Source organism: Pezoporus wallicus, unplaced genomic scaffold (assembly GCF_028554395.1).
Source record: "Pezoporus wallicus isolate ANWC-B61680 ecotype Strahan unplaced genomic scaffold, APGP_CSIRO_Pwel_v1 contig_2492, whole genome shotgun sequence".
In the NCBI taxonomy this organism is placed as follows: Eukaryota; Metazoa; Chordata; class Aves; order Psittaciformes; family Psittacidae; genus Pezoporus; species Pezoporus wallicus.
Window position 1 is genome coordinate 1,685,383 of NW_026637796.1, and position 288,358 is coordinate 1,973,740.

A 288,358-nucleotide genomic window follows, 5' to 3' on the forward strand; every position below is an offset into this window, starting at 1 on the left:
GTGAGACTGAGTGGTCTGTAATTCTCTGGGTCATCCATTTTCCCCTTCTTGAAAATGGGGGTTATATTTCGCTTTTTCCAGTCATTGGGAACTTCACCTGACTGCCATGATTTTTCAAATATAATGGACAGATATATATGTAAAGCTTTATAGATTTATATAAATCATTTATATAATAAATACATCTTCTTTTTTTAGAAGAATCTCTACTTTGAAGTTTCAAAATACAACCCACACTACATTTGTTACTGCATCTGCTGCCACCAGGTCCCTGAGGAGCAGCAGCTAATGCTGTGACTGTTGTGTTGCAGACTGGAAATATAATTTGCCTGTGCTAAATAAAAATAGGAAATTCTGATAACAGGACTGATGAGTAATAAGATATGAACAGAATTGTTGTGGTTTTGTTTTGATATTTTGCTTTCAAGACAGAAAGAGTGGAGATTGCTTAGGACAGTGACAAGAAAAGTCATAGATGATGTCTGCTGGTGGTGGAAAAACAGTTCCAGAAGGAACTGTTTAAAGAAATGCAGGTTTTTTGTGTTGCTTTACAATTCTCTTCTTCTGTCCTCCCTTTTTGGAAACCAGCTGAGCTCAGCTTTATCTTAGGCTCAGTTTGTCTTTTGAGGGCTTTCTAGTAACCATGGGAATTAGAAACAGGTTTGGCTTGAAATCCTGGTCTTCTGGCCGTTGGTGAGTTCTGCTGTGCTCACTGCTGCCATGGAAAGGTAAAACACAGGGACTGCAGATTAGATCATTCAGATGCATTTGGGCAAGATGGGTAAACTGGGAATTTTTGTCTTAAATAATGAAATGAAGTAATTTTCTTAAATTACTTTTCAGTATTTAATGGAAGATACAGGCAAGATGAAGAAAGATGGTGGGTTTGGGTTTGGTTTTCTGTCGAACAGTTTGGAGAGAGAAGCTGTAGCTTATCCCAGTTTGGGAGCTGTCAAACATAGAATTTATAATGTTTCTCTAGAGTTTTCAGTTCTGTTTTTTCACAGTTTCCAGTATTTTCACCCATTCTTGGATGTACAAACATCAAGGAGCAGCAACATTGCGTTTACTCCCACAAGATACAAGGTGGGGGAAAGTGGGGAGTAGTGACTAAATGCTTGCTGTAACAGAAAATCTAGCTGCGCTTGAAAAGCTCCCCACAGCAAACAAAAGCACAGTGGCATCTCTAACTTCAGGAGAAATAAGCACCTTTTCATTTAGAATTACTGCAGTTATCTGGCAGTCAGCTTTAAAAAAAGCTTTTTACTGATCTTGGTGTAAATGAGATTTAGAATGCATCACTGCAAATGTCAGTATTGCCTTAGTGGCTGAGGCTTTACAGGAAGATCTCCATTACCTGGCACTCATTGCTTTTGTCCTGTAATGTCTTTGCACTCCAGCACAGCTCCTTGGCTTGCCATGTTTCCCTTCTGGCACGCAGCCTGACCTCGCTGCAACCCCAGAGGCTCAAAGCATGACAGTAGGGGCCTCCTCAGCCTTCACTTTGAACAACTTTGTGTGTGTGTGTGTATGTTTGCAACTTCTAATTTAACAAATCCCTCCCAAGGAGGAAGTAAAATTGAGATGGTTAGCTGATACCAGTCCAGATAGCTTCACCAAAATCAGTGGAGTTATCTTGATTTACAACAAACTGCCATTGTTACAGTGTTTTTCCTTGTGTTAAACTATACATGTGCTGTATAGATCTACATAAAATGTCCTAATGCTTTTACTGATTGGTTGAACAAAGTCTGCATTAAGGTAACTTAATGTAGAATAAATAAATATAAAAAGCAGGTGTGTTTTACTGAGTACGTATTGTCTGTGCAGGGGATTAGGGTCAGGGGACCATGGGTGACTTGAGTTCAGTTTGCGCTACAAGATCTGGCTGTGGAAGTACTGAAAAGCTAAATTTCAGGGGGAAAGAAAGCATTTTTTTTAATGAGATAGGGACTTTGTGTCAAAGCCTCAACCATGAATTAGGGACCAATTAGGAATTTTGTCCAAGTGGCTAACACTGGTGTTATTCCTCAGAGCAGAGGGGGAAATAGTAGCATCCATCCCCATATAGTGTAAGGGAATCTCGACTAAGTAGGCAGGTGACACAATACCTGGAAAAGACAACCAAGAATAAGACAAACCCTTATGAAGGAAATGGAGAAAAGGGAAAGCATTCTCTATCCTCAGAAATGGAGAAGACGGAAAGCATCCAAGTAGGAACTTGTTAGGGGAGAAGGCAGCCTAAAAGTATACAGGACAGAGAACTGCAAGTGAGAATGATTGCAAGAAACAAGAATTTGAGTACTGTGAATTTGCTGGAATGAGAAATGGCGGAGTCAGCAGCCTTTCAGGGCAAGACAGGACTTGTGTGTTCAGTATCGCTGCATCCCAGACAGGTCCAAGTGTGATGAGCCCATGGTGAGTGCGGCAGGACTCGCCATGGGTGGAAGTGCAGGCAGGACATCTCTTGGCTTTGGGGTTGTATTTGCTTTTCCAGTTCTCAGAAGACTTTTATCCCATACCAGCAAATGGGGATGACAGGGAGCCAGTCCTTTGATAAACAGGGCAGCTCCTTCTCTCTCAGTAGAGACAAGTGGTAGGAAAGCATGACCTGGGTGTGAGTGCTCCCAGACAACACTGGAAACATGGATAGGTCTCTTTGGTAACAGCAGACTTTTAAAAAGGAAAAAAAAATAAAAAAACATCCCTGAAATGACAATACCTTTTTTAACGAAGTGGTACTTACTAGGTAAAAAGTAATGGATATGAAGCATTGATGACCTCTAAAAAGGTCACACTCGCAATGATAGAAGATACTTGGCTAGTAGACCGCATTATGCTTTCTCCAGTAGGCAGTTTTGCTTGAGAGATCTGCATCGGATAGTTGTTCCCAGCACAGAAAATGAATGTGTTGTCTCTGTATGTGCCTCTAGAAATCAGCAGCACAAATTCCTAATGGCCTGGCTGTGCATTCTGCTAGTTTAAATGGTGTTTTGCTCATGTTGTCCTACATTGATGCTTGGAGTGGCTGCTTTGAATGCAGGGAAAGTGAGCAGCATTTGACTATGGAAAGCATATTTGCATTATGTATGCAAATACATACAGGTGTATGCAAAATCTGTGTATATACAAATACACTTTCTGGTCTCAAAATGATAATCAGCCTCTTTCAGTGTCTGAACCTTTTGCTGTAGTGGGACTATTTTGTATAGAACCTGTGGCCCCTGTGTGGTTTTGAAACAATGCAAGGTATTCCTCTTACTCATTCCCTAGCAAGGCTGTTTCCTGGCATTCAGAGCAAGACTTTGAAAGTGGGATTGTGTTGTTTGTCAGAATATCACGCAGAGAGTACTGGGATGTAATTTCTTGAGTTGTCCCCTGAGAAAGGTAATGCAATATCGTTTTTTCTTTCCCTGCTCTCTATGTCTGCTACTTGCAAGTGGAATGATGTAGTCAGTCACACTTGGATGACCTGTAGGTAATTTGCAGTCATCTCCTTTTTTCATATCCTTTTTCTTAGGCATGTTAGGGTAAGGCTGCTGGCAGTCTATTGTGTGAGATTGTAGAAGGCCGTTTGAGTGTACTTACATTGTGTTTGAACACAGACATGTGTATAAGCAAATATGTATATAAGCAAACTTTGCTTATAGAGAACTGGGGAAGGTCAAGGAGTTGGCTGGCCATTTAATACCTTCATAAGCAGGAGCATGCATGAACAAATAAATGTGGGTAAAACCAAAAAAAGGTTTAATGTCCATTAGAAGTATGAGGGTTGGGCTATCATTATCTTTTGTTTGTCTTCAAACAAAAGACAGTGGAATTAGTTCAAGCCAACTTGATTCTGTGCACCTGCCTTATGGACATGACTCTTAGTTTGACCCTCTCATTTAAAAAAGAAAAAAGGCACCAGAACTTTGTTTTTTTTTCTCCGTAGTGTCAAAAGATGAACACAAGCAAAAGGAAACTCTTGCATAGCAGTTATAAAAACAGAATTGTAAAGGAGCTGCAAGAAAAGAAGCTCTGTGAGGAAGATGGGTTAGGGAGCTGACAGCCTCAGCTTAAAGTCATGGCAGGCCTCTCTGCAAGATGATTTATGCCCTCATTGTGTGTGATGGTGAGTAGCTGGTAGCTCTATCACCACAGCTCTTAGAAAAGGCTTTGCATGAGGTGAGGTGGATAGTGCTTTCAGGTGTTCCCCTGGGTAGCAGGTATGCAGTGATAGTGCTCAGGTTTTGTTTCCATCTTTGTAATTGCTTGCAGTGTGGGGCTTGTCATCTGAAACAACTCGGGAAAGATCGTGAAGAATTGTCAAAAAAGAAATCTTCAGGCTGAGCCAAATCAAAGCATTTCTTGAAGAGAAACCATAAAGATATGTGCATTTGTGTGTATGTGATTTATAATTTAACTATAAAGATGTAAAAATCACTGTAAAACATTTTTTAAATAATCTGGCAGTAGAATAATAATCAACAGTCCCAGAAAGCTGTTATAAAACACATGTATTACAAAACTAATGTGAGAATACAGATATTAAGACGACCTCATCTGACATATTGTGTACATCCAGGCTTCACTCAGAATTATGTGCAGTTGTGGATGTCTGAGCTGTGTACATTCAAAACCAAAATCTGTACATACATTGTATTTGAATCTTTCAAAAGGCATATTTGATGCCTCCTTCCATTTGTTACTCTTCCCATAGGGGTATATGAAAAATAAATGCTCATCTTCAAATGTTTTAGCTATGGCATTTCGACACTGATGAGGTCACTTACATTTCTGTGGGAGTTCCTTGGGCTTGCTGAAACTCAGGAGTCTCTTTGAGAGTCATCTGAGTGAGTGGATGTGTTTTAAAGGCAGGTTGTGTTGGCTGTTCTGGTCATAGTTCAAAGATGGTTTTTGGTAATAAAGAGAAAAAAAGAAACAAACCCAAGCAGAATCTTTGTTTATCTTGATCTGGGTATGTCCCTGCTGGTACATACAGCCCAGTATCAATATTGGTTCAGTTTAAGTTCACTTACTGTGTGACACTTACTTCTAAATTGACTTTTGATACTTGGCTTTAATGCAGGTTGTAAATCTTTGCAGTTCCCCTTTTATACAGTAGCTGATGAAACATTTGCTGTAATGAGAATATATCTTGTCCTTTCTGCTGAGATTTCTGGAGTTTTAAAATGTGGTATTCAAAAAGGTCCCACTGGGCCTTTCCAAAGAGTGGTTTATTCCTATGGTGGACACACTTCTTTAGGAGAACTGGCTAATTTAATTCAGCTGTTCAGGAGTGTAATTGTGGGAATCGAGGTTTTCAATTTATAGGTGTTAGGTTTTTTAATTATGGGATGGGGCAGAAGGCCTCCTAATGCTGTGGTGCTAGGTAGGAAAGGAATAAGGTGTCTCAAATGGAGACATTTCATATGATTTAGTGTTACCGCTTTAGAAACTTGTGCACCTTCTAGAAAGTCAACAATGCATTTATGAGAAATTAATCTTGCAGCTTCAGTTGTACTGATCAAGTTCTTTCATTAGCTAGGGAAAGGAATTCTCAATACTGTCATCTGCTTGCAAGTTTTGTTTCCCCTCAGTATTTTAACCTTGCACAGCTAGGTTGTATTCTGCTATGAGTTATGAACTTGTTGCATATATATTTGAGGGGAGTAAGAATGTTTATGAATTTGGGGTGAGGAGAGGCATTATTTTTTCTACTAATAAATATGTTGTTGGTGGTGGTGGTAGTGTTTTTTTGTTTTGCTTGCTTGGTTGGGGTTTAAAAATCTATAGATGAGGAGAGCAGAAGCACCCATCTGCAACTTTTTTTCCTTGCACAACATTAATGTGTTGAATCAGTAGGCCACCACAGAAGTTTGAAAACATCTGGCCTATGGCAAAGAGGCCAAAAGGATTTCAGGTTTTTTTGTTTGGGTATTATACTGTCTACTGTCTGTTTGGGTAGTATACTGTCACCACTCACTTTTCACCATAAAGTCAGAGTTCTCCTTTTTATTGCAAGAGAGTACCATCTCATTGATTCATTGAACTTTCTCCATTGAGAAGAGCTGAAGAGGACATGCTTTGTGAGCACTGATTTGGGAAATGATGGAGATCTTTACCTGGTTTTTGCACTCTCAGATATGCAGCCTTGTAGGTATATATTTCAGCAGTAGTACACAGAGGCTGTAATAGTGTTGTGTTATGTGTTTTAAGTAATTTTAAGCATGGGCTGCCATGGTCCATTTGCTCTCACTAGCTACTGATTCTAGATAACCACCATAAACCAGTTCAGGAGCCTAATCTGGCTGAAAATACATCTGTATGTGGAGTTTTCAACTGTGTGGCTCCCAGACCAGCTCACTGGAGAACTGCATGGATGCCAATATATATAAAAAGCTTCTCTAATTCAGGAGTTAGCTGATGTTCTGCTCCCTTGGGGACCTGATCTATCTGAAGATCTGTGGAAATCGTCCAGGTTTTAGTGCAGTTCTATTTCATCTCTCTCTTAATCTCTCTCTCTATTTCTTGGATAGAACAAGCTTGTGCTTGTAGCTGCAGCCAGAGACAATAAAAATCCTTAATGAATTAGCAAAAGCACTCTTCAGAATTTGTTGCTGGTTTGGCCCTTTCAGCCAGGGAAAGAATGAAATAAAAGGAAATGTATTTTTATAACTGGTGTGCTTGACATGCAGTGCATATTGGAAGACATCTGGGCACGTGAAGGCTATTCCCCAAAAGGTTAAAGCTGAAAATCAGCTGAAAGCTGTATTTTAGCACAAAACACTTTACACTGAAGACAACAACTTTTTTTTAGACTACAAAATTTTATGCTAGTTTTTTGACAGGTTCAGTACTAGTTCAGTTAAGAGTTTGGATTTGTGATTTGTTATTCCAAACTGACTATAAGATGTGCCATGCTTTTCTTGTTTGCTTGGGGTTTTGATACTTCTGCTACAAGAAAACTGATACACTAATAAATAGTCTGTATTCGTGTAAAGATGCTTTGGTTTTTAGGAACAGGTTCAAATTGATCAATGTTATGTAGCAGGGTTAAGTTTTGCTTCTGTAGCAAATTATTCGTAAACTTCTTGCTTAGTGGTTGCGTCTTAAAATTTAAGACGTTATTAAATCTCACCTATTGCCTACAACTGTATTTAAAACCAAAAGCAAACTCTTTCTTGAAGTGTTTGTTTTTCTGTCTGTGTCATGGACCAAAAAAACTAATGTATGACCTGAGACTTCTTTGTGCATTCAAATTTATGTGAGCTTATTAATGGAGGCCAACCACTAATAATAAATTTATGCTGTGTGTATAGCACAACTGTTAATCTCCTCTGACAACATGACTATGAATAATTTATAGATGTAGTTATCTTGAAATTTGTAGGGGTCATTAGCATTTTAATGAAAAAAATACAGCTGTTGTACTAAATATTCACTTTTTTTTCCCTTCTCCCCCAGTTAAGCGTTTCGATCTGTGCTTTGGGAGCAGCTGACAGTGTGCGGTAATGTGCTGACTGGCACTATGGGCAGGCGGTACCCAGGGGCTCACTATCGGCCAAGCAGCTCATGTACGTATGCAATTGGTGTAATCTATTTTTTGCTTTATTACTTTCGAAGGCTGCTAAGTTTATAAATTTTGCAATAATATTTGTAAAGGATACTGACATATTCTAATCGATGCCAGCTCTCCTGTGTGTGCACCCAAATGGTAAGTATATTGATCTGTGATTAAACTGCAGAGGTGTTTTCTAGAACTTTAAAAAGCGGCTTGTGGTACGAGTTGACCAAGTCTACTTCAGTGAGCTGTGTTTTGTGCTGTTTTGTGTTCAAGGTCTTCATTTATTATAGGATTCGAAAGTTTAGCTGCTATTTGTCTTCACTCCCATCCCAAGTTTTTCATGCAAGATACCTTCAAGTTAACAAACTACTTAAGCTTATCCTAAAATGTCACTCTGCACTGTAGCTTTAATTGCTTATAACTGCAACTAACATCTCTAGTTCAAATTATTTGTATGTTTCAGTTCAGTATTATTCAAGGTTTTTTTTTCTCTGTAAATATAATCCTATAGGATTATATTCCGTATCTCTTACTGAAGGTTGTCTTGTGTAAAAATGCAGTGGCAACTCCTCAGATTTACCACCTGCACCTTCCACTAACTAAGCAGACATATCTCATGCTGGTGCAGATGGCAGCCACCACACTGCAGTGGTTCCACAGTGCAGGCCGCATGAAATGATCTGACGTGGCCTTCCCTGGAGAGCTGTGTGGTAGAGCCCCAACTCCAGAAGGCTGCTGCCTGTCCTTGTGCACTTCCTGTTGATTCCTCAGGCTGCTGAGGTGAAGCTGTGATGGGTTAACTTTTGTATTCACTCATCTTTCTGCTGTAGCAGAAGAACATGGTCCAGTGTGGCTTCTCTTGACATCAAAGCCAGCTTAATAATCTCTCATTTCTGTACCATTCCTTCTCTTCTTTGTAAGACTTGAAAGCATTTGACACAGTCTCCCACAGCATCCTCACAGCTAAATTGAGGAAGTGTGGTCTGGATGATCAGGTAGTGAGGTGGACTGTGAACTGGCTAAGGAGAGAAGCCAGAGAGTTGTAGTCTATGGGGCAGAGTCTAGTTGGAGGCCTGTAACCAGTGGAGTGCCTCAAGGGTCAGTACTGGGACCAGTATTATTTAGTATATTCATCAATGATTTAGATGAGGGAATTGAGTGTACTATCAGCAAGTTTGCTGATGACACTAAGCTGGAGGAGTGGCTGACACGCCAGAAGGCTGCGCTGCCATCCAGCGGGACCTGGACAGGCTGGAGAGTTGGGCAGGGAGTAACTTGATGAAATATAACAAGGGAAAGTGTAGAGTCCTGCATCTGGGCAGGAACAACCCCAGGTTCCAGTATAGGTTGGGGAACGGCCTGTTAGAGAGCAGTGTAGGGGAGAGGGACCTGGGGGTCCTAGTGGACGACAGGATGACCATGAGCCAACACTGTGCCCTTGTGGCTAAGAAGGCCGATGGCATCCTGGGGTGTATTAGAAGGGGGGGGTTAGTAGGTCGAGAGAGGTCCTCCTTCCCCTCTACTCTGCCCTGGTGAGACCCCATCTGGAATATTGTGTCCAGTTCTGGGCCCCTCAGTTCAAGAAGGACAGGGACCTGCTGGAGAGAGTCCAGCGCAGGGCAACGAAGATGATTAAGGGAGTGGAGCATGTCCCTTATGAGGAAAGACTGAGGGAGCTGGGTCTCTATAGTTTAGAGGAGACTGAGGGGTGACCTTATTAGTGTATATAAATATATAAAGGGGGTGTGTCACAAGGATGGAGCCAGGCTCTACTCAGTGGCAAACAATGATAGGACAAGGGGTAATGGGTACAAACTGGAACACAAGAGGTTCCACTTAAACTTGAGAAGAAACTTCTTCTCAGTGAGGGTGACAGAACACTGGAACAGGCTGCCCAGGGAGGTTGTGGAGTCTCCTTCCCTGGAGACATTCAAAACCCGCCTGGACACATTCCTGTGTAACATTATCTAGGTGTTCCTGCTCCGGCAGGGGGATTGGACTAGATGATCTTTTGAGGTCCCTTCCAATCTCTAGCATACTGTGAAACTGTGAAACTTCTTTAAAAGCCTTGATTACCTCAGGCATCCAGCTCCACACATATTTGTGTTGGCTGATGCAAGTAGGAAACAGCAATGACAACTTACAGCTGTGGCAGGACAGGGACTTCTTGCCATTAGAAGTGAGAAACTGCATGGTGATGTCTTGTTTCAGAACTTGACTTTGTGAGATTTTCCCGAACCCTAAAGCTAAATTCTAGGAAGCAATAAAGCATGTTTACTCTCTGCTGAAGACTAGTCATAGATGTAATGAAGTTAAAATGTGTGTTAAAATGGTGCATTAGAACCAGCCTAGATACTACTTTTCCAAAAAGTTTGTCTCTGATATTAACGTTAAGATATTGTCTATATGAGAATGCGGGTAATAAATGGATGTTATAGTTTTGACAGGTCTCTGGTGGTCAAGTGCTGGAGTACGGAATTGGACTGATCTGTTTGAACCACTTGATGTTAGATACAAACACTAGCATTCAAACATGTCCTCCTGCTGTAGTATGGGGCATGATACCCACATCTCATGCCTAGACTTGAAGCTCAGAGCTTTAAAATGATCTAATGTAGAGGTAGTTTATCAGAGAGAAAAATAATGGGCATTAAATTCTTAACCAGAACAGCCTAGGGTGCTTTTCCTTTTGTCTAATTGAGCAGTTGCAGACAGCAAACAAGTAGAATTGTTTGCGTGGGGGAACACTGGGGTTCCTAGCACCTGCCAGGGCCAAAACTTGCATCGGAATCAGTCGGCACCAGAGCTCTGTCTTAGGGCTGAGATATCAGAATACCCCATTCATGATTGGTTTATACTTTTGTTAAGCCAAGAGTTCCCTTTCCTTAACCTGTCAGGGTTTCTAAGCCAGGAAACTTGCTTTATTGTTTGGTTTTGTTACTGTATGATTTGTGCAACTTCCCAGTGCCTAATGTAAGTGCTTTGGACATTCAACAATAGTGGTATTGAAATTGCCTAGTCTTTGGGAAATGCAGCTCATAATGAAATCTCTGATAGCAGATTAGATCTCAGTGAAAGTGCTGGTAAAATACATCATTTTGCTTTTGTTTTCTTTGCATAAATAATCACTAATTGCACCATCTCAGCTATTGTATTTCATGTTTGCAGTTGTTACAAACTTAATGTTGTACCATTAAGGACTTGGTGCAGCCTTAAGCCCTAGTCCCTGATTGATTTTTATCTTCTGTACATACATATATACCTACATGAAGTCTGAAGGGAAAAATAGATCTTGTGTGGAAAATGGCAGTTGTACTGCTTCTTTGGTGGCGAGATATTTCATCCATTTATGACGTTGACTCTTTTGTTGAAGGATTTCATAACTTTAACGAATATAATAGTGCATGGTCTTAGGAGAATGCAGAAGGTTTTATATTCAAGGAAACATGTAACAGTTTAAATAGAAAATAGCTTACTTGAAGCCTAGAGCTAGGAAATCTCTTTGAAATACAGGTGCTAAGTTAAAAAAAATAGCAAGGTGTTTAAAATGTAAAACAGAAAGCTGTGAATTTAATAGGTGCCTGCTAGTTTAGACTTTTTAGAAGTGTAATTAAAAAAGCAGTGATTTCTCTTGGTTACTGACAGTAAGCAAAGAAGTGTATCCCTGGCTCTGTCTAGCTTGTCCTTACTTAACACTCCCTCGTATGCATTTTGTTTGTTGGGGTTCTTTGTGTTTTTCTTCTGAGAAATGCTGACTGAGACTGTACAGTTTCCAGCTATTGAGAACCAGCTTTTGTAAACAGACTTCTCCCATTAATTTCTCCTGAGCTTCATATATATTTTTCTAACGTTTGCTCATGAAACTTTGTGTTGGCTGCAGCAGCTCTCCTGAAAACAGCACTGAAAACCAATTAGTATTGTTGAGGTAGCCTCAAATTTTCTTTCATACTGAAGTGTTTATTTCTGTGCACATAGTAAAAGGGTTTTGTATGTCTGGAAAAAGCTTTTTAAAGGGTTGTCCATGCATGTCCTGTCCCCAGCATAATACTTTATTTTCATTACTTGCAGTGTTTTGCACGGTACTGAAATCTAAGCGAAGTGTTTCAGAGAGAGTGGAATTGGTTCCAGTGCCATTCTGCTGGCATTAAATGCTCATGAAGGATTTAAACACCAGCAGTGATGAGCTGCAGAGTTTTGTGAGAGTGCTTAAAAAAAACAAACAAACCAGCAAACCTCTTTTTCAGAAGACACCAGAAGTGAGGAAATGCAGGAATTTGTGGGTGGTGGTTTCCGGCACTTGCTGACCTTTGGAGTGTGCCAGGGTGGAGGCGCAGTTCCTGCAATGGCACGTCAGCATTCGCCTTGCGCCAGGAGCTTTCCCAGCAGCCCTCACTGCCCATGGAAGACGGTGCCTGTCTCCCACCCTTAAGTCATCCACTTGGTTTGTGGCAGGCAGAGGTGGACTTTTATTTCTTTTTTTGAACTATTGGTCGTTTCGTACTTAAAACAACTCGAACTACAGCTCATGTGGAATGATTTATTGATACAGTTCTGCCAGTGTAATTACTAGAGCTGACTACAGTTTTATTTCAGAAGCTTCTGATGGAGGGTGATACTCTTCCCCTCTCCCCCTCCTCCCCAAGCAAACCTCTTTGGGGAAATACCATTTTGATAAAATGTTCATAAATCAAGGATGAGGGTGAAAGGGAGTATCCCTGCTGGGAAGGTACTCCCCTGGACTGCAGAAGGAAGAGGATTGAGTCTCACTTCTTCCTGATCATCTCCCATGCCAGAGCTTCTCTTATAAATAATTAAATATACTTAAGGGCATAGAGAGCAGGGTTGATCTTATAAACTCGGGGTTTGATTTCTTTCCTGGAACACTCAAATTCTTGCTCTACCTTTGTCTCTTCAGCTTCCCAAGGAGTGCCAAGCTGCTGCCTTACTTGCTCTGGGGCTGTCCCCTGCTGCTGCTCTTGCAGGGGACTGTTGCTTAGTGAAACTGCTGAAAAGTCGTCACTGCAGTAAAATAAGGAAACAGATGTGAGAATGGTAACATTATAAGTAACAGCAAACCACTGAAAAAAACCCAAACTTAGAATTGTAGAATCAACTAGGTTGGAAAAGACCTTCAAGATCATGAAATCCAACCTCTAGTCCAACTTCTAGTTTTGCAGTCAGTGCCAGTAAGTACCATTGCAAATGTTAGCCCAAAATGAGTTGGCGTGACAAGCCTGTAGGTTTGATTTGGAACCACTTCCAGAGTAACATGAAACTCATCCAGAGAGGCACTCTGACCCTCAAGGAGGAGTGTATCCACTGTGCAACTCCCGGCAGAAGCATCCCAGTAAAACATCTGCAAAATGCTGCCCTAAATCTTACCTTTTCTATCCAGGGAAAGATATCTTGGTGTAAATGAGGCTCAAGCTTTAGCACTGCTCAGCTAGTGTAAAGTTGCTGAAAAGCTGCACCTTATCACTGGGTAGGAATATAGATGATTCATGAAGTGAAAATTGCAGAAGCACCCAATGACACATACATTGCTCTCTCTGTTAAAGCCTATCTTGTTTAGGTTTCTGCCTTTCCTGGGAAGCTATGTGGAGACTTGCACAGCAACTTCACTGAGGTCTCTTAGGTGATCTTGGTGAAGCCCCAAAACCTGTGCTAGTTTGCACAGATAGGAGCTGATTCAGAACCTGAATACAAAAAGCTTTTTCTAAGAACTGCGTATTAATCTGAGTGTATATTGTCACTTCCAGTTTTATTTCTCAGCATAATTAAATAGTACCCTTGTCCCAGGCGCATTTCTTCTTCACAGTGAAACAGTGAAAGAGATAGAGTGCTTTGAAGCTGAAGGTTTCCTGGTAAATTCTGCTTGGGGTTGTGCGTATTCATGGAGAACCACCATGGTACCAGATTTGTATCATGTGTTTGTCCCCTTTCAGAGGAGCCCCAGTTCCTTTGCTGTTGAAGTGCCTTGTGGAGATCTATGAGTTTGTATACAAGAAACAGGAGTAGAGGATTTTGGCTAGTGCATTAAGAACTCAAGACTCCCTGTTGCAATTCAAGCCAGTAGTACTAGTAGCTGGTTCTTTTCCACTTGTTCAGTGTCTTCTACAGCTAAGTTTGCTGTTTGTTGAAACTGAGCCCACTTTTAGCCACACTTCAGTGTAATTAATATAAATGCCAATCACTGCAGTTGCTTTTTTGTTATGCTCTCCTTCCACTTCATTATGGATTGATCTGTTTGGTTTATGGGGACCATAAAGCAAATACGATAGTTTGATTTTATTTATGAGCATGTGGTTTTGTTTTATATATGAGCACTCTGGGTAGAAGTTTCTCAACAGCATTCTCAAGGAGCTCTACTTGCTACAGCAGGCCAAGATGAAAGTTATTCCTGCATTCTAGTACCATAATTATACTGGGAGAGTTACTAAAGGGTATGGCCATTTTAGTAATCTCTCAGCATTTTGTCAGCTGAAGCACTACTGCAACAGTTAGTTTTAAATTGGTTTATGTTTTGAAGTATTTCTGATTTGTCCCATTTAAGTTTGGTTGAAGACCATCTGTAGGTTTGCAGGCAGCCTTCAGCCTTGCTGACATGTGGCTGTGTAATAAACTTTATTTTAGTTCAGTTTTAATTGAAAAACAGTTTAGAAGCGTGGAGACCTTTTCTGTGCTCTGAAGTACATCCTATTCAATTACTGAGAGCAAGGGATATGCAGATAGGACATGTGAATTCAACTTTAAGACAGTTTTAACAGGTGTGGTTAAAAGTGCACATATAATAATCTTACTTAGGTGAGATACAGAATGTTTTTAATGAGTGTGGAACAGAAGCAATCTTGTCAGTGTGCACAATCTTAATCTCCTTTCCTCGAGAGACCTGATAGTCTTATTTTACCAAATCTAATGCTCTGCTCTGTAACTTTCTAGTACTCTCACTTTTTGTTCCTGACATGGACAGTGGGATTGAGTGTGCCCTCAGCAAGTTTGCCGATGACACCAAGCTGTGTGGTTCAGTTGATACGATGGAGGGAAGGAATGCCATCCAGAGGGACCTTGACACACTTGTGAGGTGGGACAGTGCCAGCCTCATTAAGTTCAGCCGAGCCAAGTGCAAGGTCCTGCACCTGGGTCAGGGTAATCCCAGGCACAGCTACAGGTTGGGCAGAGAAAAGATTCAGAGCAGCCCTGTGGAGAAGGACTTGGGGGGTGTTGGTCGATGAGAAAATGAACATGAGCCAGCAGTGTGCGCTTGCAGTCCAGAAAGCCAACTGTATCCTGGGCTGCATCAAAAGGAGCGTGACCAGCAGGTCAAAGGGGGTGATCCTGCCCCTCTACTCTGCTGACAGGTCTCAATTTACTGTTGGCAATTGAGTTTGCAAACACAAATTGAAATTGGAGGTTTTTGTTACCTATATTGAAACATTTGATACACACATTTTTATTTCTTTTCATATAGTAGAGAGTCTACTGAAAGATTATTTCCTATTTATTTAATTTTCAGGTTTTCATCTCTAGAGCCCAATTTGACACTGAGTACAATCTTAGAGTAACAAGAAGAATATTTGGGTGTACCATGCTTTTTCAAATGCATTTTAAGATCTCAGCTTTGAGGCAGTGATAATCATAGAATGGTCTAGGTTGGAAGAGACCTTAAAGATCATCTAGTTCAACCCTTCCTGACATGGGCAGGGAAACCTTCCACTGGACCAGGTTGCCCAAAGCTCTGTCCAGTCTGGCCTTGAACATGTCCAAAGGTGGGGCAGCCACAACTTCACTGGGCAACCTGTGCCAGTGCTTTACCACCCTCACAGTGCAGAATTGCCTCCCAATATCTAGTCTAAATCTCCCCTCTTCCTGTTTAAAACCATTACCTTTGTCCTGTTACTACATACCCTTGTAAAAAGTCCCTCTCCAGATTTCCTGTCACCTCCTTCAGGTACTGGAAGGCTGCTTTAAGGTTTCCCCTGAGCCTTCTCTTCTTCCAGGCTGAACATTGCTAACTCTCTCAGCCTTTCCTCATAGAAGAGGTGCTCAAGCTCTCTGAGCATCTTCATAGCCTCCTCTGGACTCACTCAAGCAAGTCCACGTCTCTCTGTGTTATAGCCCTCAGAGCTGCACACAGTACTCCAAGTGGGGTCTCACAAGAACAAAGTAGAGAGGGAGAATTACCTCCCTCGACCTGCTGGTCACACTTTTGATGCAGCCCAGTATACAGTTGGCTTTCTGGGCTATAGTGTAAATGCTGGATCATGTCGAGCTATGTTGTCCCTCCATCAGATATTTGAGCAGTTGAAGTCCCCAGGTTGCTCAAAACTGTTGCTACCAGTCTAGGTAATTTGCGAGTAAAAAGATTTCTGGATAATTTTGATAAGAGCTTAATGTGTTAACAGCCATAACTTTATCCAATGTAATTTAGAGGGCTGGTGAAATCATGCTGGCTGGCCATCAGAAGTTTGTTAAAATACGTTAGTTTAAAAAGAGAAGCTGAGATGTCTGCATTATGTGCATGCTGTTGGTTGCTCTGAGAGAAGCAGATTGTGCTCAGGACTATGCAGTGTTTCTAGGCTTTGCAGGGACAGTGGAGTGTTTGCGAGCTGCAAATAGCAGGGCCACAGGCAAGATGTGGGGGAGGTGGTTAATGAAATGATGATAATCTTTTCTTTTGGGGGTTTGTTTTTTTTTTTTTCTTTTTGTCCAGCACAGCATCTGTGCTGCAGCTTAACTCATCCATTGCATCTGACGGGGGTCAGTTAACATTTTTGCTCTTCCTGTTAATAATGCTGTGACATATGCTTAATCTCTTCCCTGCTTTCTCTGCTTGTGTCTCCTGGTCAAAGAGTGTGGTATTGGGCTGGTGCCATTATGAACAGCTGGAAAACTGGTACTGGACCCTGCAGATTTCCTTAACCCTGTTAAGAAATTGATCATACTTTAAATGGTTCTTGCTTCCTGATTTAGGAGCTACCGAATGATCAATGTTAAATTTATGTGGGGCTGAAAAATCCCTAGTTTAAACCAAGCTAAATCAGTCTAAGTCAGGTGCCAAATCCATGGCTGTTGATTCCTTTCTGTTACTCCACTAAGCCTATGGGTAGGCTTGCCTGTGTTACAGAGCATTTTGGTTACCTCTTTTTTCTTTTTTTTTTTTTAAATTTTATTTTATTTTATCCCTGAAGAAGCTTATCCTAGCTTTCTTTTTCATATGGTTTCATCCTGCTTTGGTTTGGGTGATTCTGATCAGCTCTGATTACACATTGTTTATTTTCATACTTGGTAAGAGTTATTTTTGCCTCCAAAAATAACTTGAGGCTGAAGTTTCAGGATTGGGAGACCAAGACCTTCTTGCTTTATCGGTCATTTCAGTTGCAGAAATTTAAGTTACAGTTTCTGAGCTTGTATCTCTGTATAAAAGAGAATGAGATTTATGCTTGTGCCCCATGTTAGCATTTAAAGTAGCGTTGTTTGTAAATAACAAGTCTGAGGTGCGATCTTTATTGTAGAGATTGAATAATTTGTATATCAAATAAAAAAAAAGAGTTAAGACTCAGAAGCTTAATTTACACAACAGAATTAGAAAAAATGCCTGAGGTTTACTTAGCAAATGTTGCTGTGAATGTATAGATCCGATGACAGAAGGTCTTATTATCTGTGCTTGCAAGTAGCCAATAGATAAAACACACTCCATCTTCTTGCTGTGACAATGCTGTTTTTTCCTGCCAGACTGTTCCATTCTACACAGGGGGAGAAATCTAATTAATGGGAGAAAATTGAATTTGGAAAAGACTTAGTATGCCATCTCATTTGTTCCCTTAGTAAATGCAGGATTAATTCTGACTGCATGTCATGGTTATGCCTTATGTAAATGAAAGAATTGCTCTTTATTTCTCCAGTTGATCACTCAATTTAATACTCTAGTAGCGTGAGATGACCCAGGTCATCTGCAATACAGAGTTTCAGTCAGATAGTCAAATACACACTGATTATTTAGATATATCTATCTTGATAAAATTGTAAGTAAAGTAGCAAAGGTTTTAGCCTGTTTATTTCTGTAATTTTAATTGTTTTTCTTTTGTAGCTGTTAGAATCTGATTCTGAGAGGCATCTTGTCTGAGTTTTTTGCTGGATGAGGAATTTGGCTGTGTGGGGAGGGGGAGGGCAAAAATGCAAATGTGAAAGCACGCTCTACTTGTGTGCTAGAACTCATTGCAGGATCTAAAGTTGTTTTTTCCTTAATATTACTTAAAGACAGATCAGCATTATGGATTTCCATTAATAAAAGCATCACTAGAACAGAGACAGCACTGCTGCCAGGCTGTTGCAGTCAGTTGGCAGCATGATTAGCTCTAAAAGGAAAAAATGTCATTATTGGAGCAGCAGGAGCTGGCAGAAGGTGCCTTCTGGGGAGGCAGGACAGAAAGCTGGTTACTGGACAGTGATTTCAGTAGGACTAGGGAAAGCGGGAGTAGGTGGACATAAGAGAATCTGCCTTTTGCAAGCAGGTCAAAGTGATGGTTTTGTCATGATGGGAGGACAGAGCCAGGGTGGAGCAGACAGGGTGGCAGTGATTCCCTGCTTGAGCAGGGTTCTTGGACTAGATGATCTTGACAGGTCTTTTCTATCTTCAGCAACTCTGAGGTTTTTATAGAAGAGTCTGCAGATGGGTTTGAGAGCACATGTGCAAGCTGTTTGCAGCCCTGTTCCTTTCCTGCTCTTGCATTCCCAAAATGGCTTTGCCCGCTGTCGGAATTTGCTTTCCTGGCTTTGTTAAGCTTTCTCTCTCCAGTTTCCAGGCTCAGTCCAGCAGAGACGTTAATGCTGGAGGGAGCAGCAAAAAGAAAACCACTGGCTGTAGCAACATCATCGCTTGCTCTGATCTACAACAGCACCTTATTCAAGTGTTTTCCTTCCCTTTTCCTTCTGAAAGTGTTTAACATCCTCTGGAATTTGTTTATATACATAGGCGAGAAGGAGTACAATGACACTTAACACTAAGAAAGTTTCTAGTCTTGATTTAGCTTTCAGCTGCATTAATGTTAATCTAGACTTTATTAGGATGCTTTTGGCTGACATTTTGTTTAACTATTACCATTTAGCTGGTCTTAGTCAAAAAATGAATGCAGATATAAGAACATAGTGTGTTAGTGTATTTAATTAAGAATTAATGTTTTAGCATTGGAATTCCTCCTTTGAAGCGGAGGGAGTTAGCTAGCGTTGAGTTACAGTCCTTGTATAACGGAGGTGTTGTCTCTAGCTGCTTAGGATTTGACGACAGCCAAAGCGTACAGGTCCCTATAGCATGAGCTTGTCATTAAATGTTCTGTACTTAACAGATTAAAGGAAATCTGCATTATGAAAAGGTTTGTATTATTTCTTTCCTATGTTTCCTAACCATAATGGCAGAAGGAGTCATAAGTGCATAGAAGTGCCTTGTCTCCCAGTGTATTCACATCCAAACCAGACTAAGGCAAAATGGCTTCCTTGAGAGAAGATGACCAGGAAGGAGTCCTGTACAAGAGCTTGCTGCTAGCTTGCTTTTTATGATTCCCTTCTGTGGGATCAGCCCTGCAGCCTATGCTTCCTGGTTTCACATGCTGGATCTCATCCTGCAAACTTTCATGTGAACATGCCTGACTGCTCTGTTTCTTTTTACCAGTTCTGCTGTAGTTTCCCAAGCATGCTGTAGCTGGGTCATGGGGGAGAACCCAGTGTTTTCTAATGTCATGAAGTTTTTGCTAGAATATGTTGATTAAAACTGGAGAAATTATTGAACTTGTGGTCCTCAAGCGTACATTAAGAAAAATGTCATTATTTTTAATTGGTGTAAACTAGCCTCTCCCATACTTTAATCACTGTCAAATATCACTGAAAGCTCAAAAGATCCTCACTGTTATGTTCCAGGGTTTGTTTAGAATGCTTAACGTGTCTCAGGAACTTCTGAAATGTGGTAGTTTTATTTTGTGTTTTCCTTTGGTTTTAATTCTTAAATGATCCCTCTTTTCAGATTTCAAATTATAATCTATTTCCTGATGCATTGCTGACGCCCCGTGAGCCATGTCAGAAGTACTTCCAGGTCAGATGCCCTTTAAAAGATTCTGCTATGCAAATATGTGAAACTTTTCTCTTCTTTTCCTCCTTCCCAGGCCCATATTTAACTTTCATTTTGCACTTATCCATAAAAGAGCCAGCACTCTTTTCTTTTTAACAGTGCTTTTTGAATAGATTGTATTCAACTTTTAACAAAGTATTCCTATAGACAATACAATGCAAAAATGTCTTATTAGAGGTAAAGACAACTCAATCATGCACTATTTTGTGTTTGCAATGGCATTTTCTCTTTCCTCTTTCCAGCTCTGTAAGGTTTATGACAAGATTGAAAAACCTCAATAAAGCCATTGAAGTAATAGTGTTATTTGTATTATTATGATGCTTAGAAAATTTAGATTACTTTGTGTTAAACATGTTATAGTGGTAAAAGTATATTAATCTATATCTGTAGGCATGTATCTAAATGTTAGAAGTACACAGTTGAGACAGTATTTGTTTTTAAAAGTAAGCAAGCTAAACCCATTAATGAATTGCTATGACAGATCTTCTACCTACTTAAGTGCTGTCTTTAAGCACCAACATTTAATATTGTTCCCAGTAATCATAACATTCTAATTATTCTTACTTTTTCACCAGTCCAATATTTTTTTATTATAATACCCTATTTTTACTCACTCACAACTTGCCACTCTTCATCTGCTTTAGCTGAGATACCCGTATCAACTCAGTGATTCCTGGTCTGCTTGTCCATTTGCGTTTGCTTTTCAGCAGAAAGCAGTTGAAGGAAGGGTGCCCTGTGCCTGTATCATTGCCTTTGCTGGTGGCCAGGAAGCATGAGGAACTTCCCGAGGTGGGGGGACAGGGTCTGCCTGCATCAAGGTCCTGGAACCCCTGGCACAGGGTGTTGGGTTGGCTGGTGAGGGGCACCGCAACAACATGTGTTAGGAACCCCTGGGGTGAGGGAGGCAGGGACACTGGGAGAGACAAAATAGAAGATAGGGGAGGTCGGTGATTGGGATTTCAGTCTTGAAATTAAAGGCACAGGAAGAAGTTACATTTCCTTGAAGTTTTCATTATAAAGTTGGAACGTGCTTCCCCTGGGAAAAGTGACATGTTTTGAGTATCACATTGTCTTCTATGAAGGAGGAGGGACAGGCTGTTGCTCTTCTTCCTTGTGCTGTTCTACTGTGCAGTCTAGATTTTCTTCAGTGTATTTAAGCATTTCCTTGCATTCAAATTTTTGCAAAATTTTGCATGTGCATTCAGATGTTTTCCAGCACTTCAGTTAGTCCTGGTCTGGTAGCAACTTCTGCTCCTCAGGTGCAAGTCCTGCCCTTTCACATCTGTATTTCTTCTTCTCTTTTTGCCTCTTCTGTTGCTTTTCTTTGTATCTGCTTCCAAGAATCGAGGGAAGCTGGCTGCGTACATCCCAGATCCTGGCTATGAGTGCAGGGTGATGGCTAGTGAGCAGGCACCTGTCTCTTGAGAGAAGTCCGCTCTTCCCTGTGCGCAACTTGTCATACTTTTTGCATGTTCATTGATCATTTTTTGGATGGGGCTTGGAGCAACCTGGTCTAATAGAAGGTGTCCCTTCCCATGGAGGGGAGTTGGAACTAGGTACCTTTAAGGTCCCTTCCAGTCCTAACTATTCTATGATTCTGTGATAAGTGGATCATTTGAAATGAGGCCAGGAGGGTGATGGTGTCTAGTGAAAGGTTCATTTTGACACTTTCCTGCTTATGATCATACACCAAACCAACTTAGCACCCAGCTTGCAAACACTGCTTGGGTCACAAAGACTTGTGGAGCTTTGGCTCAGTCATGGATCAGTGCCAGTGTTCTTCATAAATCAGTTGGGGAATTTTTTGAGCAGATTAATAAAACATAATACATTTTTTCAATGTTTCTATGTGCTTATTCTTACAACATTTTTTGATAAGCAAAATGTGAACAGCAGGATCCTGGCTGAAGATAATCTGGCAGGCAGATATGTAAGCTTTATCTAGGAAGATTATTTTTCTAAGAAATATTTTTAGTGGTAAAAATAGTGACAAACATTGCATGAAGCAGCTCACTTGTAACAAAGGAGAAGAATAAATTTCAGTCTTGTTCCAGATTGTGGCAGTTTTATTTATTGATGGAAACCAGAAATGCTTGTTTTAATTTGCTGAAGCATAAAATAAAATACAATCTAGTGAAATCCGTAGATACCGTGTGATTCAATAGATTCTAAAGGTCAGGTAGTGGGTCAAAATTATCCTGCCCTAATGTCTGTTTTTTTTTTAATGTAACTTCCAGACTTCTAATGGCTTTGGAAAAACATAAAGCAGCCACTCCATAAACACAGCCCATTTCATGGTTTTGATTAAAACATGTGCTTTGGTAACATCAGATGTGACCTTGCTTTCATTATACTTGGTTAGATTTAGGTTAGTTGCAGACAGCAACGTGTTTTGTTGTCATACATGAAGATTATGTGATAGTTGTGTTTTGTAAGTCTTTTGTGGCTAGAGCTGAAATTGTTTCTAGGATGTTTGTGACTGTTACCTAAGCTGGTGGCTTTTTCGTAGTGTGCATGAGGTGACCTGTCTTCCAAAGAATTTGCAGTTGGTCTAGACCTGACTGACTGGGGCTTGAGAAAATGGCAGACATGAACATTCGTAAAGTCTACTTTAAATTCTGTTTTGAGCAAGTTTTGGAAGTTGTTCTTGGTGGGTGATTCAGGGAGCAAAGAGTATAGCTGCTCTGCTTTGTTTTAAATGAACCAGGGTGATGGTTGGAAGTGTGCAGCTTTGACAGCACATCAAAGACAAGGGAACACTAGCAACTGAGTGTGCGTTTAGGTAACATTGTGGAGTGCTCCTTTTCATCCTGTGTTTATGTATATGTTCTTTTAAAACCCACATATTTAATCTCTTGTAAATCTGTACAGCTATCAATTCTGTTATATATCAAATACACAGTGATGCAGCATTACTCAGCTGGACTGATCTGTCATCGGCTAGCTCAAATTACAGCTTTTCATTCCTGGGTAAGCCCCAAACACGTTTTTATGTGCAATATAAGCAGTCAGTGATACCTGAGAATTAGGAACAACAGCAAGGGTGTTTCCTGCTGTGGCAGATGGGAGTGATTTATTAATTGGCCTCTAATTTGGTTGCTAGGTGTCAAACAGCAGTGACTGTTACAGTATGTAAAGTGAGGTGTTCACGCAGTTGTGTAGATTAGTGAGAGCCAGAAATAGACAGTACAGGAACAAATTACAGTTTAAAAAAAAGTATATATTGTCTGATTATTTTTCATAGCCTAAAAATCTGTTCCCTCAATAAACTAAATACTTTTTCAAAATGTGAGCTGCACCCCTGGCTAACAAAATTAAAAAACTTGCCTACAAATAGATAAATAAATGGTTTTATTTAGTGGTGGAATACGTGTACTGTGCCCTAGGATGTACGCTTTGTCCTTAAGCTTGAACTTTGTGAACTGTAGAAATAGTGACCCATCTTCCTCTCTGGAGTAGCCCTTTCTTTAAAGCTGATTGAATTAGAGCAGGATATTTTGCCAGGGGATTCCTCCCCCCTCCAGAAATGAAATGCACCTTTTTGAAATAATCTACTGTTTACATCACTTACCTTCTGACTCTCTACTTTCCACCTCAAAATAAAAGAAAAAACACAGGGAAGGGGAGAGAAAGACAAAGAGCAGAGAAAATGCAGGTGTTAGGAGACAACAGCTGACTGGCCAGTCAGGCTTAAAATTAATGGTACTTGAGTTCTACCCTCGCTGAAAAAGGAGCAGCATCTGCCTGTGTCTCTTAGAAATTTCTTACAATTTCTTCTTCCTAGTGCTTAGGACTTGAGGAGTTCTTCCCCTTGTCCTCATAGGTAGATATGAAATACTAGAATGAAATCATGATAAGGACGACTTCTGGACCCTCAGACATTTGCAGAGGGCACCTCTTCTGTCCCTAAGCCTGCTTGAAACAGAGACATGGAAAACTGCCCTGAAACTGCCTTGTATAGTGTCAAGCTTCCTGGTTATTCTCAGCTTCATGGTCCCAATGATTTTTTTTCCCCCCCCCCCGCCTCTGTTTTTCCTTATTAAATAAGTTCAGCTTTTGTCTATTGTCTTACCCACTTAGGTTGTTGTAATTTTCCTGCTGTAAACCAATTATGTAAAGTGCTGCATCCCTGTACCAGAAGCCCTAACAAGATAGTGTATGCAATGAATTAGTCTGTTTCATGACTGTCTCTTTTGCTTTTCTAGTTGACTCTGGCGTGGACGCATTGGCAGTGTTTATGGCAAGCGGCAGCACGACGGACGTTGTGAACCGCAACAGCCCTGCCACCCCACCCAACACGCTCAACCTGCGCTCCTCTCACAATGAACTTCTGAATGCAGAGATTAGGCACACAGAGACCAAGAACACCACTCCTCCAAAGTGCAGGAAAAAATATGCGCTGACTAACATTCAGACAGCCATGGGTCTTTCTGATCCAGCAGCACAGCCCCTTCTGGGGAACGGCTCTGCCAATATAAAGCTGGTAAAGAATGGAGAAAACCAGCTCAGGAAAGCTGCCGAGCAGGGACAGCAAGATCCCAACAAAAACCTCCCTGCCACTGCAGGCATAAACGTAACTTCTGAGAAGTTTGAAGGCAAAGAGCCGATCCCACAGGATTCCTCTGGCTGTGAAATACTACCCTCACAGCCAAGGAGGACCAAGAGCTTTCTGAATTACTATGCAGATCTAGAGACATCTGCTAGAGAGCTAGAGCAGAGTTTTGTTACGATGGAAGATAAATCTGCACAAAGCAACAGCCAGGCATCTACCATTATTGTCAATGGGGAAGGCTTGCCCCGGAAACAAAACAAGCCATCAAGCCCAGAGGATGGCCAAGTTGCTGCAGTGTCATCAAGCCCTGAGACTAAGAAAGACCACCCAAAAACAGGGGCCAAAACAGATTGTGCCCTCCATAGGATTCAAAACCTGGCCCCAAGTGATGAGGACTCCAGCTGGACTACGCTGTCGCAGGACAGTGCCTCGCCGAGCTCGCCTGATGAAACAGGTATGCAAGTAAAGGCTGCTCACAGCCACTGGTCTAGAAACATGCTGCTTCACTCTTCTCAGCTGGTGGCTAGAAGAAGAGATGTGATTTAGTGGTGCTTTAGTGGTGGGGAAGCTGCTTTAGGAAAGGGACCAGCAAATGCTACAGACAGGATCCTACAAATAGGCTAACTGCACCTTTTCTAGTTTTTAAATAATTGTTGTTCACTAATCAGTGGGTGCATGTTGTGAGAAGTACATGATTACCTGGAGATGCTAAACTATTGATAGCTGCCTGCACACAACAAACTTTTCTGAACAATGATTTTTATGTTCAGCAAAGATTTTTACTTTTCTAATACAAAACTCTGAGTGTCCCCCCTTTGCCCCAGTCATTTGATGGAATTCTTTTACAGAAGGCCTCCCAAACCTTGGGTCATTTAATTTCTCTGTTTTGGGTTTTTTTGTGCAACAGTTCCATACAGTAACTCAGAAGCTGAAACCATGGCAGTTCATATTTTGCAAGCCTGGGATAATTATTTATTTGAGCAATAGTGATGACTTCTGCACTAGCTTTGCTTTGATGTACAGCACATCTGTATTATTTTTAAAACTCTAGAGCTCTCATTTATTCCAGTTAATGGGCTCTATACTGGCTTGGGTATAAAGCAAGTGATAAAGGTGTGTGGGGCTAAACAAGCTTGTCATACATTGTTTTCTGATTTAAGTGGTTTTGTTATTACAGCACACAAATTATATATTATTTGGAGGCTACTGCAGTCTAAATCCACATAACATGTCAGTTGTGCATGATTATGACAATAGTGAGTTATTTTAATGTGTAGGGAGCTTCAAAATCGCAGCCAGAAGCACTTTGTGCCATATAATGAATCTTCTGATCTTCTTTTTTATATGTAACAAACCTTTGCTGTTAAAAGGGAAAATTTTCATGAAGTCATCTCTTGACATGCAAATGAGAAAGGTTTCAGTTTACTAAAATTGCTATTTGGGTTAATGCTGTTTCTTGGGATACTTGATATGTATGTGATATCATTGATAGCATTTTCTGGAGAAGCTACCAACAGGAGGCATTTAGGTAACTTAATGCTGAGCTTGTCAGATCCTTCTGTATTTGTACTTGACCCAGGTTTGGCAATGAGAAGCTGCGGGTAGAAAATTTACATTTACTGAAAACTAGCTCCCTTAGTAACCACTGTGGAAATAAAGGGGAACTTTAGCTGCTGAGTATGGGGAGTTTCCTTGTTAAAAAAATAAAATAAAATTAAAAACAATTCATAAAACCCTTAGAGTTCACCTCTCTTCTAAGGCAGAATAAAGGGCTTTTTTAAAGTATCTCTACCATACCAGCAACCAGTATATGACAAACAGGCAGGTACAGAAAAGACATCCAGATATCCAAGTTCAGTCTCTGTAAGAAAAGAGGTTCAAAAACAGTCCTAGAAAACCTCAGAATTGCCTTTCAAGAGCAAAGTTGTAGAGAAGTTTCTTTCTTATCCCTGCGGTCACTGTCAGAGAGCACTGAATAGGACATAGGACCTGTTATACTGGCTTGGATCACTGATTTTAAGATGCCTGTGTAAGTATGGACTCTAAAAACATCCAACATCCAGCTTTTGCAACTTGCAGACATCCATCTCTTAGGATTGTTGACTACCTTGAGTTTACCTCCACTCCGATAAAAATGCTGCATTGTTTCCAGTTTCCTTAAAAAAATGAACTTAACAATTGATATGATAGAAGAGGGCTCCAGAAGTCAAATGTAGAGTTGCCATGGATGCCAGGATGACTCATAACTTTTACAAGTATCTCCACACTGACTCATTTAGAGGCAAATTTTCTAGTTGTCCTTAGGTTCTCCAGCCTTCTAGATTTTAATAGTGTGCCATCCCTAGGCAAGTTCATATATCTTCAAGGATGTTTGAAGGGCAATAAATAAGAGGTGAAACAAAAGTTGAGTAAATGAACTGAACTTTCTTTTCCGAGGCAGTGTCAAGAACAGTTAAGTGTTTTGCATGGTAATAAACTGTGCCTCTTCCATATCTTTCCCAAGCATTACGTGAGTTACTGTGGTGCCAGTTGGCAAGCATCCACCTCTCACCGTGCTAGGTCAAGCTACAGGAGTTACCTCACTTGCCAAAATATTGGGTGCTGTTGCAGTGGGTGGGGTTGGAGGTGCTGAAGGAAATAGAGTAGCACTTGCTGCTTGCTGAAATCCACTTGCACCTTTCTGCCATACTTGGGACAGAGAAGTAGCTTCCCAGAAGCAGAAAATACATCCAGTACGTTTGTTAGTGGTGGTTGACTGAAAACCTGAGACATTCCCAGGGAGCCATATCTAGCCCCTCTGAGGCCATAGAGTAGATGTGAGCCCCCACATTTAGGAATAGGCAAGAAGAAGAAATCTCAGAAAGCGAGGACTGGTGATATCTTGGCTCTCTTGTGATTTCTGATACGGTTTTAAACCTCCCTTCTGTGAACATGTTGCCCCAATGGCCTCATGCCATCTGTTCCAGAGGCGTGTGGTGCTTTCCTGTGGTAGATTTTTCCATTTTTCTTAGTGTAGTCTTTCATTCCTTGTTGTCTTTGTGTGCCAGCATGGGTGAAGGGAAGCCCTCCTGATTTGGGGAGTTATGCAGCAAGCCCTCGTGGCACCCATCCTAGCGATCCGAGATTTTGGGTGCGGTTAGGGTTCCTCACTGCCACTGCATCTGCATGGGAGGAGAGCATTGCATGGGGTCTTTGCAGCTCAGTGCTCTCCAACCCTTCCTCCAGTAATAAATGTTAGGGACCAAAGGGAGAAACATACCTAGAAGAAAAATCTGAAAAAGTAGACAGTTTTAGTCGTATGACTCCTTGGATAGCGGGGGTGAGGAAAGACAACAGTTTTGAGAACAGTCCATTAAGGAGTGTTTTTAAAGTCCATTAAAGAGTCCATTAACTGTTTCCAGCAGTTATGTGGAAAATTACTAATATTCAATGCAGAGATTATATTTTCCGCTTTGGGATGCGTAGGAATATGATAGAAATAATGTTTTCCTGAGAGGACACTGTTTAAAATAACAGTGTACTTCTGTCAGGGCTTCTGAATTGTTTTGTCCTTCTCTTCCCTCTGTTAATAGAATTCATTATTCAAATACTGGAAAACTGAAAGTGGTTTTGTGGGGGATTTTGTTTGTTTTGTTTTGAAGTGTTTTGGAGGTATGTAATTCAAAGACCCTGGAAGAATTTACGTTTGCTCTGAGGATGCTTCATTGTTTAGACAAAATCCTCCTGAACTCTTCTTAGGGCAGGATACTTTTACTTGTGGTCTAATGAAAAGGTGTTTTCAAGAGGCTTGACTTTCTCTGAATGAGGTCAACCCAGTTTAAAGATGCCAAACAAATGACTGGTTATTAAACAAACCAGCTAATGTTAATATTGCTGATCAGTAATGTGGCTAAACAAATATAATAGAGCCCATTAATAACAGGGGCACCAAGCACCATAAGCACAGTGCAGTATAAGATCTGTGTTTTGAGGAAACTTTTTTCTCCTCCAGAGAAATTATCTGTATCTGCTTCTTGAGAAGGACTGTATTGATGTCAACTTTCAGAGAATTTTATGAGCACTTACAGCTTTCTAACCTTTTTTTCTGAATATCAGTGCTTCAAAAATGAATTTGAGAAGCAGAAAAGACTTGTAGACAGCAGAGCAATAGGATGTTATCAATATGCCTAGCATGTGTTAAGCCCCAATGGGTTTCAAGCAGCAGTTCCTACAGGTATTCAGGGGCTTGCCACTGGAGCTGACTGACCCAGGACCCTCCCCAGACAACCAAGCTTGCCTTTCTTGGGCTCAGGTGCTGCATTTTTACCAGGATCTACTGCACCCATCCAGCTGATTTCTTATTTGGAGAGTCTTGGAGGTAACCAAACACCAGCTCCAGATGTCTTTGAAACTGCCGGTGGCCCAGAACTGGTTTTTAAATCATGGGGGATACTTTCTCCTCCTCTCTCAAGAGAATTTTCTTAGTCTAGCTTTCAAAGTAAACACATCATATGTTTTTACACCACCTACCTGTTCTTTCTCTGTCTCTATGTATTCATCAGTTTCACCTACATTTTAGGAATCTCTGTGGTGCGAACAGCAGGAGCCAAGCACATCCCCAGACCTAGGGGAGGATGTGGGTGATGCTAGTGCCATTGTCTGTTTGTGGGAGGTTTTTTCCCCCTTTGGTGAGGCTCACCAGAACATCTCTAAAATGCGGGCACATTTCTTAAACATTTTTGCTTCCTGTTTTGTCTTTATTTGAACACCACCGCCCTCCTTCCAGAGCATGGGGTAGACCCACAATTAGGAAGGTCCCTGAAATGTGGGACTCTCGGTGTTAGAGAGCTGCAGGTTTTCTTGTTCTGGGACAGTCATCCTCCCTGCTCACTTCAGAGCTGTGGGGGACTGTGCAGAGACAGCAGCCTCCTCTACTTCCCGGTTCCTCAGCCTTTGGCTCACCCAGTGCCTTGTTTCTCCCTTGTTGAAAATGTTATTCAAAGGGGAATCAAAAGTACAAGTCTTCTCTTTTTTTGGGGTGTGCCACCACTACATGCAACTACCGTATACCAGATGCAAGCCTGCCGCTAATCTCCAAGCAAATCCAGGAGGGCAGTTTAATAGCTGGTTACGAATAATCAAGTTCAACCCAGTAGAGAAATGGCAGCAGGGAGTCTGGCTCTTGGGGATCAGGAGTGTCACTCTTTTAGATAGAGCCTGGTATTCTGAAATAACAGTCATTTAGGTAGAATAGCCCTCTAATACAGTAAAACTTAACAGCAAATCATAAACGAGTCAGATTTATACTGATGGTCAGCTCCTCCTCTGATTTTAACCAGCAGCTTTGACAAAATTAAAATGGATGTCCTCTTAAGAAAGCAGTTTTTCCTTTGCCGTATCTATCCATTATAGACATCAAAATAAAAAGTATGGTATTTACTGCAGAACATGTTTTCTGTGTTCCTGATTATGGAAAAAGATACATGTTAGCAGAAATACTTTCAATTACACTGTGGACAAAACCCTACAGTACTAGAAAAAGAATATGTTATCACCTGTACAATTGTAAGGTTCTAGGTAAACATCCAATTTTCAGATTTTGGGGAAAGGAGGCTCTGGTTCATACCTGCTATGCATCTTATGGCCTGACAGCTTTTAATATTGAGCTGGTTTTTTTAATCCTGCATGTTACTGATAACTGTGTATCAAGAACAGTGCATGTTTTGTAGTCTTGGACTCCACCATTTACTGACTGCTTATGAAATAGGAAAGGTGGCTGCTGCTGTATATCCCCAGTGTATACTAACTGCCTGTGTATCTTCCTTTTAGCTATCCCTATAAGAGGACTTCAGGGAAGAAAAAGTAAGCTAGTTTAAAAGAAACAAAACCTAAAAGGCCACACGTTTACACCACGTTCACAGTTGCTGTCAGCATTCAGAGTCTACTGGTAGAAGGCCACAAAGTAAATTGTACTTGATAGTAAATTGAGCTTGAAAGATGGCTCTCTCAAGTACATGCTGCTATCATTTCCACAGGGAGACCACTTGTTGCGTTTGGACGGTCAGGTTGGTTTTGCACACCCTTTGGTTTGCAGTGGAGCTACCTAAATCCATATTTTGGATCCTCAGATAAGTGCTCTGACTTGAAACCAGGATTTCGACAGGAAAGAGCAGTGAGCAGTATGCTTTTGAATTAGGAAAGTTAATAAAAATAGGTGTGAGAAGTGAATTAATGTGTTCACAGTCAGGAATGGCAGGATAAATGTTTTATACAGTTGTGATTAGCATCCTCTCCAAAGCTCTGTTTGCAGTTATACTTTCCAGCATATGTTGTATGGTCATGCTTGCAGTTTCATACTTACTGTTTACCAAAAAGATAAAGAACAATTCTTTATTTCATCAGAGCCATTCATTTTCTAGGGAGGGCATGGTTCAACTGCCTGCCTGGCATCCCTTGAGATGCCTGCTGGTGTCCAAGACAGGCAGCAGACAGGAGGTAAGAATGAGGACTTGTGTTCTGGAGGAACAACTATAGGCGAAGCGTGATGCAAATCCAGGTAACACTGACGAATTAACCAGCTGCATAGAGCGTGCAAAATCTACCCTGCAGAAACTAAATTTATTCCTTTTCTGGGTCTGGCTTTGTCTTAAAAATCACTCCTTGGTTAATCTCTGCTATATTGTGCCTAAAGGATCTAGGGTGGTTTGTCATATTTCCAAACACAGGTTTTTCCCAGTGTGACATCTGTCCTTGGGTGCTCTGAGTTCAAAGACACTTGCCTTCTCGTGGCTGTGCTTTGACTACCAGAGCATTGCTGTGCCTAGCTTAGTGCTTTGGCTAAAACAGTGTCAAATATGGCCCTTTCCTAAGCTTTGTTAATTTTGATGTTAACCAGTTGGATTGCTGGCCACTGGTCAGGAGCTTAACAAGCTAGCTTATTTTGCCCTTGATGCTTCCTCTGTTGCTCTGTGCTTGTCTTCTCAGGGACATTTTCCTTGCTAGCATAGTGGAGTATGTAATTCCTAATCTGGGCAAAATCAGAGTGCTGCTTTGTGTAAGTGCAGTGCAATGATTTTGAGTGTTTTAAAACTAAGTATTTTTTTACTCAGTAAAATGTATAGTTGTGGGGCAAACAAATCCCTGCAGGCCTGGCTATTGGAAAGTGAAAAGTGACAATAGGGAATAGAGGTTGTTGTGAGACAACACAGGAAACTGAATGCCGGCATTGTACTGTGACCTCAAGTGGAAGCTGTAGAGTAAATCACTGTGCCTTAGGAGCACAAGCGTCCCCTAACTCCATAGTGCAGTTTATGTTGATGGGTAATGCTAAGAAGTGTTAGGATGTGCTTTTTATGCAGGGGTGCTTGTGTGTTGTAGGCAAGCGGGAGGCTCCTCTGAACATCTGTAGGGAAAGGTCAAGTTTCAGAAATAGTGAACAGCTTAATTGTGTCTGGTACTTACCTTGACAAACTACTTTTGGAAGCTTTTTAAGCTGCTGTGTTTTTCAGTGGTGGCTGGGTGTCATTCTGGATCTTGCATGTCCTGAGATTGCGTGAGTCTGGCTGAAAAAGCTCTTCTGTACCTAGCATTATATGTTTTTAAAGGTCTCTTCTGAGACCATGGAAACAGTTCAGGTCCAGTCAGATGCAGGACCAAGCAAAGAGGAAAGGAAAACAAACCACATAAGGGAAAAGAGAGAAGTTAATGGGAAAAGTCAGGGTCCTGATAGCTCTTTCAGAGGGATGATAAGGCAGGAGGTTGCACGGAAGAAAACCCATCAACTCATGTCAGACTAACTGCCCCCCTTAAAACCAAAAAATTCCTGTTTCATAAAGCTGTACAAATAATAATAATGACCAAAATCGATCTAGTAAACCTCTGCCTCAGCACTTCCAAATGCTGCATAGAACTTGGGCCAAACTTCAATCCACCTGACTGAAACTTTGAAATGGGTATAGAAATCCCCGGAGAAGGAAAGGAAAAAGCAGTGTTACATTTGGGAGGACTGTTAATCTGCAGGCCCTGTTCATTAAGGCAGGCTGGGAACAGGTATATTCTGCTAGGTGGGAGCTCTTTGCAGTCTCTTTGAGTACTTGCTTGTCATCTTCTGTGCTTCTGTATCTTAGCTGGGGGAGGTGTGGTACAGAAACGGTGTTGCTGCTCAGCAGAATGAGCCTCTGGTCTTTACAGTGCCCCTGAGCTTGTGGAGGATCTCACAGCTGCTGGAGTAGCAGCAATTCACATAGGTGTATGCCAGTGCGGGTGGCTGGTACAGGTTTGGGAGTCCGCTGCTCAGAAGTGATTTGTGCCTCTCTGCAGCTAAATCCTCTGCAGAGTGGAAACCCCAAGCCTGGGCTGGGGCAGTTGTTTCTCTGAGCATCTGCAGCATCAGGTTCCCTAAGCAGTGGTGAGCTTGTCACTGGGGGGGGAAAGCAAATGGAAGATAACTGCCCTGGTACATTTGCACTTGCAGACACTTCTTTTACTCTGCGTAGGTTAGCAGCTTCTTTAGACCCCAGAGTCTTAATGTGCTGGTTCCTCAAATGCTTAACTCTTACACAAATCAACTTTAGCTGATTGAAATATAATTCTGCTTTAATTAACAACATGTGATTGGCTGAATTGAGGTCATGGGTCCCCTGAGTCACAGCTGTGCTACTGCAAGCTGTGGCATTAAACACACAAACTCACAGCAAGTACCACCAAGACATGGACTAGATGGTGCTTCAGGCAGTGTTGGGTTCCTTGCTGATGCAGAAAGAGATGGTGGGTGGATTCGGGGTAGTACCATGCCATCTCCATGGCCCAGGAGAGGCCTGGTATGATGGGATTTGGCATACTGCAGAGACCTTGCTCTGAACTCAGTGCTTGCTTGAGAGTGGATGTGTCGTCCCTGCCTTAAGGGACATGAAGCCTTTTTTAAGCAATCCCATGAAAGCACATATATTTGCCATTAAGGCTCAATTGCTTCATTTTGAGATGTATGGAGCCCCTGGGTACTCAGCATTAGGTTGTAAATGTCCAATATCAGGATGCCACAGAGCTCAAGGTAATGACATTAAGTGGGTTTCTTGCAGTGCCCGAGATCTGGTTTTCTAAAGACTAGCAGTGTGTGTCCTTCAGTTTGCGTAGCAGATTTATCCATGATACTTGAGTGATGACAGATCCTTGGGGGAAGAGGGGGAGGACAGCCCTAAATATGAAGCATATATTTTTGCTCCCTGCTTGTAGGGTCTCTGGGGCATTTCTATCCATTTTTATATCATGTTGCATTACAGGGATTGTTTTTAACTGCTATTCGTTATGTTGATCATCTTATATGTACATCATTTGATACACGGACTAATTTATTACCTGTATAATTTTCATGCAAAATCCTTGCAGTAGTCAGTCTTGGAACTCTTCATGAAATTGTTTTTTAGTGAAACTAATTTCTTCTTAAACAGTGACATAATTTAATATTGACTGAACTTTTTCCTATTATTTTGGTTTTACTTGCTTTTGAATTGGGATTCTGCAGCGCTATATTTAAATATGGAGTGCTTCAGTGTTCACTCGGAGATAGTTGCAGTGCACTGAAAGTATAGTAGCACTGTCATAATACTCAAGTAGGAGTTGTAGGTCTGTAGAGCACGTTTTTGTTTGCACGTAACTGATAAAATACTCTAAGGTTATGGCTTCTTTTACTTTTTAGAAGTGGATTTTTGGCTCTTTCCTGAACTGGGAAGTTTTTGGTAAGGAACAAAGGAGACCATCCCTCCTGCCCTTCTCAAAATGAAAGCCAAAATGCACAATTCAGATTGGCCACATTAATTTTTAAATTGGAATACATTCCCATTCAGACTTTAATTTAATTTTACTAATACTCTGCAAGAAAAAGACAGTCAGGTTACCCTGGTCATTTTGGCTGACATGATTCTTGGCTTTGCTTAAATTATTGATTATAGTGAGGGGAGGGACTTTGCGATGAGAACAGCGCTCTCACTAATAGAAGCCTTTCACTAAATCAATTTCTACCACTCCTGCAATGCACCGTCAGGGAGTCGAGGTTAGCAGCCTTAAGAAGAATTTTGTCTTCTACCATACGTTTTTTAAGTCTTTTTGTGTTTATGCAGGCAGCTAAGGAGAAAAAAATAGCATAAATATATTTCTAGGAGTTGATTTGCAGGGTGAGGGGCTGTTCTGGTCCAAAGTTGAGCTGATTAAATCTTGATGTGATTGATATCTGAAGGCTTGTGAGCTGAAAGTACTTTTTCAAAAGCTCGTCTCCTGAGCAGAGTCAGTCAGAAAATACATCAATGTCTTGCAAGCTGAAATCAATTCAGTAGAGAATGCACTGTTATGCACATGCTGCTGTAATTCCTGTGTAGCCATCTCTCTCATTTTTTCTTGGCTTATTAGGAAAAGCAGTTATTTATGTGGTCAACATGTAGTGTTTCCTCTGTTACATCTACCGGCAGTTGAATGGGGGCGGCTTTTCTTTTCTCCCACTAAAGCACCATTCTTCATTAGACTAAGTGTCTGTTTAAACATATCAGTGTATTTTCCCATTTTTGAGTTGGAGATGCTACAGAGACGGAGAGTATGAAGCTGTTGGGGCATGTATATCGCAAACTTAAAAGATGCTGGTAGCAGATCAGTACATGCTGAACTATACGGGAGCATCTAGTAACTGTAAGTAGCACTTCTGTTTTACTTCTTAGTAGCTCTGGTTGGCAATGCCACTTAGGTCTGGATATTGAATATACAATTATTTTATCTGCTAGTAAAAGTTCTGCTCAGTGGAAAATCATCTGGTATCTAACAGCTTCAGTTGTAGAGTGCAGGGTGTGCAGTTAATGCTGTAAAGGTATCTTTCTGAATGCTCATCATTTCAGTAGTGAATTGACAAGTGATGTTTTAGACTTCTGATCCATAGCCCTTGAATGTTTTTACATAGGTTTAAAATACATTATGAACTGGACTTCTAGTTTCTCCTTCACATCAGAGATAGTTCTTCTCTGGGATTGCTTTATTTTCCTTGCAGTCAAAGGGAAGAAAAAAGTTGTCTAATGTAAGATTAGTACCCCTAGTCATTCCCTGAAGTTCAAGGCAAACCAACTTCTGATGTACTGCATCGGGCTTTGAGGTTTAGAAATGTAAGGCAGTTTATAGCCAGTATTTGATTGGGATCTATCAAAGAATGGTGACTAGTACCGTGGACCTTGGTGGGTTTTGTTCATTTTGCCAGCCCTAAATCAAGCAATTTGGCCAGGTTAAAAAAAAATCAGTCTTTTGTCAGAAAGCTGGTTCACACAAACCTGTACACAACTTTTTGCCTTTGTTTGTGGAATTATAATTAAATAGCGTAACTGTATTTGCTCCTTACAAAAACAAACTAATATCAAGAAATAGTGATCTGGTTTGGCCTTTGTAAAATTGTTTGAAATTTAGTTCAACAGTTTTGTAGGCAAGCCAACATCATATGTCATGCTCTGTAGCTATAGCAGACTTTTGATATAGTATTTGGTGTTAAACTCAAATTACCTTATTTTCTTTTGTTCTTAACTAAACCAGAATAATGAGTTTCCTTTTTTTTTTGCCACTGGAGCTTGTCAGTAGGTTGACTTAGGAACTTTGTAATCTCTGGACTACATTGCTTTCCGTGGTTAATTGTGCTGAAACATAAACAACATTTTCCTAACAAAGAGATCTGAAAAGCAGGAAGGCAGCATCAGAAAAACAGAGATTTTGAGGCTCAGCTGCCACTGGCATAGAATAGGAAGTTTATTTGATTTTTCATACAGGATTGGTTTTTTGCACTAAAATGGGGGTGTTGGGCGTTGTAAAAATTGTATTACCTCCAAGTATTCAGAGTACATATTAGGAAGTAAGGCCCTTTTGCAACTGTCAATGTGAATGTGTGATCATTAACAGAGAATATCCTTTTTCTATATTTCTCTTATAGAATCATAGAATCATATATCATGGCGTAATGTCATGGCGTAATAGAATCACGTCATGTCATAATTGAATTCTCACTTTTGTAACTTTGAGATTAAATTTACCAAGTGTGCTTCCTTCTATGTGTTTGACCAACTTATTTTTTATTTTAACCTTTCTTTTTATGTATACAACAGAAGCTTTACTGTAGGTGAGGGAGTATATCTACCATTTGCATACTAGGTCTCTCTTATTTTCTTCTGCTAAACCACTGCATCTGCAGACAGGGCAAGTGGACAGACTGAGCACTGGAAGCAGGAAAGCTCTTCAGAAGGAAAGGGAGGGAGTTTACAGTTGTTGCTCTTTTTTATTATTAACGTACTTCTTTTACATTTTAACTACACAAGAATGCTTATCATGCATTTATAAAGGCTATAATGTAGCGCTGATGAATAGGAATAAATGTTCTAATTTACACCAGAAACCAATTAAAAGCTATTGAAAAAAGTCATAAATTTTTCTTGAAACAAATACATCTTGACCCCAAGCAGGAATACAGAATGTGTCTGCAAAAACAAGATCATCGTTTATCTTTCAGGGTTTTCATTCTAAGTTTTTCAGGTTCTTTTTTTTTTTTTTTTGGAGTGGTATGTGTTGCAGTGAGACTTTTCTTCTTTTCTTTGGTTTATTTTGGTTTTGTTTTTTAATGGACAAGCTGCAATTTTCTCATGATTCCAGGAGCTGGGATATCAAAAGCACCAGATAACACAAGACACAATATAAAATTATAAAAGTTTCTGTCAAAAATGCTGAAAACAAGCATAAGTTCACAGGAGGAGCTTTTAATTTCTCTGGTGTTTTAAAAGTAGACTTTTGGAAGGAATGAGCCTTACAGCTTGAATTCTGCAAGGATGTACAAACCTACTACCTTATTTGGTAGTACACTGAAAGTCATCTGGTGGGACGTGCTTTGTTATTTTATAACTTCCTGATGGGTAAGGTGGTGGTCAAAGTTAAGACGAGAGTGAAAGCTCTATTTTGTCCTCCTGTTAACGTTACTGCAAAAGGGTCAGTGTGAAGGCCACCAGACTGAGTTATTTTGACTTAGTTATTTTTCTTTTGGCTTATCGCTTTACAGATGCTGTGTCAGGATTGTATCTTATACTGGCCACAGTCTTTCATCTGGGCTAATTCTGTTTTCAGAAGGTGGCAGGATTCACTGAGAACTTGTTACCAGTGCAGAAACAGTGAATTTCTAACTAGTATCTTGTATCCAGTATGTTGCTGTCATCTCTCCTTTCTATTTCTGAATTTTTCTGGAATGCAAATAGTACAAGGGAAGCACGGCTATAAACATTTACTGACGTAAGAGCTCTTTCGAACTGTAATAATTGTCATATGTGAAAGCCTGTAGTTTAAGAGGTGTTAATTACCTCTTGAGCAATTGGCTTTGCGGTAATCACTAGACCAGATCTGCTTTTAGTTACTACTCTTCGTGGTAGTTTGAATATGTTCCCTTTATTCATAAAGATATTTAAGCCTAACATGTATTTGCCTGTAAAGAAACTTCTATCTATTAGATGGCTCTGTACAATTTTTAGTGTAAAAGTTGTAACATCTTCCTGTTAGGTACATGTTAATATAAAATTGAAGGTGACAAATGTGTACGGATAGTAATATTCAATCCCATAACTCTCGTACTTCTGTTACACGAAGTGGTTATGTAATCTCAGGATAACAAACCGTGTACCTTTGTACTAAGGAGAACAAATTTATTGTGGATTTTTCTTCTGAAAATATGCATCTCCCTTAGAAGAAGCTTGGATATATCATAGAATCATAGAATGGTTTGGGTTTGAAAGGACCTTAAAATCGTCTGGTTCCAGCCCCCCTGCCATGGGCAGCAATGCCTCACACTAGGCCGTGTTGCCTTGAACACTGCCAGGGACGGAGTGTTCCATCCACTTCCACCACTTCGTTGGGCAGCTTGTTCCAGTGCCTCACTGCCCTCACAGTAAAGAATGTTTTCCTTATATCTAGTCTGAATTTATCAGATGGAGGCTTTTCTTACCAGATGTGGCTTTTTAATCTGACCCAGTATAATTGTTGTGATTTCTTTTATCAAAGTCTTCCAACAGTGTTGTTAATTCCATTATTTCCAGTGCAAGCTAACATACTGACTGGAAGCTAGAGCTCACTTTACAAGAGTTGGATTACAGTTCCATTTTGTACATCACCAGATAGTACATCAGCTTGTAAGAACGGCGTGTCGAGCAGACCTTTGGCTCATGTAGTTCTTTAGAGGTTGCCTCTGACAGTGGTCAGCAGCAGAAACTTAAGGGAGCAATAAAAACAAAAAACAGTATCGTATCTTCTTCACTTTCAGCAATTGTTGGGCTTAGGGCTTTCAGACTTGGTATGTCATTCATGTTATTTTCTTTAATTGCTCTTGATAGACTTTTTTAACATGATTTTTTTAAAAATCATTTTTAGCCTTATTTATATTTCTGGCATCCACAACATCCTGTGAGCATGAGCTCTGTAATTTAATTACGTCTTGTATGAAAAAGTATTTCCTTTTCTTATAAAATTGCTCTCCAATAATTTCATTAGGTGCCCATTGCTCTTCTGTTATAGGAAGCAGTAAATAACAGTGAATGATAATTTCCTTTCCATCCTTGCCTTCTTCCCACCATTCATGATTTTACAGATTTCTGTGACAACCTTCCCTCCCTCCTGTCATTCCCTTTCCAAGCTCAAGAGTGCTACTACTCTCAATGTCTCTGCCTGCAGAAATATTTTATCTTTCTCTTTTCTAGTTCTGCTACTCTCAATTTTATAATAGGGCATATGGAAGTGCACGTGCTAGTCCTCTGATAGTTTAAAGCAGTAGGCACGAAGATTTTTGTCTTGATCCTAGATCTAACATAAAACCTTTTCAACTGCCAGTGAGTACCAAGCTACTGCTTTCAAAGAACTTTGTGACCTTGATCCTTCCAGAGTGGCAAAAGGTAATTAATTACCTGCCATTGTATGTGAGGATTTTAAGTAGCAGGTCAGAAGAGTAATAGTAAAAGAACCATAAGAAATTAATAAAAAGCAGGAAGTAGATAACTGTGGTGAAGAAAACTCTAGAATGAAGGCTGTGCATTAGAAAAACAACTCTCAAAGCCACACGTGTCCTAATCCAGTAAGAACTATTTGCAGTCTTTCGGGATTTTTGCACAGCAACAAAGGTAAATACAAATCTAGAAAGGGAAGTCTTCTCATCCTGTGTAACTGTGGTTTTCCTGCTTCCCAAGAGCACCTGCAGCCCTTTGGCATGTCTGCACGTTGTCAGGTGTTCTCCAAAGATTGGACGCTGTTTTCAGCTAGGAGAAGAACCATGCTGTTGCTTGTGCATCTCTTGTTTTACAGTTTGTGACAACTTGTGTTGACAAACAGCCGTGTCATTTCCATAGTGCTAATAGATCTCAGTGGCTTGCAGTACGTCATATACTGGAGATCTTTTGTGTATTGTTCTACAGTGCTTTGGCATGTTTGCATTCTTACCAAGAAGGTGCATGTTTTGAGGGAGATTCTAGCTCAGGTTTCACAGTGAAGGATATGCAGCTTTAAGGAGAGTTTGCCCTCAAGTTTTTAAAGCGAGTAGCTGTTTTGCTAATATACTTTGAAGGCAGTGCTAGTCGCAAGTGAAATTCCGTTGTGGTTCTGCAGAACTGTAAAATGAATCCCTCCCTTTTTCTCTTTCAGGTATTTGTCCAGTATAGGACTCTAGTTCTGCTGTGTTAGGCTTGTTTCTGGCTCCTGTTTGCTAATTTAGACTCACCAGGATTTGTTGATGCCACAGTTACTTTTCTGAATTTTCTTCTAATTCGTGTTAGTTATTATGCCAGATATACCATTTCTATCTCCTTAAATGGAAATTTCAGAACCAAACTTCAGTTATGTGTATAAATCCGTATCTTTGAAAAATAAACGAAGTGTTAGTGCTGGAGTGCCATAATGTGGATACGAGAATGAAAATAATGATATTTCTAATGCTAGGTGGATGCTTTCAAAGGTGATTAACATCTCTGAGTTTGCTTAATACTAAAAGCTATCTGGATAGTATGAGTAAAGATTTAGTAGAAAGTTTATACCAATGTAGTGATGTGAAATACTTAAATAGACTTCCGGGCTACAAGAGCCCCCTGTACACTAACGGCAGGCTTTCCTCTCCTCTTGGGGGTGAAATACAGCCAGCTCCCCTGATGTTTGCATCTGCTGTCAGAAAGCCCTGTTCATAAAGCCTTCCTGTTGTAGATGGTATACATTGTGTTTCGTATATGGCTCTGTACATTGTGCAGGAGAAGTTCAATTGAAGCAATATTACTTTTGAAAAGGTTAACACTGTTGGGGGTTTTGTGTTGAGGTTTTTTGGGTGGGGGTGAAGTCTCAAAGCTTGAAGTCTGGAAAGTGGAGCTGAGTTCATGTTACAAGGCCTCAACACAACCTTTAGCTGCCTGAGCTTCTCCCTTAAGATCTTTCTCTGCAGGCAGACTGTAGGCCTTGAGGGCAAATGCATTGCTTCCTCTGCTTGTGCAGTATTTCATGTTTATGCACCTCTAATGGTAAAAGAGTGGATTTTCACCATAATAATTTCTCCTTTCCCTTCAGTACTGTAGCAACATGAAATGACTATGGAGGTGGGGAAACATTAGGTCTTTGGAAACTATGTTGGGGAGAAAAAAAAAAAAAAAGCCTTTCTGTTTGTTCTCCAACACACATTTGACTTTAAAGTGGCAAACCAATCCATTACATAGATCATTAAAAGTAACATTCTGCTAGTACTATACTGACTAGGTTGGGTAGGATACATACTATAGTACTATAGGATACATACTATAGTACTATACTGACTAGATGGGGTGGGAATCACTTTTTTGCCACATCAGGAAGAGTAGCCCTTCGTGTGGGGTAGAAGGGGGCTCTGGCAGATCCACACACTAGAGAACTGCAGCTGGTGTCTGTCTGTGCACGTTGATCTTATGTTTGAGTGCAGGGGGCATGCGCAGATCTGGGGAGCATGCAGAGGTCTGGCCATGACTCTGAGCAAGCTATTTAATGCATCTCAGACCTCTCCTACCTCTGCCTGCCTTTGTCAAAAACAGGCGTTGCTCTCTCCTGCCTCACCAGGTTGATGTGAAGATAAAGTCCTTGTTTTCATGGTGTCGTACAGCATCTGTCAATATTGAGCAATGGATTGAGGGATGAGCAAAGCTTGCATCTGAGATGGGAAATGGCTATTCTTGCAGGTTTTGCTTTTTCTTGAAGCAAAACATTTAATTTCAGAGAGTAACTCCATTGTAATTCAATTTTATGTTCTGTTTTCATTGAATCATTAAATTCAGAAAAAGTTCTTTCTAATGCATTTACACAGTGCTGTAAATGAAGCTGTCAGACAAAAACAGCTTTATTCAAACCACCATTTGAATTGTATGTCTGTGCCACTGGACAGCTTCTCTGTTCTAATTAGCCGGTCATATGCACAAAATCCTCTAACGAGCATTTCTACAGAATTTCAGACTGTATCAATATATTTATGCATTATGTTCTCCAGAGAAGTACAGTCCTTCCTTTCTGTACATTGTTCTCTCCTGAAGCCTACTGACTTCATCGTATTTTAGAATAAGAAAATTATCATTTGCCTAGTACCTGACTTTTTATGCAAACTTCTTCTTTTTTTTTTCTGCAGTTGCTACTCTAAAGGAAGAAGAGAACAGTGACTGCTGGTCAGTCAGATTTCTTCTTCCATTCTCTATTTTAGTATTTTTGTCATTCAGATTAAAGAGGTGTTTACTAATGTCACCAAATTTATACTGTTGAGCCTCTTTCTATTCCTTGGTTGAAACAAATCAGATTAAAAGTCTGTAGTCCAAGCCTGTTGCCATTCTTTAGTATCAGGACTTGGTGGGAAGTGTATCATAGTTAAGTATGGGAGTAAGATCTCTCCATCTGTCTTTGGTGGTATGTGTCAAGTTAAGTAGCACCCGCTATTAGCAAAGGTCTAAGGGAGATGAGACCCACTTGTGGCTGCAGCCAGTCCCAGTATAACAGAGAATTACAGATCAGGAGATTCTGAACTCTGTAATGTTTGATGCTTGTAAAACAGAATTTTACTTGGAAAGAAAACATTATAGTGCAGCAGTTCTTGTGTGGAGACTTAAGGCTGTTGAGGTGACCATACTGCTGTATGCCATACGTTGGCGCAGCATCTTCTCACGCTCTGCATTCATCTTAGTTCTTTAAGTCAGAAGGATATCTGTGTTTAACTGTTTTTGTGTCAGCATTTATAAACTCGAGTCTTTGTTTTGTGTGATTATTCCAGATTGTTTGTTCTGAGAAATGAAATAATTAATGGTCTTTTCTGTGGATGGTTTGACATTAAAATATCGATTCACTTTGAACGGATGGGAGAATCAAGCTCTTTATTTTAGTAGAGAAATATATAAATTCAGAGCTGTCACCTAAGTGATTTTTCCCTGTTTTCTTGTCAAATGGTGGCTGCTGTTGCTGAGATAGATAAATTTTGTGGGTCTAAAGAGAATGCATGTGCAGGTTGCTTTTCCTGGTGCGCTGTGCAGTGTGCTTGCTGGTGTGACAGTGCATGTGCAGGCTTTGCTGTGTGAGTCCAGCAGTCCCTTGGCTGAGATGGACATTTAATTTTATTTCTGCTGACCAGACAACTCTCCCCCTCTAAAACAATACAGAGTAGTTAGAGTATGAACTTGGAACACAAGATCGTGTGCTGCAGTCCTATTCTCTGTGGGGAAAGGCATGGGAAGAGGAGATACTATGTAAAAGAATATTAGAAATGCAGGTGCAGGTTGCTGCTGGCCTCTTTTAGCCCTGAAATGTAACTTACAGGACCATTTTTAGTGACTTATTAATGAGGACAAAGATCCTGCTCTGGATAAATTATTTGTTGCTCAGAGTCCTCCTTGGTGAGGAGGTCCTTTAGAGCACAATCCCACAATGTGCGGTCACAGTGGATTTAGACCAAGTTAGAGGTACACTCTGCTCTGTGTTTTTAATTATTATCTGTTATTATTTTTAAGGAAAACCTTTTGCCATCTAGTGGAAAGAACAGAGAACTAGCGTTTCAGATAAGCAAGAAACCCATTAATACTGCCTCTCTGGAACTTGGGCTTGGCCAGTATGTTTTGAATGCCTCTGTGATGGCTCACTCCCCCCACCAGCAGGATGGAGAGGAGAATCTGAAGGACAAAAGTGAGAAAAACTCATTAATCAAGATAAAGACAGCTTAATAAGTGAAGAAAAAAAAATCATATATAAAAAAGTAATGCAAACACAATCACTGACCACCACCCATCAGCAAACCAATGCCCAGACATTCTGTCTGGGGGCAGAGTGGGAAATCGAAAAGGTCATGGCTCTATGCGAGCACTGCTCAGCAATAGCTATACTACTGGTGTTTTTTCAATGCTTTTTGTGGTCACAGATGTATAATGCAGCACCTTAGAGGCTGCTATGAAGAAAATTTAACTTCAGCCAGCCCCAGTACAGCCTTTTGGTTGCCCAGCTCTTCTAAGTGTGAATCAGCCCCCTAGTGAAGAGATGGAGATCTTGTCACACAGTGAAGTTTTGCAGGAGCTGTAGGATGTGCCTACACCTTAGCACTTTCAGGGAGCAATTCACCAGCCTTTGCTCCAGCTCAGGTGGTCCTTTCTCTATGTCTGCCATTTCATATTGCCACCGCTGCTCTACCTGGCAAAGCAGCTCCCCTTTTGCAGGTGGGGCAGGTCTTCCCAGAAGACTGGTTTCTCCCTGGTCCACAGCTTCTGCCACGAGAGCTCACTTATTCAGGTTGCCTCCAAAGTCTTCCTTCCTTCCTTTGCTGGACTCTGCTTGTTTCATGGATGGATGGTTTTGGTTGATGAACAGGCTAGTCCTCTTGTTCTTATCTGTTTTTGGCCTGTTTTCCAGGAAGAAGCACATGGATCTTTCCTCACGGTCTTCCTCTGGTACTTTTCCCTGTTGCTGCTGCTATCAGTATCAACTCCTGTAAATGCAAGCTGTGGTGCTAGTTTCTCACAGCTTCAGCTCTGGACCTTGGGCTGTATTGCCCCATAGCAAACACTTTGCAGAGCCCTGAAGTTCTCCCACTTAAGCAGGAAGGGTAGTACCATACTGAATACTTGTCCAGGGCATTAACAGTTCTGAGCTGCTCTCCTGAAATCACTTAGCCTTGATTTTCTTTGGTTATTGTGCTAGTACTTCGGTCCTTATGGCAAAAGCTTGGGGTTTGGTGGTTGAAAGGGAGAAGAAGCCAGGACATCAAAACAAGTGGTTTTAATGGTGTGGAGGTTTTTTCCTGAATGTTGACAAATCTGCTTTCTTCTCTCTTCCTTAGGATTAGTCATCTCTGCTTGATTGCCTTCTGTGCCTGTAGTAACTCATGATGTATACAGCAGGATGAAGGTCACATCACATGAAAAAAATAGTACAGGTGATTCATCCCAAGCTTCCTTAGGGTTTTTAAGAAGTCAGTGTCTTCTGGTTATGGTTTATGTTACAGTTGATCAAAATGGCAATTCTTTTTGGTGCAGATTGTGTCTGATTACCTTTATGCCTGTAAATCCCACGTTTCAGCACATTTTCCTGGAACCTGTTGGAGAATGTTCCTCTCCCTGAATGCATGCGGCTGGTTCAGCGATTCTGCAAGGAGGACGACAGGGTTGTCATGACAACCAGTTGCATGCTGTGAGGCGAGATGATGACAAATGACCGGCTTCTGGCTGTTCATCACTCTGTGTTGTGTAATGTTCCCCAAATTAGACAGGCTTGCGTGATTTATAATCACTTGTCCTAGTGGCTTGCATTTTTGCTGCATTTGTTTCTGAGAGAGCATTTGTGCTTCTTGCAGCGATGCTTAGGCGAGGCTACCTGGTGACTGTTGTTGCTGTGAATGATGGGAGTAGGTGGTACCATTGATTACACTGTAGTGTGTGCAAAGGGAGGAGAAAATTTGTCTTTGCAGCAGCCTTTTTTTTTTTTTAAACCTGAGGAAGTTAAGTTTGCACATTGAATCATAGAATCATTGAACCCACTATAGGAAATAAATGGGATTAAAATATTCAAGGCCTGTGTTCTTTCTGTTGTGCCGTTTAAGAGAAATGCTCCTTTACTTCGGTTAATGCCTTCATTCATTCACACAGCATGTCTTCCCCTCCCTTCCAATGCCTGCCTTTATCTTCAGTGTATATAGGGTGGGGGAAGAATATGCTTCCTTTAGGGTCGCATCCTGGATCTGCTGAAGTGACTGACATCTTCTCATAAAGGCTTTACCATTTCTGTGGCTTTCTTTTCCTTTGGTTTTGCTTTCATTTAGGCCCAGAAGGCAGAAGGAAAACATTTTTATTTCAAGATTTTGGAAGTTCTGAAGAACTAAAAACAGTTTTCCCCATTCCTTTCCTTTTAGTAAAACCTGTTTATCCTCCTGTTTTCCCAGTTCCTTTCTTGTGCTTCCTCTCTTATGCCCAGGACACAGGTGATGTTGTGGGCTAGTTCTTTCATATGCTTCATCCCAGTAATGAAGAAAGCCATCAGATTTGAAGCTAGTGGTTTCCCATTAGTGCCCAAACACTAGGACAGCATGTTGTTAGATCCTGTCACCATCCCATTCTTTGCAATTTTTGACATAGGAAGCTTTGGTGCAGCTCTTCTATTTACAAACAAGGCACTTTTCAGCTTGAATTCTTTCATTTACATTGTGTATCCACTACTGGAATGTGAGCAATGGGAAGGCCAGAGATTCAGAAGTGGATTTATAGGTTTATTATTTACCAGATTATTTTTCTGGATTTGGAAACCTCTGAAAGTGTTCCTATTTGGACCGTTGTGCTTTCAGCCTGGATACTGAACACTCCTTTTCAGTTAACCGTGGAAATATACTTTTGTGACAGTTGTAGATAATCAAAGCCTGGATCAAATCCTGTGTTTCAGTGGTATCCCTTTTATGTGGAGAATGTTTACAGAGGAAAAGAAAGATTGTCACAAAACAGTCCTACTGATTGAAACAACTAAGCTAGGAGTACCAAAAAAAAAAAAAAGAACTTTCTCATCTTTATCTCTGTATGGGTATTTTATTTCTTAACCTATTTAGATCGTGTGCTTTAAGTATTTTTGAGTCTTGCAGACAAGTGGTCTCACTTGGTCATTCTGCTACCAGGCAGTGAAAAGAGCCCTCATTAGCTGGAAAGACAGACTAACTAATTTACACTGACTCTAGCAGAGCTGCATTTGCTTCAGCCAGAGGCTGTGCGTTTACATCTGCTTCAGCTTCCAAGTAGCTGAAATAAAGCCAGTATGTGGAAATTAATCCCTTAGAAAGCAAAACACGCATGTTGTTGCCATGATACCTGTAGGATTTCCGTGAATATATTTTCTGTGTTACTGTGAGTCTACCTTGCTGCTCTCTCCCAATTTTCCAAAAAAGTGCTTTTAACTTGTAAAATGAAGTTAAATTGTCTTGTGATATAGGTGCTATTATGGTGCACCTCCCAGGTACAGAATTTCCAGCACTCTGATGGCTCTATACAGTACTATTGCTGTCTCTGTTTTGAAGTCACGTATGCTGCCAACTTTGAGCCCTTTGGGAATGTGGTTCCTTCTGTTCAAGAGTACTATTCTTGCCTATAATTACGTGCCCTAGCCATGCTGGTTGGTGGGATTTGTTTTCACCCGAAGAATAGCTGTGCATCCGAAATACATGCCTGTTTTTCCAAGTACATATCCCAGTTCTATGAAAAAGTTACTGCATTAGACCTGTTACCTTTGCTTAAGAGTATTTTGTTCAGCAAATAGGTTTGTTTGGCCTTTAGCAAACCAGGTTTGAGGTTCCAGTTCCCTCATGCACAAGGACCTGAGCAGAGGGGCACTTGCTCTTTGGTGTCCATCCCGGCACCTTGCTCGTCATCACCACCAAATTGTCTTTCATGTGGAAGTAGCACCTAATTGCTGCTTTTATTAATTTCTGTTAGAGTGACTAAATGAAAGCAGAAAGTTTGTTTATTACAGTATAATTTAAATAATATTTAAATATTTGCTTCCACACAGTTCCATTGCTGGTGCATTTTTTCTTGAGGTGTCAATTATCAGCCTTTGTTTCTATCACATAATGAAATCTTTTTCTTCCAGTCCTGACTAATGTGTAAATACACTAGTCATCTTCTACTACCTTACCTTCAGAAAGAGAAGGAGCTAGATTATGTTCCTTCCAGACAGGCATGTTGAGATTTGTTACTGAAATGAGGTGGTACACTTCCGGCCTAAAACAAGAAGAGATCCTGATTAGTTTAGCACAGGCACATTATCATACTGCCAGATTTTAGTGCTAGACTGATGATAAACAGGCTTATGACAGTAGTGGGTGGAGTATTTATGCTAAGGGTGGCGGAGAAACTAGTTTTCTTGTTAACAGAATTTGGTACATAGGGAATCAAGCATCTTGCCAATATTCTTCCATTCCACCGTTGTTATAACACAAAATCAGCCCTGATGGAACATTTTCCTCAAGTTTAGTTCTTTCTTTAATTACTCATTTTTCTTTTTTTTTTTTTTTTTATAGTCTCAAAACTTTAACACAACTTGCTGATAAAACATGTTTTGGTGTACCATTTTATTCCTGCTCTTCCAGGCAGTGGCTCTGGAGCTCCTGGTGTTCTCATTGCATCTGTATTTGTTTCTTGCCTTTGGTCTTCAGTCACAGATTTCGAGCTGCGCCTGCAGAAGAAAGCCTGAACTGGTTAAAAGCTGCTCCAGCTTCATGGCATTTAGTCTCTCTAATTATGAAATATCCACAGATTACATCAGCAGAGAATGGCACAGACAGTCAGAAACAGCAACTGGAAAGCTGCCCTGCGTTTAGATGCTGATCTGCATTTAGGTTTGCATCTGCTGTGATGCCACCAATACAACCTGTGCTTAGTGAGCATTGACCTTGGCTTACAGGGGATGCCTGGTAGGAGGGAATAGATTGTGGAACAAAATGATGGAGAAATAAATGGTATCCCTTTACTGCATATGTTTGCTTTGAAAGAGCCTGCTGAGTGCTGTAGTTTTAATTTCTATTTAACTAAACAAGGGAATCAAGTGATTCATAATGGCAAGAACTTGATTACTATCCTTTCCCTTGAAACAGCAATAAAGTGATAAAAATACTAGGTTTGCCAGAGAGCTTGGTCACCAATTACATGTGCTCTTCAGTGAATTATTTACAGTGTTTATTATCATCTTTTTTCAATATCCAAACACGTTCCTAGATCAGCCTCTGATAGTAAAATCATTTTGGCAGAGGCTGACATTTGTAGAAGGCAGTTATAAACAGCAGTGTATTACATTTATATAGGTTTTATCCTGCCTTCTTTAGAATACAGAATGTGTTCACAAAGCTCTCCTAGCCAAAATTACCAGTTAAAATGGCTGGGTTTATGGTTTTGTGGAGGTACATCTGTGTTTCTGTGTTGCGAGCTGTTTCAATAATGAATTGAAAGGTTTATTTTAAGTAACAGACTTCATTTTTCCAGTATTATTGAAGTTTTAACTGTTTTCCTCAGTTATAATGCTACTGGGGTGAAGTCTGTGTTTGTTTTTTTTCTGTTATAGGTTCCATGGTTCAGCCATTCAGACACAAGCATTTAGTTCTGAGGGAATTGACCAGACAATTTTAGCAAGTGGAATCTCTTCAGACTGCTTTACTCTTTTGTACATTTATTAAATACCTTTCTAAAGCCTTACTGGCTTTTTGTTAGGTTTTTTCTCTTTATTTTAATTTTTAAAAAGAAATTACAAATTCCCTGTTTGGTTGTAAAAGGGAAGGATAAGGCATTGCAGGTGCCTGCCTCCCCTTGGGCTGTCACGTCTGATTATTTCATTTTCTTCATTGTTTTCCTGTTCCTGTAAAAACATACCTATCACAGCTGTGTTGCTGGGTCCCTGAAGAGATGAACCAGAGGCTGCATGGTGGGGTGCAGCAAGCAGATTTCTCTCTCAGTTCTGCAGAGAACAGTGCCAGAGTTTTTCAGGGAGCATCCTTGTGTCCCATCATGTTGGACCCTGTAAGAAGGGACTGTGGTGCCAACTTTAAGCCAGCTTTAGGTAGAGGAGAAAGATCAGTTTTCCCTGAGGGACTTGTCATAATGGTTTTATGTCATCTTCCATTTTAGTCTTCAAAATCTTCTACCACGTCTTTTATTGTCTTTTTGCCGATTGGCCCATGCTTCTTCTGTAACATTCCCCTGAATAGGTTTGGGGATCTTTCCCCAATGTGGACAAGGTTTTAATCGTGTGTCTTCAGTGAGACAAAACTCCAATTGGAAACTATCAGTCCTGTCTTTGCAGCCTGTTCATTCACGTGAGCCTGCCTGCAGAAGACCAGCTGTGAGCTTCTAGCTATGTTGACCTTTAAGCTGGCAGGGCTGTGTTTCTGAAGTGGGGTGGTGACAGCTCAGTTATCTTGGGAAGATTTCCAGGTAGCAGCTTGCTGACGAGGACTTGCTGGTATGTCTGAGGCAGTGTGGGGTGAGAGCTGGCCTGCCTCACTAGTGACGGCTCTCACTCGCCCTTGTGTTTGGACAGGGATGCAAAAGGATCAGCTGCAAGCTGACTGCTTTGTCTCCTGTGATGAAAGCTGACTTTGGACTTCATCTCCTGAGTGTGTGTAGGCTGTGATGCTACCCTGTTCAGTAAGGCCTTTCTGCAGAAAAAGAGAGGTCTGTAGTGCTGTATAAAGATGTATCTCATTCTTGTGCAGAGTTTTAAATCAGTTACATCTTAAAGTAGTCTTTCTGTTGATAAGAATTTGACTCTTGTTGTAGAAAGACAAGTTATAATGCAAATCCAAGTTTCTTAAAGAAACCCAATGTGTGCTTTCTCATACAGCTTAGCTACACTGGCTCTTTTACTTTAGTTCAGTGGTTTTTTCAGAATTTTTCTTGCTCCTGTTGCTTTAAGAATATTATAAAAGAAATGTCTTACAGTACGGCCTTTGAGAAGATCATGGTTTACTGCAATACATGTGGTAGGTAAACTGACCCCTATACAAAAGGCTACATTCTTTTCATGAATCATGCTTTAAATTTCTGTTGTAAGCCATGCTTTCCGTATTATTGTAGAATTAATACTTTCAAACCCAGGAGCTTTATGAGTTTTGAGCCTCAGTAATTCAGTATTTCTTTCTGGTGCTCATTTACACAGGAACTGCACAATAGCAGTACCAGCTGTGTGTAACTTCCATGGGTCTGTCCCTGGTGCAAGTAGAATGATTCGTGTCTTAGTAAAATCAAATCTCTTCCCCCCCCACCCCCCCCCCTTTATTACCCTCTGTTCCCAGCAGATATCTGGAGTGATCATTCATTTCAGACAGACCCAGATTTACCACCTGGCTGGAAAAAAATCAATGATGTTGCTGGGATCTACTACTGGCACATACCAACGGGGACAACTCAATGGCAGCGTCCTGTGTCCATCCCAACAGATCTCCAGGGTTCACGAAAAGGATCGCTTGGTTCCATTACTCCATCGCCTACTCCAGAAACTGAGGTAACTGAGTGTCTTCTTGTGTGCTACATACTGTAAAGAAAATTGAAGTAACTTTCTGAATTTGCAGGTTTAAACTGAGCTCCAGAGTATGGGGCCTGGTAATATCCTGAAGTGTAGCTATTTGTTGATAGTACATCGTAAGTATCGGTTTTGTGTTTGCATTTTCCAATGGCTGTGCCCTCTGAAACATCCTAAACTTTGGATGTTTAGGATGAAATCAGACATATCTCAGATAAATTAGCCAGTGCCTGATGAACGTGAGACTACGGCAGCTCTGTAAGTGTTGCTGCATTATACGGATACAGGATAGGTAAAAGTTCTGCACATTCTAGCAGTCTTGACTGGGCTCTGCATCATCTTGCTTTTGGTTCCCTTGATAGGAGCATCACAGAAACATGAGTCTTCATTTGAGACTCTAGTTCCTTTACAGGGTAGTTTCTATCAAATAAACATGAAGTATTCTCAAGTGTAAGTTCCTTAATATCCTGCTAATATAAAACATCTGTATGACTGGATCACCGTGTTGCAGTCAACTTTTTAACAAGAAACAAAGTCATTCTCTCCTACATGTGCCAAAAGAGCACTGCCTTTAAAATAATCCTTTCAGGCACAATGGAGGGGGTTGATTGGTGTCATATAAGCAGAAAAATAAACTATCAGGAGGAAGAGTATGCTTAAAAAAAAAAATGCAACCACTTTATTTTACTGTGCTGCGAAGACCTCTGTGGAATGCAATACTAATAGAAAATCAAATTGGTTTGAAATGAATTCTTTTTCGTACTAACTTTTCAGAACAGCGTCCACGTTTTTATGACATCAAGGAAAGGCTTTGTACTAGCTTTGAGGTTTGAATGAGGCAATCCTTAGGTTTTATTTATTTGAACTGTATAGAGGTGACATTTCTTCTGTTCTTGAGTTTGTTGATACATGCACCAGAATAACTTAAATGAAAGTTAAGAGAAATTAAGGACGTTTGGGTAATGTTACCATCTCGACCCCGAGACTGATCCTTTGTAGGCTTAAACATGTACATTATTGTTCATTATTTTAGAAAGATTGCTCCCACATGTTCATAAATGCTACTTGTAAGGGTTGCAAGCGTGACCACAACATTTCAGTTGTGGTTAGCATCGGTCAAGCTCCTGTGGAATGTACTGTGCACAGCAAGCATGCTGGAAAATATCTGTGAAAGGGTTCATGGAGAAAGAACAGCAGTTGTTATGATTCAGGTAGAAAACAAGAAATCAAAGAATGTAAGCTTCCAGTATAATTTCCCACAATGTACACATGAGGGATATAACTTCACCATAAAGCATAAAATATGCTTACATAAAACCTATGCTTACAGGGTTTTAATTAGTAAGTTATCTTTCACAGAAAATCAGTATGGTTGCTCATTGCAGAGGGAAAATGCATATATTCTTGTCAAATACTTTTTTGCCTCTGTTTAAAATGTCTTTACAATAAAAATTTCAGATCTGGTAATGTGGCAGATATATTCACAATTTTGTTTGCTTTAAATGAAGAATAGTTCGTGATTATAAATAATGATCATTAATTCTCAGCAGCATCATGAGGAAAACAAAATGTGTGATTTTAATACAGCGTAGATGTATTTAATAAGACATTTGAGGAGTCATTCTAAAATGCTGTGTATGTGAGTACTTAGTCTCATCTAGGCTTTTATATGGCAGTTCTAATTCAGCAAGGAATTTGATCCAGCAAAGATTTATGCATATACAATTCTGTGGCAGCATCAAGACTATGTACTGTATTGTAAAAGATGATACAGAAAATAAGCAGATTTCCAAAATATGTATTAGTATGATATTATATGGTTATTTTAATTGTAAGTACAAACAAAGGCATTTGTCCCTTGAAGGTTTCTGCATTCACTGATAAGCATCTTACATACCATTATTGAAACAATACTGATTTTTTGACTCTGTGGCTATTAGAATAGCACTGCAGTACAGTACCAGCAGACTTAAGAGTAGTGGAGCTCAAAACGGGAGTGTGAATTCGGCTCAAGACTTTGTGCACTGCCAAATACTGAAACTGCTACAAAGAAGGGGTGCAGCTGGAGTTACAATGGGAACTGTTAGGAAAGGTCTTGCATTTCTTGAAACCATAGATGTTAAGCTTTGTTAAAAAGGAATTGGAGATAAAATCCTTCAGGTTTTAGCTGGTTTTGAGCAGAATCCCAGAACAGAGCAGTAAGAGGGATATAAGCCATGGTGTGGTCTTAAAATAGGAGCAAGTAATGAAATCACTTGTAATCTAGATTCAACAGCATCAGCTATCATGAGTCTTTGGTTTTTTTCATCTCTTCTTCATTGATACTTGCCAGTACCTGGTCATCTCCATGTCACTTGCAGGTGATACAGATGCAGTCCCTGTTCACTGCACTGCAGCCTCTCCCAAGTGCTCCCCTTCTCCCTCCGTGTGAAGGATTAATCTGGGTGTCTGTGATACGGTCAATCTGACACTTCACAAAAGATGTGGAATCCAGTCTAGAATAGGGACTCCCAAATGCCTTTATCCTGGCACTGTCATTGGCAGCAGCAGTTGTGGTGGACAGCTTCCAGCTCCAAGTCAGACCATGTGTGAGCTGTGTTCCCTCATTGCTGTTTGGAAGCCTGTGCTCTGAGATAATCTGGTTTGGGAGGGCTGGTTTAGCTCATTCCCACATGCTGGAATTTGTATTGCTTTCTTCTGAAAAGGTTGAGGGATATATAGGTCTTAGGCAGATGAAAGAGTATAATCTAGCATTGAAGACTGGCATGGGAACATTTCATATCTGTCCCAGTAGGCTTCCATGAGTCCATAAAAAAAAAAATACTTCCATCTGTATCACGTTTGTTTGTGAAGCATCATTTGCTAGTCTTGAGATGAGTTTATTTGGGCCCTTTCAGATTCTGAGTTTGTCAAATAAACATTTAGACATGCCTTCCCCCCACCCTGAGTAATGCCTTTTTACCCTTTGTCTTGTTTCTTCCTTTTTCTTTTCCTTTTCTTTTTTAATTTTTAAATTTAAATTCTTATTTTGTGTCCCTGTCTCTTAAATGATGTGCTATTCAGAAGCTTTGCTTCGTATAGTAGAATGTGGCTCACAGCTTAGGGCAGTCAACAAAGAATGGATCAAGTCAGCCATTCTGATGTTGTAGCTTACTCTGGATGTTTAGCACAAAGAAAAGCTGTTACTGTTGTTGAACAGAAAATAAGGGAAAAATGGGTAGGGAGGAATGATGCTGCAAGGCTGCAAGGGAATTGTCCTTTCACAAGATAGTAAGTAAATTTCAGTCCAGAGCAATTATGGATTAATCATTATGCAAAAATCCAGGAGATTTAACCAAAATGCTAATAAATATTAAATATGAATAATCTGGAACATTCCTGCCTTTTCTCCCCCCTTAAAAGCATGAAAATGTATTTTGGTTTCACACAGCTGATTAATTTTGACTTTGTTTTTGAGGGCTCTTTTCTCCTGTGTGTTGCCAAATGACTTCCTTTGTGAATCCTCATCCTTTGCAACATTCTTTTCCAAATTTTAGAGGTTTTGCTGCCTCTTTCCTGTGGGAAGAAAAAGCTGTAGGGTTTAGTTTTTAGTGAGAGCTTCTTGGAGATCATGGCAGAATTTGGTGATGGTAGTTGTGTTGTCCTATAGCATGACTCATCCCAGGCGTGGATAACCTCCGGAAGTTCTCCTGTGGGGAACATAACCATTAGCAGCTAATAATTAAAGAGGAGGGGCTTAGTAGGGAAACCTAACAACTCAATTAATTCAAATGCATTTTAGGGAAGAGTTACTCCAGGGAGTTGTTTCTCACAAATAATTCGTCCAGTGAGATGTACTGAGAACATTTCTGAGGTGGGAGGTCTACCCTACAAATTAGTGCATTGGGCCATATGAATAGGAATCACTTCATCTTGGGGCTGAGCTGGACATCCTGGGAGAGCTCATCTTAAAGGGGCCACTAGGTACAGGGTTACTTGGTTTGGTGAATCTATGAAGAGGTGGCTCTAGGTCTCTCAAGAACCAAATCTCCTGTCCCACCTGGCTCTTGTTCAGGACTCTGGGATTTCTGTCCTCATCACCTGCCTGCTCCTCCCAGGCTTAACAGAGAAGGATGAACCTCAGGTTGCTGTAGTGCTAAATGCACTGCTACTAGTTTGACTGTGCCAGTGAATGCCTCTGAAAATTTTGAGAAACGTGAACGGAAATGAGAGGTGGTTTGTTTGGGTTTTGGTTTGTTCCACTTCTTTAAAAAAGCTGCTAAGACTTTCTTCAGCAAGAAGTCTCTCTGCGCTCTTTATTAATCCTCCTTCCCTTCACTGTCCTTTTCTTGTGCCATGTCTCTAGAAATACTTAATTTTTACCTTGTATATACCTTATCCTTGTATATATATATAGTGGTGTTTCAGTATTTCCAGTTCCAATAGTGTTGGGGTCTTTTAGCAGAAGCGCCAATCAAATAGAAATCCTAATGTTTCCCCTTAATTGCTGTTTATCAAAGGCTGTAGCAGCTGTGGCCAACATTCATATTCAGATTCATTTTGCTTGCTTTTAAGATCATAGTTAAAGAGTAGTTTCATTGTCTGTTCCTAATTTATATTAACTTTCCTTGTTTCATTTGTTTTGGTAAGTAACTGTTAGAGGCATGTTTTCCCTCCCCTTCCCTCAAATGCCATGGTATAGCGGAGTAATTAGTTAAAGTTTGAGGTGATCTGTTCCCTAACCCATCCTGTAAATATCAATGCTAACAACAGTGTCTTGTGTTTTTTTCTTTTTTTTTCTTTTTCTTTTTTTTTTCTTTTCCTTTTTTTTTTTATCAATGTGCTTCTTCCTGTGTGAATAATTATGTGTCTAGAAACAGCCATGGAGTGATTTTGCTGTACTGAATGGGGGAAAGATTAATAGTGACATTTGGAAGGCAAGTATATTGTCAGATTTTAGAACCTTTAATACTGTTACTCTTGTTTTTTGCATGGCAGTGGCTGTTTTTTTTCCCTTTTTATTTTTCCATGAATGTGATTCATAATCTAGGCCAAAGTGAATGGGGGTACTACTAGGGATGTCTAGCTCACAAACATGCTGCCTTTTCTGATCTTTCCACTTGGAATGAATTCAGTCTAAACTAGCAGGGCAACTGCCATGATGTAACAAATAAGATGCCTGCAGTGAATGAAATGCAGCTTGAGAATATATGCATGCCTCTTTTCAACTTCAGCCAGAAATACTATTGCTTCTTTGCAGGGAGGATTTAATTTCCCTTTGAAATGAGAAATAACATGGTGGTGTACTTAATACTATATTAGTAGCGCTTAAAACTATACTAATAGCTCTGCTTTTATCTCTAGGATCTGCATGCAGCCACTGTGAACCCAGACCCAAGTTTGAAAGAGTTTGAAGGAGCAACGTTACGCTATGCCTCTTTGAAGCTCAGGTACAATGACTTTAGAAGTCTGCATGGAAATCTCAGCTCCATTTTGCGCTGTGCTGTGATTTTTATATGACTTTAAGATGACTTCTTTTTTTTCTTCCCTCCTGTTAACAGAAATGGTCCACAATCTGATGATGATGATTCCTGTAGCATCAACAGTGATCCAGAAGCAAAGGTCTGTAAGAAGATCCACAATAAGATAACACTTAAAAATTTGCAATTGTAAACATGACTTGCAAGGTGCAGATGTCTCCTAAGTTTTGAAATGAACAGTACTTCTCCTCTTGGCACAATGTGGATTGACTATGCAAAACTATTTTCATCAAAGGAATTTGCAGATTTAAAGCTTCATTCAGTTTGGTCAGGAAAGTATTACTTCTTTTAAAATCACGTAAGCCAGGAAATTGAATGTTGCAGTTTAATATTCTAATGTCCAACTGTAATAACTGACTTCTTGCACACCTGCGTGAGGTTTCTGTCCTGCAAGAGAGAAGGCTCTGTTGTTTGTCAAGGCTGGATAGCTTCCTGAGGCTTTTGGTGTCAGAATTTGCTCTTTATTCTTGGGTTTACCTCTTTTTTAAGTACTGTTTTTTGTTAGTGTGCCTGCTTGAGCTCAGAGCTAATACCAAGACTTTTTAGATCAAAGAACTTCGTATTTTAGAACACAGAATGCAACCTGGTTTGAGAATAAAATTCATAGAAAAAAATGAGATCATTATGTGAACAAGCACATAATTAAATCAGAGTTTTTACTGTTGTAATCTAAGATTTTTGAGGAGAAAGAAGGAGCAGAAGGTTTTGACTGCTTATATGCATATCTCCAGTTTTGTCTTGTTCATAGTTTGCCTTGTGCTTGCATCCATTTTTAAGGGTGCATGTGAATCTCTGTAATTGGAAATCCAAGTAATTTATAGAATTGTTTTGGCTGTGCCACACACCTGCAGTGATTTTCAGGATCAGAAGCTACTTATATGCAGGAAGAAAGTATGTAACAGTTAATTGTACTAGCATTAATGACGTATTTTAGGAGAGAAAACAGACTGATCAGGGTACTTAAACTTCTTTGTCATCTTGATTATTTGGCTTGTGATGTTTAAATCAGATATGTTTTGCTTGGAAAGCTGACAGCTAAAAAGCAAGGGTTTCAGCTGTGCTCATTTACAATGACAAGCACTAAATTCTGAGCACAGTAAATGAAGTCAGAGGACTGATGAGCATTAGGTACCAGTTCACAGAACCAGAAAGCTGTTCCTTTCATGATAAGCCTTGTGGTATGGAAAGCATTATAGGGAGGCAGTCTTTTGATAAGTGTGATGCTTTACGAGGTGATTTGCACTGAGTAGAATTAGGAGCCTTTCCTACATGGGGAACTGTTGGCATCATTTGTGTGGATGAATAACACGTGTCATCATCTCCCTTCTCTTTGTTGCCTTCTGTTTAAACTTCAAAATTTATGGTACTGATACCCATCTGGTGTCTGTGAAATAGGTCAGTGCCAAAAGCTTGTCCTCTTTAGTGTATCACAGCTGGTTTTGTTTCTCGTGTTTAGGCAAAACCATGCTGATGACACATAAACAGGTGTCAAAACTGAGCGCTGAAACATCCACAGAAGTGACTGAGAGGAGCAAGGGAAAAAATAGAGGGGGAACTATACATGTTTGGTCTGGGTTGTTCTTTTTTTGTTATTTTTAACCACTTGAGTCAAAGCACCTTACCTGCTGTCTGTCAGAGCCTGATGGGGATGTTGTGCAGGGTCAGCCATGACCAAGTGTGTGGACCAGCAGGTGAAGCTCAGCAGCACTGATGTTGCTTTGCAGCAGGAGAGGCTGTGGGCAGAGCTGTTTAGTGCCTCTGCCCCAACCACAGCAAAAGCAGCTGCTGCATGGCTGTACCTTACAGGGGTGGTAGCAGCAGGGAAATGGCCAAGAAACAGCAGGGAAAATCTTCACTGGTGGAAAATGCTCTGGGATCTTTAATTCTCCCATAGATGGGAAAGGGGTATGGTAGGTGGATTCCTTTCCAGTCCATTTTCACAAAATATTAAGACAGAGAAGTCTGATAGGATTTGGAACTGATGACCTGAGACTTGGAAATCAAATTTTTAGCACCTTAGGCTCTCTTCTGCTGAATGCTGTGCTTTAACTATATTTCATTGAAGCTTGCTTTTGTGTGGCAGTAAGCACAGATATATTTTGTTAAATTTCAGCGTAAGAAAGCTTTTTTTAATTCATTAAACTGGCTATTGGAAGAATTTGTTAAAATGGACCTCATTAGAGATTTTTTAGAGCTCTTAAGTCTATTTAAACCTATTCATGATAGTAGCCAGTACATTTGGGAGGAAAAAAAAATCAATTTCCTCACTGAGTAATGCTCTTTCAGCAAAGGGAACCATGCCACCTTGTGGAAAGCTGAAGTAGTTGTCTTTCCCCAGAGTGTCAACTGCAAAGACTGTAGCACTGCATAGATGTCAGTTTTAGGGAAAGTGTGTCAAATAATTAATGTAATTCTTGTAAGAAGAGTGTTTTATGCAGCAACACAGTTACATATGCAAAATTGGCAAGAAACAGACATTTCTCTATACATCATATAATTTAAGATGCAGCTTTATATCCTTGGCATCTTCATGTAGGTTTTCTGCACAAGGCCATAAAAGAGAAGGGGAAGGGAAAGAAAGAAGAGAGCGATTACATCCAGCTTCTTGGTTTCAGTAATTTATTTTGGTATGAATTACTTGATGAGATGGCTCATTGTACTTGACAAGGATCCTAATTCTGCATGTGAAGCATGCACAACTGGAAACAAGTTTTGAATTGGTACTTCCCAGGAGACAGATCATAACCTTCCTGGTTAATTTATAGAGCAAACTGCACCTTCCTAATTGAGTTTCAAGGGAGGTAAAGATGTTTTACCTGTCCTGGTCTGTAAATTCCTCTGGGCTCTCTCTTTTTACATTGTCGTAAAATATGATGGCTGAGTGCAAAAGTATAGAAAGATGCTGAACTTTTTCTCATGGTTATATAAAGAAACTGAGCCTCCTGGGAAATCTGTCTCTAAAAATGGGGTGAAAAATTGAAAGCTCATGTGACTTAATTTCTCCAAAATAATTTCAGAATTGGCTTGTTTGGCCTGACATTTGGGCTTGCCTTTGTTCTGTCCTTTTAAACATGGCTTTCTACAAAGGCATATTGTAGTCTTTCAGCATAAAACACAGATTTTTGAATTCTCTGCCTAAATGAGTCTGTTCAGCAGACCTTCACTTTCTAGCCTTACCATTTTATAGTAGTTTCAGCTATATATCAACATCTAAGAATAGGAAGAATGTGTTTCTACCAGCAGAAGTACTAGGCAGTTGCTCTAAAACTCTGTTTTCTGCTTTAGAAACCAGTAAATGCTCAGGATCTAATAGAATCATAGAATAGTTAGGGTTGGAAAGGACCTTAAGATCACCTAGTTCCAACCCCCCTGCCATGGGCAGGGACACCTCACACTAAACCATCTCACCCAAGGCTTCGTCCAGCCTGGCCTTGAGCACTGCCAGAGATGGAGCATTCACAACCTCCCTGGGCAACCCCTTCCAGTGCCTCACCACCCTAACCTCAAAGGAAGAGGAGGAGACTTCCCAAAAGGGGTGGAGGTAGGAGATGCTGATACCAGGTATTTGAATTTGATTACTTACCTGTAGGTGAATGAAAACACAGTTGAGACACAGAGAGTGATTTGGTGAAGAACTCCTACAGATTACCTGGGCTTTAGGGATTAACCAGTTGGTCTTTTTGGAGTAATGTGAGGGATGCTTCTGACAAACTGACTTGTCAGACCATGTGGGGCTGTCGTGAAAGTGGCCTGTAAATAGCACTGTCAAAATAATTTTACTGTTTGTCCCCTAAAGGGTTAGTTTCCATCTCTCTACTGCTTTTATTGCTATGGAGGCAGGTATGTGTGTTTTGGAGGCATCCTACATTTGCTTGTTTCTGGTCTTCTCCAGAAGCAAATGTCCTGGCTAGACACTAGGCCATTTGTAAATAATTAGCATGTCTCATTGGTGTTAGAATGAATTAAATTTCTGATGCAAGTGAAGACTTAACCAGAGAGGAGGAGTTTTTGCCATTTATATTAGTTCCAAGAAAGGATGATCTTTGCAAACAGGGAGTATTTCAGCATTTTCCAGCAGTTTCACTGCCCACCTCATTCTGCATATAATCTTCTCATGAGCACATGAAACACTACAAAAAGCCACAGTTCAGTTAATTTCAATGAATGGACTTGAATCAGTTAATTAAATCTGAGGAGTTTATTCCATTTTAAGTCTCCTTATGGAGACAGATTAAATTGGAAAGGAAAATTCGGCTTCTTTAACAGTTTCTCATCCAAAAGGGTACTTCTGCTTTTTGGGTTTGTTTTTTATTGGCCTGGACTAGTCTTACTAGTCAAGTAACTGGTCAGCTGGTTCAAGTATTACCTTCCTTTGATGGTAAAAACCTCTTAACCTAAAATTTTGAGGCAGGTTTTTTTTTTTATGTTTAGCCATCTTGTAGTGCATTTATAGCAGGTGATTATGTCTCTCCTTCAGCTTAGTTTTATTAAACAAGCCATGTGGTTTTAATTATTCATAATGAGGCTAGAAGGGTTCTTGCCATCTCCTTATGAGTCCTTGTTTCCCTGACTGTTTTAGAAGCTGTTTGCTGTCTTCACTTCTTAACCATGGCAATCAGATTTGTTAGTTTGGTTGGAGTTTTTCCAGGGTTTCGTAGGGTAGCTTTGAAACATCCATATCTCTGTTTGAAATTTCTTGACACAGAATTTAACTTACTTTTTCAACTCCTAAGTAGGTAATCAGTTCAGTTGCAACTTAAGCCATAATTACAGCCAGTGTTTAGAAGTTCCACAAGAAGGAAAGTTCTGGGCTTCATCTCAAAGATTTGAATAGCACCGTGGTCAGGAGGGGGGAGTTGGTTGGTTTGGGCTTTGTTTTGGTTTTTTTTCAAAGTATCTTATTGCCAGTAGCTGAAAGCTTCTTGTGAACAGCAGAATTTTTTGTATTTTGGGGATTAGCCTGAGCAGTGTGTGCATAGTTCTTTTGCCACTAAGCTACTGCCAATAGAAAATTAAGTGCCTCTTTGGAGATACTGATTTTTGCATTGGCGAGACCGTGTGGAAGTGGCTTCACAAAATGCAGTAAAGCAGATTATACTCAGTGCTCACAGATCATCCTTAAATTATGTTCTTAAGTATTTGAAATCAAAAGAACTATAGAGTAAGAGTTCAGTAGTTTTTAAAAAATAGTTGCCTTTTCCTCTTGGCTTATCTTAGGCTTTCAGAGAGAAGAATAACAGCCTGGGAATAAAATCCTTTTTTTTTTAAACAAACAAACAAATCCCCAACATAATCCTAAAATAAACACTGTAGTGCAGTTTGGGGTTGGGGTACTTTTCCTTGTTGCTTTCAAAACCAAAAAGGTGCCCTTAGTTTCTTCCCACTGTCACCACCCCAGTGGCTTTCAAAATGATGAGTTAAAATACAGATCTTCTGTTTGTAACGTCAGTGAATAACTGGAAAGAGGTCAGTCTTGACAATTCCTATAGCATAGCAAAAGTTTATCTATCTTTCCATCCTTGCGGCTTCTGGGTAGCAATGGTGAGTGATGGTGACAGCAGTTTCTAAACTGGTTACTCGTTTCTGATTTTGGCTGTTTCCTATAAGCTATGTTAAGGTATCACCCCAGCTATGAAGATGCTGCAGGCAAATGATGCAAGTGCTTGAAAGCATTCTGCTTCAAAAGCAGTTTTAGAAATAGCAGACTAAAGCACTAAAATACATCTCAACATTTTATTTCTTTTTTTCCCCGAAAAGAAAATTGTCTTTAATTTTGTACATTAGAACTTTTGGAGAGTATGTTTGCTTCTCCATTATTTCTGATTGATATTTACTACTGTTGACACCTGTTGTGTCATTAGGTGATGTTATAAGTGATAATGTCATAAAGTGAGGTACCTCATAATACAGATTTCCATCTAGAGGATGTTTGCTTCCACCTTGTCCCTAAGTGTAGTCTTGTTTAATCAAATATGGAAATTGGTCCAGAGCAGAAAAAGATGTAACATTTTCCCAAATCTAAGCTACAAATCTGAGTTATAATATGCTTAATTCATAGAATTGTAGAACAGTTTGGGTTGGAAGGGACATTAAAGGCCATCTAGTGCTAGCCCCCCTGCCATGGGCAGGGACACTTCCTAGACCAGGTTTCTCAAACCTCAGTTAAGTGGCCTTAAACACTTCCAGGGATGGGGTATCCACAACTTTTCTAGGTAACCTGTTTCAGTGTCTCACCACCCTCACAGTGAAGAATTTCTTCCTAATATCCAATCTAAATCTACCCTCTTTCAGTTTAAAGCCATTACCCTTTGTCCTATCCCTATATTACCTTGGAAAAAGTCCCTCTTCACGTTTCTTATAGGCCCCCTTTAGGTACTGGAAGACTATAAGGTGTCCCTGGAGCCTTCTCCTTATTACAACAATTGTTACAATATATGTATGCTATAAACATCTGTTTCTTGAGCCCTTCAAGATTTATAATTAGATCCTGCAAAATGTTACATGTTTTTCATTCCTAGAAATCCCGCATATCCTTGCGATCTAACTAGATGTAAAGCTATCATACATGATCAGGACATGGGTGATTGAACAGCAGGAGGAATAGAGACAGAGAGATTTCACTTGTAGCCTTCCTTAGAAAAATACATCACAAAGCTATTCCTCACGTGAAAGAGAATGGAAACTGCTTTAAAAGTTACCATTATTTTCCAGGTTTGTAATGCAAGAGTTATGTATTGAATTATCAGTATTTGCTTTATTAAGATGTAGTGTACCAAAGGGTTGTGTTGGGTGCTAGATTTGTACAGGATTGGGAAAAGAGAAGGTAAAATATAGGATCATGTTTGTTTCAAATCAAAGTATCTTTTTGGCCCATAAAGTTTCAGTATTGATGGTGACTTTGTCTGCCATAGGTCTGTTGACCAGGAATTGTTGTTAGAGTAGTAAGAACATAAATAGCAATTACATAACAGGAGGATAAACGATGCAGATGGGAGTTGTGTGGGTTGCACTTTTCTCTTGAAGCAGTAACTGCTTTGTGAGTGCCATGAGCAGCTTGTTGCATGGGCAGTTTAGGTGCATGCTGGTGACCTCTCCTCACAGGCAGGTAGCTTCCTCCCGTGACTGCCAGCTGGGAGAGGTGGTGCTGGAGCCAGCATGAAATCACAACCATGGTGCACCCAGTGTGCTGATGTTGCCTCTGAGTAACAAGAAGTCATTTCCAAAGTTGAAACAGTGATGTTAATGTTGTAGCTACTCTTTCACAAGTGTTGGCCATGTTTGAGAAAACATGAATGTACTTGCCTCTTTTTTTTAATTTTTTTTTTTTTTTTTTAATGATGCTGTTTCTTCCAGTGGTGGCTGTTTCAAGAGTATTCTGTTGCTTGACTAGGTCAAAATGCCACTGTCATCATCAGCACTGTTTCTCATGGATATGCATGGTGCATTTTTTTCTTGGCTGGGGTCTGTGTATGGCATCTTGCTGTACGCAACCATTTAACAAGCCATGGTTGTTGATCAGAACGTAGAATCATAGAATGGTTTGGATTGGAAGGGACCTTAAAGATCATCTAGTTCTAAGCCCCCTGCCATAGAGAGGGATACCTTCCCCTAGACTAGGTTACTCAAAGCCCCATCCAACCTGGCCTTATGTTAAATGTGGAAGAGTGGTGTTTTCCTGGTGTTTCTTAATGGCACAGGTCTACTTTTAAAGCTGTTCTGTCAGCCAGTCCACATTAATTGACAGTAGCTGGGACTGGCATCCAGGCATCTTGCTATTCCTTATGTCTGTATAATGAAAACCAGAAGAACCTAGCTGCTGCTCTAAGAGAGATTTTTTTTTTTTTTTCCTTGGAAGACTCTGTGCTTCCTGGCATTTTAATTTTTCTTATTTTTAGTTGTATTTCATCACAATTCATTCTTTGTTTTGTGGTGCACCACACTGGGCAAGGAGTGCTTTGTGTATGACTGATGGAGTCCTCAGGAGTGCACAGAAACCAGGGGAAGAAGCAGTCTTCATTGTACATATGTCCCACAGGCAGAAAGCTCCTGTTGCCATTCTGCAGACCAATAGATCCAGTGCTCAGGCAGCTCCTAGTTTAGCTCAGCCTCTGCTGATATTGCTGGCAGGCGTTCCCATCAGCTCACTGGCATCTTTGCTAATATACTGCAGAAGTAATCACAGCTTGCAGCCTTTCATACTCGCCACTGGAGACCAACCGTTTCAACTCTTAACATCTAGCATCTGTCAGCTCCAGCTTTAGAATGGCCCACTGGTTGTGTACTGCCTTTCGAATGTCTGTTCATCATCTTGGTGCTACAAAATAAACTGATCAGATGATATTTTTGTATTTCTCTTCAATTATTTGCATTACCTTGTCAGTTTAGGGTAGCTGAGGGGAATAACCTGTTCTAGTCTGCAGTGTCACAAAGCTTGCCACTTCATTGCGTAGATTTTTAATGAGAAAAACTGAGTGTGTTTATATATGTGCACGTATATATGTAAAAATGTGTTACATTATGTATCGTATATACACAGTCTGAAAACAGCATAGTACAAGCTTACTGTATTATTTGTCTGTTATAGACTTGCTGAAAGGTGTATTTATGGAGGAAGTTAATTTAAAAATTAATTAAAATGGAACATTGTGTGAATAACAGAGCAATATTTAGGTAGCTTTAGCCAGCATGTATTTTGGTATATATATTTATTTTGGTATTAGTTCTGCCTTTAAATTTCACTATGAAAAAGCAAAAGTTTTCCTTGTCAAAATTTCCTGCATTTCATCAAAGAGAAGAGGGAGTGGGAGGCAATACTTATCTCTAAAGAGATTTAAATACAGGAGATACGCAGTACATCACGCTGTGTTGCCTCTGTGTGGGTATGCATTATTCCATATGGTTGAAGGTGATTGCTCTGTGGTGCTGGAGGGAGGCAGTGTGACATTAAGGCAGTGTGAATCCTCAGATGTGGTCTACTGGGGCTCAAGATTTCTAGACTAAGGGTGCATATTTATTTGAGCCTTTTTCAAAGAGTGGGAATTGATCAACTTCATTGACTTTGGATCCTGTTGTAAACATAACTTCTGCAGAAACCAAATTACTCTTAACAATGTTGCTTCTGAAGAGACATGAAATCCCGAATCCAGTGGAGCCAGAAGGTTTTTCTCCATTGATTCAGCAAGGTCAAGAGTTCACCTAAAGGCTTTTTTGTTGTGGTTTGGTTTGCTTTGTTTTGTTTTCGGAGGTTTTTTTAAGTTGGATGTCAAGCATATTACCCTTGAAATTATCACTACAGGATGACATAAAGTGCTGCTGGCTGCCTTAGAACCACTTACATCTATCACCCTGCAGAAAAGCCCACATCAGAAAAATACCACTTTAAGGTTGAAGTTAAAAAGTGCAGAGCATGATTTTTTAAGAAATGAATGCACACATTCTTTCATGCCCTGTAAACTCCTGCATGGCTTGTCTTTACTGACAAAGCATGTGTGTTGGGGTTGTTTTCATGTGTTGCAGAATAATGAAACCTGTGTGAATTATCCTAACAGTTCAGTTATTCTGCAGGATAGATCCTAATTTGAGCATCATTGTAGCTATCATCCTTTATTAGTTTCCAGTGAAAAATATTACTGCCTTTTCTTCACTGAAGAAGTAGGTTTTTATTTTACTGTATTAAAATGAAATCTAAAACACCCTTAGCTCAATCCAAAGTGCATAAACCCATCCCTTTAGAATGTAAAGTCAAGGTATCTGCAAACCATCTGAAAGCCATTTCTTTACTGAAAAGACTGGAGAAAAGAATAAAGCAATTTAAATTTCTTCAGACTTACATATAGCAAAAGAGTAATTGTAGAGAAATAATAGTGTCCCTTCCATTTTTTGCTCAACTGACTAGATCTTTTACTTGATTGAGAAATACAGTAATAAGAAATTGAGATTCAAAAAATCTTCAACCAGCACAATAGTCCTGCAGCATTTTCTTGCCTTGAGAGAGCAGATTTGACCTCTGGCTGTGAGCCAGCAGGAACCACCGAGGCAGAAGAATTAAACTCAAAACAAGAGAGGGACTTTTGTCATTCTATGCATTGGAGTCTGTGAGTCTGAAAAATGAGACTCTAGTGTCTTGGAGAAAGAGTAAGGGACTGTGAGAGCACACAAAGTTCAATATTGACCTCTAGAGAAGTAATTTGTTCTAAAGGTTATTCACAGTATTTGTAAAGCCTTTGCATTTTATTAATTTATAATCATCTGATTGCAATAGCAGTTACAGGGGATTTCTGCATTTTGTTGTGACCTGAGTATCTGTGTGCTTATTTTTGTTCTGCATGCACATTTTCAGCAATTCAAATAATACAGCATGAACTGCAACAGAAAGCTGGAAATGTTGAAAAATCTCATTAGCATGTTTTTGATTCTCCATTTTTAAGTTTTTGTAATTAAAATTTTCTATGTGACAACTGTCAGTATTTGAGAAAATGGGCGCGTTGCTGTCTATTCATGTCAATTAAATGGAAGTGTTTGCTTGTTCATTGATTGCATAAGATCTTTTATTCTTTTGTTACTCAGTTTAGCTTTGATCATCTCCAGTATTTTCATCTGGAATCAGTGCAAGCTTTCTTGATGTAGAGCAGGCAAGTATACTGGAACATACTTCTTTCTCAGAATAGAGTGGCTCTATTTTATGATACTTGATCTTCCAAAGCACAAAATATGATACTTTATTTTATTTTAAAACTCTTAAAGAAATGCAATTTCCAACATTGTGTTGGCTGCATGAGAAATGGTTGACTGTGTGACCTACATGCTGTGTCTCAGGCACAGGCCTGCTCAGTGGTCTGCAACAAAAGGTCTTACTAAATACTGTAATGATTTACGTATGTCTGCAGGCAGATATAACCTTGAAAAAAACAGAAAGGGAAACTACTCAGAACCATGTCCTGTAGGTTCAGAAATAGAGAAGAATTTAGTAGCAGGAATTTAAATTGCCAAGGCAAACATATTCTAATATAGATGTTCATAGTGGCTACCAAAAGCTGTGTGATCTGAAAAACAATCAGCCCATGGTTTTGTAATGTACATTAGGTGGTTGGTCTCAGACTAATTTTCTCGTACATTTTCTCCCTGTAATGGGATCTTTTCCACCCATGCCCTTATGATCCATCCAGTTTCCAATGCTACCCTACCATCAGTCATACATAATTCATCTCTTGGCCTCTGTCTAGTAGGGTATTAGATTTTCTTTGGTTCCTTTGATTTTATTGTTGTTAATGTTACACGCTTAGCACTACATGAGCAACAGTCAGTGTGTGGCATTTGCTGACATGCAGAGAGCAGAGATTTGTCACGGTTCTGTGTTCCTGCCAAAGCTCCTTCAGGAGTTCCTCTTGGAAAATCTGGTACAAAGCAGAACCCTACTCTGAGGTAGAAGTTTTGCTGTGCCAAAGAGCAGAAGCGTGGTCCACAGTTCACTCATTCCTTCAGACCTACAGCTCCCCAGCTTTAGGCCATGCTTTAGGTCAGAACTGCACTGTGAGTGAGGTTTACAGCTTTTTAGAGTTTGGATTACCATTTATGAGTTTGGTTCTTTGGCTACAGATCATTAACCCTTCAATATTAATTGAATTTGCAGTCATGTGAATATCTGTTCTCCAGAACTGTAAAGCTGAGCAGTGGTACCTGTATTTTCATTTCTGTTCACCTGCCTTTTCATGGGGCAGTGTGTGATAAGGTGGCCTTTTTTCCTCTGTGTGTTTTCTTTACGCAATGTCCTGTGTATCCTGGCAGGAAATGCAGTGTCTCCAATCAAGGTGAATGTACATACTATTAATGTACCATGGTTTAAGTGATGTTTTTTCATTCACTTTTCTCTGACACATGGTGTTTGTGGTAGTATTTTTTATCATTCCAGTCTCAAATAGCAGTGATCCAAATACAGTACACAATTCTTGTATCTCTTTTATCCTACTGTATTTATCAGCTTTCTTTGGTTTTCTTCAAACCTGTTTTTCTTTGCCAGGTCTTGGAAGGGGTCTGGGGACAGGCAGTTTCCCTTATCTTTATTAGATATTGTTATTTAAATCATCCTATGTAGAGTTTTGATTTTAAGATAAAGCAGGTGGTCTGACCAGGCACAGGAAACTGTAGGATTTCATTTTGTAAGTTAATACTAATAACATATAACACGATATAAGAGTTATTTGGTTATTCTCTGACAGACAAATGAAATTAGGTAGACTACTGTAAGCCAAAAGCTGGCATCTGGGTTACTTTGACATTATGATGGGCTAGTAATTATGATTTCCCAGTAATTATCTGTGAGCCTCAAGCAGAGGTATGTAACCAACTGGCATTACCAGGATTGCCTGTTTTACTGGGCTCATAGACAAGGAGAGCTGCAGCCTTATTTTCAGTTCGGCTTGTTGTCCTGGGTTCAGTAGTGGCAGTCATTTTTCGCCTTCCTAGTGGCTGGTGCAGTGCTTTGGTTTTGACTTTCAGCCTGGGAACAGTGCTGATAACACTGATGTTTTTCGGTGTTGCTCAGTAACGTTTACTCTGACCAAGGACTTTCTGAGTCTCACGCTCTGGCAGGAAGAAGTGAAAGCCGAAAGGAAGCAGAGACAGGACACCTGACCCAAACTAGCCAGAGGAGTATTCCATACCACAGCATGTCATGCCCAGGATGTAAAACTGGGGCAGTTACCTGGAAGGGCTAGGTCGCTGCTCGGATCGGGCTGGGTATTGGTTGGTGGGTGGTGAGCAGTTGTATTCTCTTCCCTTGTTATTTCCCTCACCATTATTATTATTGGTAGTAGCAGCAGTGGTTTGTGTTATACCTTAGTTACTGGGCTGTTCTTATCTCAACCCATGGCAGTTACATTCTTCCAGTTGTCCTCCCCATCCCTCCAGGAGCTGGCGGGGAGGGGGGGGCGGGGTATGGGAGGGGGTGAGACAGAGACTGAATGGTTCTGATTTACAGCTGGGCTTAAAGCATGACAGTTCTTTTTGGTGTATAGCGTGGGGCACGAAGGGTTGAGATAACGACAGATTAGACAGAGCATGTCTAATCATATTTGTGATATGCATTTATTGTTTTGGAGTAATAATCATGCGTCACAACGCTGATTTATTGGCTCTCAAAGTTGTTGCTCTTGATCTCACGGTTTCAGCATGTTGTACCTTACTTACAGCCAGTATTTGCTGTGTTAGTGTTTATCGGCTGGGGGCCTTGGGCTAAGGTTCTTGTTTCATTGTACTTTATGGTAATGACTTGAAATTCAATAGAATCATTGATCATGAAACTGATCTGGCTTGAATTCCCAGTGTGGTCACCACCTCTATACTTTGGGAGGTATATAGTAGAAGTGTATAGCAATTACGCATCTTTTTCCCCTCCTTGGGTGGTCAGCCTATGAGGGAGACATTCCCACACACCCCTGCAACAAGTACAGCAGCTACTCAATCTCCAACCATAGCAGACAGCGCAGCTACTCCAGCTCCAAGTACAGCAGCTACACCAGCCACAGTGACAAGTACAGCAGCATCATTTGAGAGTTCTGCAAGTTTTGGATGGCCTTTGGGTACCCTTGAGACCTGCCTGCTGATTGTAATGGGGATAACCACGTTGGCACACATACAGAGTGTGTTTTACCCACGACCGTTCTGTCTGATCTCGAAAGTTAAGCGGAGTCACGTTTGGGCCTTGTCTAGGTTAGATGACGATATAGGAGGAGCAAGAGATTTTCCCCAAGGCTGGACAGTCATGAGTGGCAGGGTGTGTGGGACAGCATGGGCAAGTATCTAGGCCAGTGGGCCCCTCCCGTGCTTTGGAAGCATTGGAGATGGAAGGCAGCTGTATGGCGTCCCCAACGACAAGCTGCAGAAACTGCTGAAAGGGAGGGTGAATTATTTTGAGCCTGATGGTCCCATGACACTTCAGGCCATCAGGGCAGAGATGCGGCATATAGATGGACTCATGATCAAGGGGTGGACTTAGCAAGGGACACTGTTGCTGAGTTTATTCATGTGTGTGAACACTGCACAGAGCTTCTCCTGTGCTGAAAGACTGTTACAAGAGATGGAGCCCGACACCATGGACCGGATGGACTCGGCAGCTTTATAGGGATTGGTCCATGCACTAAGGAATGATCTCGATCTCCATCTCTGTCTCTCTCTCTGTGGGTGTATATATATGTATATATATGAGATACGAGTGATGGTACATTGAAAATGTGGGATCTGAGCGTGACATAAATGGCATGGAATAAGGGGTGGATACTGCCCTGGGTTGAGCAGTAGCAGTCATTTTTCTCCTTCCTAGTGGCTGCTGCAGTGCTGTGTTTTGACTTTCAGCCTGGGAGCAGTGCTGATAACACCAGTGTTTTTAGTTGTTGCTCAGTAATGTTTACTCTGACCAAGGACTTTCTGAGTCTTATACTCTGCCAGGGAGGGGGGGAAGCAGAGACAGGACACCTGACCCAAACTAGCCAAAGAGGTATTCCATACCACAGCATGTCATGCCCAGTATATAAACTGGGGGCAGTTACCTGAAAGGGCTAGATCACTGCTCGGTCGGGCTGGGTATTGGTTGGCAGGTGGTGAGCAGTTGTATTCTTTTCCCTTGTTATTTCCTTTATCGTTATTATTATTGGTGGTAGCAGCAGTAATTTGTGTTATACCTTAGTTACTGGACTGTTCTTATCTCAACCCATGGGCGTTACATTCTTTCGATTCTCCTCCCCATACCTCTGGGAGCGAGGCGGGGGGATTGAGACAGAGACTGCATGATTCTGATTTACGGCTGGGCTTAAACCACAACACTTGTTTTGACTAGATTTTAGTTCCAGCAGAAAAGAAGATTCAGTGAGCAAAGTTCTTTCAGGTCAAAGGAAGCACTTTGTCTCTTAGCTAATAACTATCAGTGCTGGGAGCCAGAGAACAATGATGATTAGTGGGTGAGAGAATTAAGCAGTTCTGCTGTTGTGGCTAACTCGGCTAGCCCTGTTTTAGAATTGGGTCATACCTGATGAAAGATAAAAGGTGGTTTGTTTCTGCTGGGTTTTGTGCTCTTTTGTTATAAAGAGAACCTCTGAGTCAAATAAGGTGGGAAAAACCCGCCAACGATAAAAGGTGAAGTGGATCTCATGTAATACAGTTGCTGGCAATATACAGAGGGCTGCAGAGCTCTGTGCACGCACTTCCACTGTTCTTCCACCCCATAGCTGTGTGTATAAATACTTCTGTTACACTCATATTGAATGCGTGGTATGTATTGCATGTTACTCTGAGTCATATTTTCTGGAGCTGAAATCTGCATGAAGAACTTCATCACTTGTTAATCATGCCATCACATGTATTCAGTTGACCAAGAAGTAGAAGGTTTTTGGTCTTTGCATATATTTTGAGTGACAGAATGTGTCTTGTATGTGTATACTCAGGTACATGTGTTGTCTCATGAGTGGGGTGTTGGGTCTGTCTGGCTTTTATTGAAGAGGTTTTATGTTTTCAGTGGGTCTTTGGGAAATCTCTGTGTTTTGATGAAGCTGTTCAGAAGCACTTTATTTGGCTTACAGTATGGGCTTGTAAAACACACAAGCAAAAGTTTGTTGGGTACCAGAAGCCAGCAGGGTTTCTCATATCTATCTGGCTTGGAAGCACCAAGAGGGAGTGGAATCAGGGAAGGAAACCAAGCCCCTTCACAAGAGGGGAATATTAGGATGTACAAAAGCATCCCATTCAGCTCACTCCACTATCATGACAGTGGGCTGGGAAGGGAAAGAAATACAGTGGATGCCACAATTGGGTAATTTTAAAAAATTTAAAAAAAATGGCCAGGAAAAAATACCAAAATAGTTCATCATATTTACTAATAAGAGATTTGCCGCTTGTCAACTCAAACTGATTGTCTTTCATGAGGTTTTTGCCTTCTTAAGATACACTCTGTTCATTGCATCTTTGTGTTCAGAAAGCAGCTAACACATTACAGACATGGTTGAGATATGAAGAATAATGAGGAAGCAGTACACTTTATATATTTGGTTCTTCACCTCTTTTAAGATGATGTAGAAAATGTTTCTCTGCTAGTATGCTGTTATTCAGTTTAATGTTAAAATACTTGTAAAAAATTTCTTTCTTCTGGCACAGGTAAAAATCTGTGTTTTAAAAGCTTGCAAAGATAAATATTTAATACCCTAATGGGCATCACAGCACTTTCAGCAAGACTCATGAGCATTTAATGTGCCAGAAGCAATTCTGCCATCTTGAGATTAAATGACCTTAATAATTGCTAAAAAAAAAATTTTAGTACCTCTTGTAGCCCTGAAGTGAAGAGCACCCTGAGTGCTGACCTCTCCTTTGTTTCCTCTTTCACCTTCTCCTTCATCTCCCTTTAAAATCTGAAAGTCAGCACTTCCGTGGGTTTCCAGAAGAGCTGGGTCAGGAAGCAGCAACGTAGGAGAATTTGAATATTGGTTTCCTTCTTTGCAAAGCAAAGGAAAAAAATTAGTAATACATCCACAAAAAGAAAGAAAAAAAGGAAGGAGGGAGAGGCACATTAATCTTTTTACCCACTGATGAATTTTATTCCTCCCTTAGTTTGCCAAAGTTGGCATGTTATGCATATTTAAAATACCTTGGTGTTTTGGGTCTTGTTTTGAGGACAGTGTTTCCCAAATGGCACTCCAGTGGTGGTGTGTGAGCTTGATCTACTCACTGACTTCACAGCAGTTTTTAGAAGGCAGCAAACGAATATTCAGTGTCAGCTTTTGAGCTTGGAAGCTGATATATTTACTGCATCTCAAGAAGAATGATTAATTGGTAACTCCAGCATGGACCTGCTGTTGCTGCTCCTGGACTGGGTGCCTATGTGATAGGGTCCTGCTGAAGGCAGTGGGTTTCCCAGCAGCCACCAGTTTCAGCATAACTTCAGGCAGTTCCCAGGATCATTGCCTGCTTTCCCAAGCACCATTAGGATGCTCTTGACAGCAAAGAAAGCACTGTGTCACAAGGCGACAGTGCCGAACAATGAGTGTTGGTCTTTGCAGGGTTAAAGTTGTGACAAATACATAACAGGGAACTGGATTAACTGAAACAATTGCAAGTCAGTTTGCCAGAAGAGCATAGCATTCCAGGGCAGCATAACATTTTAGAAGAAACATATGAATAACACTGAAGCAAGCAGGGGTACCAAGGAGTGAGAAGTAAGTGACATTAATGCTTGATACATCTTGGCAAGGGGAGGCTTGGGATGAAAGAACAGAGATGTTATAGGATGTCAGGTTTTCAGTTATTAATTGTAAATTGTACTTTTGGAACTTGTTCCTGCCAACTCCTCTACCTCTGTAGACATTTTCATGGTTAGCAAAGAGGATTTGGATGTAAAAAGTGAGTGCAGTCAGCGGTGGTGGAATCACTGACTCGAGCACAGAGTCACAGGGAAACCTGGATTGGTGTGGCTTGTGCTTTTGAAATGTATGTGAAGACTAAGACTGATGGACAGATGCCTTATTTTAAGATGATTGGGTGGGATTTGATTTGGCAGCATTTGATGGTGGTGTCTGTTGCCATAGTAAGTACCCAGAAGACAGTAGGAGTTTGGTATCATTCAGGAAGTATTATTGCTGAACCTTTAGGAACCATCTTAAATGTTTGGTGTGTCCATTAAGGAGGTACAGCAGTCAGTCTGCTGTGCATCCATCACTGGTGGCGCATTGCCATTTGAGAGTGAGATACCCATACTGTTCTCTGGAGGAAATCTTGGTCTTGTAGACAAGCTCCTGTTCACTTAGTGTGAGGTCTGTATGTCACCAATCATAAAGCCTGAGAGCAAACATGCATGTTTTTTTCCAGAATTAGTTTTTTATTCTCTAGTAAATGTAGGGTAGAGTTGGTGCCATTCCGTTTCTCCCATTTAGTTTTGTTTGCAAAAAGCACCATATGTGCAAAGTAATGTTGCCTTGGCTTGTTCTGCCAACCAAGTAGTCTGGTTGGCTAAACATCTTTCTGCTGAAAAACTGTATAATTAGGTTGGTTTATTCTAAAGGTCATTTTTAATTTCTTCTAGAAAAAAGCTGCTTTCCTCTTATGATAGGTTATCCTTTTGTTAGTGCTTTGAGTTTGTTATCATTTGCTACCTTCATTAAACTTACTGCAGAAATGATTACTGCAGTCCACAAAACAATTTCAGTTTCCTGGTTAAAAGCCAGGCAGTGAGTGTGAATCTCACAACAGACATAATCCACTACTATTTTCTTTCTTTTCAATTACAGCTCTAGATACTAGCTAAAATTTCAGTTCTACTATATCTGTAGTTACGCTTTTTCCTTTATTTCTCTGTGTTTATATATATCATACTATTTACTGCTCCCTTGTTTCCTCTTTTATATTAACAGAAGTATTTTTATTATAAATCATTACTGTTACCTCCATGGATATCTTTCCTGGCAAGTCGTGTATTCTTTGTTGTTCCTTCAAATGTTTTCACCCTGACATTCTCAAATTATATTTTAATTTACTTATTCTCGAGCATAAGAATAAGTAAAGGCCTCATCTACAAGGCCTTGATTTTGTTCCCCTTCTAGCTGGGGTTCTTTAACCTTACCTGTCTATAGTTTCTGTTGCACAACTCGATTTCCATAGCTGGATACAGCAGTGTGTTGTGTACTCCAGTACATCTTCAAATGTTTTCTGGTTTCTTTTCAGTGCTTTGCTGTGCGATCCCTGGGCTGGGTGGAAATGGCAGAAGAAGATCTAGCTCCTGGAAAAAGCAGTGTTGCTGTGAACAACTGTATCAGACAGCTCTCTTACTGTAAAAACGACATCAGAGACACTGTTGGCATTTGGGGAGAGGTAAGAACAGGGTCAGCTACTTCTCTTGTAACATCCCTCTCATGTAAGAAAATGTCTTGAAAGAACAACTCTGTAGGCAAATATGTGCATGCTGTGTGCCTGGGATTTCCCTAACCCAGCTGGCACTGCCAAGAAACATAAAAAGGGCTGAAGAAAAGTGCTGCCATTTTTGTTCTAAACTGATCAGGACAGCAGCCCAAAGATCGCACCTTCATGTTTATGTCTGTGCTGGTATACACCTGTGGAATTACAGGGTTGGGTTCAGACAAACCAAAATCAGTGGAGGTCTTTCTCCTGATGAAGGTTTGAAAGTAGTGCTTTGGAACAGCATTTTCAGAGGTTTCAGTGACAAAAGGGCTTTAAGGAAACCCAGATTGGTGTGGCCTGTGCTTTTGAAATGTATGTGAAGACTGAGACTGACGGACAGATGCCTTACTTTAAGATAATTATTTTATCAGTTTTTCAGAAGGAAGTTAATTTCATGTCATCAGTCTGTTGGTTCCTCTCCAGTAACTCTTGAATCTGTTTACCAGTGTCATCCAGTTTTGAAGGATGCCAGATTCTCACACATTGAGGGAAAAACAGAGAGCCCAGCTCTTCTCTTTCTTGGTTTGTTGATGGGTCAGTGCACCTTCATCAGCTAAACCACGCAAGCTCTGTGCTTCTTTCTGATTTGGGAGGAAAGACAGGATAATGCTGTGTGATCTCAGGGGGAAACATGATGAAGGAAGCTTGAGGTATTGTGGTGTCAGAAATAGATGTCTGAAATAGATGGAGTAGAAGGTGTGGAGGGATCAGTAATTGAAACAAGAAGAAAGGAAAAGGTAGGGTTATAGTGGTGGGACATATAGGGAACATAGAAGACAAATCCATAAAAAAGCATCATTATTTGATTGTTCATGGAACAACTTAAACTTCATCCAAACCTTATTCTCTGCCTCTCTCCTGACATGTTTTAAGGAGGTTAGACTAATGTCGATTTACTACACACAGTTTGAATGCCAGAGTGATGTAGGAGTGAATGTTGGAAGCTTCACTTGCATGATCTAAGTGAAACATCACTGCCAGACAGAAGAGGAATTAAAAGAAAGGCTTACCTATTTCAGTAAAAATTTTAGGAAAAATATCCTTTCGTTTCGCAAGTTGTTGTTGCAGTCCAAGGCTTGAGTCAGCATCCTGGTTACAGCCACAACAGTACAGAGACACTTCAGAGGAGGAACTGGGAGAAAGTGCCTGTTTAAAAATTAAAACTGTGTTTTGAGGAACACATTTGGAGTGTCTGTTTAAAGTAATTTCAGAAGGGGTTTTCTATGTAAGAAATATGTATTGTACATATAAATAAATAAGATAAGACTGGTCTTCTTTATCCTTCTGGGAACAGTCCTATTTAGTTAATACAGCTAGACAAGTGATTGGAGATGTGTCAGTCATGGACAGACATAGACTTACTGCTGATGCTGGGTTGAGAAAAACCCAGTCTCTTTATGTGTGTAAAGTACATGGGGTTTTCATCCATTTTTCAGCTGGAAGGACTTTGATCAACTTGAAATATATCTTTTTACCTTGAAAATGTGTGCTTTCTTTTGGTTTAAGAGTTAATGTTCACATTTTTCCATATTTCTCTCTGTCAGTCCCATTGTTCTGTGTTGGAAACCCTCACAGGTTTTCAAGACAAACTGGTGAAAAGTTTTGGTCTTCTTGAATGGAAGTTTTAATTAAGAATGCTGTTCATTAAAAAACATAAAATATAGGCCTGACAGAACAATGCGGCACTGTGCTTGAATAGGTGGCCCCTGAAGTAAATTGTCTTCTTGATTTTTTAAAAGAAATCATTACAACCAATCCCATTTTTCTGCTGGCAATGTAATGCTTCAAGAGTGATTGGAAAAGACATGTTTTAGAGAGGAATCTGAAAAAAGTGTGTTTGTCACTGATATAGCAGGTGCAGCATGCACAGCAGGAATCTGTTATGAAGCTTAGAACCAATGACTGCAGAGACAGTTTTTAAGATTGGCTAAAGATTTATTTTAGCTAGAATATAATGAAAGTGAAATTTGGTCTGGGACCATCCCCAAGTTTTCATGATTTAAAAACACAAAATATAACACAACCCCCCCCCCCCACACACACACACATGCTAAGTAAAATCCTGAACCTGCTGCAAAAGCTTTGTCACTGGCTTTAATTTTGGTGTTTCATGAAATTCAGGGAAATTCCCTGTAAATTCCTATATTCCATGGTTCTGTAGTAAAATCTAAGAAGAAAAACTTAACTCATCTGTTTGTGATGCTACTTTTCCATGCATTCTATTCATGTATAATTCAAATTCACTTACATGAAAAAGGATCATTGTTGCCATCGACCTATATGCCACAATTTATAGCACTTCCCTGAAGGAGTGTTGGAGTTGAGCCTGCCTTCCTTTATTCACTTTCTCAATGTGGCTGTTCCCTTTCCCTGTCATGGACCATCAGGCCTCTGCAGCTCTCCAGGAGTCTGAAACACTGAGGCTCATGTTCAAACTCCCATTCTATCTGAATAATTTCTTCTTGCCCTATGCAGTGTTTTTATCTCTAAAATAGCCTTTGTATAATAAGGCAACAAAACTTAGCAAAATATATTGCTTCTGACTGCAGCAAAGCTATCCCTTAAGCATTGCAAGGATAATTTCCTATGATTAATGTTGCTTATCTGCCTATTCTCCCATCTTTTCCAGCTAAATTGTATTCAGTTTTATTACCCTAATCCCAGTGTATTTTGCATGATGAACAGATTTTACCTTCTTTTAATAATTTCCTTCTGGAACAAATACGTAAGTAGAAATGGGTCCAAAAAGCAATCTTTGTGACACTTGGTAGCATTCTTCACACAATCTGTTTACTGCTTCTGTTCTCCAAGCAAATTTCTTACCCTTTTTCTTTGTGATGACTATTTTCTGTTTGGTTTTCTTCATCATCCTGGCCTGCCTGGTGTCATCCTGGCTTTTGTTTTTTATCACTTGTGTTTCTCTTTCTGTATGCCATAGGCATTTCAATGCATCGTTATAGCAGCTACATCTGTTTAAGCTTTTCTAGGAGCGGCCCATGTATCCAGCCTTGCATCCTGGCCACAGCTATACTTTTTGCATCAGGCAAAATGTTCTTATGTTGGCATTGCATAACCAGCCCACATCCCCTGCCTCTCCCATACCGCCTCTCGGCGCTTCCCCTGCCAGCTCTGTGTCACTGTTCCCCTTTGAATCCCTGTTAGGAGATTTGGGGGTGAGAGAGGTGATCAGTAGTGACTGCCCCTTGCCGTCTAGCCTGGAAACCCTGGAAGCAGGCCCTCCCAGGGTGACATGAATCTATGTCTTAGACACAAAATTAGATGTCATTAAAACCTGAGCCACTGTAACCAAGCGGGAAGAGGGTTTCTATGTCACTGAGGTGAAGAAAGAGGTTGTTGTTGAAACATTTGTCAGTAGGAAGTCAGACCCTTTCCATTCTTTGCGTTCATTTATAGGTTCTGGCACAATAGAGAGGAAATAAATTACTCTATATTTAGCTGATAGCTTCCACGTTCTTATCAGTAGGAGCTTGTCTTACCTTTCAGAAATAGGTCTAGATGATTTCTGTGGGATTTTGTGTTCTGCGGAGTAGGTGTGCAGTCTTTGAGAAGAGAGCTATTAGACGTGATAAAACGGGTAGCAGACCTTCTTAAATACTAGGCATAGGAGGAAGATTAGCACTTGTGAATTAGCATCAAAAGGAAAATTGCCTCTAAATTTGTTTCCTCTAAGGGGAAAAACATTCTTGTTCTTACATGCCAGAAGACTTAGGGAGAAATCCTGGCTTCAGGATTCTGCAGTCACTGGAAGAATTCACATTTGTGTCTTAATGCTAGGGTTTTCCCCTTTAATTAATGTTTCTTCAAAGAGTATTCTACAAATCAGTTGACTTGTACAAATTGCTGTCTGTTCCCATGACCCATTGGTTAAAGTTTATGGAAACATAGCACATTGTTTGAGGGAAGAAACTCTGCCTCAAGAGTACAGGTTTTGATGTAAGCTGTTACTATTGAGACAGTTCTTGACTTCTCATACATTTGGAAATATTTACTGGAGAATGGATAAACGCATAATTTGTTGAATAACTTCAAATGGGATCGAATGAGTCAAACACTTGCATTTAAAAGACGTCAAAGCTTTTTGTGATTGGGATAATTTAAAAATACAGTAGTAGCAAGATACCATCTTGGATCTTTTTCACACCAGAAGTAAATGAACTTGTTTTCAATTGGTCTTGGAACAAATGGAAACTTTGAATAAATGAAGCAAGTCTAAACAGCATAGGCATAACACACACTGATCTCAGATTGAGAGGGGGACGGAATGTGTAACTGTACTTTGTCTGGAGTTGCAGGGCAAAGACATGTACCTTATACTGGAAAATGACATGCTGAACCTGATCGATCCCATGGACCGCACAGTTCTTCATTCACAGCCCATTGTGAGCATCAGAGTCTGGGGTGTGGGCCGTGACAACGGCCGGTGAGTATTAACTCTCCTTATCCCTCTTGGCTTGGTGCTATTTCTGGCTGCTGATAGAGAATACACATACACCTGGAGCAAATAAAAACCTATTCTTTTGTTTGAGTAATTGTGTCCCAGGGGCTATGAGGAGGTGGGCAAATTTTCCTTTTGCTTACTGGCATTACTTTTTTTAATCTTATGCTTTTCATAGTGTACCACTTACATGCTGTTTTGATAAGCCTGTATTGAGCAAACCTATCAGATTGATTCATCCAGGTGCATAAAACTGCACATGCAACTTCATTCTGTTTTAGACATTTATATAATACTTTTCAATATAAAACCATGTTTTTAAATACACCCTGTAGTATGTTTCTTCTGGCTATGTGAAAGCATGTCTTCCTGCTGGTCCAAGTTAAATGTGCTATTTTGACTTTATGCATGTTTTCCACTTTCTTGAGGTATTTGATTTGACAGAGAAAAAATTAAGATGGAGGGAAAAGTAATGTTTTTAAGCCATGACTATTACTTAAAGATCTTGATGTAAGACAGTTCTGAAGGGTGTGCAGACAACTGTCCCTGAAACCTGACTGCCTGCGAGCTGAAGTTCCTCCCTGCCACAGGGAGCGACCACAGATACACGCTAACATTCTTCCTGTCCTGGAGGCAGTCTTTCCTTAGCATTCCTTCCTGACCTGTCTTCTTTTGCTAACATCCTTCTTTGTCATGTAACACTCCTGTGGGAACAGAGTTGTGAAGGTGACTGATACACAGGTGAACAGGAAACTGTCTCCCTGTCCCATTGAGCATTTTGATGCATCAAAACCATTGCCATTCACATTAATTCCACGTTCTTCGGACAGTACCCATCCTGATACATGGGTAGTAAGAGTTGAATAACGTTAATGAGCTGCTGTGGTTTTTGTCCATGTTTGATTATTGAGAGATTTGCAGTAATAAGGTCTGGGCTTTTTTTTTGTCACTGACTTTTGATGGGAAATGCCATTTCAGACCTGAAAAATCTTTCCCAGTAAAAGATTTTCTGACACTTCTTTAGTCTCTCTCACACACACATGCACACACACACACACAGTCACACCCCTGCTAAGTTTCTGATTATCTCTGGCCAAATTTCCAAAAGGAATGGTGGCCTAATTCCATCTTTCAATATTTTTACTTCTATAAATGACTGATGGTTCATTTTGTTTTCTTTTTTTTTACTGTATTTCCCCTCCATTGGTGCAGATTTTGGGGAGGTCTGAAAGGGACAAATCCAGTTTGAAATGGTGGGAAGTAAAAAAGTTTTAACTTCTTATGAATAAACCCTTACAGTGCTTTGTTTGCCTTGGAAAATGAGTGCACTGCACATTTCCCTTCTTGTTTTGGTTAGGAAATAGGGCATCTTAAGGGCACCTAAATGTGATGCAGCTTTACAAGATAAAGGAAGTCAGCTTTGCTCTTTGCTAATTGTTTTGGAGTATTTATAGTTCTTTTTTTCAATATTTACATTTCTTTAGAAAATAAAATCATTCCATTATTTTGTTTATAAAGTATGTGAGTCACATGTCTCCAGCCTGGGTACTTTCTGCTTCTGAAGACAGAACTGGTTATAGAAATACCCATATTGAAAGGGGACATTAGAGTTTGAGAAATGTGCTGTTTGCAATCATGTGGCACCAAGAATGTTGTAAGCTTTTGGTGAAATGTATCTGAGGGGTGGGAGGCAATAGCAGACTCTCCTAGAGGAATATAAGCCCTGTCAGTAGGACAGGAGTTTGTGGGAAAGGTTGTGTGTGCACAAGTCATTCTCTCTGCTCTGACCTATGGATCTGCCATGGGATCCCACAACATTTACCTAAAGCTATGTACCAGGAAATAGCATCTCTGATCCCACTCTTTCCCATTTTCATGCCATATCTGGGAACCGAAGATGAATTCCAGTTCTGTTGACACTTCTGCAGAAACTCATGTCTCTATTAAGGAAAAAAAAAAAGTTATGGAGCATGTGGGAGAAGTACAGTTCCAAGTTTAAAAACAAACCAACCAGCCCCAAACAAACCCAGTCTCTTCCTTTTGATCGTAAAAGCTAGAAGCTTCCTCTACTGTTTTCCTGAAAATAGGTGGGTTTTGGTTTTGTTTTGGTTTTTTTGTAATACTGACAATACAGAGAACCTGGCAGAGCAAATGAACTGACCTTTTCTCATCTTTCTGCCATCAGAATAGGGAGCTGGACTTTCTGTGTTGAAAGTGAACATTTCTTGTTGTTGCTAGAGAACATGACTTGTCTTGATTGGTCACTGTAAATAACAGCAAGAAATAGTTTATTGTATATGAGCACACAATCAGTACCAGCCTTAATATTTCATTTGCTGGCACAGTAATATTCTTAGCCACTTCTACCAAAATCTACTTTTTTATCATAAGTTTGACTTCAGAGCTTTCCTGTTCTTAGCCCTTCTCAAGTATTTTCATAAGTGCTTCTACAGAAATTTTGTGTCTAGTATGTCAGGGCTGGAGCCCACTCTTTTTGAAATTTAACTTTATTGACCCATTAAAAAAAATAAAAGAAAGATTAGGAAAAGAGTTAGCCATTATTTGTAACTGAACTCGGACTGGATGTGATGATAAATAACAGGAGATACAAAAGACACGCAGAAAGAACGAATTTATTATTGAGTAATCCAGATGTACCATGTGTTTTGAGCATAGAGAGGTTCGGTATAGGAAACATGCTTTGAAGGGTAGCATAAACAATGTAGCTATTTGCTGAAGAAGTACTAATGCACAAGAAAAAAAACCATGGTGACTGCAGAACCCAAGCTGAGAAAACCATATTGTTAAGCTGGAAATTTTATGGCATCCCTTTTCATGTATACGTTAGCATGCAGTCCTTGGGCTCATCCTGGTAAGATTACGTATTGGTCCTGAGGTGAGAAACACCAGAGCCACTCACTGATTACAAAAGCAGCTTTCCATGAGTTTGTCATCATCAGAGAAAAGTGAGGGGATCACGTTGCTTGGACGGATTAATTGTCCAGGAAGCTGATGAAATCACAGTTTCTGGGATGAAGCTCTACCAGAAGTTGTTGCACACAGATTTTGTTGATTAGCTGCATCTTCTGACCCGAGAGCTTGTATAGTAATTGGATTTGTTGTGAAAGGCAGTGTATCAATTTTAAAATATTGTAGAAATGTGTATTTTCCTCTATTTTGAGTTAACAAAACCCCATCACAATCTGCAGGCCCTCCTTTTTAACTCTGTTTTGCTTATAGCAATTTATTTGGGTAGCTTTTGCTTTGGAAGATGAAGAGGTTTTCTAATGACACCTGACCAAATGATTTTCTAAGCTATGCCGTAATGAAAGATTGATGAAATACAGACATCTGCTGATGAAAGTTTAATCTGAGGATGTGTCTACTAATTCACCTCAGGCAGAAACATCCTCTGGGAGGTTGTAATCACTCTCTACATACGTTGCACTGTTATCCTGACCTCTGCAGTTCTGTGATAAGTAAAGGCTTCATCGTTTTGTTGGCTTAGGCGGTGTGGTGATTCTGTGTTTTGAAAGGTAGCATCCCTTGGTTTCAATTAATCAGTCAGTAGAACATGTTTGACTTTTAAGAAGCACCCTCATAAGATCGCGAACGAAAGCATGTTCCCACAAATTGGTGGTTGTGCATGTATATATGAGTACATCCATATGCAGACTCTGAGCTCCTATGTTTGATACATATATATGGGCATTAAAAGAAAATAAATATACTGCATCTGTCCGACTGTTTGACAGACTTGATTTCTTGTGATACTGTGTGATTTTTAAAAGTAAAAGCCACTATACTCTGTAGAGTTGCTTTCTCTTGCTGTACTGAAAACAGAGCCAAGACAATTCATTTAGTATTATATGTAAATAAGAAAAGCCCTCACACTTGTTTAAATAGTTTGATTTCGAGATCAGTGGGGTCATTGTCACTTGGAGGGTTGGTGGTATCACAGATGTATTAGCGAACAATTGTCAGTGCTGTGTTTGCTTCTCTAACAAGCCATCCACGACATGTTTTTTTCTGGGCTTTAAAATTACATTGTAAAATAGAGCCTACTGAAGCTATAAAAGGGTTGTTCTTTTCTCTTGTGAGTTGCAGGACTGTACATTAATCATTCCTCATGTTAGATTTTGTCTCCCCTTCTCTACTGGTGGTGCATGCCCTTTGCTTTCTGAGCAGCTCACTAACAAGGAAGAGAGAAAAGGCAATGGCTCATCAATTTTGCAAAAGAGTTTCTGTTAGCACATTTCCCTCAATGCTGCTTAATCTTCATTGCTCTTCCACCAATTCAAAGCCTGCCTCAGCTTTTAAAACCTACTCTACAGGACTTTAATTGCCTAAAAGGGCATTATTTCTTCTCTGCTGGTGTCTCCATACAACAACAGTATATTCTAGCTGAAAATTTCAGTGGCTAGCTGACCAGGAGGGCTGTGTGTGGGTTCAGGAGATAGCTTTGATGGGGCTGAATATGGAACTGGTTACTAGATGTTGTGGGCATGTGACATGTTGGACGAAACATGTAGCATGTGTCTTTATTCATCTGCCACATAGTGCAGCTTTGTTTTCTCTGTATAGCCTGTATGTTTCCCTGGTAGGCTTAGGAGGAAGCGTGGTTGTTGTTGGGTTCTTTAAGTAGTGGAGAGGCAGATTCTCTGATATTGCAGTTTTCTGATTATGAGGCTCTCTGACTACACAGTGTGAAAGGATTGTGCTTCCTCCTCTGCCCTGATAATGGCCTTTTTGCAGGTGGTGGTGGAGGGGATCTGTTTATCTCTGTGGATGTCCATTTTCCTGCTTTGAACTGCTGCTGTTTTTCTGCTGCCTAGACATCAGGGAACAAAATGGGGCTGGGAATCAAAAAGGGAAGAAAGGCAGAGAGAACAACTGGATTAAAGAAAAGTAGGACAATGCATGCACCAAAGATGAGGCTCAAGCCGCCTCTAAAAGGGAGAGCAGACAGCTAAATGAATAGACACCCCAAGTCAGGTGGACATAACCTTGTACGGCTGGCAGAGAAGAAAGTCCTAACAGCAAAACAGAAATCACCTGAGCTTTGTTATTTCAGGAGATGTTAAGAGAAAGCTGAGAAAACTTCTGGGGTAATGTGAGAAAAATGGGAAAAATCTGTGGAAAATGAGGAGGAAATGGTATAAAGTGGTGGCTCAGATTCATCAGAATTTGGGGAACTGAAAGTAAGATACTGTTTTGCTAAGATCTTGTTTCAACAGCTAAATAAAAATGGCCTGGTTTCAAAGGTAATATCTGCACTGACTTCAGGAGGATCTCTGTATATTCATTGTCTTTTAAAATCAAATGTCTAAATGCAGATTTAGGAACCTTTCTCTAGACACCCAGAATTAGAAATTTTCATTTGAGCAACAGTGCTACATCAGGTTAAATGTTTTCTTCTTAATTCTGGGTGTGTGTCAAGTTTAGAGTGGTAGGCACGTATCTGAGTAAGGACTGGTTTGTTAGAGGACAAAAATGGGGTGAGTGGGGAGTCTGGCAGCTGTGCTGCAGGTCAAGTGCCTGTCTCCTGGGTTATGCTTGTATTTCCTAGCTGAGATTGTGTTCTTACAGATATTGCCTGGCTGGAGCTCCAGTACATGTCTGTTACACGGACATGAGATATTAGAAAGGATACAGTTAATTAGACAAGCTAAGAGAAGTACGGGCAATAAATTCAGGTTTGGTAGTTGGGATATCCTGTTGTATCTGTAATTTATCATTCCTCTTTTCAGAAAATATTTTGTGTACAAGCAACACAACATCAGGCTTCAGTGATGCAGTGTGGCTTACAGCTGCATCAGTCGGGGAGGTGCTTAAGGTCTCTCTGGATTGCCTTCCCTTTGAGGTGATGATTGAATGTGCTCTGAGATTGAGTCTTTCTCTGATTCCATGAGAGAAGCGTATCAGGCTGTGCAAGATAATGAATAATAAACTTTCCTTCCTGCATTAAAGAGACATGGTCAAGAAAAGTAAGAAATAAAAGAATTTAAAGCTGAGATGGTTTTTGCACCTGCTCTTCTGAAAAGATAACACCCTCCAAAGAATGTGCAATTCCAGCTGAACTCTTCCAACTCTGAGACACCATTAATCAATATTGCCTATTCTCTTTGGCTCCCGTAACCTTGGAATAAAGACAAAACACGCTGTGAGGAATCATGTAAATGGGGCATAGGACTGGAGGAAAAGGATTTTGCTGGCTTTCCTGACCCATACTCTTAGCTGTCTTTTTTAGAGTAATCTTTTGTTTTCTCCTTTTCCCTAAGCCAGCTTCCTCTGAATATACTTTTCTGTATGTTTTGGTAGCATTTTCCTTCTCACTAAGAAATAGTTTAGGTGATTATTTACACAAAACTTCCATTTATATCCATAAGGTGTGACATTATTGTTTGCAAGTGCAGCATGTTCTAGGAGGGGGTAATGAAACAGTACAGCTGTTAAAGGGGAAATCCAGTCAAGCTCAGAGAATTAATGTGTTTTCAAGCAAATGTGGTTAAGTGGGCACAAAAAGCTGTGTGTGTGCATTCATACTTTGATTAATGAAACTGACTCATTTTAGTTTCAGGATTTAACATGAAAGACACGGTAGACTGAAGTTGCATTGAAATAGGCCTGTATTAACTTGAAATCAGCATACACAGTTTTGCACCAGTGAATGGTTCTTTATCAGTAGTGGCTTCAACTGTGTCAGGGCAACACCCCTCTATCCTTCTGCTTAATGCCACTAATGAGATGGAAAATGATTACAAGAGACAGTGAGGGATTTTTCTGTTTTACCGATGGGGCTTGTGAGCAGCTCAGGTGTTCATGAACAGTGGATTCACCTTTTGAGAGCAGCTGAGAAAAAAGGATATGCTTAGGGAGAATTTTGGCCATAGATATTTGGTCACTTTCAAGAGGCTTAAATGCAGAAACAGCAGCTGAAAAGTGTAGCAGCAGTCGATTTAGCATGAGTGCAGAGAAGTCTCATGGAGCAAGGGAGTTGGGCAAACACAGAAGAGAATTGTAAGGATTTCTGTAAGATAGTGGGACAGGAACAGAGAACCCCATGAAGGAGAGCTCAGGGTAGTGCTGAGGCATTTGCTTGTAAAGAAGTGGGGAAAATGGCAGGAGGCTTCCCTCCGTATTGGGAAGAACAACCAACTAACCATTTAAAATGTGTCAGTTGCTCTACTAGCAGCTTGAGTGTGGCAATGAATGCTTAGTCACCTTAAACAGAATCCTGTTTAAGTATTTTATTGTAGAATGTCTTTACTATTCTGTATTTATCTTCAGGTAATAATAGGAAGTATTGCATAATTTGGGAATTGTATAGAATCATAGAATAGATAGGGTTGGAAAGGACCTTAAGATCATCAAGTTCCAACCCCCCTGCCGTGGGCAGGGACACCTCACACTAAACCATCTCACCCAAGGCTCTGTCCAACCTGGCCTTGAACACCGCCAGGGATGGAGCATTCACAACTTCCTTGGGCAACCCATTCCAGTGCCTCACCACCCTTACAGTAAAGAACTTCTTCCTTATATCCAATCTAAACTTCCCCTGTTTAAGTTTTAACCCGTTACCCCTTGTCCTGGCACTACAGTCCCTAATGAAGAGTCCCTCCCCAGCATCCCTATAGGCCCCCTTCAGATACTGGAAGGCTGCTATGAGGTCTCCACGCAGCCTTCTCTTCTCCAGGCTGAACAGCCCCAACTTCCTCAGCCTGTCTTCATACAGGAGGTGCTCCAGTCCCCTGATCATCCTTGTGGCCCTCCTCTGGACTTGTTCCAACAGTTCCATGTCCTTCTTATGTTGAGGACACCAGAACTGCACTTGAAATACTCCAAGTGAGGTCTCACAAGAGCAGAGGGGCAGGGTCATCTTGTGTTTCTCCTGGGAGGAAGGCTTTTTTTAAATAGCACTTGGAATTGTTTGACTGTAAATCTTTCAGTTACAAGAAATGGTGCGTCTAAACCTGGACTACAAATAACCACTGTGATGTAGTCACGTCTTAATTAATAAAAATACGACATGTTGACTGAGTCCCTGGCTTAAAGACTTTCTACAAATCCGTGCTAGAAAATTTCCATATATTCCCTATGATCCCAGCCATTAACTCAAACACTTAAGGATATAACTAGGGTAATCTGGTCAGCTTAAGTGGATATTGCACAGGTCCTTGGAGATCAGCCTGAGATGCCTGTGAAAGTATCTGTGGCTCAGGAGAACTACTGCCTGCTGGTTTGGGGTGGGAATCTGATATCTTCTTGTATTATTCCTTTCACTGTATGTTAATTAAGCAGATGCTACATCCAGGCTGTATTGCTATATTTAACTGCTGCTTTAACTCAGTGGCAAAACAGCGATGAAAGTGATGTAAAAAGCTGCTGCTCTCCGGCTCTGTAGCTGCGAATAGAGAACACGTCCCTCCCAGGCTCTCCCCGGCTCTCTTGGTTTTCAACACTCAGTTACAAGCCTTGGTCTTAAGGGACGATCAGAGGTGGTTTTAACTTACCTTATTTACTTTGCTTGGTCATGCACTTGGGTGCATGCACAATCTGTTGTTTCCTTTCAGTGGAGGCTATGCTAACAAAAAACAGCATCCTCCTCCTAGACCAGTCAGGGTTGATTGAAGGTGCCTGGCTTTCACCACCTTCATCTTCAGCAGCACTGAAGTTAGTCTCTTAGTTTCACATCTCTCAGATGATATGTCAACTGTAGGCATTGTGTATAGAAGGAACCACCTGTGGAATGAAATTTCACAAGAGAATTATGTTTTGACAGCCTTCTCAAGGCTGTCCAATGATGTCAATTCAGTAACATTTTTCTTAAAAAAAAAAATACAAAACTTTACTGTATTCTTTCATCCTTATCTCAAGACCTTATCCAGCATAAGCTCTCTGTAGCAGATGAAAGAAAACCAAATTAGCCCACTAGTGATTTCACTTTGCTAGTTTAATGTAGACTGATGCTGTTCAGTTACTAATAAGGTGGGCATATGAAAAACCTTCTGAGGAGCCACAGGGAGCATAGACCACTGAAGAAAAGCGCAATGTTTTAAGAAAAATTGTACTGACAATGCTTACAAGCCACCATGTTGGCTGAGATGTTCCATACAGCTCTTCGTTACCTTGATGTATGTTTATATGAGCAGCAGCAGACTTTTCTCTTGTGTGGTGGCTTACTTGTAAAGGTCAACCTCTTGTAAGACATGTATTTACTAAGCTTATTGTTTTCTATTGTAGGCAAAAATTTGACTTCCTAAAAATTATCACTATCGTGGGCAAATAATTTCTGAAAAAGTAATTCAGAGGAGAAACTTCACTGTGCAGTGAAAAAGGTTTCATTCAGTTCTGTATAATTTTACTTAATAAAATGTGGGACATTAACAGCTTTCCAATTTAAAAAAGCAAAAAGCAAAAATACACCCAGAAAATTACGTGTCTCTAGCTCTTCTTCCTGTCCAAACAGCTGATGCCTGTACTCTGCCTGCAGGTTAGAGGGAGGTATGATGATTCTATATATGCCTTACTATGTAAATATTTATATCCACTTACATGAACCCACTTTTCATGTTTGCTTCAGTGTTACACTCCTGATATCAAGAGAACTTGAGACATAACTATGTATTTGTAGACCACGGAAGGTCTTCTGGAATTTGGTATATGCTGTAGTAAAAGAAGGTCCAAATTTTGTCCTGATTCTTTAAGGACAGTCATTAACTTTACTGAACTACACTGGTATAATCATTTGGAATGTGCCTCTAAAGTGTAAGAAGATGCTCTTGCTGTCAACTTACCACTTCAATTATTTACACATCGCATCTGCCTTGGGATGCTTTTCCATGTTTGCTACTAGCTGATTGCAATTCAAATATTATATGTGGTACATCTTTATGTATATCATCTACTGTCTTACCCATTACTTGTATGTAGTAGGCCTTTTCACTTCAGGCTTTTAATTCTGAGGATAGTATGTTGGCCTCTTTACTTTCATTGACTCCACCAGGGTAAAGGGCCTTAGTCAGTGGTATTTGGCACAATTTGTCCTCTATCAAAGGAAGTAGATCACCTGCTGAAGTCTTTTTGATTGGTGCAGATTGATTAGCAGAAACCTAAACACAAATATGAGCAAACTAAAAGGTTTTTTTCAACAGATAATTCAAGTGTCTTAAACATTTAGGGATTGTTTTTACTGACTTGTTTTTCTATTTAGAAACTGTGTTACATGAACATCTGTATTTTTTTGAGAATAAAATTGTGCTTAATGACATTGAAAAAGCTGTGTGGATAATATCTCTTGTGATGATCTGCTTCACATAAATGCTCTTCATCTTAATTCCATAAAAATAATTTAAATTTATAATTTGAATAACGCATCAAACATTAATGTCTCTAAAATTTCAGTATTTTACTTCTTGGAGTTCTTCTCTCCCCACCTTCAGTAGTTTCTAAGCTGGCTGGGTGTACACATGGTGCCCCCTGCGTATGACCAAATTCCAGTTATAATTGATGGGAAGTTTTTTATTAACTTCAGCATGAGCTGGGTTAGTCCGTAACTTACAGATGTGGAAAACCGGATACTGCTCAGCAAAATGATAGTAATACCTCTGAGAGCGGCAGGATGGTGTAAATGTTCTTTAGCAGGGCTTGGGTTCCTGTAGAAGAACAAAACAGCAGGTGCAAAAGTAAAGAGCTAACTATGAATCTTAGAAGGGTCTGAAAGAGTTTGAAGTCTGCAAGGTGGCCAGCTTCAGTATTTGACCTGCTGTCCTGCTGATCTTATGCTTAACATCAATGAAGTAAGTGAATTTTCCACTTCAGAGAGGAACCTGTGACAGTGAGCTTGCCTGGGATCTGGGATATCTGTTACATATAGCAGTGTTTGCAGTGATGCTGTACTTGTCAAAGTAGATTACTGTAGATTACTTAAAGAATCATTTTTAAGAACCTCAGATGGGTTCCTATGGCCTGTCTTCTGCAATTTCAGGCAATCTCATAGTAGTTAAGGTCCTTTTGGCAAGCTGATCACAGGTGTAGTTCAGTTTGCTTAGGATGTATTGAATGGTTTTTGCTTTGTAGTTGTGTATCATCAGTCTTTCTTCAGTAAGAAGTTTATTTTCTGGCTGTTCCTTCTATGGAATAAACTTCACCTGTACATCTCTAACAATGTAGTTACACATTTAAGATAAAAAGTACCTACTCCCAACAAAAAAAAAAAGATGCACTAAGGAAAAATTTTTTTCTTTTGGGAGGGCAGTCGTGTATTTTATGAGGAAAATTGCTTTTCATCTCTGCTTTTGCTCAGCTGCCATCAGGAACATGATGAGGTGAATTAGACAAAGCAAACTGATTAATGGCTTTTGCCCTCTATTTGTTTATAAAGTACATATGTGACTTCAAGGGCCTTAGTTTAAAAAAGAAACAAAGCTCTTCTAGGATATTTCCAACCCAGGCATTCATAAATGGTATATTCATCACTTTTGAGCCTTTAGGATTCAAGGTGGTATTTCAGACTTCCTCCATCTGTCCGTGGATGCTGGAAACTGGTTTTGTGAAAGATTCTCTTATACCTGTCTGAATCCAGGATTTAAATTTTATTAAGTGTTTTCTCACTCATCTTTCACCTTCTTCCTTCTTTTCTCAAAGATAATAAGAAATTTCAGATAAATCAGAAGATTTTTGGCATTCCTGTTTCTGCTTTGTAATTTGTGATGAAAATAGGTGATCACAACAATGGAAGGGGTTTTTGTTTCCTGGAAATGTCAGAATGTTTTGCTACAGAAACAGAATGGATGTCTCAGAATAGCAAAAGGCCGGAAAAGCTGGGGAAATGTTTGTCTCTCTGGGTAGGGCACAAGGGGAGCTCCGAGTGCTGCAGGTAAAGGAGCTGGGACGCAAACCTGCTTCTGTTTTCATCTCAAGTGTAGGACTACAGGTCTGCAAGTGTGAGTGCAGCTGCTAGGGCTAACTACCTCTCCACCTTCAGAAATGCACTCTTGGCCTTACAACATAGATTTGTTAATATAACATAATTTTCCTTTTGTTCAAATTTAAATAAACAGCAACCTGAAGCCAGGTTCCTTACCCATAAACTCATTTTCTTTTCTTCTTCAAATTTTCTGTATGTGAAACCCTTGGATCCAGTCCTGGCACATGCTCAGGTTGAATATGAGGATATCAGCCACTGTCAGTGGTTTTGTTTCTTCAGTCCAAGCACAGCTCTGCTGGTATTACTAGAGCTGTGTGACAGGATACTCAGGATTTTGCCCTGAGGTAAATAGCTTCTGGCCATGCAGTAGGAATATTTGATCAATTTGGGGAGAACATGGTCCTACCCCTGTGCCTAGAGTATAAGCTAATTTCATTTACTTGAATGCCCTGCTGTTCATTGGCAGTTTAACCAGAGAATTGGGCACACCATCACTGCTGAGTGAGTGGAGATCTGCCCAGATTCCTTAGGGTGTTAAATATCCACTCCCTGGTGATGAGCTTGGCTGAACTTTATCTCTGGTGAGGAACACAGCAGCTTCAGGACATACAGCCCAGCTGGGGCCCCATGAGAGGGCAGCACATGACAGATGGGAGAGGCTTGAACAATGTGTATGGCATTAATACACGAGGCATGCGCCAAAGCACCCCTACTGCCTTGAATGTGGCACTTTCGGCAGTGCAGGAGTTGGATTTCTTAGATCGCTGAGAGCTCTCCTGGGCAGTTTTCACCTTGCCAGGGCTGGCTGCTTGTGATGTTTTTGTCAATGTAAATTTGACCCATTACCTTCTGTAAGCTCATTTCTTTATCAGCCTGTAGGTAAACTGCAATACAGAGGTCCTTCCTGCCTAGTAATATGGGTGTAAGCTCACAGCTCTGCCTGGCAGTGGGAAATGAGACTCAGTGCAGTGTTTGGAAATTCTTTCACAAGGTTTATGGTAGCAGTTGTTGCTGGGAAGAGCCTGTCAGCCAGATGCTGCAGCTTCCACGACTGCTCTCAAATAAGTTATTGATCTAATTCTTTAAAACACAGTTCATGAAAGAAGATTTCTGTGTGGGTTTCCCCTTTCATTTTTAGGTTACATATATTTGGCCAAGTAAACTGTAAGGGATGAGAAATGAGACACCACCACCCCCCAAAAGCCTATACCTAGAATTTTAAATTCATGTTTGAATTCACATTTTTGGGTGGGATGGAGGTTTAGTAAAGCTAAGTTTTGCCAAAACAAAAACCACAAAGCACAGTTGTAGCTAGTAAGCAAATTTGTATGTGCACAAATGGGAAGACATTGGCCCCAAACTGTTTTTCATTTTCAGAAAATGCCTGCTGGCCAAGCCCTGGGAGATTTCCCTGTTGCTGGTGGCAGAGGTGAATCTGTTGCCCTTTTCATAGTCAGCAGCTAGAAGCAACAAATTCAGAGGAGCTAGAAGTGCGAGGCAAGGGAAAGGGAAGCTGAAATGCTGACATCAGGACAAGTTATTTCTCAGCAACGAAGGCAGCATGTTTGTATCCAGTCATACCATTACTGAAAGGTGCATAGGCAGTAAGTATCGCATCTATCACATACCAAAATATGAAAACCACACAGGATTAGAATTCAGTTCCAGTTCATTTTCTGGATAGCCAGCTAAGAATTTCAAGACTGGGATGTAGTTTTAATTACACTCATTTTTAGAGGATTCCAAAATTCTGCTGAATCTCTTTTCTTATACTGAAGAATGTTCAGAGAAGAGTGGTTCTCCCCCACAGACTGTTCCAGCGTATCAAAATGGCAAAGTCTGGCTTCTATCCTTAGAAGCCTTTTAAGTCAGTCTGGCATTGTTCTCACAAGTGCTGTTGTTTGGCCAGCTGGAAGGCTACCATATCCTGTTGAATGCTACGTGTTGAGAGTAAAAGCGGAGAACAGCAAAGAAATAGGGTAGCTGCCATAGATATCAGGTTAATTCTGCCTTCATTTACAAATTTAAATCAGTTATGTTAAATGCATAATGGAACCTGGATTAAAAATGTAGTGCACGTACGTTCTATTGCATTTAACCAGTTTCAGGTGCAATTTTGCTTGTCCATAAAAATGTCTTTCTTTCCCCACAAGTGAGTTCCACATTTATGTCAAGGCTTTTGAGAATTTACTTGTTTGCTTCAGTGCAAAAACTATCACATGGATTTGAATTCTTGTTAGCACTGGACGTCCAGCACATCCAATAGAGGAAGAGTTGGATCTGTTTCTTCTTAGACAGCATCAACAGATTTGTTTATGAAATTCCAACCTGTTACTCCTGTGGAAATCAGCAGAAAGCTTTCAGGATGGCATAGGTTGTTGCTTGGGCATAACTGGTCCTGCCAAGCCCTATTGATGATACATAGGAGGGAAGGAAGGAAGGAAGGAAGGAATCTCACTAGATTCTCAAGGTATAGTTAGGTGGTGAGCAAACATCCTGCTCCCAATGAATCTGTGTGGGTGAAAAAAGTGACTGCCAGAAAAATATCCTTTACTGCTTTTCACCCTCTGAAACCTGCTCGTGTAGATATCCGTAGTCACGTTCCCTGCTCTGCTTTCACTTGTGTTGAGCTCGACTAGTTTAAAGATGGTTGGTAGGCATTTGCCATGTTGGCTCATTTTCCCTGAGGAGGGAAAGGTCTGATCCCTTGGATGGAGAAGAGTGATGTGTAGGGTGGTGACCCATGTCCTCACACCATTGCAGTTGTTCCTTGGTTGGAGTTTACCTCCTCCCAGTCCTCCCCTGCATCCGGGAGGAGTGATGTGCAGTGCCACAGGTAGCTGTGAAAGCTGAATGCCTCGGGTGGAGATTTAAACCTTGCCACTTTCTGAGCAGAGCCCCTGGGGAAGCAGCTCTTTATTGTTCATTGAGTACGTCTGATGGGGAGTTTTGCCAAATAAAAAGCAGAGCTCCAGGAGCATTGTGTTTACCAGCAACATCTCTAAATTAGATTTACTGTTATTGCATGTGCCAGTCCTGGCAAGTCAAATGATTTGGTATGTTTCTTTTTACAGCTCGAGGATAAATCTCACTTGTAGCATAAGCAGGTGTAATTTCACTGAAGTAAAGGCAGTTGCACTTCTGTCTGAATTTTTTTATTTGTCTGCAAATCTTTGCTGCCTTTTAGAGAGACTTGCTTTCACTGTTGCATTCAGAGTCATGCTGTGAAAGCTTTGTACTGGCTTTGGAAAGCTGGGAGGGGAAGACTCCCTGCGCTCTTCAGCTTTCCCCAAAAGATCGTTTCTGTCACAGCAGATTAGCCTGGGGGGTTTACAGGCCAGGAACACAACGCGTGGCAGCAGAGATTTGTTAAAGGTGGGGGAGGAGGAGAGGGGCCTCTTCCGCAGGTCAGGGCGCGGGAAGCGGGCAAGTCGTAAAAGCCACGGGAAGGGAGGAGAAGACACACCCCTGATGGAGCGGTGCCGTCCAGAGGGAGAGCAGCACCCACTGTCCCACGGCTGAGGCGTGCACAGACCGTGAGGAGAGTGGGAGCTGACATGATGTGCTTCAACTCAATGCAAAATGAATGAGCTGCTGTTCTCGGGGGCTTTTCCGCCCCCGTTGTTGAAGTGCAGCTACACGGCTGCATCAAGCGTACTTTGCATCATCTGGTGCCTAGTTACATGCTAACGGAGACGGGGGCTAGGCAGAGCATTGAGTTGGGCGCTTGTGTATGACGTGCTTGGCATTAAATTCGTGTTTGCTGCAACAAAAAGGTAAGAAACTTGAAAAAGTGACAAGAGAAAACGGTCAGCCGCCCCCCCCCAGACAGCAGTCTCACGTTAGGAACAGCCTTTGTATCGAACTGTATTTTCAAAGCTATGCTTCGTTAGTCTAACGCTTCTGTGTGGATGCCTGCAAGGCAAATTACAGCTCGTAGTGTGACAAAGGCAAATTACAGCTCCTAGTGTGACAAAGGCAAGTCGGATTTCTTTTCTCCAAAGCTGACACTTAACAACCTTCAGGAGAGCACTGTAATAGAAATGCTGGACTGTGTGCTGAGCGGTGAGTATGTGATGCCGTTTTCCCTCTCTTTTATCCCTTCTGATGTTGTTCATTTGAGCAGTAAGATAACTAATGGATCCTGATGATTAATAGGTCTAGGGGACTATGTTCAGCACAGAATTACATGTTCTTAAACTGGCTGTGGTTACTGGCTGCATATCGACCAGCATGGTTCTACAGAGGATGATCATAATTTGTTTTTACTGGTAATGCTGTATTAATGGATAAAAAGATGCTGTAGGTAAGAATAGTAGAAGCCTCATTTAGTGAAGAGAAGAAACCCTGTGTTTTCCCCCAAATGTACAGCACCTGTATAGTTATTTATGTGTAATTCCCAGCTAACTTCTAGCTAGCCAGTCTGGGCTTTCCTCTTTCAGCCCATAATTGACAATGGAGATTGTGCAATCTGAAATCATTGCAGAGCTCCAAAAGAAGTAAATAGGTTTAAAGACAGAAGTATTGCACTGGGGGGGGGGGGGGGGGGATATACATGCATGTAAAAATATACTTAGTTGAAGTGAAATACTTCATGGCTTTTTTGACAGAAGAGGAAACTTCATGATTTAAATGTAATATATTGCCTTGAGATCTCTGTGCTTGCTTAATCCTATCTGTATTCATAAAGTTTTTGCAGCAGGAGAAATGTCATTGATTTGTTAATTGATATATAGCTTCGAATCCTCATTATTCTGGGTGCAGGGAGGAGGGAAGAGTGACATTCATCTTTGTCTTTAAACTCAGCATCTTCACTCGTAAGTTTCTCTCATGTTATGGAACCTCATTGCTCTCCCTGCTCTGTGCAGAAATTTTTCTTTCTGAAAGGATAGCAAACATTGCTGAGTCTTATATGAAGTGTTTAATCTCTTAAAACTATGGCCTTAATTAGGTCTTTGTAGCTGTTGCCTTGCAATAAATGTAATTATAACAACTTGTGAGTGAGGAAAAGGGTATTGTTTAGCCCTGGAGCATTTCTTAGTAAAAATTGGGTTATTTATTTTCATAAGGAGTTAGAGGAGGGGAGAGGTAGTGGGGGTTCCTTATGTAGTACCAGTTAGATTTTTTTATTATTATTATTGTTGTTATTATTATTAATTTTTTTTTAATTACTGGTTAGTTTTCCCTTCTGCAACAGCGGATGTATATGAGTAAATAACCCTATTTATAAAGATATTTTAAACACTGATCAGTTAGAATACAGATGAGGATCAAACTGTGTGAATTAGTATTTTAGGTAATTAAGGAGTTGCTGTAGTCTGTTGGGCAAGGTTTTCTGGTTTGCTGCTTGGAGTTTGCTGCATTTTGTAGTAAAACTCTGTTACTGGGGACAAAATTCTGTTCTAATCAATATTAAGAGTGCTAGTATTGATTCAACTGCTCCGTATAGCTTTGTGTTAGAGTGCAGACTTTGCTCCAGTGTAGTTTGAGGTAGGCTGAGATAAGCTTATTCTCTGGGTGAAGTTAATCCAGGTCAAAACCTGACATTTAACAGTTCTAAGTGAGGGAATATAAAGTCAGTAAGATGCATTCAGTTTGATTTCCCGCTGTTAGAAAATAACCGGCATGTACCTGGTTTGGTATCTTTGTTGCTGTTGTATTTTGATGTGATATTTAATGCCTTCTCTGTATGTTTTAAGTTTCCAAATTGGAAATATCTTTATGGATGAATTTAATAATTCTTAAAATAAAAAATATCAATCATAACCAACTGATCCATCTAAAATGGTGGGCTAGTGATCTGGGGAAAGGTGGCCTGCTGTTCAGAGTTCTTTCCATGCTTCCAGAAATGTGCTTGTTTTCCCTAACAAGCCAAATACGACATTTCCCTACGGAGAGGAGGCTGGCAGCAGGTTATAAAGGATGCCCCTAGCTTACTTCAGGAACAGAGGTTCCTGGGATGTCCATGTCCTTCAAGGAGCTGTAACTGTACCCACTCTTTCATCTCAGGTCTTCAGTCATTGTCATTCAGTGTGTGCAGATGGGAGAAATGCTGAAGAAGTGGTGACCTGAAGTTGCTTGTTTATGGAGAGGACTTGAGGAATAACAAGGAACCAGCTTGCCTGTCAGATACCACTGTGATGTCTAGCACCCGGACTATCAAGGGGACTTACTGATTCAGAGCTTCTGGTCTCAAGAACCCAATTCAGTCTTTCAAAAATGTGGATTCATATAACATGTCAGGCTGCCTCATGTATTTTTAGTTAAAAAATAGAATCTGAGTAGGTTATAGTAGTCTTCATAATATATGATAAGCAACAGAAGGCTAGATCAAGCCATCAATTTTTAAGCAGAAATCTTTTTGCTGCCAGTGGAGAATTGCTTAAAAATTGATGGCACAATCTGGTCCACAGTGAACAGGGGACTTCTGCAGAAAGCCTTAGTTCTGCTATTACTCAGTCTTCATCCTCGTGGTAGTAGGGACCCAGAAACCCAAGGCTAGTCTGCTGGAATAGTCTGGAAGACAGAAGGCTTAAAGAATGTTTTTTTAAAAAAGGAAAAAGTTAAAAAGCTACAAACCCCTTAGAAAAATTCTAAACCACAGCTGTTTTCCTTTCAGGGAAAGCAACTATATTTCTCTAATGGCATACATAAGTGAAGGACATAATAATTCATTAAGCAACAGAGAGGCTTCCAAAGACACAGAAATGAAGGTTGTTTCCTTTATTTGTTAATTTCCTGTTGTTGAGGTGTAAATACATTTTACATAAACATTTTCTGCATTAAGTGCTACTAGACTTCATAATTGCAAATTAGAAAACCAGGGTAGGGCCTCTTATGTGCCTCAGAGGATATGCTTGGGCGAGTACTTCTAACTGTAAATAAAGACGAAAGGCTCATGACATGCATCATTATTCTCAGTCAAGTAAAACATATTTTACTCCATTAAAACTCTGCAGTAATTGAAAGCAAAGACATTTCAGTTGGTTATTATCTCTTAGGAAGAGAGATGGTCTGGGCTGCTGCTGTATGGTCCCATGTCAACAGGCTGATGATGGGTATGGTCCCATGTGAACGTGTTCGAAGACCAAGGAGGTGGGAGGGCAGTCCTCTGTACTTGCTCAGGGTGTAGGTGACACATGGCAGCCTGGTTTTCCCTGGTCTGCTTAAAAAAGACAACTGGGGAGGTTGCAGTCAGACTCCAGGGGAAGCTACAGGAATGAAGAGGCATGACGTGTTAACCTCTTCAACCTGTTAGCTACATGCTCCGTCACAAAATGCGTGGCCTGTAGACTTAAGTTAACTGCCAGGTACAGGGGCGTAAACTCCTAATGCTCTCCCAGGCTCATGTGAAGAGCAGTGCCCCACTAAAACAGTAGCTGAGCATGGGAACATCACCTTGACCTTTAACTGTCCTATCAGAGACGCCAGCAAGAACAAAACCTGTCTGGTTTGTTGGTGTGGTTTGCTCTCTGTCAACACTATAGTCTTACAATGGCCCCTGTTGAAGTAGAAGACACAACAGTAGCCACCCTGGAGTGGTTGGAGCCCAGGACATCTGTCTTGGTCACAGGGATGAATGGCCACTGGGAGGCTTGAGAAGCTGGGGCTCTCAGGCATGTCATTTCATCCCTGCCAGCCTCCCTCTGCCCAACGCTGATATGGGCCCATAGCTGGTCCTCTGCGTAAGCACCTCCAACTGCACAGCGCATCTCCATCCTGTGCATTGAGGCTACAGTCACAGGTAAAAAATAGCCTGGGAAGGACTGCAGCAGGTCACCTTAGACCAGCCTCCTGCCCAAAGTGGGCAGGGTTCAGGATTACGTCAGGGCTGGTTTTGGTTGATGTGTTTTAAAACCTCCAAGAGCAGAGATTGCACAGCCTCTTGGGAGTATCTCTCTGGGCTTACCCATTCTTGGCAAAGAAACTTGGGTTTGCTCTGCTTTTCTAAAGCTCCCATGAGTGAGTGAGAGACACCAATTAGATCCTCATTCCCTGGCTAAACAGGCATATCTCATTTCCAGGCTGAGTAAGTATGGTTCCTGCAGCCTTGGTTGCCCTCAGCTGGGCACCCTCACACTAGTTTGTCACTCTCTCCCATGTACTGGTAGGCCCAAACCTACATATAAAAATCTAGATATGGCTTCATGAGTGCCATGTGGAAGGTGTTTTTGGGAGGACAGGGGTGTTAGCATTGTGTCTCTAAGCTTATTCAACTCCCAGTGAAATCTCAGTTACCCTTCAGCTTGTGGGGTGGGCATTTTATACCAATAAAAATAATAATTCCATAATTCCGAAAAAGTTCCATCAGTCACTGATGTACAAAAGGTGGGGCTGGGAGGAGAAATTACCTTATACTCAAGCACAGCCACATACTATGCAGACCTCACACAGAGGATGGTGCCCCATCAGTTACACTACTCCCTGCAACTGTCTGGCATCTGCTGTGTCCCGGGGCCGGGACAGCCCTCTGGGAGAGGAGTGTGGAGGTGATCAGGGATGCAGGCACCCTTGGCAGTGCTGTAATATGCTGCCTCCAAAAGTGGATTGAAAACCAAAGGGGGAGGAGACTGTTCACCCCCTTCCAGGGCAGGCAACGTCCTGTCCCCTCGGGGCTCACTGGCACAGGGGCTCCCTTCGCACACCTCTGCAGGCTGGAAGGTCATGGGCTGTTTTTCTTGCAGGTCTTGGCCTTTTCCCTCAGAAATTAATCTCAAATCCTGTGTAGCAGCCCTGACACAATTTTCTAGGTATTATCTTCCCGTGTTATTGGCAGGCTCTGGCTTGACCTCTTTTAACTCGGTCAGCTTGGAAAAGGATATGTAGAGCACCATACTGAAGCACTTGCACAGCTGCTCTTGCAGCATTTCTGGCACTTGGAGCCATCAGCAAAATCTGCTGTTTGAACTGCAACTTTCCTTGTCTGCTTTTTAGCCTTGAGGTGATTTTAATTTATTTATATAAGTTTAAAGGTAAATCAGCCAACCGTTATCTGAGCTACCAGAATGTGAAATGAGTCCAGGCAAATAGTCTTTTGTGTGAAAATTATTCATAAATTACAAGCAGTCTGTGAGGAGATACTGGGCTAATTGGAAAGCTGTAATTAACTGGTTAGAAACAGGATGCAGCCCCCCTTGATTCACGTGCATCTCATGGTGTGGGAGCCCCACTGGTTCCTTGCTGTCAGGCAAAGTCCAGCACCCTAACTGCTTGTATTTTTCTCTGACCTTCCTGAATTTCTTCCTGTGCTCCTTTCTTTGTCTGTGCTCGCAGCAGCAGCGGTGATTGCTCTGTACAATCGTATCTTGCATAGCAATAGGGGAATAAACTGATCTCCCTTTCAGAGTTTGAACCAGCAGGTCATGTTTTGCAGTTAACTATACTGTGGTCAAAATCTACTAGATCCAATACATGTCTTTCCGCTCACCTGCACGCCTCCCAGTACACAGTACCTAAATTGCCAGAATATATTTCCAATATAAAGCTTTTTCTGTTTGTCCACTTCATATAAAGCCAGTGATTAATGCATAAAGAAAACTATGTTTATTTTGCTTCTCATACTACTTAGAAACATTGTACATTCTGGAAAGTAAAAGTGATCCTACTTTTCAATTCTGATTGTCAAATTGGCACTGAAATATAGGGCCAAGGGCCATTTAGGCTTGAAAAACTTCCAGTATTTGTGATACTGAGATCTAATTTTAACCTCCTAATATATAAAATGCTAGCAGTAAGCATGATGAAGTATTTTTTGGTTCTGGAAAGCACAGTAGAAAGCCCCTGTAGCTGAAATGAAGGAATGAGTGGAGTTTCAGTTGAGGAGATCTATACCAGGTCACCACTGGATATTGAAATAGGGAGACTCCCAGTTCACTGCATGGAAAGCAGTGGAACAAAGCAGCCCATGTTTCTTCTTTACAATGCAGCTAACGCTTCCATTGTAGAATTTCTGGGAATGTCCATTACATTTGTTAAATATGGATCTTCTTTCCAACTTGGCAGCTTTTGTTGAACAGCCCAGGCTGGAAGAATGAGAAGACCATCTGATCCAGCCTTTCATAGAATCATAGAATCATAGAATAGTTAGGGTTGGAAAGGACCTTAAGATCATCTAGTTCCAACCCCCCTGCCATGGGCAGGGACACCTTACACTAGATCATACCACCCAAGGCCTCATCCAACCTGGCCTTGAACACTGCCAGGAATGGAGCATTCACAACCTCTCTGGGCAACCCATTCCAGTGCCTCACCACCCTAACAGGAAAGAATTTCCACCTTATATCCAACCTAAACTTCCCCTGTTTAAGTTTTAACCCGTTAACCCTTGTCCTGTCACTACAGTCTCTAATGAAGAGTCCCTCTCCAGCATCCCTATAGGCCCCCTTCAGATACTGGAAGGCTGCTATGAGGTCTCCACGCAGCCTTCTCTTCTCCAGGCTGAACTGCCCCAAGTTCTGGAATCAACTTCATATGGAACGAAACCTAGATGAACCTGTCTAGCACCCTTTCCAGTCACTTCCTGAAAACCTCCTTTGATGGGGACTCTACCATATCCCTAGAGAGGTTGTTCCAGTGAATTATTGTTTTTCACAAGGAGCCACATGGAGATTAAAAGGGGCAACGGGTAGAAGTTGCACCAGGAGAGGTTTCATCTCAACGTAGGAAAGAAATTAGGTCTCTAGCTATGTACATATGCATCCATGTATGCCTTACATTTCAGTGTTGGACAGAAGAATCAGCTAACCATATGCAGGTTTAGTTAAAACCTGGCTTAGAAAGCCTATGTTTATTCCAGACTTACTTACCTAGCCATTTCTTACTAAGCAACAGATCAATCCCTGTAAGCTTTGCAAGCTTGGTAGAGTGAGATGTCTATTGGGAACTGGATCCCTTCCCTTCAGTGTGCTTGGTCATTAATCCTGCCCGTATTACTTGAGATGAGATGATTTTTCCACTCCACTATTTTTTTCTCAGGGTCAGTCACAAACTAGGATGCTATATGGTTCCACATTTTTGTGCACAGTGCATGAACCTTGCTTGCATGCTCACTGGAGGTGAGACCTTCTTAAAAGAGGGGAATTTTGAGATGCATGCAGGGCAGGAAAGCAGGACTAAGACTAAGCAGTTCTCTTCTGGAGAATGATTATTAACTGTGTAGAGACACTGTACATTGCATAAAGTGGTGTCCTGTTTTTAAGAAGGGCTGGGCAGAAGCAGGCAGCAACCCATCTCATTCCCAGCACGGGTAACCCTTTGTGGTAATGTGATGGGAAACTGTGTGCTTTCATGTGACGGCTCCAGAAGTGCACGTGTACCTGCAAACTCACATTGCTGGTGTTCCATGGTGCCTGGTGTGACCTAGAAAGCAGGCAGCAGGGGCTCAGGTAGGGAGCAGGGCAGAGCAACTCAGCGGGGAGGGGATAATGGTCAAGTTGTGGTTGCAAAAGTGCGTCAGAAATGAAGGTATGTAGTGATTTTGTACATCCTTGCTTTGGCTCAGTGCTTGTGTGAAGTTGCTCCCCAAGCTGTCACTTCTTCAGGGTACAACTTTCAGAGGAGCCCAGGTGACCTTGGGGTGGGAGCTTTTGGAAAAGGCATTAAACAAAATCATTACAATCTTTCTACTCTTTCAGTTTAAACAATGTGTAAGGTTTTCACAGCCTGAGGAATTGTTCTGGTTTGTTTCATCTGTGTCTGCTTTAAATAATGTTATTTTGGAAGAAGGACAGTCCATGCACTTTCTTGTGTCTGTTTATGCGTCCTGTATACTACTTCCCGGACTTGCGTGTGGTATTTTAAGCTTGATTACCTCCCACTGTTGATATGTCTGTGCTGCCACTCTGAAGTTCAGCTGATGCCTGTTGGCTTCATTGCATGTTTCCAAAAATATGAACTTCGGAGCAACAGGATTCAAGGAAAATAAGTATCTAAAGGAAATAGTGTAGGTATGCTTAGATACACTATGCTACCAACAAACAGCAGCCATTAAATGTACAGCACTTTCAGCTACCCTGTCTCATCCTATGCTGGAGCTCTGACTGTGTGAGCACTTTCTAACTTGCTCTTTCTATTTCTTCATGCTTCACTGGATTCAGAGAGAGGTAAATGATTTTTGGTTTTCCATTTTCATGTTTATCTTTCTGGCATGCATCAAACAATGTTGTATCAGTTTGCTTGTATCGGTGAATAGAATCTAAACTTCAGAGAATATCTCTCTGTCACCTTGCTATTAACAGTATTGTCAAGTTGATACCACCTGTTGGGTTTGGTTGTTTTTTTTTTTTCCGGGTCCCAAACCCTCTAGTACTAGAAAGTTTAAAATTATGCATAGCAGTGGGGTTTTGATATTTGCTTCTGGTGTTTGAGTTTAAAATTTAGATGCTGTTGTTCTCTGCAATGTGAAATGCAAGAAGTTGTATTAAAATACTGAATTCCCACCTTTTACTTAAAAAAATGAAAAAAAAAACATGAAACTGATAGTGGGGGGGGGGGGGGGGGGGGGGCAGGATTTTTTGGTGGTGTTTGGTTTGTTGGGCTTGGTTTTTTTCTTACCCAGCCCCCCTGGCAGGGAATTTCAGAGCTATGTTTAGCAAGAGTTGGAAATGTCAATGTTTATTTCCTATTATTGGTATTTGTTTCAGATCTGGCTGGGTTGGTTGCTTGTCTTTTGAGTTAGAAGAAAAGTTGTCCCCAGTATGTCTGATTTGTTTAGATGTACAAAGGGATCGTTTGGGATTCTCTACAATGCTTCCCGTTTCATGGGAGTGCAGACAGTAAGGCATTGTAGTCAGGCGCTTTGCAGCACAAGGGCTGCAGCCACTCCAAAGGCTCTTGCTGATAGAATTGCATCCCACAGATGAGATTCGGGGTTTGTTTGCTCTTCTAAATTGCAGGGGCTTGAAAGTGGCACTGGGCAGAAGGAATGTGGTTTAGAGATGTGGACCGTTCCTCGCGTTTGCTTTGTGGAATATAATGAGAACTGTTTCCAGGCTTCACAGGGTTTTAATCAATTCTTTAGGCAGTGTTGGCCTAAGGAAATGTTTGAACTTTCTAGATTTTGACTTTGCAATCTAATATAGATTTAATGCATGTGGGAAGCGATGATCCTCTCAGACTAACACTAGCAAAAGTGTGCTGCAAACAGATTTGTGGGTAGTGTCTTTGCACAGTTGCTGTGTTCTCTGTCTGAATAATAAAGAACAAAGGAGAACTGGTAAGTATTGCTTATAAACCAAATCACATTGCAGAGATTAACTGTTCTAGTCTAGTCTGTCATCTTCAGTTAAATCTGTAGTAGTGCTTTGAGCATCTCAACTTGATGTATTTGTTTATTAAATCTTCAAATATTCCTTATAAACCAAGGCCCACATCTTCCAGTTAGATTTGGAAGATTGAAGAATTGTTAAAAACACCTGAAGTACTTCCTTGTCCAAATTAAATTTCTAGGATTTGCTGCAAAGAGCTGTTCAGATGTTCACAGGAATAATAACATATTCCCTCACTTACAGGAAATTCAGCATTCATCAGAAATGCTAGACTGGCCACCCTGAGGAGTTAAACTACCACCACTTTATGATGCTGCAAAGGAGAAGCAGCAGCTACAATGGCCTTGAGAACCTACCTTATTTGTGTGCCTTTTCTTTGAAAACTTGCACAGGGTAGGAGGCAGCCCCCTGGCTGTGCACATTGCATAAATGTTTAAAACAAAAACAGTCACCGTGAAAAATTTGTAGCAGTGAAGTCAGTGGTCAGTGGTTTTCACAGGATCTGTCACAGAAGTTGTCTTCCTCTAAGTCCTTTTATAAAACAAGCTGAGGTCTAAGCTGCTGCTTGACTTTCCAGTTTGTCATGTCTGTCTAGCAGTTGGTGAGCAGCAGTTAAGCCCCATCTGACCCCTAAGCACCAGCTGGATGTGGCACACTGTTAGCTGGGACCCCTCATGCTGCCAGTGCTGCAGAAGCACATAGTCCCCGGGGCAGTCTTGGTGGTGACCATGGCACATGTGATGGCTTTAAACTGACAGAGAGGAGATTTAGACTAGATATAAGAAAGTTCTTCCCTGAGAGGGTGGTGAGGCACTGGCAAGTGCCCAGAGAAGTTGTGGCTGCCCCATCCCTGGCAGTGTTCAAGGACAGGTTGGATGGGGCTTTGAGCAACCTGATCCGGTGGAAGGTGTCCCTAGCAGGGCATTGGAACTGGATGATCTTTAAGGTCCCTTCCAACCCAAATCCGTCTATGAATCTGTAATATGCTGTCCTCCTTGCCCTGACAGTAGTACTTTCAGCCATATGATTGTGAGCTGAGGCTGGGAATGAGGACCAGCACGGAACATAAACCTTCGTACAGTCTGTACTGTTGTCATTATGTTAATATGTCACAATGTCATTACATCGCTATGCCTCCAGCTCATGGATCTGGAGAGCTTGGATACTGAATTGTGCTTTGACATGATTCCACCTACATCAGTGATAGAATCATAGAATAGTTTGGGTTTGGGTTAGAAAGGGCCTTAAGATCATCAAGCTCCAACCACCATGCCAAGGGCAGGACACCTCACACTAAACCGTGTCACCCAAGGCCTTGTTCAGCCTGGCCTTGAACACCGCCAGGGATGGAGCATTCACAGTTTCCTTGGGCAACCCATTCCAGTGCCTCACCACCCTTACAGTAAAGAACTTCTTCCTTATATCCAATCTAAACTTCCCCTGTTTAAGTTTTAATCCATTACCCCTTGTCCTATCACTATAGTCCCTAATGAAGAGTCCCTCTCCAGCATCCCTAAAGGCCCCTGTCAGATATTGGAAGGCTGCTATGAGGTCTCCACACACCCTTCTCTTTTCCAGGCTGAACAGCCCCAACTTCCTCAGCCTGTCTTCATACAGGAGGTGCTCCAGTCCCCTGATCATCCTCGTGGCCCTCCTCTGGACTTGTTCCAACAGTTCCGTGTCCTTTTTATGTTGAGGACACCAGAACTGCACACAATACTCCAAGTGAGGTGTCACGAGAGCAGAGTAGAGGGGCAGGATCACCTGCCATCAATCTGTTTGGCCCTTTGTAGGGCTGGAATATAGCCCTTGATTGTAGAAAGGGAAATGACTTATAGCATCTCAAAACCATCTTTCTGGCTAATGCAAGGCAGTGGTGGCAAGGCTGACAGGAGTCCTGTCCCCTCCCCACAAGAGGAACTGATGGGCAGCGTTGAAACACACACAGGAAGCACATCTGGGAAATGGCTTCTGCAGCTTCACAAGGATCAGCCTGCAAGAAGGAAATTGGAGTGAAAGTCGTGCAAATACTTTCAGGCTTGGAAGTGCTGGGCTCTGAAGGGCTGTGCCGGGTATCAGACCTACCAGCTCTATAAGGGGTTTAACACACTTTGGAAGCACAAAGCACTGTGGCAATGATAAAACATCAAAGCAAAACTGTCAGGCTGTGTGTTTTTCAAGGCTGCCAGATTAAAGCCTCCGAGTATTGCACAAAGTAGCCATAGTTCCTCCTTGAGAGTTAGCAAATGACGTTATCAAGGAATGAAGCAAACAGCCTTTCAGCAGGGGATAATTTGCCCTACAAACTTTATGCATGAATTAGAAAAACAAGCTATGCTGTGTCAGTGCCAGACCATTTAAGGAGAGTTTCATAAATGCAGAACTGATGTTTTGCTGCAAGGAAACCCATTTTAAGGGAGGGTGAGGGCTAAAAAAAGTCTCCCAAAAGTCTGTGCTCAGAAAGGCATTTTAACTGCACAGATCAAAAATTAATGGCCAGGATAATGTAGTGGTGGCCAGGTCTGCCATTCTAGGTTGCAGCTGGGGAGCAACTAGAGAGCCAGGAGCAATGTGGGGTGGAGTGCTTGGAGTGATGAAAAATTGCAAGGCTTTTGTGTGTTTTTAGGATTGTCAGCAATTGTCAGAAATGTAGGGAGAAGTCATTCTCTCCCACATCTCTGCCAACTCTAATCACTGAGGAGGAGGAGTACGTGTGGTTAAATGCACAGTAACTACCTGGGGGAAATGTGAAAGAGACTCGTGGGACTAGTTATTTTTCTTCCTCCTCCTGCAGGATTTGATTCCAAAGTAGTTGGTATAGTCACCTGGAGAAGGGGCTGTGGGTTTCCTTCGGAGGGTGTAGAAGAGAAGCAGTGGTTTCATTCAGTTCCATTCTGGTATCTGATAGGTGAAACAGAAGTTGAAAGGTCCTCACAGTAAATTTTCTACAAACCAATTTTGCAGCTTGTGTGAATGCTGCTTGTCTCATCTAGTTCTGGTTTCTTACCTTTGGGGTTTTCTCCCTAAATTCACAGAGTCCTTGATCTGACCTTAATAAAAAAACACAAGTGAACTGAACAAAGTCCCAGGCTTCATTTCAGATATAAATCATTCCTTTTTCTCCTAGGTGAAAGAGCAGACTTGATTAAAAAAATGAAGTGTTAATCCAGAAGGTCTGTAATTTCTGTCATACATATTACTGCAGGGCTTCTTGCACCTCATCTTCTCTGCTGGTTGTGATACAAGAATATTTGTGTGTCATGAAAAAAGCCCCATTGGAGCATGGTCTTAGGGGTTAGATTTATCTGGTTTTCTTCTTATGTGTCTCCTCTCACTTTCCTTTCTCCTCCTCTGCTGGCGAATGGCAGCCTCCTGCCAGGTGCCTTCTGACCCCACTCTGCTGTTGCGATGGCTGCCCTCCTGTTTTTTTCTTCCTGCTTTCACAAATCACTGGTTAGCTGTTTGGGAAGCCTGAAGGTTATAAACTCAGGAGATGGTTCCCCACAGCCCAGCAGTGTGTGCTTTGTGACCCTGCATGTCACCAGTACATGGAAATCAACAGTCATCTTCTGTAGGCTGTTCTGGATGAATTTCAGTCAATTTTAAGCCAAGGCCAGGCAGTATCATTTTCTGGTTCAAGGATTCTTGTTACAATTTGTAATACGTAAATCTATAAAGCAATTTGCATTTTCCTGCCTATCATTTTAATACAGTTGTTTTGAATAGCAGCAATTTAATTATGATTGATAAGAGTAAAAAAAAATATTTCAGACTTCAAGGGTAGGGCCTTGGGTTTTGTTAACTAAAAAAAACAAACCCAAACCAGCCACAGTTCTACACTCCTTTGAAGAAACAAGTTTACAGTGAGAAGGTAATGGAGACTGTGCTGCTCTTTCAGGCTGTGCTTAATCAGAATGCCTCCCTAGGACTTCAGCCTGAAGGAGGAAAATAGCAATGGCTGGTACTCGAACAGGTTAACATAAATTGTGTTTAATGTCATTCTATTCACCCAAGGTTGAGCAGCTAAATGATGCTTAGCCAGGTGTTAAATAGGTATGGCTATCTGAGGTTTAGTCAATTACTGTAGACATTGCCAATTGAGGAGGGAAAACGAGCAAATAAAAATGAAATTCCTTTCTCCTTAGCACCTTACATTGCCCTTGCAATTCTCTAAATTGCTTTATAAATGCCTGTCTCTGGTCCTGTACTCTTTCAAAATACAGAGATCTCTACTGAATTCTTACCTGCTGAACCGAACCAGAGTTACCCACTTGTCCAGCAAAATAATTCTCTTACTTATTTTTCTGGTTTTCTAGCTCTTTTCCAGAGTACTGATTTATATGCAATTCCTGTAACTGGAGAGATGATTTAATAAAAACTAAAAAACCCAACAACCAACTGTGCAGTACCTCTTCTCTATAATCCTATATCACAGAAGTGGTGTTATAAAGTTTTAAGAATATACAGCTTTTTTCTTCAACAAAGTATCATTGGTCAGTATCGCTGTTTGTGCACTGTCAGAAGGAAGAAGGATGGTTTGTGTGCTAATTTTGATTGATGATTTGAATACAGCTGGTGCAGGCGGGGTTATGTATTGATGCGGTATCACAGGTTTTGAAGAACTCAGATTTCCAGCTCTGTCTTGGCAGATTTACAGACGCAGCCCCTATCGTCTAAAGGTTTATGTATGTTCACGATCCATGCATGTAATTGGCTGATTTACTCTTTCAAGCTGTTCAGTTACTTACTCACTGGTGTGAGTCTGAAGCACCACCACACTTTTACTAGCTTTCAGTAGTTGAAACTGATGTACTAACTGGTGCTTCATGTTCTCCTGTACTTGTGCCATACTGCCTTATTTATGAATGCATACCATTACAGGCAGAAATACTTTCAGAAGCTGCAGTGCCAAGTGTGGAGAGGCTGACTTTGTGTTACGTGCACCACAGCAGTACTGGGGCAGCCCTTGCTGAGCCCAGGCATGGGCCAGGTGCTCCTGGTAGCACCTTCCTGGCACTCTCCAACCCCCTCACAGGAAGGAAGTGGTGGTTTTGGCACTTCTTCAAGGTGACAGCACAAGTGGAATTTCACAGAACAAAAACGAGACATCTTGTACATTACTGGGGGCTTCCCAGGCCACACACCCACAGACTTGCTGCAAGCGGTAGAGTTACCAATGTTTCTTCAAGAAGAACCTCCCAGTATCCAGCTGGGGATGAGGGCATTGAGAGCAGCCCTGCAGAGAAGGACTTGGGGGTACTACTGGTGTATACCTCACACTGGTGGATGAAAAGCTGGACATGACCTGTCAGGGGGCTCTCAACACCCCAAAAAGCCAACCCTGTCCTGGGCTGCATTGAAGGGAGTGTGACCAGCAGGTCAAGGGAGCTGATCCTGCTGCTCTGTTCTGCTCTCATGACAGCCCACCTGCACTACTCTGTTCAGTTCTGGGGCCCCCAATACAAGAGGGACACGGACCTGTTTGAGCAAGTTCAGAGGAGGCCATGAATGTGTTCGGAGGGATAGCGCACCTCTCCTATGAGGAAAGGCTGAGAGAACCGGCCTTGTTCGGCCTGGAAAAGAGAAGGCTCCAGGAAGACCTTATAGCAACCTTCCAGTACCTCAAGGGGCTTATAAGAAAGATGGGGACACATTTTTTAGTAGGACCTGTTGTGAAAGGACAAGGAGTAATGGTTTTAAACTAAAGGAGGGTAGATTCAGACTAGGTATAAGGAAGGAATTTTTTACTGTGAGGGTGGTGGAATGCTGAAACAGGTTGCACACAGAAGTTGTGAACGCCCCGTCCTTGGAAACATTTAAGGTTACGTTGGACAAGGCTCTGAGCAGCCTGATTTAGTGGAAGATGCACTTGCCCAATGCAGAGGGCTTGCACTAGATGATCTTTAAAGGTCCCTTCCCACCCAAACCATTAAAAAAAATAGTTATGCAGCAGTCTGTGGAGGAGAGCATTAGGTGGCCTATAGGGCTGCTACCAGCTCTGTCAGAAAATCAACACATTGCATTTTGACTAAAAATACTATCTTTGTGGGCAGTATTTGCCCTTTCACAGCGAGCAAGTTTTTCTTGCATGTAAAGGAGAAGGGAGAAATCTTGATGAAGCTGTGGTACCAAATCCGTGTCTGTTAAATGAACTGTGTTTTCATATTGCAGTTAAAATATTTGTAAGCGAAGGCATTTAGACTCCAAAATGTGAAGTCTGAAACTTAGAGCATTTCAAAGGTGGCAGCTAAACCCAAACACAGAGAAAACGGAACTCCTGCATGCTTAGGATGTCTGGAAATCCCTCACAGCTCTCAAACCAGGCAAGGTCTCTTCAGAGCTCAGGATATTGTATGTGGGACTTTCATGAGCCTGGCATTTCCAAAAACCTGCTCTCAGGTCTTTCAGGAGCACCAGCAATATTGAAAGCTTACTTCAAAAGGCAGAGATCGCAAAGGTTTTTTATGTGGCTCTTGGTTTTGCTTTTTTCCCCATAGGTGCTAGGTGCTAATTTTTCATAGGCCGTAGCTGAGCCATGCCCCCTCCTCTTAGTCTTATTACTAGAATCTAGATGGGAGTCTGCAGTTTGCTTTTGAAGCATTAAGCTAGGAAGAGCCCTTCCTAAAGCAAGGCTTGGCACATGTACTGATGAGCCAAAAAGCATCATCTTTTTTCCAGGAGCAAGGTTCCAGCTGGAACTCGGCATCTCTTGAAATTCCAGTGCAGAAAAAGGGAACAACATGCCAAAAGGCTCTCACAGATTGTGGCTGAGGTGCTTGGGGTGTGCTTCGCTGGGTTTCTGCATAGTTCTGTCATGTGGAATTGTTTCCGAATCTCAGCTCCTGATAGTTTTGTGGGTGTATTTTAAAGTATTATTCACCAGGCTATTATTCACCAGTATTATTCACCAGGTTGCAAAGCAGTTGAACAGAGGAACAACCTGTACCTGTCACTGAGCAGCCTGGGCTGCAGGCAACTGCCCTTTTCATTGCAAGGCTCATTAATGACAAAACCTAGGGCTGCTGAATTAGGTACAAGGTACTGGACCTGCAGGACAATATTCATATCTCATACAGAGCTGGAAGTCTGGCTACCCATCTGCCAAAGTCTCTGGTTCTCCCTGGATAACTTCAGTAGAAAATTCTTCGATTCATTGGGCATCTATGATGAACAAATAAATTGGCAATCCATGCTACGTTAAACCCTGCTTGGGATATTAACAGACTTTAGTATAAACTGAAATATTCCTATATATAAAACCTGTGGTTTAGGAATATCTATCCTATCTCCTCACCAGTTAGAATGTTGCTGCTGATTATTTATGCAAGAAGAGAAAAGGCACTGAAAGGAGACTTCAGGTATAAGGGGTTGTTGGGAGCTCCAGCCTCTCTTCTCTGATCTAATTCTAATTAGCTGCTCAGCATAGCTCTGCTCGGCATGCAGAGTCCCAAAGATATCTGGAGACAGCAGAAAAGTCTTAAAGTAGGACTGGGCTATGGTTGCTCAGAGGACATGAACAAGGAGAGGATCAAGGCCAGGGAGCAGGGTCTGCTGTAGCAAGAATGGCAACCAGGCAAAGCCAGGCTTATTCCTGACTCCGTATATACCGGTTGGGCTTTGTCAGAAGGGCTCCAGCTCTTAAATCGCCTGGGGACAAATAAACATAATCCTGGCACTTCCATTGCTCATGCTAGAAAGCTGTGCTATGCTGTGGTGACCAGCCAGTGCAGGGCAAAAATCTCTTATAGGGCAGCTTTATTTAACTTTTGAAAAAATAAGGTCAGAAATTTGGGCCAATTAGTGTGAGCAGAGCTCAGCAGGTTCATGTTTCCTTTATGCAACCACATCTCTAATTAACTATCTGCATGGTTTAAACACTTTATGTAGTCCTTTGAAATACTTGTGTGCTGTTTCTCAGGGGTTTTAGCATTTAAGAGCTGCATGTGTTTTCTGGCTTAATTTGTAATTCTCTTCTCCACTTAAGCTTCAATAAAATATCTGAGTAATTTTTTCTGTGTATTTCCAATTGCAGTTGGAATTATGGGTTGGCAGTTGCGCAGGTTAGGAAATTGTAATGAGCTCTGTCATGATATAGGCTAAGCATCAGACTTCAGATACGTGTTTCATGGGTATGCAGCTCATTACATTTGGGGATCTCCTTTGTCAAAAGCGTGTGTTTTATTCTTTGACAGCCTACTGTTAAATGAAAGTAGGACTTGCTGGTTTGAAGATACTACTGATCCTAATGCCTTAATTTGTTTTTATTGTGTCTGTTTATCTTGTTTACACAGAGACTTTGCTTATGTGGCAAGAGACAAAGATACAAGGATTCTGAAATGTCATGTGTTTCGATGTGACACACCGGCAAAAGCCATCGCCACAAGTTTACATGAAATCTGCTCCAAGGCAAGTGGATTTAAAGTCATATGCATTCCTCTGTTTAGAGCTCACTGAGCCTAAATTAATCAGCAATTTTTTACGCATTGTTAGTTTAGTTTACATCAACGGCAACAAGAAACTGGATAGAGAATTTGTAAAGGGAAGGACATGAATGGCTGGAATTAATGAGGAGGGACGAGTATTGAGATTGGAGAAGGTGCTTTTGAGTTGACGTGTGTATAGAGACTGAAGGTTTTCTTGAATAATAAAGAAGCTGTGGACTGAAAATGGAAAAGGAACACAGTGCTTCAATTAATAATAAATGGTGATGTTAAACTCTGTAAATAAATCAGGCCTTGTTTGAATGCTATTATTCAGCGGTATTGTCCCACAGGACAGACAGGAAAACAGTTGCTAACATAACGTGGTCACTTAAAAAAGGGGGAGAGGGGAGAAGACTGGGTTAAAGCTACTCTAGTTACAAATACTAAAGTATCTTTATTCCTGCTTGTGGTAGTGTTGTCTGTAATGCTGGAGAGGACCGTTCTCTTCAGTCATTTTTATCTTACAGAGTTGCCACTATTTGCTGGTTATTAATTTTGATCTTCTTGCATGATCAGTTCATGAGTCTCCTCTGGACAGTCATTTCATGCAGCTGTAGCAAGGCAGCATGTCCTTTACAGCAGGCAAATCTGATTGAAATGCTTTATAGAGAGGCAGTTAAACCAATCTACTTTAAACTCTTTTTTATTCGTTGTTGAGCTGTGGTGAATTTGTGGCTGCATTCCTTTTCTAAAAAAATACTATGCTGCTCATTTTGGTTTCCCTGAAAACATGTCAGTGTGCATTCCAGAAGTAGGCTGTGGGGTGAATAACCTTATCAGTTGTCCCGGTGTGACTTGTTCCTCCTCGTGAGTCACAGCTCTTTTTAAAAAGCTTATTAGGAAACCCTTGGGGTTTAACATTCTGCTCATTTACTGTATACCTGTCATTTGCTTTTTAAGTTTTTACTTCATGATAGTGGACAGAATCAGTGATGTAGGAACTTGATGGTCTTAAGGTCCTTTCCAACCCTAACTATTCTGTGATTCTATGTCAAATTCCCCTTTGTAGACAGTTGTATTGTGTAAATGTTTTTGCAGTGCTGCAGCCATGGCTATTGAACTTGCAATGCTTTATGAGAGCAATGTGGGCATTTACTCTGTGCATTCCTGTAACATCCTGGGCAGCAAAGTTCTGCCTGGGGCAGAAGGTGGTCCAACAACTGTGCAGAGCCTGTCAGGTTTGCCTAGGCTTGGGTGTCTGAAGAGGTGCAGGTGGCAGGACAAAGATGGCTGCTCAGGTTGGCCAAGGAGCTGCAGGCTGTGCTGATGAAGGTTATTGCCAGGGGCTGCAGCAGTGGCTGGCTGGAGAAGCCTAGACCTGTTATGTCCATCCTTTTTCTCCTACAGCTTTCAATTCTCACATGTTTCCAGCAAAGGAAAAACATGCTACACAGGCCGTATCACAGCTGCTCTTACCCAGTTAAGGTCAACACCAAGTAGATGCTGTGGTAGCTATACACAGGGGTGTCAAAAGGGGAGTAGAGTTGTCACATATATGTAACTATGACATGAAATTCCTGGCATTAATTTTGGATTAGAGAGTAAGTAAGCATTTAAAACCATAACTAAAGTAACACGGATAAAACAGGATAGTGTTGTTAAGTAGAGCGTGTTCCTTCATAATTCAGCAGTAGATATAATCCTGATTCAGGGAAGCACTTGGCATGTGCTAACTGGCACACTGGTCCTCTTGGCTCAGTCAGGGCTCCTTCCTAAGATAGTGTGTGTTGTTTTTCATCTGTCCCTGGAACAGAAAATACATTCAAAATATGCAACCTAAAAGAAAATAAAAGGGGGGGGGGGGGGCAGAATTTTGTAGGAGCATCTTCAGACCAAGTGACATCTGGAGCACCAGTTATCTTTCTAGTTAATTACAGTTAGCAGTCATAGCATAAAAAAGCGCACAGCAATGCTTCATATATGAGCTTTGGAGAACCTCTGTTATCCTCTGTGGGTCCCTTCTCAAACATGTATCTGTAGAGAGTAATCATCCAAAGTGGTTATTTTGAAGTGTTTCATTGGTGTATTTTTTTCTTTTTTGCCAATATTCTACATTTTGGGGGAAGAAGAGGTTGTATTCGCATGGGATTTTTGATTGCAAAAGAAAACATAAAAATGGAGGAAGAAATTACACAGAGCATTAGATCAGAGAGGAACATGAATAATGAACACTCTTCTTGCGTGTTAAATATTTATATTTCTTGCTATATTGCTCCTCATTGCAATTTTGCTGTTGATAAAAGTGGCTGGAGGTTTTTTTACCTTCTCCATCGATCTTTCATCTGGGCTTGGACACCACTCACATTCTTACTACAGTTAAGGAATGGTGAATAAACTGGAGGAAAATTAAAGTTGTTATTTAAAAAGAATAACCTGTTTAGTCATGTAGCTACTGACTTCAGATTTCACAAACTAAGGTTGAAATAGGAGTAAATTTATACTTATAGTTGCTACTGAACTATGTTAAAAAAATAATAAATGCTGTATTATCACTGTCACTTTCAGATTATGGCCGAACGGAAGAATGCTAAAGCTATGGCTTGTGGTTCATTGCAAGGGGGGACAAATGTCAACCTCGATGTTCCTCTGCAAGGTATTGTGTGTTACAGCTCCTATCCTCGGGGTAGTCCTGGGTTAGATGTGTTTAGTTCCTGATGCTGCTTTTGACCAAAATGGAGCATGTTGGGTGCAGAAGTCTGGAGTGTAATCCTGTCTTTTAATTATTGCATCTGACTGTAACCTCTTATGTTGATATTAAGCATTTTTATTATCTGTGTTGGCAGGAATGGAGTCCTGCTCAGTTATGTCAGCTTGTACATTTCCTCTTTTATTTTCAAATATAAATGTGGCGAATGCAGCCTTACTTGTTTGTGGCTATTTGCACATATTGTCCTTTTCAAATCAAAATACCTCCTGACTTGAGTCTGCATTAAGTTAGCCAAATCTTTCTTAAAAACACAGTATGCTCCAGTTAATCACTTAGATTCAGGGGAAATGTAGGAGCACTCCTAGGTTTCAGCATCTATTTTAGCAGTTTCCAAGGCAAGGGGTGCAAGTGGGTTATCATCCACCTTAAGGGGTTTTTGCACACTCTACTGCATGGCCAAAGTAAGTTACTTTTGCAAGCCTTTATTAGTCATTGCTTAATATTTGCTATTTTGAAAGTATTCCAGGAGAACAAACACACTTTGTGTTAGCTTTGCAGGAAATTACATGCTTCTGGATCCACCAGTTTATACTGAATACCTTACTCCTAATCCATACATCAGCTTGTGTAACTGTCTGCTCAGACAGTACTATTGACTACTCGAGGACTGTGTTTAACATATTAACAAGGATAGCATTTAAAACACATTCCAGATTTTACATAGTTATGCAGTGAATCTTAGGTCTGTTTGTCTCAGAGATGCATTCATCTATATTTTCTGTTTTTTAATATGCCAGCAATATAACATGACCTTGTTCTTAGCATAGGTCAAGAATTAGGTAGTGCAAAGTTATCCGTAATTCCTTTAGAAATTATTGACCATTGTTCTTGGTCAGAAAGAGTAAAAAATAGTTTCAATCAATACAGTATCTTCAGAGCACAATTACTGGGTAAACTGTTTCATGTTATTGATGAAATAAAAGTGGTTTTCCCTGCTGTGAATGCTGATTAACAGAAATTGATTTTTGTTCCCATGCAGTAGATTTCCCAACACCAAAGACAGAACTGGTACAGAAGTTCCACGTTCAGTACCTGGGCATGCTGCCTGTAGCTAAACCTGTGGGTAGGTGGCACTTGAGTGAATTCCAAAGTACCTTGTATATTACGTAGTAATTCCAGTGGCTGGACTCTGGCTAACCAAGTGTAAATACCTGGTTTTGAAGGGTAGCAACTCTTGTGTTTCAGCCATACAGGTCACATTCAGGGCCTCAATTGAACATGTATTTTGCAATCAGAGTAATTTGGGAGTTGCAGAGAAGGCAGAGTTCCTTTCTACTCTTTCTCTGCTACCAATGTGAAGGGCCTTAGAGAACTGGAACTGCGCAGCAGCTAAACATGATGCTACCCTATTTTTAACTAAGCCAGAGGCACCTGTTTTGTTTTTGCAGATTAAGAAAACCAACTTCACAACCCTTCTCTCCATTATCAAATTAAGTTTCTGGAGTCCAAAACGTTTTCTGTACTACTATGACAATAAAAATGTTGTGGCTTACTTATGTATTTATTTTTTACTATTGCATTTTCTTCTCTTCTAGGAATGGATACTCTGAACAGTGCCATTGAAAGTCTAATGACTTCCTCTAGCAAAGAAGATTGGATGCCAGTTACTATGAATGTTGCTGATGCTACTGTCACAGTCATCAATGAAAGAGTAAGGCAGACTGGCTTGTTCAAAACTCGTTTAACATAATAATATGAGTGTTGAAAACCAGAAACACAGAACACTAGTAGAGGGAGTTAATTTATGCTAGAATTTATTTGCTTATTTGGCATTTTATTTCTTTCCAGAACCTGCAGAGGCTCTTACTGCTTTGATCAGCTTCAGCTTGGTTTGCCATTCCAAGCATGTTCTCAGAAATAAATTATTATAAGTATTCATTAGATGCTTAAATTCAGTGTTATGCTTTCTAGAAATTTTGATCCTAAAATGCTGAAGGTTAAGCCCTAAGTAAGCAATCCTAAATTCTAAACTGTATTTACATTATTCTTGGTATGGGAGCCAAGAGTAATATTAAAATCTGTGTTTCATGTCACTGTCCTTTGTAGAGCATTTTCCATTGAGATGAATACAATGAAACTTCCAAGGAATGCCTTTTATTTATGTCTGTTGATGAAGTACTAAACCAACACCTCTGTAACATAGCAGTGATAGGGGAGCGTCTTTTGGAGTCATGGTAGCCATGTTGTTTTGTTTCTTTACAAAACAAGCAGTTTTTAAAGTACACAGTGCGCTCAGTGCTAACGCTCAAAGCCTTGGTCCTCCGGTAGTAGAAGGGGAGATCCAGCCCAGGCCTGGGCACACTGGGTGCATACAGATAGATAAAAAGGAGTGTTCCCCCGCTGTTTAATCAACATAAGGCTGACAGTGAAGTGCACAGAATATCGAATAGTCATGATCAATCATTTTATTCATAACCAGAATGAAGAGGAGATCATGGTGGAGTGTCGTGTGCGGTTCCTGTCCTTCATGGGGGTAGGCAAGGACATTCACACATTCGCCTTCATTATGGATACAGGAAACCAGCATTTTGAGTGCCACGTTTTCTGGTGTGAACCAAACGCAGGCAATGTGTCAGAAGCTGTTCAGGCTGCTTGTATGGTAAGTGACCTTCCGCAAAGGCACCTCAGAGGACTTTTTCATTGCCTCCATAAATAATCAGCTTTCCAAATTTGCAGTTATATTGATTTCAAGACAGAGAAAGAACAGATAAAAATAGGATTTGGGATTCTGATATATTTAATCAGTTAAAACTCAAACATTTTTAAGTTTGAAGTGTCAGTTTAGTGAACAGTGCTCCTTTTAATCATCTTCCCTCCTAACCTCTGCAACGTCTATGTAAGTTAGAAATCTTCTCTTTCAGTACACAAGTTCTCTAATGCTGGAAAAACATTTTACTTGTAGTTGTGTTATACAATCTAGCGACAATGTAGTGAAAATAATCCTTGTTCAAGAATAGCTGAACTCAGAAAACTCTTTTTTGAGGGCTGTTTGTATGACCTAGAATCCATTGTGTGCTGAAGAAGAGTTTCTGTCCACAGACTGATAGAGCAGTCTCTTTAACTTTAGCTGGGCTGTTTGTCACAACCGGAATGGAGATTTGACTACATTTAATGAGAAAGTACTAGGAGTGTATTTTGAATGGTGTGTGAAAGTATTGGATGCAGTAAGGACTGCAGGATGCTTCTGCTTTGTTGCAGTTGCGGTATCAGAAGTGCTTAGTAGCCAGACCTCCCTCACAGAAAGTGCGACCACCCCCACCTCCTGCAGACTCCGTGACTAGAAGAGTTACAACCAACGTAAAGCGAGGAGTGTTGTCCCTCATTGACACTTTGAAACAGAAACGCCCGGTCACTGAGATGCCGTAGCTGCGCCAGAGAAAAGAGCCTCCTAACCCTTAACTGAAGATAACATTAGCTATACTAAGGAAAGTGAACTGACATTGTCTGGCCTTCCATTTCAAATTGCTGATGCTTTGTCTTCAGAGAATTTATCCTTATCGAAGCAATGTTAGACAAGCATGTTCTCGTTCTTGCCACCATCGTGTGATATGAAAAGAAGCATGAATAATTTTTTTGCTGTCAGTGAGTTACACCATGAACAATGGAAGGTCTGTTTGATTGTAAATACATGAACGTTACCTAAACTCACACAAAAAAAAAGAATATGGCCACGTCCCTCCCAGTGAACTCATGCTAAAGTCCTTGGAGTGAATGATGCCCAAGTTGCTAGTTTCACTGTCTTGAGCTGAATTTGTCACAAACCAATCTTAACTCCTACAGCACTTTGCTCTGTTTTCAACACTGGAGTAGGTACCAAGTGTTAGCTACCATTGAATTACTGTAGATTAAATACCAAGTTTTATTTTTTACAGAACTACACCTGTCAGTTTTAAGTTGTTTGTCAGCATTGGTCTAGCAACTACTTTAATAACTCCCCAACATGCTTCTGAATCATGGTGTCATTACTTCATCTCCCAGTTATACATCATGGTCTTAGAGAAGAATTGTGCTTAATACTAAAGCAATGCTGAAAAATCCAGAAGAGTTTTCAGTGACTGAGTTGCAGGGTGATCTACTGAAGCTTTTCAGCTTTAAACATACAAATGCAACTGCTGGCTGTTAAATTTATTCTCCTAAATCTGCCATCAATTCATCACAAATACCATTTTTTTTCACACAGGGCTCAAACCAATCAGGAGTAAGAAAGAACTAGCCTGTAATTTTATTGTCTTACAACTCTTACAGGGACTAAACTATTCCAAACCTTTTCCATACAAGTGTTAGATGAAATGTTCAATTCAGCATCTGGTTGCACAGTTCCCCCTTCCCCTCAGTTTGTTGCTGAATGCTGAACACACCTCAGAAAAATCAGTTGTGTTTCTTGTCAATTACAGAATTCCATGAAATCTCTTTTTAATACTCTCGTGACAAAATAAGGAGAGAGTTTTTTCTAACAGGATAGTGCTTCAGGGGGTACATAGAATCATAGAATAGTTAGGGTTGTAAAGGACCTTAAGATCATCTAGTTCCAACCCCCGTGCCGTGGGCAGGGACACCTCACACTAAACCATTTCACCCAAGGCTCTGTCCATCCTGGCCTTGAACACTGCCAGGGATGGAGCATAAATAAACATAAAACCTGATTTCATGCTTTGCTCCACAGGCTTCTTATAATTGCTTTGACTTACACACTTCCGCAGGCCCTGACAAAGCCAGCCCAGTGTTGCCCCTCAAAAGTGTACCTCAGGTGGATGTTCAAATGCAGTCACGCATCTTGAGTCTCTCCCTTTGCCATCTTCTGTCTTGACCTGCAGATTGGTACAAATTTTGGAAATGGAACAGTAAAGGTGTTTTTAACTAGCATTAAAACTGTTTTGCCTCCATCTAGAAAGATGTTCCAGACTGTAACTGCCTCCCAGGTCTACAAATCTGGTCATTTAATTTTAAAAGAACATTGGCAAGGTTGTTATTGCAAAAGCTGTGTTTTTTTATTTTACTATACAACAAACTGATATAAAATAACATTTTATTTCCTTGTTTAAAAAAACTAATGGCAACATCTGGGCCAAAGCAACGTAAGAACAAAAGGGGAAAGAATGATGCTTCAAGAAATTTCTGCAGTTTTTCAATACGGAAAAATAATTAAGCAAAGCTCAGCATGATGTATGAGCACGTGTCAGCTAAGGCTAGCTATGCAACTGTTAGTTGTAATTAAATTTAGCTCTCCAGAACACCCCCTGAAGAGCTGATCTCCACCCATCTCTCATCTCCTTATGAGCACAGTTCTGCACCCTGGGCGCTGAAGCAATTGTTTTCCCTCCCAAGGCTCCCATTGCTGCTCCCCCGTCCACACTGGCTCCGCTGCTGGTCAGCTGGGGGAGGAGCTGCATATGCCAGGCAGGGAGAGCTGAGGTGAGGGGATGCCAACAACCCCACTTCAGCAGTACCAGAGGTTAAACTGACCATAAGGCCAGGTTGTGAAGCATAGAGATGGCAGGTTACACACATGCTTGTTCAGTTTCTAGTGTTGATCCCAATGATGCCTGCTGGGAGCAGGGTAAAAACTCACTTCCCCTCATGACCAGGTGTGGTCATGACGCACATCCAGATGTGGTGGCAAACACCATACCTCTGGATAGGACCATGAAGTTGAGAGATAAAACTTCCTTTATTTACCATTGTGCTAGTAATTCAGATGTTGGCTTCAGTTTATTTTAAATTACAGAAAATAATTTGACAGTGTCTTTTTAAAGTTCCAGCCAGGATTTGGGATTCGCAACTGTTCTACACCAGTGAATTTTAAACCACAGAATTAAACTTTGTACTTGTATCTGCACCGTGCTGATTCTCCCCAAGAGAGATCTGGACTCTCTTTAAACAAAACCAACACTTAGCAAAGAGTAGCATAGAGGTAGTTCTGCATCGGGGTTGTCAAGGCTACCACCATCCCAGTTGCTTTCACTGGCAAAGGGTGCCATTGCAGGAAGGGCTGAAGAGAAGACAGAAGGGGATTTGAAATGCCATAGGTCACCTGCCAATGTATGTTTTGAGTTTTGTGTCTGTTCAGAAAATGTTGATTTTGCCAACACTTCAGTAGCATGCTTAACTATCTGACTGTATGCGGCCTTTTTGCTTCAGTAGAACTCCATATTCTCCAAAAGATTAAATACACGCCTAGATGTTTGCAGAACCAGCCTAACACTGCAACACTCCTTGTCTTTTGTCAAACAATATAGTACAACAGTCTTTACCATGGCCAAAAAGTCTGTCTGGGATGTGTGTTTGAGCAACTGCCACTGGTTCAGTCAATGTTGCAGCAACCCTACAGTTATCTATGCATTTTTTATAATCCCTAGTGGTTCCGTAGGCCGGCAGCCGTGTTCACTATGCCTTGTATGTCTGATGCCATATTCTAAATTAACCTGTTAAATACAGCTTAAAATATTTTTATTTTATTTATTCTATTTTTACTGAAATATCCTGCATTGTTATGTTGATGTATTGTCTTTACTGGACGTGCTCTTGTAACATTCTCCACTCTGTATACTATAGGTTGCCTAAAAAAGGCAGGCTTTGTAATTATTTGTAGTCACATTTTTATTGAAGTCTGTAGAAAAATCATGTAAAGCAAAACTAATTCCTTAATTTTTTTTTCAATGCAAGTAGTAAGTTAGAGGTAGGTATCACATCAGTCATGTCATTGACGAGCTCACTTGCAGAAGCAAGGAGATTTATATTCACAGTCAACGACTACAAGATAAAAGCCGTTCTTCTGAAATCCACAGTGCTGGCTGTAGGTTTTATTTAAGCCACTTACTGTTCCATTTGAAGGGGAGCAAGGGCGTGTGGGAGATGTAAGGCTGCAGAGGCCACCCACAGTAGGGTGGAATGGGAATAGCAGAAACTTGCATGGAAGGGCACAGATTCCAGTTGCAGTAGAAGGAGGGTTTTGTGATGTACCTGATGGGCAGCCACCTGTACCCACAGAAATAATACGCCCCTCCGTGACAGAGGACCAAAACCTATGGAAATATCCAATAGTTCTGTGTCACTAAGAGTTCTACATCCCTTTTAATTTTATCAAGCATTTCATAAATCATTTAACTAGAGATCTAAAACTGTCATAAGTCACCCATGGCAAAGAGAACTTCCTTATTTCAACAGCTAGTAGGGGCTCAGCCTTTCAGCATTACCATTAACCCAGCACTCCTTTCTTGGGAAGGTTCAATACGTTGCTAAAACTTGTGCTGTACAGTCAGTGAAAGCAGGTCTGACTTGTTTTAACAACGGTAAAGAAGAAAATGCACCCACTGTTTATGAGCAGAGCTCAGTCTTACGTAAAGCACGTGACTGACAGCAAAAAGGACAATTTTCCCTGCTGTTGACCACTTCTCCACATCTAAATGTAATCTGTTCTGAGAATAAATTTAGCTGCATAAAACAATGGTCTCAACTGTTACTGGTTCTAAATTGTGGTTATGGGGAGGGAAGAACACACCGGTGGTTTAGAGGCAGTGGTGGAACAATGGACACTTTTTTCTATGGAAAGCTAAATCAACAGTTTCTAGTTGAAAATAACAATTGTATTACAGAATATTACTGACAAAAGGTGCAGTTTCACTGTAAAAAGTCATCAAGTCAGATGACAAAAGTCAGCTGAGCATACAGGCTTCTGCCTACAAGCCATCTCAAGACATTGCCCCTGTGTGATATTTGGTGCTTGCAAAGCAAGCTCCTGACCTGCAGAGCCAAAATCTCCACTGCCCTGCTCTGATCTTCTTGACAAGACATCAAGATACTCAGAGGTTCAGCCTCTGACATTCCAAAGATGTAAACTCCTGGTAGCAAGAAGAGACCAGGTGGGGGATGCCATGATGCGCATTACGTAAGTATCCAAGAAATTCTGTCATCAGACACAGGTGTGTTCTTTTATGAGTAATTTTAATTCTTTTTGATAATGAATGATACAGATTTTGATTTTCAAAAACTTTTGTGCTCTAAGTGCAAAATCTCTAAGTATATGTTAAGCATTTAACAACCATATTGAAAAAATAAACCAAAATCTTACTGACCATTCCTTTTATCCAACATGTAGAATGTCTCCTCCTCTAAGATGGTTGGTTGGATGGAAACAAGAGCAGGGTTCTTCCTTTTATTGGAACAGGTAAGGAGCACAGGGATATGCAGTAGGTGATGGATGCCTCTGAATAGGACAGCTGGCTCCAATTAAAATGCTAGAAGAAATATTCACTGATTCAGCAATGCAAGGGTATGCATCTGAAGAGCAAGAAGCAGCTGTTACACTGCTGGTGTAGTATCATTCACATCCTTTCCTGTGAAGGTAGAGCTGATCCAGCTACGTTGACTGGTGTAGGTGAGGGAGAAAAATAGATACGTTAAAATGTTTTCTGTGGATGGGTATAAATCGAGACTTGTATGTCACATTGGTTAAGATTCCATTCCACAGTGCTGACACTACTGGCAGCACTTCTGTCAACTATCTTAAATGATTGCCTAGAGGAAAATTTCTCTTCTGGGCCACAGCAACTTCTGCCCTTCTATATTGCTCTGCTGTCTTTGTTTCATTTCTACACTTCTAAATACAATTCCCGAGGTTCCTCTTACTGTCATTCCATCATTGATGGTCATTTTCCTTCTTTATTCTGTCCTTGTTTAATAGGAAATCATACTATAATTAAAAGTATCTCTGAGTGTCCCTTTTATCCTCTGCTCAGATTACAAGTCAGTTGTGAATACTTTACAGGTATTTTATATTTGCTAGCAAGAGGGAGCAGGTTAGAAGCTCACAGCTCTTTCCAGAGACAAGCCACTCTGTGTTGTCATTATTCAGTGGCTTGCAGTAACACTTACAAAAATAACTTACTTGGACAGTAGCAGCTCTTTTCAACTGAGAGATGCTTAAGTTGTGAAAAGCACTTACGAGCTGTGACATCGTCTGACATGACATTATGATTATTCCGTATTTTTAGCATGAGAATATTTTGTCCAGTTTTCAGTGTTAGGATTTTGTGGCACAGCTGAGTAGACACCAAGGGAGTAAGTAGTAGAAGACCTGTGCATGAGCTTTAGTGCACTTGGCCAGTTGCCTGTACCAAAGTTCACATCTAGTTTTAGAACTAAAGCTGAGCTAACTGGTTCACTATGCAAGGCTTAGTTTCCATGTGTCAGAGTCTAAATGGTGCCTAGTACTTGTAAAGAGAAATAGTCACTTAAAAAATGCAGTCTCACTTTAAAAAAAAAACAATTTGAAATTGAGTATTGCTACAGATCTGTGCAGCTGAGGGGGGTATGTATGTTTTGACATGCTAGTTTAAAGTATATAGCAAGAAGTGTATTAATACATACAGGAATCTTTACCTTCTGTATAAAGGCAGGGCAATGTGTGAAGATCCCTGCATCCATGGTCGAGGATGAAGCACAGCTGGCCTGACTGTTTTACACAGAGGTGGTAGAAGTACCCTGCCATGGAAACTGTTTGCTCCACTCCAGCAGTGGAAGCAGTGATGAGCTGATATCCCAGCTTCGTTTCCTTGTGAACTTAGGTATGGCATTGCCACTGGAGGAAACATAATTTTTGCAGGCTTCAGTACAATCCGCTTGTGTTCTGCATGTGCCTTTCTAGCAGGTGTCTGCCTGCCATAGGCCTTGCCCACAGGTGACAATGGACGTGTGTGCTTCAGCACTTTAGGCAGAGATCTGACTGAAATGGGGTGGCTGGATTTCTTCAGCTGAACATTGCTTTTTGTTCGGCTCACACTCTTCTGTTGTATGTTACTGACTGCTTTAGACACAGCAACTTCAGCCTTAATATTAGATACAGTTTGACGGTGAAGGAGCTCTGCAGTCTTTGGCTCTACACCACCAGCAACAGTATTACGTGTAAGTTGTGTTACTTTCTGCTTTTTTCCCCCTTTCTTTGTTTTTTCTACAAGAATGCCATCTAGTAGTCCTTTTGCTGCAGTCTGACCCAAAATGTCTTCAGCAGACAGATTTTCAGAAGAATCTTTCTGCAAAATTCAAAGGAAAGAATGAATCTAAGCCACAACACAGAGCTGCAGACTCCATGAGAAACCTAGCAGGATGACACACGTGATAAACGCTAACCAGACTATTTATTCAGGAAATTAAGGATGTGACTGTTGTGTAAAGAGATGTCTGAGCAGTTGCTCTTCAGAGACCCTGCCCTTTACAGGCCTGAAGAGGGGCAACTGAATTCTGACTTCATGCCACATGTCTCCCACACTGACTTCATCTGTGACGTGTTTGTAATAACGTGCATGTACATATAAGTGTGTATCAGAAGTAGTTACTAAAATACAGAAATATTACCAATAATATTAAACATTAATAATTTTAATGATAATGAAAATCCTTGCACATACTACAAAAGCAAGGAACTCTTAAACTAGATTAACTAGGAACCAGGTCAACATCCAAGTATCTAAAGAGAAGCAATGGGGAAGAAACTATTTACAACTAGCCAAGAAGAGGGTTACTGTAAACCAGAAATTTCAGTTTAAATTCTAAGTACATATTTTCTGCCTTGCAGAAAATGTTAATTTCCAGAATCACCTAAAAATTGTCCATAGGAGCAATTGCTTCTGTGCACTAGAATTTGACTAAAAACCAACTCAAATTAGCTGCCTGAAACAAAAGTGTTTATTTGGAGGGAGGCAGTCCGGTAAACAGAGGTACATGGCATGATTAACTAAAACTTAGTAGCTCAGCCAGGTTCAAAAAAGTATTTTTCATTGAAAAGAAAGAGATGAGTAATAGATAACTTAAAAGGCTTTTCATGTCTGATTCTCTTAATAACATCTCATTTTCCCCAAGACACATGCTGCTTTCAAGCAGTGTAATTGCAGCGTGACAGAAGTGGTACAAATAACTAAATAGGATCTCATATCTTTAATTTTCAATGAAATTTAATTATCCCCCCCTTCGTCTTTCAGTGAAAAAAAGTCCTGCTTTTCTCAGACACCAGAGGAAGATGGTGATGCTTGGAGATGCAGACTAGCTCTTTAAGGCCTTTTCTCAGGAAACATGCCAAGACTTTTAAATATACTCAGCAAAAGCCCCCTGCCTTTGCATATGCCTCAGTTTTAGAAGGAAACATATTCATACCTATGTTACTCAAATTATAACGAAGTCTTTATCCCTACAGTGACACTGTCTGCTTGGATACTGGAAGAGCTGGGTGACACATACAGACGTAACAAATAACTTTGCTAGTTACTATTTATTATGAGTCTAATCAAGCTGGTTATTTCATTGCAAGGTGTAACAGCAACCATACGTTTCCTCTAGGTGTTCCTAACACTGACTGGGAAACTGCTCTGATCACGAACAGCTCCAAAGGAAAAGGCACATATTGGAAAGCTGTGCTCAGCGTAAAACTGTATGAAGGTGGGCACATTTCAACTGCTTGCCTATTCTTCATTCTTAAGACAACTAAAGAACAGCCAGGATTTATTTATGTTCAATTTCATATATTCGTTTGTGGAAAATGGCACTGTTCTTTTATTTCTGTGAAGTCTTTAGGTGGTAATTTTCTTAGCTTACCTCTCTTGCCAGAACAGCCAGAAAGCAGCCACTGGAGATTTCTGATGGCTCTGTTTTGAAAAAAGGTTCAGTGGAAGCATCTGAATCAGAGCAAGTATCAAAAACAGGAGGAATAAGCCTGTAAAAAAATAAACAAATGACCATAAAATAATATTGAAAGCTATGAAAGGAAATAAACAAGATATAGTAAAACTAATTTCCAAATTACATCTTTCAGTTACAATCTTGTGCTGCCTATCTTCACTTTTAAAAACTGCAATTTAAGACAGACATGAGAATTAATCTTTTTAGAACTATTTTTTTTCCCCATGTTTTCCAATAATTCCCATTTAACTTTTTCCCATAACTAAGTATTAACCACCAGAGAATAAATATGTACAAACATAATTAACAAGCTTGTTCTTTCTCAGGTTTGCAATTACTGGATTATCAAGTTGTCTATGAAATTGGGAAATGCTCTGAAAACACTAAGCAGTACACAAGAAACTGTAGAGGTGTTAACTTTGAATTAACTCTATGCTTATCAGAACTATCTACCTAAGCTAAAAATCTTAGTTGAGGAAAACTTGCCTATTTTTAACAATTGAGTTTTGCAGGGCATCCGTGAGGAAGGAAGGGAGGAAGGAAGGCTAGCTTTCTCTCATATTTCCCCTGTATTCCAGTAGTCCCTACCTGTTACAAGGACCTGGCCTGTAAAGCAGCTGAACTAGTACTAAGCTGTTTCAGTACAGAAAAATGCTATCAAAATGTCCTGATGCAATTACTACCTCTTCCTCTTTGCACTGCTGAGGACTGTAAGATACAGCCCCTCAGTGCTCCACTGATCCTCTTCAGATAGGGTTTTATTCTAAGGTGGTTTCAGAGAAACACATTCAATGTTTGTAAGCAATACGCTGACTCATCTGGCTTGTCCATTTCTAAGGGGAAGTCTTCAAAACTGTTTGTTCTCCAGTTTTCACCGTAACCTGATTTTGCTTATGTCCCTCAGAACTTGATAAAACACACTACAAGGCTAACATCCTTCCTGCATTACTAAATAAAACTCTGTCCGAGGACACACAGGAGATTTTTGCTTTTAGATCAGGTGATTCAATACAAGAAAGTGATAATCTTTACTTTGATTGACATAAACAGATTACTGTTACCAGGAATCCCTTTAGCGGATGGTCTAACCGTGAAAATTGATGCAGAAATTGGACAGGCCAAAGGGAAATGCATGAATGATTTCAATTGTCTACATGCACATTTGCAGTGTGTACCTTTACATAAGGTAAGGCCTTTGCTATAAACTGCTTGCCACATCCCTTAAGGTAAGCTCAGCTTAGACAGGGGGTACATCTGAAATTACCTTTGCGATTTCACACCCTGAAGGCCAACTGTATGACCCCACTCCAGCACAGCCTTGTTTTGTTCAACACCACTTTGTTCAGCACTCAGCAGAGTTAAGTCCAAAAGACATAACAAGCACAACTGGTGTAAGAGTTTCTTGAAAGCTTTCCTCTTTCTTGGAAAATTGATATTAAGTAACTTTGTGATGACCACACAGGATGTTTTATTAGTATAACTTGCCTCTCAAAGACACTACTGTTAACACAGGGGTTCGTAATTCTGCAACCGAGTTTTTAATTCTATCCTGCATGCTTTTAGTCAAATAATTTATCTAATTAATTCCAAGGAAGGTGTACAGGGAACTGTCATAAGCAGTACATGCATCTTAAACAGCTTGAGCTTTCATCTTAAGCATAATCAAATGATATATTTTATTTATGGTGTTGTATTACTGCTCTGTTTATGCTGGTTACCAGAAGCTTTATTGTAGCAAGAATTACTCATGAGAACATCCAAGCTGCGTGCAGGGCACTGGAGGAGGAACCAAATCTGGAATTGTTATTTATGAAGGTCATTGAGTCTTCAGCCACAAATCTGCTCAGGTCTGCAAGAATCCTACTATAGCTTTTTTCTCCCTTTCTTACCATCTGAGAATGCCTTGTATTTGAAGGTTAAAGTATCATCTGGTGGTTTGACAAGTTTCATGCTGTTTCTTCAAAACACGGGCTAGATTTTGGTTTGTCTTTTTGGGGGAGGTGAGGTCTTTAGACATAAGGAATTTTTCTGAAAAAAAAAATTAAAACTCCAGGGGGGGAAAAAAATCACAGTCTTTTTTTTAATACACATACTGTTACACATAGCATGAATTTATGTGTTATTTGTGTTCAAATAATACAGAGACCATTCTGTTCCAAGGTCACCCTAGTTCTTCCCATAGAATAGTAGCTGCATATAGATCAAGACATGATAGACTTGACATGATTTCAAATCCCAGAGGAAAACAGAGTTTACAGCAAGAATCCATAAATGCTTTTGGGGTAGTGTAGCATCATTGGCAAGACATACCCTGATTTCATCCATTTGGCATAAAAATTCAAACATGCTACTCTTTCCTATCAGTGAATCGCAAGAAAGATGCATTCTGTTGTACTGTATCTTAACATCACACATAATGTACCTCTTTTTAAAATTCTCTGGACTGGCCATAGCTAACATTTACCATTTTAATCATGTGAAATGTAACTGCATTTAATGATACTTTAACCACAGAAGCTTTGCCTACAATAGCCAGGTCACTAACATCAGCTAAGATAATAGAAAATCTAAATATATAGTATTGCTCTCCTGTGCTTTCGGCAACATAAAACGCTTTTAACCTGCATGCTGTAATCAACTATTATCTCTATGTGCAAGAAAGTGCCAGCTGTTTTGTGTTTATCTACTATGACTGAAAGGAAAATCCAGGCAGTATCCATCAGTCTTTTAACAACTGCTCCATCTGATGGGTAGCAGCTCACAGGTTTAACTCCATATAAAGTATACATCACATTTTTTCATATATATTACTATTTATTATGGTTGCACAGGATGTTCTCTTACTGTAACTGGTTGTGTGTCGGTCCCTCTACCCCCCCCCCCCCAAAAAAAAAATCATTTGTCTAAATACAAGGATGAACATTCCTACAGCAGAGGTTCTTATTTTTCTGTGTTATTCTCAAATTGTAAGATATAATTTCTTTTTCCTTTGAAACTGATCATTCAGGGTCAGAAGCTGAAAGCATGCTAGCAAGTCCCCCAACTTCTAGTCTCCATTTTAACTTAAACTAGCTTCATACTCTGAATACTGATAGGACAAAGCAATAGCTTTGGCAGAAGCTTGCCACGTTATTTCCAACTAGTGATGCTTTTCTCCCATCTTGATTTCAGATGAACAAATAGATTACATGAAAAAGTCAAAAGGATGAATGAGAGGCAGAAAAAAACTATTTTAAATGTTAATCTTATGCAAGACAGATAAGTCTAGGTTAAGAATTATGCTACAATTTAAAGTGATGCCGTAATTTTCCACACACAGAACTCATTCCATACCTATATGGTTGTACTTTATCTCCTTCCACTTCAGATTCCAGTGCTTTCTTCACTACTCTTTCATTTTCTTCTGGGTAAACTGAACAAGTGCAGTAAACAATAGCTTGTACTTCCTTAACTACAAAACAAACAAGATTTTTCCACAGTTCAAATTCTCCATACACACGGTGGTTTAGTGAGGACTGAAAGCATCACAAAAATTTATGCTTGTATGTCACTTCTACCCATAAAATACATCCTCCCGCACCCATCGGTATTCAGTTTCTAGTGGGTTTTAATAATAAAAATCTTTTCAAATATTTGTGGATTTCAGCACAAATTCTAAGCAATATCCAGTTTTTTCACGCAGCTACCAAAGGAGGGGAAAAGAAAGTGGCAGCACGCAGGGGGGGTGTCAGACTACACTTACAACTTTTTCAGAGCAGAGTATGACTAAGCCAGTAAGCCGGTTCTCTACACAATGCTACAGATTTCTGTACTAATGTCTGGTGAACACTAGGCCACAGAAACACCTTCAGACTTGAGGAGATCACCATTCAGGGGTTTTAGTTATAGACTTACTGTTAACTAATAGGGTTATCAGTATATTTTTACCTATAGAAAAACTGGTGATAGCACAATGGAATTGAAAGTACGAGGTCTTCCCAGAAACTGGAGAGCTGGCACACTTACATTTCATTGCATGAATCAACTCATTAAGCTGCCTTTCAGCAAGAACACTGAGTTTATCCTTGGCTACAGTTCCCCGGAAAAGGTCTTTTAGTAATTCTGCATCTAAATGCAAAGAGTTGTGAATTTATTATTGCAACTTGTACTAGTGTCTTAAATTCAGCTGTTTGCAAAAAAATGCTTTGGTAACAGACCTGGTTTATTCCTGGTGCATTGGAAAGGCAGTTTTTACAAATTAACAATACCAAGGAGTGCCTAAGTGATTCTTCCTTCCCTCTTTACCTGTAATCACTAGTGCCTCTTGCTTCTATTTGATGAAAATTGTATAGTGAATAGACTTATACAAACAGTCAATAAAGGAACGTAGTCAATGGAAAATCATACACACATTGGTATCTTGAAATAAGTTTTCTGCCTACAGTCTTTTTACTTTAAAAGAAAGGCTGTATACATTCTGATCCCCAGAATAACCCTCAAACTTCGTACCATCAACTTGAAGCAGACACACAGAATTATCCAAGTTATTTAATGTATACATCTTATAGTAATTTAAATAAAGACAGGGTTTTTTTGTAACATGAAACAATTTACTGAGGCAGTTATGATGTCCAGACCACAATACTTGAATACTGTTGCTACCAGAAAGCATGAGCTAGCTATTGTATCAAAAATTACCTCCATGCTCATTTAAAATAAAATCTATTGGGTCGCCAGCACCCAGTCCAGAGCACTGTGGTAGCAGCAAAATAACTTTTGCCTTTTGAAGTTTTGGGTCTGTTGGTCCAATCTCCGTGAAGTCTTCATGTAACAACTGAATATCTGAAAGAAAGGAAAAACTTTACAATTCTACATGCAAGCAAGGCTGCCTAATTTTAATGCAACAAAAAGTGAGCAGACTGTGGTGTTACACAGGCTTCCATAGAGCTAGAGGCTGCTAGACCCAGATCCTGCTAAGTGTACCCCACTGATTTCAGACAGATGGAAGGACTAGCTAGACCTTAGCATCTTCCACTTAAAAGACTGCTAATGGGATTCCAGAATCTGGCTGCATTTTGTTCTGATTGTGTCCTCCGGGTAACCTGGACAAGTTCATATGTTTTGGATTAACACTCTCAAACAGGTGGATATCAGACTGAAAGCAACAGCCAAGACACCAAAAAAATGGACCCAAAAGTTCCCAGCTACCACCTACACCAACTGCTATACAGTAACTACTTCTGTGGAAAAATTCACCCCGATACTTCAGGAGCCTATGACATGGTTAATCTGCAACCTTTGATTAACTTAATTGTAGCTGAAGAGCTCTCAGTTCACCTTGTGACAAAAAATAAATTCTTACTGCCCTCCCCAAATCCTCAAACAAGGGATCTCCGAATTCTGATAACATTATGCCATATCTATATGCATCACAAATGTCTGTATTAAAATACTTTATGTATGCCAACTGTTTTAAAACCTACTTGTACATTCCATGTGGCTGAAAAAGTTCCTCAGCTCTGCTTCCTTTTCCGAAGATTTCACACCACAAACAAAGACTGTGGACATGCTGTGATTTGTCAGCACTGACAAATGGGCAATGGTCAGATGGGAGCCTACATGAGCCACTATAATGTTGTCACCTGAATTCAGCTGTGCCTGTGCAGCGTGTACAGCAAGGCTGCGAGACTTATCCTGGAAAATAATGACACAAAATCAAGTATCACCAATTAATTTGGTTTCTGTGAATGCCAACCTTCTTTTCCAAATTAGGAAAGTATTTCATTGTTTTCATGGGAAAGAATGGGAAAGAATGGATAAAATGGGAAAGAAGGCAGGAGAAAAACTAAGCAGGGATAGCTGCTAATATAGAATTAAATAAAGTATAAACCCAAACATCTTATAAAGTCATGGACTAAATTTAAATAATCTAATTCTAACTAATGCATACAAAAGCAAAATATCTTTAGGTGAAAAGAATGTGTGTATCATCCCCTTAAGGAGGAACCCCTAGCAAGAGCCAGCTCCAGAAGAGACACAGACCACATTATGCAGAACTCATCCTCAAAGGCAGCTTTACAGAGAAATACCAAACTATTCACATAGCTCTTGACAATAATTATGGGAGAAATGAAGTCTTTACAGATCAAAGACCAATCTGAACAACACAGAGGCAGATTTGAATTCAGAAAGCACAGGGACCTCAACAAGAGTAAACGATGTCATACTACAGGTGATGAAGAGAGATAAATCAAACATTATGCCCATCAAATTACTTTAAAAGTCAAAGAATGAAGATATGTTTAGCACTAAACTTGGCAAATACTGATGATAAGGGAGGAGGGGAGGAGCACTAAACCTTTACATTCACATCCTTGTCTACGTATCCACTTACAGCATTCAAGTACCATTCTACTCACCTCACTTTGAATATTCTTAAATAGTAATACTCAGAATTTGTTCCTGTGACCTATGGGGCTCTCATATATAGTTCTCTTCTGTATGTATATCTTCTATTCAAAATGTACATACTGAAACAGAATACTGAATTACTTTGTAAGTTGGGTAATACATTTTGAGGCTAGAATTTCCAGAAAATGCTAAGCCTCAAGTGAAAATGCCCTTTGAAATGTTTCTGCTAGGTAATCAAGATCATCAAGGCACTGCAGATTATTTGTGGTTGCATGTTGTTGCACTGTTACTCCAAACCACCACTCTACAACAGGAGCCTCTGACCAGTCTTGCCTGGAGAGCCTAATGATGGCAAGTCAGGGAGAAGACCAATGGGACTTACGGAGATTTAGGAACCATGCTGCACAAAATACAAAGAGGTGTCATCATTCCATCACAAATAAGCAATTGAAGAGGAAGAAAGAATATTGGCATACCATTAGCTGCTAACTGGGGTAAATCACATAGAGTTACACAGAAAATTTGCTCACATTTTCAGTGGTAAGACTGCCTCTTTGACAACTTTTGATGTTTATTTTTTAAGGTTAAATTTAAAACATTCCACTAACTCAAATGTAGCTATCAATTATAAGCATTAACATTTCCATGCTAAATTTAGTAAGTGAAACAGTTTCTAACCTCCTAATTATAAAAAATGTCCAAAACCTTATGAGTATGTTGCTGCCTGTAATAGGACAGACACACAATACATAACCTAATTCTAATGTAAAACATTAGTTTGCAGATCCTGTGATTCAAGGGTGACATCAACTCACCTGCAGTAAGAGTTTCCTATCTGCAAAAAGATCTAAATTAAGCAGTTCTTCTTTAAAAGAGGAAGGAAAAACCAACACATCACCGCAGTGCTGGTCCACACCATACGTATAATGGTCCAAGTCTGACACAGACTCAACTTTTGTGAATCCCTTCTCCTTCAAATCTCTGAAAACATCTTCAAGGCTGTTAACATACAACTCTGGCCATTAAATATACAAGAGTTATTTCAGCAATACAGTTCACACTGATTACATGGATTTTTGCCTTGTATTTTTCTAGTGTGGGTGTATACGTATACTTACACATACATAATTGCAATACTGCCTAATACAAGAGGGGAATTCACTCTATTTTAGGCATATAAATCCTGTTTTGAAACTATTAAGTTAATAAGTCTGATGATAAGTTAAGAAAGAGATACGTGCTTCCAGAGGACAATTCAAAGCATCAAAACATATGTCCATTGCTCAGGAGACACTGTGGCAAATTTATGCTGAAATACTTAAGTTCTTTCAGTTGCTTTCAATTTAGCCGAGCTTGCAATGAGTTTAATGGCTGATAACTGAAATAATCTTTGTGTAAATGTAATGAAGGCAAAAATGCTGAGGTTTGCAATTCGAATATCATAGAGATTTAAAGGCATATACAACAAGACGTGTTTGCTGACATGCAGTTTCAGACAGTACCACAAGCTTATATGGTACATTAAATGTAGATTTAACGCAGTAGCTTTTAGTTCAGTCTTATTTAAGGGCTGCAAAATCACAACCAGAGTAAGACACATTCTCTATCTTGAAGAGCCTGTAACCTAAGCACAGGACATTGGTCCAAGACAAGAGTATGAAAACAAAATTCTTGAAAATCGTATCTATGGATTACCTGTCTAACAAAACTGGTATCAGGATAACCTGGTATGGTTCATGTATTAGTTACTACAGAACTGGAAACATATATAGTTACCTTTATAGTAAACCACTGAATATAAGGATTATTAAAGGGTATTTTCTATTTCAAGTCTACATTTTGTTTTGTATCTGTCTTAACACCCTTAGCCAAGATTATTGCTTACAGTAACACACTTTTAAAGAAGTTTTCTCTATTTTTCATCACAGTTTACTCACTCATATAGTATTTTCTAACTTTATTTTCTGATTTAATTAGTGAAAGACCCACATAAACAATAGAATAGTAAGAAAAACTGTTTCACAACTTGTTACAGTTCATTAATACCATTACTGCACTGTATAAAAACTTGTCCTGGGTTCAGGACAAAGAAACATTATGCAACGTCAGTGGTCTAAGCAGAATCTAAATGTAAGAAACTTAAATTACTGGTAATATATAACCTGGAAATTCTAGAACAAGTGTGTAGCAAACTATATCACTTCCTATGTAAAAACATCAATATTAGATGATACTTAAAGGAACTTACCTGATTTTAAATGTGTTTATCCAAACACACAACGGTAAAGCAGAAGCCCTTTGGTGCTGCTTACGTATGGTTTCTGGTAGAACATATTCAATTGAAGGAGCATCATGTTTGATGCGATATCTTGCCAGTGCAGCTGCCAATTTGGTCTTAAAACTATAAAAACATAGTCACAAGTTTAGTATGTTTTATACAAGTTTACATCAGCTATTAACGTGCAAGATTTCTATTATATTACTGTCTTGCTCGGAAACAAAAACCAAAAGTGAGGTCTCGTTCTGCAAGCTGCTACAGAAAATACAAGTGAGGCATTTTCTAACCCAGACAACTGTATAGGCAGGGTAGTAGTACATAGCTAAGACTGTTTCACTTAAATGCATGAGACTGGAATTATGACAGGTGAATATGTCAGTTTTCCCAGGCAACTATGAAAAAAAAACCCACAGACACATTTTGGAACTGTAACCTGTGGGATACGATCATCAAATTTTTTAGCATGTTTGAAGATATAAACACATATATGTGCAGAATGAGCATTTGATGAAAGTTGGCCTCTAAATCTGTACAGAAACAACACAAGGATGATGGCAACCAGGAGTCAGTTTTATTATTATTATGTGAAAATGTCAGAGGAAATATTCCCAGTCTTTTCTTTCCACAATCTTTATGCATAATCTTGATAGATGATAATTCAAAGTAAATACAAATTGCTGGTGAGCTACTTTAGATGTCAAGGTATATTACTTACTGCCCTCCAGAAATACCTTGCACTTATGAACTTTCGGGGCTATTCCAAATTCAGCAGCAACACAATTCTATTCAAATGTCTGTTGAGTTTATCAACAGACTGACAAAAGAAATACTTGAACACTACTTAAAATGCTTATTTCATATATATCATTTGGTTTGTTCAATATTTATTATCATAAATTAGAACAAAGTTTCATAATAGAAGTTTTGCTAAACAAATGGATGTTATTCCATTCCATGACTGCGAGACTGTTACATAGTTATGAATGTTTACTATTTAATTTCTTTTCTCCAGTTGTATAAAAAAATTTCAGCAATTCCAAAATAAGACCCTAGCAAAGTAATTCACAACAGAAAGACGGTTAGCTACATTTTTCTTAACTATTGGAACACGAAAGTTTCTCTCCAAACTAGGTTCTCATTAAAAATAAAAACAAAGCCTGCAAAATTTGAAGATAAGAGACCTCTGTAATAATTAAGATCAAAGACATCTGTAATAATTATTTTAACAAAGGTACTGGTTATACAAGTCTGTATTTTTGCTAATATATATCAATAAAAAGATGTTATTGCATCTCTACCTGTATAGATAATGCTCTATTTTCCGAACGTCTGCTACAGGTTCATCTTCATCAGAAATCTCTCGTGCTTGAAACTTTCGGTCTTGTAGGTCATAAAGCATCACAACAAGCAAGCTGGTTAATTCATCTGGCTGCAACAGAAAAGCAACTGGATAAAGTGACACAAAGCATGCCATACTTCTGCAACAAGTTCCATATCAAACAGCAGTCTCCCATGTCAGCAGCAGAATAAAAACTCCAATGAAACTCTGATTTCTAAGTATAATTCCTATGGAGAGTTAGTAAAACACTGAAATTTGAGGGTTTTTAAAAACTCAAATATACAATTTAAAAGTAATTTAGCTTATCTAAATTAAAACATTCTCCATACACACAGATAATATACCCTATCTTAATAGCTTTTAATGTTACCTTGAAATTACTTTCTCCTCCTATAGCAGTTCCTTGCATAGCTATGCTAAAAAAAGCCTTTTGCCTATCAATTTGTCTCTTGTGGGACTGTTCAGCGTGTAACAACCGATAAGCTCAGCTATAACAATCATTCTGCAATTGGGACATATGTAGAACCTCCTTCCCATGCCTAAATGTTTAAAGCAGGGAACATCTTCTCTGTTAGGGACAGTAATTATCAGCACTTAACTCACTTTTGTCTACCTCTTTTCATGAAATTCCTACAGTTCTTATGCCTATAAAAATTCCTACCCTCTCACAAACAGGACTGGAATTAGCTAGGAAACTCAAGTTATTCAGGGAACACTACCAAAAAAAATGTTACCTTACTTCCTTACAAAAACAAGCCAAAAATCAGTGTGTTAGATCATTTGCCTGCTCACATCAATCTCCACAAATAACATCTTGTAATTTTCAAAGGCATCTAAGACTAAACTGGAAGGGACAGAAGCAGATTATTCTGCTAGCTCTGGATTTTCTTTTCATGTCAAAGCAGGAAAGCACATTGGGAGAGTAAACTGGACCAGCTTTTGTCAGTACAATATTTGCATTCAGTACATTGCCTAGGAAATGAAACATGGGTGCAATGCATTCTTTTGTCTGATGGGGTTCGCTCCATGCTTTCCAACTCCCAGGGACAGGAAGGGAACATGACTTTCTTCACCACTCACAAGGGGACACAGCTGGGAATGAAAGCACATGGACATGCACTGACTTATGGCCAACATTAGTTAGCAAGTATTACAGTGCAGTATCATTATGGTTCACTCTCCTACCTTCTTTCTTTGAAGAATCGCAGAATACCAGCTTGGAAGGGACCTCAAGGGTCATCTGGTCCAACCCTTCTTGGCAAAAGGAGGTTCTAGATAAGCCCCTTGTCCAGCTGAATCTTGAAAGTTCCCAATATTGTGGAACCCACTTCCCTGGGGAGATTATTCCCCTAGCTGATTGTGAAAAATTTTCCTCTTGTACCCATTACCCAGTGGTTCCTTTAAATGCTGCAACATAGTCATAAGGTCTCCCCTGAACCTTCTTTCCTCAAGGCTGAATGAAACCCTCATACAGCTTCCCAGTTCTTTCACCATCTTTGTGGCCTTTGTGTGGACCCCCTCCAGACTGTCCACATCTTTTTTATATAGCAGGGGCATAATCTGAACACAGTATTCCAGGTGTGTCCTGACAAGCACTGAGTACAGTGGGATAACAACTCCTTTATCGCTGCTGGTGGTGCCCTTGTTAATACAGCCTGTTGGCTTTCTCAGCTGCAGCTACACACTGTTCACACATATTGAGCTGCTTGTCCACTGGGAGCCCCAGGTCCCTTTCCACAGAGCCGCTCCATTGGAAGCAGTAAGGTGCAACAAGAAACTCAAACAACATATCTAGTACCTTGGAGATGGACTCTTCAGACAACAACAGCAGCAATATTTTAGTCAGGCTCAGCAATATTTCAGAGGCTACCGTATAGTTCAAAACAAGTGGTTTGAAGAATTTTGCAGAATTCTCAAAAAATATTCTAATTACATTAAAAAATATTTCTTCACAAAAATGTTCACTTACTATTGAATGGCATGGGTAGACACAACTATCTAACAGCATTTCTTCAAGAAGATCTTGATCTGCAAAAAAAAGAAAATATTGACAAGTTAGTTACGCTATGAAATCTGCAAAATTCTGTGGAAGGAAAAGAAAAAATTAAAAATTATTAATAAAAAGCTGAAAGTTTAAACATCATGAAAATTAAGGGCAAATTCAATCACAAACATTAGCAACTCCAAATACATGTAATTCTTTTCTGTGAAAAGATACAGAGTTTCAACATTTGGTTTCACAACATGCTAGTGATACTTGTTGATATTTAAATATTTGAGGGACATGAGTAGTCTAGTAGTAGTAACCTGTGGTTTAACAACAAATCTTTAACAAAAGATCTATGCTGTCAGGCAGAAACTAAACACCGTTCTGCCATATTTTCTCTGCTGCATCGTTTCTGTTGGCAATTCTTGGAAAAGTTTTGTACTCACATTTTAGAGCATTGAAAGCCAGTTCATAAGACAGACGCTGGGAACACACATCTTTAAAAGCCAGCACGGGAGGTGCTGAGTCACCCACATACCGCACCAGCATTCTATCCTTAGCCTTTTCAGTATGAATGCCTTGAAAAATCTTAGCTGCGTTCATGTATATGGTGTCGTGACAGCAATTCTTCTCAATCAGAGTCATTGTTCTTTTTACAACAGATTCTTTTTCATCTGGCTTTTTCACTTCACTCAAGTCTGAAGTACCATTTATAATATCCTCATGTAAAGGCAAGTTATTATTAGGCTCAGGCATTTTTCCAGTTGCCGATTGTGTAAGTCACAATCCTGCTGCCTCTGCAAAAAACAAAGTCTGTACTTAATTATGACATTTTATTTCACTAGAATACACTTTTCCCCTAATTTTCAGGTCTTAAATAGAATTTATTTTGTTTTTTTTAGGCTCTATTACATATATCATCTGTACTTTCTATGTCTATCATCTTACACATAGTATTTATATATAGTTGTCATAGCTTATCTTCACTAATGCAGACACAAAGACTGGTTACTTATTTCCAAGAGGCCACTGCTTTAATAAATGATCCTAAACAGACTATATGCAGAGATTTGATTCTTTGTGTCTAAAAAGAAGCAGACAGAGTATCTCTTACTAGAAATTCTCCTTCAGTAAAGCCACTACAGAAATTTCAAAGCAGCCACTGTCTCTTCCAAAGACCAACATCTTGAAAAGGGTTGCAGAGAATTCCACATGCTTGTCCACTAAACTACATAACAGTTCCTAAAAATGGATAACAGAGATCCCATAGGTGTTAAAGTAATTACTATATTACCTAAACAGCACAATTTTAAATGCAGGAAATCCATTCTGACATCTCTGAAGACATTATCCAATCCTCCATATGCTTATCTGTGTTACTTACATTTTCTACACATCTTGCATATGCAATAAAATAAAACCTATCTTCCCCAGAGGTGGAATAGGCAGCCATGGAAAGCCCCATGCTGTGCCAGCATTCACCTGTTCAAGCTCCCTTTCCCAAACACAGATGACACTCAGCCCATTCCTCCCCTCTCCAAGAGCAGCCCAAGTCAGTGTTCGTCCAGCACTGCATGCTCCAGGCAACTGACAAGTATTGCTTCCTGAATTCTGGCAGCCCATCTGGAAGAGGCCACATCTCCTTCTTTCCTAGGATTTGCTCCCCAAAACCAAGCTGCTAACCCTGTAGAAGCAACTTTTATTGTGTCTTTACAGACATCCTGGACCTCAAATGGCTGTTTCTGGTGAGAGTTAAGCTACAATAACCCTAGTGTGAGATACAGCACGGATGGATCCATGGAGCAAACATAAATTTATTTTATGAAGCTGCATTGCAACAGAAAAAGCAGCACTATCAAAACAAAGCACTGTTATTCACTAAAGTACCACATTACCTAAACCAAACTGAAGCTTTTGTGCTTAGAAAGGGGGGGGGGGGAAGGGAAGAAAAAAAAAATCACAAATGCTTTCAGGACCTTTTACACTAATTTGACCAGAAGACATATAAATGATTTTGCAGAAACAAGGACAGCATCTATCAGGGACCTGAAACTCAAACCCTTTCTCCAGCTGAACACAAAATATTCCTTTTTAGAACATGTAGCAAGTGAACCAATGTTTGTGGTGTTCAGACTTTTAAACCTTGTAGGGTTTACTGTTTATGACTTCTTTGCTGACCCACGAGACACTGCTATTAAGTTATTTGACGAATACACTTTCCCAAAAGACAACTGTCATGTTAATCAAGATGAGATGACACCGTTCTGCCCTGTGCGGACACTGGCTGCAACACTGTTAAATCACAGCTTGGACTACTGAACTCTGTGCCAGGCAGAGAACACTGGGCTGGATTAATAAGAAGCTCAGCTGAGAGAAGAGAGTAGAGACCCTGCCTTTGTCTATACAAGAAATGAGCTGGATCTCAAGCAGATTACTAAATTAGGAGAAAAAAAAACAAAGGTTCTAAGGAGGCCATCATTTTCTTAGAACAGAATGGCCTTTGAACTTCAGATTTTTTCCACTGTTTAGTTAAGAAAATCTTCAAATGAAAAATTACTTTCTTGTGTTTGAGGGTTAGTGAAGAGAGATGAAGAACGAATGTGGAGACAGATGAAGTTTATAATATTTCTGTGTCCTAGAAACACTAAATCTCAGCGATCTGGCTGACTGGAGGTCCAACTGCTTCACCTACAAAGCAGAAACTTGCTGTTGCAATAAGGTTTCCAAGTTCTTGCCAATATACTTCCACATGGTTTTCCTTAAACTTGATCAGATTTGCAAGACTAGCAATAGGATATGTGGAAGAAGGGAACTTAAAAGACACCTGTTGTGGGGGTGCAATGTATCAAAGCTGTCAGAGACCATGGGAAGGAGAAACTACAGCTGGCAATTAAGAGTGACCTGTCCCTGACTGGTACTTGGAAGATGTTGGAACTGGCAAGGAACAAGGACGTCAGAACTGGAAAGAGGATGTTGATAAGAAAATCAGACAACTCACAGTCAGCACAACAGTTCAAGTAAGACCTGTAGCATCAGAAGGCAAACAGGCGCTTCTTGCGCACATTATTTGTGCAAAGGGATGTACAACTCTCTCTTCTGAGAGCACCTGTATGACGGATGCAGACAGACTCCCGCAACACAAGTTACCATTATCCAAGTACAATGCAATAGCAATAAAGGTAAGAAGACTGCAGGTTTCCAATAACAGAGTGGGAACTAGAGAGGACACTGGGAAACTAAATCAGACTTTACAGCCAGGGAGGACAAGGCAGCAGGCCTAGCAGCATCCACATTCTTTTTCCTGTCACAGATTGAGCAGGGCTTCCAGCTGCTCTGCCGGGCTCTGTATTCGAAGCGTTCAACACGTGTAAGACTAAACCGTCTGGGAAGTCTCCGGAAGAGAAACTCTGGGGATGGCGGCGCCAGGCGCGGCGGGTTGAGGCGACCTCCGCGCTGTCGCCGGAGCCCCGCTACCAGGCCACAGTTACCCTCGTTGGGCAGGGGAGCAGAACCCCTCCCACCCCCCCGGCAATCCCGTCCGCACTTACCCTTACCAGCAGCGAAAGACCCGCGCTGCGCTGCCCGGCCGGGCCGGGCTCAGCAGAGCCCAGCCGAGCCGAGCCCCGGGCGTGCCGGACACCCCGCCCGCAGACCCACCTCCGCGGTGGGGACCGTTGGGCCCGGGGAGGACGCCGCCAGCCTCCGCACTTTGGCGGGGGGGATCCACCTGCCCGCGCCCCCCCGCCTACCCGCGCCTCCCGCCAGCAGCCCTCCTCCGGGCCGGGGGCAATGGTCCGGGCCGCGGCGAGGGCGGGCGGTGCTGTGCGAGCGGCGGTCGGTCTAGCTGGGGCCTCGAGCGAGGTGTGGCGGATCGGGCTCTGCCCGCCAGGGCTCACCCCGCAGCGCAGGAGTAATCAGGAAGCCGCAACACGATGCCAAGCTCTACCCTGGCAACGGCAGGCAAGCGTGCGAGGTGTGTTTGCCAAGGGCTGCCATGGCTGGACCTTTGAGGGAACGAGAGCTGCTCGCAGTTTGCTTCGTTTAGTTTTAAAAAAGCCCTTGATTTAAAAAGATATTCCCCTAAACATCATTAACTATTGCAAACTCCATGACCACTTTAAAAAATCAATCTCGCCTACACCCACACTTCTAGCTGCGTTGAAACTCCACCAGTTACAGGACTGCAAATCCCACAAACGCAAGAGTAGCCCCAGCTAAGGTGCTGGGTTTTCACCTACCCTGAGCATCAGCAGGATGCTGTTACTGTACACAGTGCTCTAGTAACGCTTGAGCTGTCTCAACCTCCACTTTTATTCAGTCTTGAAGCACATCATCAGGCTTTTAAGTTGTTTCTAGACTTTAAAACAAAACCCTAACCCTAATCAATAAATCAGCCAGAACCTTGACAGAAATTTACTTCTGAGAATCATAGAATCACAGAGTGGTTTGGGTTGGAAAGGACCTCAAGGTCATCTAGTTTCTCCTGCCATGGGCAGGGGCCCCTCACACTAAACCATGCCCCCCAAAGCTCTGTCCAGCCTGGCCTTGAACACTGACAGGAATGGAGCATTCACAGCTTCCCTGGGCAACCCATTCCAGTGCCTCACCACCCTCACAGTAAAGAACTTCTTCCTTATATCTAGTCTAAACTTCCCCTGTTTAAGTTTTAACCCGTTACCCCTTGTCCTATCACTACAGCCCCTAATGAAGAGTCCCTCCCCACCATCCCTGTCGGCCTCCTTCAGATACTGGAAGGCTGCTATGAGGTCTCCACGCAGCCTTCTCTTCTCCAGGCTGAACAGCCCCAACTTTCTCAGCCTGTCTTCATACGAGAGGTGCTCCAGTCCCCTGATCACCCTCGTGGCCCTCAATACAAACCCTAGTATATCTGCGGTTTCACAAATTGTCCCAGAGCTTTTTGTGAGCAAGCTCCTTTGAAGCACACAAGCCAACACTTGTCCTGAATGCAATCTTGGCCGTTAGACACATCCATTTCTGGTATGAATATTATCAGATTCTTACACAAACAAAGCTGTGACTTCATTCAGTCACATGCATTAGGACTGGAAAACTTGCAGTTAAAATCAGTCCTTAGTTTGCTGATGGTACAAAGGTATGTAACTGCTACGTGCTCCAGCAGTGCTGCTACAATTGCGACAACAATTAATTACAAAGCAAGCCAAGTAAACTGGGCAGTTCAAACAAATCTTCCTGGTGATAAAACAAGTCTTTCTCCTTTGCTTTTCTGGTCTATTTGCAAATCCAGACAAAAAAATTTAAGGGGTCAATTAAAACCAACCAAACAAAAAAAGACAAAACAAAACAACAATTCTTGACATTTAGCTTTTCTAGTTGATTTCATTTTTAAAGTTAATGGTCAGATGAGTCCAAAAATTGCTAATAGTTTCAGAATGATCAATTGTTCACTGGAAAGGTTGCCCAGATATGTTCTGTGCAAAACAACTGTGCTTTTATTCAACTTTCTCATATAACAGTTACAAAAAATCTTGGATTATGCTTTATAATAAGGAAAAAACAAGTTGGGTTTGATCTGGAATGTTATCTTTTTTGCCCTATTCACTCTTCTGACCATTTATTTTACAGCTTGGAAGACCATGACTGTAATTCAGAATAGCATAGAACAACTAACAGGAGTTGGCTTGGTAGAATTACCAAGGCAGAATTCAGTACAATAAATGAAGCATTATTTTAGCAGCTTGAAATGTGGAGAACGAGGGAAAGCTGATGATGAGGTCTGAGGAAGAACTCTGAACATGAGACACCAAAGTAGCTATTAAGAAGATGGGTAGAGGCATGGAAAAAGACTGGATGAATATGAGCTGACTCAGGGATAAGAAGAGTAAGAGACAGAGGGAACAAAGTTTCTGGTTAGAGGCTATCAGAGAAGGAGCGGAGAAAAACAATGGAGCTTCCAGTCACACAGAAGCAGGGAAAATGGACATCATTACAGCTGTAATTAATGGTTTTTGGCACTCATGAGCTCATCTTTCCAAGTCTTCAGATTGTATGATTAAGACTTTTTATAAAGACACAGTAGTCAGGGTATTAATAAAATATTCCCCTTCAATTTCATTGGTTTATAGGTTATGCAAATGAATTCCTATTGTTTATTTACAAAGAAAAATGCAAGGCTGTGTTCCTTGTTCCTGACGGTTAGAAATTCCTGTCAGCATAAATGGAGTTTTATCAAAATAGTATTGTTTAGCAAATCTAAATTTTGACATACCCATACCAGAAACCCCTTTCAAATGTTCTAAAATAAAGTGGATATATTTATAATATTATTCCTTGAAGCTATAAACAGGAGAGCAATTACCAGTACAAATATTTCCCTGTGTAATCTAAATACAACTCAAAGGTAAGGATTTAACATGTAAGTTCCCCCAGTTGCAAATGTTTATAGGTTATCAAGAAAAACAAAAGCACCACACACATTCCATAGAAACCATTTGTGCAAGACAATGTTAATTTATGTTAATACTAATAGAATTGCAAAGATGTCTGCGAGGGAGATAAAGAAGATACGTGCAGAGAAGTAACACGCAATCAGATAATTTGACACCAAAAAGCAGTAGTTGTGCGGTTTGGCAAGATGTAACAGAGAACATTCTTTCACCTGTCAGGGACAACATGTTCTGGTTTAGTGACATAAACAACTCATTTAATTTTCATCTTGTACTTTTCATCCTGTACAAAGGTAAGCACACCTATACAGAATAGAAAGCCCTGAAGCTATAAATGCATAATGAACTGAAGCTCAAAAGGTTTGTTCCTGTCACTACAGTTGCAAATATTATAACCTGCCTTGTTAGTACATTCTGGGGGGGAACGTGTCTGAAGTGACACACAACACTGTCTGTTTTCCTCCCATCTCAGCTTAGGTTCAGAGACAATCTGAATGTCCAGGACAACTTTAGCAGATGTGAAGAAGTGGGACCCTCTGCTCTTCTCCAGCACCCCTGCACTAGTAATACTGAACATCTGGACAGATTTAGGCTCCTGGGGCTCTAGGAGCCTTCCCTCCCACTACCTGTATCCACTGAGCTAAATTTAAACACTCCTACTGAGTTCAGTGATATAGGATCAGGCTTTGTTGCCCCATACCTCTGCCCAGGTGATATACACCAGTGGTGTCAGTTTAGAGATCCTTATTTCATTATACCAATTGTTCCAAATAATTTCCATTCCATTCACAAGGAAGTGTTAAGCACCCCGTTGCACAGGAGGACTGGTGTTGTGGCGTTGTGCAAGTTCTCCTCACACTGGCTTTCCACTCTGTTGCTGATATCCCTCTTACTTACTATAATGGCGGGGCTTCAGTTACAGAGACCACAAATCTCTGCATGCTAGTTCTGCCTTAAATGGAATTAAGGTAGAACTTAGAATTTGGAATTCTCCAAACTCACTGCTGTGCGTGTCTCTCCTCTGATCTTGTTGCTTCTATATGAGTCACATGTCAATGATATGACAAAGAATCTTCCTGAGCTTGGTTCAAATTTTACTCCTTTTTCTGGAGAGGAATTCCAGTTTTCAAATTTCTTCCATCTCCATCTGACGCTCCAGCCCCTTACTTATAAAAAACCTAAGAGTATCTTTCTGCAAGATCAAACATCTCTTACAGCTCTGCCTGTTTGTACAGGGTACCCACACTTGATGTTGAGGTGATTTACCAGACTGCATTCCAGTCGTCTTCCCTGTGACTTGATATCACCTAACAGCATACTTTTCAGCCTAGGCTATTTTCAAGCATCCCTTTAAAGTTTGCAATATGTGTTAGGCAGTGTTATAAACAACCCTGTAAAGTTTAAAAATCTGGAGATTCATACTTCCAGTGCTCAAACCCTCTAACAACCTAGGCACATATTGTAAAAAACCCTATTATAATCCAGTAGATTTTACAGTCTCAGGCTGTTAACTATAAACTAAGGCAGAAAATGAGCATCTTTGTTAAGATTTTGCTGCTTTCCTTACTTACTGGAAATTCATCTAAGAGCCAAGTCTCAATTGAATGTCAACATGCTGCTTTTGGAATTTAAGATACACCTGTATGCTACAGGACATGTTTCTGAATAAGAAAACTGCAGTGCCTGCATGTATTTGTCTCTGCTGATGAACCTAAGCCCTGTTTCAGAAATCTCTGGCACTGCTTTGTAGATAAGAATATTGAAGAGAAAGCCATGCCTCTGACTATCCTTGGAATCCTACCAGGCATTTTAAGTCTCAAAATTAACTTAACTAAGCCCTATTCACAAGAACAATCAGTTCCCTTGGAAATATATTTTACGTGAAACAGATTTGTGAAAAGTGTTTCCTAAGAAATGCAATTTCAATGCAGCCACTGTGGCAGTGCGTATTCGTCATCAAATTGTTGGCTGGGGTGAAGTTGCTTGATATATTATGGGAATAAGAAACACCCTGTTCTCCTATTTATTGCTTTTTACCATTTGCAACTCACTTGATAAGTGCTCTTGCACAAAATTGTCCATTTTCCCCTTCTGAATGCTTTGTCACAACTTTCCAGCAGCAATCACAAAACAAGTCTGTTGATAACATGAATTGACAAGTTTTTTAGTCTGACCATTGCATTCCCAACAACAATGAAAAAGCACATTCCTTTCCCTGACAAGTCACAGTTGCATTTTCATATTCTTGAACAAATAGAAATGAAATAGTTCTCCCAACTGGAGATAAAAGAATTGAATTTACTCAACAAGCAGAGGCGATGTAAGGGTATTCATCAAAGCTAGGAGGATAAAGAGGAGGCATAGTGCTTTTGGATCATAGTTTGTGCTCTGATCTTTTGCTGTAGTTAAATGTTGCTCAGAAAGCAGCTTGTCATTGGGTGCCTCCTGACACATCTCAGATTAAGTGGCTTTTTTTAGACCTATTGTCTGTAAAACAGGTAACCTGCATACCCCAAAGACTTTCAAACTTTTTTTTTTTTTTTGCTGTGTAATAGGACAGAGACTGCTAAGGCTTGCACTCTGTCCTCACCGTGCCTACCTTTTCCTCTCTTTGTATTCCTTACTGTAAGCCTAGTTTCAGGGAGTGAAGAGCAGCAATGACCTGATATAAAGTCTGGCACTTCCCTAGCTTGTATCCTGCAGTGTTTAAGCATTCTGTAAAAAAGGATAGGCTTTAGAAAACATAGCCTTCCAACTGATTTCATGCCTCTAATAATAGCCTCTTAAATGAGGAACAGTGCATGTACCTCATGTAAGTGACCATACTGTCAAAGTAGACAGAGGCATACAAGCTGCAAGCTCAGAAAAACGGCTTTACAAGCTGCTGATTAGGTTTTGGTTGTTTCCATGCAGGCCAAAAGCATCAATTCAATATTGGGAAGGCCAACATGGAGTGAAGAAGACAATTTTCTTCCCTGTGGTTTTAGCATAAAAGGATTTATGTGGTTTTCACTGTTCTCTCTGGGGACTGGCCTGAAGTATATCTTTCACCTCATGGCTTATTTGCTTTCTTGCATTAAGCAGTGGGTATTAGTGTTAAAATTGCATTTTCTGAGTGGTTAAATTTGTTAACAGTAATAGTTAGAGCTGTTGAATGCCAGTGTGTGCTACTGTAATCATACTGTGTCTCTGAGCAAAACTTCCCTGAATAGAAATAGCAGTGTGTTTATCTGCCCTAAATCAAAACAGCCATCACGCTTCCATTTAAAATATCACTGATTCTGCATCTGTATGCTGGTCTGGTTCAAGCCAAAGAACACTGCGTGCATTAGCATTTTACAATTTAGTAATCAATCTTCAACGATATGGGTTCCCGTACAGACTGTTGGAATTCGATGCGATGCTTTTCACAGGAGAAGTAACAGTTCTATTTAAAATATGGCAGGGAAACTAACAGAAAAATACTAAGAAAAGAATGAGAAAATAAAAGATTGGGAGTATTTTCACATTTATCAGCATGTCCTTTTTCCAAAGCTTTACATTTACTAAATTCTTTGGTAAGATCTCATTCTGTTATCCTAGTGAAGGATACTGTCATGTAAAATGGCACAGAAGGTTGTTGCTGTTCTATTCTTTTAGTTATTAAAAACTTCAGTGATACTATTAATCATTGCAGAAGAACTGCAGGGACCTGAGTTTTCGTCTTGTTACACAGATGAATCAAACACTGATTGTTTGATATCAAACTATTGATTGTCAGTTTGGAGGTTTTGTTCTTCCTGACAACAGTTTTATACATGCCTCTGCATTTCCCTTGATCTGTAGAAATATCAATGAAAGGAAAATACAGGGATGCAAGTCTAAACAACTTTTATTGTAAGAAACAAGATCTCAATTGTTTTATATTTAAGTTACTGAATGAGTCTTCAATTATTTGATCTTTTTTTCTAATTTATTAAATCCCTGTCTTGTTCATTCAGATCAACTCCCCTTGGTTTCAGCTGTGTATTATTGATCATAGCAAACCCTGGACATGCGAAATACTACATTAGCTGGCCTAGTTTGAATTAAACACATCCTTGTTACATGGAATTGCATCTTTTCATAATTTACTCATTCAGGTGACTGTCAGGAAAACTAATAAAGGTTACTAGAACAAATGAAAAGTGTTTTACTTTTGCCTGAGAATATTCACCCAGCAGTTTCATGTCGCTTAATTAGCCACATTTTTTGCTTGAGGTATGCCAGTAAAAATAAACACAAAGGTGTTAATTTTGATGCTATTCCAATGGAGAACCTGAACATTGTCTTCTGAACAGTCATTAGGTTACTCCTAAGAAACCTTTCAGATTTAGTCTCTCGAGTTTGTATTTCAAGTTCACAGCATGAAGTCCGAAGACACATTCAGAACTTACAGCCAAAAACTCGTGATTCTTTTACAGATTTCAGCTCCGATACTTGGCTGCTTCTTCTTGGCAATAACCCCTGACAATGTGAAAGCCCCCAGGATGTGTGGAGAGGACAGCTGCGGGGTAGGGGGCTGCTCTCCTGATCTAAAAGATTTCTAGTAGTAAGCTGTGTTATAATTTCACTACAACCAAGAGAAGAGTTAATAGTAGTTAAACCCTGATCTGATTCTGGAGGTGGGTTTCATGTTTTTAGTACTTCCCGGCAGTGTTCAGACTCTTTAAGCTTACTGTGCAGAACTCAGGTCACAGTTGCATCCTGATACCTAAACTGAAGCATTTGTAAATGGAAATATACTCCCTGCTATTTCTTAGCATAAGAAGGAATTCCAGAGAACAAACAATATTCCCAAACTGAACTTTGCCAGAATAATATAGGCTGAGGGGGTCTTATTAAACGTCGCAATAAAATTCTGTAACATTACACTACATTTACCACACAAAAGTATCTAAACTCAATAGATGACATGGCCAATTTGGCAGTGTTTCATCTTAGTTATCTGATTGTATTAATCCTACATAACCAAATTCTCCTTGTTCTGTCTTTATATCTCTCCCTGTTGGAATCCAAGCCCTGGAGTCAAATAAGAAATTTTCCCCTACTCTTTGAAAGTCTTGGATCAAAGGAATGAGTGACAGCTCTGATCTCTGAGAACAGAGAAGCAGATACTTTGGTAAGATCTTGCTCACTGTTAAGAAACCATGGGTGGAGACACAGCACATGGTTAAAGCAACCCATGAAGTGCAGAGCTCAAACTTCATCTACAACGGAACTAATGTGATTCTTGGTGTTAAGAGTTCAGACTCAGCTGCACACTGAAAATTGCAACTTTTTCATGTTTGGAACATAATGTTTAAAGATGATTAAAATCATTTAGCTTCTCTTTAAATAAGTTTAATTTAATCAGAACGTCTCCGAGCCCCACCTGCCAATCTGCCTTTTCTCCTGGGTTTCTGATCCATTGCCATCTCTTCATTTGTTGTGAAAATCTATCACCTGTAATCAAATGGAACAGTGGCACTAGCTGGTTTGGAAAGCTCCTCAGGCATTAGGGACCACTGCACAGCTAAGTGGTCAGTGTTAACTGGTTCAAATGGACTCTTGGGGAAAAAAAGTTACCATCTACAGCATAATGCATCACAGAATACAAAGAATGAAACAGTCTACATAAATTTGGGAGTGCTGGAGCTGTAATCAGCTTGGATGCAGTCTGACAGTATAACCCATGTAAGAGCAGCTCTGCCTGGTTCTCAGTAGCTTGCAGGAGCCGAAGATCCTGGTCTCTAGCTCTGCATTGCCATCTCCTGGCGAAGTCCCGGCACACCGATTTGAGAGGCTCTGCCTTAGCAAGAGGCTTTGGGTTTGAGAACGAGCAGTCCCTCTTCATTTCCAAAACAGGGCAGATTTGGTCAGTCGCACAGGCATTTCAAGCCTCCCAAGTGCTGCTGTGAGTGAGGTTTTTGCCTTACTCTGGCCCTACACGGAAGACTGGTGAGGAACAAAAAATGGGGCACAAAGGTGCTGGGGTCGCTGCTTGCCATGTGCAATGATGTAAAAAGTGTTTCCGTGTATGTGAGGTGTGTGGACTGCAGATATGACGCTGCAGGTCCTCACTGTGTTTTCACATTCTAAGCTAGGCTAAGGACCTGTCAGTGTATAAGAGACATCCTTACCCATCTGCCTCACCAGCTACATGCGTTGCCAGCTCGCTTCAGACAGTATTTGTTTGCTGGTACCCAGGACAAATGGGAAGGATCTACAGCCTCATTTTTCCTCCCTTGTTTCTCCATTTACCTCACTCTCTTATATAACCGGTTGTTTGCAGGGGCACATCACATTTGTTCATCACAAAAGTAAGGCTAGGCTTAGACATATGTTTATTTAGCAAATGTGTTACAGCTAATGCCTTCTTACCACACCTCTTACCCTAGGATTTGTTATCACCTCTGTGACAGATATCACTGGAGTAATGGCACACAGGAACACTCCTCACCCACATCAGTGCAAAGTCTGATGGCTTAATTTAAGCTGTGATGCAAGATGGTTCAAGCTAAGCGACAGGGTTTTGCATGGACCAGAGAAAATGGCTATATATTCTCTTCTGTCAGCAGAACTGAGGGGGGCTCACATTCAGAGTGAGTAGCATGCAGCTGGGAACTGTAGCATTATGAATCTCTGTTTGTTTGGGTTTTTTTTTCTGTAAATATTTTGTGTCTGGTTTCTACCATGTCTTTAACTAGTGGCTTTTAATGAAAGTCTGCAGAGACCTTGGTCATATTTAAAGTAGAGTTTTCTTATTTAAAGAGAGAAAGACTCATTATTTCACTTAAGTACTCCTCAACTTGAATGGGGGTATGAAACATTAAGTTTATAAAATGCACCCTCCCTCTTACAGTTTTCCAGATGCATTTGCCATTTAAATCTCAGAAATACAATAAAACATTAAAGTGCTGAGTGGTTAATAAATATAACAAAACCAGCAAAAAATTTATATGGTTAGCATTACATAGCTTTCCTGCTGTGCCTCTGGTGTTAGCAATATGCCCAACTTTAAAGCAGTGAAACAGCCATTTTAATTAGATTTTTAAATTAGATATTTTAGACCTGTGAAGAAGAAGGAAAATATAGGCCAAAAGATGCCCCTGTCTGCAGAGAAGCTCATCATGCATCAGCAGCATCCAGATAAAGAAGATAATGTTCTCTAACCTGACCACACTGGAGGAAGAAAGCATTGCAAGCTCTATCAGAGAAAAAAGTGCATAATGTGAGGACTTCAAACTAGCAGATCTGCAGAGGGTCTCTACATATTTGAACACCTTGGGAAAACATACCAAGATAGAGGGAGACCTGAACTGTTGGCAGTGATTTAGAATTCCTGCATCAGTAGCTTTATATGTAGTTTTCCAAATAATTTGCTAACGGTTTTACAATATATTATGGCAAAGCTAAGGCTAGTTTTTGGATGTTTTTTTCCTCTGGGCAAATAGTACATGCCAGTCTTCAGGACTGGCAGCTCAGCATTTTTCACCACCTTTCCATAAAGAACACTTCAAATGTTAAAAAAATAAAAAGGCCAATGGGTCTGCTATTCCTGAAGTAGAGCAGAAATCACAATACTAATAGAGAGGCAATTCTCAGACATTGTTTCTTCCTAGATGCAAGTCATGAACTGAAATTTAACTAGATTTAAAGAGCTGACAGGGTAAAAGAGTCAATATTTGGGTTCCCACTGGTCATGGTAACATTGTTGTGAGGTCAATAGCTATAATAGGGATGCTGACTTTTGAGTCGTTTTTGAACTACTCATCCGACTGCTGTGAAACTCAATGTCTGGGCTGGTACTGACCAGTGTGTATGTCACTGTAATTGTCCATGTGTTTGATATTTTTTTCTTGTTGTAGGATCATCTCAGAGTATTTAATGCAAGCCAGATCTCAACTTTTTTTTTCTCCATAAACACTAGTGGCATATAACTGCACTATTTTAGTTCTGCATTACAGCTGAAGATATTTTCAGACATTTCCCTCTATTAAATGATGGAAGGTTTCATTCAGCTCAGGAAAATGACTGCTCTTGGCAATTACTTACAGCACAGAGAGCAAGGAGCAACTTCCTTCTACCTTTTTTTCCCTGCATCTCTATTGCTCATCCAGCAAGGGGAGTTGTATGAACAATGCAGCCAATTTCTCTCAAACTTAATCCTAAAGAAAAATATCTGTGATCATTAGTAAGGCAAGTTCCCCTTTGTCTATACCACTGTACAACAGGTCAAATATTAGACATTATTTAGGATCTGGCCAGTTATTTCTCAAAATATTAGTCAGAAATCAGTCAAAATATATAGTCAAATATTAGTCTATCATGTAATTAGACAGTGTTTTCCAGGCACTGATGTTGGGTACTCCTCAATATTAATTATTTTGTATTGGCTCTTGGTCATTAGCGACTGAGTACATGACACCTGTGTGATCCAAATAAAAGGGACATGAATATGGTTGAAAGGGAAGGTATAAGTTTGTTTAGCTTTTCATTATTTAGCACAGTATTTTTACAGAATAGTTCAACATAAGTAAAAGAAATTAAAATGGCAGCCTAAATTCATTGGCTGTGCATGATAATAGATATTTAACTATGGATAAAATGAACTTGAGCCATCTATTCAACCTATCATTTTTCCTGTACCTTACCTGCATATTGGTCTGCTTCATTACTGAAATGTGTTCATCCTGCTGTCGTATCTTGGCCTATCCCCTTGTTCTTTTTCATGAAAGTTTGTTTCTTACTATTCATTTATCTTACTGTAATACTCTGTCAGGAGCAGATCCTGTGACAAGTTGTCTGAATCGGTTTGATTTCATTCCTAACCCTGTGCTCACAAACACTTTTGTACTTTTGGGGTAGTAGGAATGCAAGTAGACCCAGGGAACAACGGCAGCAAATAGACAAATTACATGCTCTACATTAAGCTTGTGCAAAGCTATCTGTAGCATGTGGGCTTTATTCTTATCAGGTTTATCCAATAACTTCCCTCTGGTAGGTTTTGCTGGCTGGTTTGTTCATTATCTTTGGTCCTCATGTCTCTTTCTCAGACTGTGTCACAGTGATCTTTTTTCCCTCTCTCATTAGGCACTTGTTAGACCAAGACATATCATATTTTATTCACCAAGCTGGACACTGTAATAAACTGAGAAATAACTGGCCAGATCCTAAAAGTGTTTCATATTAATGCACAAAGGTTTAATATAAAGTTATATGGGACCCCAATAAATAGATACTTATGCTGTGCTTTTTACCTTAATTCCTCTTAAAAACATGTAATGTGCAGCTCTGGTAGAGCTTCCCATATTGGGATAGGCTGTTATACTGCAACCTCCCTCATTAGGTGTGCATCTAAACTGTAGAGCAGAAGCAGCCTCCAGACCAGCTATAAAACCCCCAAAGGCACACTTTAGCAAAGTTTGGGTTTAGGTATGGATCCAGAACTTCACATTTAGCACAGACTCTGAAATAGGCTTTTTCAGGTGGCTTGCTCAATGTTTCCTCAAAGCTCCAGGCCCACGGTCATGACAGTCAACATGATAATTCGCAGAATATATTAATTTCCAGCCATACTCTCCTGCCTTTTTGTCTACTGATTACATCAGCTTGACATGCTCTTAAATCCTGATAAAAAAGTAGCAGAATTTTACTGAGATTAAGTTTGTGTTATCTGCCTACTTCATCACATGGTCAAAGGATGCATTAGCAACAACTTCACCAGTGATAAATTTATGTGGTCTTGCCACACACAGAGTTGTTAGAGTAAGGAATTGTTTCAGTCAGACTGGGACAAGAGAAATCTCCTTTTCAAAGAATGGGTGAGGCAAAACCAGAGTTTATTCTGGAAGATTTCCATGCAAGACTAGGAGATAATGTCAGATCCTCTGCTTCCTTTAATCAAAAGGGTGAACTTTTAGCATGTGTCACTCTGAACATATTTATTTGTTTAGAGCTTCTTGATTTTGCCGCACACAAAGAGTTGTGGTCAATGGCTCAATGTCCAGCTGGAGACCAGTAACGAGTGGTGTCCCTCGGGGATCGGTGTTGGGACCGGTCTTGTTCAACATCTTTATCTCTGACATGGACAGTGGGATTGAGTGCGCCCTCAGCAAGTTTGCCGATGACACCAAGCTGTGTGGTTCAGTTGATACGCTGGAGGGAAGGGATGCCATCCAGAGGGACCTCGACACGCTTGTGAGGTGGGCTGATGCCAACCTTATGAAGTTTAACCATAACAAGTGCAAGGTCCTACACCTGAGTCGGAGCAATCCCAGGTACAGCTACAGGTTGGGCAGAGAAGAGATTCAGAGCAGCCCTGTGGAGAAGGACTTGGGGGTGCTGGTTGATGAGAAAATGGACATGAGCTAGCTTCAGTGTGCACTCACAGCCCAGAAAGCCAACTGTATCCTAGGCTGCCTCAAAAGGAGCATGACCAGCAGGTCAAAGGAGGTGATTCTGCCCCTCTACTCTGCTCCTGTGAGACCTCACTTGGAGTATTGTGTGCAGTTCTGGTGTCCTCAACATAAAAAGGACATGGAACTGTTGGAACAAGTCCAGAGGAGGGCCACGAGGATGATCAGGGGACTGGAGCACCTCCCATATGAAGACAGGCTGAGAAAGTTGGGGCTGTTCAGCCTGGAGAAGGCTGCATAGAAATCTCATAGCAGCCTTCCAGTATCTGAAGGGGGCCTTTAGGGATGCTGGGGAGGGACTCTTCATTAGGGACTGTAGTAACAGGACAAGGGGTAATGGGTTAAAACTTAAACAGGGGAAGTTTAGATTGGATATAAGGAAGAAATTCTTTCCTGTTAGGGTGGTGAGGCACTGGAATGGGTTGCCCAGGGAAGCTGTGAATGCTCCATCCCTGTCAGTGTTCAAGGCCAGGTTGGACAGAGCCTTGGGTGAGATGGTTTAGTGTGAGGTGTCCCTGCCCATGGCAGGGGGGCTGGAACTTGATGATCTTAAGGTCCTTTCCAACCCTAATTATTCTATGATTCTATGATCAAGCGGAAATGGGACACAGTCACCAGGGGTAACTATAGAGCAGCCAGGCTTGGAGCAGTCCCTATGGAGCAGCGCAAGTCTTGAACTGAAATGGGAGAAAGTAGAAAACTGGCCCATCTCCACCTTACCAGGCAGGATCACCACGCTGTTGTACAACGAGATGATGTAAGGAGGCTGTGGCTGCACATACACCATGCTGAGGGGTTTCTAGGAACTTCACCGTATCTGCCTGCCCAAGATCCTAGTAAGTGTAAAATATTGTGGAACTGTTGTAGATCTTTGTGTTTAAGTAAGAAACTGAAGATACAGTGGCTTTGGCATCTTTTTCACAACTTTCTGATAACCTTCAATTAATAATCTTAGGCTGGAAAGAGGTGGAGCTTGAGGCGTAAACCTGGGGCTGTTGCACCCTGGTAACTGCATGCATACACACAGGCTGGGCATTGAAATGCATTTGAAAATGTGAATAAAAAAATAATGTGGATCTATATTTGGTAGTAATATGAAGGAATTGACTGCTTCTGGAGATCACCTCACATCTGCACTTCAAGTCAGGGCAACTTGACTTTTTCTAGGTTTTCTGCCTGAGCTAATGTGACATCAAGAAATGCAGGGGCTCAGTCCTACTTCAAAGTCCAGTTGAGACCCAGGGATGAATGTGCTCCATTATCGCACTCACACTCATTTTTTCTGGGAGCCCTTCCTTTCTTTACTCTCTGCTGAAACAAAACGTATCTGCTACCTGGTTCAGACTACAAAGAAAGTGATTTTCCTTCCCCTTTCATCACTTGTATTTTTTTAGCTATCACCTTATCTCCAGCCTGAAAGGTAGGATAAATTGTGTCTTCATTGGAGTATAGCTCCAGGCTCCCACTTAAAACATTACAGCTGATGCTTTAGCATCTAATAAGAGCAGTGATCCTGCTCCATGGATTTAGCTTAAATATATATAGGTTTGAAAGTTCTGCAATCAGTAATCATCCACCTCTGTAACATAATTATTTATTAAATTCTAATCAAGAGTAAGGATCCCAAATTTGCTTTCTATGTATGTGTAGGGCTTGGATAAATATTTTCATTACTGATGTTCAAATTATATAAAATAAATGTGGATGAAAGCTTTTTTTAAATGGCTAGTAAATATATAAGTACATATAAATAAATATAATATGATGTTTGATTTTAAAAGAAAAGAAATGTATCATCAAATGTCGGATAAACTCTGAGTTTGGCTTGTTACTAGCTCAATTTCACAAATTAAGGACAATAAAATGTATGTTCATGGACTGACATTTTAAATTATTACTGTCTCAGATGTATACATTGCTCTTATATTTCCCAAACTTGTAAAAAAAGGGTAGATCTAACAAATGAGAACTACTTGGTTTTAATAAAGAGCAAAAGAACAGCAAAAGCATTCTGTTTTGACACAGATTCTTGTACTGAATGGTATTTCCATCTGGAATCTTATTCTGGCATTTTTTGCTGGAATAAGAAAGATTAACATATTTTAATGGAATATCTCTGTAACAGCAGTAGACAATGGTCTACTCAAAGACAGAGTTGATAATCCCCCCTGAAAATGATAAATTACTACTGTGTATTTATTACAGTTTTTCTTTATCTTCATTGAATATGTGCCCTTTAGCTTCCTGATAGGTAATTAATAATGTATTTGGACTTGTAGTTTATTTTATATGTAACATTACTCTCTAACCAATCTGGATTGTACCCGGCCTCATTTTTCAAGCTTTTCTTAAGAGCAAAGTTATTATTCCTCAGACTTCTCAAGCCGAGTCACACATCACTGTTTTCAACGTAACAACCACAATTAAAATCCCTGTATTTTTTCTATTGTATTTGTGTTTGGGTGAGCACCCAAGTAGCCAACCAAGAAAGGCAGTTTCTTGATGTGGCCTCACCTTTTGCACTTGCACTATTGCTCTGACGTCATGGGCAGTACAAAGCTGGCTTTGTCAAAACCATAGTCATGTCCTTGAAAACTATTGAAATATCTTATGCATTCCTTAAATCAAGACAGACACACGTGCATGCACACATGCACACATTTATGAGGGTAAAGGCTTTGAGTTTAGTAGGAGGCATTGAAATGCCTCTTGTTGTTAAGTAAAACATTGAAATACACTTAAAACAAACTTCTACCGATCTTTCAGCTGCCCTTTTTGTGTGTCATTTGCATCCACATGCATCCTCTTTTTTTTGTTTGTTTTTTTGTTGCTGCAAAACTAGCAAACCACTCCTTTCTAAGGTGAAGAGAAGGCAGAGCACTAATTGTTTGGGTGGAACTTGGGGATAACAGCTACAATGACTCCCAGGATGATTTAGTGATCCAGAAAGCTGAGCATCAAAGCATTTCTCTTTGTTTCACGGTCTCACAAAGCAAATCTAGAGAGGTACTTGATGTACATCAGGTTTTCCCCCCTTTTTATGCTGCAAGGTGTGTTCCCGCTTTCTGCTGTTTTCCCTCTTCTCTGCTTTTCTCCCCAGGCCACAGAGCCTGGTGCCTGCTCCTGCCACTAATGGCTTTTGTTTACAGGTAAGTTGTACTGTCTGTTGCCATGCAAATCATTGCCCTTCTGAAGACCCTTAACTCTCCTTTCTCCTCTGATAGCAGGGCTACATGCCAGCAGCTCCTCACTTTTTAAATTCAAACCATCTAGGTTGTGTAAGAGGCACAATACTGGATGACACAGCTTTGGAGTGTTCTTTGTGGCGGCTTTTAATACAGAAAAGCGCAAGCTGGATGTGGCAGAAAAGGCCATAGAGCTGATTTTCAAAGCAATCATTAATAGTCAGACCCATTGCACTGGATCAGTGAGTTTTCACTGAAGAACCAAGACAAACCTATTCAGTCAGCTTACACAAGATGGAGATCACTTCCTCTAGGAAGTCTGCAGGCCTGGTTTAGCTGTACTTTTGAGTTCTCTGTGATCTCATGCTAGTGAAGCTGAAGACCTGCATTATGTAACTCTCATCATTTAACAAGTTTAATATATGAGTTTCTTTAAATATCCTAGTATCAATCCAAGAAGCCATTATTTAATGATGTCAGAGAATGAGATGGGGGTTAGTATCATTTTACCAGTCTAATATATGCCTGGGTAAGAATTTTATTTCTTGCAAAGCTCTGAAATTCAGTTGCAAGGCAGAATTAACCTAAACAGAGAAGGTTAAACTGTGCATTTTCTTACCCCTTGATCCAACCCTGTGCAGCTCAGGTGGAACAGACATTTTGAATTCAACCTATTTTTATTTTCACCTTTTTTTATTCCTCACAGACATGGCATCTGCTAAAAAAGTTGTGCTTGTAGCTGCCTGTGTTCTTATGCGTTTTAAACTCTCCTTGTGTTTAAACTTACTCTTTTTGGATTCAGCTGGGAATGAAGTGAAAGAAGAGAAGCAGCTGAGCAAAGAGGGAAGCAAGGTTTGTCAGTGCTTCCATGCTGCTCATTGTAGCCAAAAAGGTGATGGAAGGAAGATCCTGTCACCCTTAGGCTGTGGTTCCAAGGACACTTCAGGTGACTTGTGCTGCTGTGGGCAGCTCCCTCCATTTCACAGGTGCTTGCTCCCACAACCATATAGCCCCATGAGCTATGCCTGCAAACCTGAAACTGTCTATGAGAGCTGGAAACTAGCAGCAGAAATGGAAACAGTGGGATGAAATGCTTATGTTTGCATTGCTAATGAAAAAAGACCCATGGAGCCCCAGGCTTACAAGGGTACCTGGGCAGCTGCAGAACTGGAAGAGTCTGTGAGACCCTGGTGTATGTTTTGCCTTAAATTCCTTGCTCCATGGAAGGTGGACAGATGGTAAGTGTACTGCAGCCAGCTTCAGTTTGTGGGAGGGTTTATCTGGAGCAAGGTGAATATTTGGCTGCCTCTTCAGGAGGACTTCTTGACTACTTTATACCATCTCAGGAACACAAACAAATCTTTTGCATAATGCCCAGAAATGTTCAAGTGCTTGGTGCTTTAAAATTCATCCAAATCTGGCCAGTTCTTGAAAATAATTAAGACACTTTAAGTGAAAATTCAGGAATGTTCAGTAAGCATTATACTGTGACAGAATTTCACCACATTGGATAGCAGCCCCTAAGCAAGGAAAGACTGTTATACTACTAATGTACTGTTATGCTAGATGAGGAAACCAGCAATGGTACCTGAGTCAGTCACTCAAAGGCCTGTGAAAACACTCATTTAGCAAAGCCCCCACCAGGGCATGTGATCAGGAGTGATACCTTGAGGCAGGGAAGGATTCTCACCTTTCCAAGTACTTTTGATGTGTTTACACATTCTGTTTTCTGAAATGGTTTCATCTGCAAGACGTGGTTTAGCAGGAATATCCACATGGCCTTTGCAATGGGTTGTAATGTACAACAGGGCCAACACTGAAGGTCTGGGTTGTTATGGAGGATTCCTCATCACTCTGCCTCAATTATCTTCTGGAAGGTGTCTCCTCCTCTGCCAGGACATCTCCACTGGTAGGCAGCAGTGGCTGAACTGCCAAAGCTGAATGACAGCAGCTGCCCAAATGGGAACCAAACCCAACAATTCCCAGGAAAGGATCCTATTCTGAGCAATCAGTTTACAAAGTTCATGAAGAATTATGTGGGAGACCCTCACACTGATCCTAATATGCCACTTTTTGAGTTACCATCATGGTTTTCTGCCATTCAAGACTTTCAAAGCCTTACATTTTATGGCCTACCTAATTTACATTATATGTGGAGGAAAGGTGCAGAATTTCTGGACGTTTTGACTGACTGGTAGACTTGGCACATGCTCTTTTTCCATTAGAATACAACACTAGCTTTATTTACCTTCTCTGCTTTTGTATAGGACATTGCAGGACTTTGCTACTCTGCTGGATCCCTGGAATACATACTAGAGCTGACTGAATACCTCACTTGTCCACATTCACAATCTATCTTTCAACAACCAGCACAAAAGAAAAGCCAAGTAGTGCTGCTGGTTAGAAGTTTCCCCTATTGTTCATCAAAAATAAGCACATCATTAGCTTAAAGCCAGCTGAGAGCTCTGAGGAGAGTGGATACAGTCTGCAAAAAACAGCTTCAAAAAACAGGAAAAAAAAGAAAAAGAAGGGAAACAAAGGGGGAAAAAAGCTGTAACAGTGTAATTCTCACAGATGTCAGAAGCAATTTAAGAGAGGTGCCCTAGGTCTTGTAAGTCATTTTTCCCTGAAGTTTCCCCAAACACTTTACAAATGCTTGCTCTAGCTGGTGAATTTGACACTATTGTTTAATACAATTATGTGTTTACAACCACTGGAAAGTAATGCTTTTCTACAATGGAGGGATTTTTTTTGCATAGCTATGTTTCCATTCTTTGATGTGGGTCAGGTGATCTATACACAATCAGTGCTTTAAAAAATGCTTCAGGAAAAAACCTCCATCTTCTAGATTTCCTATATATTAGATCCCTTTTTTCCCTTGCAAAATGCCAAGAACCTAAACAAAAGCCTGTCTATCTGTGAAGAGAGCTATCAGGCCAAGGAGAGTCTTACTGAGCTTTTGTTCACCTGTTTGGTTCGTCTGAAGGTTTTCATAAGCGCTGCATTTCTGAATGCTGGTGTTTGTATATTTAATGGAAGTAGCTAGCTTGTTGTACTGAATATATGTAGCTGAGTATACAGAATGCAAAAACCAAAACAAAAACAGAAAAAAAAATGATCATTTTGAAGGCTTTTGTAAAGGAAGTACTAAGCTTCTTTTCTTTACCTTTTTGTTTCTTTTCTTTCCTTTCCTTTTGTTTTCTTAGATCTAGTCCTAGTTGATAACAATGCTTCACATCTGGGGCTTGAGGCTCAGTGTGTCCTGTGCTGTTCCTGAGGTGCTCAGGGCAGCCACAAAGGCTGGAGTCCCTTCTATTCCACTCTTGGTCCCAGGAAATAGCATTTCCCAGCAGTAACTAACCACAGAAGCCTGGCAGAAAAGCTGAACCCTATAAGCACAGTTTGCATATAGAGCGCAACACCTGCAGTGGCAAAGGAGGACAGCACTCTTGGTTTCAATTGCCATGTCACCCAAATGAGTTATATTACTATTATACATTATGACTCATTATGAAGAAGACAAGGTTATTTCCCTGTAACCTTAAGCCTGTGAGTTATATTGTTTCTGGACAGCACTATTAAGTCCAACTTAATAGGCTTGCCTTAAATGGCCTTGCAAATAAGGTGTTTAAACAGTTTTCTGTTAAATACAAATGGTTTAAATTTGAAGGGTATTCTCTGGCCTTGGCATTACATTCTCAGAGTTTGTATTCTGCTGAAGAATTCATATTCAAAGGCCACTGCTGCTTCTGAGCAGCTTCTCACTGCCATCAAGATACCAGTGTTGATGCACACTCTCAAAATCAGATGGAGTACAGGATAGGAAAACAGACCTTATAACATTGTATCTGCCTCCTCCAGTTCTTCCAAGGCAGCTTTTTTCATCTCAGAGCAGGAAAATAGCCTGTCCTACCCATTCATACAAGCCACAACACAGAGTGCCTGGGATGACACCATGGGGCTCACCTGGGATTAACTTTGGGGCAGAAGGGCTGCTATGCGGCCTGCCAAATGGTTTGAAGGGATACTTAGGCCCTTAATAACAAAACAGTTTCCTCTTCCTGGTGTAAGGGATAGAAGGAAACAGCATGTAGCAGAAATAGCATCACAGGAGCTCCTCATTAGCTTCCTCCTCACTCTGGCCAGGCTTATCACAGGAGGAACCTGCATGGGGCACCTTGGTGGCTGTGAACCTGCATCTACACATTGTCCTCTCACATCTGGGTGCAGAGCACCCCTGAGTCATGGCCACTGCCTCTCTGGACAGCTTCAGGGAGTGGTGGGTGCTCTTTGGTGTCTCCTCCCAGTCCTCCATGGATCCACTTTCAAGCTCGTGACTTCTGTACCCTTTCCCCTTTTTTTTCTCATTTGTTGTCCCCTGGAATCAGTTGATTTTCTTTTTTTTTCTTTTTTTCCCAGGCCTTTTCCTTCTGGGAAGGGCTTGAAGGTTGCATTAGAGCCAGGAGCAGATAGGGTGAGTTGTTGTCCTAAGTGCAGCTGGTGGTTATTTGGAGAACTTGGGAGCTTGGCTGTGACCCAGGAGTTTTAACCTGCCCTGAGGAAAGGTGCTGGGCTCTAGGGGTTGGCAAGAGACCAGGGTGGGATAAAAAGCTCAGCTGTCCCATCAGCCTGGAGGGGTGGGAGCTCTGCTTGCCTCAGTAGAGAGGGAAGAAAAAGTTTGGACTGTGCCTCCTGTGCCCCCTTCACTAGGGTGGGTTTTAAGCCCAGACCTTGTTTGGTGTTCCACTACCAAGGGGATATTTAGAATAAGAGGATTCCCAGGCTTTTATTTTCCCCCTAAAGCCATGCTTTTCCTTTCCTCTTAATTTTACCAGTTTCTTTCTGTTTGTATTACTTTTTTTTTCTTTTTAATGGTTCTATCTGTCAGAAGTTTTTCATCCCAGTACAAGAGTGATTTGTGTCTGCTAGTCAGTGTCTGGGTAGCAGTGTGGAAAAGAATATAGGAATTTTCACATAGACAGTGGTTTTCCAGGTTTTCCTGATGGTGGCAATAGCTGGGATTTGGCCTGTGGTTTCAAAACTCCAGACTGGAGCACACGGAAGGAAATCATAGCAGCAGGTTTTTTCCAGAATGCCTTTATCTTTGAGCAGTGCAAGTGAGGTCAACTTCCAGACATGAGGTTTGTATAAGCAGAAGGCAATTGGCCCAGCTAAGGAGTTTGTGCTGGAGATGTCAAGTTCAGCTGAAGGAGTTTGTATCTGGATGTTTTCAGTGAGCTGAAACTCAGGAAGATGATTTCCCAGCCTTTGAGCCTCCTGCCCTCAGAGAGTGCTGCTTGATCTTGTTCTTCAGAACATCTGAGAAACTACTTGGGGCAGGAGAACATACCTGCAAATTGCAGGCAGCCGCATTTGACTGCTCTGGGGTTTCATTTCTTGTAACAGCCGCTCATGCAAGTGGAGTATAACTGGTACCAGTGCTGCAGGCTGGTTTTACCAGTGCACATCTTTTACAAGGCCTCACAGTTAAATGCACGCCTCACTCTACATTATCATGATGTTTTTAAATGTAGGGTGGCATCATATAAATGAACAGCTTTACTCAGCAGTTTTCTGCAAATAATAGGCACTTTATTAAACAAATTCCAGATCAGCTTACAGCTTAACCCCAGCCATTGACAGCCATCTTTAACAACAAACCGCTGCTTTTCAGGGTATGTGACTTGTTCAGAATATTGAAAACTCAAGCCTGTGCCTGACACTTTTTAAAGATCTTAAAAATTAGATACCTCAAGAGACAGTTTAAACAGCTCCTTGACTGTGTCAGGAAGCTGTGGCCTGTTGAGTGGCAGAGCCTCTTACTGGGCTGATTTGTAGCAGCTGAAGTATTTCCTTGCCAGCATTGTTTATAAGAGAAGTACCTAAGGGAAATAGTCTATTGATAGCATATGGTCTAACTGAGAGCAAAGAATTATAGTGCCAGTCTAATTACCGATCCACTGGGGTTTTTCTTGCACAGGCTAAGTCATTCATTTTGCACTTGTTGCAACATAGCTAAACTAGCAGGTGCTTTAAGCACCATCTGTGTCTGTGCTTACTTAACAGATAAAGTAAAAGCATCACAAAATTCTGATACTCTGAAAAAAGCCAAAATGGTGCAGGTACCATTAAAAATATCTAGTAGTGCTTCCCATGCCATTTGCCAGTGTGCCTCCTCTCAAAGTCAGTCTTTGTTCCAAGTATTTGCAGGCAAAATGTGTTTAGTTTGCCTCATTTTCTCACTAAAGCAAACGGCTTGGCTGAAGCAGGCTGTAGGATGGCTGTTTTGGGTTATCCAAATGTGAAAGGTCTTTTAACCTTTCTGCAATGACAGGGCTGCACTAGCAGTGGGACCATGGCTTGGCTGGGCCAAGGGGACCTGCACCCCTTTCACATGCTTTAAAGCCCAGGGTAGCTGCTCCCATGCAGAAGGAGGCTGTCATGCAGGCGCTGGTTCACTGGTGCAAGGTGCTCATCTATCACTCAGTTGTAATGACAGATGGAGGAAAACATGAAGATCGCTCTTCCTCCACCATCCTCTATCTCCCAAAGGAATCTATTGGCAGGTCTGGTTATTTCATCCAGAAATTAAAAAGCTTTGTTTTATCATCTTCCCATCTCTGACAAAAGCTCTGAATACTCCTGTGTGTCAAAAACCAACTTTGCTTTAGACCCCAGATAATTAAAAATCAAACAGATATTGTTACAACTTTAAAAAAGAAGGCTAAAACCTGTGAGCTGAAGATAAGCTGGAGACTTGCTCATTTAAAAATAAGGTTTCTCCAGTTGACAAGGGTTTATAAAGCTCACGTTTATACACATACACCTGAAATCTTTCCATCTCTTCACCAAGCATTGATAAATAAATGGAGAAGACATTCATTTCTTCACACACACTTGGTCTGATGTATGGTCACAACATGAGCAGGAGCAGATTTTTCTGGCTTCACAAAACAAAGCCAGCAACCTCACATTAACTCAGTGCCCTGGATGAACTTTATGCTCTTTCTGTTTTCCAGCAAAGGTTCATTCCTGGAAACATCTTGTTCTTGGGATAATCCTGGCAGTCAAAGAGACAAAAATGGCCATTTTTGGCTGCTTGTTTCCAGTGGTTTTAGGCTTAGCAGGTTGCTAGTGCCACTGTGTACCAGCTGTTCCCCCAGGGGATTTGACAGTGGGTGCATCGTTGGTAGCTGCAGAAGTTTGCATCTATCTTTTTCTTTTGAAATTTTCAGAAGGGAAAAATATTGCTTCTACTTCCAGTGTTTCCTCTTGAAATCTATGGAAAATTAGAAGTTCACAAATGTAGCTCTTCCATAGTGAACAATAGAAAACCTCGCAGAGCAGAATTTGACACCATGTTGTTATTGCTGTATTTAATCCTTCAGACCACTTTTGCTAACGAGTAAGTAATTTTAAGAAAGTTTACTTCAGAACTTGTGTACTAGATTATTACAGTGCCTGCATACTCCAGGCTTATATGCGGCAGCTAAAACATACTTTTGCCCATACTCGGTAGTGAGTGTATAAGGCTGGTCATGCTTCTTTTCCAAGTTCATTTGAAAGAAATTCTAACATTAGGTCTCAGAATACGTGCTGCTCCTAATCCTTATAATCTTCCATTTTGCTTATAAATCAATTATAATGGTAAGGTTTACTTTTAAATTTCTGTGTTCTCCCATTTTAGAACTATGAAAACAGAAAAATATACAAGTACCCGAATGAAGCCCAGCTCCATCTCAAGCTGCCTTTGTTCATAAACAATTGTATATGCTGACAAAATACATGCTCTGACTTTCCTTGTGCATTTCTTGTTCATAAAGTTTCTAAAGATGCACTCTAAAGCTATTTCTTATTTAGAAAGGACTAAAAGTTTTATTCAAGGAGCAAATAACCACTCTGAATATTTGCTTATCCCCAGAACATGCTTTTTCACATGGGGTCACAGGAGCAGTCTGCTCCTCTACAGCAGCAGCAAAGAAGCCATTTTCCTATTAAATTTTTACATCTTCTCTCTGCAAGGATGTAGTTTGTACAAAGTTTGTCAGCAGAGAACTGCACAGGGAGTGACAGAGATGGAGTCTACTGTGGGTGAAACTTTTTTTCCCGTGTAATAAATGCAAAACAATTCCCAGGAGCAGTTCTGGTAGTTAGGGATTTCATGGTACACTCCACTCCCAGGCAGGGCCCAGTGCAATACCTAGATCCTATCTGTCCCTCTCACCCCAGCTGTGGCTGCCTCTCTGGGCTGGGTAGCATGACCTGGCAGATGGGGGTTTCTGAGCATGTTAAGGAGGCAAAAAGAGAAACATTTCCATAAGAGCACAGAGGGATGATACAGAGATATGCAGTTCCACCACATCATCAGCTGTCTCAGGTGATGTCCATGTCGCCCACATTTAATATGGAATTTTATGTATTTTCTCCCCCTCCAAACAGGGGTTAAAAAAAATGGCCAGTACAAGGCAAAATAAATCAGCTCTCTACGTCTAGAAAGCCAGGCTCCTCCTCCAACTTTAAATGTTTAGCTCTGGCTGTGTCCTGGCATATCTTCTCTGCTCCTTGTTTGCCTACATTTCCCTGGGTATGTTTTCACCATTAACTACAGATTGTCTCCCGGAGGAGATGATGCAACATGCCAGGGCAGCATCCCTTGTGTGATCTGCAGCTCAAGAGCCTCCAGCCTCCCGCACCCCCGATTTGCAATCCTGGTCTCTGTTGGGGATGATTCCAGTTCTTGTGGAATCAGTACAAATCTGTTTGCTGTCTAGTAGATTTGAGTGTTCTGAGATTACTCCTAGCTGTGGGAGTTGACCCTAAACATCTCTGCTGTGACTGCCTTAGCCAGGGTCTCTTTGAAATGCAGGTTCCAGGTGATTGACTTGCAAGTAAGAGGAGCTGAATGGGTTTAGACAGATTAACATTCTAGCAGCAAGTGGCAGTCATTCCAGGGAGCTAAATCAAATTCTCAAGAGCTCATTAGCAACAGGGAAAAAAAAAAAAAAAAGAGGAAAAAAACCCCTTAGAGAACATAAAAAAGAATCAGCACTTAATGAAGAGATTTGGTGGAAGCAGTTTTCTTCATTAGTTTTTCACTGATGGCCATCTCCCTAAAACACCAGGTCACAGGGTGTTGCTACCTAGCATTTGTTTATAACTCTTTGTGTTATAAACAACAAAGGTACAGTGGGTCCAAGTTCACTGCAAGTTCAGAATCAGCTTGGTGAACTTTGTCTGGAGAGACATGCATTGACAATACTGCACTTCAGTGGCTGGGTAAAAATTACTGCAGCTGCTGTTTGCTGTCCGGTCTTGGAAGGACTGCTCTACACCCCCAAAAACCAAAATACAAGTCTGCTATGATGATTTCACACAGGTTGTCCAGGGCACCACGTGTGCTCATAATAATTTGTCTGTTTGGAGTGTCCTAACAGGACATAATTGCATAAATCGTTGTGTGGGGGAGGTAAAGAGGGCTCTCACCTCTAGCAATCTGGACAAGACATACAGCTCTGTCTGGGGTGTGCAGGGACAGTGGCTTCCCCGCGGGCTGAGAAAGGTGCAGTGTGAGTTTTTCACTGACATTATCCATTTCCAAACATGCTGAGGAGGGTGGCATAGGGTGGTTGTACAGCATCCCACCACCCCAGCATGGCTGCCTTGTGTCCCCTCCTCTGGCAGCACAGACCCCAGCCCTGCAGCATTCTCCTCCCAGGCACCCATCCCTCCTTCCCCTCCCCTTGATATCCTCATTGCTCACTTCAGGCTCGGGAGCAAGGGTGAGCCATGGCCTGAATCCTACTGGAGATGTGCAGTAGTTTACACTAATTAAAAATATTTACAGCTTTTTCTCAAGATTGTTTTCCTAGAATTCTACAAATCATGCAAGCAGATTTCTGCAGTTCAGGCAACTGCACTGGAAAACTTCACCTGTTCTCACTAAAACCATAATAAAAGGCATAAATAGGAAAAATCTGAAATGATTAATAACTAGTCCAATAAAAGTAAAATCAGCTCTACTGCTGGGTAGGATTTTCTATGCACAATGAAGTCCCGTTTACCTTTAACATTTCAGAAACAACAGAGGCAAATCCTGCCCCAGATCCCCCTTGCTGCTTGATTTACTCAGAGAAATATTTTCTCTGCTGTTTCACACAGCACTAATGAGTTTAAAACCTAGCCAGTTCACACAGCTGAGCGGTGGCAAGAGCAAAACCCTGAGCTGTACCCAGCTTCAGACTGCCTGGAGGAGAGGAGGGAAACCCAAAAGCACTTTGCACACTTGAATGCTTGAAGGAAAGCTGTCTAAGGGGTTGGTTGAAATCATGATTGGCTTCCTGCAGGTTGGTGCTCCTGCTGCCAGCTTTCCTGGGCTCTGCTTGGCTGCCACCTCTGTGCAATAGTGCTTTGTGAGTGAAGCTTACCCCTGGCACAGGAGCATCCCTGATGGAAGGTGCCTGGGTGCTCTGGTAACAGAGTCAGCATGAAGCCTGGAGACAGACAGTTAAACAGATTTCCTTGACCACCACACACATTTTTCAACACCTTTTAGAAGACCACTTTTGCTGAAAAAAAAAAAAAAAAAAAAAAAGAAATCCAAACAAACAAAACGGCAGTGAAGAAGACATCAGGAAATGCTTTTGCTGACTTGGTGTGAAAAAAATACTTTCCTTATCCAAAACAGCAGAAGCAGCTGAATAAGCCACTTCACCTTCCTTCCTTTCCTGTCCTCTCCTCCCTCTCTAGGCCTTCTGCCTTTGCAAAGTACATTTCTTCAGCCATTTGACATCCTGTCTGACATATTTATTAATGACATTCTGTTGCATGGTCAGCTCCTGGAAGCATTCAAAATGGTGGACACCTCTTGGGTAGACCCCCTACACTGCACCGGTGGGCACAGCAAAGACTTCTGCTTGGATCAGTCACACACACATGGTGGTTACAGGATTTTGCAGTATCACAGAAACAAAAGCTGTAATAGCTACAACTGTTTTTTTAACCTGGGGTTCTGCATCTCCCCACTATAGTTTTAGTAGTTTACAACCAATAAATTAGTGGATCTAAGCCCATTATGCTTGAAAGCACTGCATACTGCAAAAATTCTTGCAGGAATTTGAGTGATTTCTGCTAGGAAGTGTCATGCATTGCCCCCATGATCACTCTTACAAACTGTGATCCTAATTAAAAAACCAAAACAAAACACAAAAAGTACCTTTGTGTTCAGAATCCTGCCTCTTTGCTAGCATAAATGATTATTTCCTTCCTTTCTCCTCTGAATTTCTTTACTCCTCTAAGCCAACACAGGCAAGGAACAGAGTTGGATGCTTTTCCTGCAATACCATACATCAGGAGGAGCATCATTCACCTGTACAGCCCCCACTCCAAGCACTGTGGGCACAATATGGTCTCCAGAATCATTATTAACAGTGATGATTAATGAACAAGTATCTGTCAGAAACAGCATGGGAGTAACTGATCATCGCTTTAGGCAGAGGGATGCACAGGATGACCTTTCAAAGTGTCTTCCAGCACTGTGACTCTGTGATAACATGAGGAGAAAAGGACCCTAGCTTGATTTTTAAGTAGTCAGCAGTTTGCAGGGCTGCAGCTATCAGCTAGGAAATAAAGCATCCTTCCCTCTGCAAGCAGAGTCCATTGATAGGCATGCAAAATTCTCCTGCCATGTAAAATTTTCAGGAATATTATACTATTTTCTTCCAAGTATTACCACACTTTATGTGTACTATGATGCTACCTGCTAATGTCATGCTCCCTGTTCAAAAAGATGCTTTTTGTGGCATTAGTGTAATGCATAGGCCTGGAAATGAAGCCTGGATTGCAATATTGGTATTGGTATACTATCGCCTGCTATTTTCTTATCTGCTTCAATGGAAACAGATTTATGTTAGAGAAGAATGCAAATACTACACCTCGGAGATTTTTGTAAAGCCATTGTCAGCATGGTTCTTCTTCCTGTGTTCCACAAGAAAACTGAGGACAAGAGCACACTTTAAGAAAAATTTCATTTGTAAATAAATATCCCAGCTTTGAAAGGGGTTTTGTGTGGTGTCTCCCTGCAACCTTTCCACAGGTACTCAAAGCCTAATTCTAGTTTTCTCCACTTGCTCATGCACACTGCCTGTTACTCATTTCTACCCTTGTGGGTAGGGTGTATGACTTTCTGCTGCCTACAAGTTAAACTGGTGAATTTTGAGATAAACTGGGGCTGTGTGTGTATGCCTGGGAAAGAAAAAAAAAAAAGAAGTGAAACGCCGTAAAGATTACAGAAATAGAAGAAGAACAAATTAGAAGAAATCAGAGTACTACTCAGGAGGGAAAAAACAAACCAAAACAAAACCCAGAAAGCACCTTGGCCATCACAGTAGAACATGCTGCTAGCAACACAATCGTGTCAGCATTGGCTAGAGGGGAGGTGCTTCTGACTCAGTGCACCATGTTCCTCTCCATCTCTTCTGCATAAAACAATTCTCTCTCTAATACCAGTAGATATTTTGGCTTTGTCAAGGTTATTATTAACAAACCACTAATTACTAAGCTAATAGCATTTAAAAAAAAAAACAAACCAAAACAATTAAGGCCTATAAAATTCATATAAATTCTCTGCTTTTGTAAGAGCAGTCTGGCAGGGGGGGCCGAGTCCATTACACAGTGCTGAAGATGGCTGGCTTCCAGGGACTGTAAGTCATCAGGTCTGTGGCAACTTGTACTCAGCAGAGGTGGGAGGGTATATGGAAAACTGCTTATTGCAAGATAATAAAAACTAGTTTTGAATTTGTATTTCATTTCCTAGGTGAAGGAATGTTCAAGTATTGATTATTTTGATTAGCAATAACTCTGTATTAATTAAGCTGAAGCAATTCCTTCTGATACAGGTTTCTTTCTGGTTAATTTACTTAAAACAGAGAAATGCTGATCTAGTGAATTAACAGATGAGTTAGTACGGGTATTCTCTGAACTTCTAGGTTAAATGTAAACCCCTTGGCATCACCATCTTCTCCATGTCTGCTTCCTGCCACCTCTTTACTCCACTCTGCTTCAGGTTAATTATCCCATTTGCCTTCTCAGCTGGGCAGGATGCAGCTTCACAACCCATTTGCATTCCTCATTTCCTTCTTTTTTACCTTCCTGTTCAAAGCTTTATTTTCAATACAGGCCTGATCTCAGTGGAGGCAGCACTGAGACATCACCCTCATGGCTTCTAACCATCACTGACCACGATGTCCCTCTAGTATGGCCAGGACCTGGAGAGTAATTTATGAAATAAAACTTCTAAGTGTCAAAGCAGCACTGCATTTGTTGATAAGAGGCTATTTTAGGGCACACATATATATTTGGCCTTCCCTTACTAAGACCAGCCATTAGTTTTTTCTTCTAGTGAACCCTATTAAATCAACCTGCCAAATATTTCATCAGTATTCCTGATGAGAAAACCTATGGAGGATCTAATGGTTATTATGATCACTGATATAGCTTAGCTTATCTTAGCATAGGGCTGGAGGGACTTGGTCTTCAGTCAGGACCTTGTTATGCCAAATGTGGGTCACATTGCATGTTTTTCCCCACAGAACTTATCACGTGAATAGACTTTGTCTTCCTCAGCAGAGAGTACATCTAGACTAGAAAAGTTACACAAGAATTACCTCTTTTGTTATTATTTATACTTTTCAAAAATCAAACCAACTGTATCCATGACCCTGTTTGTGACTGGGTTACAAGTTTTTCCACTTACCATGTACATATATATAATCAAAGTCCTAGTTTTATTTTTGTCTTGTCCTTATTCTGTATGAATTGATATTTGTGATGCTAAATATTGATTCTAGGTTGATTTCTTATGGAACAATGGATTGCTGAGACTATTGCAACTAAACCTAAAATAATGCATGAACATTAATACGCTATGTCCTTTATGCACGTATGTACAGTCTGCAGTTCTCACATAGGCTGGGTAAATGTCACTTTTATTCTATACTTTTTAAAGGAATTTTCAGCTAAAGAGAAGCTGTTCAGAACTGTTGTGTTTGAACCTTCAGATTAAACTGAAAAAGTGCTGTGAACTATTGAAGAGAGGAAAAACCAGGAACATACAGATGTTCATCATTAGCCAACCATGGGACACTACAAGTAAGTTAACTGAACTGGTAAATATGGGTTTTGTATAATGTCACAAATCTGTGTTCTACTGTTCATCTTGCTGCCATGAATATCCAGGGGCTGGTAGGTGTAGGGGCCCTCTTCAAATACTGTAACACGACACACTGTACTGCTGGTGTGCAATTACCATGAGCATTGTCTCGCATCCTCTGTTGTAAAATTATTGTCATAGAAATGATCAAATCAGGACCTCGGTGCTCCTCAGAATATTCCTGCCTGAGGAGGTCCTTCTCTCTAGGTTTAGAGCAGGCTTGACAGCCAAGCAGTGTTTTTAACTTTCCCATATGTGATTTCAGACTACACACTTATTCTGAGTAAATCCAACTCTCATAACAACTTGTGGTGCAGTTTGTTCTTAAATGCAAGATGTATTCATTCTGTGGTCCTTGGCTCTTTTTTTTTAAAAAAAGAGAAATTACTGTGACCTTGAGAAGTTCGCTGTCACATCGCTTCTGTCCCTACTTAAGAGCAAGGTGTAGATATTTTGTAATGTTTAATTACTCCTTCCGTCCCCATTGCTGATACTTGGCTCTCCTAGTAGTCTGCATCTTATTCTTCCTTTTTAATTCACCAGTTATTGATTTCTGCATCCTTTTGGAGAAAGACAGGCAGCCAGGTGCTGGTGCTTGTGCAGCCTTGGTGTTTGGGATTTCCTCACCAGTGGGGGATGCCTGGGATGAGGAAACATGAGTCATGTTTGATCAAAGGTAGTCAAGGGCTCAGTATTACTTTTCTTTTTGCCTTATCATGGCCCCATGTAAATATTTTAAGGAATTACTTCAAAAATTAGTTAGATCTCATGGAAGTTGGCTTGTAATATCTGCCACTTGCCACTGAAAGTAGTTGTTAGAGGCCTTCAAGGTCCTGTACCAGAGTGGGTCTTAGAAACAAGAATAGTTTCCAAAACGCCGACACAGAGCTTTGTTGAAAGCCAAAGCAAAATCAAAGATAACCATAACAGCCTGATGAAATTTATCTTTGGGCATATGTCCTTCTAGGATTAGAAAGTCAAGAACATTACTTTTGGGTGGGTGGGTAGACCGGAGACAACTAAGGGCTCAGAAGATGCAAGCTAATGCACAGAAGAGGGAAGAACCTGGACAGTGTACAGCAGTGCAGGTAGAGAGTCTACCAAAAGCATGTAGAAGGGCTTTAGTGTCATCTGTTCCTGCAAATAAACTATTTCATTATTACTTATTCTCGCCTGTGTCCAAGAAATCATACACTTAAGTATTTTTGCAAGTAGTCCGAACTGCAATAAATGATCCTGGTTTTGTTGCAAATTGCTAATTAAAAAAGGAAAAGACTTTTAATTTCACCTACTTATTCAGGTCAAAAGGAGTATCAGTGTTTATGAACATAAGGCTCTTGAGGGACAGAGATCCTGCTTGTCTGGATAGCCTTCCTGTTCCTTTTTCTGTGTTACAGTCCCACAGCCTGTGTCCCGTGTCCTCCTTGAGTACTTCTGTCCATTGAAGAGTGGAGGGGTTCAGCTCTCACCACTATTTTCAAGTCACTGAGTCATTGGAGTACAATTATTTTTCCTGCTAACCACCCATGACTATTATGGGATGTGAGTGAACACCCCCTTCTCCCACAAGCACAAACCTTCCTAGTTGTTCCCCTGACCTCTGCACAAGCTCACACCCAGCCAAGCATGCAAGTGTCTACATGTGCTGCAGTGGTATCTGATGCTGTCTTGGGGGCCTCTCAGACCTTCTTTCTTCTGTATGCTGAGAGACAGAAGTTGTGAATTTAGGCAAATTATTTTGTTTTCTTTTTCCCTTCTACAAGGATTAATAAATGGGTGAATTCTGCTTGGCTTGATTTTTGTTCTGTTCTTAGAGCTTGCTTCAGTACATAATGATAATTTCCTGCTGAACTGCTTCTGCTGCACTCTGCCTGTTTCACTTCCTTTCCAAGAGAAGTCACTTCAGAGTAAATACCAGACCAGCACTCAGTGTGTCTCCTAGCCGGGGTGAAATCCGACCACATAGCCTTGTGACTTTACCCAGCTTCTGATTTCACCAACAGTGATGGCTTCCAGTTTTGACCTACAGAAATGTATGTTTTCTATGAAGAGAGCACCCAACTTTTCATCTGTAAATTCTCAACCATCCACAAAGCAGAATATGGCTCCAAGATCCCCTGTGCAAACTCTCAAGTCTTCTAAGCTGAGAAATTAAGAGAGATCTTAAAGCATGACAGAAAGAAGAGCAATAATACAATCCAAGAGTTTTCCCTTAGCATTTTCAGATCCTCATTTTATTATGAGGACTGGAAAACCACTTTTCATATGTATTATGCTCAGCATAATAGAAGAAATGACATTACTATTATTTCTGTTCTGGAGGAGGTGTTACCTGTGGCTATGTGAAAGAGCCAAGCTCTCTTCCCTCCAGAGCTTTAACAAAACCAAGAGGGAAGGAGAGCAGCAGTTTGTTGCAACACCCTGCAAGCTGTGGGTTTGGTTGGAGGAGCAGTAAGGGTTATCTAAGAGCATGTTTTTACATGCAGCCAAGTTACACCGTGCAGACACCCCTGAACTAAAACACCCCAAACTAAAACCTCCAGCGATGTACCTCTCTGGCTGCAGGAGCCCCCAGGGTGTATTTGTTGGCTGAATGCAGCAGGAGCACACAGTATACCAAGCGTGCCCGCTCCTCCATGTAATGGACTTACCTCAAAGGTAAAATAAGAGCCACTGCTATCCAAGACAGGTGTTGATGTGACATCCCCACACTAGGGCTTGCTGGGGGCAGAGAGGAGCCTGTGAACCTGCTGTGGCTGCACCTCTGTAGCCAGGATCTCCAAGACACAGCAAATGCAAACCTCGAAATCAAAAGACTGCTTCATACTCAAGGAGACAGAGGTTAATGCAATTAGCCTGCACGGAGGTATCAGACAGAAAACAGTGCAAGTGAGAAAATATGAGAGGACAAGAGGATGGGGGAAATCATGTCAGCTGCTACAGTTTCTTAGCAATTCAAATTATAATATCAGATTATCAAGAATAATTCACAATGTTCCATTGAACTGCATTCAATGTGATGAGATTTTTTTCACAACCACATGAGAAGAGGAGACAAGATTTTTCCTCTACCTATAAAATATTTCTGAGCAAATTCTTCTGTAAGGTCTGTAATGCCTGTTGTGTGTCTGGATTTGATCTTTGAAAGGAAATTCATTCTCTTAAATTACACTCTTTTGGTGGAAACTCATCTCAAACCAAGCAAATTTTGTCAGTAAAAGGCATTTTATCCAAGCCACAGGATCTCTGCATGCATCCCAAGTGATAGGTTTTAGTTTAATAATTCTGGACTGGTAGCACTAGCAAAATATCTGTAAATATGTTCTGACAAGAAGTGGAGTGTGTACAGTGCAGCTTTTTTGGTAAGAGGCATTAAACCTTTAGCCAGAGAGAGCCAGCTCTGACATTTCCAGCTGTGCTGACAAAGGGAAGATTTTTTCATCCTGATGCTATATTGGCCTCTGCCAGCTCCCAGGAGATTGGATGGGATGGAAAACAGGGTGGTCCTGGGAGACTGAATCATAGAATAGTTTGGGTTGGAAGGGACTTTAAAGCTTATCTAGTTCCAACCCCCCTGTCATGGGCAGGGATGCTTCACAATAGACCATGTCGGCCAAGGCTCTGTCCAGCCTGGCTTTGAACACTGACAGGGATGGAGCATTCACAGCTTTCTCAGGCAACCCATTCCAGTGCCTCACCACCCTCATAGTAAAGAATTTCTTCCTTGTATCTAACCTGAACTTCCCCTGTTTAAGCTTAAACCCATCAACCCTTGTCCTATCACTACAGTCCCTAATGAAGAGTCCCTCCCCAGCATCCCTAAAGGCCCCCTTCAGATACTGGAAGGCTGCTATGAGGTCTGCACGCAGCTTCTCTTCTCCAGGCTCAACAGCCCCAATTTGCTAAAGATCTGTAAGGGTTTTGTTCAGCTCTCTCTTTCATTCTGCTACCCTCCTCATCAGCTGCCCTTATTTGTCTCATCCTCTATTCCTAATAAATGGGTCCCAGATCTGCTCCCCATAAGACATCTCTGGAGGAGGAGTTGCTATGTCACACAGATTAAGCATACTGAGATCTTTTATGTAGGAAAGGACAGTATTTCACAGGCCACTATGAAAAATGTTCATTCTCCAAGCTTCAAATTTAGCTGGGAATATATCACATAAATACCATAAGATGACTGAGTTAATTGCAGACTGTCTTTGCTTATTGAATTTATCCAAATATTTAACCCATACTAGGAAACAATGTGTGTTAGAAAGCTTAAACAAAAATTGAGAGTTGAAATAGTGGCTTTTAAACTTATTCTTTTTACAGAAGTAACAAATATTCTACTTCTCCAATTAGTTTTCTGATATTTAGAAATATTTTACTCCTGAGTAATACCCGTTCTCACTTGTGTTTTTCATAGCTTCCCAATTGGAGGGGAGAAGGTTTTCATAATCTCCTGAATGAAATGCAGTTGCCAAACCTTCAACATGCAGTTTCTTGCTGCAGTAAAGTCAGCTCTTGGCAGTAGTGATAAACTGTACAATAGGTATTACACAATTGATACCACAATAAGCTATATTCAGCAAGAAGTGTTACAAACTGGGAAACACCCTCCCTCCAAAAAAAAAAACAACCAAGCCCCCAACACTGAATGTCCATAGATAGACAATTTTTATCGAAATTTTAAAATCACATCTGGAGGACGCCTTCCTTAATCAAATACTCTTGCTGTTAAAGATTAGTGTTCACAGCCTAAACATGCTGCACTTACCTTAAATTGCTTTGCTACGGACTCATTAAAGTATTTTCTTTTGGTCAGAAACCCTACCATGGCTTGGCAGAGGAACAGGAAATCTCTGCTCCCTGCTAAAGGCTTGTGGCTGCTCTTTCATTTTAACCCACAAACTGGAGGATGCTGCAGCGAATTACAGCTGGGTCACTCTTTCCTTCCTCTGTAAAGAACTTAAATGCTCTTCCAAGCACTTTGTCAGCTGAGCAATTGGGACCTACAGAGGGAGCAAAATTATTCTGATGTAAAAAATGGCTCAGACTGCCAGTACATCAATTAGATATGATGTTTAATTTTAGATGACCTGAACCCTCAACAGCAACAATCCCTGTAACTGATCACAAATTTCTGAGGATGCTTTCATCCTATCTCAGCTTGTGGTAGATCCAGCATTTGGTGGTCAATAAAAGACTTCCCTCAATTGTTACTGTCATCTGCATGGCTGCTGTACACCAAGAAAGGAAAAGGCACCTCAGGAACAACCTGGCAATATTTATGTAATTTGAACTGGAATCCGTGAATCAGAGTTCAGCATGAAGTACTCTATTTAGTGTCACAAGCAACAGATGGTAGAGATTTTGCACCGCTGTTTTGTTGACAGATGTGCAGTGTCAAAGTGCTGTCCTTGCCAAAGTTTGGAAATCCATTGAAGAGCTGTAAGCAGATGTGTCACAACCATCTCTATACCTGCAGGGGTGTGCAGACAGACGTGGTACCTTGTAGTCTCACCTGGGCCCATGGCAAGTGTCGTGTCACAGACAGTGAGCACACATGACAGTAACAGGTATTTTAATTGCTATTGCCTGGTGTTAGCTCTGACTAGACTCCCCACATGCTGTAACACTCTTCATCTGCAGCTGAACTGCCCTTAGGAAAATGGCAAACTCTTTCCTATCTTTAACATCTTTAAAGCAAACCTGTTTGAATCGTCCATCAGAAGGACATGAGTTGGCTTTCAGGGAGGATGTTAAATTCAGTCTGACCAACACTGATAAGGATTGTCTTGTGGTAGGATAATTGGCATGGTTGTTACAATAAGAGGAATTTTTTGTTTTGCAGAGATATGTCAGTCAGAGTTGAGACTGGCAAGCACATGTGAAGAGTCAGTAAAACAAGCAGAGCTACACTTTTAACAGCATACCTTAAAATAGCTGGCTTTACTGCTCTGGTGCGACCACAGCTCTCGGTAGTATAGCAGTGTCATGGACAGGACAGTACATTCATATGTCTTCCCATTGTCTACACTAGCATTACAGAGACTCATTTAGAAGAAATAATCTGTACATGTCAGCAAAGAAGTACTTCTGCCATTAATGCCAGTTTTGCTCCTCTAAATGGAGCAAGTGGAGCATAAGCTCTCTCCTGTGAGATGGATTTCCTGGGGACTTTATTGGCAAACTTATCAGATGAAGACACTATTGAAAAGCCTCTCTTTGGACAAATGGGCCATAGGTGATGCTAGAATACTTAAGAGATTTTTGTACCACTGAGACCTTCATTAGTTGCTTTTCTGAGCTATTTTTCTTTAAAGAGTTTAACTGCATGGAATGTTTGCAGCTAATGCTGAATTCTCATTTTAATTCAAGTATTTGATGACAATTTTCTCCATGATTATTTGGTCATTAATGCTGGGAAGTTCTGAAGGATTTTTATTTATTTGTTCATTTATTGTGTTTGATGCATTTGCTAAAACTGAAATCACATCATTTTATAAAATTTTGGATTACAACGGTTTGAAAACATTGCTAACTTGAACTTTGCAGCATCTGGCTGTGTGGTTTTACCTGTTGTCTCAAAAGTAGTCTGATTCATTGGTTACTGCCTGAAGTAGAACTCTTTTAAGGAGTCAAAGTGGATTTGCTTAGGTAAAACCTGTGGGATGAATACAATTGGAGAAATACACATTTAGAGGACAAACTGCCTTCAAAAAGCATAGGTAATAGGACAGTAGCAAAGTGGTGTAGTGTGTAGTCAACTCCAAATATTTGTTCTAAAAATTAAGAAGAATTAAGAACTCTTATTTAAGAATTTGTAAACATTAATTAAGTATAATTATTTTTGAAATTAGGAAGAATTATGAAGAATTAATTTCTGTCAGTAGCTTTAACTTCCAATATTATTTGTTCTTGTAAGATTTAACTTGCAGGACTGCTAATCTACTGTTTGCTGGGGGCTTGCTTTGTTCTGCTATCCTAGATGAAGATCCTCCATCTAGTCATCAATTACAGCTGTTAAGGGGAGGAACGAATCAGTTGCAGGAACGTCCTGTACAGGGAAACAAATACTGATCTTTAGATCACTACTGGTGGTAAATGTTATGCTGTTAAGTATTTGCATATGCGTGATGAAACATTGACTGTATTAAACTTCCCAGAAAAGAAAGAACTGCATTTGAGCAAAAGTGACTGAAGGGAGAAGCTGAAACCTGGTTGTTTTGGGTTTTTTTACTTTTTTTTTTTTTTCCTGTTGCATGACAATGCGAGCAGGAATTACTACTTACAGCAAAAAAAAATATCTGCTGGTGTGTGCTTCCTGTTCCAGTTTGTTTAGTCACAAGTCTGAATTACATCTCTCTGTTGGTTGGCTTCATTTACTATAAACAGGTCTTGTGCTTTGTTTCAATACATCAAAGCCCATAGCCAGGCACAGACAGGTAATGTAAAAGGGGGGTGAGAAAGTTTACAGTCTTGCTTCGTTGTTTCTTTAAGAGTTCCAGACAACGGTCAGAGGGATCACCTGGAGGTTAAAACAAGGCTTGGCTGCTCTTTATTTTTGGGGGTTTGTTTTGTTTTCGGTTTGGGGTTTTTGTTTTTGGGTTTTTTTTGTTTGTTTGTTTGTTTGTTTCTTTTGTAAGAAACTGGTTTCTCTTTTGTTCCTTTTTTAGAAACCACGTGTAACTTTAGGTCAGAAAAGAGTAAAATGTGGCACTTTTTTAACCAGCGGTACCGCTGCTTTGGGGTGACCGGATCAGGCAAAGGTGTAGGCTTCTCTCCCTGCTATGCTGATGCCGGCGATGCTGTCCTTCAGGTGAGTACTAGCCGTTTATTTCCTTTTCAAATCTCCATCTACCTGGAGGATACAGACGGCTGATGACTGACACTGCCAAAAAAAACTCATCAAAAGCTAAGGATGGTTAAAGGTTTAGCCTTTTAAAGATAAAAGGGAATCATTCCCTCCCATAGCATTTTTAGTAAAGCTGTTCTAAAAGTTTGTTTCCTCCCAGCCTCTGCATCTCTCCAGGTTTCCTCCTCTCTTTTCTTCCTTTCGTCCTTTTTTTTTTATCTGCCCTCTTAAAACAACAAGAATGCTGCACTGGCCCGCAGCCAGCCGAGACTCAGCGAGCAGGGTAAAATTTCAGTTCAGATTTACGGGAAGGTGTTGGGAGTAAAAATCTGGTTTGGTGAGTTTAAGGCGGGGAGTAGACAAGAGACAACCTTGCTACTGTGAGTGAGGAGAGAAAGGGAGGAGGAAGGGGAGGGGGCTTAAAAAAACCCCACCCAGGCTGGGGATTACAGACCGATTTTCCCCCCTGTCCGAGTTTCTGAGCGTGTTCCTGAGCTCCTGCAGCCTTATCGAGTTTGCAGACAGAAAGTCGGGTCTAAGAGTGGAAGAAGAGCAGCGCGGTGGTGCCGGCGAGGAGCTCAGCGCCCTGGAATGTCGACTTAGGGCAGGGGCTTTAGTTTAGCTGGTGCTAATTGCAGGTTTCAGTGGTCAAAAACTCGGGGTGGGGGGGGTGGGGGTGGAGTAGGAAAAAAAGCAAACAGCCAAGAGAGGGGGTTAAGGCTCGGGAGAGCTGTTGCTCCAAGCAGCAGTGTGAGGAGTTGCTCAACTCTCCTTCAGCAGAGCGGTAGAAAGGAAAATGCATTAGGTTGCTGCCCCGAAACGTTGCCGCTGCTGCGAATGGTGCTGGGCGCTGAGGTGGGCTCCAGGTAGGTGCTGCCGCATTTCAGTTTGCTCTACTCTTCCTCTGTCTTTACCTGAGGCTTCACTCTCCTGTGACTGAGCTGACAATGTAAGAGGACACATGTGCCCTCACAAAACGCGTTTAAAAGTATTTCCAGGGGGAAAAGGCAAGCGGAGATGACTGCAGAGATCTTCAGTGAAGTTTTGGTGCCTCTTTCCAAGTGACAGATTTCTGGTGATTCTGAGGAAAGATGACAGATGAGAGACAGAAACGGGTATTAAAAAGTGAGACGTGAACTGAGAATTTTAAATTAAAAGATGTGTGTTTCTCCATGTGAAAGAAAAACCACAGTGCGACGTGCCTAATGTCTTTGGAGTAAATTTTGGAAGGACTGGTTTGTTTGTATGGCTGTTTCTTCTTTTTCAACATTTAAAATGCTGTAGTTTGTGCAGAAGGAGGAGCAGTGGCACAAGTGACAGGGAGGTGACAACACGGCTCCGAGATAGGCTGCTGTCTGCCAGTCTGTTATAGGTATTAGCATATGAATGGGATCTTATCTGGGAAGAATTTCTGATGGCCGTTTAGAATACATGTATCAATCAGAAGGTCAAGCGTCTTCTTCACTCTGAGATATGTGATTAGATGAGAAATTCCAGGGACTCCTTATTCATCTTAAAAGAAATAGATGTTGGTTTGGATTTTTGTTTTTAGAGGGAAAGGTACACAGCTCATTTCTTCTTAGGAATTTAAAACAAAACTTTGAGCTAAAGCCAAAGTATTATGACAATTAAAGATTGGCTGGGACCTAACAGATAGCAAAACCCCTCCTGAATGTTATCAGCAAAACGGGGCTGACCTGGCAGAGGGCAAAACCGTACTGCCGGGATGAAGCCAGCTGCCTGAGGCTAACACAGACGGACCATTGGTGCATTTGTGTGCCTCCTAGACCTCGCAAACGGTAACTCGGGCAAGCCCGCAATTACTCGTTACCAGCCGGGCCGAGCTCACATGCCGCGGGAGAGAACCAGCAGCCTTTCGCAAGAGAGGAGGCACCGCGCGGCCGGGCGCAGGCCGGGTGCCAGGGGAATTGCCGGCGGGCCGCACGCCCAGCCCGCCGCAGGTGCCAGGCCGCGGCGGTGAGAGGTCGCCCGCCGTGTTAAGCAGAGCCTGGTATACAGCTGGAGAGCTGGAAGGCAACATGTGCCCTCGGGGAGGGAGCGGAGATAGCGCCGGGAGTACGCCGCCGTTTGGTGTCCGACAGGCTTCTAGCATGGGTGCTAAAGGGTAACAGACTGCTGTCTGTGAGATGAATGAAGAGGCAAACACTTCTCTTGCGCATTCGTTCTCTCTCCCCCCCACTTTCCTGCGTTATTCTGTCCTGGGGAGGTTGCTCTCCGGGCTTGTTTTAAAGCTGTGCATCGCACCCGGAGCTAAGGGCAGGTGCTCCCACCTCACCTCCCTGCCCATGGAAACCCCAGCTCCCTCCCCTGCTTTCGGGTACCACCTCTTTGAGACGCAGACTTCTGGCCCTAGGTGTTGTTAGGGAAATAGTTAGAGCTGGCTGGCATATAAATACAGTTGCTGGTTATTTCTGTGTTCCTGTGGCAGCCTGTGGTGTGAAATCTTTGAAATTTTCGAAGGTAATGTGCTGCCTTCGATACATGAGATTAGAAAAACATTGAAAACTTGGACTAGAAGTATTTAATGTAAGCAGCGGAGATGGCAGAGCCTTCAGGCAATACTGCTTCAGTGGCTGTTTGGTCTGAAACCTTGATCTTGCGCAGCCACAGGCTGCTATCATCAGGGCTCTTCTTCTGGGGCTGCCCAACTTTCAGGGCCTTGGCTTCCTCACATGCTACCACTGTGAAATGCTACACTATCTTCTGCAACAGCTGTGAGAGCACCTGACAGAAGGTAGGGAGGTTTGCTTTTGCTTATTAGGGTACATCTTTTCCACTGTCAGCTGTTTTCCCCTGTGAAAATTAAGGCCACTTGGGTAACAAGCTGGAAATGATGATTTTTTGGTAGCTGATTAAAAATATGTAATCCCAGAAACATAGGTGGCAATTCTTACTTCAACCATTACAGACCTATTACTGCCTCTGTCAACCAGAAATTGATTTTTATGGTTTTAAGTGTATATTAAAATCCTATTCATGGAGTTAGCAGTGACATATTCAAAATTTATTAATATCCTACAGCTAGAGAAGATGATCCAGGGGTTACTCTGGAGTGGGCATGAAAGCACCTGTTGGTTTACCATATGAGCTCACAGCACTGTTAGAGCAGCAAACTCCAGCAGATGTTATACTACACTTACAGGTGAAGCAATAATATAATCTTGGCTTTTTCATTCAAACCACTGGCCCCAATCGTCCATGCATGGTTTCCCAGAACAACATTGCTCTGATTTTTTGAGGAAGTTAATCGGGGAAAATATGTGCTCTTTGTGAAGAAATGTTGCCAGATTCTGTTCCTGTTGAATACAAGAAATTAGTGACTTGGATGATCGTAAAGATCGAGTTTGCTTTGTAGCAAGGAAGCAGATCTGACAGACTAACTACGAGGAATTACCTCTATGTCTGTGTATGGGTGTATATAGTTGCCTCTTCTGTCAGGAACTTGAGATCTCCAAATTACCAACAACTTAACCCCGCAAATCCTTCCTTATATTCAAGCAGTAGCTGAGTCACTTTGAAATTTGTTTTATATGGGGATTTTTAGGTGCAATTTTCAAGGTCATAAAATGGATCCTGTGAGCAGGATATTTTTGGGTGCTGCTTTAGCAGAAGGAAGGACTCTGACCTTTGTCTTTCCAGTAAGAGGCTTAAAATAATATTTCTGCTATTGTAAATTTTTTGGTTTTCAATAAAATGCTTCTGGTACACCCAGCTCTTGCCAAGATCAGGAGCATCTCAGTAGCCTTGATGAGACAATGCAGGCTTTGTATAGCTATGGGTGGTAGGGTTTTGGTGACACAGTAAACTCAACAGAGCAAAACAATTTCTTAGCAACTGCAAAGCTGACTACCTGATATTTGAGGGCATTTTTGTCCTTTCCAGTCTTTCATTTGCTATGATCACAAGCAAGATTCCATTCAAAAAGAAGAGAGAGGGTTTTGATATTTTAAGAGTGTGTTTTAAAAAGCATACTTAGAGTCTGGATGTTATCTTTTACCTAACTAGGTCATAAAGCTGAGACTAAGCACAGATGGGCTTATTTGGCACAAGAGGGAAAGAAACTACAAATGCATTAGAATCCTTGACAAAGAATCAAGACAGTGGTAACTTTCATCTGTGTCCAAAGGGCTCATGGCTTAACCAGTCACTGACACCTGGAATGCTGTCTGTCCTATTTGCCAGTGTTGGGGCCACTGGGAGATTTACTCTTGAAAAGCACCACCCCAAGTGATGTAGCTCAGGGTTTGCATTCATATTTTGGCCTTTTGAGTACTCAATGGGTGTGCTTGAGTTCTACCCTTGAAATAAACTGAAATTTGTATTTCTGTCTTTCATCAGAGAAACTTGGTAAGATCCACTACAACAGGGTGTAGGTTCAACCTCAGCAAGTTGAGTTCTTGGTATCATTAAAGAGATCATTAATACTGCACTGTCATAGACCTGGGATCCCTGACCTGGGTGTTGCTGCTGTGCATGTACTTGCTCCAGAGGTGGAGTAAAAGGACTGTCAGCACCATGTGGAGTTTATGCATGAAATACCTGGCAAGAAGCAAGAGATGGGTCAGACACAGGGTGGAGGATAAGCAAATGGTCAGCTGGGTAGAGAGCAAGCACAACACGCTGGCAGCCTGGCCATTTCAGCAGCAAGGGAGAGATTTTAAAAGGAATTTAGGAGAGACGAGCAAAGCTTCTCTGCAGTTGTGACCAGGGAAATAATCCCAGGGAGGAATTACAAGGGCAAACAGGAAGATACTTGATGAAGTGGGTGTTCAAAAGCTGCAAAAGGCACCCATTTGCCATTGAACTCATCCTGCCTGCACAAGTGCTGTGTATAAGGACACCTTTCATTTTATTTGTTAGAGAATGGAGCGGTGGTGAACAGAAGAACAAAAATGAGTGGCACACTCAAAGCATCAGGCTATGAGAATTGCCCCTGTAATAGTATTTGGAAGATGAAACATCAGATCAAGACTGCAATTATGAAAGCAGAGAAAAGTTTATCTCAATTGCGGAGCTAACGTAAGGGCGAGACCCCAGAGAACTGTTTTAGCTATGAGGGCAGATAGAATAGGCAATGTCTTCAATGTGTAAGCAAAAAGCATCAACTTAGCTGTACCTTAAAACCAAGGCTGCTCAAATAAGACCTGTGCCCTGCCTGCAAGAAGAATGGTTATTGACACTGTAGAAAGGAGAGAAAAAAGATTTGGGGTATCTTTTGAGAGTGGGGATATTAGGGACCCTGCTTTACCCACATTGAGCTGGAAGGGATGGCTAGGGTCTCAGCAGAGAGTCTTTCAGAAGTTAGTAGAAAAAGTGGGTGAGGGGCATTGGCTGGCTGGGTATTATGGGAAAGCAAATTGAAGGAAATTGAAGTAGAGGGAGAATTTGCAATTTAACTTTGTAGAAAGACCAGAGTTAAAAGCAAAAGAGAAGTCATCAGGGTTGATGGAGTGGAAATAGAAAAAAGGCTGAATGGTGGGACAAAATGGGGGAGGCTAATGGACAGTGCTGAATGGGACCACTTGAAAGTTAGTGCAGGGAAAATTCAGCTGTAAAGAGCCTGGAGTCTGAGCAGTGCATGCCACATAAATGGTCTTTTTTAATGAGTAAAAGTAAAGGATCATGACAGCAGAGGAAGGGAATAGGTGAGATGGACACAGCATGACAAGGGAGTGATATGGGTCATCAGCAGAAATCAGCAACAGTGAGAAGAGAAAATTGGAGAATAAAAACCAGAGCAGGAGGGTGATGGACTTCCATGGAGGTGAGGTGTCTGTAGGGCTGGGAAGGGAGTAAATGAGAAATAAGAGATCCTTGTAAAGAGGAGGAGGAAGAGGGAGAAAGAGGGGAAAAGATCAGCTCACTGAGTACAGTCTGATCTCAGGGAACATCTGAAACAGAGATGTTCCATTAAGGCTTGAAAGCCTTGCTGCTGAAACACAAGGTTTCAGGACCTGGATGGAGGGAAGTATGAAGAGACTGTGGCTAGCTGATGTCTTTAAAGGTGCAGCATGTGCTGGAGTGAGAAACAGGGCATGAAGACCGGGCAGCGTGCAGGGTGCGACTGTAGGAGCTCTCATGTTTGGGGAGGGAGGAAGAGTCAGAGTTCGGGTTAAAAAAGGCATGACAGGCAATGAGGGAAGGTAGAGTCAAGCACGAATGTGCACGCAGGGACATGTCCTCTAGATGCTTTTACAACAAAAGAATACGTTCAGCTCACTGTAATAAAATACATTATTAACATGACTTTAGGCCATGTCCACGTCATGTGCATGCTTCTGGCAGTGAAATTTCTGTTGGCTGTGGATGCTGCAATTTCACCAGAGTTCATGCACTGGTACCCACATCCTAATGTGAGTGCTAGTCCTCACAGGGAGCATTTCACTGTCACTAGTATTAAATATAGCACTAATAAGGTTCCTGAAGCTCACAGGAGCGTAGTCACAGGTAAAGCTGCAAGTAGAGGTAGATTTAATGGGTGCATGTATTCAAAATTTTGAGATTGCAGTACAGTCTGTGGCTCTTGAAAACTGATTCTGTCCTTGGGTTCTTGGCCTTCTGAAGCAGGCAAGGAAAGACCCAACTTAACGACTTTCTGAGTTCCCACATCAGTGGATGGGAAGATGGAGGTGGCTTAGGTTGGACTAAGGAGAACTGAGCATGCCTTTTGTTGCTGCCATATGTGGTGTCTTATTCAGTGTTTACAAAATAAACAGGGTGAGGAGATGCTGTTGCTGAGGTTGTCTGCTCACCCTGAACACCCAGGGCTCACCCAGGTGTACCCAGAGATGCTCCACAACCCCAGAACCCAGGAGCAAGCTTCAACCTGGGCACGGTCCAAACAGGACATGGTTGTCCTGCAAGGGAGCAAAAAAACGTGATTTTCATAGAAGCTGATTGTACTGAGTAATAATAAATGAAAAGGCTTCTACATGCTGAAGCCCCAGGTCTCATCTTACCTGTGTGAGTCACAGGTCAGACTATATGTGCGCACAATAAATCTTTCCAAGCACCACAGGGGGTATCACTGGGGAGGGTGCTCTGCCTCCCAGTGGTGTGTGTGTAATCAGTGGGAACATGGTCTGAGATCGGCAGTGGGTCCTGAACACATTTCTGGCTGCTCTGCTCTTTTCTGCCTTGTAACATGCCAGTGTATAACCCCCTAGAGCCTTCCTGGTATTAGGTGGTCATTTCTCTAACCTGCGTTTTACCACAGGTCTTTGCAGGTCCTTATTTAAGGTGCCAAGATCAGAGACCATGTCTTCCCATGGTCAATTTTTATTTCTCTTGAAAATGCTTGTTTTCTGCAGGTATTTGTCTGCAAGCTTACATTCCTGGTAAGCAGCAAGACAGACTGAGAAACAATTTTAGTTTTTTACTGTCTGCTGCCCTTAAGAGTCTAAGTAAGAAAATACCTGTTAAAATTCCTGTGCAAATTCCTGGCCATTCTCATGGCCACCTGCCTCAGTAAAGTTATCAGCTTACTGCCTGGTTGATATATGGGGCACTATATAAAAGCTACAGCTCTGAGGCATGTGGAATGAACTGCCAGAAGCTCTGAGTAGGTGCAGTTAAGTATTGCTAAACTGGAGGCACTGGTGGCCTTAGTTGTTGGCTTTCTCATGAGAATGAGAAAAGCCAAGGGCAAGAGGCTGTTTCATTCACAGAGCACTTCCAGGGCTTTTCTTCTGTCTGTCTACAGCATTATCTGAAGTTTTAACTGTGGCTTTTTGATTCCTGTTATCTCCCAAATGTGGGTTTGTGGTGGTACACCAGCTGGAAGAGAGGCACCATCAAACCACAGCAGGGGTTTGAGAGGTGTGTTACCTGCAATCTTGCTAACCCCTGGGCTGTGGAGTTGCTGTGAGCAGGCTCTTGGCACTGTTGTGGTGTCCATCTCATCAGTAAAGCAATTCAGCAGAGGGATGAGCCTGTTTGACCAGCCCCAGCTTGTGGCTTTCATGAGGAGGTTGAAATTTGAGACAGATCCTGGCATTTTCATCTGTAGATCACGGAGCTTAAAAAAAAAAACAAGGGGAAGTATATTATTTATATTTGTGTATTTTTTTAAAATAAATAAATATTTATATTTTTATTTTATATTTTGATACGTTATTGCACTCCTTGTCCAACTAGTAGCCTTTCTTCTACACTGATGTCAGTCATCACTGACCTGAGTGAAGTGAGTAGAAGAGGTCTGTACTTCTAAAGGGGAGAAAACAAGACTTTGGTTAAGTTTATTTGCAGCTGTTTGGGCAATACCTTATTGCTTCTAAACAGCTGTAAGCTTCTCTGTATATACACAACATGTATCAACACAAATCGGTCTCAATGCTGGATTTTTAATTCCCAAAGCACTGTTAATCATCTGTCAGCGTTTAATTACCATCTTTGTCTCTGGTTTGGAGGGATGATCTAGATGGGATCATTTTCCTTCACTGTGCACTGTGCCATAGCTTCCCCACCAATAGATAGGAAACACATCTTATTTTCTCTCCCTTGTGAAACTGTAAGAATGCACTCTTGAGGAGTGCCGCAGGAGATGGGCTGTTAAAGAATACAGAGGTGTATGCAAGATATACGTATCTTGAATCTCTCCCTCTTTATATTTTCCAACAGACACAAGAGTTCTTTCTAAATAAATGTTATGTAAAAATATGGGGTCTCCAAGGAAACGTAAAGCAAAACTGCTGATACTGCAATCTGCTTACCTGTGGGCAGTGAATAAACTTAGTTTTATGAAAAATGCCATGTATCTGTAAGCCTGCAAGGTTAGATTTGCAAGAAGGTTTCATACTGGTAATAGTGAAAATCAGTTAAAGACCACAGCTTTTTGTGAATACTTTGGGTACCCAAGGTACAGACTGCACGGGGAGTTTTGAGGTGGGTGTGAGTTTATAGTATCCTTGGACACATACTCATGTTTTTAATGTGTAGGCAACTGTATGTTCTTTTCTCATACTCCAGAGTAATCAGAGAGGATCCTGCTGCGGTTTGTGAGCTGTAAGTATGCTCCCATAAGGCAGATAAAAGACTATCTGCACCCATGCATATATCCATATCCTAAGAATACCCGAAACGGGTTGGAAAAACCCTTTCCAGAGCTAAGGCCAGTGCAAAGAGGGTTAGAAGATAGTAATTGTTGGGCTAGTTTTTTTCTGAGTTCTGGGTTCAAAAAATACTTGGCCAAAACCACAGGATGAAAGCTCCTTGGTGGCTGGACTCCATCCACACGTTGCAATAGGGCAAGCAGCACGCAGTGCCTGCTCACTGCTTCCCCATCCTACGATGTCTGCCTTCATCTTCCAGTACAGGTGTCAGTTTCTGGGGCTTCCAAGCTCTCCAGTTGCTCTGCCTGTGTCCATCAGTGAGTTTGGGTCTGCAGCTGAGGATCCTGGAGCAGGATGCATATTTGCAAAGATGCGAAGTGATGGGCTGCTGAGCAAAGGGTCTGTGGAGCACCAGGGCATACACAAGGCAGTTCAGAGTGCAACATAGCTGAATGCAGAATTAATGGTACCAATGGCAGAAGAGGTGAACTCCCTCCCTCCAACATCTGGAGCTCAGAATGATATGCAGAGTGAAGGAAACAGGTTTTCATTTTCATTGCGTTTCTACATTATTCAAATCTGGGTTCCAGCCGCAATGCCAAAATGCAGGAAGGGCTTAGCTTCTGCCTTTCCTCTGACAAGGGGGCACTACCTCTGTGTCTTCTAAAACAAGTACTGTAACATGAACAATGTTGAAATGAGCAGCATTTTATTACTCCTTCCAAAGATCCAAACCCTTTCTCTCACATTTCCTCTTTGTCTAATCTTATCTGTTTCATTTTGCAACCCTTGCTGTGCTTCCCTATTTCCAAATCAAAGTAGAATCTTTCTGCAAAAAATCTGAAAGCTGCACTCATTTTGAAATGCATCCTGTTTTAAACAAAGAGCATCCACTGGTGGTTAACTCATGGGTTTGTTAATCCTTACCTGCAAAGTAACCAGTGCCAAAATCATTGCATTCTTAAAGCTCTTGCAAAAGTCAATCGCAGTTAAACAAAGGTTTCTTCTGAGTTCACACATACGTATATGTGCAACAGGGTGTAGAACAGGCCAGGCAAGAAACAAAAAGTGTTCAAATGACTGGTTTTGCAGGAAAGGCGCCAGTATAAAACTTAGGAAGCCTGGGTTCGTGTCTCTGCCTTGCCACAGAAAATGGCTTGGATGAGTTAACAACAGTGATGTGAAGTGGGTTGTTTCTGGTTGCTGTGAATGCCTGTTTTGTGGTTACTGGTCTCTGCTGGTATAGCTGAACACCCTATTGGGTTGTGGTGTTTTGCAGCAGGATCTGCTACAGCTGGTCTTTGGAGAGTTATAGCAAATCTCAGGGTTTTCTGTGTGTTTGGCTTATGCCGCTGTTTTGAGAGGGTTGGGCAGCTGTGCATGGGCAGTTGTGCTGCGAGAGCGCCAGGGAGGGATGAGGGAAGGTGTTTATCAGCTGGACACCTAACCCAAACCTTTGGCAGCCGCTGCGCTCCCTGCTTCAGCTTCTTTTCCTACACCATCCTCAGCATCACCTCAGCCCTGAGGTAAGGGGACCTTTGTGAGGTGCTGCTGGTTGCTGGTGCTATGTAGGTCTTTGTAATCACCAGTGATGCAAGCCACCAAGGCAGGGTGGAGGATTGCCCAGCAGGTTACATTTTGTGCTCCACTGTGCCCCTGTGAAGTGACAGCAGGTGAGCGGTGCTTGCTGTGAAACCCCAGGGCTGTGGGAGACCTGGGAGTCCCCAGGGTGCTGGTTGTGACAAGTTTCTGCTTCAGATCACTGCTTTTGGAAAAGCAGTTTGAAAAGCGCTGCTGAACAGTCTATAGCTTTAGTATTGATAAATAGGTGCAACTGTTGTACCCCACTTCAGAAAATACTGTGCATGCAATATAACCTGTGGAGATCCGGGACTGTAACTGCTCCCTGTGCATGGAACTTTGCAACCCAAAGTTCCCATTGTAAAAGCAGATGTAAAAAGAAGAAGACAGAGCACCTTTGGCGATAAGGATGCCCTGCATTTTCTAGTAGGAGACTATTTTCATTTGGTTGTAATTTTACTTAGCTTTAAGTCCCTGGATTGAAACACTGCATGGCAAAACATTTCAGTCCCTGACTGAAACGCTGCATTCGCCTGGATAGAGGCCAGAGAGTCACTTAACCTAAAACGATTCAACCTTTTCTCAAAATCAATGTTAGAGAGCTTTCATTTTTTTCCCCCAATTTTTTCAACTTCTTCCTAGGGCAGTGACTTGACCTTTAGCAGGGAAGTGCCCCTTGCCCAGAGGTATCCAGGTTTAAGCCTTTGAAGACTGCAGTTTTCACGTGTTTAGTGGAAACTTCAACTTTCAATATCCAAGTCCCAGAAACCACTGTTCATACTGCATATGCTCCAGCCCGCGTGAGACTTCAGTTGCAGGTCTGGTATGGGGCTGCTAGGCTCTCTGACCCTGAATTCAGGAGCAGCGTGTAGGGTGTCTAAAAATAAAGGAAGCAAAGAAACAGGTACTGGGGCTTGGGAGCTGCAAACAGAAGGTCAAGTCTAGGAGCAAGGGAAAGAAGAGAGAGAAGAGAGGCAAGGAGGTAGGAGAGGGAAGACAATTGTTTGCCTGGAAAGCTGATGGGGAGTCAGAATGATGGAACAAGGGATTTGAGGGGATAACAGCACATTTAGGAGAAGGGTCTGATGTGCTGGGGCTGCAAACAGAGCCAGCCAGGCTGGGGGATTTGGCATGAGAGGTAGTAACCAGAGGAGGATGAAGTGTGAGGCTGGGGTACTGGTATTGGACAAGGGCAGGTAGGGCGATGGAGCAGGTCATCCAAGGAGCCTGGACCAAACCCGAGCTGGACCTCTTGGGGATGAGAATCCAGGGCTTTTTCTGGAGCTTCCTTTCCCTTGGGAAGCTGGAATGAGTCCCCCTTTCAGTCTTCTTTCCTTTTTTGCTGCTGCTGCCAGTAAATGCGGGCTGAGCTGCTGCCCTCCTTCTGTGATTTACTCAGTTACTTCGTGGAGCAGAAGTTCATGTGGTAAATCTCATGTGCTACCCCTCTGGGTGACACACGCATCAGTAGGATGCCACATGATGGAATTTGGGGTTGTGTTTCATTCTGCATCAACAAAACCCAAAACATACAAGCTTAGGAAACAGTGCATAGATACATCCTCTCAGAAAAAGTATGAAATGTGAAATTCAGATAGTGCCAGATTTACAGTCTGCACAATCCTAATTCAGCTTCTGATGTGTATTATTCTAGTATGATCCTGGTTTTTTGACACATTCAGTACTTCTGAGTCTTTTGTAGGACCCTTGCAACATACCATGTATGAAAAGGAGAGTGGTCAGTGAAGGAGGGTGGTCAGTGAACAATTTACTTGAAATGTAGGGTTTTTTTCCCCTGCTATTCAGAACATTAATGGTTCATGCTCTTACGTTGCTTTGCTCTGAAGAGAGGTCTAGTGCTCTTTGCCTTTCTATGATCTTCATCTCTATAACATTTAAACACAAACGGTAATGAGATAATTTGCACAACAAGCATTTGCTATTTAGTTGCTAAAAAAAAACAGTAGGGCACAGTCTATAAATTAATAAGTTTATCATAGTTTTGACTGTACAGTTCAGGATGCCAGGCACAGGCACAGGTGAGCTTCTTTAGTTAAGGGTGATCTTCACTGAAAAATGTGGTTGAGGGTTAACAAGCTCTAGCTATAGATCTATGTCAAGCTAAGAGATTATTTTGAGTGATCAGAAATAAGCACAGGCGAATAAGTCTGAGTGCAATTTCCACATTTTTTTAACTGATGCAACCACCTTTTTTGCTTCAGAGTGACATTTCATCTAGAAATTTGACCAAACTTTGCAACAAAATTGGGGTAGAGAACCCAGAAATGAAAGGTTTGCCTTGGGACAAAATACATCATCTCTTTGTATTTTTGTACTCCAGCTAACATTATGAGTCAGTCACACTGCCTGCCTGGTGACTCCGTTTTCCAGAAAACTTGGTTTTGCTTAAGATCCATATTTTCAAAATGCATTTCCCAGCAAGTTCACTGGAAGCTCTAAGTTCTCATTGCTTCTGCATGCAAACTGCAGACCAGAAAAAGTTCCCACCCAAAAATAAGGAGCATGCAGTCACTGACCATTTGTACAAAGCTTGGTCTAAATGACTTGGAGAGTGATACTCAGCATCCATATGCTGAGTGAGGGCAGAAGACAGTAACCAAGAGCTTGTTTATCTACCTTAGCTAAGAGTTCCCCTTTCTCACAGTGCATTGGGTGCTGCATCATCTGCGGTGTCTCTGGGACAGTGGTAGGGACAGCAGTCACTGTTGGTGCCTGATCCCAGCTTCTCTGCTGCAACAGGGTCACTCTCTCCACTGTATGGTGGGCAAAGGAGGCCACCATCTTCCCTGAGGGTCTGGAGCAGTGCAGTATCCAAACTGCAGCACCCAAGTTCCAATTATCAGGTGCTCCAGGGGACCTGTGGCACTTCTCAGGGGGAGCAGCACATTGCAGCACTCTCCCATCCATGGGTCTGCAGCAACTCTCTAGACCTGGGCTGTCACTTTCACCTGCTAGAACATGGGGGTGAGGGCTGTAGTACTGCTTGTCAGGTTGGAGGGTACCTAGGGAAAGTACTTTCTGGACTAGAAAGCTTGTCTTGGGGTGCACACCCAGAAGCAAGCAGCTGGGGTACAGAGATGCAAGCTCCCTGACACTGCATAGACAGGAAGCTGCAGGGCCAGAAGGAGAACCCACAAGAGGCATCCTTGCTGTCAATGGCTGATTAGGTTTTGGGCTGGGAAAAGGGAATCCTGGGATGTTGTTTCTATGACATGGCCCATTTCTGTGTTTTATCTACATCCCTGCACGTCTGTGGTAGAAGCTTTTCATGCGTGGCAGTCACCCACACTCTGATTAACACTGTTTTAGCAGCTGGTTTCAGGATAGTTCTGGATGCATCCCTACCTACCATGCATCCTCACTGGTGGACTGGAGAGCTGGTGAGCCTGGCCCAGCATGGCAGGTAGCCTCTTCTACTGACACCGTTGTGGTTGGAATAACAGCCTGTGGAAAAGATAAATGAGGCTGGTGTCATTGGTATGATAAGAAAAGATAGAAGGATAAAAAAGGAAGGCATTATAGAAGACAAATAATGAGGAGAGTGCTGAGGACTGGGTATTACCGCTACTAGGTATCCCAGTGTTAGATATTTACTCTCTTAGAGAGCATGTCCAACACGGCTCTGACCACCACATTATACCTCTTCTAGAGATCTGTTTAATAAATGTGGTTTGTAAAAGCAGGAGTCAAATGTAGCAATACACCCTCTGCTGCTGGAGTGTTGGCTCTCCTTTTCCTGGTGAATGACAATTGCAAGTGATAACTACCTGAAGTTAAGCTGCTTTCAGGTGAAGAACAGGAGATTGGTAATAGACTGAGATGATGGGACTGGGGACTCGGAGGTGCCTACCACACAGTGCTCTCCCTCTGCCTTGGCAGTTTGCTTTCAGACAGGCTAGGACTGAGGCACATCTCTGCAGTGGGCTGCTTCCTCTCCCTTAGAGACATCTCCAAAGCCTTTGTGACCTGAAAGGTGCTGGATCAGAGCCTGAACATCCCAGCCAATGTGAAGCGGCAAAGGTTAGGTTCTTCTAATATATCGTTCTAAAGCAGAAGCAGACAAACTTAAGACGCCTGTTGCACTGGGTACCACAGACACCAGAGGGAAAGGCAGCCCGTGGTCAAGCAGCTTCAAAACCAGAAATGAAGCATGCAGAGCAACCTCCCTCATGTGTAGCAAGTGGCTGAAGAATGAAACCTCCTGTCCTGAGTGGGCTGAAACACAGCAGATCATGCTGCAGCCTTCATTGAGCAAGCCTGAGTTGTGAATATGCTTATGAAAACTAGTAGGTGGATGATTCACAGAGAAAAGGACACACAAAAAAAGCAGTAGGGTTTCTACCATTCTAATAGGGGACACAGCATTTAAACTCTTCTCCTAACCTGGTGTAATAGTGGTATGCCCCCTTTCATGCACCTGCGTCCGTGCTCATTAGTACTTTGCTCTTCTGCAAGATCACTGGCTTTGAGGAGGACCTGCAGAGCATGACAATAGCTTTATTACACTTTCAAAAAGTGCAGGGCTGTCATTATCATTTCTCATCTATTCTTCTGTTCATTTAACAAGACAATCATAGAGAAAGCAAGCAGCTCTCTTCTCATCTTCAAAGCTTTGGTCAGGTCTGCAGCACAGGTGTTGGCTGGCCCATCTGTGTTGGGCAGTTGGTATTTAATTCTTTCTTCTCCCTGTGTTTCCCTCCTCCTTTCCCACACCAGCAAAACTAGGGGTCACTCCAAAGCATCTTGCCAGGAAAAGCTCCTCATATGCTGGCCAGATTTTGCCCATGTAGTCTGTACATACAGTGTGCTGGTACAACATACAGGGAAAACAGTCTGAATTCTGTGTGAGCCATGGAAGCTTGCAGTAGTGATCATCCAGCAGCAGCTCACATTGGCTGTTTAATGGTGGAAGGGGAAGCCTGGGTCTGCATTAGTTAGGCCTAATTACTTGAAACCAGTGAAAATCAGCACGTGTTTCTTTGGCTTTCATAGCTGAATTGGCATCAATCCCCTTGTAGGTAACATGCATTATTATTGTAGTACTTGACCAGTTGTGGGGTTTTTTTCCTCTGTATTCTCTCTTGAATATTCCTCCTCTCCTTCTGTTTTGGTTACTCTGTGCCCTAGTGCTTGAAGATTTCCTGCCTGTATATTGAAAGCTTTTAATGAAGAATTTCAGCAACACTGAGTTACCAGTAAAAGCCTCTGCAGCTTTTGACAGAAGAAGGGGTTATATGAAATTACTTCTAATCTCTTTATCCTTGTCACACCACTCTGCTATGCAGTAATACACTAAAGAATTTCCAGAAAGCAAAGGTTGGCGACTTACAATACCGACCGGCTTGGTTGAAAAAAAAAAAATAATAAAGGAATTGGGAGGTGAATTCAATCTGCTGCTGTGTTAGCTGGGGAACAAAGGAGGGGGGAAGTGGAGGGAGAAGGCTGGAAAAACTAAATGCTTTCTCAGTTTAATTAAAACAAAGTGAAAACACCACCAGAAAAACCCCAAACCACTGACCCTGAGGCCAAACAAGTAATTTCCCTCCAAAGTTTTGATCATGTTCTGAAAGTTAAAAAAACGAGGCATTTTGGTTGACTTTATCACAGCAGCTATCAATGGCACATTGTTAATCCCTGTTAGAGTGGCAAAGCTGCCAAACAAATAACAGTATGTCCTTGAGTGCACCACTTCTGTGCCTGACAGGTTTCCATTTTTCACCCCGTTGCATAATGCTGGCATCCACATACGACACGTAGCGTATGAAAGTTTCTGGGTAGGGCTTGATCCTGCCTCCATTCAACTCAAGGGCAACACTATTCCAGTTGTCAAAAGAGGCAAGGTCATGGCATGTGCTGAAGCTAGCTGCAGTCCAACTGGGAAGCTAAGCAGCAGTATTACAGAGCGCGTCAGCTGTCTCCGTCTCCAGTCCAATCCATGTGCACTTGTACAAGGACTTACCTTTTCAAATCCCATGGCAGCTAATAGCTTTCACCACTTGCCTGCTGTGTTCTCAGATTTATTTCCGTAAAAGAAACAAAACTAAGGAAACAAAAGGGAAAAAGAACCCCAGCTGCTAATTCCTTCTGAGATACACACACAGAGAAAGCAATATTTTGATCTTCTTGTGCTGTTTTTGTCAGATTTAGCCAAGCATTGTGTGTAGGTGTTATGTGATTTTAAAAATGAGATGAAATATGGGTGGGACTGAAAATGCAGTTGCTATTATTCATCTATTTATGCCATCATACACGTGTGATCAGGCTGTGCAGCAGCCTAGGAACCTACCGATTACTTGAATCATCCTTCTGTAAAAGGGCCGGCAGATGTGTTATTTAGTCCTTTGACTAGATCAGCAAGATCTGTATATACTAAATTTGTATTCCATACCTACAGCCAGCATCAGCCCACACATGTGATGAAACGTCAGCATAGAAATCCATACCTATACTTTTTTCCCTTGCAATATGCAAGCTTCTCAGGATTCCATCTGGGGGAAAAGATTGTGCAAACAGTACACTTACTAAAAAGTGGAGATTTTGTAAAAATAAAACTACAGTAGGAAATTTTAATGAAACACTACAGAAAAAGGAAAAAAAAAAAAGGAAAAAAAAAGGAAAACTGAAATTGATTTTTTTAAAATTTTGTTGAGAAAAGCAAGGAAAAAGAATCTTTGCTATTGTCACTTCCAGGGTCAACTTCTGGTAGAAAGAAAAAAGGTTGTTTACACAACTCTATTTTTGATACTTTCACCTTCCCAGAAGGAGTAGAACTATGGCACTGGCACTTGATAGCCAAGCCATTCTCAGCCAGTTTGAGGGGGGAGTTTTTACATGGGATTTCAATCCTGAATTCTCTTTCAGCTCTGGAAACTCACCTGTGACATACACAGACCATCCAGCAATATTAGCTATGGACCCTTTATCGCATTTTTGCAGGCTCAACAGCATTCCTGCTTCCGTAGAGAGCGATTCTTCCAGCTGCAGGCAGTACAAGCTTGTTGCAGTGCTAATTATATGATCATCTGCCTCAATATTTCCAGATGTAAAGGATTTCTCTATTTCAGTTGTTAAAGAAGGGGTTTGGTTTTCTATCTCTGTTCCCCATTAGCTAGATCTCTGCTAATAAATTAAACATGCCCAGAATTGCACCCTGGCACTGAGGCCGATTTCCTCCAGAGAAGGATACTGTCTTGCCCACCAAATCTGAATGGCTGAACCCAAACTGTGTGTAGGAATGATCCAGAGCTCATCTTAACCCTCACCCTGTGTCTGGGAGAGTGGTATTTGCCCTCTGGTTTGGGCAACTGGTTTTTAAATGATGTGGACCCAAAGTGTGTCAGGGTCCGTTCTGGTCCTTACAGGTTGCAATTGGTTTCCAGCACCCAGGAATGCTTGCTGATGTGATTTAACTTAATTTATTTCTGCAGAGGTAGTTCTTACATCTCCCCCTTCCTTATTGGCACTGATCAGCACAACAGCCTTCTTTCAAAGGCTCCAGAGTCAGGTGTATATTTACTATGTCCCCAAGCAAAGTATTTACATTCAAATAGAAGTATAATTAGTGCTACCAGCATTAGCAAGTGTTCTAGAAGGAGGCTGGTAGGGGAGAATGGAGCCAAGATAAAACCCTGGGATCCGTGGGATGTCTGCCCAGGAAGAAGCAGTGAAACAAGGCAAAATGACAGGTAGCAGCAGATGCTGATGGTGAGGGCTGCTGGCTGCTGCTGAACCGAACAGTCTCACTGGGAATAAAGTCAAGAATTTCTGAGCAGGCATAACATGAGAGTGTGTTTTCAGAGGGGAAGGAGGAGTCTGGAGGCTCTAATAGCCTATTTTTGGTGGGGTTTTTTGGTAGGGAGGAAACATTTGTTCAGCACAAGCATGCTGCAGATCTAAATTCCATTTTCCATAATCTATCCTTACTGGGGATGCTATTGCAAGCAGTTCCTTATTGTGGAAAGTTGAATTCTGATTCCCATAGAAATGCAAAAGAGACCAATTCTTTATAACTGAGACTCCCCCTTGAAGGACAGGGTTCACAGTCATTGACAGCCACTGACTTTGCAGCTGGTCAGTACAACAGGAATGAGACTCAGCTGCTTTCTCAGTTTAATAGCAGACAGTACTTCTGATGAGAGTTTGGAGTTACATTGTCCTTAGCCAGCTTTTGACACTATTTGTACGTGTTTGTACAGCCAGTGGGCTATGCTAGTAAACCTATAGGATAACAGAAAATACCTACATTTTCTTTACAAGAAGAATACTGGAAAACAAACAATCTTAATTAAAGCTGGTTTGGGCTTCTCTATGTAGAACAAAGTCTTCCCCTTATGTGACAATATGGAATTCAAGGGAGACTATTTTTTTCTGCAGAATCTACTTGATTTAACTGTCATCTGAGACTTTTGTTTCACAGATTAATTTTGTTATCCATTCCTTTCACCCAAACGCACTAGGGTAGCATTTTTAAGAATTAACAGCAACAACTCTGTTTCTCAGTTATGTCTAGTTTAACTAACATCTAATCCTCTTAGCTTTTATACTTTCACAAACAGGGATTTGTTTGGCTAAAAACTTTTAATTAGCCCAATCACATGGAGCAGGTATTTAACAACCCCAAGGCAGACCCGTTTCAGACATGAGAGGTGTCTCACCACCAGACTGGGAGAGCTAATTCTAGGAGCCCTTAGCCACAGGCTGCAGAACTTGAATAACAGGGTCGGTGAGCGGCTGGCACCCAGTTTTTCTACGTAAGTGGGCAGTGTTCTTTACAGCTAACTTGCTTGTTCCAAACAGTGTTCCATGATCCTTCACTAGCTCCCCGTCTCTGCTCTCCCTCCAAAGCAGCCCTTTGGTTTGTGCTTGCACATATCAGGTCAGCTGTAAAGAGGGACAAGGATCTTTTCATGGGTTTGGTAGGACTGCCTGTGACCTGGTAGGTCAATGGAACAAATAAATATGTTAGCAGACTGAGTGAGGATTGAACCTGCTGAACTTTTGGTCTTAGTAATTTGAATCCAGAAAAAAGGCTGCTAGAGCAGCATACAGGCCCTAACCCAGGAAGCATGGGGTCATTGCTGCAGGGCAGGGGAGGCTGGGAAGGGAATGCTGCTGCCCATGGGACTCATGTTCCTTCAGCGTATGAAATCAAATGAGGAAAGGAGTGGCTACCACAAAGCGGAAGAATGGACACCAGTGAAAAAGTGGGAGTGAATGCTTGCATAACATGCTACACATGTAATTATTAACTTGAGATTAGCTCTGCCACGGAACCAGGACCATGGCCGTGCAAAGTCCACTCATGAGCTTACGTAAGGGATTCTCAGGTCCAGGGTTTTTCCCGAGCAGTCTGTCTCAGCAAGGATCCTGTAGGGCTATGAGGAGCATTTAACACTGCCCCTCAGGCAGGTCTCTGGGGGAAACAAGAGCAGTAGTGTGATCAGCTGAGATCAGAGGAAAGACTATGAGTGGTGCTAGAAGGAGTACTGCTTCATTGCACTTTGCCAGTAGTAATGCTGTGTCTGTCACTGTGAAGTTTTCGTAACATCTGTGCCAGGAGTGATGCTTACCAAGTCACTCACATTGAGTTATTTATGGCCTATGTTCTCATCTTAAACTTGCTTTGGAACATTCAAAATGTAGTAGACATAATCTATTTAACTTTAAAGTTGCAAAGAGGTGAGCCTTTGACATCTACCACTTTGCAAAGCCCTGAATTTGCAAAGTAGTTGGAGCTCGCATAGGCATCAGATTTAACTGATTGACAATTCACCTGAGGTCCACACATTCTTTGCTTATTCATTCCTGGCTTTAGCTACTCCTTTCTAGGATGTCCGTGCTAACTCCCAGAGCTGGGTGGCCCTGCCTCAGCAGGGGAGCAGATGCCTGAAAGACCTGCTTAGTGAGCAGGGCATGACCCGCTCTTGAGATGCCTTAGCACATGCAGCCCTGTGGGGAATACAGCTGGCCAAGCTGTTTTTTACAGGTGTGGCTGTGATGAGCTGCACTTGCTGTAAACAGCTAAAAATGCCCTCCTGTCCCAGTATGGGAGGAAAACTAGGTAGCTGTATGGTGCATGTGCAAATGCAGTGTATCTAGTTTAAATGTATTTGGTCATGTTCTAGCTAGACTTAAAATCAGTTTTTGAAGCAAACAATTCTGATGAATGGATGTAAAATCAATTGAAAACATTTTGCCTGAACAAGACCTGCACAATAAGGCAGAATTTCCATTACAGACCACTTACTGAGAGAAGTTAAAATAGCAAAACCATGAAGTGTTAGAAGTTATTCTGTAGGAAGACAGCTTTTGAAAAAGACTGCTGTTTGGGATCATCCTGAACTTTTGGCTTTCAGAGGGCAACTGAAAACTCACAGAGTCAAGTCAGCTGGGTTATTTATCTCAGTAGGATTACATGCAGACATTTGCAGATAATGTTAATTATGTGAGTGCTCACAGTGCTGATGTTCATATCATTAAAAAGTCCACTTTCTGGCTGACTTACAGCTAACTGAAAGCAAACCATAATGAAAATATGACAGGAAGATGTGATAGGAGACATGATGTCAGGTAGCATAATTAAAAGCTAGTTAGTGCATTTTAGCTTTAACAGCCTAAGTTTAGAACACCAAGTAAAGCAAAATATTTGCTACTTCATTGAGTACCAAGATGAGAGCACACTAGCGATTAAATATTTGGGATCATTGGCCCACACTGAGCTTTGCATGACTGGTACATTCAGTATGGTCAATATCCAACCAGTGAGTGTGGGGTGAAGTTTTGCTGTGAGGATCTGCAGGGAGCCTGGGCAACAACCACATTTTAGTAAATCCCCTAATCCGTTGGAAACGAGCAGCCAAAACATACGTGTGATACTCAGCTTCTGGCTGTGTAAGCTCAGGCTCAGGCAAAGAGACCACTGAGGGGGTCTCTTTGATTCAGATCTATAAAATCCAGGGTGGTGTGGAGAGGGTGGTGGGGGTGAGCTGCTCACTGTCTCATCCAATGCAAGAGGTAGTGACTGTTAGGCAAAGCTGTCAGAGCCATTTTCAGAAGAAGAGGTATTTTTCATGTAGCAAACATTAGATCTGTGAAACTCTTTGCCGAAGGTGTGATAATCGCAGCAGGTTTTGCAGGAATTCAAGAGGAGACTTGGAAGAGAGGTCCACCACTGGGCAAACTGTATCAGGCTCAATGAGTCCCAAGCTGAAAATGGTTGAAGGCTGATAGAGGACTTACAAGAATGATCATATATGTTCGTCCTGCTCTTGTTCTGAAGGGCTCAGTTTGTGGTCACTGCTGTGGACAGGTTTCTGGGCTACATAAGGCCACAAAATCTGAAATAGTAAGACTGTTCTTTTATTTGGATGAGAACCAATTATGTGCTGGTTTCTGAGGTACAGATGAATTTGAGGTGCTTGCCCTTCCCATCTGTGCCTGAGCTGGAGGGGAGAGCACTGCAGGGGGCTGTGGTACCACAGTGCTTGTGGGGAAGTAGGTCTCTTCCTCACCTATAGCTATCACATGCAGAGGAGGACAGTAGGGCTCAGTGGCAGGAGCATTGCATGATGATGTATGCTGGCTGGGGGTCCAGTAAGGTGCAGGCTCAGCTCTCTGAAGTCATGCTACCCATATGTGCTTCAGTGTTCAGTTATTTACACTAGGAAGGTTTTTTAACCCTGTTAAACTAGTCTGACAAGGTTGATTTAGCCAAGAGCACCTTCTTTTTTTGTGTCCTTTGTCCCTTTTGTCTCTTTTGTGCATAGAAAAACTCAGAATCGAGCTCTGTGCTTTCTTTTATGAAATTAAAAGAATTTTAAGAAATGATCCCAAGTTCTTTCTTTATCCCCTGAATAAGTAAAACACCCATCACAGCAGTACAGCAAACCTTGTATTGTCCTTGTGGTTGAGAACATATAGCAGGAAACATTATACTAAGTTTAAACTAACTTGCTTCCTCTTTTACGCCATAGCAATGATGAGCACTTTGTTAAAGCGTATTGTATCACTGCAATTCCATTGCTTTAAATTCTGAAGCTGTGAGGAGGGAAGACTGACCAGCTCATTCTGGCCCACTGTGTTTTATAGGTTCATAACCTGAGTGCCAACATGCCACGGTAAAAGCAATATATGTTATTAAATCAGAAAATAAAAAATCACTCTGATATTCCTATAGCTTAGGAATTTGCTAAAATCATTCAAATAATATTTTTTTCATTTTAAACAATAAAAAATAATCTTAAAATAATAAAAAAATATTTTTAGAAAGAGCATCAAAAGTGATACTGCAGATTTTGTGCACACATCCATGCACAAAATCATGAGAATTGCGTCAAATGTGCGCACAAATGCCCGTCATTGTAAGCTGTGAGTTTCCTTCCCATGGCTTCAGGGAGTTAAACCATGTTTCCATAAGGACCCTTTTCAAGATCTGTACGTACCTGCTCCGCCTGGGATACAGGCTTTTAAAAAAAGTTTTATAAATACTATCTGCATTTTTAAAGTTGTACTAACTGCTACAGCATTTTATAGGTTTTGTCTCAGAGGGGATAAAGCAATTTATTCCTGATATCAGTCACATCACTTAAAGCTCTACTGTGAAGCCCTCAGATGACAAGCAAGCTATAAGAACGTGTCTGAAATAGTACGGCTACCTTGACTGTAGTGGAATTATGCTAATTTGCTTTAACAAAGAATGCAGACTTTTTAGGTTAAAAGAAGTTTCTCAAATCATAATCTGATATCCCAGACGACTCAGTGGGTTCTGACTGATATTTTTGCGTGACTGAGCACTGTATCGTTTTTCTTTATGTTAGAAACGCAGGCATTTAACTTGGGTATTGCTTCAGCGTCTTAGTCACAAGGCAAAAAAGACCGTGGAGACACAGGCTTCTGAAAGAATGTCACCAATAACATGAAAAGGCTGAAATCTCTTTTGAGCGACTGCCGTAGTCCCACCATTTCCTTCTTCACTCAACTGGAATGAAATCAGTTGATGATTTAATTTGCAGAAATCAGTTTCCTAGGGATACACATTTTTAAAGAGGCCATGCAAAATTTCTTTCACCTTCCTGGGAACATCATTGATCTTCTTTTCTTCCTTGCATATAGCACCTCATATGGGCCTACAGATTGCAAGGAAGGGATTTTAGCAAAATTAAGGCAATACAACCTCCTCATCTCCATTTCCATTTCCAGTGTGGAAGGAATTGAGCCTCTAGGACTAAACAGACATGGATTCCCTGTATTGGCTTATCCCATATGGTGCTCAAGGGATGCTAACACAGGGCATGGGACATCTTAGACTGTTTGCTCACTAGAAATAAATTCCCTCAGAATACCCACCAGCAGCTCTGTGGCTGCAGGAGCCCAGAAGCTAGCAGAGCTCCCAACAACCAGCAGCATGACGGGTAACACAGGCATGGAGGGAGCTTTGTTTGAACAGCAGTAATTCCTTGGTATAAGGTGGGGATTTTAAATCCAGCTCTCCTTCATTTCTTCCCCTCAGAGATACCATATCATGGGTGGGAGGTCTGCACTCCAATGGAGCTGTGAGCTGTTACTTTCTTTTCTGTTCCTTAACAAAGAGTGCAATCAGCAGGATGCTAACACCCAACGTGTTAACCAGCACATTGATGAAAATGAAGTTTCAGCAAGTGTTAATCCACATGCCACTTTTTTGCAAAACATCACTGCAGGCTCTGCAGTCCACAGTCCACAGACTGGTTCATAGCCTGGAATTTCAGGCTTATACATGGTGTGATCCCGCAGACTTATATTCATCGTGACTCAGCCTGGTGCATGCTTTCTGTGGTCTTAGGACCATAAGAAAATGTTGATTCACACTGATGATTTATTTAACCTCAAGCAAATGAAATTGTATTCAACATATCAATAAAGTGACATCAGCCAAGAACTAGAAATGGGCTCAGTAACTGGAATTCAATCAGTGACCGAACCACAGCATCTATTGTAATAGCATCTAAGTGTCAAATGCACATGTGAAGAATAGCATCAAATCCAAAAGGTGCATTTTTTCCTCCCTCTGTGCTTCTATTTGTTTATTTAGATTGGCTAAGTTGCCCTCACTTGTCTGTATCTAGGAGTGACGTTGTTCCAACATGCCATTGCCCTCATTCCCGAGGGAAGCCTGGCATGAAGAAACACATCACCTTTCCCCTAAATGTTCTGGGGTTACTGCTCAACAAAGCCGGGGCAGTGTGGGACTCCCCATCTGCCGGCTGCTCTGCCGGCATCCTCCTGGCCACGCTGGAAGTGAATACCATGGTGGGGGAGGACTGCAGGAGACTGTCCTGGTGCTTGAACCAGTGCCCCAGCCCAGAAATGAGCTTGCAGGGGGGAATGAGGCTGGTTGGAGGTGGTGTAGGCTGGTAGGGCAGGCTCTCACCGGCTGCATGCCACAGTGTCTGCGAAAGACACTACAATAGCACTTCTCACCTTGGCCTAGACAGACCTAGTGTCTAGCAGGAGATGATTTATTATTTTTAGTGAAGCAAATATAAGTGGCAAATAGGAAGTTTGCAGACGCAGCCTTGCCTGGCCCCAAACCAAATACAGCAGAGACATTGCTCTTTATTGTGTTGGACCTGTTCTTGTACTTCATAGCTTCTCATTTTCAGACAGTCATGTGTCCCTACTGCCTACCCAGGCAATCGGTGAGGGTATGGAAACACTCTTTAATGGATTAAAGGATCTAGATACTTTTTTTTATTTTAGTAATTAAATGTGTGAGAGCTGTCTGACTTTTTCTAGGATGAATGGTGCTTGCTGCTGGACTCTTGGGGACAGTGTTTGGATTCAGCAGCTTTATAGGGACTGGTCTATGCACTAAGATAAGAGTCATGGTATATTGAAAACGTGGGATCTGAGCATGACGTGAATGGTATGGAAAAAGGGGTGGATAATGTCCTGGGTTCAGCAGTAGCAGTCATGTTTCTCCTCCTTGGTAGCTGGTGCAGTGCAGTGTTTTGACTTTCAGCCTGGGAACAGAGCTGATAACAATGATGTTTTGGTTTGGCCAAGGACTTTCTGAGCCTCATGCTCTGCCAGGGAGGAGGGGAAGCCGAGACAGGACACCTGACCCAAGCTAGCCAAAGAGGTATTCCATATCACAGCACATCATGCCCAGGAGGTAACTGGGAGTTAGCAGGAAGGGCTGGGAGACAGTGCTTGGTTGGGCGGGGGGGGGGCGAGTTATCAGTCGGCTGGTGGTGAGATGTGGTATTCTCTTCCCTTGTTATTTCCTTTATCATTGTTATTATTGGTGGTAGCAGTAGTGATCTGTGTTATACCTTAGTTACTAAACTGTTCTTATCTCAACCCGTGGGAGTTGCGTTCTTTTAGATTCTCTTCTCTGTCCCTCTGGGAGTAGGGGGAGGGCAAGAAGGGGGGGAAGTGAGTGAACAAGCTGTCTGGCTGGGTTTAAACCATGACAGAAGAAAACCTTTAGAAGTGGCCAAGATGTTCAATTCCCCAGGCACAGCCATTCCTACGTTTTTAATGAGTAGCTGGTTAATGCATGAAATAGATAAATGCATTCTATCGCTCAAATTGCTTACAATAACTTCCATGAAACCAAATATTCTTTGAAATTTCTAACTTTAATTGTCTCAGTGCTCCTCTTCAGAGCTGACTGTGTATCAGAGGAGGTGAAAATACTATGAGAAAATACAAGTGAGATGGAATTCCTTCCAGGGAAAGACTAAGCAAGTGTAAGCCATTAAGAGCATTTAAAACCTCACAAGTACATAACTGTGATATGAAATACTGACTATCACTGCTCAATACTTCAGGATTATTCCAAAATACCAATAAAATTTGGGTTTGGAATCAGGTGGTAAGTTGCAAAAGAAAAAACACAATCAATCATGAAAAAACCCTGTGTTCATATTTGCATGTTTGTGTCTGCAATACCAATCTCACACTGGGCAACATTGCCAGGATGCTAATTGTTTGTTTGGGTTCAGAATTTGATATTTTGATGGTGATAAATTGGTGATTGGGTGACTGTTAGACTGCTGCCTAGAAATCTTTCCTAAGGCATCTTTTAAGACCTTTCTCATAATCTGGTGATGCTTGGAGTCTTAGTAATCATTAAAATCTGATTTGTCATTACTCTTCACAATGGTCTGTAACATCCATTTAGGCCTCTGAATGTGTGTTATTTCAGAACAACAGTTCTATACCTCTATTCCCTCGTGTTTGAAATAATGAAATTATTAATGAAATAATTTCAGGTGTTTAAATCTTCACTGCTTAGGGGACTATTTTGAATCCACAAAGTCCAAGCGTGCTCCCTCAGCAAATCTGCAGATGACACCAATCTGAGAGGTGTGGTTCAGATGCGTGAGGGATGGGATGCCGCTCAGGGGAACCTGGACAAGCTGGAGAAGTGGACCCATATGAACCTCATAAGACTCAACAAAGCCAAATGCAAGGTTCTGCTGCACATGGGTCAGGGCAACCCAAAAAAGGATGGGGAAAGCAGCCCAGTGGGGAAGGACTTCAGGGTACTGGTGGATTCAAAACTGAAGGTGATCCAGCAATGTGCACTCGCAGCCCAGAAAGCCAACTGTATCCTGGGCTGCACCAGAAGGAGCGTGACCAGCAGGTCGAAGGAGGTGATCCTGCCTCTCTACTCCACTCTCATGAGACACCGCCTGGAGCACTGCATCCAGCTCTGGATTCCTCAGTGCAGGAAAGACATGGACCTGTCAGAATGGGTCCAGAGGAGGGCCACTGAAATGATCAGAGGGCTGGAACACCTCTCCTGTGAGGAAAGGCTGAGAGAGTTGGGCTTGTTCAGCCTGAAGAGAAAGCTCTGGGGAGGCCTTATTACGGCTTTCAGTACCTAAATGGGGTTTATGAGAAAGATGGGGAGGGACTTGTTATCAGGGCCTGTTAGGACAGGACAAGGACTAATGGCTTTAAGGTGAAAGAAGGTAGATTTAGATTGGGCATAATGAAGGAATACTCTGTGATGAGGAGGGTAGATTCAGACTGCATACGAGGAAGTGATCTTTTATGAGAGTGCTAGAGACACTGGAACAGGTTGCCCAGAGTAGCAATAGATGTCCCATCCCTGGAAACATTCAAGGTCAGGTTGGACAGGGCTCTGAGCAACCTAATCTAGTTGGAGATGTCCCTGGTGACTGCAGGAGGGGTTGAACAAGGTGACCTTTAAAGGTCACTGCCAAGCCCAAATCATTCTATGATTCAATGATTCTAAGACTTGGCTCTAGTGCAGATGCAGCTCAACTCAAATGCAAGCTGCTGTCCTCAGAAAGGTTTTGTTTTAAGCAGAAGTCTTGCAAGAACAAGCTGGTCCTGAGAGTCCCTCCATCTTGTGCAAAGGTTAGTGAGAACAGACTGTGTAATTCCAGTTTTAACATAAATCAAGTCCAAGCCTCTGAATTGTAGTCTGCAGCTAAGCAGGATTGAGACCCAGCCACCAACAGATATCTGCCTCTGAGCTTAGAAATATCACTTTTTTTTCACTGAAACACATTTATCCAGCAGCTGCTGATTTCCTAGTATTGAGCAGAGCAGGGTCAACTTTCAAAATACGGTATCTGCCTACATTGAAAGATTACAATGTGAATTTTCCAGAATCCAGCGAAAGGCTTTTGAATTCTAAAAACATATGTAGGAGTAAGATGGATTTTATAAATTGGGAGTTTGAATTGGGATTTTCCCACTAGCAGTACTGCAATCCTCAGGACAGCTGGATTGCAGATCAATTCTCCACTGATCTCAGAAAATGCATCAATGTGCTTGCTTGTCTGAGTAGGCATTACAGATACCCCCTCTTAAATCATTCCTTTGCATGGAGAAGCAAATCCACCGTGAGTGTTAATTGAAGATCTAAAAAAAAATAGAAATACCATAAAACTACCCTGGGAAACTGATCTACTGCCTAAATGCTGCAGCTTTCTGGTACAGAACATTCCGTTACTCCGTTCTCCAGCTTTCATACAATAGATGGGAACTGAACAAGCATAAAGCATGACTGGTTGTGTGTGGATAGGAGTAAATGATATCTAGTTTTAGTCCTTACCTAGGGAAAAAAAACAAGTTTAGCAACATATTTTGTTTGCACATGTGATGTAGCTGCTGTAGAGAGGATATTTCTGGTTCTCCTGGGCTCCTTCTATGTGAAGGTTTTTAATAAGTTTTTAATAAATCTGCTTGGGGCTATTTTTATTATAAACAGCAAAAGGGTTCATTGTTACATTTTTCTCTCTGAACCGTTACTCCTGCAGTGCCCACTCCTTTCACCCTGACAGTACCTGGTCCTCTCTCTCCCAGCCCTCCCTGCTACCTCGGCTGCTGCCTGTGCCCATCAGCAACATCGCTGCCTTTGACTCTGCACTGCTGTTTGCCACCAAGGGACTGCTGTGTCCTCAGGCCCCTTCAGCTTGCACACAGCAATGCGTTTCTTTCCTCCTCCTGGTCAACCACCTGCAGACATCCTGCTCGTTTTCTTCTTTCTCAGATTTTGCACTTCAGGCTCCCTCCAGCCATTCTGGGGGTCCCTCTTTTCTCAGCAGAGGCTGCCATTCAATGTCCCACATGCCTGTTAGTTTTTTACCTCCTCAGCCTCACCGCTCTGCTTCACTTCATGAGTTATTCTGGTCACAGAAATGCCCCCCAGCTGATCTTTAAATCTCTGAGCTCTCATCACGTTGGTTTTTCCATCAGTTCCTTTTGGATGGTTTGCATCTCGCCAGCTGCCCCATGACCAGCTCCACCACACAAGTAATTTTGGCCCTAACTTGCCTGGTTCTCTGTTGCTGTGCTCTGTTGTGCTGTCACCTCTGGCTTTTTCATCTTCTCTCCCTAGGTGTACTGCGTTTCTTTCACCTTTGTTCCGATATGGCTTCAAGCACCTAGTACAGTGGTTGAAGGCAGATGATCCACCAATTCTTCCTTCACCCAGGGTTTAGCTGTTCTCTTGGTTATGTTCTTCCAGTACACTATTGTTTTACCTGACTCATATGCATTTCTTTACAGCCATTGTCTGCAAATCCTGTATTTACTGCTTCCTCTTTCCAGTTCAACTGTCATTTTCTCCCTTCTCACAAGCATTACTATGTCTTATCAGTTGTCCCTCCAAAACACCTTACCCCACCCCAGCAGCTGGGTTACCCCATCCTATTTTTAATTTCCCTCTAGAAATTATGCATTTCCTCCCATCTCTTCCACACCCAAGATGCCTTCCAGCTGTACCCCACCCTCCTTTCCATCCATCACCTGCCCTGTAAGCACTTCACAACTCCTCTTCCTCCTGAACCATGCCTGTTAATTTCTGTGATTCTCCATTAACTCCCTTGAAGACCATTATCAAGTCCCTGACTCCTTTCTAAGCACCATCAGTATTCTTCCTGTTTTTGTGGTTGCCCATGTAGCTCCAGCTATGTTTTAGCCACACTGCTACTTCTAGGCACTGTATTCTTTTCAAGCTGTTTCTGTTTCAGGAAGCCTCCCTCTGCCTTGGGGTTATCCAAAAAGGGAGGAGCAAGAGGCAGCTAAACACCTCTCATGGGCAGTTGATAGGAAGACCACAAAGCAAGAGGCCCACTGTGTGTGGATCAGACCTTCATCCCACTCATCTGCAAATGATGAGGTGGAGGTGCTATAAAAGGCATCTGTGTGAGGGGTGGTTTTGGTTGCATGGAGGTAATTAAGCAATAAATAATAGCTTCAAGATATTTTAGTACAGTCTTCAGGAGCTGGTGTCACAGAGATCCGCATCAATACCTCCTAAGATTCTGAGCAAAGCAAATAAGAACAAGAATTTCATTCATCTACTTGGCAGTATCTGCTGGAAAGGCTGATTCAGCCCCAGCTTTTCCATTCAGCTATAAAATCTCCATATGTACTATTTTCTTAAGTATTATTTTAAAATAGAAATTATATAAATACTTATCTCCTGGGATCTATTCAAAGTAACTAGCTGCACTTGTGGAGTCTGATGAAGATGTTTCATGTCATCAAATGTTAGGTACTGGATTAAATGGCAAATATTTGCCCAGTTTAACATAAGTTGCTAAGGACGGTGTTAGGAAGACTGCTCATTGCTAAATGGCTACAGGCTAGTTTCAGTTCCAGTGTTAAACCCCACTTTTTACAGCTCCACATACACAGTCAGAACTTCCAAAGCATTTCAAAACTTAATGTGTCTTTATAGAAAGATAGAGAGATAAATAGATATAGGCATTATCTGGAAATCATAGCCCATTAATGTTTATTTAAGTACTCTCCAGTATAAAATAAACAATTTCTCCTTATCTTAAATGAACTACAGGGAGAAAAAAATATCATATAACAAACTATGGCTTATCATTTTTTAAATCATATACATAATAAGTCCAGTTAACCAACTAATTAAAATTTCCCTTCCTAGTCATATACCCCTTTAAAGGAAAAAATGAGTAAAACCACTATACTGACACTAGGATTGGTTAATTTTTGAAAGTTAAGCAAGCAACAGTCACAGAAAATAATAAATACGTTGTTCCAGTACATTTTCTACTTGTCCTTTGTGTCTGGCAGCACATCTGTGTGGCACATGGCACCCACTGAGAGGGACTCCAGGAGGACCCTGCCCATGCACTGCAGGTCAAGCATTGCAGTGCTTGAGCACGGTCTGAAAGATAGCAGCTGCCACACCAGCCTCCCTGGGAAGTGGGGTGATTGATAAACTCTTTCTGCTTTGTTGCTACTCTTGTAACACCTGTGCCCAGGTAATGGCTGTTTTCTGTGCAGGCTTATTGTGGTGCCTAAAGTGAGAGGTGGGCTCTTCTAGAAATGCAGCTTAATGCATGTTTTTCCCCCTGAAGAAGAAGTAATTCTCCACTGTACTGAAAAGCTGTCCAGCTTTGCCAGAGTATGTTTCTGTCATGCTACCTACACACCAATGCACTCCAGACACTGCTCTGTGCAACCAGTGCCATCCTGAAAGTAGTCCAGAGCAGATGTGTTACTGACAGGTACTCCTGATGCCATCAGTGCTCCTGAGGACATCTCCCCTCCCAGATCATTGCCAACCTGCCCATTTGTTCCTCTGTTCCTGGTCTGCGCAGGCAGAGACAAGGGACTAGGGACACAATGGGGACATTGCCTAAGTACCCAAACTACGCAGACCCCTGATTGCCCAGTGAGGGTCCAGACTATACCAGCACCATTGATGCCTGAGCCTGAGATTCTGCCTAGTCAGTAACTATCCCATCAGGGAAATCTGAGAAGCAGCTTGCCTGAGGGGCTTTTGACTAAAATCAAACCCATGGGGAAAGCACATCTGTGATTTTAAAAAATCGTGTTTCCAACATGATCCTTTCCTAAGAGTGGCTGTGGGTGGCATCGTGCAATGCAGGGATACATGTAAAAGTGGTTCAACAGCTATGAAGAGGGGAATATTTTGAAATACTTGTCTGCAGTGTGAAGTTGCTGAATTGCTGGAGTAGTGTGGCCATACAAAACACGGATAAAGTAAAAAAAGCAGTTCTCCCTGAAACCTTTGGATGAGAAGGTTCTGGAATACTGTATTTTTTCTTTCTTTAAAAAAATAAATAAAAAAAAAAAAGTAAGGGAGTGAACAAGAAAGGTGTGATGGGGTGGTTTGTATTTTGAACAAAGCCTTTTTTTTAGGGGAGTTTTCTAGCCTGGCTAGGATTTTGTACCAGCATTGCCTATTATTTGCTCGCCAAGTATTTAATGAATCAGCTCTATAGAAACTCCCTGCAAATACTTCCCATCAACATTCAGTTTCCCTGTGAATTGTGAGCAAGTTTTCCTATGTATCTTGTGTATTTTTCAAAGCCTGGTCCCTCCAAGGGAATAGTGCTGACTAAAACTCTACCCAGTGAAACCGCCAGCCATACAGCTCTGGGATCAGCTAGCAGAAGCTTATTGTAAATAGTTCGTTTGCTATCTCTTTTCTTTTGTGACCCAGAGGAGCACTTTGCCTGCTCACTGCTGAAGACTCATTTTGCAATAGATGATGATCTACAGAGAATTTTGCTTTGAAAGCTCAGTACAAGATCCTAAATCATGGACCAATGGGATGAGTAGGTTTGGCAGGGCTGTAGCCCTTGCACCGCTGGCATGGCCAGGAGTGGTTTCTGCGAGCCCAGCCAGCCAAGCCCACAGCTGGAGACATGTCCTCATGTGTGCCATCTTCAGGCCACTGCTGAAGGGCTCTCTTAAGTCACACTTCAAATCTCTGTACGATAAAGATCATCTACAGCTCACAGTGATTATTTTTCCCCTCCCACCTGTTTCTTTTGCAGCAGGTGGTTGCTAAGCTTTCTGCTCCAGAGGAGGGGGCGTACCAGGTGCCGTACCAGTATTTCCTGGGGAAGTAGTTTCAACACACTTCTTAGGGATGGGTCTGAACATATTCCTGACAGCACCATGTGCTCAGTTCTTTACTGGGAATACAAAGTTTTCAAAGCCTCTGCAGAAGCCCCTCTGGATCTGTACTGTTTCCCACAGCGAGTGTTGCCATTCAGGGTGAAACACAAATGCATCTGTTGAAAGAGAACTGGACACAATTAAAACCCACTTGAGGTTCACAGAAATTTACCCTTCTGTTACCTGACCCCAATGTTTTAGTTTCGTTGTTTGACCTATGTGGTGTTAAGGCTGCTAACACTTTGTAAGTAAATCGGTGTTTCATTGAAAGTGCCTTTGCGCGCACAAATCTTAGGTGCTTTTTCACTTTTAATATCCATATCTTTTACTTTACTTGCTACCAAGCCAGTCTGAAGTTATACAGTGTCTGTACTAAATTAATGTTTGACTTTATGGTCTGTGTGCTATACAACCCAGCACCTCCTCCGTTTGTAGTAAGTAAATACACAAGTGTTACATTGCCCTTGAAACCTGTGCTCTGTGACAAAGGTTGTGCACTGAGAAGAGACTGAAACACAAGTTCCCCTGGGTCACAGTCCCTCCTATCAGCAGTGTGTTAATCAGAAACCCAACCCCTGGTTATCTGTGAATGTGTGGTGTGGGGAACTTTGGACCAGGTGACACAGGGGCAGACTTGGCCTCCTGAGAAGTATCTGCCTCTCTCCGAGCCCTCAGCTGTGAAAACCTCATCTCTGAGACAGGAAAATAAGGAGAAGCATGTTAAATTCAGTTTGGCCAGAAGCTGACCACGCTCATTTCAGGGACATGGGCAATGATACTTGCAGAGCTGACTGTGGATATGGTACTGTCTTGCTGTGTGACCTTTGGGGAATAACTTTATCTTAGCCTATCCTGGCCTGCTGAAGAGCCAAAGGCATCAATACTTCAGGGAAATGCTTCACAGTGGTACTTAATCCAGTTGTTCATGTTCACAGTGTGTTTTCATACGTAGCATCCTATGAAGTCCTATAAAGAGCTATCACTTTCTTACAAGAAAGAAAGGTATAGGTCATTTTTTTTTGGATGATTTTCATTTAGAGGTTAATCTCTGAAAACCAGAAGAAGGTTTCACAAGCTTGTGTGAATGAAAGACTGAGTTTTCACAAGGTGTTAGCTGTGCAGAGGTATTATAAAGAAGATTTTTTTTCTTATTCCTTGTGCAACAATATAAAAGAAATAACAATATAAAAAAAAAAAAGTTTGGTTTCTGTTGTATTGTATCAGCTTATCTACAAGGACGTATTTAGTGGGAGGTCCCATCAAATTTTCCACTGTTCTATTTGTCCAAGGTGACATGATACAACTTTAGCTGTACCATAGTAGAGCCATCATTTTTCTGTGGTAGCTACAGCAGTTTTGACGGATAACTGAGTTTCCTTGCAGTCCTTTGGTCTCAGTGGGTCAATGCTATGGTTTGACTCTCTTATGCCTGTACCAGGCTAATATGCTTGCACAAATATTAGCACCGTGGAAAAGTGAGTGTTTGTACAACCTTCCCGTAATAGCCAGTGACCTTGTGTATGCTGCCAGGCAAACTAAATCTGAACTGGCTTCATAACTCAAGTACCAGTGTGCCTCTCTTCTACTTCCAAATCTCACCACTGCAGCCTCAGTTTCCAACCTTGCCAAAGACCAGACCAGCACTGTCATGACATGAAACACAACAGTGGTAAAAATCTTGATCTGATCCAGATGAGTGGGCAGCGCTCCTCCAGAGTCTTCTGTTTAAACTCTTCTGTGACCAGGAAACACCAAGTTGCCAAAAGCAGACCTTTTCACAGAAACACAGTCTCTTCAACCCAGGTTTTGCTGGGAAGATCTGAAAGATCTTTAGTGGAGTCCTTATCCAAGCAGGAGGGAGAAACAGGATGGGTGCACCTCCCCTCTTGCCCACCTAATGCACCCCTCTGGGAGCAGCTCTCAATACCAGGTGGAGCAAGACTGCTAGGAGCAGCTCCTGCTCCTGTGAGCTGGTTAGGCAGGGTCTTAAGCGCAGATAAGCTCTTTCAGATAAGACTGTTCTTTCTGCCTGGGGGTCTCAAAGGTGATAGCCACAGCTGAGACTCCAAGCAGCTCTGTGGAATAGCAGGTTGTTATTTCCACTTACAGCTGGGGGATCAGCAAGGACCGAGAAGGTAACATGATGTGGCAAGTGTCCTGCTACAAGCCTGAGAAGCTGGCAGAAGCTGGGTCTCTTCCTCCATTGTGCATTCATCACATCACTCTTGCTCACAGGTTGAAGCAGATGCTGTAAAGCAGCTGAGAAGGTTTTTTATCTAGAGGGCATTCCAGCTGATGGCTGGGAATTAAAGTCTTATGCAAAATGCATTACCAAGTCTTGCATGTTGTCCTACAGCAGTGGGATTATATCTAGCAGCTGCAGGGAAGTCCATATGCCTTCTCTGCTGGTGTCAATGGCCTGTCCTACCAGGGAGTCACGGGCAGCCACCATAGTGGCCTTAAATACCAAATCTGCGGGAGATTCCTCTTCTGCCTCTCCTTTTCCAGGGAAAAAGGAGAGGAAAATGGAGATCAGCAGGAGGGAACAACACAGCTGAAAACACCCACAGCAAACGGTGGCGCCTTGGAGAGCTGAGCAGGCTCGTGTGTGAACTGGACATGCAGCGCAGGCTGTTGCCACAGGGCTGTCTATGCATTGGCCCCTGCCGGCTTGCCTAGATTTTCCCGTTGCTCCTCCGCGATTGTACATCTGTGTCCCAGGTCCAGAAAGGGCCTCCAAGGTTGGGAGCCGCCACTGAGTCCCAGCCTCCAAGCCCTTCCCAAGCTCAGCAACTGTCCTCTTGTCCTCAGGGAGCGGCAGCGGCACCTTGTCAGTGCTGCATTCAGCTGCCAGCCCGTTTCGGCTGCCCTCTGCTTGTGATTGTTAACTTTCCGGGAATGGGAAGCCTCCAGTTAGTGCAGGTAGAGCTTTAACTCTGAGGCACTGCCAAGAAGCCAAGAGGCAGGAGCAGAGTGTCTACCTGCAAGGTAAAATGCTGCAGATTGCCTCTGTCATTTCTTTTCCCCGTCTTTGTGTTTAGGCTCCCTTTGCATTATTTTATCATGCGGTTTCAGGTCTTTTTGTTGCCATTTTGAAGTTTTAGCTGTGATTTGGATGACTGCTCTCTTATGACAAAGATTTATTTGGAGATTTATGTGCTCCCATAAATTAAGCATTCCCTCTCAGCTTTCAGCCAGGCACGCCTTGGCTTGCATGCATCCTTAGAACAATACAGAGAAAGGTTATCATGACTTTCCTCCCACAAATTATCTATTAATAGCACATTTATGTACTTTTTTTCCCCCTTGGTTGTATGCTTTCCCTATGTCCCCCCCATCGCAGGTTTCCCTTTTGTATGTGCCTGGTTTTCCCTGTGGACGGCAGGGTGGGTAGAAGAGGAGAAACGTTTTTGGCACTGTCTCTGCACCTGTGGCCCAGACTCTGCCTTCCGCCACGGGGTGTTTGCAGGGAGGGTGGGACAGCGGGTTAAACAGCCTGGTGAAACATTGACCCAAGCGAGCAGCATAGGCGACAGAGCTGCTGAGCTGCCCAGAGAGGCAGGCAGCGGGACCCAGCACCCACAGGAGCACGCCGGCTTCTCCCCAGGTACCGATTTCCACTTCAGTCTTCCCAGCTGTGAGAGGCAGAAGGGCAATGGTGCTTGTTTCTAAGGTTTGCCAAAGGTTTTCTCCCTAGAAGTTGGAAGAAGGGCTAGCATTGCTATTTTGCGGTTTTCTTGCATCAACTGTAGTTGACTGGATGGTTCATCTAAAGCAGGGGTTGATTAACCCATGCTTGATTGGCTGGTTGTTTTGGTTTTGTTGTATCTTCAAGCAAACCAACAGAATTAATGCACAGTTGCATTTGAACACTTCATGGTTTTCTAATAAAACTCAAACCAGCTGGCTTCTGCTCATCTTCTAACTGAAGAGAAGGAACAGGAGCCAGAGTTTCTAGTGGGAATGCATAACCCAGTTATTGCAACAGGGATGTGGGTAGTGACTCATGCTGAAAAATACTCGCTGATTTTTGAACGAGCTCTGCAAAAATAGGCAAAGTGACTAATTTTTTCAAGACTTTTTCCATGTTCCAAGACAATAGACACAGAAAAAATACCAGGATTGAAGTTCCTGGTATGCATATGCTGCTAAGAGATGTGAAGCTGAATAGATTCAAATAATTATTGGAATTTTAAGTTTGCTCAGTGACTGAATCTTTCTACCAGATGATGAAAGCTCACTCATTCATGCAGAAGCCATCCTCTGTGTGTGCTTTGCTGGTATGGATGTGTCTTTATTACATATGGTGACCCCCCCAGAAATGACCTTTACATCCCAAATAACTGCCAAGTAATACTGAAGAGGGCTCTGTGTGAAGTGATTGATACGTAGTCAGTATTCACAACCTACTTACAGTATGTTTTGTGTGCAAAATAAAAGTAAGAAGGGGATTTTTTCCTAATTTGTGGCTTCCATTTTGTCAGTGTTGATTCCTAGCTGTGCTTCCTGCTCGCTTCAATCCTCCCTGATGTGGCAGAGATTTTCTTGATGTGTTTGCTAACTGGGCTTGTACATGACATGCTATTTATGCTTAGTAAACGCTCAGTGGTGTTAGGCGTTACTGAAGTGTGGCAACACTTTTACTTTATGAAAAGTACTGTAAGTGCAGTTTCAGTTCTTAGCAGTACTAGAAGTCCTAGAACAAAGCGCAGGGAAAAAAAAATACGGGAGAGCAAAGCGACTAGATCCCCACAAGTGTCTGCTTTAAAGGACTGAAATATGATTCAAGAGACATTTTGGTAAAAGCTGCACCATAGTTTCAGTATTCACAGACGTAGAGTATGACCATGACTAAAACCTGTGATTTTCATATGTGTCGTGTCTGATGTGTAATTCTTACCCTCCACTCCCACGAATGGTGGTTCCAGTATTTAGCAGTATGTTAGACTGATGTAGAAGTTTCTTTTGCAGTAACTAAAGAGGTCAAATCTTATCTCGGAGCTCATAGGGCCTGAATTTTAAAAAATAAATATCTAAAATGAAAGACAGTGGTGACAATGTTATCTTGTCTGCTTTCATACAAAGATAAGGCTCTAGTTGGTGACTATGAGGCAGATTATGTAGCTTAAATTGAAGAAGTAGGACTGTTGACAAAATCTGCTCAGTCTTTTGAATCCTGTTTGCACTATGGAGGACTTCTTTCAATGCCATCCCCTTTCTGTCTATGAATCAACGAGTCATTAACAGTGTCAGATAGACAGATTTCAGGGCAAGGGGGTTGTAAATATCTGTAAATTATGGGCAAGTTAAATTGTTTCACTAAATAATAACATACGATTACGTGCTAAAAAAACCCCAGCAGGTTTCATTCCATGCACTTGATTTCCAGCACAGCTGTTTACCAAGTTTCAGTTGGTTAAACCTGTGTACATATGCTGAAAGGACCAGGGCTGCACAGGGATCACGAGGGCAGTCTGCTCTGCAAAATCTTTTTCTGTATATAGAAGGTGGAAAAGACCAAGAATAATGCCTAGCCAGGGCTGGTTAGAGTCACTAGTTAAAAAGAAGTCTTCCTTCACCTTGAAAGGCAGTCCCTGTAAAATAGGCATTACTGCTAGACCTATGCAAAATAAAGTATCTCGGATCCTACAAATCTTCCAAAATTCCAATTTATATTTGAACCACAAATGACCATATTAAAGGGATATATTAAAATGGGAATAATCTCTTCAAGTACTTTGGAAGGGCGTGATTCTCTTAATAGAGATATTTGGATGGCCGAATATTTGAATGGCAAGAAAAGAGAAACCCTGCCAAAAAAAACCCCACCACAACCAACTCACACAGCCAGGATTGCAGAAGAATAACAAGGGCATGGCAAAACTCTGCTGTCTTCCCCCCAGATAGTGCCAGAGGAGTTCCCAGCTTGGTCATGTGCACCGGGCCCTGCATGCTGAGCAGTGCCCTTGCAGAGGCAGGAGTAGCCTGGGTCCCCTCTCTCTGCAGGAGGGGACAGGGCTGTCACTGAGAAGGTGCCATGAGGAGCATCCAGGCTGTGAGCTCAGTGACCTCATGAACTCAAGCACTTGTTCCAGCAGCTTTCATTTGTTTATTGTACTTGTTTGTGTAGCAGCCATCACACCACTGGTGAGATGTTGCAATCACTTTCCTTGACTCCCCCTTTGCAAAGACAGCAAATCACCTGGATCACATTGGTTGCTTGGGGTCTGCTGTGCTGGACCTCTTTGTTCAAGACCATACCCTGAGTGGAGACTTCCACAGATACTATTTTTTATCCCTGACACAGCACTTGAATAAGGCCATTGCAGGTGCTTTGGGATTGAGACAGAAGAGCAAATGGCCGTGTGGTCTCTGGCAGTCTCATTCCTTCTATGAAGATGAAGCTCCCTGCTTTTCCTTCTGAATATTGGAAAATATTTTCTGTAGCTGTCCAGTTGTAAAACACCCACACGACCTTTGTGTTACTTTGGAAGCAATTTAAAATATTTAAATGTGAAACATTAACATTTAAGTAGTTTATTTCCTTAAGGCAGAAGTATGAATTTCACTGGGTCTATTATAAGAGTAAGAGTTTTCTGAGGGAAATTATTTACCTTTTCAGAGCCAGCTGCACATATTTATGTGACAATAGGCTGGTTTTCCTCTTTCTGTTGCAGTGAATGAAATGATCAGGTAAAATGCAAGCCTTAAAGGACAGTGATTAGAGACAAGTAAACTTACCCTTGCTCATTTCCAGCTCAGCATAAGTTGTAGCGATGCATTGAATTCCCAGCTTTTCAATTTTGTTAAAATAACGCAAAGCGTTAACCTGTAAATTGCAGCTGAATATGAAACATAATTTTTGCAAAATGAAGTAACTTTAATTATTTTAATTGCCAAAATTATTTTCTGCTGGATGCATGTATATGCAGTTCCCAGTGATGTCAATGAGAAACAAATGCTTAGATCTTGATTTAGTTTTTAGTTCTTTGCAAGGTGTACTTTCGATTAGAATATTTCTTTATGCAATTTGTTGCTTTCAGTAATAACTTTCAGAACTTTCATCTCATCAGAAGTCAGGTGTCACACAGATCAGAGTGCATTATATAGCTGACGATTAAACATACATATCCAAATGAATGGCAGCCTGCCCTCCCCTCCCCGGTGCTGGGTCCCTTTACTTCCAAAGTTTAACAACAGCTGTCAGTATCAAACAGTATTTGCTTACACACTGGAAGGCAAAAATAGAAATAATAACCCATAATTTTAGGAGATCACTTTTTCTAATGGCTGACTAAAGGAAGATATGTTTCCCATTCTACAGTATCCTGAGTCATGTGGTTTTCTTCCCTGACTCTCCCTGGCCATGAGAATGAGAAACAAAAGACAGTGAGCAAAATTTGCAGTGCCATTTAACCTTCATATTTGGAAGGAATCAAGCTTGAGAGGTCATCAGATTGCCTTTCTTGTATCCAGAGTATATGACTAAAACCAAAACCACATTGTTCAAACAAAACCCTTCTGAGTATTGGGTGAAGGAAGTCACATTTTGCACTACTACATGTTTTCCTTTCTGAAAAGCTGCAGACAAACAGTCATTATTCCAGTCCTTCCTACCTCCTGCAAATATATTAGCAGACAAACACTGTGGCACTATAGCAGTGATGTAATTTTTCAGTGGTCCTCAAGAAAAAATGCACATCTTGCTTGGATCTTTCCTCTGGGCAGTTTCCTAGACAGACTGTCATCTGGGATTATGCTAAACTGAACTGAACACTTGCACCTGAAAAATCAGGGGTGCTTTAAAGGGAAAATGGCTGTGTAAACATTCTATAATGCATAGAAACAGCTTTTTCTAACCTGGCTTATGGCACTTTCGTTAATGCTTCCCTCAAGCAATACTCAGGGCAGTCACTCTATCATGGAGGTCTTCCACTTGAATGGCTCCCAGAGATGCTAACATCACAGCTCTGTGTGGGCAGACAACTTTAAAAATAAAGCTGAAACTAAGGATCTGACAATAGAAAATTCATGGGTAGGCAGCTTCAGGTTGAATTTAATGTGACTACTCGGTCCATTGGTGTTAATCAGTGGAACTGATAGCTAAAATGTTGCTTCTGCAAACCGTTCTCTATCTGGTATTGTATTTATTCCTACTAATGTTATCCTTGGGAGCTACATTGCCATTATGTATTGCATATTGAAGGGGCTTCATCAGATAATGCTTATGAGTAAATGCTTTATCTGACAGGGCTATGACTGCCCAGGCCATTAAACAGACATAATGGCAAGGAGAGCTCTGAATGGAGTTCCAGGCAAAAACACTGATGCCTATGGACCTCTGCAAGTCTCTTCAGGCACCATATCTGCATGAAAATGTAGAAAGAGTGCCTAGGATTACTGCACGGAAAGATTGTTAGGCTTGGTGTTGAGTACCATCGGTACCTTTGGCAGGGAGTGGATACAGTGGAGGTTACTTGAAGTAGTACAACCTCATTTTTACTTGAAATGCCTTGCAAGTCAGTATTGAAGCACAAAGCTTAGCTTGGCTTCAACAGTCAGGGGGGAATCTCTTAGCAAGAGGGACATTGTTTGAAACTGCAATGCCGTAAGCACAGGCGTAATCACAGTGGCAGCAAAACCAGTACTGTAGGTAGTAGCGTGAGACATCAAACATCTCGCAGATGAGCACCATCAATTCCAGAGCTCTCTGTGGAAAGTGCATAAAATGGGGGTGGGCTATGAGGTCTCTATGCAGCCTTCTCTTCTCCAGGCTGAACAGCCCCAACTCCCTCAGCCTGTCTTCATACGGGAGGTGCTCCAGTCCCCTGATCATTCTTGTGGCCCTTCTCTGGACTTGTTCCAACAGTTCCATGTCCTTTTTATGTTGAGGACACCAGAACTGCACACAATACTCCAGGTGAGGTCTCACAAGAGCAGAGTAGAGGGGCAGGATCACCTCCTTTGACCTGCTGGTCACACTCCTTTTGATGCAGCCCAGGATACAGTTGGCTTTCTGGACTGCAAGCACACACTGCCGGCTCATGTTCATTTTCTCATCAACCGACACCCAGAAGTCCTTCTCCACAGGGCTGCTCTGAATCTCTTCTCTGCCCAACCTGTAGCTGTGCCTGGGATTGCTCCGACCCAGGTGGAGGACCGTGCACTTGTCATGGTTAAACTTCGTGTGGTTGGCATCAGCCCATCTCACAAGCGTGTCAAGGTCCCTCTGGATGGCATTCCTTCCCTCCAGCGTATCAACTGAACCACACAGCTTGGTGTCATCGGCAAACTTGCTGAGGGCGCACTCAATCCCACTGTCCATGTCAGCGACAAAGATGTTGAACAAGACCGGTCCCAACACCGATCCCTGAGGGACACCACTCATTACTGGTCTCCAGCCGGACATTGAGCCATTGACCACAATTCTTTGCATGCAGCCATCCAGCCAGTTCTTTATCCACTGAGTGGCCCACCTATCAAATTGGTATCTCTCCAATTTAGGGACAAGGATGTCATGCGCTACAGTGTTGAACGCTTTGCACAAGTCCAGGTAGATGACATCAACTGCTCTACCCCTGTCCATCAGTTCCGTAGCCCCATCATAGAAGGCCACCAAATTGGTCAGGCAGGATTTCCCCTTAGTGAAGCCATGCTGGCTGTCACCAAGCATTTTGCTGTTTTTCATGTGCCTTAGCATGCCTTCCAGGAGAATCTGCTCCAAGATTTTGCCAGGCACAGAGGTGAGACTGACTGGTCTGTAATTCCCCAGGTCATCCATTTTCCCCTTCTTGAAAATGGGGGTTATATTTCCCTTTTTCCGGTCATCGGGAACTTCACCTGACTACCATGGTTTTTCAAATATGATGGCCAGTGGCTTCGCAACTTCATTTGCCAGCTCCTTCGGGACCCGCAGATGGATTTCATCAGGTCCCATGCACTTGTGTACCTTCAGGTTCTTAAGATGGTCTTGAACCAGTTCCTCTCCTACAGTGGGCCCAAGGTCTTCATTCTTACAGTCCCTGCATCTGCCTTTCAAGACTTGGGTGGTGTGGTCAGAGCCTTTGCCATTGAAGACCGAGGCAAAGAAGTCATTCAGAACCTCAGCCTTCTCCAAATCCTGTGTAGCCAGTTCTCCGGATAGCTTCCAGAGGGGGGCTACGTTGTCCCTAGTCTGTTTTTTATTCCCTACATACCTACAGAATCCTTTCCTGTTATCCTTAACATCCCTAGCCAAGTTTAATTCTAACTGGGCCTTAGCTTTCCTAACCTGGTCCCTGGCTTCCCAGACAACATCCCTGTACTCTTCCCAGGCCGCCTGTCCTTGCTTCCACCTTTTATAAGCCTCTTTTTTCCTTTGAATTTTCCTCAGGAGCTCCATATCCATCCAAGGAGGTCTCCTGGCCCTCCTGCTGCACTTCCTTCTTGGTGGGATGCAACACTCCTGAGCTTGTAGCAGGTGATCCTTGAATATTAACCAAGAGTCTTGGGCCCCCCTGCCCTTTAGGGTTATATCCCATGGAACCTTACTAAGCAGGTTCCTGAAGAGGCCGAAGTCTGCTATCATGAAGTCCAGGGCAGTGAGCTTGCTGCACGCTCTTCTCAGTGTCCTGAGGATCTCAAATTCGACCATCTCATGATCACTGCATCCAAGGCTGCCCTGGAGAGTCACATTTCCAACGAGCCCTTCCCTGTTGGTGACCACGAGGTCAAGCATGGCACCTCTCCTTGTCGGCTCCTCCATTACTTGCAGAAGGAATTTGTCTTCCACACAATCGAGGAACCTCCTGGACTGCTTGTGGTGGGCCGTACTGTCGCTCCAACAGATCAGATGGTCAATAAATCCAACAGAAACGTATCTGACAGGCTCCATCAGCTACCATCCTCTTTCACAAAGTCCCAGTGGGGTTTCACCCTGGAATAAAGTCATGAAAGACCCTCACAGTCCACCTTGTGTTGTGCAGCTCTCCAATGAGGCTGAAAAGAAGAATTTCTTCGAGATCAGCCAGGGTGAAAACCGTCACTGTGATTCTGTACTAGCACTATAATTACAGAGAGCCCACATTAAAACTCGAGCCATGCACAGCAGGTTAGTATGGTGCTGTTCTATATGCTAAGTTTTTTCACTCTAGGCAGTAATTCCTTTTCTGCTACAGAATATTTTGATATAAATGATTGGTGAGTTAATGCTGATGCTGGGTGCAAATACTAACTGGATGCTCTCACTAACTGGAGTTATGTACATGTCTGCAGCTAAGCATTTTTCAGTTAAGAATGTGTGCCTTTCTAGTCAGTTTTTAAAATGGCAAATAGAAAGGTGAGCAACCTTTTATAAATAGAAACAAGATATATAGAGAGTTTCCTTTTAAACTTCATGATGACACATCTCCCCTGTGGAAGAAAAGAAGAAAGGCTTGGAAATGAAATCCGGTGAAGGCATTTCAGTTTATGTTCATTCAAGACTGTAGGCTCAGCTCTGCTCTTCGTTTGCATTTAAACAAGGAAGTTTCAATAGAGAAATTGTTGAATTGCTTGGGAGTGTCTTCAAGGCAGAGTGAAAACACAGTGAAAGCTCTTCTGTGCATCAACTGTAGTGGCAGGGAGGCTATTGAAACCTCTGGCTACATTTTGGGAGAGGCAGATGGCGTCCACCCCATCCAGCACATGTATCATTTTAAACACATTGGAATTGAGTTAATGTAGATGAGATTTAAACTGTTTTCACTTGCTTAGGTACTTTGCTGCATTCAGAGTCTAATTAAAGATTTGTTTTATGGAAAACTGAAGAACAAGGTTAAAAAGTCAAGAAGGAATTATCTCAAAACCATGCATAATCATTCTTAGTCAACTCTTAGAATTGTCGATGGACACTAACAAAACTGGCAACTCTCAAAAATCTTCCATTTCTTCCTTTATGGAGACGAGTAGCCTTCTTAAACTCCAACCTGATGAAGGTCAGGGTCTCTGTGTTACCATCCCCTAACATCACTTCATGGTGCAGGTCTCCAATAGTGCTGGGTAGCTCTCCAGCAACCTCACCAAACTTTGTCCAGAGTCCATGATTGCTCTACTTTGGCAAGTTATTAACTGACACTTAAGTTTATCATGGTGCTGCACTTTGATGCCTGATGGTTTTATGCTTGAATATACTCGAGATGCGTGTGGAAGAAAAAAAAGACTGTTTTGAAGAAGTCAAATTTTGACAGTGTTTTAGGAAGTCACATTTTGTCAGTGTTTTGGGAATAGGGTTGTGCTAACATGCCAGGCTATGGCCTGATATGATCTTTGTCTTCTTGTTTGTTTTCCTTCTTGTCCAGTCCAGTTCTAGGGACTTCGCTGTTTTGTTTAGACTTTCCTGTTTAGACTTTCGCTGTTTTGTTTAGGTTTTCCAGAGTTGTAATTATGTAAATTACTTAATGGTATGTTTTTGTGAGTGAAGTACAAGTCATTTTAAAAATGGTTATGCTAACTCATAGTCTAGTTTCTGTGTTAAGACAGCAGTCACATCTGTCTTAAGGGAAGCAAAAACCTGAAGATAACCATGGTTTGTGTCCTTCAGACTGGTAGCATGCAAGATCTGTGAGTTTGTGTAAGGGAGGGCATCTGCAAGGATCTGACAAACAGATCTGCAAACAAGTCAATGAGTGCTACCTCCCTCTGCTTCTCCTCTTCAATCCGGCTGACCAGCTTGACTCTGGAATACAGTTAATGCTCAATACTCAACACTGCAGGTGGAGTTTTGATATTAGAGATGCTGGCAGTTCCTGAGAGAGGAGTCATTTCACATAGCTCAGCAACTGGCATTTGGCCATTCCAGGTCTTTCATCTGACTACACCCCCACCCCCTCCACCCCCCCCCCCCCAAAAAAAAAAGACACAACAACAAAAACATTACTTTTCTAATTAAGCAACTTTACAAATGTTAGATATTTTTAGCTGTAAGGGCAGCTTTTTGAGGCCTCAGATAAGCATATTATATTGGTGGTATTTTTCTATGCAACTGGTTTTCTTGTTTGCTTATAAAAATATTTGAGAGTAGCGTTTTCTAGTCCTGTAGTTAATCTATAGTGTGTGTAAGTCTGCTGTCATCTCTGTCAGTAAGAGATGGATAGGGTCAAATATTTTGGTGGGGTTTTTTTACAAAATAAATGTAGGGTTAGGTAAAGAGTCTGGGAGGATTTTTGTTTTTTTTAAGAAAACCATCACCAGAACAAATGTAACTGTCTGGATCACCCGTTCAAGTCAGCTTTCAAACAGATTTATTTCTGGTTCACTAGCATGCTTTATTTCTCATTTAATTTTCTGGCTGCTCATGTGTAAAAGAGCAGCACAAATACCAGGAAGATGGGACCCTTTCCCCAGGCCTAGAAGTAAGGAAAATGCACAGCAAAGGGCAGAAGAGCTGAAGACTAGCTCACAATCCCAGCTGTCCTGAGGGCATGTGTATGGTGGCTCCCTATCCGGGTCCATCACCAGATAGATCCAGTGGAGAGAAAGCAATTTTTCTAGCTGAGGGGGACACAAAGCAGAAACATGATTGGTGTTGACTGAACTAGTACTGAAGGGGAAACATTCAACCCTTTGCAGCTTCTCAGACTATTATACAGCAATTAAAATAGCTCCCACCATGTAAAAACACATCATCAGATAAAACGACATTCTGACTCATTATATATCCTTGCCAAGATCGTTTCTCAGGGTGTTCCAGTTTCTTGCTTGGGTTACAATGCTAAAACATTACTTGTATTCAAAATCTATGAGTCAGCTTCTCACCGGTTGAACAGACCCTTAAACACAGCTACTTATTAGAAGGATTTCTTCAAGCATTTGGTTTGACTGTTAAAAATAGCCTGTTTCTTTTGCACAGCCTCCCCAAAGCATGAACCCATCTTGTTGAAATCTGATTGTGAAAAGCACCTTTCCCATTTACCTGCTAGCAGTGGGATGCTTTCTGTATGAGCTGGGTATAATAACACAGTGTTCCATTCATGTTGTTTCGTGATTTCATAGATTTGACACTGTTGGCAGGCAGGCTGTGCCACGAGGTGTCTGTCTTGTCTTCCTGCCTGTTTCTTCCCAGGGGAGGGCTCCATTTTCATTTGCATAGGGTTTGTTTTAACCACTTGCACTGCAAATGCCCATGAGAGGGAGGCAGGAGCAGGGATATGTATGTTAATGTTTACACCTCCCTCAAAACGCTCCAATCCCAGATTGCCCTGAGCTGCTCCCAGGATCAAAGCAAGCAGAGGGTTTCACCAGCTTGGACAATAGAGAGGACAGGTGTATCCTCCTCTGCTCTCTCAAAGGCTGAATTGAGGTGCAGAGGTCCAGCCCTTCCTCCACTGGGAATCTCTCCTTCCCCTTGTGGAAATAAATGTGATCTTCCTTGAGAAGGGAGTATCTGCAGCTCCTCTTCAAGAGACAAGAGCTAAGAAGGGGTTAAGTGCTTATGTTATATTTTGTTGAGATTATTTTTAAATAAAACAAAAAAAGTTTTGGTGGAGGCCATACATGATTAGAACCAAAAGTGTTCTGAAGAACTCACAGTTTCAATTAAACTCGCCTGTTCAGGATGTAATTTCTTGGCCAAACCAAGAGAAAGAACTGCTCCAAAGCAGCCAGAGGGTCAGAGAACCCACCTGGGATGTGAGACCCCCAACAGCAACCTATGCTCCAGCTACATCAGGTGGGGCTCCCACATGCCACTCTGCCACTAACTGCAATGTATTCATTTTCTCAAACCACATCTCCAGCTGTCAGTTCCTCTTTCTGAGCTAAGAACTGAAACTGGAGTTTGTAAAACACTTCTCACAGCTTGACAGGCACTTGCAGACACTCCTGACTGGTAGTGATGGTCTCCTTTTGCTCCTATTATAAATTTTCCCTGCTTTCACTCTGTTATTTTCTTTGGTAAGCTCAGTCTAAATGTATAGTTATACTCATTCTGGCTGCGCAGTTGAACAAGTGTTGGCTTCCCTGTTCTGATAAGAAAGAAGAGCATTGTTTGATATTAAACAGTACATTGTTTTGGTGCTTTTGCTGCTTGTGAGAGTAAGGACATCAGAAACAAAGCCCTGTAATGGAATAATAAACACACTGGGTTTTTCCTTCACTGAAATAAACCCACAGTAGTGGGCAGTAACTGTCAGGGGTTTCCAAACCACCAGGCAGACAACTAGTGGGATTGTTCCCTTACACACCCACCAACTCTTTAGATTTATTTATGCCTGTCCTAGGTGTTTCTTCCTTGTTTTATTAGAAGGCCAGCTCTTCCTGAATATGCCTCCTGTTGCCTGAAAACTGAACACTGTTATAAAGAGCGACTGAAAGATGGAAAAAGATAAGAGAAGAACAGTTTCTCCTTCAAACCATTTCTTCTGTGCACTGTCATCCTTCTAGAGAAGGAGAAAAGGAAGGAAAGCAGCTCTCTCTGGAGACAATACTTCTACTAATGTACTGAAACCAGCAAAACCAGCAGCCAGGATTTTCCATACATGCCCTCCCTTTTCATGAGTGGAAAAATCAAATTTTTCTCACTCTGCTGTAGGTTACTCTTTCAGATGTTTTCATTACTTCTATGACATTCCAGTAGCTTTACATTATTATCTGTAGTGTACTTAGGGAAGCCTTGGCAGGGGGTTAGACTAGATGACCTCCAGAGGTCCTTTCCAGCCCTAACGATTCTGTGACTCTGTGAAGACTGTGTGGTGGTTTTGAAGACAGGAGGACTGGTTTAGGGTCTAGGTTAATTAAAAACTGCCATATGTTCAAAGGAATGGAAGTGTAGCGTAGTTTCAGAAACTCAAGTTTTACTTAGGATTAGAAAGTAACTGTGTACTTTTTGCGTAATTTTGATGACGTTTCTGTGAGTTGGGCAATATAATGATTAAAGTTTGCATCTGGAAGACAGAACTGCTTTTTAATATGTTGTTGTTTTAAGACATGGGTGTTTAAAGTCAGACCTCCCCAGGACAGTATCTAGGCACTTACACAGGCTTCAAAGGCGCTTGAGCATGCTTAGCTCCTACTTATCTCAGTGTGAATTTGACAGACAAGGACTGGAGGATTTAACATCGTTATAACCAGCTGATCTATGAATAGCAGAACTTATTAAGTCTGGTTTTCTACAGTATCACCACAGGAATGCAGGGCAATTCCAGCTCCATTCTGTGTCCCCAGCTCCTCCCCCCCTCCCACAGTTTGCACTCATCCCTTCCTCCTCTATGCATCCCCTTCCTGCAGGTGGGGTGGCTGCTGGGGGCACGGGTGCCCTCACCCACAGGCTGTACAGCCCTGCTGGCACTGCTTCTCAGGGTGGGGAAAAGCTGGGCTCTAACTGCCCTGACTCAGTCATACAAATTCAATCTCTCTGAGTAGCCCTGGCTTCCCTAAAGCTGTGTGAGCTCTGGGACATCCTTCCATCTCTGTGCTGCAGCTGGGCAGCAGGTCCACAAGTGGTGAACAGAGTGAACAAGGACACTGCTTCAGTTTGTTCGCCTGGGGTGGGGTGAGAGGCCATTTTTAGGAAACCAGTCTGGGAACACCACACATTCAGCAGAACCAGGAAGAGTGTACAAGTGCTAGGATGTGCAAACAGGGAAATGAACTCTCAGGCAAAGACAATGAGTCTATTTACTGCTTGTTTGCACAAGTTACAGCAGCAGATGCCGTTTGTCTTCTGTGCTGAAATGCACTCCCTCCCCTTTCAAATTTTACAGTGGGAGCTTTTTTCTCACAGCAGATTTAGTTCTGGAGCACCAGTGGTAGGCTGGAGTGGTTTTAGCCATTTAACTGTCAGCTACTGCTGGACTTCGTTCACATCAAAGTGCTGACCTTTGGCCAGCAGGAGAGAAGCTGGTTGCTCTTGGCAAGGCACGATCACAGTGTACCCAGGGAGGAACCTTTTGTAAGGTGCCCTTTAATCAGCATTAGATTGCATTAGGGGTTGTAATGATTTAGGTTCCCTTGATAGTTTCAGTAGAAGAGCATCTGAAACCACAAGGTCTGTCCTGCTGTTTCTCTGTGACCTACGAAGTGCCAGGCTGAGGTCCTGAAGCAGTGACTGGTGCTGGGGACACAACAGCGACAGTAGTACCAGGCACACGATGGCTTAGCCCGCTGCTGCTGGCCAGCTGAGGAGCAACCTGTAGGTTAGTAACCATCACCTGCGGCAGCATTACGGTCATGGTTGTATTTCCTATACTATTCAGAAGGGATGAAGGCTGTGTCGGAGGGAGCCTGGTCAGTGGGGCACCTGTTTCAGCTTCCTGGGCAGTAGTAGATACCCTAAAACACATTGTAAGTGTTCATAGAGGAGGTGGTTATGGAAAATCCTTGTTTCAGAGAAATCTGTTTTCCTAGTTACTAGATGCAAGACACTGTCATATGCTTTAAATGGGAAGTTTGTTTCTTTTGTGAAGAGGGCTGTGATCTGAGTATAAGTGAATATCTCTGTTAGAAATGGGCAGTCACTGGAGTGGAGCCTCTGGTTCTTCCAGGTTGCAAGAGCCCTCCTGCACTGCAGAGGTGTACAGAGTATGCCCAAAAAATGGCATGCTGTACTTCACAATTGCTCTTTTAACATTGTGTTTAATCTTCTAAGATGATCAATAACAAACCAAAAGCAACCTTTTACATGTATAAAATGGTCTTTCGGGGAGTGAATGCACAAACTCAAAATACTATGTTTTTTCCTCTCTGAAATGACATAGCTTAGTGACTGCAAAAGGAACTACTTTATTTTTCTCTTAGCATCATCAGTATACTTAGGAAATTACATGCAAGGCAATTTTAATCTGCTTTGGTTTCATTTTTAACAATAATTGTTCCCAAGAGAATTGAAGTTACTAAAGAAAAGTAGTCCAAAGCCTCAGTATAACCTTGCTACTCTTCATCAGTCTTGTGTCTTATCTTCAGAGAAAGATTTCGCTTCATTTTAAAAAGTCAAGGATCAAAACCAAGGGAACATCACCACCTGATGACTTTATTTGTCTATTCTGGGACACACTGTCTCATATGTACCACCAGTTTCATGCCATGAAACATATAGAAAGTCAAATTAAACCCCTGATGTAACATTGCTGATGCCAAACACGATGATGTGGCATCAAGAGTGAGTTGGCTTCATTCAGGTAAACTCATACACAATAAAATTTCAACCATCTCTTCACACTCACCCCTAAATATAAACAAATAATTCCTTCTACAGATAGAAAATTCAAACCTCAAGATTTGTAGGTCTAAGGACAGGTGACAACCTGGTTGTTGCCACATTAATCTGTGTACCAGACAGCAGTATATTATGTTTTCATATTCAGAGATTCTGTGCTAAATCATGTACTGGTGAATCAGATGGGGCAGGACTGGGACAAGCTGCGCAAAAATGTCTTCCTTTTTCTTTCAGAATAATCTCCAGCAATGTATCAGGAAGGGGAACGTTCCTAAACATAGGTTTCTACTTACCTCCAGTGGTGCTCTGAAGATGACACAAAACCCTAGAAATGACAAATTTCAACCATTTTAGATGCACTGAGACTGGAGAAGGTTTTTCTCTGTATATTTGATATTGTGCTTACCTTTAAATGCAACCTGTATGCATTCCCACCAATTAAATGTGCTTTTTTCAGTTTACCTTGCATGTTTTTGAGAAGGGCAAAGTCATTGACCTTTTAAAGCTCCTGTGAAGATTTTAACTGTGTGGGTTTGTGTTTGGTTTTGATTTTTAAAGAGGGGAGTATCTATGCAGGGTTGTGGTCATTTGTCACCTGGTTAACCCCCTGACGAGCTGCAATTTCCTGTTTAATTGCTGATGCCTCCTTGCAAACAGCTGAGGTCTCAGGTGCATGGTGAGCATTATTTATGCCCAAAACCTGAGGACAGTAGTTCACATCAGTTACATCTCTGCTAACAAATAAACTGTGCTGAGGTCTCTTCCCTGCACCCAGAGGCAGCACAGCAGACAATCTTTTTCCAAAGTCTCCTCCTTCCCCTCAAAGCAAGGTGGACTTGCCTACAGCGCCTACCCTGGACAGTTCCAGGGTCTACATGCATCCAGCCTTGCAGAAGAGCAGAAATATGAGAGAGAAACAGGCAGAGCTGAGAGTGTGGACATTGCCCAGAAGAGCTCATTCCATGTCCCCAACTCCTCCATTAGCCAAAGTAAAGGATCTGCCTGTCTCAGACCCTTTTCATGCAGCTTCTGAGTTTGAATTTAAGGGTTTGGTTAGTGTCAGTTTAGAAATGTCCTGAAAATATGAACCTTCTTCTAGAGGCAGGAAGTGTAGAGCTTAGGTTCATTCTGAATGAGACAAATCATCACTCATGTGTTTTTAGTGGCTCAAGAGCAGCAGATCCTAGGTCACTGTAGAAACATTTTTTTTTTAACTGAGTAAGGGAAAGAGCAATTTAACTAAAGGATTTAATATCACAGCCATTCAGACAATTCTCCTCATTCCTAAATATTTCAGCTGTTATTGATATCACAGACACTTTGTCTGGTTTATCTTGTGAAATATCTGTAGAGGTAAGTTATGTCAACAGCACTTTGAGGTCTTTCTTTAAGAGAGAAGTGTCTTATAGCAGATATGTAGTCCTGTAAAAAAAGCACCTTCCTGTGATTGCTGAGAGAGCTGCCCATTAACACAGCCCTTGAGCACTTTCCTTAGGCTGGCTCTAGCCCTTGGGGTGACCTGTGGCGGCTCTGGCAGTAAGGGAGATGATGCCCAAGAGCCCCACACCAGCGGTGGGCTCTGGTCCAGGTGCAGTCGTGGAGGTGAAAGTGCTTTTTTACTATTTGTGTTTGGTTACAGTGGGTGGTTTTAACACAGGGTTGCAAAATTCATACTAAGAACCACTTGTGTTACACTTGTGTTTCTGCACCGTGCAAGTGGCTCAGTACAGACATAGCTCTAGGGCTTTCCTGTGCTGTAGATAATTGGTGGTGCTGTTCTGGCTGCTGAGAAGAAAGCCCAGCTGAAGGCAGGTTTGCAACCCAAAGCCCTCCTGCTAGTAGAGAGACCAGCAGTGGAAAGGAGCAAGACAGGATGCAAACGCTGTGAACGGAGGGGGAATGGAGCGCTGGTTGAGGTTAGGTAGGGCAAGAGTATGTGACAGCATGGGCAAATCCACGCTGGGCATGAGAACAAAGTACACCATGCAAGGCAGGGAATGGGCCAAGAGGTGTGACCCTGCTCCTGATCCATGGCAGCACACACTACCAACAGGTGACTCAGTCGCAGCAGCTTTTTACCATGTGAAGTCCTGTCCCAGGTACTCTGGCAGCACAGGATGGCATAAAGCCTGGTCTGTTTAAACAGACTTCTTTGGTAATGATGCCTTCTCTGTGCATGGCAGTTCAGACTCTGCCGAGACCATCAAAAACTGCTTTGTCTAATCCTGACAATAAATCAGGGTTCTGAGACCTGGAAGCTGTGAACATGTAATAAAATGTAAGAGACACCTGAGTTAATGGATACAGTAAAGTCCTCTGCAGCTCATTCAGACTCCTCTAGTCTAAATTTTTCCTTCATGTTACTGGAAGACAGAAGAATAAATTTGTCTTCCTGAAGGAAACAGTCAGTTCCCTTAACCTATAACTTCTTTTTGCAAACAATTTCCAAGTGATGCTTACTGTATTATTTTCAGTAGGATATTAAAGACTAAAATAGAAAAGCTTATGACCTAAGCAGAGATGACGCCTGTTGGCTGGAGGAAAAGCTGTTTACTTAATATTCTCATATTCTACTGCGACCTGTAAAAGGGCAGAGCAATTTCTGGAAGAGAGAGGAAATGAGGATTATGTGTGCTAACCATGCTCACTTTCATACCTTGGTTCTGGAAGCCTCCTGTAAATATAAGTATGAAGGTTTTTATCTTCCGACTTGTGAACATGTGTCATGAAACCCTGTGATGCCCTCCTTCTCAAAAAGGCCCTAGAGGGAACAAATGAGAATGTTATTTGCTGGGAACCTTTTAATTACCAAAATTGGTTGGCACATGCTTGGCCTGTGCTGGCTGGATATCCCTGCTAGCCACAGGAGGTGGCCACCAGGTGCCTTTCAGTGGCACACTACAGGCTGTACCTCCCTCCTTGATTCTTCCAGTACCTTCAGCCTCTTGTACGTGCAGCAGTAAAATTCACTGGCTGCAAAACTTATATAAACTTATAGAGTAATAATTTGGTATTGCACCCTCTGATCTCTCTGGATGCTTCAGTAAGCTCCTTGGTGTTACAGAAAGGCTCTTACCTACCATTGTGAAATCTCATCAGCTTGTCTAGAGCAGGAGTTGTGTTGTGGCACTAGATTTAGCAAGCTTCAAAGGAAATCTTTCCTTGCTTTCCCATGTATTAGCTCAATGCTGCTGATTTGACAAATGCTTTAAGGGAGCAACGCTGGCAGAAGGACCGGTCCCATCTTCTCCTTCCCTTCTGCCCATGCAGGTATTCAGGTGGCGTCTGTGCATGGTGCAGCTGCACAAATTCTCGTGGCAGCACAAGTGATGACTGTGGGAAGGATAGAGCAGGACCTGATGCTGGCAGCACCAGTTTTATGTGTCTATGAGACTGTAATGTGAAACACTGGTCTTGAACATTCACATCAGGATAGTGAGGGCCAAACCTCTTCCCCTTAGAGTGTTTTATTTGCCCAGGGGCTGAGGAACAATCATCATATTAACCTCCCTTGTGGATATGTCTGTCCAGAACCCACCCTGTATTTATTTCAACTGAAAGCAAACATGCCACAGAAATGTAATGGCTGTGGCTATATAAAAAAATCTTTGGGCTTTGCTGTTTTCCTTCTTTTTTTATGTGCTAATTAAAATCTATTGCACTCCATGGGGTTATTCAGTATCTGTCTTCTTACATTTTGGAACCTAAAACCTGCTTTCAGGTTTAAATGAAAGCACAGAACAGCACATGGGAAAACTGAGCCTACTCACCAGGGTGATCCTCTGTGCTGATTTTTATTGAAGAATGATAATTCAAGTGTTTGATGAAAATAAAACAAAATCTTTGTCTAGTGACTGTTCAGGTTATCAGGGCAACTCTCACTGCCCATGAACCAGAGAAGCCTAAGTTTAAAAAACAGGGGAAAGCCCAAGGTGTCCTTGGCCAAATTTCCCCCTAGTGGCATTACACCTTCTGGGCTGTGACTTTGTTCTCTCTATGCTGGGATGGAGGATGTGCCTGGGGTTGGCAAAGCAGAAGGGGAATCCACCTTTGCAAGGGTGTTTGCTGGGAATCCTCTCTGATGTGGCAAGATAAAGAAAGGTCAGAGCACTGACGTAGGTTATGCATTGAAAGGGCTTTGGTGTGAGAGTACTTGAAAGCTGTTGTCTCAAAGTGTCTACCTGAATACTTCTGAAAATCTCTTGAGATGATACAGTGCATCTATTTTGAGACATACAATTATATGTGTTTGTTGTATGCTATCCACTGAAAAACTCCAGAAGTGTTATGGTACCTGTTACAGACTGTGGGTTCTCTGAAGGATGCCCCCACGTTTTGGTCTGCAGTATCTTAAGTCAGGAAATGACAAACTGTGCTGTATTAACTCACATTGTGTAATAACAGGTATAAAATAACATGTTATTCATTTAAATAAAGTGGTGTTGTCCCTTAAAACATTCAAATAGGCAATAAAATTGTTCTACAAACATGTGGGAACCTGTTCCACCAAACACGAAGTGGTTTTGTTAAAAAGAGAAGGGAAAGAAATAAAAGAAAGAAAGGGCTCCCTGTTACAATATGAGATCCTATTTTTTGTGACTGCATTTTGGCTGAGGACAGGCTTCTGTGTGAATATACTGATAAACCATGAAGACTTTCTGAGACTGAGATTGGAGACCTTGCAGGTCACTCTTAAATTCATGCGTCCTTTCAACAAAAAATTTTACTTTGCACATTCCCTTCTTATTCTACTACAGTCTCTCAGTAGCTTTTGCAGACCAAAAATAACTATAAAAGCCAACCCACCACTCACTTCTTACTTTCCCTTCTCCTTTTTCTTGCTCATGTGCCTGATACGATGCTAAGCTGCCACCCTGAAATATATCCTGAAAGCTTGTTTCTTACCATGACCATGAAAAATCCTCACTCTTATCCGGATAATGACACTACCCCAGTAAAATGCTGAACCTGTGGTCAGCCTTTAGATCTCCCAGAGCATTTGGGGCTGATCTTTCTAAAAATCTTAGAAAGTAGATCCAATGCTTTGTTATTGCATGTGACTGCATCAAGAAGCCCAGTGCACCCGATCAGCAGAGGTCAGATTGTGTGTCTTCTTCTAGAACAAACAGCCAAGGGGAAACTCACCGTCTCCTTTCTGAGTCAGGGGGAAGGTCCCCACTGAACAGGCATTTTAGTATTTCTCAATATTTCCCCTCAAATTTCCAGACTTTTCTATCACTGTATTCAGTAGAATGATTATTTAGGAAAAACCTTTCAGATGTAATCCCACTACAGGAAAAATAAAAGGAAATGGAAGGTCTATGGGAAACACGGGCATGGACTGGTCTGAATGGACTCTTCTCTGCATTGTTCCCTTTCACTGCTCTTAGGATTTGGCCTCTGCTTAGCTGTCCATCATCAAAAATAGGAGCCAACTAAATATTTATGGTATTATTGTAACAGAAGGTGACACTTCATTATCATTGTAGTCAAACTGTACGTTAGGAGAAGACGTCTTTATATCCTCTGCACCAGAGCAGTGGATGCTGTATTAGGAGAGGAACACACATGTGTACAGAATCCATCCTCCTTGCTGCTTAGATGGCTCTGCCCTTAACACTTTTCCACTCTGCTTTAGATGTACTCCTCTAAAGATGCCAGTCATCATAAAGAGACATATAAAAAGTCATGTAATTGTCACAAACATGGTGTGTTTGCAGTCTAAGGGAAGTAGGTGTCCAACGCCAGGGAAAGCTGGGGGACACACTCGCAGAATTCTGCCCAGTTTTCTGAAGTTCCCTATAAACCCACAGCCTTCAGGAAAAATAGTATTTTTTCAGATTCTCATGTTGGCCATACTAACACCTCGGAATACCCTGCAGCAGCTTCAACTGCTGATGTTCATTGCTTTACACTGTAATGGGGATGTAACTTGGAAACTAATAACAAGCTGGAACTGAAAGTGAAAGTATTAAATGAAGGTCAAGGGTTTGAGCAGCCTCTCTACGTGATCCTAATTAACATGCTGTACTGAAGAACCTTCTAAAAATGAGCCTGTGTGCTCACTAGCATTGGCACTTTTTCATTCCACTTACACCAGAATAGTCTTCCCTGTGTATTCAAGCACATGCACAATTGTAGCTCATAGGATTCACTTTACAATGCTTATGGTTAAAAGTTTAATTTGTTTTCCAACAGGAAAAAATAAAGAGAAGGATACTGACTAAAAAATCAGTTAAGCTGGTGGATGGGAATTTGGTCAGCTTATACTAGCGAAATATTTTATACTCACTTCCCTATGTATAGATCAGTGGGATTGAGGAATAGGTCTGATTTTGGCAGAACCTCTTAGAGATCTTATCCACAGATTTGAGACTGATTCCTTCCATAGTCTTGGGCAAATCACTACATTTCCATGCTACAGTTTCTCTCCCTGCACAGCAGTTACCTTCTTCTCTGCAGATAACAAGACAACTGCAGCTCTTGTAGCTAGTGAGTTAACATTTGCAGAGTTCTGAAGACGAAAGGCTTGCACAGTAGACTTGGGCTACAGGCATTCTGGGACCAGGATCTGGGCTGCAGGTGTGTTTGTACAGTGCCTAACACATTGTGGCCACAGTACTGTGGATAAACAAGTATAAAAAGCCAGAACAGAGCAGTTGCAGTCACCCTTTGGGTTTGCAGTGTAAGTAGAACAGGTATCCTTCCTGTTCACTCTCAGAAACCACCATAAAGATGCTTATTTTGCCAGTCTTTACCATCTTCCACATTTATGTCTCTCACTTGGAATCTTCTTGTTTTAGAGCTCTTATCTCTACACACATTGACTCTCTTACCCCTCTTCTCTATTGTCCAGCCTCTGACTCTGCAGTACAGGGATATCTGCCCAGATTAAAGCACACAGTGGGTAAGAACAAACTATTATGTAGGGTTGTTTGAAACAAGCTGACATTGTTTCTTCTGCAGAATCCACCCCTATGCATGGTTTGCCATTGAAAGGTTAAGACACTTCTCCTTTCACACAGGGATGCCCTGAGGTTGCTGCCTCTGTGCCAGAGATTTGGGCCAAAATTTACTTTTTGGAAAAATGAGAAAGAAGATAGGAAGGTTTATTGCCAGTGAAAAAAGAAACAAACAAACAGAAAAACAAAACCAAGCACAAACCCCAAAACAACTAGGAAGGGACTAAAAGCTGTAGTTGTTTTGCTTCTGCAATATGATGTTTGCTTTTCACCTTCTCCTTTCCCAGAAGTGAGCCGTCTCTCAAGGTATGCCCTGCTCCCTCTTCTCCTGCCGGCTGGTCATGCACATTGCTCTCCAGTCAGGCAAATCCATCATCCAAAGAGTGTTTCAGTGCAGTTCCTCCTCTTGGCTGCTCGAGAAGGTGTGTTGTTTGCTTTGCCTAAGTGCTCCCAGGGCCTCATGCTCCGTTGTTATGTACAGACCATTTCTGCTGTCATGAATCATGTTTTACCACCCCTGTGCTTTTACTTCTGCACCAGGCTCTTTTTTTCCTTTCAAGCAAACACGTTTGAGTTTCCGTGTTTGCTGCTGGAATCGTGCACGCCGGGTACATGGCACAGGCTGAGTTATTCCTACCATCACGTCGATGATGAGATCCGTAAACCTACCTCTAACTGCAAAAGCTGCAGACCGTTTTTTTTCTTACAACCAAAAGTAAATTGTTTCAGCACAACCTGAAATAATTTATCCAGGTGCATATAAAGGAAAAAAAATCCCTGAAAAAACCTCATGCTTTCAAGCAAAATATGCCCTTATCTTATCTGTTGTGAGTAACTCAAGCTATTTGCACAACGCCTTGTGCTAGGAAGGAGTTGTTTGTACATGTTTCACTCCCTTTTTTCCAAGTTTTGAATTTTGAATGAAATCGTCTTCTTCAGATTCCTCCTCCTGCAAAAATGTCATGGTTTCTCTTTCCTATGCTTCCCTGAAGGCTGCACCCAGCCCTCCTCCAAAGATCCCTTCCTTGCAGATGGTTTTCTATTAATCTTCAAACCGCTCTGGAGAGCTCTCTGCATCTGGCAGTGCTAACATCCCCTCTCCCTCCTGTCCCACCCACTTAGCCTCAGCCTAAGAGCCCTTAACAAATGACTCCCAAGGAATTTAAATGGCTAACGCTCGCTGGCCAATAAAGAGATGCATAAACTGTATAACCAGGTTACACGGCTCTTGCCATTAGGAAGAAAGGTTGCTCAGGTTGCGTGAGTCCTCTTAATCTGTCGCACTTCGATCGTGGGACCGGAGAGGTAAGGGAAATCTTGTTTGTTCTTTAGGGCTTTTTATCTGATTTTCATTTATCAGGGATTTGAGACCAAAAGAATGTCATTGTCTAGGTTTCGAGTTCAGGTTTTGCCGTTCTTTAGAGGGTCCTAAAGAGTTGTTTGAGAAGGAAGCAATTCCTTTTAAGCTTGAACTATGAGCTCAATATGTGAATATCTAAAAGACTTTGCAAAGTGAATTTTAGAACAGTGAAAACTAAACAACGGCTGATATTTTAGACAGAGGAAAACAAACTGATGTCTCTGAGATATTTTTTCTACTGTGTTAAATTAATGAAATGAAAGGTAGCCATTTGCAATCGTCTGACATGTTTTCAGTCGGTCTGTCTCTGCCATCATCTGTTTGTGCTTCCTCATATTTTGTTCTGCTTTTTCAAGAAATTAACATAAAATCATGCTTTACAAGTGGGTTATCAGCTTTAGGTACAGACTGAAGGTGGCTAGAAAGGTTGAGCAGGCAGAGTATATATTCAAGTGTTATTAATACAAATGAATCTATATAACTCATCTACATATAGCAAATTTGATAGCATTTTAAGAAAATAAAGTTCTGATATTATTCTGTTCATATTCTACTTAAGCAGCATGTGAAACATTTAAGGCTTGACACAGGACACATGACATTAATCTGCTCACCCTTATTTACTTGTTCATTTATTGCTTCGTTGGGGTCAGTGCTGATAATAATAGTGAAGTTTGAACTTCAACCTGGACAAAATCAGTTGAATCTAAAACCTTTTTTTTTAAAGAAAAGAAAGGTAGTTGTTGTGAGTAAGGTTCAATTGTTGGACAAGATGAGCTCCTGAGGTCCCTTTCAACCCTAACAATTCTGTGATTCCGTGTGATTCTGTGATTAAAATCAAAGATGAAATTGTCCATTCTCATGTGGAGCATACACAGCAGTTGTGACAGTTGTGTCTTGTTCTGAGCTAGGTGGGATTGATGCCATGCACCAAAATGTGTGTGTGAAGTGCTCCTTCACCCTTTGCACACTCAGGCTTGACATGGATGACAGCCATTGCTAGGAGCATGTGAGGGATGTCACAGCAAAACATTGCTACCATCCCTTGCAATGCTCCATGGCCTGACAGGCTGGGTTGCAGAAAGGGCACCTTTTTCAGTCATATTATTGCAGCTGATCTCTGAAGGCCTTCGCCACAGTGGCGCGTGCTGGTGTTAGCCGATGATGTCGAACCAAAGACCTTGCCAATGTCTGAAAGAGTCAAGAGAGGTTTTTAATTACATTAAGATGGTTAATCTGACAGAACCTCAAAACATGTCCTTTCTGCTCATCAAGACAAGGCCGTACGACTGCCTGTCAGGAGCTTGCTGTAATGTTGTTGGTTTGATTATTTTTCCATGGGTTTCTCATATAGCTCCCCACTGTATAACTGAGATTAGATAATGTGTAGGATAAAAATAAAGTTAACAAAGGAGGAGCCATTTTGTTACTCTCTTTAATGATTTCTATTCAGTTCTGCATTTCAGCTCCATTCTTTGCTGAAGAAATTATATTGAATCAAATGTTGCTTGTCTTCTTTCATCAGCTTTTCATTTAGGAAAAAAATACCCTAGTTAAGGTCAACAAAAACTGAATTTCAAATGACATCTGTCTCAAATCCCACTCCTTTTCTGAAGCATACAGAAATTTCATTTCTAAACCCTAGGTATTTCTAACCGAGCTGTAATTACAGTAAACTTGAACTGTCTTGAATTAACCCAGCACAGGAATGGTGCCGCCTGAGAGAGTCCCTGCCTTGGTTAAACTTTTTTTTTTCTTTTTAATTTATAATATTAACCCTGGACACAGGTAACGAGTACTGGAAATCTCTTCCTTGTACTTGTAAAGGTTGTTTCTCAATTTCAATCTGAGGTTCAAAGGTTTGTACAAACTTCTTAGATCAGAGGTCAGGTACAAATTGCTGCACTTTGCAGCTCCTTTCTGCCGATATGACAGAATTTCACAGCAAAGACGACTGCCTTTCACCCCCCTCTCCTTGCACAGGCAACACCAGGCAGTTAAAAGCGTGACATGTACAAGTCAGCCATTGGTACCTGAGTTTAATAAATAACTAACTGGGTTTCAGTGGTGCAAGGTGCATATTATAAAAGGGGTCAAATGTCAGTGCACAAAGGGAAAAAAAAAACCAACCACCCAGCCACTGACTAAGCCAAATGCTTTGAGTTTAATGTGCTTTCAGCAGCTAACATTCACATCCCAACTGTGGTTTGCCTTATGCTGATTTTCATTTCTGTGACCTGAGGGGGAGGGAACACGTGGGGCCACTTTCAGGTTTCCCTGAGATCTCTGCCTCCTGCTGAAAGCAGGGCTGCAGGTTGGGCCCCTTGTAGTTGCAGCGCTCACATGGGGAACACAAAACTGAGACTGTTGCAATAAAAGTAGTGCATAAGATTAGGGTGAACTGAAAATCTGAAGCTATTTTTATAGTTACAAAATTGACTGAGTAGATTTTGTATGAACAGGCAGGATGTGTTACACTTCTCTTTGGATCTCCAGAAGAGTTAGCTAAAAAAGTTAGATCAGAAAGGCTGAAGAGGGAACTGTAGTTTGCGAGCTTTTTTAGGTACTCTTGGTTGCACTCTAGAGGGGAACATGTTACTGCAATGTTTACATAGACAGACAGACAGTGTTCTGCATTACAATCAGAAAGAAAAAATCACAAGCACATGCATGCATATTGCTACTCCACAGAGTTCAGCAAAGCTTTCACTAAACATTTTCGATGATTAAATTAAAACACTGCGCTCATATATAAGATTTTCCTTCAGAGAGAGTCAAGAAGTGAAATAGGTGAATGTCTTATCTTTCTGGTGTAATAATTAACAAATGAGTCTAGCTGTGGGTTTGTTTTTCAGTTGCAGAAGATAGTTTTTCCTGTCTTTCTTATGGAAAAAGATACAAGCTCCTAGTCCGTGTTGAATGAAACACTTCTTCCTTTCTTGGTAAAAATGCTTTTAAAAGCAGACAGTTAATGAGGAAGACACACTTATCTGTATCAGCCTCTCTGCAGTGAATGTTGTTTAACTGCGTTTCTGGCAAACATATGCTGCAAAAACTATACCATCAAATACAGCTCATCCAGAATAGGAAAGGCTTGTTACATACCGAGTGACTACATTGCACTTTGTTTGTGTCACACATTTTCCTGTCTGGCCGTGTAATAATAGACTTTGTTGACTAGATTGAAATATGGGAATGTGGGGAGAAGGGGAAGGTTGTGTTGTTACCTCATTTGGAAAGCTGATAAGAGCAATTACACAACCCATCTCTCATCTTCTCATCTTTCCTTAACATGTGGCTTCAATATCTTGCAGGATAATAACTTCAGACTGAGCCAGCAACTGGTCCTATCGAAATATCTGAGAGGTATACAGTTATTTTGAGTTGGACTGGGTAAAAGATGGAACTGGGGCAAACAGTATAACACACAGGTTACACAACTTGTTGGGACAAAGTTCTGAATGACTTGCAACAAAGTGCATTATAAAGTAAGGGAGGAGACATGGTTTTGCTCACCCAAACTTCCTTCAGAAGTGATTTAAGCTGAAATGGCTGGTTTGGCACTGCAGTAGCATAAAAACACTCAAGAAACAGACATTGCATTGACAGAATTCACATTGCAGAAGTAGCGAAAATACCAACTATGTTGGTAGGATGATCTAGGTTGTGGTAGTGATTTGGAACATCAATAACTTTTCATCAGCTTAGCTTCATTCTTGCCATGGGAAAGCCATGTATGCGTGAACAGAATTTTCACTTGTGATCATCAAAAAACAATGGCAAGAAGTAAAGTGCTATGCTCAGGAAAGTCTTCTCACTGTATTATTTGAGATATTATCATTGATATCTCACTGAATACTACTTTTGCAGTTTCCAGGCCAGAAGGTTAGGTTGTTGAGGGACCTCCATCCTGGGAACATTCACTGCTAGGCACTGATATTGCTAACTAGTAATGCAAGTGGAACTTTTGACAGCCTTCGCAGAATTACAGTCCAGATTAAATATGCCTTAGAAGGGTGCAGAGAAGGTTGATAATAGAATAGGCCGAAAGTTTTCACAGTACAAGGTGGCTTTATTTTGTAGAGGAATCATAATTTCAGCTTTATTTTCAAATTGTACATAAAATTGCTGTGAGGTAAGATTATTATGTCTAAGGGAAGTGGTATGATATGTCTAAGAGAATTAGATCTGTGATTGTTATTGTTCTTAATGATAGTGATGAAAACAAGAAATTTAACCTTCAAATCCTGTCTGAAATTGTAGCCAGCTGTTGACTGTACAAATTTGAAGTTCAATTATCTGATTAGTATTCAAGTTTTAACTTCAAAAATTCCATGATGTGAATTTACAGACTAATTTCAGGAGTTTTCCTCCTAAACAGGAGCAAGAAGTAATATAGTAATTTTCTTACAGGCTTTAAGTGAAATACATTGCTTTTATTTGGTGCCTGGAGGACATAACCAGCCCTGAAAGGCTTTTAATGCAGTATTTTCAGTAGTGCTCATCACTGTCTAAACTGTATCTGTATATAAGTCATTAGAATCTTGTAAGTGATGTCAAGGGGAGTAATGCTAGATATTGAGTATTGTTGGAAACATCACCCTTGATTTTCTGTTTCTTTATGTTTCTTTGAAGAGAACACAAACAGAAGATGAAGCCAACAATTTTCAGTGTTTTAAATGGAAACAACCATTTTTTACATGTTTACTCCACTTTAGAATGAATTTAAGCATCTGAGAAACATACATGGATCCCCTCTGCACTTGCTCCACCCAGAAAACTGCTTTTCAGGCCCAGACTATTCATTTGCCAACAAAAGGGGAACACGGCTAACTGACCAGAATAAAATTGAAGTTAAGCTTGAAATATGAAATCTTCCACAGAAATCAGTGCCCAGACCCCTGATGATAGGCCCCAGGTTAGGATGCCAAGTATCACCATTAGCAGAAGTGGGAATTTCAGCAGCTAGTCTGGTAATTTGGTAGGCCAGTCTTATCCTACCCCTTAGGTACTTTACACTGCTTCTCTCTACATTTAAATACAGTACTTCTAGTGGGCAGAAAGCCACTTCTGTACATGTTCATGCCTGAACATACAGGGAAAATGATGTGGTGCAGCAAGTGCTGCTGCAAGTGCATGTCCCTGAGTCCCATGCTGCACCTGAGCCAAAAGGTTTCTCCCAGGTGACTCCCTATCTGGGGATGAACAAGTTCAATTGCCTTAATACAGACACACACATGATGAAGAGAATATGCAGTGCTTTAGAGATGCTGACATCAGGATAGCTTGCACAGCAGACAGACATGTTGCTATCAACAGCTAGTGCTGATCTGATCAATGAGATTACCCTCCCAAGCTACTCATCAAGCCAATGCTCCTGTTCCTTCAGGTCTGCTTCGCAGTTCACTGCTTTCTCCAGAGTTTTGCCAAAAAAGATCTAAATTAAGAAAATCCACCTTTTCAAAGCTTTTAACCCAGCATGGGGCAACTTCATCACCCAGTTCAGCTGCAGGTAAAGCAATGTGTCTGACACACTGCAGGCATTATCAGGCACTGTTGGCTGCAGGTATTTTTTCTTTTATTAAAAGTATGAAGACATCATCAATCGTGAGCTAAGCCTGCTTAGTCTAGAGAAGACCGAGAGGGTTTATTATCATAATTTATGTTTATATTTATAGGCACCATTAATGCCTATAAATATCTCAAAGGTGGGTGCCAAGAGGATGGTGCCAGACCCTTTTCATGGTGCCCAACAACAGGACAAGGAGCAGTGGCCATAAACTAAAATACAGAGCACTAAAACAGGCTGCCCATGAGGGTCGTGGAGTCTGCCTCTCTGAAGACAGTCAAACCCCCCCTGGACATGTTCCTGTGTGACCTGCTCTACGTGGCCTTGCCTTGGCAGGGGGTTGGACTGGATGATCTCCAGACGTCCCTTCCAACCCAAACCATTCTGTGATTCTGTTAATTCTGTGATTGCTAGTAACCTTCCCTTTCCTGTATGCAGGACTTTCAGAAAAGGTTCCTAGCCAAAAAGCTGGGCTAAAGATGCTGCAGTCTCTTACACTGACCCACCACAATTTTCAACTTGAGGTGTTTGCATTTCATTAGTGACAGCAGATAGGGAACCAAGCTGTGATCCAGCTCCTGTTGAAAACTACACTGAGGACTAGCCTTTGATACTTTAAATACAAATTAATTTGGAGTCAGACAAAGTCTTTACAAGGATTTTTCACCAAAGATTGGCCCCTTTTTTCAAGGCACCTGCTGCTTGCCTGGCCTCTGTCCTCACTGTGCATGGAGAGGAGCTTGTGCATGGAGAAGCAGCATGGATGCTGCTTCCAGCAGAATATCTCCTAAGCTGACTGCAAACAGGGTGAAGCACATGGGATGGCACCGAGGCCTTGCAGGTTCAGCTTTAGTAACAGCCCCAATAATGCCAGCTTTGCTCAGGTCATTTATGCAAATAAAGGGTAGGAAACAAGAGACAGTCTTGCCAAGAAAACTGATGTATAATGATACTGTAGTTATCTTTAAAAGAGGGGTAACTTACCCACTGCACTTGAAGCAATGCTCAGTACATTACCGTATTTCGAATTGAGGAGGCCCCTGCATTTTCCTGTTCAGCCGATAAATCTGTAAACAGGCAAACTGGGGTTTCAGCAAGAACATTGCTGTGGCTATGTGATGTCTGTGATGAAGTTATGCAGCTGCTCTTAGTAAGCTGTTGTTGTTACATACATTTTATGTATCCAAAGTTGCCAGGAGAAAACAGCTAGCTTTTAAAAATGAAGTGTTTCAGTGGCAGCCGTGCTGCCAGAACTGCTGCTCAATGTCAGCAGCGGGATTACCATTTGCCCTTATTATTACAGCTAAAAGCCTAGGACAGTCACGTTTAAACCAGTAGCTGTCAACAGGGCATATTTAGTTAAAATTTCAGTGTTTGACCACCCCTCTGCAGCTGCTGTTGCTTAATATCCAAAACCATCGTGGTTTCTTGAAGCAAGCAGGTAGCTGCGTGGTGTCTGTGAGGGCCTGTGGTGTCAGCTCAGCAGGAGTGTGTATGATCCAGGGTCTGCAGGTGGGACATGGCAGTCCCCATCCCCTCCTACCTTGGTTATCACAGAGCTAGCAGTGTAGCATCATCGTGGGCTCTACTGCTGCCTGCCATGGTGCTGGCACCTGTCCCTATCCTATGTGCCTGCCGGTGGCTGTGTCACCCTCAGAAGGACACATGATGCCACTAAATCTATGTAACACAAAACTGGAGAGATGAATTAAGCACAAACATAAACAGCCCTGTTTTATAGGAGCACGTGAGTGGGGTGGACACGTGGTTGCTGCCACAAGGACACTGGCTGTGTCCCTGTGTTTGTACAAGTCTGTATTACCGCACCAGGATCAACAGAGGAGCAGGTGATGCGTAACTTCACAGGGCACTGCACAGTGCTGGACAAGCCAGGGATAAGCCCAAGTCCAGTTATATGGACTGTGGGCACCACTTTCTCACCAGAGCCCTGAGCTGCCCTTCCCATGGCACAAGGGCCATCTGAGTTTGGCCCTGTGTTGCTGTTAATCAAGGTGTGGTATTTCTGTGTAATAAAAGACCTGCCTCAGGTAATCAATCCACTCACAGTATGCTTTAGGTCAGTCACTTGCCAACACAGTAAGTTGCCCATTTAATATTCTGAGCTGTGATGTGCAAAAAGAGGTTAAAAAGAAGGTAATTAATGTTTAGGGTAAGGATTATTTACACCTGCCAGACTGGCAACAGGGAAGTTTTGTGAGCAAGAGAAAGTGAAATGTGAATGGTTTCAGTGAAATGTCTACATGTGAGAGTTCACTTGCATGAGGGAGAGGCCTTGGAGCAGAGATGCTGAACCGAGGGCTCACAAGTCTGGCTCCTGGTAAACTGGCAGATGCTAGGATCCGTCTGCTGTGCCATTGAACAATCAAGACTTCACTGTTTTCTGAGAAGAAAAGAAGTCATTCTTGTTCCAGTCCTGATAATAAGCCATTCAAAACTTGCTTGTCTCAGAGCACAACTTTTCTCATTAGCAATTAATATTTTTGTCTCTCTTCTATGAATCTTTGTTATCAAGATCAGGTGTACCTTCCTCCTCATAGACCAGAAAGCAAGCACTTACATTTCACAAGACACTACAGCTTAAATTTTTGACTCTTCTAGCATTAATCACACTTGGTGGATGTATTGAAATCAGTCTGGCTTTATTAAGCCGCTAAACCCACAATATTAGTTCATGCCTTGTGTTTTCATGACCACTTTACCATGGACTTACCATGGACTAAGAGTATGCACAAAGTAGGGTCGAACACTCTGGAAACAAGTATTTTTGAAATTCTGGAGAGTGCTCACTTTTAGACATTACAAGGTTAGGCTATGTTGGCAACCTGTTTTGTAAGGCAATAGCAATAGGAGGAGAAGATATGCCTACATTTTTTCTCATCAAGGTAGATGATATCTAAACTTTGTTAAAGTATTGATTGTGTCATGTGGCAATGAATGTTGTTACAGTGTGTATTTAGCTACATCAAGTAGGACTACATGGGCTCTATAATTGTCTTAGGTAGTACATACATAAATCCAGCTCTATGGAGCTGCAAAAAAAAAAACAACAACTAAACACATTTGATCATGAATCTTGATTCACAGTAAATTACATATGGATTAATGTATTTTAGGTTCACAAAGAATTTTTAATTATTCACTGTCACAAATGGTGCATGGTAGTGTTTGCAGCAAAGGTGGCCATCAGCACTTAAGTACAACTTTCAATACTAGAAATTGTCCTGCTGGTGCAATGCAAAGTGCTGGAGAACATGCCACTTCCCGGATGGCCACGAAATTACAAGCTGGTTTCTGGTGGGCAGGGGAGGCTTTGCTCCATCTCTGCTTTCTCCACAGTCCTTTTGCTTATCTGTAGGCTTCTAGACTATAGCCCCAGTGACTGTGCTGTGCAGATAACAGAATACAGAGTCTTTTATTGTGTAAGCTGACCTAAAACTGATGGTAATGACTCATTTCTAAACTTACCCAAACCTGGGGCAATAAGTAATTCACTTGCCAACAGGCAGCCCCAGTAAAGGTAATGATTATTCCACAGTAAAGCGTTCAAGTGACAAGTTTGTTTTCATTCAGGGAAAGGTGAAGTTCCATTTTCAGGAATAAATTGTCACGTGAAAAATGAAAATGTTTTTCTCTGCCTTATTATTTTTTTAATTATGTCAAATAATCAAAAATTATAGTGTCTGACTATGACACATTAAAAAAGGGGGAACATTTGAATCCGAGATATACATGTTTATCAATAACATTTTAAAGCAAGAAGCTGTCAAAACTGATGCAGTTACACAGAAGACCTGAATTCAAAGAAATTATATATTCTAAAATATTGCCTGGGCATCAGCATCACTACTACTGCCCTCCATCCTCTCTGCCCCTCCCTCTGCTCTCCATGTTTTTAAATTGAAATGGCTCAAAAGCATCAACGTGTAACACTAATGGCCCAAACACACCTGCGGGATTATGCCCTGCTGCAGACTGAGGCACAGATGTCTGGTTTCCCAGTGCCAAATGCATTTAGGAGCTGAACCAAGCTCTGTGGTGTTTGCCCTGGCTGCTGCAGAGGCATCTCTGGATACAGACCAGCACAATTCTGGGCAGCTCAGGAGCTTTACTGAAAAGAATCTGAGGTGCTAGTGTTTCTACGATTTAAATGGGGTTTTGTAGACCATAGAAATCAGGTGCTTAAATTTTTCACCCCTATTTCTGAGGACTTGGACCTACAGTACACTAGTAGTGTATACCAGTAGCATACTACTGTACACTAGTACATACATGGTGACCAGTGCACTGAAAGCGGTGAAAGTGTTCTAACAAAAGGTTTGTATCAGAGTACTTGTGGCACAGGGAGAAACCTGCGTCATACTGAATGTGACTACATAGAACAAACAAATCTGGCTGAAGCTTTGTTCTTTTTTTGTTTTTGGAAAATAAGCCTGTCAAACCATTTCTTATAGTGGTTAGCAGAGTTTCCTACAGAGGCCACTGGTTTTTGACAGTTCCATCAAAAACTGGCCATGAATGCAAATCATGGCAAATAAATTGGTAGATGATGCAAAGGCTGATGGAATTGTGGAAAACAATGAGAAGGAGCCAGTGGTGTAGTACTCAGTAGGTGGGATCTACTGAAAAGGCAGTTGAAGTAGGGCTGAACACATAGCTGTGGCATTTAGGAGTAAGAAACACAAGACATGCCTGCCACGTGGGACATAACCCTAGCAAGTGATGCTTCTGCAAAGGATCTGGAATTTTAGAATTGACAAAAAAACTTCGCACTTGCTAGTGAGAAGGTGTGGAGAAGCAGGCCTTGGCAATACAGAGACATGGGGAGAAGAAGGAAGGATGCTCTTCATCTCTGTATACGGCAAGGGTGGAAAGGCCTGAAACTCCAGAGAACTGCTGAAACTGCCACAAAAACAATTTTAGGTTAAAAAAAATTATTTCTTGTGAAGGAATTCATGAGTTCAGCCTCCAAGTTTTAGTAAAAAGACAGTGTTGCTTGATTGCAAAGCAAAAGCAGAGGTCTTGAAACACTTAGTCTGTCAGAGAACGGTTTAACAAGCAACCCTAGCTGGAAGCAAAAGCCAGACAAATTCTCATGAGAAATACATCATGCTTGCTTGTCTGAGGGAGTGATTGGCAAACAAGCCATAAAGGAAGTGGTGGGGTCTACAGCTCTTTGATCCCTTAAAACCAATGTTCTTCTGTAAGATACAATGTACTCAGATAGATGTTACAGGACTTGATGTGCAAATAACAATAAAATGTAATGGTCCGTTTCATAACTATCATTTGTATTAGATGGTCTGATGGATCTTTCCAGCTTTAAAAGTCAATGAATTAACTACTCTCGGAGTCCCAAAGTGTTTTATTTAACTGTGCTTAGAGAGGAAGTCCACTGTCTTGAAGTTGTGATCATTAGCATGGTCATCTCCTCCTCTACATCTGCATTTCCTGTTCTCTGCCTGTGTTCAAATACAGAATGAAGTTTCTGAAATTTGTCTTGCTCTTGCTGGCTTGCAGGGCTGTGCTGGCTGCTTGCTCTAAAGCAAATTGCCTGTCTTAAGGGAATGATTCTCGTCATTTATGTGAAGTCCTGTTGTAACAGCAGAAGAAATAAACACATCAGACATTGTACTACAAGCAGCAGGCAACTCAGAGTCTTGCCAGATCATCCTTTGCATAAAAGAACAAGAACTGGTCCCCCTTGAAGATAAAGTTCATTTCTTTTGTCCTACTTGACAGTTACTGTGAAGGTCTAGAGGAGTGAGGGGTTGTTGTCAGATGGAAACTGGGCTTCTCATGCATTTGTCATCTTTCACTGTGGAGTGTGGCATCTGGCACTTGTGCTGTTGAGTAGATGGACTAAATGAGGAATGACTGACAGGGAGGAGAGGGTTCTGGATGTGGCAACCACTGGCTTCATGGCGGTATCGTGCCTTTCCCAATCCTGTGTCAACTCCTTCCTACGCTTTCAAAGAGGAGACAAGCCTCCCTAGGGTCTTGAGGTTTTGAGGTGTTTAGTGGTATCCATTCGTGCAATATCAGCCTCCTGAGGCAGCAGCTCTTGGTGCAGAGTTAGTATGGGCAGGTGATCATCAACCACTTTCCTCACTGTGCCCTTTATCTGGGAAGCATTTGTCCTGCAGTACCAATGCTCAGCCTGGTATGGGTTGTTCATCTGCTTTTCTGCAGCGTTACTCCCAGTTTGAAAAACAAACCTGCAGAACTACAAGAGGGGTGAGGTTCTAGTGGTAGCTAACAGCTTCTAACAAGTGTCCTCCTCTTTCTTTTGCTCAGGCTTTATCAGGCTGTGAATGAGTTTGACACCATGACCGCTGAGGACTCCACTGCAAGGATGAGCAATGATTCCTCCAACGTGGCTACTACAAAAGTCCCTGAAGGTGTTGCCGGTGCCCCCAATGAGGCCGCTCTGTTGGCCCTCATGGCACGCACTGGATATAGCATGATCCAGGAGAATGGGCAACGCAAGTATGGCGGCCCTCCTCCCGGCTGGGAGGGTCTACACCCTCCTCGTGGCTGTGAGGTCTTTGTGGGCAAAATCCCCCGTGATGTCTACGAAGATGAACTCGTCCCTGTGTTCGAGTCTGTTGGCCGCATCTATGAAATGCGCCTGATGATGGACTTTGATGGGAAGAACCGTGGGTATGCGTTTGTGATGTACACGCAGAAGCATGAGGCAAAGCGTGCTGTCAGGGAGCTGAACAACTATGAGATCCGCCCCGGCAGGCTGCTGGGGGTGTGCTGCAGTGTGGATAACTGCCGGCTCTTCATTGGAGGCATTCCCAAGATGAAGAAGAGAGAGGAGATCCTGGAAGAGATCGCCAAGGTGACAGAAGGCGTGCTGGATGTCATCGTGTATGCCAGCGCTGCAGACAAGATGAAGAACAGAGGCTTCGCCTTTGTGGAGTATGAGAGCCATCGAGCAGCAGCAATGGCCAGGAGGAAACTCATGCCAGGAAGAATCCAGCTGTGGGGGCACCAAATTGCCGTTGACTGGGCAGAACCAGAGATAGATGTGGATGAAGACGTCATGGAAACTGTTAAAATCCTCTATGTGAGGAATTTAATGATTGAGACCACAGAGGACACCATTAAAAAGGTCTTTGGGCAGTTTAACCCAGGCTGTGTAGAGCGAGTGAAAAAAATACGTGATTATGCCTTTGTGCACTTTACAACCAGGGAAGATGCCATTCATGCCATGAGCAACCTTAATGGTGTTGAACTGGAAGGCTCGTGTCTGGAGGTTACCTTGGCCAAGCCGGTAGACAAGGAACAATACACTCGGTACCAGAAAGCAGCAAAAGGAGGGGCAGCAACAACGCCTGAAGTAACTCAGCAACCTAATTATGTTTACTCTTGTGATCCATACACACTAGCATATTATGGATATCCATACAATGCTTTGATCGGGCCCAACAGAGATTACTTTGTGAAAGGTTAGTAAGCACAATTAGGGGATGAGATGGGCAAGTTTGATTTCAGGCTGGTGCGACCTACCCAAGGTCGCCTGAAACAAAGGACAGCTGGTGCTGTGCACCTTTTTCTTAAACACTCCTTTATAGGTCTTTTTGCCATATTTCTGTTCTGTCTCATTTTAATTTATGACAATACAGAGTGTATTTATCTATAAATAGTTGCCAATGTAGAGGCTAGTGTGAGTGGGCATCAAAAATATAGTTAAGAATGAGCTAATGGACCAAGCATGGGATGGGGAAGAGAGGGATCTGTTTTTTATGAGTGCTGTACAAAGTCTGAGCAAGTCCAAGGACTCCAGCTTCTGAGGCTTCCTTCCAAAGAGCTGGACCCTATGTAAAAGAGATCGCTTTTTTGCCTAGTCTTGGAGGTGTGGTTACGGTGACCTGATCATCCAAAAGGAGCGATGTCAGGGAGAGCCTCAGTTGGAAGCTCTCCAGGTGTCATTTGCTCTCCACATTAAAGTGACAGTAGTGCTGTGTCCTCTATAAAGTCATTTGAGAACTACTAGCAGGAAGAATCATATGAGTGCCAAATAATTATTTGATTATGCATACTTTAATTAGTTATCAGTTACAGTCATTAAAAATTAACCAAAAATCAGTTATTCATTAAAAAAACCCTAGCAGCTATAACTGGAATTATAATTACAATTATCTTGTACTTACACAAAATATAGTTTCCTGAAATTCAGTGTTTATTTCCGTATAACAAGCAGCCTAGCATGAATATATTCTTAAAGCACCCATATAAGCCAAGAGATATTTTTAACCCTAGCTGATCAAGAATTTCAGCTTCTTCTCAATTTCCAGATTTGCGCTTACAATGAGCTACAAAGGAATTAGCTGACAGTCTAAATATTCAATTAGACTATCACAGACAGTGCATTACTACCACAGTGCCCAAAGCATGTGCATGGAGTCTCTAGGATAAATATAGGCATTTTTGAAGATGGGGTATAATCACATTACTAGTAAAATACCAAAAACAAGACTAGTAAAGATACAGGTAATGATGGGACAAAGTTGATTAAAGGCCAGGTACAACTTCGGGCCATCTCTGTAGGGTCCCATCACAGCCAGCTGGGTCTGGGTCTTCTCTGGGAGACAGCTGAGAGCAGAAGCTGTTCCTACTGCATAGAAATTACCCCAGAGGAGCCCTTCTCTCTGCTGAGCACATTATACCCATAACACCAGCCACAAGAGTTGCATTGGTATAAATAAGCAGTTAATGCATGGCCAGAAACATCAAAAGCAAAACTTGTGTAGGCTTACTGTGTGCTTCCAAGGCCAAACTCTTCTGTTTTTCTAAGCGAGGTCACTAAGACTCAGATCAAACTCAGATCAAATTCAGCAGCAGCATTTCTGAGCACATGCCTCCCAGACTCAGCCTGGGCCATTAGTGCTGTTGCTCTCTGTTATTTACCATCCTTTTCTATGTTGTTATCATAAGCAGGCAGCATACGAGGCAGAGGGCGAGGTGCAGCTGGGAATAGAGCCCCTGGCCCCAGGGGCTCCTACCTGGGGGGATACTCCGCTGGCCGTGGCATCTACAGCAGGTACCACGAAGGCAAAGGAAAACAGCAAGAGAAAGGATATGAGCTGGCACCCAGCTTGGAGTTACCTGCAGTCAATCCGGTGGCCATCAAGCCTGGTGCAGGTTAGTATGTGCAATGAGGGGAGGAAAGCAGAAGTTGTGGGTAAGACCCCACTCCAAGCCTTGTGCCAGGCATATGGGGACCCCTCCAGGGACAGCCCATGGCTGCAGCAGTGCGGACAGCCCCTGAGCCACAACTCAGTGTTCCCCTGTGGTAGATGCTTCCTGGCCCTCACTGGGCTTTCTGAAACAAGAGGCACACAGTGGGACAGGGGACATGGACATCCAGGAGCTCTTCAGACCAAAGGAAAAATGACTGAAGCTGTGCCCACCACTCCTGTCCCTTTTGCACCTCCTTAGGAGGAAGCTGATGTTTTTCTCTGTCTGGTCATGTACATTAGAGCATGGTGACTAAGAACAATCTTCCTCCCTTTTAATTTCTTCAAAACTAATTTCATCCTGGGAGAGTACCACCCCAAATTTCCAGCCAGGCCAGAGGTCTCTCCTGCTGAATTCCTATTTCTTTGGTACTACAAGGTTGGGAAGAGGACCAGGGGCTTCTCCATTGCAGGAAAGTCCGCAGCTGAGGCAAGCTTCTCCAACACCATCAGTGGCATGGGGAAGGAGCAATGCAGGGAGTCCTCAGGATTCAGTTTGCAGCAATGCAGCACCTACAAGAGGGCTCTCAGCTCTGCTGGGCTACAGGGAGATAGCCCAAGGGCTGGGGCAGCGACCACCCCCTTCTGCCTTATCCTCAGCTGAGAAAACAGTCCTTGCCCTTCCCAGGTGAACAGGATGAAGGATGGAGCCCTCCAATTCCTCAAGATCCTAACTGGAGAGGTTTCTATTTGTAAAAGAAGCCTGAGGAAGAAGGTTCTTGCAGGTGAGGGGGACAAGCTGTCTTGCACAAGTCCTCAGGTCGTCTCCCCATTCCTCTCCCCAGGTAAATTGTAAGTGCAGGACCTAAGCAGTACTTAATAGAGCTGCAGTGGTTTCCCAAAACATGATCCATACTGTCAGTGGAAACTACAGCTTGCATCTAATGAAGGCTGTGAAGAGTTCTTCATAACAGCTGGATGAGACAATGGCAGAAGAGGTCTAGAGAAAAAGGCTAATGAGATTAGAGCCACTTCCAAAGAAAGATCAGGCTTCCTGAGAACACACTGCCCACTCACAATCAGAAAATATTACCACTATGTGTGTTTGTAAAGATACTTCAGGAATTCCAGGTATTACTAAAGGATGCTTGAAAAGTGGGCTTTGAAATACATGGCTATTAGTGGTGTCTGTAATTAATTCAACTGACAAAGAAAAGCCTGAAGCTCAAGCTCAGCTCTACATATTTCTACACATGTAGAGATGTACCAACTCTGCAAAGCTTCCTGCCACTTAGAGCAAATGGTTAAAACACTCCTGAGAATTCGCCCCAATAACCCAGCTGCCTGTTATTGTTTTTCTGTCAGAAGTTAACTGCAGAATGGAGCATGAGCTGTCTGCCTTTGCTTTGGTGAGAAATTATCCAGGTTATTTATATCTTTTATTTAACCAGAAATTATCTGGTTATTTAATCCAGGAATTATCCAGGTGAGAAATTATCACCAAGTTGTTATCCTGGTGATAGAACTAGTTTGAGCTGACCAGGTGGACTTGGTGTAGAAGGAGAATTGGAAAAGGTCATGCGTGAATGTCTCTGCTTGACAAAACAGTGGTAGTCCACTTGCAGTAAAAACATCTCTGCCTGAAAGATCAGATCCTTTGTTGCAGTCCCCAGGATAGAAACGACCATTCTGCTTGCTGGGACCTGTCTTTCTCACAGGCAGAACTGCACACATCTGCATTGTAAAGTTTCATCCCAGTGAAAGAAACCTGTGTGCATATTTGGCTTCATTTCTGACTTACTGGCTGCACCTCCCATAGATACCAGCATCACCTCTTAATCCAGCATTGTCTCTGTTTTCCTTACTGCTGAAAGGCTCACAAGCTGAATGGTGAAGTGTGCATTATGAGGCAACGATGGAACAGTTGGGTTCATCATAGACAGTTTGGGTTGGAAGGGACGTTTAAAGATCATCTAGTCTAATCTTCCCATCATGGGCAAAGACATCTTTCACTAGACCAGGTTCCCCAGAGCCCCATCCAACCTGAACACTTCCAGGGATGGGGAATGCAGAAGATGGGATGCCTAGCTTCTCTGGGCAACCTGCTCCAGTGTCCCATCACCCTCATCATAGAGTATTCCTTCATTATGCCCAATCTAAATATGCCTTCTTGCAGTTTAAAACCACTACCCTTTATCCTGTCCTAACAGGCCCTGATAACAAGTCCCTCCCCATCTTTCTCATAAACCCCATTTAGGTACTGAAAGGCCGCAATAAGGCCTTCCCAGAGCCTTCTCTTCTCCAGGCTGAACAAGCCCAACTCTCTCAGCCTTTCCTCACAGGAGAGGTGTTCCAGCCCTCTGATCATTTCAGTGGCCCTCCTCTGGACCCATTCTGACAGGTCCATGTCTTTCCTGCACTGAGGAATCCAGAGCTGGATGCAGTGCTCCAGGCGGTGTCTCATGAGAGTGGAGTAGAGAGGCAGGATCACCTCCTTCGACCTGCTGGTCACGCTCCTTCTGGTGCAGCCCAGGATACAGTTGGCTTTCTGGGCTGCGAGCGCACACTGCTGGCTCATGTCCAATTATTGTGATTATTTGAAATGTTCAACAAAGCACATTTCTTCCCTAAGCACTGCCATGAAGTTCAATCTTGAGCCATGTACAAACTCACCATCTCTGAACACTGTTATTCTGACCCAGGCTTTTTTTCCTTTGCCTGAAAGACCATAGGTCTAATTATTTTCCCTTGTCCAATTTTGGCATGAGGGAGAATTCCCTAAAGAGCAATTTCTTTTGTGTGTTTGTCATTAAACAGGCTGATCCTGTAGCATCCTGGGTGGGATAAAAAGTATTTGGCCAAGTTAGTCCTAGGGAATGCATAATAGTAAATCAGCTGATATTTCGCAGGGTCGATCAAAGGACAACATATAGACTGGACCAGTTGCTGTCTGCAGCATCTGCAGTACAAACTACACTTTTTTTTCCGGAGCAGCTCTGCCTATGGCAGCTACATGTCCCTTGATCTCAACAGCTGGAGCAGGGACCCCACCAGGACAGTACATGCTCCCACCTGCCCCTCTGCTCTTGGCCAGGGGGGAGGACAGCAGTGGTTGTCAGAAAGGACTGTGTAAATCCAGGTCACAGTTCCTAGTCCCCGGTAGGACTCTGGCCCTGGTACACTGTGCCAGCCGCATGGGCAGAAGTGCTGGGCAGAGCAGGCAACATCGAGCCCATTGCTGTGCATCAGCCACAGAGCTCCCACCCATGCAGAGGGCAGAGGTGCTCCTGCAGTCCTGCCAGCACAGGGGCTACCTGCCCTGATGAAAGCAGCACAGGACCACTGCTGGAGGGCCGGTGCAGCCAGAAAGCAGGGCACTTGGAGGTGAGATCCTAGAAACCCTCTCCCAGAGTATCTGTCTGATGTGTTTCATCTCTCCTAGTGGCCATCCCTGCCATTGGTGCCCAGTACTCCATGTTTCAGGCCGCACCACCAGCGAAGATGATGGAAGATGGCAAAATCCACACTGTTGAGCACATCATCAACCCTATAGCTGTCCAGCAGGACCCGGCTAGTGCAGCAGCCGCAGCAGCAGCAGCAGCAGCAGCTGTAATACCGGCCGTCTCAACGCCTCCCCCCTTCCAGGTGAGTTCATCCCATCCTGCTTCCCATGCATCCTGCTCTGCATACCCAGGGTGGGGGAACAAACCTGAACTGCTCCCACTCAGGAGATACGTCAAGGATGTAACAGTGTGCAACGGCTCTGTTGCTCATCTGACATCTCCCTTTGGACGACCACTCTACCTCCTATGGGGGACCCAAATCTGGGAGGTAGTAAACAGCATCCCATGATGGAATAACTCTCACTCAACAGGGCATGAGCTGCCTACCCTCCTGTTATCACCTCCCCTTCTAGAGGGTTTGCAATTCAGGAGGTGCATATGGGCTATTGCAGCAATTTAAGCTCCTTTTTTGAGGTCTGACCTCAATACTTTCCCCCAGGGCCGCCCCATCACACCGGTGTATGCCATGGCTCCCAATGTACAGCGGATCCCCGCCGCTGGGATTTATGGGACAAGTTACGTGCCATTTGCAGCACCTGCTGCAGCAACAGCAACGATAGCCACGCTACAGAAGAACGCTGCTGCTGCCGCTGCCGCCGCTGCCTATGGTGGGTACGCTGGATACCTCCCCCCAGCATTCCCAGCTGCGACCATCCAGGTCCCCATCCACGATGTCTACCAGACGTACTGAGACTGACAGCAGAGGAGGGTGGTGGAGAAACACACACTGAAGGAACACTTTACTATTTATGAAGAAAGAACCTTCTGCGAAAGAGGAAACACTTGGGCTTGGTGAAACTGAATGCAGAAAGTGAAGAATGTCATAGAAAAATATGTTTGGAATGTTTTCTATGCTTGAAGTTTTCACTAACTTTTTTAGGCTATTTTTAAAGTTTAACACGCCTGTATTCATACATTTCTAAAGGACCTCAATGCATCCAGCCTGCCGCTGACATGCATTTAGAAGAGTCGTAGTGGGGTTGCATAGGGTCTTTTATTATTTTTTTTAGCAATTATATTTTCAATATATTTGTGGTATGAAGGTTATTTTTTAGTAACTTCTGCACTCCAGAGATGTCTATTTTGTAGTGCCTTTAATAATATATCAGCTATATATTAAAAAGCACACCTGAGCAGCTAGGGAAAGTTTTAACAATATATTTTGAAGACTATATTCAATATTTAAAGAATATGTACCTTAGATTTTTTTTGTAAGAAAAAACAACAAGTCTCTTATTTAAAAAGTTATACTGGAAAGTGCAATTTGAAAAATGTACAAGACCTCCGCATTTTTGTGCTGGCATTAACACAAACTGCTTGCTCTTACTTCAAATCAGAAGTAACTAATATTGCCCATTTGAGAGAAAGAGGTAAAAAAAAAGCCTCCTCATGCAAACCTCTTCACAGTGTGATTTACAGGCTTGTGCTAAGTAAAGGAAAGGCTCTGAGCTTTCCTTAACAACTGGATTTTCTATTTATTGAAGCTACTCGTGGTTGGCGCACATGCAGAAACAAGCAGCCACTATTTCATGCGAGGTGTCTTGACTTAGGTCTTCATCCAGTATAAAGCTTAGGCTGTCTTTCAATGCTTTATTTTATTCTTTGAAGTATATGTTGTAGTGACTGAGAATGTATGCTGCTGTTGCCAAGAGGATGTACAGCATTACTTGCCCATCGCTCCATTGTGTTCCATGAGAAATTCCAGAGGTACTAGGGGTGGTAGTGATACTGGAATTAGTGAAACAGGGCTAGCCTCCCTCCCAGCCTCCCTTCCATGCTATATTCCTCTTCTCCACAACTGGAGTTGTACCTGCACATCAGGGGTGGGAGCAGTTAGACCTGATGATTTCAAAACATAGAGCTTGTAAATATCTTTTAATATACATTTTTAAAGTCATTTTATGTTGCAAATTTACATGGTATGTGGTTTGCCACAAAACAAAAGCCTTTTATTGCGATGTTATAAAAAAGTTTGGTTTATTAAGAAGTAAATATATTATTGCAGTGTTTTGTGGCCTGTTTAAAGGCTTTTATTTAGTAGTGCAGTGAATGTAGAATATAGTAAAATGGTAAAGAAATATCTTGCTTGTATGAAGTGCATCAGCCCTGCAGACACAGCTCTGGTGACACAAGGTGTGAAGCAGGGAGTGAGTAAACAATGTTCCTTTACCTTTTGTGGTGTAAGTACCAACCCAAGGGGGTTTGTATTTGGGTATATTTTGACAACTGAACCACTTCCAGACCACGTCCAGCTCAGTTAAGTGACCTTTTAACACACTTTTCTTCCTTGCCTCAAAATGGAGCGGTTGTTTTCTAGGTGCTCTTGCTCAGCCAAGCTGAGTTCTCCTCAATCCTGTTGACCCGTTAGTGAAAGCACTGTGAGGTTAACCATTAGGTTGGACTCTGCCCCTCCGCACCCCTTCCCAGGAGAATTTATTGTCTGTCCCTGTATTTCTGAAAGCACACCCATACCTTAGCCCTGAGGCCCTGCCTCTTAGAAGGGCAAGAGGAGGTGATTTGGGTAAAGCCCCAAGGGGGAAACCCCCAGCAGGGAGGTTGGTTCTGCCTCCTCCGGCCCTCTGACTAAAGCCATGGGTCCATGGGGTCTGTACAAACACCCAGTGGGTTGGGAAAAGGCAATCTAGTGGTTTGGGTGTCTGCCAGCCCCTTTCCAGCCCCATGCTACTGCTGACCCAGAGAGGGGGGATTAAGGGTGATGGCTTCCTTCCCACTCACTCATCCAACTTCCTGCTGGCAGGATGAGGGACCTGCTGCTCGCAGAGGCGTCAGAGAGAGAAACTAGCCAACGAGGGCAAACCCTGAGGTGCCCCATGCCACAAGGTGCTGCCTGTGCCAAGGCAGAAGCAGGCAGGGCCCAGGAACACAGGCAGCCAGGTCACACTGAACCTCCCACCTGTGCCTTTTACTCTTGCTTCTAAACCATTTCATGTACATTACTACTGAGGTAAGTCTGGTAACTTGAAATGTGAACATCTTTAGGTTAAGAACAAACTATTCAAAGAAAAAAAACATAAAAAAAAACATAACTAGTGTGCCTTACTCTCAAAAGAGCTGATATTTTAGGTGTTTTATTGTATCTCTGTTCTCTGTACTGTCAGAAGCCTCTGAGTTTATTTAGTTCTTGCTCCATTTACGGTACGTTTCTAGAATGTAGTGAATAAAGCAGTCTTTAAAAATGGAGACTTTTATTTCATTGCAACTCCCTGCTGGCAAGTTAAGCCACTCTACCAAGGCTGTGCTCCCCTCCAAGCTGGGAAAAAGGTGTTTGGGGCAAGAGGGGACGCGGGGCACCACAGCCAGCATCCCCACTGGCTCCTGCAGAGAGGGGAGATGCACAAGAAACACTGTTCCACTGGCTCCCCCATCCCACGACCTGCAGAGGACGGTGACCTTCCCAGCAGGCATACTGGACATCTCACCATTCTTTCAGCAGCCTCTGATCAGTTCAATTCTCTTTTCACATCCAGTCAGTGCCTGGATGTGGATGGTGCTGAAGCTGGCATTCCTCTGTGCTATCCACCCACACAGTGCATAAAACCCTTGTAGCTCTGCTGTATGTCCTTGCTGCAGGACAGAAGGACTGGCATGTTGTTTTCATCTCGGTTTGCTCCACCCTTCAAGCATACAGAAAGCTAAGCTGCATCTCTTGGCAGTAGCTGCAGTCCTCCAGAACCCTGGCTGTCTGTTTCCTAGGAGTAAATCCACCCAGAGAAAATCTGCTGCGAATAGCAAGTCTGGAGAGAAGAGCAGTGTGAGGAAGCACAGGTAAACTGAGGCAGAGCAGAGAGATCAGGCAGGTGCTGGCCACCGATGCAGGGACTAGCACTAGTGAATATCCAAAGAGAAGGAGATCAGTGCAAATATTGTATGAGCTTCTACATCCCTTATAAGAAAGTGTCTGCAACTTCCTACGTCTAGTATAATTTCTCATGTTGCGATTAGGACCACGGACTTTATGCCAACAGGGCTTGGGTTTCCCAAAGGACTCTAATCATGAGAGATTTCCCTAGCCCTTTTTTTTAGTGCAACAGAATGGAAAGAAAATACATTTTCAATTGTTTTTTGGTAGGAATTGAGGGTAGGGATAGAGAATAATTTTACCTGTTTTCCCTGTATAAACATTGCAGGTTTGCTTTAGGAGTCTGCGTGTCCCAAAAATCATCTCCACTACCAGGCCAATCTGTCTTATTCAGGGAATGGATCACCAACATGACGCCAAAAACAGCCTTGAAAGAGATGTAACCCCATTAGGACTTCACCTGTCAAATAAATCATCAAGTCGCACAAGAAGACTAACTCCCCTGCAATTCATTGCTGACCTTTCCACTCACTTGAGGTCTGCCTGTGTCCACTTGGATGAGACAGAAACCATCAGCAAACCATGGCTCTTTACAGGTGTTCAGACATGAGACATGCCATTCACAAAAACAGCATTTTCCGTTTGAGGTGAAGAACTGTGGCACACTGAAACTGTTTCTGGCTCTTTCCTCTTTCCCTTTATCCCAGCTACCCAAGATTAAAATGAAGCCATGCAGCTTTTTCTAGACACTTTACAAGATAATTCCTCTATTTTCCTAGATGGCTGGTTTCTGACTTCAGTTGTGTAAGAAAGATCTTAATTAATGATTAACCCATCATAAGGTAGAAATATGCAAGTCATTCTCAGGCTATTAACATAAACAATGCCAGAGAAACGCAATTGTGCTTTCAAGATGACCTTGCTGCCTTGGGAATGTCAGGAGCTCTGCTGAGGCCTTGGGCACTGTGACAACTCAAAACGCTGCCAAGTCAATCCCATTCCCTTTCTGAAAGTCTTTCATGATGATCATGAGGAGCAGACATGCATTTCCCTGGCTGTTATGGACCTAAATCTCTAAAAATCAGCTTTAACTTTCTTCAGGAAACACCACCCATTAACACAACTATGATACAGCTACTATATAAACAGATTAACAAGAAATTCAAGTGGATTATCACCACTCTGATATTGTGTCACCTCATTTATATAACCACTAATGCTCAAAGTATATGCAAATGCATATTTGATATATCTGAAGAGTTATATGCGATACCCCATGTACTTCTCTGGGGCTGGTGTTACACCCCTGATGTCTCTCCTCTGGTTGGGCCCTGAGCACCTACTGAGCTCTTTGCTCCCTGCACGCCTATCAGCCACAAAACTGGCACATCATGCTGACCTGTAAAATAAATAAATGCCAGATCTGCCTTGTAACAAGAGAAACTACCTCTACTCTGCATCTGAAAGTGAGCAAAGGCAGGTTTTATGCTCCAGTGTGTCAATTAAATGATTAATCACACTTGACTGAGTTTCAGGGCCAGGTCCTGCCTGGCAACAAAATGGTCGGAGGGGTGTTGCAGGGAGAAGCTGCAAGTGAGGGAATAAATAAAGGCAGTTTTGTGACATCAAGTCCTTCCCTCCTGACACAAAGGCAGGCTGTGCCATGCAATGATGATTGTTCAAGATGCTAAACAGCAAAGAGACCATGGAAATATTTACAAGTTTGGTACTGTAGAAGTATTTCCATACCAAGTATTTCCTGTCAAGCTGATGAATTGGGTCAGATATTTTTGTCATCCAGCCAGAAGACCAGGACTGGGGTTCCCTGGTTTCCTAATCAAAGAGGACAGAAGCTCTGCCTCACATTGCTTGCTTGGGCAAAACTGTAGATCTTGCACGTGGGAGGTGAGAAGTCAAGGACCAAGTCTTCACCAGAAAACTGCATGGGGAAAAACGTTCTGGTGTGCTCACATTTGCCCCAGACATCTGTGTCTGCCCAGCATGGTGACAGATGTCGCCATCTTAAACAGGCTAGGAGGGTCGATGCTCTGCCCCAGTGACAGGCCCTGAGGCTTTGCCTCCATCTGCCCAGGGCTCCCCATAACCACCTTTCCCTAAGGCATTTGGAGAGGCAAGACCACAAACTAGAGCTGTGGATTTGTGCCCACCCTGTGCAGGTCTGTTCTGCACTTCTGTGTGCAGTGAGTTTGCAGGGTGCTCGTCACGCTGAAGGAAGCTGTATTGCTTTTCATTGTCTGCTTGCCCATAATTGTACTTTTACTTTGAAGCAAGGTATGGTTTTGTTTATTGTTCATTACACACTGAAGCAAGGTATGGTTTTGTTTATTGTTCATTACACACACGTGTAATTTTTGCCAGCCAGGTTGCATTTTGAGCCTGGCCTTGTGCATTTTTACAGCGTCACCGAAGCTCAGTGTTAGCCTGTGACATGTGCATTGGTGGGAAGCAGGAAGCCACAGGTAAACCAGAAAATCTTCCTGAAGCATGAAAACACCCCTCTCCAAACAGCCTACACAAGCCACAGGACTGACCTCAAGCTAACCAGCAGAGAGAGAGATTCATCTAAATCGGGCAGAGGTAAACCAGCCTACACTTAGAGGAGTTCCTTTGTTCCACAGCTTTGAAGCAATAACTACAAAGAGCAATTCTCACTCCTGAAACAAACCTGTAGGATATGGATCAGGGTTTCTCGCAGTCACTCAACAGAGCATGTAATGACAAGGGACTACTTATTAAACTTGTTATTCATGCCCTGGCTCTACAAGGGGCATCCATAGTTTCTCTAGTCTTTGACTTTTCAGCTGCTATACCTCACAGGAAAGTCCATGTGGATAAGCTAAGGATTCCCTCAAGGCTTGGCTTTGCTCCAGGCAGACAGATCATTTGGCTCACCAGCCTTTGTGCAGGATGCAGAGGGGCTCATCCTAGTCAGCATCTGCAAGCTGGCATCCAAGCAGCACGGTGGAAGGCTCTTGTTGTCCTGCAGTCCTCCAAACAGCAATGGTGCAGCCGCCAAGAGCTTGGCAGAGCACTCAGGAGGGCCCTGGCAGGCAGAATGTTGGGGAGCACCAGCACCTTATCAACGTTCAGGTCACCGAGGATATATCCAAGCAAGAAAATGCTGGGTAAGTTCTTGCTACCACCCAAAACATTGCAGTACACTCTTTCAAAAGAAAGACTGTGCATCCACTGTGGAGTGCTACTGTCTGAGAGGGCTGTGGCACACACCATGCTCCTTGCAGACCCACCAGCTCCTGTGATGTGCTGACAATGCTTTTGGACACCCCCTGACCCCACAGTGCTGCATCAGGCCCTGGAGCACACCCAAGGTTCTCAAGTTACAGATGAGCCCCAGGAAGCATGAGGTGAAGTACATCAGGCTTGGCATGAATGTCAAAAATGAGAGGTGGGGAAGGGCACTATGTCTGACTCAGACTTTCAGCCTGAGTCATGGGGGGTTTGATGATTTATTGGTGGAGATGTACCTGGAGAAAGCACTGCAGGCATCATCCATACAGACTGGGAAATGGCAATGATGGGGTGGCATCCTGAGGCCCTGGCCCGTCAGAAATCTGGTCAGAGAGAACAGGCATCAGCCTGTGGCAAGGAAGAAGAGATTGGTTTGTGTCCCTGATTTGGACACGCACACACTGGCAACAACGACTTCAGCTGAGCAAGGTGTCAGCATGCCTTCAGCATTCACAAGCACTGCCACCGTCCAGAAGCTATGGAAAAGAACTCACTAGCTGCCAGGGCTCCTCCAGGCAGAGCTCAGAAGCAGTGAATTCTCAGGAGCTACTGCAAGCACGGCCAAGATGAGCTGGGCACACGTGAAAAACAGAAATCACGGAAATCTGCTGCAATTTGTATAAGTCCTGTTCAGCACTGTGCTGTGTGAGTCCCAGACTTCTTTATACCCATCAGCCCTCACTTGGAAGCCAAACTCACCAGCCTCCTCATTGCTCTGGTGGGCTTTTGCCAGGTTCAGCCACCTTACCTTTCCCTGAGCTCCCAGGCTATTTCCAAGGGGCACACTGATGTCCTAAAACCACAGGGAACTGCATTGCTACTTGCACTAGAGGTGACATACTGCACAAGGGCCTCCTTCCGAACTCACCCAGCATTAATTTCATTAGTGTGACTGAGACCCGCCCCCTGTCCCTGCAGCATGTGTGGGGGTTTGAGACTCTGTTTTAAGTGACTTTGTTCCACTTTTTGGTGTTTGCATGAGTTCTTCTCATCCCTTTTTGGGACTGGGACTAGGACAGCACTGAGGTTTTAAAGGATTAGATTAAAGAATAATAAATGCTGCTTTAATTTGATTTACAAAAATATCCACTCCCTGAGAAAGCAAACTTCCTTGTCTCTCTGTGGCATCTCTGTGAGCGACAAGAGGGCAGGGAGAATACGGAAATGTACAGCACTTGGCATCGGGTACACCTCAAACTCGTTTTTCAGCATTTTACAGCCAGCCCTGGCCATGTGACCTATGTGGAAAGATAAACTGAGACATTTAATCCCTTTTTTTTTTCTTACCACAAGGAAGTGAATTTTATGTGGTTGTGATCATTAAATTACAGTAAATGATTAGCCCACAGAGAAAAAAAAGAACACAACAGAGTGGTTTAATGTAGGAAAGGCTGGGACAGGGCAGCTGCTCATGACCAAATACCCTTCCCTAGCTTGAAAACTCTCAGTGAGCTTCACTTTCCGGCTCTAGCTGTGGCATTTAGGGATATGTCAACTCTTTGCAGGTGAGGATTGCCCACCATTTTGCTTTTGCACCCTGAGCATGAATAACACCTTTCCAAAAGCCAATTGTTTCCTGAGCTAAAGCAGCAATAATTGCCCACATACAAGTCGTTAAGAAGTTATTTAACACCAGGCTGGAAAGCAGCAAGCTTTACACCTTTTGCTTCACCCCCAGAATGCCATCAACTTTTGAAGTGGAAGCTGGGTGCTTGTTGAGCTGGGCACTCCAGTGTATTGGGATAGAGAAAGCCGGTTCAGCCTAAACAGTGGCACAGGTCTGCTGCCACCACCCTGGACCAGAACCATCCTCCCACCATTTTACAGGCAGCGTGAATCACATCCTTGGCATGGAGAGGTGAACCTGGCACCTCCCTTCTGCCGGAGCATCCCTGGGGACCAGCCTACATCCCCACAGCGACAAGGCCAGCCCACTCCTCTGAGCCTCTTTGGGCTAGGTTACGGGTGGGGGAGCATTCTTGGTGAGGTAACAGTTCGTCAGCATTGTCAGCCAAGATGAGGGCACAGGCTGGGAAAACATTAAAGGAAACAGAAAACGTGCAGGACACTATGCAGAGTGGGCCCATGGGTCACCCCTGGCATGGCCAGTCCTGCCCACGAGGGCATATACACTGCCATTCTCCTGTTAGCACAGAGAACCGCCCTGCGAACCACTGACGGGTGTGACAGGGGTTGTCAAGGTGCCAGCCACTGGAGATTGCTCTCTGCAGCACAGGGTGGCATGCTCACTGACTCCTGAGAACTGTGGGGTTTTGCTTTTGCTGTTTCTGCTTGGCTGCACTCCCACATGTTAACGTATAACAATACCTTCTTTAGCACACATTAGTCTTGACTATTTAAACAGCTTTTTCTTCAGTCTGCTCAATGCATGGAAACTATGCAAGATAACAGCTAAAGCTGAAACATACCTCTGTAAAGGTACTGCTGCTATTCCCCAGGACAGGCTAGCTGTGCAGCCGCACAGGTTAAGCAGGGGTTTTCACCTCAGGTTCTATGAGAGCAGGACATCCAGACTGGAGCTGGCACAGCTTTGAACAGCCCAGAGCAAAAGCAAGCAAGCCACCCATCCCAAGCACCCACAGCAATGCCCGGAAAATCACTGCTGCCAGTCAGGATGGGCTGAAGTGGAGGAACAAGGATTTGTGTTTTACCAGGCTCAGATTCCTGGTACAGTCTGCCATGTCCCCACATGAACCATTGCACTGGCACAAGCAGGTGGCAGAGGGGAGAGCCCCTGCAGCCCAAGGGAGCTCCCCAGGAGCAGCCTGGCATCTGCACCAGTCTCAGCTTGCCCCCATCCACGGGGCAATGGCGAGGGCACAGTGGCAGGAGCAAATGAAAACACACGACTAGCAATGCCCTGGGCTGGTGAGTGTGGCTGAGCAATGTGAAAGCCCCACCCTTGGCACAGAAAACATCTTGTAGATGAAATTGGGCAATAGCACTTCTTAAAACTGTACTGTGAATCTTCCCATGGGGCTGCTCAGACCCAGTTTTCCTACTGCGAGTCATTTTTAACAACTGGCAGCTCTCCTACTCCTATTTATTCCTGTGAGTAGGTTTCTTCCAAAGCTAATTCCTGGCCACAGCATGGCCCCATGGTCCCTGCCAGCAGCCCAGCTGCGTTTCCCCTGGGGGCTGCTCCACCAGCCTCTGTTCAGCTGGTCTCCTGACTCTACCCTGCTGCTTGGCTAATGGCATTACACCGCTTAAGAGGTGCCATAGGGCCAGCAGCAAGCACCATCAGTGAGAGGAGGATTAAGCCATGGTTTTGGGATCCTACTGATGGCAGCACTCCCACAGACACCACAGTAACCCCCTCACCTTTAAGAGGTTTGACTCCAGTTCGCTTGAGAAAGGGGTTTTCACACTGCAAACAGGGAAAGCTGCAGGGAGAGCTGCCCTGGCTGCTCTGATCCACAGAGTTTATATTGCCTTTGAATAAAGAACAGACACCAAAAAGAAAAGAAAACTGAAAGCTGAACAGGTTTCCTGTAGCATCACCTTTCTGCATGTCTGATCTGACTCAGACTGTGCAGTGTTTTCTTCTTTATTTTACCACAACCACAGAAAATTCCTACCAAGAAGCACTTCAAAATTTGACTTTGACAAAACTTAGGAACACCCTGAACTGGCCTGTATAAGGTGAGCATATAATAACTTTAAATACTGATGATCAATGACTGATAATCAATGACTTTGGATATTTCAAGGTAAGACTTCAAGAAGAAATTACTGAAACATCCTGACACCACACATTATGCTGCGGGGGAAAGGGAGGGGGAAAGAGAACATACCTGCCACAATGATATTTCAGAATAGCCTTCTGATAGTTCATTACAAACTTAAAAGCATTATTATAAATCATTCTTATCAAGCTTTCCCCGAGTCTGTCTGTATTCTCCTATCATTGATTCCAGTCTTACCAGAACAGTCTTTTTTCTTTTTCTATTTTTTAAAGTAAGTGTCTACTTATTAGTTAGGTCAATCCATAATCCCCGAGAGGTTTAAATCCCATTGTGAGTAGAAAGAGTGGGAGTATACTCATTATCTGACAAAATTGTATCTACGTGCACTTCCAGAATGTTTTTCCTTGGAGTCTGACGTTACAACCCTGGTGTGATGGGCAGGACAATGCCATGGGGTTGGATGGGGTTTAGAGGTCTCAAGTCTTGTTCCCTGCAAGTTTTCCACTTCTGTTGGGTTTGACATGAAAGCAGTACAAAAGAGTCAGCACATAAATGTGCAGGGGAATACACACCTCCTGAAACAGAGATGAAAGATACTCTTTGAATGAAACCAGAAGGGGGACAGAAAAAAAGTGGAAGTCAATGGGGGAAACAAAGGGCAGCTTTATGCAAGCAACTATTTCACTCCAAAAATGGCAGGGCTGGCTAAGGCACTGCTGCCCAGTGTTCTTAGTACAGAATTTCAGTGTAGTTAGGGCTTTGCTTGTACCAAGAAGATAATGGCACCCCAAAAGATAAGATTTAATAGCAGATGGGAGGATGGAGAGAGAGAACAGACAAGGAACAGGGCTCTCCTTCTCAAAAAGCAAAGGACTGGTAAGGAAAATGGAGGGGATTCTTTTAATTTTATCTTATCTTTCTGCTTTAATCATATAGAACAAAAGTTTTTGATGACTGTTCTAAGATCTATTGATCAAAACTGAGAGCCAGGTCCAAACGAGCCAATGTCCCTAATGGGAGGGTAAATAAAGCAGATTACAGATTTCCAGGAAGAAAGCAGCTTTTGGACAACTGGGGACTGGCATAAGAAAGCACTTTTCTTTTTTCCTTTTCCAAAACATGAAGCTCAAACTGATGAAAGCCAGAAATAGACATGTTGAAATAGACATAAAAGGATCGGTGTCAAGGATGAACTGATGCAGGAACAAGCAAATGATAAAGCTGGGCAGACCGTTAAGAGATTTCTGCCAAAAAGCTGTTCAGAGGCATCCATTTGAGCTGCTTCCCAAGCAGGACAAACACACACACATTGAGCGAGCAGCAGAGCACAGCACAGCTGCAGCGTCAGCCCCTGTACTGCAGCCCTGGCCCCTCACTCACTTCTGCTACTGCAGGATGGGACATGTGAGTTCACGCTGACAACACCTCCCCACTTGGTAGCAGACTTACCCTGGCAGTTGCTGGATGACAGCTTGCTTTCAGTCTGTTACCAAAGCAGCTGCTCACGTGAGATTCTGATTTTTGGTTGGACATTGCCACTCTAAGGAGCCTCATGTGATGGCTGTTCTGGTCTGACATAGTATGGGGGGGGGGGGGTTGCCAGAAGACAGACAACTGTGCTTACTTTAAATTCTTTCATTTCCATGCTTGTACGGCCCAAGCTGCAAAGTAGCTTGAACTTATCAATTTTGCTTGCTACTACAAGGGATGCTAAGAGAGACAATAGTATTTCAAATCAGCCCAAGATGAATGGTGTAGAAGCAGCAGAGAGACAACTTCTGTTTGCTTGCACACCATTTACAACCTAGCAGAGAATTCATTAATTCCCCAGGAAGATCTTTCCATCTTTTTTAACAGCTGCACAGTCAAAACTTACGGGCAGCTGTGTAGAGTCTGATGCAGGATCTATTCAGCCCAAGATTTAGTCTCCAGCAATGGCAGAAGTGAATAGCCTGGGAAGAAAAAGAACTGGGTAAGTTCATCTACTGCACCCAAGCACTTCTCCAGGCACTTCCAGCTCAAGGAATTTCTGCAGGTGAACATGTTTTCTGTTTATTTAGTAACTGTGAATGGACATCTGCAGCAAATACTCTCTCTCGCATCAAACTGAAGACAGCCCAGTCAGCCATCCTTCCTTTTCATTTTGCTTAGGTACTTTGCATATTCTCCTAATGTCACACAATTGCTTCCATTTAAACTATGCATTACTTTCCTGGGCCTGAAACGTAGGAGAATAATGTCTCATTGTGGGGAAGGTATGAAGGAGCATTCACCTTTGGGGACAGTGTGGTGGATGACCAGTGCTTCACTCCCAACATGCTGACCTGTCCAGCAGCACCTGCTCTGCAGTTCTAGAGATTTTAGAGCAATGAGACCCTGAAAACCTCATCTTGATCACTTTTGAAAATGTCAGGTTTTGTTGCCACTGATTTTAAGGAAGGAGTTATAAATGAAAGAGCTACTATCCACAGGGCAATTTGAGATTCACATATGGAGAAATAGCAGCCACGCTTAGCCCAAATGAACAATTAAAGCTTCCAACATACCCAATATTGCAGAAAGCTATTTGTATTGGCAGGTAGATAGTATCTTCAGTGCCAGGGGTTGCCATAGGTGTCCAGGCTTTTCAGATCATTCCTGAACACTAGTCCTGGTTTGGAATATAGCCTGACAGCTGGCAGAAATGGAGCAGATGCGATGGACATATTTGCCATATTATTGCTCACGTATCCAGTATGTCCTGTGCACAAGGTGAAATGAAGGCTGGCTTCAACTGAGAGCCTTATCTATTTGAGATCAAATACTGCAGACATGCTGCAGAGGATTTCCAAGTCAGGAAATGATGAAGCAGAGCAGTTATGAAGTTGAGCTTTGGAAAATGATGTGCAGTAAGTGAATTAAAAAGGAGAACAGATGAAGACTGGATGCTCTGTAAAGGGAAGGTAGGCAAATGCATTTTTTCTTAAGAATAATTTTGAATGTTGCCTTTAGATCTTGTCTGGAGACCCTTTTTTTTTTTTTCTCCCTAAAGCTGCTCTAGTTTCCACCACATGCTGCCTAAAAAGCTACTTCAAGGCCCATTTGTCACTGCATTCATACTCTGTGTTAAAACAATCCAGCCAAGGGGCTGGAGAGAGCTGAAATCAGCTTTTCTGCAATACAACAGGACACAGGGTTACAACATATGTTCCTTCTCTGATACCTGCAGGCCTGGACTTGCAAAAGGAGAGCTGCCAGGGGCGTTCAGCCCTGGGCTTGAACACAAAGGGGAAGTAACTGACCCTTGTGCCTGGGCTGACTGCTGGTAGTGGTCTTCTCTGCTATAACTGCTCTGGAGAGCTTCCTAAACTCCAGTAAGCCTCCAGCACACTGCCACAGGCAGCAGTGCTGTAAGAGCTCCAGAAAAGCTGCAATGCCACCTTTGTGGTGCTGTCCAGTGGAGGGGTCACAGGGATGATCATGGGTCAGAAGCAACTCCCTTCTGAGGAGAGATTGCAGGAGCTGGGCCTGTTTAAAGTGGTAAAACACAGTAGGACCACCTCTGCAAAGAAGGGGACAGCATGCAGAAAAGACAGGGGCATCTGCTTCTGTACATCCTCCCGTAACACTGCTTGTAGCATCTCACACAAAGAGCCGATCTGCAGGATTTGGAATTAACTCAGCTCTACTTGCCATGCTGAACTCTGCCAGTGTGACTTCCAGAAAGAGCAGAGGAAATGGGCCCTACATTTCAGTGCAAGCGAGCAAATGATAACCAGCAATTCCTGATGGAAGGAGCAGGGCAATCCCCGGTTCCTAGGAAGATACCCTGGTGCCAGCTTGCTCCTCGTTCTCTCAAACTGGAACAGGTTGGTTTGGGGCACTGGACCCCTTACTTGTACACACGTGGGGCTTTGGAAAGTGAATCTGACTCTCTGAAACACACACCTTCATGAGCAAGTTGTCTGAAGGGACTAGCTACAGTGAACACTGAGTGCTGGCTGGTGCCACTTTGGCCACCAAAACATGGTTGTCTTATTCTCAGACTTTGTTCTACTTTCATCAGCTTAGAGATGATGCAGAGTCAAAGACAGAAAGTTTAGAGGGAAAACAAAAGCAAAAGCATGTTTCCCAGTATCATGAGTTAGGGGAAGGCACCTATGCAACAGACAGCTCAGTATAAGGTTGGTCTGACAAAGCTGGTTCTACCATGATTGCACTCCAGTAAAATTAGAGGCTCCTAACCCAACTCTGAGATATCATGTAAAAATTGTGTGGAAGTGAACTACAAAGGCAAAACAGTCTTTCTTCATGATGAAACCTCAGAAGAGTAATTAATTTAATCAACAGACTTCAACACCGCCTTTCATAACCTGAGGTGTACCAAGAGGTTAAGCTACAGGGGCCGAGTTATCTTTGTGACCTTTATCACCAGGAAAATTTACAAACAGCAATTAGCAGATTCAGAGGCCGAAAAAATTAACCCAGATAGAAAGCATGTAATAAATCTCTGGCATTTAACTCTGTGAGGTTGTAGCAGAAAAGCCAAGACAGAAGCTAGGCTGTGCAACAGCCACTGACTGCAGTGAAAGGAATTAGCGTTGCTCTTCTCATGTGACATTTTGCAAACCTCCTCCCATAGTTGTTATATACTCAGGTCATAAAAGTAAAAACCCACTTATTTCATGCAGGATCTAGAGTTGTTGGACAGTATTTAAGGGAACAAGAGCAAATTACAAGTGACTGCATAGATCACTGATAAGATGCTTTTTCAACCCAGTTTTGCTGTGAACCTTGGAACTTCTAGCTTGGTACAACAGTGAAACCCTTTTCTCTCAATAGCATGCAATAAGGTTAATTATATGTTATAGATAAAGTTGCTCTTTGGAGGGATAATACTTACAGTGAGACAGCACAATCCATAGGAGTGATAAAAAGAGGGCAGGCTCACGTACCAGGTGAAGAGTAATGAAATTCTAACAGAGCTGGGTTTTTGTGGGCACACCCTCCCCCCCCTCCACAGCTCTTCCTGGATTAAAGTAATTCTCCAGTCCCCTTCCCTGCAGATTTAATCCATTGTAAGAGAAATCTTTATCTCTGTAATACAAATTGCCTGTGTTTATTCAGCAGTAATGCTGAGTGCACCTGAAGGTTCAACATATGAGAACTGCAGAGCTGTAGGTAAGCCCAATACACCTTTGGGACAACTCCAAAGCAGTGGTCCTGCTCCCAGGGCACAAAGCACCCACAGGTGCCAGCAGCCTAGGCGGGATCCAGAGCAGCTATTCTAGCACTATGCTTTATTTCTACAAATGCCATCTCTAAACTTGTCAAGGAATGCTTCATTTGGCGCAGAAAACAAAACCCAGCTGTAGTTGTTAAGTAGAATAGAGAAATCACTAGTGATATACACTGTCCTACCTAAGCACCCCCACTAACCATATCAGGCAATGAAAAAAAAGGGAGAATCGCTGTGTTCTGTCTTGTATTCACCTCCCTCTAGAGCAACTTATTCACATCACCTGCAAGAATGCCATAGGGTGCCTGCTGCTAGGCAAGCCACTACAAGCCTGCAGTCCCAGCAAGACCATGGCCCAGAGCTATAACAATATTCTGGTGCTTTACTTTTAACACATTAAAGCATCTCATTGAAACCAGATGTCAAACCACTGCAAGTCTGTCCCTTGGCTCTTTAAAGACTGTGATAAAGCCACATCACCCAGGTGCAAAACCTGCAATTTTAGGTCCCACTGTATCCCCACAAGGCTTCTTTCTTTTACGTCACCACTTCCAGCTTTTCAGATGTTCTGTATGGACAGGAATTTCTGAAATGAGTAATAGTCCCATGCTCCTGTATGATAGGATGCATTAAATGCATTTAAACCAACAGTCATACAAATTTGGTTCATAATTACCTTCTTGTTCTGGCTGGTTTTTGTGTTTGTTGGTTTTTTTTAAGGAAAATACATGCTACAAAACAGCAATGTAAGAGTCACAGCTGCAGCACAGCAAGCAATGTTCACAGTGGAGCTCTAACATGTCTGGTACAGCAGGACTCAGTGGTGGTATCACTTTGTTCAGGCCACACTAATCTACTGTTAACCTCCACCCTCCATCAGACTTCTGTACTGGCCACATGGAACTATTAAAAGTAAGTCTTGCTGATCACTCCTTGGCTCTCCAGTTAATGAATCAGCTCATGGATGAGAGCCAGCAAGTCTTGGTTTGTGCAATATTGCCACTGGTGGACCATTTTGGTAGCAACTGGCACCTGCTGTTCTTCAACTCGCAGCAATCCCACAAGGAAGGGATCTTCCAAGAGGCCAGGCAAGGTAGACAGCTATTTGATCTTCTGTGTTCACAGTGGCTACACCAAAAACCCATCAGGACCCCTCTGGGTCTTTGAATTACCCTCCCCTGGAGTAGTCTATGCCAAGGATACAAGGGGCCTCCAGGCCAGTAACAATGGAGTGCTTTTCCCACTTGGCCCCCACTAAGCTCACCTCAGCCTCCAGACAATTCTTCTTCAGAAGCGTTACAAATTGCAGCTACCAATGTGTCCATCTTTTGAAGTGAAGGCCATCTGTGGAACTGCCTCAATGATTTCCCCTTCCTCAGTCTGGCTGGTAGTAGAGAGTCTCAGAGAGAGAGAGGACCCTCTTTCACTGTTGCAGTGAGCAGGTTATGATATTAGTTGTAAAGTCATAGTGAGAGCAAATATTCCTTCTTTCTTCCATGTCAGGGATGTTGCTCTATCCAGTCAATATCCATGGCTAGTGAACTCAAAGAGACATTTGTCAGGCACTGGGAGCAGTACCATCATGCTGAAGTTATTACTTATAGTGGGTATGGTCATAATCTAGGGCACAACACAAGTCTTCTACTCTCAGAAAAGAATATAGGGATTAGAGGAGTAAAGGGGACAAAGAACTCAGAAGAACAAGATCAATGGAAAAAAGAAGGTCTACACAAACCCTCTTTTTTCCAAATTACTTGAAGTTAGAACCTAAATAGCCGCATCTCTGCTGACCTGGCCTAGGGCTTAAGTTCCTCCTGCCATAGCACCAAATGCCTTCAGCAGGCATTTTCTCCTGTTCTCAGCAATATGCCAGACTGTTCTGATCAGATGGTAGGGCCAATCTCCACTGCTTATGAAGCCTTCAGTCTGCAGTAGTTGGAGGACTAACAGACTACCTCGATCAGTTGTGTTCATAAGACTGTTAGCCCCTGCATCACACTAAATTAAAGCATGGCTTCTAAATAAACCAGGAAACGACATTTCAGAACAGCAGTCTTTGCACTTGTTTGTAGGATGCCATTCTTCATTTACTTACACCTTAATAAAAGGTTAGCAGGAACAGCTCTGCTAACAGGCTACATGACTTGTTGCATCTTGGAGAAAACAGAGCATTGGGGGTTAAGTACCGCGTTCTGGGGTTTGGATCGTTAAAAGTTGCATACAAGGAGGGCCCTGAAGCACCCCAGCAACCAGAGCAGCACTTGTATGACCCCTAGAGGCCTCAGGGTTCAGGTGAGGAACGATCCCACAGGAGGAGCTTTGCAGAGTGCTGACTTTCGCAGCAGAGACACCGCGGCCATGTACTCGCTCTCCCCACCCCTCCTCACCCTCTTCACCGCTGGGGGCAGAACCTCCAGGCTGGTTTGCTGCTGATGCTCAGGAATCCAGGGTCCCAGTGGAATGCTCCCGGGGACACAGCACTTGCTGGCTGGAAGCACTCCTGAGAATTCATGCAGCTCAAGGGTGCTGTGCCAAACAAGCACTTGTCCAGCCCGCTCCACTTTGAACCATGGTGTTGAGAAACCCTCTTTGTTATGGCTCAAAAAACCTCTGCCGGGCAGTGAATGTGGCAATCAAACACAGAACTAAGGCAGCTCACCTGAAGGCGACTCAGTTTTGCTCATATCTGAACATAGCCCAGAGCTCACTTGCAGTACACTACTGGTTCAATGCAAGGGGGTGAGAAGCCAGTTTACCCTTGGCTTTGTGATCTCAGTATCAAGCTTTTATGAATAGCTCCCATCCTTAAGCTATGAGGAAAGAGTTTTATGATCATTATTCTGTTTCCAGTTTGCTGAAAACACTAGATAAAAGCAACACGTTCACCTCAGATATCAGCAGTCACCTAGAATGCTGACATGCTAAACAAAAGTGCAGGACACAGGATACATTGAAATGCCTCTGAATCATGCCAGGCCTCCTGTGGAGGAAGCACATTTACCAACTTTGTGAGAAATCAGGTGAGCTGGACAGAAAATGAGTTGGATATGCATGGCTGCCAGAAGGAGCCTCAAGCTATGAAGTAGTCAGGAGGAAACATAAGAGTTCTGTGCAAAAACTGCATCTGAATTAGACCACATTCTCCACCCTACTACACTCCCCATCAACTGACATCCTCCCTCTGTTACTGTATTTTATTTCATCCCATTGCAAAGGTATCCCTGGCTTCCCCTTCGAAAACACAATGGCTAGAACTATGTTTGGAGGTGCAGCAGTGTCACAACCAGCCAAAGCAACTCAGGACCCCACATGACCAAGAACAGGCATGACAGGTAACAAGGAGGCAGGCTGCAGCACCTAACCTTTGTGGCAAAGGACCTGGGAGCACCTTGTGCTCCTGACAGCTCCCAGGAGCTAATACAGCTTGCAAGATTCAAAGGAGTACTAGCACAATAAACACTTTAATAAATTCATTGCCCCTCTTGCCCACCCGAGTGGCTGAACTGGACAGCTTGTGAGGTTGGTTGAGCTCCAAATATAGCTACATGGAGGATGGGTTAAACCAGTACAGCTTGACAGAACAATTGCAGCATATTCCTGGTAGCCCTTGCAGACCTTCAGTAGTCTGTGGCCTACAGAGTAGCAATTGAATGCACAGAAATATTTACAGAGGTAAGAATGAACCTGAGCTGGGTACTTGAAATTTCAGTTATTCCTTATGGCCAGTAATGTAAAAACAGTATTGTTCACTGCCCCCTTACAGAATAGGGGTCTTAAAAGGTGTCTGGAGAATATAAAGCTCTAATTTGCACAGCACAAGCTAGATACAAACTCCTCTGCTCCCTTCCTGTCCCTTCCACTCAGCTGGACTTGTCTCTAACACAGATTTCTCCTTATTAGTGGACTTCAGAAACAGTGAAAACAGAGAAAAGACATTCATCTTGTTCTCTTCGTTTAATTGAGCTCTAGGTAACTCTGCCTGCAAGTACAAAGGAGGTTGTTGCATACAAACTTCATAGGCCACCTTTGAAACTTTACCCTGTCACTAATGAAAAAGATTTTAAGAAGAATCAATGTATTTTCTTCAACAAGTAACAAAAGTTTGTAAGACAAGATGGATTCTTCCCAGTTTCATAAACAGAATGAAAGGAATCCCCTCTCACCTCACACTCCTTTTCCCATCTCCTAAACAATTGCACTACAGTGGGGACACAGACACACCATCAGGAATTCTTGCCACACTCCTGAGCTGCTTGAGAAACAACTCTCAGACACTTGCCGTACTTCTGGCAGAGTCAGAGAACAAAGGTTTGTTAACCAGAGGATGAAACATGCAGATAGATTATCATGTAACATCTGAACTTCTGAAACGTTGTGAAACCCGCTTCTCTATTTGAAGACATTATTTACTGTCCAAGATGATCCTTTTGGGTTTAGCTGGAATCTTCAGGCTGCAATTTCCAAAAGCAGGAACAGATTTCCTGTGATAGCTAAGGACATCTCCTACCTTTCTGCACCACTGGAAACTCAACACCCCAACATCTCATCACACCTCAGTTCTGTAATTCTGCTCATGAAAGAGAGCACAGTGAAGGCACCGCAGGAGGTAACTTATTATTTCTTCTAATTTTAAACACTGCAATGACTCAATACAAGAGGAGAGAGGTGGTACAACACCAAAAATAAATAAATCTGCCAGCTCATTCTTCACAGGCCTCTGCAGCACACAGATCTCAAACAGTATTTTTATAGCATTGTCGTCCTCAGTAAATCTGAAGTCATCCTATTGCCTTCATGTTAAGCCTGCAGAGTTATTTAGACAAGCTTATAAACAATTTTCTGTTACTGTAAGTATAGTCATTCATCATCTCTTGATTTAATCTTCACCAAAGATTACTGGATCTAAGCATGAGACGCCCAAAGGAAAGAGGAAGAGACCAGGACAGACAGAATTAAACATCTCTGTCTCTACCCAGCACCAGAGCTGTCATGTATAGCTCTGACTGGTAACACACTTGGTTGATCTAGAGCAGTTTTCTTACTGCTCTAAATACAGAGACATACAAACTGAACATCAAGACTTTGGGAAGAACACTTTTAAACTATAGCCCCTAAAGTTTAGTTAGAAACTCCTGAGTTAGCTTTAAACTAGGTACCTGATGGATGGCTGAAGGAGCATGGACCTTGGGTCAACTTTGTCACCAGAAGCATTACCATGCAGCATCACATTTTTTTTACCCTGGAAAACTATCAAGTCGAAAGGTGTGATTCTGAGGATCCTAGCATGAGGGTTCACACTAACAGCTCAGGTACCAGCTTCTACTGACTCTCATCACCTACTGCTTGCATTCTTTATTGTAATTACATCTTTGTAAGGAAGAGAACTCTTCAGAACTAATCACATCTTTACATAAAACATGCTAAGGAAGTGCAAAGTGTGATTTCAACACCATTGAAGCATGCAGCACGCTGAAGAGCACCAGCATGACAGATGCCTGCGATGCACCTATGATTGCAAGCTTACATATGGGAAGCCTGCAGTTGCAGCAGTTTGTTTTGAACAGAATGGCATGGGCACAATCTGAACTGCTTAGAAAAATATTCTGAGTCAGACTAAAGGTCTGTCTAAACCTGGAAGCTGTCTCCAATGGGTGCCACTAGTGGGATGAAGAACACTGAAGAATACAGAGTCACGAATCCCTGACATATTGCTCCACCTTTCAACACTTCATGACTAGCTGGTAGTATGCTGACAGATTTGGCTTTCATGTTTATCTGCCAGCTGTTTAAATCCATATAACCTTTCATCATTCACAAATCCCAGTGCAAGGAGTTCCTCAGCCTTTGAACATTCGTAGACTCCGCCACTGATACACACTGTACATTTAATGTACCTAGATCCTATACTGGAAGAGGCAGTGAACAGTAACTCTGCTTTATGCCGCCCATAAAGTAGAAACAAGCCTTTGGTCGTCAATTCTCCATGCTAAAGACTCATGCTGAATATTTTACTCCCTTTCTGAATACTTTGCTCTCTCAACTTTTGGAACAGTATTTTTTTCCACAACAAAGAACAAATCAGTTTCCCCAAAAAGGCAGTATAAATGCCAGATCCTGAACTCCATTGTAAATGGGTGCAACCATTTTTCTGCACAGTGAAAGTGAACAGCTTGTATTCTAAAGGAGTTATTCAATTCAAAGTTACCCTGGTTGACTAGGAACTGATAATATACAGGGAACACATGAGACTTTCCACATGCTGAGTTTATTCTTGGCTAGCCACCCAGTTTAGCTTTACATTAAAACCCAGACTTTAAGGCTTGCATTATGTATGAGAATCCAGATAAGTTTACAGCATTAATTATTCCACACAAAAGAAAACCTGGTATTAACAATTCAATGCATCATTTACATAATAATTAGAAACACCTTACTTCCAAAGAATTTGGGCATAACTGCACCACTTTGCCATTTTGATTCCTTACTCATAAGTTACACCTTCACAGGCATGCTTCTATTAGTTGCAACAATTATGAAAGTGAATTTTATCACATGAACTTTTGACTGTGATCCATTACAGTGTCATTCTGCCCCTCCTACTGCATCTAGAATATCGTGGTTTCAAAGTTCAGGGTGCTTTGTAAAAGCAATTTATCTGCCATGGGCACACCTAGGGTACTAGCTTCTCACTTTACTAGATGAGGTATCTTCCAGAGTTCCAGTCTGAGGGGTTAACAGGAAAAAAAAACACAGGAGATGGAGTTTTGGCGTTGTCAGCAAACAAGTTCACATAAGTATTGAGGTGTTGAGCAAGAAGTGTTGATTACTACTTTAATGAGACTGTAAGATCATGCTTTTGTGCTAAGCAATGCACAGAACCTTTGCATTCCTGTAAGCACTTTAAAATTTAAGTATTAAAGAGGATGTAAGAGTGGACAAGGGACACATGGGGTGAACATTGATGAAGGTCAACAAGATGAGCAGAGACAAAAGTCACCACCTGATATTTAAGCAATCTCAAATAGCATTTAAAAGCCTATCTTGACAAATCTCATAGGGAATGAGACATTCAGGAAGGACAGAAGTCCCTCCTGCTTGGTGAGCAAGTTATCCTGGGAATCTGGCTTTCTGGAGCCCTAGTGACAATAGGGTAATATTCAGTAGCAGGAGGTGACAAAGACAATCAATTTATCTTTCATACTCAGTAAACTCAGTGGTATTAGAAGTGAAAGACACAGCAGATGGACATGTAGAGCCTATGAAACAATAGGACAATGATTAGAGAGCCATAAAAAAAGATGTTAGGAAGACAAGGTAAAAAAGAAAGAGGGAATGAAGACAGGATTTTCAAGAACTGCCACCATGTCATAAATTCACTTTGGCGGGGGAAGGGCTGGTGAAATTATAAGCTGCAGAAATGCAGACCTGTGAATGTAGTGCTCCCTGCAAAGCTGTCTGCTCCACCACTGCAATGCTCCACCCCATTTAGTTTGAAGTCATGGCTGACACCCATCAAGATGGAATGCAGAGTGCTTGCCCAGCAGCCTCAATCAGGGTTGCACTCCCCCACTAAAAGGCAGACAGTCAATAACAAAGCCCTCACTGAGCAATGGCTCAACACACCATCACAGCCTACAAAATCAATTTGTTTACTGTTACAGAATGCAAGACAAAGATTTCAAAATCAGCCCTGTCCCAGAGCTTCACCAAAACAAGCCAACCCAGTATATTCAGGTTTACAAAAGGAGTATGTTCATCTTCAGTTAAGCTGCTTTTCCAATGATCAGCACACTCATAAAAAACACCATAATAAAGAAAATCCACATGAAAAACCTGTCCATCACTTTTGCAACTTTTCTCCACTCAATTCCTTTGGCCCGGTTTGCTTTATGGTCTCGAATACAATTAGCAATATACTCAATATTTTTAATCAGCATTTTGTAACAGGAACAGCAATTAACAGTCTCCCTAACATTAATGTCACCATGAGCTCCATAGCTTTTATCAAAATTTCCATTGGGCTTCTCCTTGATATCGCAGTCATCATTCCTGCTGGGAAGGTGACTCCTTACCTCTGTGTGCCTAGTCTGACACCCTTCATCTCCCTCTAACTTCTGTTCTTCTTCTTTCTCTCTTCTTGGACTTGTGCAGTTTTCACCCACATCATAAACAAAAAAGATTTTTGACATGTAGTCCAAAATAACCACCCTGGCCCATTGTGGAACAGGCTTTGCTTCTGAACCACAGTGATGGAGATTCATTATAATGATTGTCAGCGCAGTGGAAGCTGTTATCATGGTCATAGTTGCTATGTAATACTTTCCTGGAACACAAAACAAAATCATATTGGAAATGCTACCCTAATAATTAAAAAAAAATATGCAGAAATAACAATATAACACAGTGCTAAGCAAATGCAAGTGAAACTAGTTTTAATCATCTTGATTCTCTCTACATAGATCACACTTAATTTACCATTTAAGAACAAAGATTAAAGTCATTAAAGCAGAACCTTATATGCCTCTCAGATAATTAAGTTTTTAGCATGGTAAATATTTGTAAGTCAAAACCTTCTGTTTTCTCAAGATAAACATTAAGCTGCTTTCTGAATGGGTGCATCAGGAGCCCTCCTCTTTCCCTGGTGTCTGCAAAATCCCAATGTCAATGGCTTCAGGTGGCACATAAGAAATCCCACTTCCCACTATTAACGAAAGTGATGATGCATTGTTGGAGCTACTGGCGCACCCCATACAAGCGGATGGATGCCTTCACACTCACACAGGCCAGGGAATATCCAGACCTTGCTGGTATCCATAACTAGCATAGTGACAGTTGAGAGGCCAGGCACAGAGCTAAAAGGTGGCTCCATTGCCTGTTGATATTTGCTAGCTGTATGTGCAAATTTTAGCATGGCTAGTCCAAATAAAAGCAAGGTTCACTCTGTCCAGGAATAGATAATAAACACAGCGAGTACGAACTGTGCCACTCAGCCACTGCTTTTCACAACTGCAGTACACAGCTCTCCAGATAACCTACTGTGGCTTCTGTTCTGTGCAAAGAGGCAGCTCCCAGTCCTGCTCAACTGTTGCACAGCCTCTGCAGGAAAAGCAAAGGCTAGCCACAGACAAGCATGATGTGATCCCAGTTTTCAAAGGGGTTGGAAAGGATGTTGAGTGAGAGTCAGGTAATGGAGAAAGCAAACTAAAGCTAGGTCTGCTATTCTAGGCAGGAATAGTTGCTGCTGGTGTGGGAAATGCATTCATTGACCAGTGTTTTGTCTCAGTTAAGCCATGTAGTTTTCTGTATACACATTAATAATGAAACTAAAAGTAATAGATCTGAATTCTGTTAATGAAGCTGGAAGCCAGTGGGGAGGCAACTGTGTTCCGAGGCAGACAGCCTCATTTCTGAGAGGGCAGATCAGCCCAGGGCAGGAGAAAGGTCCTGGCAAAAGGTTAACAGACAGTGCTGAACACCACCCTTCCACTACACATCAGCTCTTCTGAATTCTCAGACAAAAGTTAAAATCCAGCATAATGGATTGCAGGAATTACAATTCAATGTAATGATTGACAGATATTAAGTCAACTCTGAGCATCCCAGCCAGGCCATCCAACCATCTAGATTTGACAGAAACATGTCTTGAAGCAGTATGACCTTGTACTTATTTCTTGCTTACACTTCATACACTGATTCTAAAACTGATGTTTCCATCATTAGCTTTACTACAAGACATGATAAAATAACCCTAAATATCTAACTACATTTAATACAAAATAGATTATACATAATTTAAAATGAACACAAAAACTTAAAGAGCTGCAGCATATTTGTACAAATTCCACATGCATTGTAAGTATTTCACTGTGTTTTAAGAGTGTAGCATCTTTATCTTCCCAAAAGCCACAAATTACACATACAACTCTACTACTAATAAGCCATATTAAAAGACAAAGTGTATAAAGCTCACCTATCAAGGGTACATTTTCAGAGGGAGGCATGATCTCTGCAACCATCAGCTGGAACACAGTCAGAGCAAGAAGAACTGTAACACCCAGAGACACTTTTTCCCCAGAGTCTGCAGGGAGATAGAATCCCAGTGGAGCCAGGAAAGAGATCAAAATGCAAGGAAGCAACAAATTAAATATGTAGAAAGAAGACTTCCTTTTCAAAATCAGTGTGAAGGTCACATCTGGATAAGGCTCAGAGCAGCAGCCATAAGTGATGACATTCTTAACTGCTGGCATACCATGAATTTCCCATTCCACATCTTCTACAAAGTCAGAGAGGTCACCGCTATCAAGAGAATTGATGATGTCTACCTGATTACCATTATAGGTCCAGGACCCAAATGTAAGGTTGCACTGTTGGCTATCAAAAGGAAAATAAGATACATCCACTACACATGAGCTCTTTGTGATAGCAGGTGCGTCCCAAGTGATTTTTCCATCATATCTCAACACAACATTAGTGTTCACAGGCTCTGAAAAGTCATCATCAGCTCTAAAAGACAGAAAAATGACAGTCAGGATTGACAGGCAACAACTTCAAGTGTGGGATAGGGAAGAGGGGGCAAAGCAGAAGACCCTCACTTCACACCATTAAAACCACACTTGTGAAAACATATTTCTATTTCTACTGAACTTCAGTACAAACTTGTTATTAACTATTTTTTAACAGGTGCTAATGCCTGTTAATGCCAAACAACAGTGCTGCTAAATTTTGTTCTCTTTGTTGGCCACAGTGCCTTCAAACTTGACCTCAAACAGGATACAGTAGGATAAGAATCCATCCAAAGATGAAAATAATCTACTGGTCACTAGTGGCCTGGAAGAGCAGACAAGGAGTGCAGCCTTTTTGTGGACAACCTTCCAGAGCTCTTCAGCAGTCTCAGCAGATAGCACTCAGGCTGCCAGGGTATTCAAATCCCAGTGCAGAGAAACAGAGAACAGCTTTGCTGTGTACCATAATCAACTACCAAACCTTGCCTATGGTTTTATTGAAAAATATTTAAATTATCAGAAACAAACGTTAAGACAACACACACACACCTTGCAAAGGTCAGATACAGTTACAGAAGTTCAGACTCTGTGCCAGTTCCTCCCCCAAACCCCTCCCTCCCTCAGACATATTCAGCTGATTTTCAACAGCCACACTCACTTGTTATATAGGACAATATCTGGTCTCCAAACCAAACTGCTTGGAATCCTGATAGAATCCAGCCCATCATATTTATCTTTGTCCCATTTGAGGTATGCATCATACCAGCTTTGTCGAATCCATAAGTAAGCTGACAAAATTTGGTTCCTTTCATCCTGCATAAAAATGTAAAAGTATATCTAGCTGAAGGTGACAAAAATCACATCTTAGAAGCAGACAGCATTTGTTCTATAGCTTTAAAGTAGTGCTCGAAACAGGCCAGAACACTAACAGGCCACAAGAGTACTTCCCAGCCATATGCCCATACACTATACTGAGCTCACTTGTTGACTTTCTTTTGCCCAACTTTCTCCCCCCTGCATCCTCCCTAGCTTCAATCACAGTTGTCTAAAGCTCCTAGTATCTTAAGAATTTCCTTTTAAGAATACCAAGCAGCTGACAGATTCAGTCTAACAAGTTCTTAAAGCTTGGTGAGGCCTTGAAGTTGTAATTCAGAAGTCACAAGAGTGATTTTCCATTCTCCTTTCAGACACATTTTCTTTTGCCTTAAAAGTGTATCTGGCTCAACCAAATTTATAGAAAAGTTACTGAAGGCTAAAATAGGGCATTTATGTAGGAATTAACTGCAACTTAGAAAAAGCATTTGCTCTGTTTATTTAAAACTCAGCAAAAGTTGCCTGGAGGGTGTGACACCAACATCTAACTACAAGTTAACAATTCAGCAGCTTGAAGTTTGCAGACTTACAATGGAAGTCAGGTAGGAATCTACAAAGTACTGGGAGAACCGGACCCTCCTGAGGAAGCATTACTGAAGTTGTCACAAAAAAATACAAGTTGCTTTTCCTACTCCAAGCAAAAGGTTTACTGCTAGTACCTTTCTTGCAGATCTTTAGAAAACCTATTACTCACCATGTCTTTAATTTGGGATAATGTGATCTGAAGAGTGACATTCAGTACTTTATCTGTGTCTTCCACTGGTCTTAGAGCATTTGAGTAGTCTTCAAAGAGTTCATTAAACAGCATGTGAGCATATTTTCCTTTGGCTGATTCTACAGCTAGATAACAGATTTGTTCAGTATATCAGATTAAGCACTGGGTAGTATAACAAGACACCTTCATCCTACAGCTTTAAGTAGTATTCTCTACCTTAAAGTAGGAAAGTGGTATTTCCTATATTTGTCATTCATATACTGTAGAATATCATTTAGTTCAGAAACAGAAGTATACCTGATGAAGCTATTCAATACCTGATGACAGCATTCACCTGTAGTAAATGAATAGCTAACTTTAGTTTTTCACACTCAAAAAAAAAAGCTGCATATGGATATTCCTGCCTTTTTAAAGGTAAATATCATTACCATTATTTTACTGTTGTCTTTCATAGGTATATTTTTACAGATTATATATGTATATATATACACACTGATTATATAGATTATTTTCTTAAGTCACACATCTGCCAAGCTAAAATTAGA

The 288,358-nt window shown here is 41.8% G+C and overlaps 4 protein-coding genes across 21 annotated transcripts; 2 read left to right on the forward strand and 2 right to left on the reverse strand.

Moving 5' to 3' along the window:
- Positions 1-7,449: 7,449 nt before the first annotated feature.
- Positions 7,450-119,982, forward strand: APBB2 (amyloid beta precursor protein binding family B member 2). Of its 13 annotated transcripts, none has more exons than XM_057407536.1 (15): positions 7,450-7,559; positions 19,563-19,631; positions 23,873-24,673; positions 50,516-50,724; positions 55,596-55,658; positions 56,086-56,171; positions 56,280-56,343; positions 74,958-75,104; positions 79,505-79,632; positions 113,133-113,247; positions 115,830-115,917; positions 117,011-117,094; positions 117,567-117,682; positions 118,451-118,630; positions 119,230-119,982. In XM_057407536.1, the coding sequence occupies exons 2-15, from the start codon at positions 19,613-19,615 to the stop codon at positions 119,395-119,397; spliced, it is 2,268 nt and encodes a 755-aa protein (XP_057263519.1). In that variant the 5' UTR covers positions 7,450-7,559; positions 19,563-19,612; the 3' UTR covers positions 119,398-119,982. The 13 variants fall into 13 exon arrangements, with proteins under 13 accessions (XP_057263519.1, XP_057263520.1, XP_057263521.1 ...); XM_057407537.1 differs by having other exon boundaries at positions 56,283-56,343; XM_057407538.1 differs by having other exon boundaries at positions 50,519-50,724; positions 56,283-56,343.
- Positions 119,983-124,252: 4,270 nt separating this feature from the next.
- Positions 124,253-140,955, reverse strand: NSUN7 (NOP2/Sun RNA methyltransferase family member 7). Its single transcript, XM_057407548.1, has 13 exons — positions 140,807-140,955; positions 140,139-140,489; positions 139,675-139,733; positions 137,665-137,795; positions 136,337-136,489; positions 134,904-135,087; positions 133,161-133,371; positions 132,376-132,519; positions 131,704-131,805; positions 131,032-131,149; positions 127,615-127,732; positions 125,410-126,059; positions 124,253-124,396 (listed from the first exon to the last, which is right to left on the reverse strand). Exons 2-13 carry the CDS (start codon positions 140,446-140,448, stop codon positions 124,330-124,332), a joined length of 2,247 nt encoding a protein of 748 aa, XP_057263531.1. The 5' UTR covers positions 140,449-140,489; positions 140,807-140,955; the 3' UTR covers positions 124,253-124,329.
- Positions 140,956-182,481: 41,526 nt separating this feature from the next.
- On the forward strand, positions 182,482-262,906 carry RBM47 (RNA binding motif protein 47). 6 transcript variants are annotated; one of them, XM_057407549.1, is made up of 5 exons: positions 182,482-182,635; positions 253,252-254,411; positions 255,901-256,107; positions 259,585-259,787; positions 260,145-262,906. In XM_057407549.1, the coding sequence occupies exons 1-5, from the start codon at positions 182,607-182,609 to the stop codon at positions 260,394-260,396; spliced, it is 1,851 nt and encodes a 616-aa protein (XP_057263532.1). In that variant the 5' UTR covers positions 182,482-182,606; the 3' UTR covers positions 260,397-262,906. The 6 variants fall into 6 exon arrangements, with proteins under 6 accessions (XP_057263532.1, XP_057263533.1, XP_057263537.1 ...); XM_057407550.1 differs by having other exon boundaries at positions 255,904-256,107; XM_057407554.1 differs by lacking the exon at positions 182,482-182,635 and adding an exon at positions 217,736-217,864.
- A 20,460-nt stretch (positions 262,907-283,366) lies between these two features.
- On the reverse strand, positions 283,367-288,014 carry CHRNA9 (cholinergic receptor nicotinic alpha 9 subunit). The gene is made up of 4 exons (XM_057407625.1): positions 287,793-288,014; positions 286,884-287,038; positions 285,694-286,226; positions 283,367-284,046 (listed from the first exon to the last, which is right to left on the reverse strand). Exons 1-4 carry the CDS (start codon positions 287,904-287,906, stop codon positions 283,487-283,489), a joined length of 1,362 nt encoding a protein of 453 aa, XP_057263608.1. The 5' UTR covers positions 287,907-288,014; the 3' UTR covers positions 283,367-283,486.
- Positions 288,015-288,358: the final 344 nt, after the last annotated feature.

Bases quoted from the DNA above. Each gene is read 5' to 3' on its own strand.
- APBB2 (XM_057407533.1), top strand. From the start codon at position 7,514: ATGGGCAGGCGGTACCCAGGGGCTCACTATCGGCCAAGCAGCTCAT. The intron at 75,105-79,504 runs GTAAGAACAGGG...CTGGAGTTGCAG, and splicing joins CTGTTGGCATTTGGGGAGAG to GGCAAAGACATGTACCTTAT. The intron at 79,633-113,132 runs GTGAGTATTAAC...TTGTTTACACAG, and splicing joins GTGGGCCGTGACAACGGCCG to AGACTTTGCTTATGTGGCAA.
- NSUN7 (XM_057407548.1), bottom strand. From the start codon at position 140,448: ATGCCTGAGCCTAATAATAACTTGCCTTTACATGAGGATATTATAAAT. The intron at 139,734-140,138 runs GTGAGTACAAAA...TTTTTTTTGCAG, and splicing joins GGCTTTCAATGCTCTAAAAT to ATCAAGATCTTCTTGAAGAA. The intron at 133,372-134,903 runs GTGAGTTGATGT...ATTATTTTCCAG, and splicing joins ATAGGAAACTCTTACTGCAG to GATAAGTCTCGCAGCCTTGC.
- RBM47 (XM_057407549.1), top strand. From the start codon at position 182,607: ATGGTGCTGGGCGCTGAGGTGGGCTCCAG. The intron at 182,636-253,251 runs GTAGGTGCTGCC...TCTTTTGCTCAG, and splicing joins GGCGCTGAGGTGGGCTCCAG to GCTTTATCAGGCTGTGAATG. The intron at 259,788-260,144 runs GTGAGTTCATCC...ACTTTCCCCCAG, and splicing joins CAACGCCTCCCCCCTTCCAG to GGCCGCCCCATCACACCGGT.
- CHRNA9 (XM_057407625.1), bottom strand. From the start codon at position 287,906: ATGCTGTTTAATGAACTCTTTGAAGACTACTCAAATGCTCTAAGACCA. The intron at 287,039-287,792 runs GTGAGTAATAGG...ATTTTTATGCAG, and splicing joins TATCCCAAATTAAAGACATG to GATGAAAGGAACCAAATTTT. The intron at 284,047-285,693 runs GTGAGCTTTATA...TTTGTGTTCCAG, and splicing joins TGAAAATGTACCCTTGATAG to GAAAGTATTACATAGCAACT.